The sequence below is a fragment of the Phoca vitulina genome, unplaced genomic scaffold (genome assembly GCF_004348235.1).
Source record: "Phoca vitulina isolate PV1807 unplaced genomic scaffold, GSC_HSeal_1.0 scaffold21, whole genome shotgun sequence".
NCBI lineage: Eukaryota > Metazoa > Chordata > Mammalia > Carnivora > Phocidae > Phoca > Phoca vitulina.
The window spans coordinates 18,628,638-18,916,995 of NW_022589724.1; the positions used below are offsets into that span (position 1 = coordinate 18,628,638).

At 43.0% G+C, this 288,358-nt stretch overlaps 1 protein-coding gene across 1 annotated transcript; it reads right to left on the reverse strand.

Annotated features, from left to right (window-relative positions):
- Window positions 1–37,034: 37,034 nt before the first annotated feature.
- Window positions 37,035–209,331, reverse strand: BRINP1 (BMP/retinoic acid inducible neural specific 1). Its single transcript, XM_032418496.1, has 8 exons — window positions 208,887–209,331; window positions 161,638–161,905; window positions 103,810–104,000; window positions 96,048–96,217; window positions 93,115–93,220; window positions 69,254–69,490; window positions 64,742–64,964; window positions 37,035–41,721 (listed from the first exon to the last, which is right to left on the reverse strand). Exons 2-8 carry the CDS (start codon window positions 161,853–161,855, stop codon window positions 40,581–40,583), a joined length of 2,286 nt encoding a protein of 761 aa, XP_032274387.1. The 5' UTR covers window positions 161,856–161,905; window positions 208,887–209,331; the 3' UTR covers window positions 37,035–40,580.
- Window positions 209,332–288,358: the final 79,027 nt, after the last annotated feature.

The window sequence follows — 288,358 nt, forward strand, 5'->3', positions numbered from 1 at the left end:
AGGGATTAGTCTAGTGTTTTCAGGTGTGTTTTACCTTGAATGTTAAAAACTTTCATAATTGATGGAGCAGTTGCCTACAGGTCTCCATTTGGGGTCTCGTCACTATTTCTATCCTTTCCTTGAGGATTGTATTTTATCCCAAGGCTTGAAAGATCACTAAAGACTCCCAAATGTACTTAGTCACAAATTCTTTCTAGTTTGAGACTCATCTATTAAACTCAGAAAATAAATTTGAATATCTAGTAGATATTTCAAATGTAACACCTCTAAAATAAAAATCTTTATTTTTTTCCTCCTCAAAGCCCTGTCATCCCCTAATCAATTAATGGGGCCAACATTCACCTAAGCTGGCTCAGCTTAGAAATCTTTACTCTTACTCTCTGGTGCCATCTAACTGCTCCCCAAAATATTCTATACTCTAATGAAACAATGCAGATCAAGGCACCATACATCTATGGCTATTAAAAACTATTAGGTAAGAAGTTAATAGGGGAACTTCATAGAGAATGAGTCAGAAAAATGGCACCCTAATGCACTGATCAATCTTAACATCACTAAAGAGTGACCACTAGACCATGTGTCCCCTGGGATGTAACAGGAATTCCCAGTCACCATCTATGCACCTGAGTGTAATCAATTCTCTAGATATAGCTTTCAGATCTTAGGAAATACAAGGGATAGAGGAACATGTATGATGATACCACAAATATACAATCAGACAACTACAGAATATGGGAAGGTCTATGTGACAAAAACCCTAGTTTTAAAAAAAAAAATAAAAATAATGTTAATTTTTTATAAGAGATGGAAGAGTTTCCTTTTATAAGTAATTTAAAAGGAGTCAAAACCAATCTGTACTACAAAAGATAGAGTGGTGGTTGCTTTCAGGGAATACTGACTAGAAAGGGTCATGCAGTTCAAAATTACCTGGTTCATAATCTGTGAGGTTCTTATATGGCTATGCAAAATTTATTGAACTGTATGCTTCAGATTTATGTAAATTATACCTCAAACAAAAACTTTAATTTATATAAAGAGGGAGAGAAGACTATTACAGATTAAAGTAGACTTAAGAGACATGTCAGTCTAGTTCAATGTGCAAATCTTGTTTGGATTCTGATTTGGGGAAAAAAACTTGTAAAGCACATTTTTTGATACAATGGGGGCATATTGAACACAGATTAGACATTATATAACATTAGGAACCTTGTAATTCTGTTATGTGTGCTAATAGTAATATAGTAACAAAAATAACAATGACGAGATAGACAAAGAAGAGGAAGAAATAGTCATGGTCTGTTAGAGATACCTACTGAATTAATTACTGGTAAACACGATAGGATGTGTGATATTTACCTCATAGGACTTTAGGGCAAGGGCCAAAAAAACTATATATAGTCCATAAGTTAAATCAACCTTCCACCTGTTTTTGTCAATAAAGTGTTAATAGAACTCACCCATTCCCGTTCATTTCCATATTGTCTAGGGATGCTTTGGCATCACAATAGCAGAATTGTATAATTGTAATAGTAATTTCTGTCTTCAAGACTGAAGATATTAACTATCTGGCCTTTATGGAAAGTTTACCAACCCCTGCAGTGAGGACTGAGTGACAGAAGAAAAAAAAAGAAAAGAGGAAGGAAGGAAGGAAGGAAGGAAAGAAGGAAGGAAAGAAGGAAGGAAGGAAATGAAGACTCAGGGAAGGAAGAAGAGAAGAAAGAGTACAGGAGGAAAAAGGAAAGAGAGAACCATAGAATGTTGATAAACTGGGTAATGACACACACAAATTTATTTTTCTAGTCTCTCTACTTTTATAAATATTTGAAGAATTCTATAATATTTTTTTATGTATCTTAAATGTAGCCGTGTTTTACCGTAATGCAAACATCACCATCACCTGGAATACTTCAATGGCTTCTAACCATACTTCCAGCATCCTCGCTTGTCCTCCTACCCTCTTCTCACTATACTTAAGCCAAGTGATCCCTTTAAAATGTAAATTGAATCATGTCACTGTGTATTAAAATCTCCAGTGGAAACCCTAAAATTCTTTGAAAAAATTCCACACTTTAGTCTACAACATGACAGTAAGTGAACTGGCATCCCCCAAGCTCATGGACTTCATTTTCTAACACTCTCTGCAACAGCCTCTTCTTACTCTTCATGGTCAACTCCAAACATATCCCCAAATCAGGACCCATTAACGTGCTATTTTACCAGGAAACACTCTTATCTGCCTCTTTGATTTCTTCTATCATTACAGATCTCACCGGAGAAGTCTTCTACCTTATTAAAAGAGCCATCTTCCCCAATTAATTTGTAATCTCTATTACCTTGCACTGTTTGATTTTCCTCAGAGCATTTACTTGTAGCCTTGTGGTCTTTTTTTTTTTTTTTTATCCACTAGAAAGTAAGACTACATGTAAATGGAAACTAACCTCTCTTATTCCTTACTTCATTTCAGTTGTTAGAACAGAAGCAGAGCAGAGGGAGTAAAGAAGGAAAAAAAGAAAGGAAGGAAGGAAGGAAAGAAGGAAGGAAGAGAAAGAAAGAAAGAAAAAAAAAGAAGAAAGAAAGAAAGAAAGAAAGAAAGAAAGAAAGAAAAAGAAAAGAAACTAGCATATTCAAAATAAGCATACAGAGCTATTCTAAAAGAATTCTAAAACATAAAGATCCATGTGAGGTCAAAGAAGCAGAATGCTGATAGTTATAAGAAGCTCTACAGAGCCCAAGTCCAAGAGGGATAGAAAAAATAGCAGTTCACCATGATTCAGCTCACCAGACTCTTATAGAACCCTTACTTGGTAAAAGGTGTGATATGATACTAGGAACTAGGTGTATAGAAATATGTAAGGCAAATTCCTTTATACTCAATGACAATAATGGTGAGGTTAATAATAGCTCATGTGCTAACCACTATTGATCATTTCCCATGTTCTGGGCCCTATTCTAAGGACTCCACATGCATTATCCCATCAGCATTTCTTTCTCACAACACTATAAGTTCTACTAGAATCTTCATTTTTAAAAAAAAGAACTTGAGATGCAAGGAAATAGTGATTCACCAAGAGCCAGTAGGCGAAATACTTGTAAACAGCAACCAATATAAAAGACAGTGTTAGTGAAGTATTTGCTAAATCCCTCTGTAGGATTGAAAGATTGGCATGATTTATCAGGACATGTCAGAGAAGGCCTCATGGATAAAGCAGCAGCATTTGGTCTGGGCCTGCTGGGATGAGAAAGGTATTGCTACCTGGAGACTAGAGTTTTGGGAAAGCCATCAGTTGAGTGCTTAACAGCTTGAGCTGTAGAATCTGATAGTGCTTAAGAGTTGGGATCCCATCCTGATACGTACCAGTTCTGTGACTCTATGATTAAGATCTCAGCCCTAATTTCCCCCCTGGGTTGTATGAGGAATTAAGTAAACTTTGCATTTGAAGCTCAGTACCTGGTACACAGTAATCACTGAAATTTTTTCAGCTGTCACTCCTTCCAATTTAGGAACAGTAAGTATAGGAAGCATATCACCAAAGAAATCTGGCATGATACAAGTCTGTGAAAAGTAATCTGGCATCAGTTTGCTGTAAGTAGTGAACGAGAGAAGCCTAGACTCTGTTTCAGACTCACATAAAGGGGGCTGAGTGCACAAGGGAGGAGATTCTGGGGAACTGTGGTTTTTGAGGTGAGCTCAACAGGGTATGTCAAGTGTTAGGTATTATTTTTTATCATTATTATTAAACACAGTTCATGACTAGATAAAACAAAACCTCATTAGGAGTCAAAAGCAGCCCCGTGAGACCTCTGTAGAAGCAGTGATGATATTTTTAGAAAGAGCAGACCCCAATTTATTTTTGGAAATATCACTCAAGCAACACTGGGGAGAATGGGTGAAGGGAGCTGAAACTTAAGTCAGGGGGTAATTCTGAAGGTTTTTGAAATCAGGCAAGCAGTGAGCCCCTGAACAAGGAGTTGCAGAAAATTCAAGAAGATGAGGGTGATTGGACAAGCACTGGATTCAAAAAGGAAAAAAAAAGTGATGGCAGAAGAAAAACTGAAAATCATAAAAATAAAATTCAGACATTGGTTTTAATAAAAATCAATTCTGAATTTCCAAAAGTTCTGAAATTACCCAAAACAACCCTTCGGGCAACTGGATTTACTCCAGAAGACCCACACATCATTCAGGGCCTAGAGTTGGTGACATTGGTGACAAGTCTGAGAATGTTAAGACCTCCTATCCCAGGGTACTGTTGGTGATTTTGCTGCAGTATATCTCATGTAGCTAAGAAGACAGAAAAATAGGCATTAAAATGTCAAAGTTGAGTATCAGAGACTGGCATTCAGGAAAGGTGAGTGGGGGTAACCAATTAAGACTTTCCTTCATAGTACATCATATTCTTTCACATCACAGCAGAAAACTCTGTCTTTGAAGCTTCATAAACCTCTGTCTTCCATGGAAGCGTTTACTGAAACAATTCTTCCCAAATAGACTGCATTGAGTACCATTGTACAAATGATTGTACACTGGGCAAGGTGGGTGATTTCAAGAACAAAGTCCAGGCCTTTTACTGACATGGCTTCTAGTCCTGCATTGCCCAATACAATAACCACTAGACACGTGGGGCTAAGGAGCACTTAAAATGTGACTAATCCAAATTGAGATGTGCTATAAATGTAAGAGACACTCCAGACTTCAAAGATGTCCAATGAAAAAAAATGTGAAATATCTTCTTAATATTTTTATCTATTACATATTGAAATAATAGTGTGTTGGATATATTGAGTTAAAATATATTGTTTAAATTAATTTATTCTTTTTCTTTTTTACTTTTCTAATGTGGCCACTTGAAAAAAAATTGCAGCTGGCTCTCATGTTGTGGCTCTAGATTTCTATTGGATGCTGCTGCTCTAGACTCTGGCCAACTGGACTTCTTGCTCCCCCTAGAATAACTGGCATATACAGGGGCGCCTGGGTGGCTCAGTCATTAAGCATCTGCCTTCAGCTCAGGTCATGATCCCAGGGTCCTGGGATCGAGCCCCACATGGGGCTCCCTGCTCAGCAGGAAGCCTGCTTCTCCCTCTCCCACTCCCCCAGCTTGTGTTCCCTCTCTCGCTGTGTCTCTCTCTGTCAAATAAATAAATAAAATCTTAAAAAAAAAAAAGAAATTTGGATATATAAAAGGGAGACACTTATCCCTTTGCTTCTGCATTTGTGATATTATAGCTACTAATGTAGACTGTCAACAGCTCTGGACAGAGGGGGAAAATAGATGGAAAAAAAAAAAAAGAGTTCCTAAGAATAGGGAAGGTTAGACTTGGAATAGAGGCCATGAAAGAGAAGTTAATAAAACATGTATCCATGTACAAGACAGCTGAGAGACAGAGACAGAGGAAGACAGAGGTTGAAAAATGCTGATTTGCTGTTCATGCTAGGGAATAGCACACAGTCCAATTGATCCGATTTTAGATGTATTACTCAAAGTAGGCTAATTCCTATAATGTACAATCTTCAACTTTCAATGGCTTGATGAAATAAAAGCTTAAAGTTAGGGGCGCCTGGGTGGCTCAGTCGTTAAGCGTCTGCCTTCGGCTCACGTCATAATCCCAGGGTCCTGGGATCGAGCCCCGCATCGGGCTCCCTGCTCCTCGGGAAGCCTGCTTCTCCCTCTCCCACTCCCCCTGCTTGTGTTCCCTCTCTCGCTGTGTCTCTCTCTGTCAAATGAATAGATAAAATCTTTAAAAAAAAAAAAAAGCTTAAAGTTATTTTTCCTGCACAGTATGATCCAATGTGGAGAGTCAGAAGTTGAGGGCCTGCTCTGCTTCATTCAAGGTCCTAGACTCCCTTAATTTTGTGTCTTCTCCCTCTGTTAGGTCATAGGAGAACTCTCCATCCAGCTAGTGCAAGAGGAATAAGAGACATTGGGAGGTTTATTAATGGGGCAGTTCCAGAAGTGTCGTATGTAACTTCCATTCACATCCTATTGAACCAAACTTAGTCATATGGCCACACCCAACTTTAAAAGAAGGGTAGGAAACACAGCCTAGATTTGGGTTAAAGAAGAGGAAATCAAATATGTTGGCGAACACTGGAGTCTCTCGCACAATGGAGCACATGTAGGTTAGGGCTTTCGATCATTTGTTCTTTGGTTCATTCCTTTAAGACAGGATTTCTCAACCCTGACACTCTTAGGCTGGACAATCCTTTGTTATTCAGGGTTATTCAGTGCCTTGGAGGATATTTCCCAGCATCCTGGCCTCTCTCTTTACATCACAGTAGCACTCCCTCCCACCCCAGTCATGTCAATAAAAAAAATCTTCAAATATTTCCATTTGTCCGGGGATAGTGGTGGAGGGGATTGCCCCTGGTTTGATGTCATATTCCTTTATTGAGTATTTTCTGAATTCCATGAAATATCTATTTGTTAGAGTGGTAGAATTATAGAATTCTTTATTTAATGACATCAGGAGTTTGTCCCCCCTGATCCTTTATACACAGCTGTCCCTCAAGCGTCACAGCAGGGAGAAACCAACTGTCAGCAACAGATCTCATCTCAATGTTCAGCCCATTCACTTGCCTGCACATATTTATCTCCACTTTCATCTCTCTGGTTCTCCTGTCTTGTATTCAATGATTTGCCTCTTGATTATCTTCTATTTTAAACCCCCTCAGTCATCTCATTCTGTAGTATTGAGTTCACCTTCCCATAAGACAATCGGTCTCCTCTTCTCTAAAGGAATAGGAATCACACAAGAACTAAAAGCATCATATCTCAAGGATGTAAAAAAAAAGGGGGGGGGGCACCTGGGTGGCTCAGTTGGTTAAGCGACTGCCTTCAGCTCAGGTCATGATCCTGGAGTCCCAGGATCAAGTCCTGCATCGTGCTCCCTGCTCAGCAGGGAGACTGCTTCTCCCTCTGACCCTCCCCTCTCTCATGTGCTCTCTCTCTGTCTCATTCTCTCTCAAATAAATAAATAAAATCTTTAAAAAAAAAATACTAATGTTGTAATTCCCACATCCTACTCCCTTGGCAGACATCACTAATCAACCTTGATACTCTTTCCTCCTGAGCCTGGAATCCACCTCAGGATCCAGGAGCACATGAAGCAGTCACTACTGATTGAATAGGGTTGTAACAAGAGATTACAATTATTTGGTCTCCGAGTTCTGGTCCAACGCCTTCATTTACAGAGAAAAGGAAACTGAGAACCAGATGATGAAACGGATTGCCCAGGCCGCACAGCATTTTGGCTTTCTGGACTCTTGTTTCTTCTCCTGCCCCTGTGGTGTGAATTAATGAAGTTTGTCCAAGTCCTGTGGAAGTGAAGCCTTGAAAAAGGGTTGCTAGAAGCAGGACTTAGAAGGGTGCTGGGGTGAACTTGAGCTTCACCAGATTCTCTTCCCTTTTTCTCCTAACCAGCTTCTCTTTCTCTTTTTCTGCTTTTTTGAACAACAAAGTATACTCTAGTATATTGAGCAGAGAGATTGGAGGGGTATAATTACCCCTGCCACGCTGGTTTTCAGGAGATCAAAGAAAAAAGAAGATTCTGAATGCCAACTAAATGCCTGAATTTAAAATTCAAGAAAAATAAGAAGCAGTCACACGAAAATAGGGTTAACTGCAGCAGAATTTGCTGAGGTGAATGTGGTAGGTATATTTGAATGAATGATAGGATTTGAGATTCAATGTTAGGCAGTCTTTTCAGAAAAAAAAATCATCAGAGTCTGGTGGGAAATCAGAGGCTGTTTATGCTTTATCATTTGTATACAATAAAATACATGGGGAAGAAAACTTGACCGTGGTTCATTTTCTCATCTGGGTTTTATTTCTCTGCTCTCAGCATTCCTGGCTAAGGCTCGTACCATCCATGTTTATGTGAAATGGGCCAGGGCTCTCATCTTGCCTTTCGATAATTATAGGTCTCCCCAGGAAAATGGCTTTACAGAGGAATTTTATACAGGTTTTAAAGATTTTATTATGAGGGACTCAGCCCTTCCACAATTATTAGTTTTAAAAGGTGCTTTGTAGGGGCGCCTGGGTGGCTCAGTCGTTAAGCGTCTGCCTTCGGTTCAGGTCATGATCCCAGCGTCCTGGGATCGAGCCCCACATCGGGCTCCCTGCTCCGCGGGAAGCCTGCTTCTCCTTCTCCCACTCCCCCTGCTTGTGTTCCCTCTCTCGCTGTGTCTCTCTCTGTCAAATAAATAAATAAAATCTTTTAAAAAAAAAAAAAAAAAAAAAAAAAGGTGCTTTGTAGTCACTGCTGGTAGAATAGCTATTGATCCCTTTACAATGGGAAGCCTGACCCTCTCATACCCACGTGGGTGCTGTACCTTGGTACCTTTTCAACTGATACACTAATGCGGTGAAGCAAAATGATCATTTTCCTGATTGGGAGGCCTCGTATCCCCACTAATGGTGACGGAATAAACTGGAGGCCTATGGGCAATAGTAACCACAAATTTCACTTTGGTTGTAACAGTTACATTGGAGGCTGTAATGAACTTCACACAGGTGCATGGAGTTTGCTCAAGAGGCAATTGCTAAACTTGTTAAACAGACAACCTTCTAAGTATCTGTTCATGCAGTCATCTCCTCTCCATCATCTCTGCCTTAGCCACCACCTCCTTCCGTTGGCACTACGGAGACAGCTTCCCAATGGGTATCTCTCCAGTGTGTTTGCTCCCCTGCCATAATTATTTAGCGCCAATCTCTCCCGTGCTACAGCAGTGAATCCAAACTGTACCGTATGTATGCCAAGCCCCTGGCAATCTGGTTCGTATGTGCTTTGTCTCTAAACTTGCTCCCACGTGAACCTCAGGAAGCAGCCTAACAAATTTATGAACATATCTCATTTGGCAGAATAAAACAATTTATGGCATGTATTTCAATGCAATTGTATAGTCCAAAAAAATGGCATGGAAGGTTTCGAGCCAGACAGATATGTATGAGTTTTAATGTTTTTTTGTTTCTTCACTTGGTGAATGGCCTTGAGAAAACCATTTAACTTATTGGAATCCTGTGTCCTAAAATGAGCATAATGAGGAGGAGAAATGGATGGAAGGGGCCAGACACAATAGCTGGTATATCATTGCTATGCCACAGAAAAAGGAACTTATATTTCCTGGAGACTACTGGAGCCCAGGCAAGGGTAGCGGTATGGGATGCCACAGGGCTGGAAGGGCATTGGCAGGAGGGTAGGCGCTTAGTCTGGAGGTGATGGAGATCACTGAAGAGTCTTGAACAGCAGAGCAACATGGTCAGAGACATGCTTAGACAGATAAATCTGAAAGAAAGGATAGGGGAGAGACCAGAGGAAAATTTGGAGCTCAGTTAGAGGCTCTTGTAATAATCCAGGTAAGAGTTAACAAGGGAACTGAGGTGCTTATAATGGAAATAAAAAGAAAAGTCCAAATGTGAGAAAGACTGCAGCTGCTCTTAGGGAATGAACATTTAGTCAATTATTACTATGTGGGGAACACTGTACTTTTTGTTAATTATTGCTGTGTTCTGGCTTGTAAACCCAATAATTATTTTGATGTTTAGACAAGAAAATTTGTCTCATCCAAAGCAAATTTTGTTAGCAAATAGGGTCAGGTGAATTTTCTATGGCCACACTACAGTAGATGTTGGAACCAAGATTAGAACGTAGATTGGTTAAAAAAAATAGAACTACCCTGCAATCCAGGAATTGCACTACTGAATATTTACCCAAGAAATACAAAAACACTAATTCAAGTGATACCTGCACTGTGATGTTTACTGCAGCATGATCTATGATAGCCAAACTATGGAAGCAGCCCAAGTATCCATTGGTACATAGATGGATAAAGAAGATGTGGTATATAATGGAATAATATTCAGCCATAAAAAGTAATGAAATCCCGGGGTGCCTGGGTGGCTCAGTTGGTTAAGTGTCTGCCTTCGGCTCAGGTCGTGATCCCAGGGTCCTGGGATCGAGCCCCACATCAGGCTCCCTGCTCAGTGGAGAGCCTGCTTCTCTCTTTCCCTCTGCTGCTCCCCCTGCTTGTGTGCTTGCTCTCTCTCTCTCTCTCTCTGTCAAATAAATTTTAAAAAATTTAAAAAAAAATAATGAAATCTTGCCATTTGCAATGACATGGATTTAGCTAGAGAGTATAATGGTGAGTGAAATAAGTTAGAGAAAGACAAATACCTTATGATTTCACTCCTATGTGGAATTTAAGAAACAAAACAAATGAACAAAGGAAAAGAAAGAGAGAGAAAGACAAACCAAGAAACAAACTCTTAAGTATAGAGAACAAAACTGATGGTTACCAGTGGGGAGGTGGTGGGAATGAGTGAAATAGGGGATGGGGATTAAAGAGTATATTTGTCATGATGAAAAAATAAAACAAAATAAAATGATAAAAAAAGAAGGAATGTAGGTTGGTCTGGATCCAAAGTTTATGTGCTTTCCACTCGTGTGTTCTACCACACTGCCTTCTGGAAAGGCATGTGCTAGAGTACTTTGCTTTGCTAGGAAAGGTGTGACAAGAGCACGAAGTTCGTGGAGGAATGTGGTAGGAGATGAAGCCATCCACACAGACAAGGATTAGATCCCACGAAGCCTAGTGTGCCATATGGTGTAGTCAGACCCTGTGGTAATGTGGAATGCTTAAGGAGTTTGTGAAGTTAAGAAACAGGAATGTGAGAACGAACCGAGGCAGGGGGAGATAGGTTGGGGATTGTTGCAAAAATTCAGGCAGGAAAATAGAGTAGCTTGAATGAAGGCAGGGCAGTGGGGATGGAAGTATACTTATTATAAAAGCAATATATTGTCAATGAGTAAAAACAAGCTTCTAAACAATATGAATCCCACTCTGTGTTCAGAAGATAAAGAGATAATATCTGTATCTTTATATGCGTCTCTCTCTCTCCCTCTGTGTGTATGTGTGTGTGTGTCTGTCTGTCTGTCTCTGTGATGTCTTCATAGATAATCCTGGAGTGAGAGGATGAGTGGCATTTTTTTTTCCTGCTTTTTTTGGTTATAGCTAATACATTTTAAGTAATTCCTGTATCAGGAGCTATGCTAAGAGCTTTATGACCATTTGCTTATTTAATAATTATAATGGTATCATGAGGTAGATATTAATATAACTATCATAATCACTATCATTATTCTTATTATCCTTATCTTACTGTGAAATCACATTTTATGGAAAGCAAGCAACTTGCCTAGAGCAACTATGCTCTGAATACATAGTTGAATGGATGAATGCAGATTGTATATATTTTAGTGGTAAGGGGAAAACCCCAACTCATGCCTGCATGCCTCCATGGATTAATCTTTTAACCACTATGTAATATTTTATAATTCATCTCAGTTTATTTGAGTCAAAATACAGCTTGAACAAAATAGGTTTAAACCACATGGGTCCACTTATTTGTGGATTTTTTAAAAATAAATACAGTACAGTACTGAAAATATATTTTTTCTTCCTTGAGATTTTCTTAATAACATTTTCTTTTCTCAAGCTTATTCTGTTGTAAGAATGCAGTATATAATACAGATAACATGAGTGTTAATTGACTGTTTATGTTATTGGTAAATCTTATGGTCAACCGTAGTCTATTAGTAAAGTTTTGAGGGAGTCAAAAGTTATATGTGGATTTTCTGTTGTGTGGGGCTTGGTGCCCTAACCCCCGCATTGTTCAGGAGTCAATTGTAAAATACATTGTACGTATTCGAAAACTGATTCACATAGGCTATAAAACATTTGTTACAAATAATATTGTTATCTAGCTCTCACTTGTTCACAGAAAAAAATGGCCATTTTGTCTCTTTTTAAACTTTTATTACAAAAGAAATTCATGCATATGGTACAAATTTAAATCATGTAAATAATAAAATAATGAAAAAGAGAGTCTCCCTGAAAAGTCAGCTTCACATTTACACCCCAAAGAACACTACTGTGGGCTGTTTGTATGTGTGTATGTGTGTAAGAATCTTTCCAGAAATGTTGAAAGCACAAGCAAGCATATATATCCGTATGTATCCATTATTTAATTCGTTAAAAACAGATGAGGTCATACTATATACTGTTTTGTACATTGAATTTGTTGTTTTTCTCTAAATGTGGATTAGAGATTCTTCTATAATTGCACATAAGAAAATTCTCAATCTTTTTGTAGACTCTCAAAAATGAAACAAAAAGCAGAAACAGACCCATAAATACAGAGAACAAACTGATGGTGGCCGGGGGGTTGGGGAGTGGGGAGATGGACAAAATGGGTAAAAGGGAATAGGAGATACAGGCTTCCACTTATGGAATGAATAAGTCATGGGGATAAAAGGTGCAATGTAGGGAATATCATCAATGGTATTGTAATAGCATTATATGGTGACAGATGGTAGCTACACTCATGGTGAGCATAGCATAACCTATAGATTTGTCCAATCACTATGCTATACATCTGAAATTAATGTAACATTGTGTATCAACTATACTTCAATAAAAAAAGAAAATCTCAGTCTTTCGAATGGTATCAAGAATTGCATGGGTGTACCTTAATTAATTCGATCGGTCTTTTATAGATATTCAAAACAATTCTTACATGTATCTGACCAATAGTATAGAGATTAAATTACTAGATAAAAGAATCTGTACGTATTTAATTTTAATTGAGGTGGACAAATTGACTGTATACATATATATTTCCATCAGCAATACATGAGAATGCCTGTTTCCCTTTATACTTGCTAACACTTTTTGATCTTTGGCAAAATGATAAATAAAAATGGTGTCTACTTATTATTTTAATTTGCTTTCCTTTAATAATGAGAAATTTTGGCAATCTTCTATACATGTTCACTGGCTATTTGTGTGTGTCTGTGCATGAATGAAATTTTCTATGAACTGCTTTTTTTATGCCTTTTCACTTTGGGCAATAGTTATTTTTTTTCAACAGTTCCTTAAATATTAAGGGAATTAGCTATTTTTCCTATGTTGCATATCAGATTCTCTTGTCCTGCCTTTTTATTTTGGTTATGATTCTAAATACTACACAGAGTATTTATGTATGTATAGTGAATAATCTAGGGATGCCTGGCTGTTTCACTCAGTAGAGCATGTGAATGTTGATCTCGGGGTTGCCAAGTTTGAGCCCCATGTTGGCTGTAGGGATTACTTAAAAATAAAATCTTTAAAAAAAAGTAGTCTATATTTTGGTAGTTTGTGGTTTTAGGTAAAATATGTTAAGACCTTCCCAACTCAAGACTTTTTTTTAATGGTATTTTTCTCTTTATGTTTGAGGTTTCCCACTCAACCTTAAATCTTTGTTCCATCTAGAATTTATTTTGGTGTGAAAAATAACAAGGGGATTTAGCTTTCACTTCTCTGCTGGCTCCAAATGGCTAGCCTCTTGTCCAAGAAAATCTATTCAGTAAACCATCTTTCCCTCACTTTTGAAACTCTATAATAATCCTCTTGATCAATGTACATTTGGTCCTATTTGGAGAATTTCTATTATGTTCCATTAATTTGTTAGTCTTTTCCTGCTACAGTAGAACATAGTTTTTACTACTATATCCTTGTAATGCATTTTAATATCTGGTGGTGCTAGGCCCCTCTCATGTCCTCTTGCTGTCCATAATGGGCCTCACAATTACCTCATGCTTATTTTCCAGATGGATTTTGGAGTTACATATTCAAGTTCTAAGGTGAAATATTAAAATATTTGTTGGGGTTGCCGTCAATATTTAGATTAATATAATTGATTTTTTAAACCATTTACACCTTCTTATCCAAGAATAAAGTATGCCTTTTTATGTACTATGGTCATCTTTTATGGTTATCAGTGGAGTTTTATAGTTTTGTTTTTTTTTTCATATATGCTTTGTACCTATCTTAAATTTATTTCTGGGAAATTAATCCTTATTACTTTTATAAATGAGGTATGTTCTTACATTAAATTTATATTAATACAATATATAAGTGTTATTGAAATTTTGTTAACAATTCTAACCAATTATCTTAGAAATTATCTTAACTTCTAATAATTTAAATCATTTCTCTGAATTTTTAATGATATAAAGTCATTTTATGTGTTGATAATAATTTTCTATATTTCCTTTTTTATGTATCTCATTTTCTTCTCTAAATGCAATGGCTGATACTTCCAGAACAATATTAAATAATAGTCAATGAGGTATGTTCCTTCCTTATTCTTCTATTATTTCAAAAAAAAATCAACCTTTTGTTTGACAAAGGGTTAAGGAAGTATCCATCTATTTCCTATTTTATTAAGCACCAAAAAAATCAGGTAGAGACGAATTTTATCACTTTTCTGTATTGGTGTTTATTGAGATAATCACATGCTGAGTCTTTTCCCCTTGATTTAATAAAATATTGAATAATATTGATTCATACTTATCTTGAATAGTTCTTTCCTTCCTAAGTGAAAAAAAAAAAATCTACTGGGTTATAATGTGTTAATGTGTTAATTCATGTGAAAGTGGACTCTATTTGCTAAGAATTTAAGGTTTTTAAATCAATATTCAGAGCTGGGATATGTCTACATTTCTCTATTTTGTCCTAATTACTTAGTTTGGGAATCAGTGTTGTCTTTTTCCAGCCACTCCCTGCTTGCTCAACATACACAAGCACTGTTTTTAAAGTAGATAGTTAATGGATGGTCTAATTTTTTCCCCAAACAACCACCTTTCATTTTTATTTATTAATTCTACTGTGTTTCTGTTTTCAAAATCATTAATTTTGATTTTTACTTATTAATTCCCACCTTTTGCCATCCTTTTATTTTTCATTTTCTAACATTTTAGTTGAATAATTAATTCATTTATCCTCATGCTTTTTAAATATGGTAATGTGTATACAGCTATGGCTTGTTCCCTGAGCGTAATTATAACTTTATGACGTAAGGCCCTATATATGCGCTTTCATTATTGCTATTTGCCAGATATTCAGCACTTTTAGCTGTGCTTTTCTCTTTGTTCTGGGGGTCATTCAAAGAAGAGGGTAGGATCGTGAGGATTTTGATTTTGTCCCTGTCCTTACAAACCCATTATGATTTTATTGTGATCAGAAAATGTGATCTATTTAAGCCATTTACACCTTCTTGTATAAGAAAAAGGGATGTCTAGGGGCACCTGGGTGGCTCAGTCGGTTAAGCATCGCACTCTTGGTTTCAGCTCAAGTCATGATCTCCTGAGTGGTGAGATGGAGCCCCAAGCAGGGCTTCAGGCTCAGCGGGAAGTCTGCTTGAAGATTCTCCCTCTCTGCCCCTCCCCCACCTCTAAAATAAGTAAATAAAATCTTAAAAAAAAAAAGAAATGTCTTTTTATTTAGTATACTCTTTTGTGGTTATGAGTAAAGTTTTACAGTTTTGTTTTTTCATATAAGCCTTGTACACATCTTGTTAAGTTTATTTCTAGGAAATTAATCTTCATTATTACTTTCATAATAGATATTTTCTTACATTAAATTTACATTAACAATATAATTACTTGTGTTACTGAATTTTACTAACACTTCTGACCAATTATCTTATAGATTATCTTACTTTTTATAATTTAAGTCATTTCTATGAGTTTTTAATGTTATAGTGATTTTTCTACCTTTGATCAATTATTGACATTTTAATAGCAAACAAATACAAGACTGAGATATGCAAATGTTCAATGGGCACTTGTAAAGAATGGTATAGAATTAATATACTATATCTCCTCTGGTATAGAATTAATAATATCTGCCTCGCTGGTTACTATATTTATCTCATCTCTTTTCTTCTACTTGAACTGTCTTTCTGAAGCTGAGAGTTCAGTTAAAAAGCCCTACCTATGTTGTTTTATGTAATTTTGACATTTTCTACATTTTTTTCTTAATATCGATGCTGTGATATTAGGAACATAAAAAGCCATGATTTTGAGATCCCCATTGTTGTGTCATTAGAAAACCCCCTTTCTTTTTCTTATTTAGTTCTTTTTCCCCCTGGTTTTAATTTTTTTTCTGCTTGCAACTTAATCCCTGGTACATTTTTGCTTGAATGGTAAGTCTTTATTGATACTGTAATCTTTCAAAGGTACTTGTTCTAACTACTTCGAACTCCATGTTGTTTTTATGAATCAATATTAAGGTCTTTTTGAATAATTTGTGGGTTTATCCCATTGTAATTAAATAATATGTGTGGGTTTTATTTCAGGTCTATCATTTTGTTAATTTCTTATTTTTGTGCCCATTAAATTTTCTATGTTTTGCTTTTGGATGTGTGCTTCTTTGATTCATTTTGTATTTCTCATTTCTGCTGAGAAGTTGGAAGATTCTTTGAAAAATTTTTTAAAAACACCTTATTTGGTTACATTTATAGTCAGTAATAATATGCCTAAATATGTTTTTCTCGATTTTAACAAGTATAAGTAATATTTTTAGAATCCACCCACCACAGTGAAAAATAAGAAAAATGAGCTCACACGTATGAACACACAGACACACACTTCTTTACACCTCCCATGTTTCTACTTCAATTTTTGTTAGTTTCATTTTCATATATATTTTCATGGTTTATAGCAGTTATATTTTGCACTGCAACCAAAATTCTCACAATTCTTTAAACTTAGTTCTACATTAAAATAAAGTTAGTGCATAAGAACTTTGCTTCCGTACTCCTCCTTTCTATGCATTTTATTTTGCTTCATTTATTGGTTGACTGGATTTTATGACCATGTCTTTTTTCAAGAAAGGCTCATGGGTGACATTTCCTCTGAATATTACCATGTATAAAAATGGCTTTCGGGTGTGTTTATGCTTGAACACCAATTTGGCATGGTATAATTCTTGGGTCACACTTCCCTTCCCTTGGACCAGAGTAGACATTGCTTGTACACATTGTTTGTACACATTTAATTTTTTTTAATTCACTGTCTGCTCGCACTGAATGTTGCCTAGACAGAAACAGAAGCCAGTGTGTTCCTCATTCCCTTCTCTGTAGGGGATCCTGTGTGTGTTCAAGTGCCTTCAGGAGTCATTCTTTGTCTTTGAAAATTAAGAACCGACATAGCTGTGTCTCATATTTGATATTATTTTGCTCGCCTGGCTTTGTTTGTTAATCAGCTTTCCCAAGACAAGTTGTACCCTTTCACTTTGTTCATGTAGGTGTTTCTTTAATTCAGTCTTTTTTCTGTCACATTATAAGAATATTGGTGTGTTTTTTGGTCTAATTTGTTCTCTTTTTCAGGAACATTAATCATCCATATGTTTGCTCTCTTCTAGAATATGTAGCTACATTTTTCTTTCTGATCATTTTTAGTCTTTATTCTTATTCATGTTATTTTATATTATTTTTCTAAACCTGTCTCCATAAGACTGTAACTCTTTCTCTTTCTTCTCTCTCTCTTTTTTTTTTTTACTTCTCATGATGATTTGATTTCTATAATGAAATTGTAACTATTTGTTTATTCTTTTCTAATTATTTGTTATAACCTCTTCCTTGGGGTCATTCCTCTCCTTAGTGATCAATGTCACTGTTCCTGCAAGAATAAGTCTCTTGTGTTTCCCTGGAATCCTTATATGATTATGGTTTTCTAGGTGATGATTTAGATCTGTTTATCTTTACGCAGCTAATTGTGCCATGCGAAAGATCACAGAGATGATCCAGCAGCAAACCTATGATTCGAAGAGGTATGCAGGAGGTGAATTCAGACAAGACCCCTGCAAAAGGCATGGTTGCAGTGCCTTAAGAATAGAGTCAGGGAGTAGTTTTCAACCAGCTGATCTTCCAGACTTCCAGTGCATGAAGATTTTCTATAGCATAACTCTGTGTAATTGCTCATTCAGTCACCTTGGGGAAAATCATCTCTTCCCTGACATCATCGCCTTACCAGTTACCTGCGACACCCCTGCCCAGAGCAAATAATGGGTGTTCCATGAGTATCTGCTGAACCACTGCTAGCTCTTCGCATTGTGACGCCAGAGTAGTCGAGGCTACGAAAGGATGCCTACCCACTACACACCTTTCAGAATAGCTGCTACAAAGAGCTGGCGATACCAAGTGCTTTGGTAAGAATATGCAGCAGCCAGAACTCCCTTTTGTTGCTGCTAAGAATGCCAATGGCAATAGCCTCTTTACAAGACAGTTTGGTTGTTTCTTACACACCAAATATAGTCTTACCATGCGATTGAACATTTGTGCACCTAGGTTTTTTCTCAACTGGTTTGAAAACACGTGTCCATATAAAACCTGCATGTGAATGTTTACAGCAGCTGTATTATAATCACCAAAAACATTTCAGATGTCCTTCAATAGGTGAATGCAACAATTCAACAGGTGAATGCATAAACAAGTTGTGGTATATCAATAAAATGGAGCATTTAAAAGAAATAAGCTATGTGGGGAGGTGGGTGGGAGGATGGGTGAAATAGGTGAGGGGGTGAAGAGTACACTTAATTATGATGAGCACTGACTCATGTGTAGAATTGTTGAATCACTGTATTGTATGCCTGAAATGAATAGAACACTATCTACTATACTGGAATTAATTTTTTTAAAAAAAGAAATAAGCTGTTAAACCATCAAAGACATAGATTACCCTTAAACACATACTGCTAAATGAAAAATCCAGTCTCAAAAGGCTACATACTGTATGATTTCAATTATATGCCACTCTGGAAAAGGCAAAACTAGAGTCAACAAAATATTAGTGGTTTCTAGTGGGAGAATGAAAGAGGAAGGGTTGAATAGGTAAAGCACAGAGGATTTTTAGAAGGGTGAGTCCATTCTGTATTATATTGTAATGGTGGATACATGACATTATGCATCAGTCATACCCATGGAACTTTATAGCACGAAGAGCAAACTGTAATAGATGCAAATTTTAAAAAATCATTAAGGAGGCTGGGGGATCCCAGGGAGGAATGTACACCGTGACAGGAGGATCTGACTATATTACAAATGTATGAAGCAGTCTCAGTGTAGGTGGTGGTGGGGAGGGAAATGCACACCTGAGTAACTTTGAAATGAATAGCCTGTAAGACAAAAGGCCAAGAAACTGCACATAAACGCTGTACTCTGGTTGATAAAGTTGGTTCCCATGGGTATATGGGCTAACGATTCTGATATTTCCATGCAGTAAGAACAGACTCTGGGCATACTGATGCACAGAGGCTCCATTTCAGCTCTGCTTCCAGAAAAGAAGCCACAATATTCTCAGACTTCATTTTCTCTCCCTGAGCATATAATAAGACTTGCAGTAGGCCGAAACCATGTTGCTCATTCTGGGCAGTAATAGGATGGGCTAAAGGGATACACGACATAGCCAGGACTGGCTCCGAAAATCTTCAGCCAGATCCTCCCTTTCTTCTTCTGCAGAGACCCCCAGAGGGCACACCTGTAGGATAGGGACATTACAGGAAGAAAGGAGCCTGGATTTTCAAGTTTCTACCTAGAGGGGAGCCTCCAAGAAGAACTACCCCATCCACATTGAAGTATCATATGAGAGATAAATAGAATTGTATTATGTTATGACACTGAAATTTGGGGATCATTACAGTTAGTGCAGCCTTCCTAATGGTTGTTCATCAAGGCAATATTCCATCAATATTAAAATATCTGAGCTCAAATTTTGGCTTCAGAAAGTTAGGGCAGGAGCAAGAGAAAAAATGACTGCCACCTGCCCCACTGGGACCTGGACTCAGATAGGACGACTTGTTTAAGATGGTACCTTTCCTTCCTGAAAGGCCTACTGAAGCCTCTATTAAATAAAAGCTCACTTGCACCATCTACACTGCATGCTTAGAGCAGGGAGGATCATGAGAGGAAGATGCTATTAATTAGAAATTATATGAATAAAAAGAAAAGATTCTGAGGTATTATAAAACATTTTTTCTCATTTATTCTCCTCCTCAGCTGTATATGTTGATCATTTTACAGAAAACTGAGGTTTATAGAGGTTAAGCACAAAGCTCAAGGTCATCCATTTAATTAGTAGCAGAAGCCGGGCTCAAAATTCAAAATGTCTAACCACTAATCCAATGTCTCTTCTGTACAATGCATTTTCTCTGATACTAAAAACATGTATCAGGGGCTTTGCGTTGTCTAGCTGAGTTTGAACATTACTTCTATCATGTATTATCTGGGGGAACCCGAGCAATTTTGGATATCCCTGAGCATCCGTCTGTGATTATTTGTAACAAAAAAAGTAAATTCTGCCTGGAAAATTATCTGGCGCAAATGAGATACTCAATATACTTGCAGTAACTGTACTGGTCGCCAGGAGCACTTGGTGGAATGCTACTGGAGGTAGTTAGTTCATGGTTTGTATAACATTGAGTAGTCCCCGCGGTCTACTGTGCACTGCGCTAAGGGCAAAAGGCAATCTTAGCCCGACCCCCAGGATCCTGTAAATCTACTTCAACCTATAAAAATTCTTTTGGAAACTTCCTTTATCTCTATCCCCACCCCCCGCCAAAGATACATGTTGGCAACCATCCCCCAAGCATGTGACCCACTGATATACATCTGAAGGGTCTCATGACTAAGGTTTTATTAGACAGTAATAAATGACCTTTTCCCAACAATAGCTAGTCCCCTCAAGGTCTTGGAAACCTCTCTTCCAAAATTCCTTAGAAACTTGTGCTACACCTAACCCCCTCCCAACTTGGAAGTATATAGTGGGCCACTCCTCATGACCCCAGTGCAGCTTCTCTGCCCATGGGTTCTGTCGCATGCTTTAATAACACCACCTTTTTGTACCGAAGATGTCTCAAGAATTCTTTCTTAGCCATCGGCTTTGAACCCTAACATCTTTCCTACGTCAGGCTCACTTCATATTCTAAACTGATTTCATGACCAAGTCACCTCCAACAAGGGTGACATGAAGATAAATTTTGGCCTTCACTTAAGCCACCTTCTCACTCTCCCTACCAAGTCTTTTTATTAAAAAATGCTGGATATGATTCAATTCTATCCCATATAAACTACTTGGGGGAAAAGATCTGTTAAATATTAGAAAATGTTGATTTACATTTTTTATGTTGATGATAAAAATCAGAGTTCATTACAGAAAATACTTATAAATATGAAGTTGAAAACAAAAATCACCTTTAATCCTACCAACCATAAATACGCTATTTCATTTTAAGATGCTTTCATTGTATTTTTAATGCATATGCACATATGTTTATGTGTAGGTACAATATGTCTGTAATATACTTGGCATTATGGAGGGGGGTGGATTTGGTGAATATTTTAGAAAGATATATAAGCCTTAAATTTACAGATTAACAAATTAAAGAAAAAGTTCACCAAATAAGAGGTTATTCTTTGAAGAACCAGTCTTTAGCTTTAATGAACAAACACAAAGGAAGTTGTTTATATGTTGATGGCCCTTCTGGAATGCCTTGGAAGTGTTTGGGAACACTGCCTTTTAAACAGGTGAGCCTTCTCCCCTGCAGTCTTATTTCCACTGTTAATTTATGTAGAAAATCTTTTTACTTCTAGATAACACAGAGTTATATTTTAGTCTGGCCTGAATTAGTGGAGTCTGAATTAATGAGATTTGCCTGCATTTAATTCAGCTTCTTTAAGCATGTGTTCCTCCTGGTAAAATCACCTCAGGATGCAAGAACAAAACGGTAACAATTAAAATATGCAACAGCGGAGCACCAGCTCTAAGCAGACCTTAAGAAATCAATGAGACACCATTAAGGCTTTAAATCTTGCCTCGTAACCGGGAGGTGAGTGGATTGTGTTTCAGCATGGATAAGCAATTCTAGGGCACGCCATAGAAAGTACCCCACAGGCTCTAGGTCTCTGGAGGTACAATTTGGGCTCTGTCAGCAAGAGCCTTGCAGCAAAAGATGCTAAGGCAGGCTGCAAGGCAGGCCTAGTGCAAATCTGAATGGCACTAGAATTTTGGATTGAGCACCAGGCCAGTGGTCAGTGGAACATCTGATCCAAAATATTGTTGGTGAGGGATCTAGATACTATGGACCATAGCCAAACCACAAATGATTGTTGGGAGTAGTTGGGGAGTGGAGCAAAAGGGGCAAACAAAGGCCAGAGAGAGGAAGAGGAGGTGATGAGAAGTCAGAAGAGAAGTGTTTTTGCAGTGCACATAAAAGGGGATTGACCCAGGAGATGGACCACTCCCTCATCTATGCCTTCGTTTATCCTGCAAATACTCCTGTCATTGTCCTCGAGATACATATTTGCACTATTTGTGAGCATGCTCCACTTCCTAAAACTGGGAATAAATCCTTTGAGGCAAAGACCTGGTTGTTGTCATATCCCCAGAAAATAGAGCAGCATCTAATACATACCTAATGCTTAACAGTTGTTCATTACATGAACAAATGGAGGAATGAAAGTGAGACACAGAACCCCTGTGTCTCAGAACCACTCTTTTAGTCCATAAAAGGAGGGAGAGATGAAATAGGCCTAAGGAGTGGAGACATAGCCAGGTCTGAATAACTGGCTGGATTCTGATATGATGTGAAGCAATTTGTGCACAAAGGTTTATGCTTCTCTTAAGTATCAGGGATAGGCTTTGGGAAACAGCCCTGGGTCTGAAGGGAGGGGAATTGTTTCCTTAAATAGGTGATGTTAATTAAGTTCAATGAAGGTTACTTAAGGCTTTTTGCATTTTAAATATCTGCAGTACCTTACACCATTGAGACCTTGAGAGTTGTAAATCAACAATAAAAAGCACGGTGTTTGCCTTGAACTCAATGTAGAATGACGCCTGGGGATGCGTCATGGCTCTGTGACCACTGGGAATTCTAGTCCTGAGAGTATCACTGACTTCTTGCAACATGCAAAAAACTTTCTCCTGGCTGATTCCAGGCAAAAGGACATCCATTTATTAGAAGCATATCCAGGCCACACTTCACCTCTTACTTACTCCCAACAGTTGTGTTTAGGAAGAGCAAATCACCTTTCTTCTCTGAAATCTGCCTACTTGGAAAGTAGTTCACTGGTTTTCTCCCCAACAGACCATACGTTTGGGATGGAAGCTTTATTTTCAAGGAGAGAAACCTCTGGTTTTCCAATGCTCTCTGCGTTTGGGTGGGGATATTTGTAATTTTGGGGTGTGGTATTAGGGAGTCAGCTGTGGTGCTTACCTGAATGTTTCCTTTATCCATGTGATGGTGATATTTAGATTTTTCACTGCTTAATCTCTCTGAATCTCTACTGGTTTAGAATGCCCGTGACATTGGGCCCCCTAAAACATTGTTAAGAAAGGCACTTGTCCTCTCATCATTCATGGAATGGATATGCCAATGCAAGTGCCCTCTGAACTGTGATAAGGAATAAAGAAGATGATGGGTGGAGAAGCGGATGGTTGTTTCAGGGGTGCCCAAGACCACTCTGAGGCTCCTTGACTCACTAGAAGAACTCATAGAACTTAGAAGTTGTTATACTCACTGTTATAGTTTATGATAGCTAAAGGACACTGATTAAAATCAGCAAAGGGCAAGTGTGAGAGGGTGAAGTCCAAGAGAAACCAAATGCAAGCTTCCAGTTGTCTGTTCCCTGTGGAGTTGCATGGATACCCTGAATTCTCTCAGCAAAGATGTGTGACAACACATGTGAATTGTTGCCACCCAGCAAAGCTCACCCAAGTTTGGTGTCCAAAGTTATTATTGCAGGTCAGTTATGTGGGCATGCAGTGTCTATGTGATTGGCCTCAGCTACTCTGACTTTACGTCCTTAGAGCAAAAAACAGACATTCCCTGTAAATTACATTTGTTAGCATGATCTGGTCAAATGGCTCAAGGCCCTAGGTATACATGAACACTCTTATCAGGTAGAATTCCAAAAGTTCAGAGCTCATCTCCTAGGAGTTGGCCAAGAGCCAGTCTTAAAGGCAGACCTAAGAATTTCTTAGAATGTGCATGGTTTGAACAACCCAGGTCTGCTAAGTCAATCCTTTCTTGCATAATGGTCAGTCACATAGTACTGTACTCAACTGTAAGGTTAGTTTTCTTAATATGATGGTGAAGTACCAATAAGAATAAGGCCTATATTTCACCTAGAAGACTGCTACACTAAAGAATACTGTGAAAGCGCTTTGACCAGGGAGGATCCACCATTTCCTTTTGAGGCATCAAGGCATTTAAATACAGTACAAAGCACATAGGAGGTGCTCAAGATCTGCTAGATGAAAGAAGAAATGAATGATTCTAATAATATGAGCATGGGTATTAGGCAGAGCTGATGTGAATCCTGCTCCTCCAAAGCCCTAAAGCTAAAGACATTTTCTGAGACTCAGTTTCTTCTGTAAAATGAGGATGACTATGCCCGTCCTTTTTTCAGTCTTTTGGAGAATTAGAAATATGAACCTTCAGCTTGGTGCCAGGCATACAAGTAATAAAATGGTCCTGCTTCATGAGGCACAGTCAGAAGTCAATCCATCCTAGGGAGGCCCATTGCTTACCCATGACTTTATCCCTCCTGTGCTGAACTGGCATTAAAACAAACCAGGGATCAAGTGAGATTTATTCCAAAGATGCAAAGATGATTCAGCACCCCCAAATCAGCCAATGTGATATACTACATTAACAGAATGAAGGATAAAAATAATATGATGATCTCAATAGATGCAGAAAAAACATTTAACAAAATTCAACATCCATTTATAATAAAAGCTCTCAACAAAGTAGGTATAGAGGAAACATATCTCAACATAATAAAGACCATATATGACAAGCCCATAGCTAACATCACACTCAATGATGGAAAGGTGAAAGCCTTTCCTCTAAGATCAGGAACAAGACAAGGATGCCCACTCTTACCGCTTTTATTTAACATAGTATTGGAAGTCATAGCCAGAGCAGTTAGGCAAGAAAAAGAAATAAAAGTCATCCAAATTGAAAAAGAAGTAGAACTATGACTATTTGCAAATAACACAATATTATATATAGAAAAACCACCAAATAACTGTTAGAATTAATAAACAAATTTATAAAGTTATAGGATACAAAATCAGTACACAAAAATCTGTTGTATTTCTATAGACTAACAATGAACTATCAGAAAGAGAAATGAAGAAAACAATTCCATTTACAATTGTATCAAAAATAATAAAATACCTAGGAATAAATTTAACCAAGGAGGTAAAAGACCTGTATATTGAAAACTATAATACATTAATGGAAGAAATTAAAGAAGACACAAATAAATGGAAAGATATTTTGTGCTCATGGATTAGAAGAACCAATATTGTTAAATTGTCCACACTATCCAGAGCAATCTACAAATTCAATGTCATCTCTATCAAAATTCCAATGGTATTTTCCAAAGAAATAGAACAAATAACCCTAAAATTTGTATGGAACCACAAAAACCCCTGAATAGCCAAAGCAGTCTTGAGAAAGAACAAAGCTGGAGGTATCACATTCTCTGATTTCAAACTATATTAGAAAGTTATAATAATTGAAATAGTATGATATTGGCATGAAAACAAACACATTGATCAATGGAACAGAATAGAACCCAGCAATAAACCCAGATTAATTTGGATTAATTTATAACAAAAGAGCCAAGAATATGCAATGGGGGAAGAACAGTCTCTTCAAAAATGGTGTTGTGAAAACTGGATAGCCACATGCAAAAGAATAAAACTCAACCACTACCTTATGCCATCCACAAAAATTAACTCAAAATGGATTAAAGACTTGTCAGACCTGAAATACCCCATAAAACTTCTAGAAGAAAACATAGGTGGTAAGCTCCTTGACATAGGTCTTGGCAAGAATTTTTTTAATGTGATACCAAAACCTAAAGCAACAAAAACAAAAATAAATAAGTGGGAATACATTATACTAAAATGCTTCCACACAGCAAAGGAAACGATTAACAAAAATGAAAAGACAACCTCCTAAATAAAATATTTGCAAATCATGTATCTGATAAATGGCTTATATTAAAAAAATATAAAGAACTCATACAACTCAACACCAAAAAGCAAATAATCTTATTACAAAATAGGCAGAAGATCTGAATAGTTATTTTTCCCAAGAAGACATACAGATGGCTATTGGGTACATGAAAAGGTGCTCAACATCACTTATCATCAGGGAAATGCAAATCAAAACCATGATGAGTTATCACCTCACACCTGTTAAAATGGCTAGTATCAAAAAGACAAGAAATAACAAATGATGGCAAGGATGTGGAAAAAGGAGACCCCTTGTACACTGGGAATATAAATTGGTTCAGCCACTATGGAAAAACAGGATTGAGGTTCCTCAAAAATTTAAAAATGGAACTATCATATGATTTATCAATTCCACTTCTGGAGTATTTATCTGAAGAAAAAACACTTACTCAAAAAGACATACGTACCCCATGCTCACTGCAGCATTATTCACAATAGCCAAGATATGCAAACAACCTAAGTGTCCATCTATGGATGAATGAATAAAGAAACTGTGATATATATATAGATACACACACACACACACACACACACACACACACACACACACAGGGATATTTTTCAGTCATAGAAAAGAGTGAAATCTTGCTATTTGTTACAGCATGGATGGACCTTAAGGGCATTATACTAAGTGAACTCAGGCAGACAGAGAAAGACATAATGTATAATCTCTCTAATATGTGGAATCTTAAACAAACACACACACAAACAAAAACAGGGGGAAAAAAAAGCAACTCAGCAACCAAAAACCAAACTCAGAGATACAGAAAATAGATTAGTGATTGCCAGAGGTAGGGAGTTAGGAATGGAAGAAATGGGTGAAGTTTTTTTTTTTTTATTGTTGTTGTTGTTGTTGTTGTTGTTGTTATCTTCTTAGTTTCAATAAACTGTTTAATTTTAAAAAGAAAAAAAAAGAAACAAGGAAAGGTTTAAATGAGGGTATCATCATGCCAGACCTTTGCTCTGTCAACCATGAGAAATGCACCGCAATTCAAGTATGAGCATCTTCTAATTCAGCAGGATTCCTGTGTTCTACACTCAGCATGTGTCCATTCACTTTGCTTCTTATCAGATGTCTGAAAAGTACACATCAAGGCTTCAAAAATATTTTTAATCAGCTTATTAGAGAGTTCCATGTACAATAAAGCCCTATATGGCAGCAAATCCTAGCTGCTGTGAAGGGTTCCTTAAAACATGACAGATTGAGGTCAGTGTCATTAACGAACATCCAGATTGATGTTGCCAGCTTGATGATCACAGAGGATGGCGAATTCCTTTCACAAGGGGACAGAGGGAAAGAGGATTTGTCATACTACATCATTCTGCTCATCCATTGGCATGGCCCAGGCAGAATTCTGAACCAGATGCTTCTGGAGAAAGAATGTTAAATATCTACATAGGCTTTGAGCAGAGCACTGGAATGGAAGTAGTTGTTTTCATTCTTTCCTTGTATGATGGGTGGAATGTATATGTGCCCCCTACCCTAATTCAAATCTCGAAACCCTGTATAACTCAATGTAGTGATGGTATTTAAAGGTGAGGCTTTTGAAAGGTAATTAGGTTTAGATGAGGTCATGAAGTGGAGCCCCCAAAATGGGATTAGTGTCCTTATAAAAATAGGAAGTGTCTAGAGTTCTCACTTTCCTCCACATGAAGACACAAGAAGCCATCTACAAACCAAGAAGGCTTTCACCAGGAACTGAATCACTGGCATCTTGATCTTGGACTTCTTGACCTCTAGAACTGTGAGAAATAAATGCTATTTAAGCCACAGATTTTAAGGTATTTTGTTTTAGAAGCCCAAACTGACTAAGACACCTTGTGTGTGAAATGACATATGGTCACTATGTGACCTTGGCTAGGTCCCTTTTACTGCTCAGGGCTTTTCTGCAGTTCTGAAATAAAGTAAATAGCACATGGGTAGTCCATCTTTTCATTCAACAAATGCTGAGCACACAAGTGGTACCATGAGCTGTGCTAGTACTACGGATGCAACAGAGATCAAGATAAAAATGCCCCTGAGGCTAATACTGTAACTTCATAGCTATTCTGCCTACTTACATATAAAGGATATTAGTTTATTCTATAAATTAACAGATGCTAGAAATGTTCTATTTCTTTCTTTTTAAATTATATGTTTCTGAGTTGTTACCATCCTCATTACCAGGATGACCATCACACTCATTAATGAACTTCCCTCCAATCCTCTTTTGAATCCTGCATTCATTCTGCACACTTATCATCCCAGGAAAATGAGGCAGAGATCTGGTCTCTGGTCTCTACTGACCACTACCTTGCAGCTATCATCTGGAGATGCCGTGGAGGACTTCTGCTTACTTCTTATCCAGAGGGTCATACTGAGGTCACTCAGAAGAACTCAGGGTCTTCACAAGGTGTCCTGGCTACTTCCCTCAAGGTCACACACTGTGTGTCCATTCTTCAAGGCATCTAGGCCGGCCATTGCATCAAAGATCCAGTTCCCCATGGGGAAGCAAGGTGCAGTCTCATCCCAGGAAATCCAAGCCACTGTAGCATCTTGTTCTATCTTCTCATTCTCTCCTACCTCCACAGTCACTGCAGTCTGATCCTTTGATGGACACTGTGTTTACTACAGACTAGGCAGCTTAAGCAACAGAAATTCTCACAGTTTTGGAGGTTAGAAGTCCTAGATCAAGGTGTTGGTGGATTTGGTTTCTTCTGAGGCCTCTTTCCTTGGTCAGCAGATGCCCAATTTCTTGCTTTGTCCTCAAAAGCTCTTTTCTCTGTGACCACACATCATTGATGTCATTTTGTGTGCCCAAATTTCTTCTTATAAAGACCCCAGTCAGACTGGATTAGGGCCCACCCTACAGCCTCATTTTAGCTTACTTCTTTAAAGGTTCTGTTTCCAAATGCAGTCACATTCTGAGGTACCAGGGGTTAGAATTTCAACATATGCATTTGGGGGGACACAATTCAGCATACATAACAGTCATTAGCATTATCAACTGCTGCACAAGATGCCATTCTTCTAGACTAAGGTGAGAATGGAACCCATGGAGTTGTGCAGTGCAGCCATTCTGCTAACCTCCCTGGATAGAGTCATTTGTAGGATGGCCTCTGAAACCAAAGAAGTTGCTGGCCTTTTGCAAAGATTGAGAAGAGCCCTTAAAGGACATATGCTGCCTCTTGTAGGCGGTATATGTGAATACACAAAAAGGATAGTCCTGGTGGGTGGTGAAGACTTGTTCATTTACTATGAGCCTGTATTCCAGAAAATAAGACACAGTTAATCTCTCAGAGGATATTCTGCTTCATTAATGATAATTAATAATAATAGCTAATATTTATCTTGTGTTTATTATGTACCTGGTGCTTTATATGTGTAATCTCCTTTAATCCTTCAATCTTAGGAAGTCATTGTAAGGATCAAAACCAGAAATGTAAGTAGATAATGTACTTTCAGAGGAATAGTGAAGAGGAATATTCATTTTCTTCCTAGTATGTGCAAGGTGCTATTCTAAGTTTTTTTCTCTCCATAGTCTCTTTCAATCTTCATAACAACCCCCATGAGGTGTGTGTGAATATCTTCACATAAGGATGATGAAACCATTGCTCAGAGAGATGAACTAACTTGCCGAAGATCACACAGCTAAGTCTTGATATAGGCCAGGTTTCACCTCAAGGGAAGGTGACTCCAGGGTTTGGGCCCTTAACCACTATTTTAAAGAGGCTAATGAGTTAGATGGATTTCTTGCTTCACCACTCAGATGAACAGAACTTGATATGAGACAACTTCTATGGAGTGGATCAGTTCCTGGGCAAGTAGTTGGTTGGTTCAGACACAGTTGCTGCAGGTTAATGGGGAGATGACCATTTAGTGGATTTTCCCTAGTATTGGCAGGGTGACAGAGAGGTAGTTCAATCAAACAGCACCAGGGGCAACCATAATGGTATATGGGGAGGGGCAGGAGGGGTAGGAGGGTGACTGAGAGTCCTAAAACAGGCAAAATCAGGAGAGGAGGTAAATGAGCTCAGGTTTAAGAGCAAGACTCCATACATTAGGGAAGGGATGGTGATACGGACAAAAAAAAAATTGCAAAATCACTTATCTTAAGAAAATTTGGCAGAAGACCATACCAGGAACTCCAGAGACTAGACTAGGGACCCAAGCACTGGGGTTGGAGCATAGAGTGGAATAGCAGAAGAGCTGACTGTAGGCTAGTACATTTGATCACCTGTTGCCATGCTTAACATTCTGTAAACAGTTGCCAGTTGCTCTTAGGATACAGTTTAGAATTCTCATATGAGTTGCAAGACTCTTCCTTATACAGCTACATAATATACTCCAGAATATATACTACAAATATACTACAGAATATACTCCTATATTCTGCTCCTACTCCTCCTCATCCCCATCCCCAATTCTCTTCTCTCTCTTTCTCTTCCCATCTTCTTCCCTCCCCCATCTTCTCTCCCTCTCCCCCTCCCCTTCCTCTCTCACATTGAACTGGACCATTGCATGAACTGTTACTCCATATGGAACAATTTTCCCTTCCTCTCTTTGTTGAACTCTGACTTATTTTTCACCACTCCTATTAAACATCACAGCTTCTGGTGCTTTTTGTGACCTTCCCCCTTCTCTGTCCATTTTAGGTTAGGGGTCCATGCTGTATGTTCCCACAGCATCTTATACTTGCCCTCCTTAACATGTGTCACACTTAAAAATTAAAGCCTATCTTCCGTTCTAACTGCCAAGCTTCAAAAAAATATCTGTTGAAGGAATGAATATAGAGTTGAACTCTAACACCTCCAATCTCTACCGAGTAAGGGCAATATTTTCTCCAGATCTTACTTTGAGATTGAATTTGTAGGTGGTAATCAAGAGGCTGCAGCTGCTGGGAGAGGTGGCCTACATGAGCTAGGAACTGGGCATGTCCTGCTGGCCTCAATTGCCACATCAACATTCAGTGAAGCCGACTCACCAAGTCCTTGGCTTGGCAAATCTTTCTGAGCACATCAAATTTCTGCACCATTTGAAAGAAAGAAAAGAAAATTCACTCTATATTTTTCCACTCATTTAAACTGAGTATTTTCCCCTATGCCTGCCTTCTGCTCAACCTAACCTCTCAGAAGACTCTGCTCCCAAGTGCTTTCGATTCGCAGGTGTCCCTTGTGCTGGAGGCGGGGTTTAAAGCGAAAGTTTGGTCCTGTTCGGGACTGCGGTGGCAGCCCTTAATGCACCAGCACAGAGCTCACTCTGCTCTTCCTGGGTGGGTTGCTAAGCAACATCCCTGCTTGCCTGGAAATGGGGTGAGGCTGTACCGGGCTTTGTCAGGGACAGCGCTGGGAACAGTCACTTGAGCTTCTTGTCTTCATTACTTCTCTTACCAGTTCAGTCCTCCATTCTCCTTTTCCCAGATTCTATTTTTATAATTTAAAAATGATATCTTCTCTGATTGCACCCTGCCCCTATTTCGGGTTTTAAATGCGTGTGTTTCTATTAGTTGCCTGTGAACTTTTGGAAGACAGGGATTCGCCTAAGTCCTCCACCCAATTCCTGTGCAGTAGACAATTCCAGAGGAGCCACATAAGCAGCAGGGGAAGCCAAAGGGCATCATGGGGCTTGAATTTCAAGCCCCAGTCTTGAGCCAGGCCTGGCCCAAAAGAATATCGAAAGTTAACTTTTACTGTTTCCTATGCACCAGGGAGTTCTGGGCAGGCCCTTATCTGCACTAACTCAGGTAAAAGGTAGAAATTGGGCAAAAGAAACATTCTCATGCAACCTAATGAAGTGGGACTTAGTGTTCTCCCCACGGGACAGATGAAGAAACTGAGGTACACAGAGGTTAGGTAACTTTCCAAGGTCACAGAGTTCGTAAAGGGAACCAAGAACTGAACCTCTTGTGGCCCTAAATCTCATGCTGCTAACCACTCCGTCTTACTGCGGCATTTTGGGCTAAATGAGTAATTTAGATACATTTTAAGTACCGGGACCTCATAGATGCTCAGTCAACCTTATGCACCTTCTTTTCCTTCTCTGTAAATGTGTGCCGAATCCTAGTCCCTAAGATCTAGCTGACCTTACAAGGTTAGAAGGTAAAATAGGCATTTATATTCCCCTTTTCCATAAACATTGCTTGAGAAAAGACTTGTGGAAGTGATTTTGTTTTTAAACATTTAGAACCCCTCATCCCAATATAGTTGAGAGTTTATTCATCCTGCCTTTCTGTCCATAAAGTCTTTGTGCCACAGTAAGAGAATTGATTTGCACGTTATGGCCGAGGATGACAATACTGGGCTGGGGAGATGCAAAGAGATTGAGCAACTAGTGTGACAGCAGGAAGCTGAACAAGCACAATGGGCCCTGCCCAGTTTCTAGAAGTCACCCTCGTCCTCCCGTTCCTCCTAGAGCTCCGCCCCAACTTTGTGAGTCTACAGTGGATGGGCCTGGGGTGGGGTTTCAGGAGCCTGGCATCAGCCTGGTTCCAGTTCCACCCAGTATGTTGAAAGGTGGGAAGTGGCCCAGCCAGAGATCGAAGGCTTTCTCTTCTTATGAGAGCCGTAGGGAACAGACTACGGTTTTCATCTCCTCCTCACCACCTGTTCACTTCAGGCCCTCAGCACTGTGCTTTCCCAGAGAAGAGCAAGGCGCAAGTCAAAGGTGCTTTGCTCAAAGAGGTGGTGGCTATACCTGAAGCCAGTAGGCATCTCCCAGGTGCTTGAGAAGGAGTAAGAAATGCATCTAGGCTCTGAGCCGGATCTTGCCCTTCTAGATAGAAGATCTGTCCTAGACAGCCCATTGCTCCTGGGTGCCCCCTGAAGCTCTGTGATTTCAGGAGTCAGTACATTTAACACTATCTGGTTACCCCTGCCTCTGACGGAGAAACTGAATAGCTCTGTATTAAAGACGTGGCACCAGGTATCTTTTAAGGTCTGGATTATTCTTATAGATAACTTTGACCATTAATTTGCACTTACAGGGCACACTGTGGCATAATTAGGAGGCCCATTTGCGGACACTGACGAATCATAATTCCATCACTAGCTGTGGGACCACCCACAAGTTATCTCATCTTCCAGAGACTCAGTTTCTTCGTGTGTAAACGGAAGTGAAAATTGGATCCACCTCATTGATTTGCCATGAAGTTAAGTGAGTGAGATAGCTTGCTTCAAATTCTTACTCTAGTGCTTGGCTGGTAAAATGAGCTCAATTGATTTTAGCCATTATGCAGATTATTAATTTGCATATCTATTTAAATTATATTTTTATTTATGTCACTTGTGTACCAAATAGATAGGCGTCCTCTATGCCAATCATTCTTGTAGGCTCTTTAAATGTACTTGATTCTCATAACGACCTTATTAGAAAGAACCTATTAAGAACCTCATTTTTACAGAAGAAACTGAAGCACAGAGAGGTTAAATATCTCAGTCAAGTCGCATAGGTAGTAAATGGCTGAGCTCTAATCACTGTCTCCCGCTCTGTGTTTTCTGGTCTCTGTTCTCAGCCACAGCACTCGCTGCCAGTTATGTTCTCCTGTCAGCAATAATGTTGAGTGTAATGGTTCATCACTAATCTGGGAATTTGGAAATTTGAGTTCTAATCCTGGTTCTGTAGGTGCCTAATAATTCAGGAAAACCCAGCTCCCAGGATTTAAGCTCAGCATCCTGTTGTACACCAACAAAAGATTAGGTGACATTATTATTAATCTATAATTATGTGTTATACAATTAACACCATATAATTAACAATCCCTTGACAGTGTTTATAATCATCCTCTAATTTATAAGACATTACAATTTCCTCACTTGCACAGGCCTGGGGCAAAGTCAAACCAATTGCTGGTCCCTGGTTAAGGCTTGTAGGGGTCACTCGACAGAGAATACAGCCATCCCAGGTGACATCAACAATGAAATTTATTCCTGCAGCTTGGGTGGCTGTCTTTTCTCCTATCATCAGCTCTTAAGCTTTCATTTAAATTTTTTATTGACGTCATTTTCTTCATGGGGTAAAGGGCTCCATTTAGAAGTTTTCTCGACACAGACCTTGATTGTGGAGAGGCTCCTTGTTCATTCTTAGGGAAATATTGGAAAAATTGGTGGAATCAATACAGTTTTGAGGATGCCTTCCAACCAAGGAAGTTCAAGAATGGAAGTTAGATACTTTTTTTTTTTAAAGATTTTATTTATTTATTTGACAGAGAGAGACACAGCAAGAGAGGGAACACAAGCAGGGGGAGTGGGAGAAGGAGAAGCGGGGCCCTTCCCGCCAAGCAGGGAGCCCGATGCGGGGCTCCATCCCAGGACCCTGGGATCATGACCTGAGCCAAAGGCAGATGCTTAACAACTGAGCCACCCAGGCACCCCTGGAGGTTAGATACTTAAAAGAGCAACTCAATTTTTGATTCGTGAAGCCATTTGTTTATTCCTAGTTATTTAATGGAGGGTTTTCTTTTTTTTCCTTTTGCTGATTTCACACTGTTATGGACTACATTTTTGTGTCCTCCCCCCCACCACCCCGAAAATTCCTCTGTGAAATTCTAACTTCCAAGGTAGGGGTATTAGGAGCTAGAGAGGTGCTTAGGTCATGTGAGTGAAGATCTCATAAATGAGATTATTGCCCCTATAAAAGAGACCCCAGAGACCCCTCTTGCCTCTTCTGCTATGTGAGAGCACAGTGGGGTGACAGCCTCTGTGAACCAGGAAACAGATTCTCACCAGACACCAAATCTGCCAGTGCCTTGATCTTGGACTTCCAGATCTGTGGGAAATCAGTGTCTGCTGTCTAAACCACCCAGCCTATGGTATTTTTATTACAGCAGACAGAATTGACTGAAACAAACATTCTCTCCTTCAGACTTCATGTACCCTTGTACTAGGTTCAGTGGACTAGACTCTCTATCCTCTGATGATGTCATACTTACCAAAGCATCCCTGCATATCCTTTAACCACAGTCATTACTTTCCAGCTTAGAGGTCTCTTTCTTTTAGTTAGTACTTATAGAGAATATATCTACTTAATACATTTGGGATTTAGTATATATTGGGTTTTATTAAAGTGACCATAACTGCCATTTTCCTCAAGATGTTTCTTTATGTTAAAAACTGCATTCCTTGGGGCACCTGGGTGGCTCAGTCGGTTAAGCGTCTGCCTTCGACTCAGGTCATGATCCCAGGGGCCTGGGATGGAGCCCCGCATCGGGCTCCCTGCTCAGCAGGAAGTCTGCTTCTCCGTATGCCCCTCCCCCTGCTCGTGTTTCCTCTCTCTCTCTCTCCAATAAATAAATAAATAAAATCTCAAGACAGAACAAAACTGCCTTCCAGGATGCTTGGATGGCTCAGTGGTTAAGCATATGCCTTTGGCTCAGGTTATGATCCAGGGTCCTGGGATCGAGTCCCGCCATCAGGCCCCTTACTCAAGGGGGAGCCTGCTTCTCCCTCTGCCTGCCGCTCCCCCTGCTTGGGTTCTCTCTCTCTCTCTCTGACAAATAAATAAAATAAAATAAAAAATCACAACTGCCTTCCTTGAGGGCAGGATTCTGCTGTATGAGCTACATTAACTTGATATGTGACCCTAGGCCAACATACACTTGCAATAGTGAAAAGGGAACTAAACTCATGCTAAGTGTTCCAAACTTGTAGAATCATTTTGGGTATGACTCCTCATCTCCGAAAGCTGAAGCTTAAATTTTCTAAAATAGAAAGTTTAGCCTAGATCCAAGGTACTTACTGAAGGTTTGCAGTCTTCCAGAATATCTAAGAAAGATCATCAAGGGATCTATGAAACATTATTCAAAAGTGTATTTGATGGTACTTTTTTATTGGGAAAGAGCTCAGAGCTTTCACATTTCTCAGATATCTGTTATCCCCCCCCCCCAATTAACTCTGTGACTTTTAAGGTGATTTCCTGCCCATTAATTCAAATCTATGCCATTCTATTCCCTCCATTCATCTTGATTTGTGAATCTGTTGAGAAGGAAGGAAGATTCTGAACTGAAGTAGACAGAAAATGTACCATATGCCTTGACTCAGAATGCTTACAATTAGATCTGATATTGAAAATCAGGGAGTGACCTTATTTGTAACTGCAGACCCTAATAATGATTTGGAGAGAGAAGGGGTATTGAGAAAGGAGAGTTCCTTTTAGGTTCTTAGGGTTGACAGGGCTGAAACCACTAACACTCAGTTTCCAGGAAGAGAGTGATCTGCACTCAACCTGAGCTCCTGTAACCATCCAAGGATTTGAGTTGATCCTCAATTTGAGTTGATCCCATATATAAGATGCTGGTGACTTAAGAAAAAATATATATTATAATGTAATATAATAGTATATTATAATATATATACTATGTATTATAGATATATATGTGTATATCTATCAAAAAAGAACATATGTGTGAGTTTGTATATCCTATTAGTTTAAATGTCATGGGGCTAATTCTTGATTCTTATCTTGGATAGAGATTGTTCTAGACAACCTTTCCTTTAGTGCAAATGGAGAGGGAACTGTAATCATGGTTATTGTTGGAAACTTGTAGAATAACTTTGGGTATAATTCCTCATCTCTAAAGGTTGAAATTTTACAGTTCTTTAATGATCCCTTTAACATTCAGAGTCTGTGGTTCTGTGTCCACTCTTGTCTCACTTTCTTTGCTAAACTGACCTTCTTCAACACTAATAATGTATTTTGCCTTAAAGTCTTTTTGACTGTTATTAACAGGGCTACATCAGCTTCTTTTTAGTTAATATTTGTCTAGCATATTTTTATCCTTTAATTTTAAAACCTTCTTTCCCTTTACTTTTTTTAACTTATAATGTGTAGTCTGACCACCTCTGTCTTTCTACTCACCAGTTTTATCCAATTACATTTATTGTGATTATCTGTATAGTAAGTTTTGTTATTATGTCTATGTGTCCAGGTATTTTAATGATTCTTTTTCTCCTTTTCTGCCTTCTTTTTAATTTAGTTTTTTTAATTTTAAGTTTTTAAAATTTGAACTTTATACCATCTGTATCTATTATTTTATGGGTTAATGACTCCATACCCTCTGACTCTATGATCCCTTCCCCGATCACTTATCAGCATGTAGTGGATCCATATTGTTCTCACTTTCTTTCCACAGAACAGAAACTAGGAGAAAATGTTTGTCATCGAGATAACTTTATCAGCAGAGGAAACCCAACAAGATACTTTTACATTTAAAATTATATTCTTGGATTTGAATAATCCCAAAGCCTCTTTTCTTTCATTGTGTCCATTTGTTTTACTTCCCAATCTTTCTTCCACTTTGTAACATGCAGTCTATTTGCAACTATGATTTTAATCATTGAAGGGAGCCTTGCTGTTAGAATGACCTCTTCTTGCCCTCCTCTTTGAAGGGGGCAGATATGCCAGGGTCCAGAATTTTCCAATGATTTTATATGATAGCTAATTAATGGCTTTCTGCAGTTTCCATGGCAATGCCACGCTTTGCTGCCAGGCCTTATCCAAATGGGCATTCTGTTCACTCTTTTGCCTTAGCATCAGCATATTAATCAGACACCATAGGTCCTTGGTTGCTGCATCAAATTGGTAAGACACTAATTGAATTAAAATCTCACTTGAAGGCTTCAGGCTTCTCTTCCTCCCAGCTGGAGAGGAACCTTGTTAGCTCAAAGGGCCAGACCCAAGCAGGAGACATTGGAAAATCCACAGAACTTTGTGTCCTTTTATATAGCAAAATATTTTTCTTTTGCCTTCGAATAAACATTTTGATGTCTGAATCTTTCTCTCTCCTTGAAAATTTCTCTATTTCCCTGACCTTTCCAATCATTGGACATTGCTGTATTCTCTTTGTAATATGAAGTGATGCAGTTAGTATTTTCAAGGTGAAGGGAAGAGGATTTTCCTGCACATACAACTGGTGAAGTCTGGGAAAGAACTCAGGTGGAAGGCCCTAACTGAATTGTGATAAGGATTAGGTAGCACAATGCCTCTGAAGATTGCCTGGCGATTGGTAAAATGTGAGCATAGAGGTTCATATAGCATGAGCCTTTGAAGTGCTTAGAAAAGGTAGAGATGAAAGGAAAAAGGAAGAGAGGCCACTGAGAGGTGGTTAGTCTTAAATTCATTTAGCAGGTCATGAAGATCATGGGTAATTATTTCAACTTCTCCTACAGAGTTAAAATCCTCACTGCCCTTGGTAGGCTTCCCATTTAAAGTCACAATTTTAAAGCTTTAACTGACCCTCAAATATACCACGCACATTTATACCTTTGCGGTTTTGCATTTTCTATTCCTTTGGCCCTTCTGCTTCTTGCTATTTGCCCAACTCTGATTCACTTCAACACTCAGAATAAACTGCCCATATAAAGCTTTGGCCAACCCCATTAACAGAGAAAATAACTTCTCCAGGGCTCCTCTCTGTGTGCCTGACCCCATGATAGCACTCATCATGGTGTACTATAATTATTGTTTATTTTTTCAATTTGGTTCATATGTCTGTATTTTCATTAATTTGTGAGTGGCACAAAAATATAGACCATGTCCTTACAAATTTTTGTTTCTCTGACATACCCCATTCATCTAATAGGCATTGAATAGATGTTTGATGATTTGCTGACCTTCTGCAAAATCTTGTGCTTGATGAATAGCTGCTATGTGATCTCTGGCATGAAAGGATTTCCAGTCTAAATGAACACTGAATCCTCAAAAGCTGAGGTCCAAAAAACTATGTTCATGTGAAATGCAAGTTAGTGTTAAAGTCCGTATCAGAATATATGCTAATTCATGCTAAAAATTGGAACATTAAAGTTGGAATTTACCACTACAGAAGAAAAAAAAAAAGACTTATTCTTCCACCTCACCCCCAACACATGCACACATCCATAAACACACACTAGGTAATTCTTTACTTCTCTACTTCTAAACTAGATTAGGGATGGTGTTCTCTTTGAGTCATATTATCACAGACTCTGGCGACTCCTGAGATAGGTCTTTGTATTGTATCCAGGATGGCATTAACTTGAGAGAGAAATGCACATTCCAGAACTGGGACCAGTAAGTGGAAGGTATGCAAAAGCTGGCCAAGGTATAGGAGAACTATCTAATAACCAGATCTGTTTTATAACACAAAATGGGATGAACATTATTGTTCCCTTTCAGCAAAAGAGGAATTCAAGGAACGTGGAAGCTAGAGCTAATTAGCTTCCTGTCGCTGGAACAGTCGAGCCGGTAAACAGTGGTGATCTCCCTAAGATGGTGAGAAGGAGATTTGCACTGGGCATAAGTTTAGACCAGAGGAATTCCATTTTCTCTTCTGACCCTGAAATTTGTAATCCTGTTTCTCTGACAGTACAGAAATGAAGATTTGGATGTTCAGAAACACCTCTAGCAAGTACCACCTCACCAAAAAGATAAACGTAGAGATCCTGAAGACTAAGAAGTGGTATCTGCCCAAGTCCTCTATAAGAGTGCTCTGAAATGAGTTTTCTTTCTTGAGTTTCTCCTTTCAATTTAACTACCAAGTCCCAAAACAAGGCCTCTCACCTTCATAGATGCCAAAGAAATGGCAGTGTTATAATTTTAGTGTGTGCGTGCATGTGTGTGCATGTGTGTGCATGTGTGTGTGTGTGTTCTGAGTTAATCAAAGGATCATTTTTTTCCCATACTTACTTGTGGAAGTCTGCCTGGCAGAGCAATGCAATGTTAGAACTTACCCCATTTTAGTTTATTGTGGTTAATGATTTTTATTTAAACAAAATTATAATATGCAAAGCAATTTTAGGAAATCTGAGACCATTTCTTTTTGGAGAAAGTAGGTGAAAGGGGTTTTCCAGTTAAAAGAGAAAAAGCTATCAAAACAACCTGAGACTGAAAAGTATTTCATCCCTTGGCAGTGTAGCTGGAGGAGAAACCACAAAATGGCCACTGGGACTTAGAAGAAGGAGCGCTGCCTCTTGGGTCAGAAGGCAGAGTTAAAATCCTTATTCAGGCAGTAACCATGTGTGGCCACGGGCATGCCATTTTCTCTCCATGCTTATTTCACAAACTAAATCAAGGAGTGTGACAGCTGATATCTGAGGGTCCTTATTGTTTTAACCCCCTGTGATGTATCTGTTTCTCCCCCGCAAGCCCCCCTACTGTCCAGCTTCAACTAGCTTCGGTTTATTCAGAACGGGTAAGATAGCACGGTAATCGCATCCCTGCCCCTGTGCAAGAATGAGTCAAAAGAACCACAAGGAATTAGGCATAAAGAGGGAAGAAATCATAACCCAAGAAATATCTTTATCTATGTCCATTTCCTCCCACAAGGAAAAATGGCAGTGTCAGTTGTACATTACATACATCTCTCTTTCTTTTTAGTGTTTAATCTTAGCACCTGCACAGCAGAGATCTTGGCAATTCATTGCATATGCTCTCCCCTTCTCCCCCCACAATACAGCACCTGAGGCCTAAGAAGCAACCCCTCCAAGCTCCTCCAAAGGCTGAGACCCTTCTTCATGACAGATTATAGAAATAACAAACATGCCCAACGGTTTTATACAGTTGCTAGAACGTTTTCGTTTCCAACGAATGAAGACTCTTCCTCCTTTTCTTTGAATATTAATTACATTTTACAAATTTGTGTTTTGTTTTGTTTTGTTTTGCTTTGCTTTGTTCTGTTATGTTTGTACAACAAAAGGGAAAGCCCGTGGCGAGGAGCCCCAGGTTAACAGAGTTTGGCTGTCATCTGGTCCGACTGTTTGAGGATCTCGGTGTTGTAGAGGTCCAAGGCGTGGTTCACTCGGATGATCTCGCTGTTGGTCAGCTTCAGGCGGTGCTTGAGCATACAGGAGAACAAGTCCAGCTGGGGCTTCCCCGGGGCCACAGGAGGGGCCAGGCGATTAATTCGGTCCCGAATATCCAACAAGAGGAGCATCACGGACGAAGAGGAGTAGAACTGGCCACCTTGTGCGTAGGACTGGTTGACCTGCTGCACGGCGCTGCGAAGGAGGTCGGCGTTGAACCGCAGGCTGTACCCAAACACCTGCACGTCCGAGATCTTGATGTAGAACTGCCTCTTGGAGGGGTCGGACAGGTCCACGGGGCCCTGGCCAGTCTCGTTCCGCAGTAGGGTAGGTAGCCGAGTCCGACTACGTAGGTAGATGTGGACCGTCTCGAAGAACGTTTTCCACCGATTGCCCAGCAAGAGAGTCCAGTTGTAGCACTGGCTGTTTTGGAGACGAATCTTCTCCCAACGCGGGTAGCCAAACTCCCCGAAGGGCATGTTCCAGCCCTCCGAGTGGCTCCCGCTGAAGGGGTTGACATAGACAAAGAACATGGGGTCCAGGCTGCTGTTGCGCATCTGGCAGATGCGCATGGACATGCCGATCACCATGTGGATGAAGTCCATGCGGTTCTTGTTGCTCTTGAGTGTGAGGGACATGCGCTTGCGCCACCGGGGATCGAAGAAGGTGTCGAGGCGGATCTCGTTGCTGATGAAGGTGGTGTGGACGTAGAGGCGCGAGTCCATCTTTTGCAACAGGTACTTGAGCTCCAGGTCCTGGAAGTCCAGGTCGGTCTCGAAGCTGATGAACTGCTCACTCCGCTCCGAGTCCACGTTCTGTGGTTCGCAGCGGCCTCGGTACAGCTTGTAGCCCTTGTTGCAGGAGCCGCAGAGCGAGATGTTGGCCAGGCTGCACATGGCGCAGCTGTTGTTCCCCCCTATGATGCAGGGGATGGGGCGCTGGCACAGCGTGGTGCTACCGTGGCACACGCAGCTCCTCTGGCTCTCCAGGAAGGTTCCCCAAAACCCGTTCTCATTGCAGTAGAGAAGCGACTGGACCCTTGCAAGCCACTGCTGAATTGTCCTGGGGAGAGAAGGAAAACGGACACTGTTAGCCACACGGGCTGGGCTGCTTGGGGCGACCCGACCCACCATGCCAAGTGCAGCTGCCCAGGGGCTGAAAGGACTGGGTAGGACAGCGCCAACAGTTAGGGCACCGAATAGAAGTGAAAAGAACTACACGTCGTTCCTTGTCATGCCACAGACCAGCTTTAGGACTCTGCATACCCTTCTAGCATTCAGTGCCCACGCCTGTAAAGGGAAGGGGTCGGAGTAAGTCCTCTGGGGTCCTTCCAGCTCCAGGATTCCATTATACAGTAGCCCCAAAGGAGTTTGATCCCAGGAAATTAGAGCGTCCAAACAAAACACCCCTGCCAGATTGCAGCAGACTTTGGAAATCAGCCACAGAGAAGAACTTAGGGGTTCATATGTTTAACCTGCATCATGTTTCAACCCTCTTCCCAGATTCCTCCCACGAGGTTATATAACCTCCGACAACTTTGAACAAAAACAAATGATAGTTTATATTACTCTAGAGATCACCTAGTGCTTCCATATTGAAGATCTTACATGATCTTCACATGTAAGAAAGATGTTATCGCCCCCATCTTCTCCCGAGCTCCACACTCTCAATTCAGTGGAACTTGCCTCACAACACGGACCCCTAGGTCCCCACCCCCCCCCAACACTTTTATAAACGCTACCCAAGCCTGCCCCCGTGGTTCCAGCCACCGAAACATTCCAATGAAGATAGATGCTAGATCAGATAAGAAGCAGCAGAAGAACAGGTAAAAATACAGAAGGCAGTCAGCTTAGTAGCCTCTCATCTTTCCTCGTTTCTGTGTGAGTCATCTCTTGGCCATCTTCCATGCTACGAAGAATCCCTCACATGCGTCTGGCACTTTTTACCCTGCCCGGGGCACATCTGCTCCCATTTTCTCACTGGAGCCTCACAACAACACCCCGAAAATAGCTTGGGACCTGAGGTCAGTCAGAGATTGCTTCAAGTCCTGGCTCCTCCAACCTAGGAGCTGAGGCAGCGCCCGGCATTTCTTTTCGTCCACCTTCCTAATTGTCACTACCACACAGGGCTGTGGTGAGGATTGCATGAATTTTTCTGTGAAGGCTTCTCCCCAGACCTGCTTGGTATTAAGGACTCGATGAAAGTTAGTTCTCATTGTTCCCGCAGAGGGACTCTCAGCTCCATTTTATGGACATGGCAAGAGAAGCTCAGAGGTGAGATGAAGCACTCAAAGCCATACAGTGGGTGAGTGGAGAAGTCTCCTGGCTCATCGCTGTTTTTTTTTTTTTTTTTTAAACCTATGTCAAGCAAGAGTCAAGAAAGGCTCTCTTAAGGCCACAACGTGTTGATGACGACAGTGATCGAGGCGATGGCAGTGGCTTATGATCCCCGTTTTAGGAACCTGGCAAGACAAGCCCTCTTGCATCGTACGGCCTGGGGCAGGAGGCCAGCAATCCCTCAACCGTACCCCTCGCACCCGCCGAGCCCAAGCGCCGCGAGGGGGGCAGGAGAGCCCGATCCTGAAGAGCAGGTGCACTGGCCCAAGCAGAACTGAGTTCAAAGCTCAGTCCTGTAACCGGGAACTAGTCACTTCACGTCTCTGAGCCTCAGTATCCGCATCTGAAATGAGCATGATAAAGCCCATCTTCGGCAGCAGGGGGGAGAGGACCACGTGAGATGATATATTTAAAGCATTTAGCACAGAGCCTGGAGTAGCTCAATTATTAAACAGGTAGTAACAATAAGCACTCTTATCCCAGAGACTAAGCTATTCCTTTGAAGGTATTGAGACACTCTCAAGGATGTCACTATCTCCCTGGAGTTCGAGGGAAACCATTTTGTTCTATGGGATATTTGAAAATGGACAGCATTGACATGGCTTCCCAGAATGCTCTGCTTTGAACAAGTGGCTTATCAGCTGAGAGAAAATGGAGGAATAATTAGCGTGCTCCTTGAAGCTGCTCTGCCTTTTAAATCCACGGAACCACCCACCTCTGGCAATGAAACCTCCCTCGCAACGCTCCCAACACGGTCAGGAGACACCTGCTCCCCCCATCAGTTTCCCCTCTGGGCTGGAAGGCCTGAGAGGGGGAGACCCGTCCTCCCCTGAGCGGCTTGCCCCCAGCACGGCTCTCTCTCTCTTTGCGGCATGAATGAATGCTTGCTGAATGAATGAACCACAAAATTAATATTTTCCTTGTATTTTTCATTAAAACAACAACAACAACAACAACAGCAACAAGCCCCGCCGTCTCTTCTCTCCCCTCCAGGCTGCAGTATTCGTTCTCGACACCGTCCACCCACACGGCTCCCGGCCTCCCCAGCCTCTCCTTCTCGAGCCCAATCCTATTACAGCCTGGAGAACAGAAGCAGGCCCAGCCTTCAGGAAACGGAGCTGGAATAATAATGAGCCCTGTGGCTCCCACCTCCCCAACCAGAACATTGACTGAATATTGGCTATGAGTCATCTGATATTTTTGTGAGCTGCAGGGGCCCGCCACACGTCTCTGATTGCACGGTTCCATCTGACGAGAGCGTCATTCCAAAATGCCTCTTTCAAATGGCCCACACTTGCCCCTGTCACTCCCTCTCCAAGTGACAGGACAGTACCCCATTTAGAGCTCCTCTGTTCCCATCTGCGAGGCATTCTATAACCCCGTCGAGCGCCCCCTTTCTCGTGTCTCATCATTGGGCCCCTTTGTCAGCACTGCAGCCCCCACTCCTTGAATCAATGCCTCATTGTGGCTGAGCCCTCAGAATCTTTGGTTGGGGGAAAGAAAAAGATGAAAGTCCCCGGTGATGCTGCCACAAGCAAAGGGGCTAGCGGCGAATTAGGATTCCAGCCCTGTCGAGCAGGAGGGATTGGGGACAGAGGCCCTCTGAGGCGCATCAGCGAGCTGGTGGCACCTGCATCTCCTGACCTCAGAATAATCATGAGGTTGTGGGCCGTATCAAAGAAGGCATTAATGATACAGCCAGAGGACTTAGAGCGAGGCCGCGTGCAGGGGGGAGGGGACAGGGGGTGCGAGGCCCGGGGCAGGAGGAAAGGGAACAAGGAGGAGGGAGGGGGAGCACGAGGAAGGGTGACAAGAGGAGAACCGGCCTCGGTGTTAGAGACCACAGGGGCGACCGCGGAGCCCGACCTAGATGGGCGGACGGGACAGCGACCTAGATGGGCGGACGGGGCAGCGACCTAGATGGGCGGACGGGACAGCGGCAGGAGCAGGTGACTGGAGAGGGAGAAGAGGAGGGAATGAAATCAGAGTGGGCAGCGCAGAAATGCAGCAGCTCAGCCAAGCCTTCATTTCTCCTAACTCACAGGCTCAGGGAACATGGACGCTCGATGGGCCACCCGAGGGCAATCCGGCCTCTGCTGAGAAGCAGGGACTGGGTGTCCGAGACGGGGAGCAATGTCACTAGTGGGAGCCCCTGTTCCCAAGCTCCGCGAACTGTCTCCTGCTTTTCAATACTTCCTTTTGTGGAGAAAAGCAACACCAGAAAAACAAGCTCATTCCAGTGTTTTTGTGGGTTTGTTCTTGACACAAGCAACTTCCAGTAATGAGGACTCTGCCTCGCCCAGACTGATGTCCTACACTTTCTCCATCTCCAGCTGGGGCTCTGGGTAGTGATCACGGATATTCGGAAACGTGGCAATGCTCCACCGTGCAAAGCACCAGGAACCGGCCAAGGGACTGGGCAGCTTACAACTCCGGAGCCCTCACTCTCTTGCAGGCCTTGTGCTGGAGGCCCTTGAGGAGCGAGATCCACGGAGTCGCTCCACGTTCCCGTTCTGCGCTCTCTAACCCCAGCGCCGCCACGCTTTGTGCTGCGAACCGTAATGTGAAATTACAACGATGCGGCAAGAAGAAGGACACAGGCCACGAGAAGAGAAGTAAACTGAAATCATGGAAAAATACTGAAAGTTGGAGTGTGTGAAGGGCCTATTATCACATTCCTCGCTTCCTCTGGACCTGCCAGGATCCCTCTCCTCCATTCACAGATAATTGGAGCTCACCGACAAGTGCTCGGGGAGAGGCTGGGGACCAAGGGTAGGAGGGACTGTGATCTATAAATACCATTTCCCAGGCTAGCTGGTGACAGCCTGCCTCAACCCTGGCAACAGAGGAGCGGCTTAATAGGCCGGCTCCAGAGGGGAGGGTCTCACAAAGGGCTGACACAGTCCCACTGCAAGGCAGTCAGTGTGAAGCAGTGAGGACCAAGTTTTAAAATGTTTTCCTCTGTCCCTGGGGATCCGGAGCCTCTTCCGTTTGCAGCCAAAGATGAACTCCAGTACATCTAAATCAGCCTCTTTCTGTTGGATGTGATTTCAATTCATTCTGACCGGGGGGTGGGGTGGGGGGGGGGGTGGACCACAGAAGCAGAAAACCTTCCTGAAGAAGACTGGGAAATGTTCAGCTCATCCCCCTCATGTTTAGACCTGAACATTGAGACTTTGGGGATTAGGTGAAGGATCAGTGTTTCCTGAGAGCTTTCTACATTGTGGCTGTTATCCTCCTATGCTCACATCAACCCCCTGAGATAGGACGCCTTTGTGATTTTCATTCTACTGAGAGGACACTGAAGGCCAGAGAGGGACTGTGATTTTCCCATGGTCACACAGCACGGATGTAGCAGATCAGAGCTCGGGATGTCTGGATCCAAACCCAGTGTTCCCTCCAGTCCCTGGTGTACTTTCCTTACCCTCTATAACCCAAGCTGGAGGAGAGGCTAGGCTCCGGGCCATGCTCCCCCGCAGGACTCTGTCTTTGCCTCAGCCAGGATTTTCTGGCGACCTGCCAGGTCTTCCAGTGACACAGCTGGAGTTGCTCGTCATTTGGAGGACAGAGACTCTGCCACCCAGGGCTTTCCACCAGAGCCTTCAAAGACACACACCTCCCTTTCAGAACCCACCCGGGTGGGGAGCCCAGGCTGGGATTCTTAATTCAAGCAAACTCCCCGCTGATTTTAATTGGAGGTTTTGCCTAAGACAGGAATGCAGTGCCGGGCCAGTGGCATTTTAGGGAAGATCACACAAATAGAGTGCCAAAGAGATCGGGGCGGGGGGGGGGGGAACAGATCTAGGCTAAAATAGAAAACTATAATCCATAACTCCCGTTTGCCTACCAGGAGTGTTATTTAAAAGGGGAGAGGAAATGAAAAGAAAATGAAATTGGAGCTCTGAATTATTCTTTTATTTATGCCCTGTGCTTCTTCCTTGGCATTTCTTTGACACTGTAATGGGTGTCTGAGTAATTCCATGATACTCCACAAAATGTACACTCTCTCTGTAGACCGTAGACTAGACTGAGAAGGCAAACAGTTGTTTCTAGGCTTCTGATGATGCACTGTTTTTTTGGTTGTGTTGTGCATGACTATGCATGTGTGCACGTGTGTGTGTGTGTTAAAGGCAAGGTGCTGATAAAAATGAATATATCAATGGTGTCAAACTGTTCGGGGCTCAACTGTAAGAAACCTTGGTTTATGGATGTGCTAATGTGAATTATACTGGCCATCAGACCTACTCTGTGTTCCTCATTTTCCCTGGATAAATATTTAGTTTTTAAGCATTCCCCTCGTTGAGTTTCTATCATTGCCTTAATAACCTGTTTTCCCTGCTTGTCTGGGTTCTTCACATGATGTCAGAGCCTCATGGAGTGAATGGCTCATAACCATAAGGAAGGAAAGACCAAAAGAAGAATTTTGTAGTCCCTTGCCAGGATGAAGATGCCTTCTAGTTTGGAATCATGGAAGAATAGGTCTGATTTGCAGAGGACAGAGGTAGAAGGTAGAAGGAGGAATGGGGAGAACAGCCACATAAAAATCCAATGAAGTCTTTAAAATCAGGTTGTCAGGAGCTTAATCGGGGAGGATCATGAGACAATTTTTGCAATTACACAGTTCTGTGTCTGGAAGGAGGTGACAGGTAACATCAGCTGCATATTCAAATTCAGCATCTTGCTTTGGGGCATGGGATGTGCTGGAGGCAAGTGAAGGAAGGACCTGGACAGGTAACATCAGCTGCATATTCAAATTCAGCATCTTGCTTTGGGGCATGGATGTGCTGGAGGCAAGTGAAGGAAGGACCTGGAAAGGTAACATCAGCTGCATATTCAAATTCAGCGTCTTGCTTTGGGGCATGGATATGCTGGAGGCAAGTGAAGGAAGGACCTAGAAGCCTGTTTGGGGCTGACAGAAAGACTGAAAGCACAGGGAGCTCCCAGGTGGAGGGCTGCAAGAGCGGTTTATTGTTCCTGGCAGTAGTCAGGCAGAAGAATGAGAGGCTAAGTCCCAAAGGCTAGAAAGTAAAAAGGGGCTAATCGGGTCTAATGGACTTAAGTCCAATCATGAAGTACCATACTGGTCATCTCCAGCTGGAGCCATCACAGGTGTGGGAGTCAGCTAGTTAAAGAAATCCTGGACCCCACTCTACTACTGTCTGCTGTTGTATAGTTGACCTTGCCATGTGACCTTGGATCAGTCACTTGACCTCTTCGATTCTCAGTTTCCTTATCCATCAAATGGGGAAGGTAACATCCACCACACGCTTTGTCTTCAGAACTAGAATCAGTAACACAAAGCTCCCAGGAAGTTTGCAATGCAAGACCGTTATGACTGACCCTTAACTGTTATTGTTACTGAGGGCAAAGAACAACTAACTGCATTTTATAAATGCTTCAGGTAAAAATATTCCTCTCAGTTACTAGAACAGCTCAGTTGATTATAGCTTAATACCCTCGTCTCTCTGGTTACTCACCCTCCACAGTCCTAATGAATGCTGTCACCGTGATGCTTGAAGAAAAGGCAAGACATGGGCTTTGGAGTCAGGCAAGATTGGGTACTGAATCATAGCTCCGCTACTCATTATTTAACCTTCGGCTAATTGCTTGTCCTTCCAAAGTTTCTGTTTTCTCAACTACAGAATGGAGTAATAATACGGCACTTTTGAGAATCAGGTAAGATATGTTTATAAAGCCTCTGACATTTGGTAGGTGCACACTGTGTCTCCTGAAAACAAACTATTGTGTTTCTCTGGCTCGCACAGAAAACGGTCCCTTTGAAATAAGTAATTATAGATTATAAATCCAGGGACAGAATTCAATAAATGTCACTGGGTCAGTTGAATACTGACATAAAAACAGCAACAAGAACAAAACCTCTTCTTGACACTTAATCTCTTATGTATCCCCAAATCATAAACAGATGAATTACAGATCTAAATGAGAAAAGTCAAATAATAACAAAACTACTAACATCAACCAGCTTCGTTAGGAGAAAACATACGGGGACATTATGATGATATTGGAGGAAACAGAGATTTTTTAAAACAGCTCATCATAAAGGAAAAAAATGATTAATAGGGATATATTAAGATAAAATATATCCATCAAAAGATACCAGTTGAAGAATAAAAAGACAACCCTTAGTTAGAGCGTATATTTGCAATACCTCTGGCCAATCAGAGACTATATTTATAATATATAAGTAACTCCTACACTGGTTGGATGCTGGGCTCATCGGGGGGCATCTTATGCCACTCTTTAAATCAGAGTAGATGCAATTATCACAATTTTTATTTTTCTTGACAATGTACTCATTAAACTATTTAATATATGTTATTTGTCCCAGAAAGAAAGAAAGAAAGAAAGAAAGAAGAAAGAAAGAAAGAAAGAAAGGAAGAAAGAAAGAAAGAAAGAAAGAAAAACAAACTACAAAGCAGTAAGAAGAAATCTGATACTCAAAAGGCAAAATAGGCAAACGATATGAACAGGCACTTCATAAAAGAGGATATTCAAAAGACCAATAAGTACATGAAACTCCACTTCATTAGTCCTCAGGACAATGCCAATTAAAACTCCAATGGGATACATACTTTGGCAGGATGGCTAAAAGAATAAAAAAATGCAAATCAAAAAAGATGGGGACCGCTAAGTATGAGCGAAAGGATGTGGAGCAAGGGAGACTCTCCCGTGTTACTGGCAGGAGAGAAAATTGGTTCAGCGAATTCGAAAAACTGAAAGTATCTACTCAAGTAGATATTCGGTATAAAAAGAAGCAAAACTGAGCTGCAGTGCGTGTAGCAGGCGGGGAGTGCCCAGAGTAGGACACAGGTGGGGCTCTGCAGTGCTCATAATGGGTGCTTTTTATTTTTTATCTGGGTGCTGCCGGTGACGTGTGTGAACTCATCTCGTGAAAATTCATCTAGCCATACACTTATGATATTTTCAACTTCCTACAGGTCTGTACTACTTTACTAAAGCATTGATTTAAAAAAACCGTCCTTTAAAACAACCAGAATTATACTATGATGGCAGTATCCCTTTGCATTTTTATGTCTCTTTTAAACTTTCTAAAACTCTTCTGTTTGGTGCTCTAATTTGATCTTCACAGCTCTTCCGTGCTGTGGGTGGCGTTGAGAGGGGGTCGTGCATCTCATTTTAATGAGAGAACAGCTCAGCTCAGGGAGTGGATGTGACTTGCTGCAGGTCACCAGTGAGTTGTCACATCGCTGGGATTCTAACTCGCCCATTGTGAGCTTGCCGGCCAACTCGGAGGGCGGACGTGGGGAGGTGAATTGGAAGTGGCTCTGAAGGGGGATAAGAAAGAGCCATCCACAGATACTGTAAGGACTTCGTTCTATTTCTGACTCAGTCCACTGAGCCTCTAGATTCTATTCCAAACAGGAAGCCACTTCTGAGCCCCAGGGAAGAAAAAAGAAGAAAGAAAAAGAAAAAAATCTAAACTAAAAACAACAGAAAGGGTCTGAAGATGCTTATTTTCTTGCCTTACGTCAGCTGAGTGAGTCAACTGCCCTACTTGCTACAAATGCAGAATGACAAACAGGGATGCGAGTGGAGATCCGCCTCGTAGTGTTGGTTAGAACGAACCCTGCCCATCACTCACGGCGAAACCCAGCTGGCGGCATGCATCTCCCGGCCCCTCACCCAGACCCTACACCCTTGGGTTGCCATGGGGTTCTGCCTCACAGACTGCCTTCTTTTTGCCCCCATAAATAGAAGAGAAATGCCAAAAACATTCTTAGTTCAAAGCTTCGTTGCCCCATGGTTGGGAGGGCACTTGCAGGCTTCTCTGACTGAGTCAGCTGTCCTGAGCCAGCCCAGGGTTATCCGTGGGCTTGTCCCTCTTCTGTAACAGGACAGTTTAATACACACTCAATATAGGTCTTTGTCACCAAATTGCTACCCTCCCCCCACAAACACATACATACATACACACACACACACACAAATGAATAGGTCAGGGACTATCAAAGTAGCAATTTACTCCAGGGAGAGCTGTCTGCGTTTAGAGTGACAGATTTTCAGAATCCCAGAGCTGAATGACGCTTAGACCAGACCGAGTCCATGGGAAACAGAGCCCAGACAGGTTATGTGCCTTGCTTCAAGTCACACAAGAAGTACCTAGACGCTCAGAGCCAGAATCGTCCCCCTGAGGAAGAACCTAATACACTGCAGAAAGGTACCATTATACCTGGCGTGAATATGCATGGGGGAAAAGGAAATATTCACACTTCTCAAGGATTACTGAACACTGGATCTGAATGGTTATTTATTCCTGGAGACAAAAATGTCAGTGTGGTCCACTAGTCAGAATAAGTGTTTATGGAGGTCAGGTAATCAATGGAGTTTTAGCTCGGTCTGTCTCACAGTAGGTCCAGGGGTTATTTCCTATAGTTATTTTCCTGATTCTAGAACACACACCCGGAATTATTCCATAACTGAAATACTCAGCAACTGGCAGAATCCTCTCCCTTTCCACTTCCAATATCCACACTACACATTGCCCAAATAATGAAATCATATTATGGAATATTCTCTCCCGTTTTTAACCAGCTTCCAAGAAAATAAAACAACAATAACAAAATATGCACCTTGGCTGAAACATGTAGCAAGGGGTCAGAACCTTAAGATAAATACACTAAACAATCTTGATTGACAAAGGTTCCAAAGGGCAATTTTGTATTACAAAATGTTTCTTCACAAGGTCTCTGAAGAGTGCCCCTCTCCTTTCTACTAAAATGTATTACACTGCAAAAAAATAAATAAATAAATAAACAAAACCCACTATGTATGCCAGGTGGCTCACAGATCCTCTCAGAGACAGATCTATATTCCTTTCCCTTGAAACCTGGGCAGATTCTACCACTTTTTTGACCAATCCAAGAAGGCAAAAGCAATTCACCCAGTTTATAGACTCTGATCTCAAGAGACTTGCAGCTTCTACCTCCTGTTCTTGGAAAACTCCCTCTTGGAGCTGAGACCACTTACAAGCAATCTGACCACCCCACTGCCGTGATCACATGGAGAAACCCTGGGAAGGGAGAGGTACGCAGCCGAATCCAGCCTCTGGCCATCTCTTCCAAGGCACCAGACATGTGAGTGAAGCTTTCTTGGAACCTCCAGCCCAGCCCAGCTGCCAGCTGAATACCAGTGAGTGACTTCAAGTCAACTCCATGTGAACAGAATTGCTCAGCCAGTTCGGGCGCAAGTTGCTGACCTGTAGATCATGAGCATAATATGCTGGTTGGTGCTTTAAGCCTCTAAGTTTGGGTAGACTTATTATATAGGCAATAGATATTCAAATTACTCTATACCATGAGCCCCAAAGAGAACTGAGGCTATCTCTTCCCCATTCCCTTATTACCAGCCTATGTTACAGTACTAGGCAGCTTTCTAAATACGTCCCCTCGTTCCCCGAGATTCCAGGCAATTATCCTCAGGACCTGTGAAAATAATAGGATATCTCTCCCATGATTGTGTTCTGTTATTGGGCACAGTTGACCTAAAAAAGAGGTAGGTTATCTAGGTGTGCCTCATCTAACCAGGCGTGCCCCTTTACAAGCAGAAAGCTTTCTGTGGCTGTTAGCAGAACGAGAGCTCTGAGATCTGAAGCATAAGAAGGATCAGGGGCACCTTCGTTCCTTTGAAGATGGGGGAGTCCACATGCAGGGAGCTAAGAGTAAACCCTGACCAACAACCAGCAAGGAAATGGTGACCTCAGTCCTCCAACCACAATGAAGTGCATTCTGCCCACAACCTGAATGAGCTGGGAAGTGGGTTCTGCCCCAGAACCTCCCCATCTTTATTTCTGCCTGTGAGGTATGGGCAAGAGATTCAGCTATACCACACCCAGACTCCTGACCCAAGGAAACTAACTGTGACATAATAAACATGTGTCACTTTAAGCCTCCAAATTTGTGGTACTTTTTTACAAAGCAATATCAAACTAATAGAGGCTTCTCTGGCCAACACACTTCTCCACTTGGTTTCATTTTACTCTCTAATAAAATGACAGGAAGAAATCGGCTGATCGTTTAGATTCCCTGATGACGATGACATTTTATGATGGCATAATTTTAGGTCATTTACCTTCCTGAGCCTCAGATTCCTAGGGTAAAGCACCCCTGGTCTTGTCTATCAGTCCACCACTATCAGTCCACCCTTCACATAGTTCCCAGCACCTAGTCGGCGCTCACTAAATATTTGTTGAATGAAGGAATGAATGGATGAATAAAGGAAGATTCGGTACAAAGATTAATGTAAATATTCTTTGCCAAGAACAAAGAACTGTGCCAAAGATGGCAACAGAAGGAGTATTATTGCAGGACATTTGGCCAGTCATGACTTTATGTGAGCCTTAGTTTTCTTACCTGTAAATGGAGAGACTAATCCTTGCTGTTAGCTCCCAGACAGGTTATTATGTATAAGGCTCAAATCAAATCATTGACAGGAAAGCCCTCTGCAAAGTAAAATAACCTGTACATAAGGTATTTGTCTTCGTTTACTTTGAAAGGTTAGGAATGTCCCTAAGCCTAATGGGGTAAATTTATTCTCTAATTATACCAGAAACTGAGTACCTTCCTGCTATTACTTTGGCTTCTTCTGGCTAGCAGTCACGCCGCCTCTCAGCGGGAGCGGTGCCTACTGGGATGCAAAGCCATTAGCATCTGCTTCAGCAGGTGTCAGGAACTCAAGTCAAAGAAGACAAGCTGAAGGATGAGGATCTGTTGACAGGAGGGATACCTGTGGTACCACACCAAATAATCTGGGTCACTGCCTCTTAATCTGGTGTAAAGCACTTTTTCTAAGGCTATGTACTGAGGGATGCAATCTCTTGAAAAACTTTGAGAAGAAAGAGTTCTATGGCCAAATAAGTTTGAGAAACTATATGCCTATGACCCCATCTCTATTTAGGGTTTTTTTTTTTTAATTCAACATTTTCTAAACTTTTTCAATCAAAGACATCACTTCATTCCCCCCCCACACACACACACATACACACACACATCACAATATCCTATAGGATTCACTTAGGGGAATTCATTTTTGCTTAGTTTCTACTAGTGAGGGGACGATGTATTTACGGCAGTGAGGGGAATATTCTAAGCCAAGGTTAGTGCAGTCCCCAGACCAGCAACATCAGTGTCATCTGGGACCTAGGAACCATCCCAGACCTGTTGAATCAGAAATCCTGAGGGGGGGGGGGGCAGCAATCTATTTTTCAAAAAACCCTCTAGGTGATCAGGATGCCCACTCGAGCTTGAGAGCCACTGCTGTGATCCACAGATCAGTGGTAAAGCTCATGTCAACACAGGGAAGAAATAGTGAATCCTTTTACACCTGGGAGAGAAAGTCCATTGATTCTCTAGCTCATATTTCAAATGGCTAGCAGAGAACATTTACTAAACCAGAGCATTCCTTCTAATTTTTTTCTCTCCCAATAGCTACTCATCAGCTAAATGATAATATACAAATTCCATAGTTAGTATTCAATTCCTCCATAGTTTCATCTCAACATACGGGTCTAATCTTAATAACAACTAAGACAAATATACTAAGAGTTAATGTTAATTGACCACCTAGATATGCTAAGAACACTGCATATATATCTTAGGTAATCTTTACAATAACTTGGTGGGGAACGTTCTATTATTATCCTCATTTTACAGATGATGGCACTTAGGACCAGAAGACACTGAGCACACAGCTCACCCCCAGGATTTAACACCAGACTATCTGGTTCCAAAGCCCGTGCACTCATGTTCTTTTTCTACACTCTCTGTTTTCTGATTTCCCTCTCTGGATGAAATTAATCTTACAGTCAATTCTTGATATGTTGTTTTCTGGAATAGAAAACCATTCTCTCCACCCCAACTGCAAAGCATCATCATCCTGCAACTTCCATCTCAAAAGCTCCCTCAGTAAGCACTGTATCATTGTGGGCTGGGCAACTTTATCTGTCACTGGGAGCTGGGGGGAGACATTGGTCACTGCCCTCATGCAATCTGTGGTCAAGACAGGGATGGCTGGGATGAAACACACGATTGCAAATGGGCCAAGTGTTGGAAAAAACGGCCACACAGGATGTAGTAAAGACATCCCATAGGACATTGCAAACTGGTCCAGTGTGTCTGGGCAATCATCCCTAAGAAATGGGGGCTTGATCTGAAAGTTAAAGGATGAATAGATTAATCCAGCCAAAGAGGCGAGGGGATTCTCCAGTCTTCCCCAATAGGGACGTATTTCTCTCCCTTCTTACCTCTACTGCTACACAAATTGTTTTTACAATGGGAACCATCATAGAATCTACTTCATAGGCTTGTTGTAAGGATGCAATGAGTAAATAAACGTAAGGTGCTTAAAACCGTGCCTGGTATATATGTTAACTATTATTATCATTATTTTTTTTTCTTACTGTATGACCTTGAGCAAGTTGTTCCACTAACAGTGGCAAGTTAGTAGGAGTAAGAGCTTCTGTCTCAGGACAAACTGTGTAATTGACCTCCACGCGAGTGACTCGCCACACAGCTGAATAAATAAATGTGCGATGCTCACTGAATACCCACGACCGGTTGGTTATGCGCAGACAAAGCCCACATGCCTCTGTTCCCTCCAAGTAACAAGCACGCCTGTTCTCACATCTGCTTATGCCAGTTGTATTTGCCATGATTCGATCATGGAAGTCGAAGTCAAATAAATCAATTAAATATGAGCTGTCTTTTTCTGTGGAAACTAATTTGAATTCTATGAACAAATTCTAGAAAGACATTTGCTGGGGGAAAAAAATGTCATCGATTGAAATAAAGGAGAAGTACCTGAAAATGATTAGGAGGGGACATGAAAATCTACAAATGTTTAGATTGTTTCCTAAGAGTCTTTAAACTGTTGCTCCACTTTGAATAAACAGAAGTTGGAAATGTTATACAATGACGGGTGTGGTTTATGCAAGAAAGCCAGTAAAATGTCAAACAGAATATACCAGCACCCTCAAAAAAGATTCTGGCCCTACTTCAAAAGGGTTGGCCAAGGAATATTCATGTATATATTTTAAGTAAAAATAAAACGTGTTTTAGATATGTGCGGCATGTATATACATTTTAGGATTCCCTATTTTTAACTTTTGCAATTAACTGACAAATTTTTGGTCTCTAATTTTGTCTGATAAGGAGCCACGGGCTTTGACATCTTACTATATGCTAAAAGTGGCATACATGTTCTTTTATTGATTTTCTAACGTTAGGTATTATTTTTCTCTCTACCATACCAATTAGAAAAATGAAGCTCAGATACCTTAATACCGTGCCAGGTTTACATTGTTAGTAAATGTACCTTCTTCTTGGCCTATCAGACTCCAGATTGTGAAGTCTTAGGTATCTTAAATTACATTGCCTCACTTCTGTATTGTTACATGTGGCTGGGCTCGTGCTTTGTCTCCTCCAGCGGAAACATCCATTTCTTGGAGGCAGAAACAGTGTCCTCATCAAATATCTAGGGTTGACTACCCCTGTGCTCCTGATTACATTAATACTGTATCCGCACATTTCCTTATAAGTTACGAAGAGTTTTCACATATATCCTATAAATTGACTGGGACGGCAGCTCTACGGGGTAGCTATTCTTATTATCCTGAGCGTACAGATGAGGAAACAGAGGGCTCAGGGAGGTTTAGAGATTTGTGGAGGTCACACATGTAATAAGTAGCAGAGCAGAGACTGTCTAATAAACTGAACCTGACTTCAATAAAATATAAGAAGTCCTATCCCTCTGCCTCACTGCAGGAGTCTATGGAGATTAAATCCCGAGGCGAGTTAAGTAAAGGGTTCAGAGAAGAATCAAAACCAATGCGGAAACGGAGGGTCATCATAATAGGGCTAACGATTATCTTGGTAGCCAGAATCTTTCCATAGACACCGATTAAACACCCTGTGGAGCAGGAAATATGTTAAAAGCTGACGTGGGTTCAGAAGCTATGGCCCCAGGGTTGGAGGGACGCCCCCAAGAGATTTTCATCTCAACAATGCACAATCATATTGTGCTTGGGGAAGGCCCGGACTGGACTGCTGGGTCAAGGCCACGTGAACATGAGAAGTAAAAATAAACCAAAGACCAAGAGTCATCGGAAAATGCCAATAATTCTATTGCCCGCCCTCAAGTTAAAGTGCCATGGATCTGCTTTGCCTTGTAATACTCTAACCTCTACAAAAATCAGGTGACAGCATGCAGCAAAGAAATACCAAATCACAGTGACATTAAGTACCTACTCAGCGCTAGGGATTTTTCTTCATCTCATTGAATTTCATAGACTCTGGGACGTGCCTATTTTTGTCCCCCTTTTGTTCTTTGTTTCTTTTTTCTCTTTTTCTTCGATAAGGTACATTTCACAAAGTCACATAGGTAGCAAGAGATACTTTCAGGATTTGGATCCAGGTCAGCTGAAGACAATCTCCATCTGCAGTTTCCATCTGACCATACTGCTTGGACTGTCACAGTCTGAGGGCCTCGGTTTTAATCCTGGTGTATTCACGAATTCCCTGAGTGACCTTAGACAAGTCATTTCACCCCCTCTGGCCTCATTTTCTTCACTTATGAATGAGGAAGACAATCTAACCACACACAGTATATGTGGAAAAAATCCTTAAATTATTTATATGGCAATGGGACACAATTGTAAAATATTATGTTGCCATGCTTTGGGGACCCCATTCCAAGTAGAAAATAATTTATTTGTCCCTTCAGTGAACAATGTTTTTTGAATAGCTACTGTGTGCCGATTCCCATGCTAGGAGATTAGGGTGTTAAAGTGGTCAAGAATGTGGTTACAGACACTTGCCTGGAGCTGTTGGTCTCATAAGACAGATAGGCATTAATAAATAGATAAGCAAAGGTGTTATAGTTAACTGAAGTTTGGGGCTTCATTTGGGAAGTCAGGATGTTAGGAAAGCATATCAAATAGGCCCCGACACCCTTTCAATGCAAGGAACACAGCCTTCGGAGCTGAGATCTGAAAGACATGCAGAAGCTACTGCAGTGGAGGAAAAGGAGAGAACATTCCAGAAAGAGGGAAGAACCTGTGTGAAGCCCTGCGGAGTGGGAGGAAGCATGCGCATTTAGTGAAATGAAAGATTAGCGGGGTTGCATCCGTGACAGCCAAGAAGAGGCATGCAACAGAGAGGGAGGAGGTACGCAGGGGCCAGATTGTGGCAGACCTCTAGGTCAGTTTAAGATTTTGCTCTTCCTCCTAAGAGCAGTGATTAATTACCAAAGCCTTTAAGCAGGGATGCAGCAAGACTGAATTTGCTTCTTAAGCAATAATTCTGACCGTCTCGTGGAACATAGATTGGAAAGGGGGTACAATAGATTCTGGGAGACACGGTTTAAAGGCCATTATAGGGGCGCCTGGGTGGCTCAGTTGGCTAAGCGGCTGCCTTCAGCTCAGGTCATGATCCCAGGGTCCTGGGATCGAGCCCCGCATCAGGCTCCCTGCTCAGTGGGGGAGCCTATTTCTCCCTCTCCCTCTGCTGCTCCCCCTGCTTGTGCTTTCTCTCGCTCTCTCTCCTGCCCTCTGTCAAATAAATAAAATCTTTTTTTAAAAGGCCATTGTAATTTGGGGCAAAAGATCTTAGTTTGAGCTACAGGCTACTCATTAAAACTGACTAAGATTTAATTACTGATCTTATATCAATATTTTGGAGTTGAACTGTGATTCTCTCAGTCTCTCCAAGTGATATTTCTCCTACAGTTGGGCAAGACCTCAAGGTAAAGGAGTCCAGTTGTTTTCAAATTGTTTAAGGAAAAAAGATCCCCTTATTTTCCCAAGTGAGTTCGAATTCAGACTTCCCATAAAGAAAATGGACATGGGGCGCCTGGGTGGCTCAGTCGTTAAGCGTCTGCCTTCGGCTCAGGTCATGATCCCAGGGTCCTGGGATGGAGCCCCGTATCGGGCTCCCTGCTCGGTGGGAAGCCTGCTTCTCCCTCTCCCACTCCCCCTGCTTGTGTTCCCTCTCTCGCTGTGTCTCTCTCTCTGTCAAATAAGTAAATAAAATCTTAAAAAAAAAAGAGAGAAAATGGATATAAAGAGCTGCTCTGGTGAAAGGTGAGGTGTCATCGCTCACTGCTCAGCCTGCACCTGCCCCCACAAGGCACACGTTTTGCACCCCGTGTCCTCTGGGGCACCTGCTACAGACCCACTATGGATTTAATGTGGCCCATGCAAGCCCATACAGGGCAGAGCCGCGACCTGAACTCAGGCCCTCTGGTTCAAAGCTGTGTCCTTTTCAAAAGCACACCCTGCCACTAAATAATGATGTTTTGAGGACAAATGCCCTGTTGCTTGTTTCTTTAAGTGCCTTCCAGGGTCTGGTGTTGGGCTGGGAGGCCAGGTGGTCAGTCAACGTTTATGGAATTGCACGGAAGCCTGCTGCTTTATGCTCGCCCTTCTCCCTTCTTCCCTCCTTTCCTTCCTACCTTCCTCTTTTTTTTTTTCCTTTCTCCCTCCCTCTCTCCATCCCTCTGTCCTCCTTCCCTTCTTTGCAAGGAGAGTGGAGTGATTTCCATCACCAAGCGGTTCGTAGTCTAGGCAGGGGATCTGAACGCCCTGGGCCATCATCCTCGGCAACAGGTAGGAGAGCCTAGAGGTTACAGGAAAGGACTGCCAGGGTTTGAATCCTGCCTCTTACCTGCGGTGTGATTTCCAGCAAGTCAGTTAACATCTCTGTGCCTTAACTTCCTGGATACTCATAAAATGGGACGATTTGCTGCTGCCTGATAAGGTCATCTGCCTGGGCTCCAGAGTTGATGATTCAGGGTTCCACGGCTGGGGCCATTTCCTAAATCTCAGCACACTACATTCCAGCCTATAAAATTCTAATCCCAATCCATCACCACCCCGATGACCTTAATGAGCTAACCCTGCCTTTGGTATCATCATACACTCAAACCACGGTGTCTCTGCGTCTGCATACTGCTCAGAGCCTCCACCAGCCCTTGACCAGCAAGCCCACCGATGAGAGAGCAAGACAGTTCCAATACTGCCACTTACCTGCCCTGTGACCTTGGGCCAGTTAATTACATCTCTGCCTCATCAGTTCCCTCATCTATAAGGCAATCAACTTTGTAGAGATAGTATATATATATATATATATATATATATATATATATATATATATATATAATAAAATATGTCATCATTACCAACACTTAGACTTGTTGAGTATTACCATGGGCTAACTAACTTACATGCAAAATATCAGTGCCTGGTAAAAATAACAATAAGGAAAATAGCTGACATATATTGTGTGTTTTCCATGTGGCAGACACCGTTCTAAGCATTTTATGTGGGTTAAAGCATCTAATCTTCAAAACAGCCTTAAGAAGTTGGCGCTATTATTAGCCCCATTTTACATATGAGAAAACTGAGGCTCAAAGCCGGTGCTAACTTCCCCAGGGTTACAGGATAAGCTGCTGACCAACCTGGGCTTTGAACCCAGGCAGTCTGACTCTAGAATCTCTATACTTAGCCAGCTTTCCTGCTTGTTATAATAGCTGCTCAGTAAGAGGCTGTTATCGTTTTATAATTAGTCTTATTTGCCCTACATATAAGATGGTCACCTCTAAGCTCTACTTATACTCATTTTATCTCCAAAAAAGATTTCCTCTGTCCCCAAAGACCCACAGCCCCCAATATTCACTCCCTTGAATCCGGGCTGGACTTTGGCCCACAGAATATGGCGGAATGGACTCTGTCTGACATCCAGAGCTAAGACAGAAGAAGTCGAACAGCTTCCTTTTGGTCTGAATATGCTGTCGCACTGCCAGAAGCCTGGACCACATGGACAGGGCACGTGTAGGCAGTCTGCCCGGCAGCCTCCACTGAGCTCCCAGCCGAGAGCCAGCAGTTTGCCAGCCGTGGGCATGAGGTCCAGTCCAGTCAAGCCCTCAAAGGAGCTCGGCCCCGGCCGACTTGAGAGACCCCCGGCTGTGCCCGTCAACCTACAGAATCATGACAGTTGATAAGAAAGTGTTGTTTTGAGCCACTAAGTCTTGGGGTGAGTTTGTTGGTGGCACTGCATAACCAGAATGTGCCCCTTTTGCCTTCCAGCCCCGTGTTAAGGTTCCAGGATGCCTTAAAACTAAGCCCCGATTACCTAGACTTGACTGACCACTTAATTTTATAGGTAAACACCTCTTTGAAGTAACAATAAAATAATTAATATTTATTGGCCTTGGGTATATTATTAAACTCTCTGTGCCTCAATTCCTTTACCTGTAAAATAGAAAGAGTAAGATAGTGAAAGTACCTAGTTCCTAAGGTTGCAGTGAGGCGGAAATGAGCTAATTCATCTAAGGTGCTTAGAACAGTGCCTGGCCTTTAGAATACATATATAAAGTGATAGCACCCTCTTTCTCTCTGCCCCCCCCCAACCCCTCTCTTAATGGAGCCAGACATTTTATAGGTTTCTTAAAATTTTTCAATCCTCGTCCTCATACTTAACCCGAAGGCAAAGGTTATTAACCCATGTCGCCGGGGAGGTGCAGGGACTAACAGAGAGCCTCGTGGCTGGTGAACGATGGAGCCAGGACGTGGACCCAGTCCGTGTGTGGTTAAAGCCCCATGCTCTTTCCCTGTCCCACCCCTGCCTCGACAACACCACCCCTCCGCGACGCATGTAAAAATCCCTCTGACCCATGGGAGCGATGGCATCTGCTTGGTGGACTCCTCTCCCCTGGAGCCCGGCTCACAGACAAATTACAGCAGAGCGATGGCCTCATTTGCAAATTCCAGCTCGCTCAGCCCCGGTGGCCCAAGGCCCCCTGTGTTAGCACCTTTGTGTGACACCAGTCCGTGGCGGGGAGGTGCGCTGCCTGCCGGTGTGAGAAGCACTCATTAAAGGCTCCGATTCGGATGTCAGGAAGCAGCTCACAACCAGCAAGGAGGTTCAGCTCTCCTGGGAAGGCTTCAGAGGAATCCACGCGGAGCCGAGTTTCTGCGCCCGGCACCCCCCAGTACCCAGCATTCAATGCTTGTTAAATGAACATAATTGACTGACTTGCCAAGGTGGAATTCTGGACACCCTCCCCAGGTGAGCAGAGGAGGGATGCTGTGATTAGGGCAAGTTTTCTCATCTCAGGAGGAGAGAAGGCAACACTGTGAGTTCTTCGTTTGAAGGTGCAGCAGGACATTTCTAGCCTGACAGCTTGCACGGGAAGAGCTGTGGACATCTGCACTCAGAATAGGGAGGTGATCTGCTGAAGGTCTCACAGCTTGCTAATGGGAAGGCAGGATCTCAATCTAGCCCCCTGATTCTGTCTGGGGTTCTTCCCATTCCTCTGAGGAGAGAAACGGACTTTGAAGAGGTAATTAAGTTAAAATTAGGTCATTGAGGTGAGCCTCAACCCAACAGGACTGGTGTCCTTATAAGAAGAAGAGACTGGGACACCGAGAAGCACAGAGGGAAAGCCATGTGAGGACACAGGGAGGAGGCGGCCATGTATAACCAAAGAGAGAGGATTGAGAAGAAATCAACTCTGCTGACACATCAATCTCAGACTTCCAGCCTCCAGAACTATGAGAAAATAAATTTCTGGTGTCTAAACCACTCAGTCTGTGGTACTTTGCTATGGCGGCCCCGCCAAGCTAATTTTATATATATATATATATATATATATATATATATGGAGCTGTTCGTGATTGCTAACAGAACCCCTCCTCTGAAAGACATCCTTCACAGCACTGTTTACTGTGCTCATTTCTGAACCCCCCACTGTGCCTGAGGCAGGTCACATGACAGAAGCCTAGATGGAATCTCCTTTAGGCACTCGCTCATGGTGGCGGTTTGGGCACGGGCTGCAGATGACAAGGAAGCCATTTTGTGACTGGACCCCTTTCCTAGTTCCTGCTCTTGGGGCACTGCAACAAGTGAGCAACGGGCAGAGCAAATCCTATTTGGTTCATAAACTAGGTGCGAAGCAATGGGTTCAGAGTTGGAAGGAATGGGAAAAACAGAGATGAGCACAGACAAGTGTATAAGGAGGAGATTTCATAGTGAAGAAATAGGGAAGACGGGCAGGGGCTTTAAAGTAATGTAGATGGATTTAAAATAAGGAGCTTTCTGGATTGGTTGGTGCAATCAAGAAAGACTTCATGGAGGAGGCAACATTTGATCAGAGTCTGAAAAAATAAGAGGAAGACGAGTGGGTGCACGGAGGTGGTTGGAATGAGGGAGATGTTTAGGAGAGTGTAGTGGTCTTTAATCTTTGAGTACCTGTGGAGCTGGATGATGAAGAACACAGTATTTAGAATCATAGAGCCAGGGGAGCTTGTCTCTTCCTCTTATGGCAGGGCTTCCAAACCTCAGCACCGTTGACTTTTTGGAGAAGGGTAATTCTTTTGTGTGGGGACTGCCCTGTGCAGTAGCACGCCCACACCATTATGATACTCAGAAGTGTCTTCAGACATTTCTAACTGTTCTCTGGGGACAGAATCATCTCCAGCTGAGACCTGCTGATGTACACTGTAGTTCTGTACCAATTACTTGACCTCTCTGTGCTTGTTCTTTGATCTGCACAATGGGCGTAACAATCATATATATAAAAACACGTGGCTGACAGTGAACTTGTTAAGGAAATGTGACTTAGCCTTACTCTTCTATTTATTTTTTTAAAAGATTTATTTATTTGAGAGAGAGAGAAAGAGAGCAAGCACGGGAAGGGGCAGAGGGAGAGACTCCTGCGGAGGGCAGAGCCCAACCCAGGGCTTGATCTCAGGAGCCAGGAGATCAGGACCTGAGCTGAAACCAAGAGACAGACGCTTAACCTACTGAGCCACCCGGGCGCCCCTTAGCCTTACTCTTTTATGGAGTGGATCTCTTTTCTCTGAATAAAGCTGATCCCCTAACCCCCACATGTGGAATGAATAAAGACAGCACTGCGCTGGTTGAAGCTGGGTGCGCAGCCCCCAAGCTGCCTTCTGCTGGCTAGTGACCCCTTTGTGGGCCTGCTAGAGGAAACACCCAGAGGCAGCTCATACATGCCCTGGGAGAGTGGAGTCCGAAAGGCCTGGATTTGAATCCCGGCTCCTTCCTGACGGGTTCCAGAGAGAGTAAATAAACCCGGAAGACCAGGGAGCTTTGGTCTTGCAGCCCAGAGGGAGGCAGGTGAGGCATCCAGGCGTTTAAGGAGGCTCTCACTCTCAGGTGAGAACCTTGCACTCCCAGGACCCAACCACGGAGGGCCTCCTTAAATTGTTCATGGTCTGTGCCTTGTTTGTTCTATTGACTCCAGGCCCCGATCAAAGGCCCTCCATTCCTAGCTGACTGATGAGTTAACCCGGTGTCTTCACCATGGAAGATGGGGATGCTAAAATCTGCCTTGTCGAGTAATTTTAAAATTAAATAGATAATACATTGTAAGCAACGAGAAGAATGTCACATGGCAGTCAGGGCTAAGGTTGGTTCCCTTCCACAGTCTGATGGATCAGACAGAACGCAGAGGCCGGGAGTTCAGGGCATATTCAGGAAACAGCGAGAAATCCAAGGATAGCCAGTACAGTAGCAGAGAAGCCAGAGACGATCCAGAAAACGGTCGGTCTGGACCACACAGGGCCCAGCGGGCCACCGGCAAGTGCACCCTCCGCCGGGCATCCCCCGGGGCATCCCCCGGGGCAATGAGAGGACGAAGCTAGCACTGGGACTGAGCCTGCAGAGGCGGCAGGTGGGGGCCGCACTTACCTCTCCCGGGGCAGCTGATGGTTGGGATTGTGGCGGCAGCGGACGCTGAGACCGAAGAGCTTGCGGGCCGTGCGCTGGATCTTCTGCCTCTGGGCCTCGGTGGTGCTCTGCAGGAGTTTGTAACGGTTCTGCAGGTCCCAGTCGTTGCCCCAGTGCTGATGGATGCTCCCGATGGTCAGGAAGTGGTTGCTGGGGAGACGCTTCATAAAGGATTTAAACTCATCTAGCAAGAGACAAAGGCCAAGGGAGAAGGGCTGAGCGTGGGGCAGCCCCCATCTGAGGTTGCCTCTCATGCTCAGCCCCACCTACCAACACAGCGGGTTTGCAAATAAAACTTCCTCCTTTGAGGCCCACGAACACTGCTGCTCCAGTCCACTCTGCTCTGACCACTCCACTTTCAGGGAGGGTCCTTTTCCTTTGCTCTCACGGGAGTGAATCTGCAGCCTGCATCCTCACAGAAAACAGGGCTTCCCAAACTCCGGTCATCTGAATGCCAGCTTGATAATGATAGTCACATCTCATTTGTACTTCTTTTTACTTAATATTTTCTTTGAATCAATTAAACCACTTTTTTTTTTTTTATCCAATTCTGCATTAGGAAACCTCCATCACATGCTTTCAATAGAATGGGAGCTATAAAAATAAAGCTGGACTAATTGTACATAATAAAAAAATAAAATAAAATAAAGTTAAAAAAATAAAGCTGGAAACACAAATACGATGAAAACCGTATTAACAGATCCTGGACCGATACCGTTGCCAGCTAAATGCTCAAGGCCCTGCGCCTGCTCTCATTGAGACATACAGGAAGGTCGTGAGTGATAGACAGGTGCTAAAAGTGTATTAGCACCAACTGGTGTCATCTGCAGGGTTGAGGGAGAACTGAGATGGGTCAAGCTCCCCACTGTGTGATCCAGTCATGCTGGAGGTTGTCAGTGTACCCTTTCATGTCACATCCCATTTTGGGGACACCCCAGCTGAAGAGATGGGGGCAAATCCTGGGTCTCTGGGGGGAAGTTTTCTGCCTCAGTGTGTGGTTCTGTGTTTCAGAGTTTCAGTATTTGCTAAAACTTGACACGGCCTTAGAGGTTCTCTAGGCCAGCTTTCTGGTTCTGCATAGAGGGAAACTGAGGCCCAGAGTGGGGAGATGATTTTATGAAGGTAGAACAGCCTGCAAGTGACAAGAGGCAGGATGCAAATCAGAGCCATTGTTTTTTTTTAATATAATATTCACCCCTGCCCCATCCCCACCCCCCACTATTGGGAAAAGAATTAAGAAGTTGATCATATTGCAGGGGAAAAAAAGCTAAATGCTTAGGGATATATATATATATATATTTATACATATATGTATATATATAAAATATGTATATTTATATTTATATATACATATATGTATTTGCAACTTAGTACTTTCACTTCGTGTTATAAAACCTACAAGGAAATTTCAGGTCCATTAGGCGTTCATTTATTTTTAAAAATGCCTACATAGCTTTCAACAAGCACCATCCTCAGTCTGAAACACCTAACCCATATAAGTGATTTTACAGCAAACCTATGAGGTGGGTACTTTTAGTGCCTCCTTTTATAGAAACTAGGACACAGAGAAGTCAGTTGACTTCCCAAGGTCACACAGCCAGTAAATGGTAGAATTAGAACTCTAGCCAGGCTCTGAATCTTATGCTCTTACTCAGCATTATACGCTTACTCTCAACACATAAGGAGAACCAGTATATTGGGAGAAACATAAATAAATAAAAGGTGCTGAAAACAGGACTCTCGGACTCCCACGAAAGTTCCGGCACGTCATTATTGACAGTAGGACATGCAGGAGACCGAACCGCATCTCGGCCCCTGAGCAGCTGTAGGACCATCATGCTTTCAATACCTCAGTTTCCCCATCTGTCAAACAGCTATCCTGGCACCCCATGCAAATCTTGAGAGAGTGACATTGGACTGCCTCTGCCGAAATAGTTCTCGACGAACAGAAAGTGTTCAGGGGATGCATGGCGACGTAGGATTGGAAGGGTATCGGACAACTGTGCTGACTGATTTATTTGGGGAGCTGGCTGGAGGCAGGGGGCTGGCCCTAATGACTCTATGCTCTTTGGCTGCCCACCCCTGCCCCCATGGAAGAAATGCCACCCTCCTGCGGAAGGCTCTGTTGACCTCGAAGGACAGAACAGTCGTTTCAATGAACCTGAATCTGGGTCAGATAGGGATGTATAATTTAAAAGTTAAAATGATTTAATTTTCTTGATTAGAAGTAGAACGGTTCCCTCCCAATAAGGGAGGTGTAGACAGACCCCCATTTGGGTGTATAAACTAGGCTGGTTCTATTTGACCACCAGTGCTCCGACCATGAAGGAATCATTGGCTCTTCCCTTTTGGCTGGTCATTAATCCCCCCAAAGTCCCTGGTTGGCTGGGGCATTTAGGCCATTGCCTGAAATGAAAAGGAGGAAAACACACACGCACAAGCCACCTATACAAGTGGAGATGGGTGGATTTGTCTTAATGGGTAAAACCATTCCAAATGGATAAGTACAGGATATCTGGAGCGAGTGTGTGCTATCATGGGGAGAAAGTGTGCCATGGAAATCGTTTCTGCAGCCTCTCAGCTGTGTCTCCTGACCTACTCACTGAAAGTGGCTTCTCTTCCTTGGGAATAGGATTAGATGCTAAGGATCCTTACTGCTTGTGCACACAGCCGATGTTCCCCTCTGCTTTTTAGCAATCAGTGGAATCTCTCTGCAAAAGCATTTTATCAAATGCTTCTCTTGTTTGAGGCCAAATAATGGTCATAACACATTTCCATCATGAGCCTCTCTTCTCTGAATCCCTGGGATTTTAAATGGACTGATGGGTGCAGGTTCATAGGGCGGTCCCAGCTCCATGCGAGCTGCAGGAGAGCGGAATCGCTCGTGCATTGCGGGCTCCACAAGCTGGCTGGGGGCTCAGAGTTCATGGAAACCAGTGGTTTTCCCACACAGCTCAGTACAGCTCAGCTTTCACCTGGGGTGCACAGCGGCTCCAAGGTATGATTTTGTTCGATCAAAGGCTTTCTCGGCTAAAAATTTAAATAAATTCAAATATGAAAACCACAAACATGTCCTCTCATTTATCAGATGAGGGAACTGAGGCCCAGGGGGTAAAGAAGAATTAAAGTTACAGAAGCTGCTACAGGCACTGGATTTGGAATCAGGGATTCCATTACCGACCTTGTCATTTGCTAACGATGTGACCCTGGGGAAGACACTGGGTCTCGGCACCCTCCGTCCTCTGGGATGCAGGAACATCACTACTCGCTGTAATGCAGTTGTTGTGATAAATTTAAGGAATATTAAGTTGTTTTTTTTAAAAAAAAAAACAGTAATGCTCTCTGCATATATCCATTGATTTAGCAGATATCTGAGCTGGTATTAAATGCCAAGTATTTACTTGGCATGTCTTCTTGGAAGTCTCAAGGCTTCCCAAGGTGTTCATGTCCAACGCTGAGCACAGTCTTTTTTTCTGAACCTCCCAAGGTGTCCTAGCTCAGTGAATGGTACCAGCGTTCATCAAACTCTCTAACAAACATACCTAAAAAAAGCTCTTGAATCTCAACACCCATCTCTTCGTTTAGCCAATGTAACATCAAGCCTAACTATCTTGGCATCTCTGCATGTTCCCCATTTTCCCCACCTATACGATCGTGTTAACAATGTCACTGTCCTCTCCCCTAGGCACCTTAGGATGGCCTCCCACTGGCTGACATACACTCCCCCATTGATTTCTGCATCTCAGATGCTCTTCCTCAGCTCGCCTCTCCTGACCTGCCCGACCCGCCTGGCCACATTCAACCTCCCCCTCCACACACTTGATTAAAATGTCCTAATTATCTGCATGGTCATATGATTCATGTCTGACTTTCACACTCACTAGAAGCTCCACGGAGGCAGAGCTCCAACTTTGCCCCTCATCCACTTTATGGCCCTGGGAGACTGAATTTCTTCTCCTGAAATTCATGACCACGAATTTTCTTAACCACGAAAAGCAGGAAATAGCTAAGTACCTGAAAAGTCGCTTGAGCTTTGACAAGCTGTGAATTCTTTGGATATCTATGTCTGTAAGGATATCTATCTATATGTACATGTATTAAAATCTACACATATGTACGTATTTATTTAGACACACACACACACACAGAGACTTAGGAATCAACACAGATACTTTTGACTCTCCCATTCTCCAAAGGCTTCTCTGTGTTATGTAGCATTACTCTCTCTCTGTCTTCCGGGTACCCTAGAGACAATACATCTTAGGACCACAAACTCGATTATGTGATCCACGGCTCCATTCGATGGAGACGGACTGAGTACCTCCTCCATGAGGGACAGGGCTCTGGTCCCTCCCCAGTGAAAGAGTTGGGGTCACTGACTATTTCCTCATAGTGGGTCCTAATTCCAGTTAGACAGTTTCCTTTCCTTGACTTGGCTCAGGGCCACTGATGCAGTACGACTAGGTTCTCTACCTGAATTCTCCAGGTCCTTATAAGCTTCGGCCCAAGACTTGGCCATGTTGGCCAGCGTGTACTCCATGATCTGGATGTCGGTGATGGGGCAGTTGCATTGTGGGAACTCCTCCGCGCACCGGCATCTACACTGGCTGTTCTGACACACATACTCCCCCTCACCATTGCACATGATGTAGCTCAAGGCCGACTGGACAAACTTCTCTTGCAGATACTGAGGGAAGATGATCTGAAGACCTGTTTGAGAATAGCAAGAAAGGGAAAAAAAGAAAGGTTAAAGAAGGTGTTTCATTAGCAGTTTTGAAAGGTGATGCGTAGGAATCCGAAGCCGCTAGCTTTCTCCCTGTGTACTGTAACCAAAATATTTCTGGGTCTGCCTGGATCCAGACAGGGCCCCCTCGGCGAGACCTCCAGCTGCAATGCTCCTACTTAGACTTCTCCAAGTCATGACCTTGGCCACCCCTGAAGGGCATACTTTATTCCGTAGCATTGGGACTGAGGCCAGAGCCCGATCTGGCCTACACCTTTTCCATTTGGGGACAAAATCCTTATTGAAAGCACACGATTATTGTTTATTTTTTTTTTTTGTTATTTCCTTCATTTCTTTTGTGTTCCTTTCTTCAAATATTTATGAACTCTATTTAGGAAGCACAGGTCCTGAGCTAGGCACTAGGTCTACAGAGAGAAAAAAAAAGACATGATCTTTGCCCTTGGGGAATTTACAGTATAATCAGCAGGGATAGGCACGGGCACACATCACCATAACTTTATAGACCTGCAGCAGAGAAGGCCATATGAGGCGACAGGATGGCAGAAGGCTGCAAATAACAGTGCTTGGAGAGCAGGGAAGCCTTTTAGGGGAGACGGCATTTGGGCTGGTTGAAAGGTAAATAAGAGATCCTCATGCAAAAAGAAGAACAGGAAGCACATTCTAAAGAGAAGAATAGCAAGAAGAAAGATGTGTATGTCTGGGAGTTGCTGGTGAATGAAATGAATTTGCGTGCGTGGGGGTGCACTGCTCTAACGGGAACAGGTGCCAAAGGGCACATTTATCATATGCTAAGGAATTTGGACTTCATCCTATGGATAATGGGGACACTTTGGTAAATTTCAAGGATAAGAGTAATATAAAGACAGTGGTATAATTTAATAAGACCAGTGCATCATAAAAATAATATCAGTACAGGATGACATCAGAGAGAATTATTATTTTTTCTTCTTTGCTCTACACACAAAGAGGCCAAGGCTCATGGAGGGGAAGCGACAAGCCCAAGGATACAGGACGAACACTCCAGACCACACCTCATAATCTTTTCTCTATTCTTGCCTAATCAAAGTCTTAATCCTGACAGCCGAGGATGGAGAAGGATTTCTCTGGGCACGTGCACTACTCACATACCCCTGAGATGTGACCATAACGGACTATGGCCTAGGGTGTCCAACTAGAAGGACAACTCTGGGCTAAATTAATTCACGAAAGCACTTTCACCTAAAACATTTCTCTCTACCTCATCTGGGGCTGCTGACAGTTTTAGCCACCAATGCGTATGCGGGTAAATGTTTAAAGACCCACTGTGTGAGAAATAACTGTGTTCTCTGGATTACATTTTTTTCTCGTTCATGCTTCAGGGACACGCCCTCATCCTACTCATCAGGGGTTTGCTGAATAAGCTCGGCTTTTCTCTCCTTCTAATTCACAGTTGTGTTTCTACATTTTGTCCCCCTCTCTCACTTTCAAGTTATTTAAAAAAAATAAGTGCCATCATTTCATCCTGTCTTCATCTGGCAGCTGAAAAAGACTGTATTCAGAAGGGCACTGTGGGAAAGAAGATGGTGCCTCCAGCCCGACTTACAGCAGGGACCCAGGAGGTAGTTAAAAGCTGGGCATTGCTGGTCAGGCCCCTCTCCTTACTCCCTACACATCTCGGGCAAGTCCCTCAAACTGTCTAAGGCTCTACTTCTTCTTTTGTAAAATGGAGATGCTTTGAGTACTTACATCAGAAGGTTGTTGAGAGGGCTAAGTGAAGGAATCCCTGAAAATTGTCCAGAACAGTTCCTGCCACATGGCAAGCAAACAGTAAATGTTACCCATTCCTATTTTTCAAGAAAAGATTTATTTATTTATTTGAGAGAGAAAAAGAGAGCAGGGGGAGGGAGAGAGAGAATCCTCAAGCAGAATCTCTGCTCAGCGCAAAGCCCAATGCAGGGCTCGATCCCACAACCTTGAGATCATGACCTGAGCTGAGATCAAGAGTCAGACGCTTAACCGACTGAGCACCCAGGTGCCCCAATTCATTCCTATTTTTGATGATGATGATGATGATGATGATGATGATGAAATCACTCCTGGGACTGACGTTTTTTAACGTGTCAACAGGACCTTCAGGATAAGTGAACAATAGCTGTGGGTATTTAATCAGAAGAAGAAAATAGCAGGCAGTCTTGAGCTATTTGCAGAGACTTCATAAGACATAGAGTTTAGAATTCTGTGCCTGTTGAAGTGGCATGGTGGTGGGGAGTACGCGATTCAGGAAGGCGGATCTGCATTAGTCCACATGTTCTAAAGGACAGAAGGAGCTGTAGGGCTTGGGCGCTGCGGGCTGCCAGACTGGGGGTCAGCTCCGCACCAGGGGGCAAGGGGTCCGCAAGAAGTGACGGCTGGGGAGGGCTCACCGGACGAGAGGGTGATGACACAGACACCAAAAGATGGGGCCAAACACATCAAGCAGTAGAGTCCCTTGTCAGCTAAGTCTCCAATTCTTTCAGACTATGCATTATTGAGTCATTTTATCTGTATCACGGTTTTTGCTTCCAAAGCAAAATTTATTTTTAGCTGATCCCAATCCCCTATAGGCATCTGAGTCTATGGATTGGGGTTAAGTTTCTGTTGGAACTCTATAGACTATACTCTCAGTCCTATTTTTCTAGCTTGCTCATCATTTTCTTTCTCCCTTTTGTAGGGGATAAAATATTCTATTCTTGGTCCCAGCCCAAAAGGAATTTGGGGAGAGCATTTTTAGAAAATTGCGTCAAATCATTTCTCCGTTTGGCAAGGATACAAAAGGCAGTATTACCTACCCCATTTAATGCCAACTGAACACAGATGAAGTTTGGGGTTGGGGGGTTTCTGGGAGCAGCTGAAACACAAAACTGATTGCTCTTTAAAAATGGAAACTCAGATCATGCCGAGCTGTCTCTGAGGCAGAATCTCCTGGGCAATTTTGAAAGAGAATAATGAAGACGTAGCAATTAAAAAGCACTTTTCTGCAAAATGTCATTACTGTTTAAAGTTACATAACCATTTCGACAGCAGCGGAGGTTCACGGAGCAGTCACCGCCGGAACTGTGTCCTGATGACCTGTGTCCAACAAAGGGGCCCATTGCTGACCTCCAAATTGGCGCCTGAGTCCTGCCGGCTTCAATGGGAGTCATAAATAACTTGGAGGGCAATTTGGCCTGTGGAGCCACTGTTTGAAAGATATACAGCTGCCGGTTGGGGTGGAATATTCTGGCCCCACAGTTCCCAAAGACACACAGAGTGTGGGGGGTAGAGGAGGGAGAGAGAGAGAGAGATGGGCCACCATTATTGCTGAGCATATAAATTTTGCCTCAAAAGACCCAGGAAGGCAATAGCTGAGAGTTTCACTTGAACACCAAGTCACTCGTGCTGAACATATGGGATATCTCCCCCTAATCTCATTATACTTAAAAAAAAAAAAAAAAAATCTTGTTATACTTTAAATTGGAATGTTTCACTGTTCTGCGAAGTGAGTGGGCAATGTAGATGTGGGAACATCCACGTCATCTTCGTTCTCTTCTCCTGATTTTTGCCTGACTTTGTCCCTTAGTCTTCCTCCCACCTCACCTTCAACACAGACACCTCACAATCTTTTTTTGTATTTTACATATAGTCTTTGTGTGAGGAGGAATGATTTCTCCTCTCTGTCACACGGGAGGATATCTCTATCCCCTTGCTTCCTCACTCCTTCTTCTTAATATTCTATTTTTTTTTTTTTTGAAACACACCAGGCATCCTGCCCTTCTCCGTTCCCTCCCTTGCGCGGGTCTTGTTCTCCCCACGGTCTCTGCACGTGTCCCTCCCTGTGCCAAGAATCTTCTCTCCCCAGATCTCGGCATGGCTCCCTTGTCTTGCAATCCAGACCTTCCCAGATCCCCCAAATTAAAATGCTTCTTTTATTTTCATCATACGATTAGTTACTGACAGAAGCGATCTTATTAATTTGTTTTCATATTTTTTTTTCACCTCCCCCATTAGAGAGTGGGCTTCAGGGGGACAGGGGCCTTATCTGTTCCCCTCAGACCCTCCCTCAGAGTATAAACTGAGGCCAAGCCCAGCAGAGGCTCCAGACACTCATTTGTTGGATTTTCATTCAACAGCTATTCTCTTTTTCACCCTGACTGGAAAAAAAGAAAAGAAAAAAAAAGTTGCCCCTAAACGCTTTGAGGATGTTGGAATTGGCCCAGAGCTGGCCTGAAGCCCCACACCCAAAGTAACAGACTCAGGCGTCAAATCCAGGAATTGTGACTGCGTTTCGGAACACTTGAAGGCCCTTCCGGCTCTGAGGCAGGAAAGAGCGGGACCTGAGACAGACTCCCGCCTCAGTGTCCCCGTGGTGGCTCTGGCGCAGAGCGGTCCCTGCCGATGTCTTAGCCTCTCTGAAATCCAGGCTACTTGCCTGTGAAGTTCAAGTCCCGGGACCGCTGCGAGGAATACATCAGCGGGAAAAGCATAAACAGCACTCAGCAAGAACCTGGCTGCTATGGGCGGATGTTTGTGTCCCCCGAATGCCTATGTTGAGGTGCCGGTATTAGGAGGTGGGGCCTTGGCAGGCGATTAGGTTCACATCAGGTCACAAAGGTGGGCCTCCACGATAGGATTAATGGACATAGAAGAAGGATAAGAGACGGGAAAGGTCTCTTTCTCTCCCTCTCGCTCCATGGACACCCACGAAGGAAAGGCCATGTGCGCACACAGTGAGAACCCAGCTGTCCACAAGCCAGGAGCGTGCCTTTCCCAGACAATGAATTTGCCAGCATCGTGATCTACAGACTTCCAGCCTCCCGAACTGTAGAAATGAAGTCTCTCGTTTAAACCACGCAGTCTACGGTATTTGTGATAGCAGCCCAAGCAGACAAAGACAAGAGCGTAAGTAAGTGATCAGTAAATTCTAGGCACCCCCGTGTATGCCACATCAGAACAGAATCCATTCCCTGGACCGAACTTGAGTCTTTCCTGGAAACATCCTCCCGAGTGGCCCCACTTGAGCCGGTAGGAAACCTGCCCAGAGTGCCCTGTCTCTTAATAGCATTCTAGGAATTATTATAGGTCTCTATTATTTATCATTCTACTGGTTCTACTTCAGGGAATCTTCCTCCTTCTCTTTTATCTTTCCTTTTCTTCTCTCCTTTTCGGTCCTTCCGTGTGCTGGGCACCGAGCCATGGACACCGGGGTGAATAAGGCGGGCACTCCCTGCCCTCGCGGACCTCAGGGCATAGGGAAGGAGGCGTGTAAACTGCTGCTTGGATGCAGGGAAACCAGTGATCTACCAGAAGCACGAGGTCACTCAGCGAACGCAGAGAAAGAACACCTAACCCACACTGGAGTAGGGGCAGTCACAGATGCTCTCCTGGAGAAAGTGGCATTTGGGCTGAGACCTAATGGAGTCACAGGAATTAGGGGATGAGAGGTCGGCAGGAAGAGCAGTTTAGAAAGTGGGAACAGCATGGGCCAAGGACTCAGGCAATAGAACTCCCTCCAGCTAAGGACCAACTTTACCATCACCTTCCTTTCTGATTAAGGTTCACCCTTTCTTGTTTGTATGTTTGCTCCCAGGTTCCCTAGAGAAGAGATGGTGCCTTAGAGAAGATGAAGACCCTGAAGGGAAGAATGACAGAGGGCAGAGATCTGCCAGCTCATTGGAAGAACAGCATTGCTTACAGCAACAGAGGTCAAGGATCCTTGTCTGCTACAGACAAAGAGTATAGATGGGATTCAGAAAAAGAAGTGAGGGCTCACTGCATTGTTGAATTTCAACCACTGGGCAGCTCTAGGGTAACAGAAGAACTTTCAGGGGATCCCTACATTGAATTCCTTGATACCTTTAAGGACACAGTATTGCTGCCCAAAGCAGGTACCTGGTCCAAGCGACTGTGCCCAGTGAGCTGGGGAGACGGGGGGGACCCGATCAACCAAGCTGAAGGTGCCTCTAAAACTCGGGGGGTACAGTCCAACCTTCATCTCTGACCCTGATCCTGCTCTTTTGCTGTGAGGAACTCTTAGCCTCTTTCTCTTCTTTCAACAAGTAGTGCATGGGGGTTTGTTGGAGAAGATGCTTCCACCTTTTAAGGACACAGAGGGGCTACTTGGAGATTCAAAACTAAAGCATAAAATCCAAGTACAAGGGACAAAGGTCTGCATTGATGATTAAAACATAAAAAGCAGTTTTATGTCTGGAACATAGTAGGTGTTTAATAAATATATTTTAAATATTGAATAGGGGTGCCTGGGTGGCTCAGTTGGTTAAGCGTCTGACTCTTGGTTTCGGCTCAGGTCGTGATCTCAGGGCTGTGGGATCGAGCCCAGCATCGGGCTCTGCACTCAGTGGGGAGTCTGTTTCTCTCCTTCTCTCTCCCTCTACCTGTCTACCCTGCTTGCCCTGTCTCTCTAAAATAAATAAATAAAATCTTAAAAAAAATAAATATTGAGGGGTGCCTCGGTGGCTCAGCCGGTTAAGCATCTGCCTTCAGCTCAGGTCATGGTCCCAGGGTCCTGGGATCGAGCCCCACATTGGGCTCCCTGCTCTGTGGAGAGTCTGCTTCTCCCCCTCTCTCTTCCTCTGCCCCGGCCCCTCCCCAACTCATGCTCTCTCTTTCTTTCTCTCAGATGAATAAATAAAATCTTTAAAAATAAATAAATATTGAATCAGCCAGTGACATATTACGAAGATGAAAGGAAATAAACCTGAAGATAATAATTATGGAAGACTTCGTGATGTGTGTGGGATGTGGGTAGATCCTGAAACACGAGCATGGTTTTTAGTAGATAATGAAGAGGAGCCACGGTGTTCCCTGCAGAGGGCACACCTTGAGCAAAAATAGGTCAGTGTCTGAATACCCTGGATCAATCAAAGTCTTGTTCAAGGCAAGAACCATATATCTTTCTGTTTTGTTTGTTTGTTTTTTGGATGAACTTTGTTTTATTTTATTCTATATCACAATTACCTAAAATAGTAGTAGTTTTGATGGATGTCCTTTTTTCTGACCTATTTCCTTGCCTACTAAATGCACAATTTCTTTTAGTGCTAAGAGAAAGAGGGGAATATACAGATTCTATTTTGGTTGAGTAGAAATATTGTTCTATCCTGTTCTTGCATCAGAATGTGGCCCCCTGCAGATACCTCTGAGCCCCATAGGAGTCCCAGCTGTTGCCTTGTACCTGCTAAGTTCTGCTTGTCAAATTCTGTCCATTTCTGAAAAGCACGAGGTGGGGAGAACAACAAGGCCTAAACCCTTTGCAGAAAGTCAGCCTGATCCCCTTCCTTGTGAAAGCCCAGGGATCTCAGACTGGCAGATAAAGGACTTTATGGCTCCAACACCCATTCTGAACTCCAAAGTAATGAAGGCATGCAGGTCAATTACCCATCTGTTTGTGTTTCTATTGCTGTGAATTACAGTATCCATCGCTGACAGCTCATTGGAGTGGAATGAAAATAAGACGATAATTCACCGGGTGAAACCGTGCAGAAAGGGCGAAAAGGCTATGATCTCATTCAGAAGTTCAGCCCTGTCTCCGTGATGGGTCATTTGCACTTGGTGGGTGGGGGGAAATGAAGAAAGGCAGCTACCTGGGGGGAAAGTGGGTGGGTTCTGGCGCCCCCTTCTGGATAGAGTAACCTTTTGTGTTCCCAAGGATCCTCCTCTATTCTGTGGGATCTCAAGGAATAGACTTAGAACCCTTAGATGAAAGATTCAAGTAAATGAAATTCAGCACAACAAAACGAAAACCTCTTTAATATCAGGAGTTTTGAGGGATGAAACAGGTTGCCTTCGTAGGTAGAACACTGCTCATCACTGGACGTGTACAAGCAGAATTTAAAGAACCCAAGGCCCACATGGCATGAGGTTATCATTAACTTTTATTCGATCCCCATCCCGGCAGTGTCCTCCCTTCGAAAAAATTATACACCGCACCCCCCCGCCTCTGCACTCACATGGGTTAACACGACACGTTTTGGCCAATGAAATGTTTGCACAAGTAACGGGTACAACTTCCAAAACAGCTAGAAGAACCGACACAACCTTGGTTTTCTTTGCGTCTACTCTGTGCGGCTGTTCATTCACTGGTTAAGCAAAGATGGATTCGGCATCATCGGCGATGCGCCAGGTAATCTTCCAGACCCTGGAGGAAGGGCAAGGAACTAGAAGCAAAATCCTTGCTCTCATGAAACTTTCCGCTTAGTGCAGGAGATGGACAATGAGGGGGCTACATAAACAGAGGAGGATTTATGCTGACAAAAGGATTGGGGGCAGGGAGACTTCTGCATGACAATTTTAACTTTCTTTTTCTTTCTTTTTTTTTTTTTAAGATTTTATTTATTTGTCAGAGAACGAGAGAGCACAAGCAGGGGGAGCCACAGAGGCAGAGGGAGAAGCAGGCTCCCTGCTGAGCAAGGAGTCCGGTGTGGGACTCGATCCCAAGACCCTGGGACCATGACCTGAGCTGAAGGCTGATGCTTAAGCGACTGAGCCACCCAGGCGCCCCCTGTTAAACTTTCAAAGAGAGAATATGGTCTAAACTCTGAAATCACCAAGGATATGAAGGCCAACATACTTTTTAAATTCAATTCCATAAAATTTCAACGTGAAGATACCCTCACAGAGGATATTAAGAAGAAGAGGTTGATTCAATTTAATTATAAGCTTCTTCACACAAGTCATGATAAAAACCAACCCTGATTATCTATAAAACTCTGTGCTACCCGATCCCTCGATCAGCTGATGTCTGCAAATTCTTCTCTATTTCCCTTTCCTTGCTACACTCTGCCACACCCCCACACCCCGCCACTGCCCCGCACACGTAGAAAGTTCTCTCCTGCTCAGATTGTGCCTCTAGCTCTTATTAACTGCAGGACGTTGGGAAGCTAACATCAAGAGGCTTAACGTCTCTGCTTCTGTTTCCTCATTAAAGCTTCCATGGTAGGGTCCATGTAAAAATCAAATAAACCATTTTGTATCTTGACTCTGGTGGTATCTTCTGGCTGGAAATTTCTAATTCACAGAACTCTTCACCTCAAAAGGGTGAACTTTTCTGTATGTAAATGGTACCTCCATGAACTGGAAAACAAAATTAGATAACACACGGAAATCTCTTAGTTTAGGACAGTTGTTGGACTAATGTCACTTCTTGTCCTCACCCTGTCTTCTATTGCTTTCCCTGGGGGCCTTTGGCAATCTCAGGCATCTCCTCCATTGGTAACTAAAAACACCTTGCACACAGCTCAGATTCTAACAGAAGGCCTATCACACCACATTACGTGTGTTTATGTTCACGTTCCTCCTGGTCTGCGATCTCCTTGAATGCCAGAGGCAGTGCCTCGTTCATGTTCCATTTCCCTGTCAGCCAGCACATTAGTGGGTTCCCAGGAAATATGCTTGAATGAAGGCGAATTGAGACAGAACGTGTTTCAGAGAGGACTGTGGTTCTCTGCCCTATGGCTCGCACGCCCCACCTCTCTACAGCCGTCCTTCCTGAGTAGGACCTGTATCATCTTTCCCAACATTGTAGCTTAAAATCTAAAGCTATTTCAACTTTGACTCAGGACTGGAAGGAACAAGGGCTCAGAAGCATTTGAGAAAAAAAAAAAAAAAGGGCAACACAGAGCCAAAAAACATCCTAGGAGAACAATGATGCTAAATGTCCTGACTACTAATTTTAGCACATATTCTGTTCAGGATCCACTGCTACACATTATGACTCTTAAGAACTGTAACTGTTCCTTATATTTCTTTGCATTCTTTGCAAGATATCAAGCACAGTGCTAGATCATAGTGGGTGTGCAAAAATAAAGGTGCTCAATCCAGCAACTGTTAGTAAAGTCTGTTTTCACTCACCAGTTTATTGGAACAGGTGCTGAACTTAATGCTAGAGATACAGAAACTAAGACAGTTTTCTGATCTCAAGGAGCTCCAGTTGGGAACAAGACACATAAATATAAAATTACAGTAAGATGCACAAATAAATATACACAAGTTTCAGTAGAAGGAAAAAAGAACCCTCTACTTTTATAAGAGTAAAGGAGTCTGGAAAAGTTATTTTGGACAGGGTTGAACCCAAATGGTATGAATAGTCCAGCATTTGCCAAGTTGTATGCTACAGAGCCATAGATCTGCAAATGTAACCAAAACCAAAAACATTCAGGAAACTCTGTATTTAATCTACCTCTTGAGACTCATAATACACATTAGCACAGTTAAGGCACTGAGAAGTCCTGCAGTAAATAGTGTGGTTTATGCTGTTTAATCCGATGTTTCAGTATTATTGAGCTTTTGTTAAGTTACTGCGTGGTAACAACCTCAAAATTACAGTGGCTTACAACCACAAAGGTTTATTTCTTGCTCGTGTTTTATGTTGGCTGGGCTTTGGCTCTATTCCAGATGTCTTCTTCATTTTCTTTCTTCCAAATTTTTATTTAAGTTCTAGTTAGTTAACTTACAGTGTAGTATTGGCTTCAAGAGTAGAATTTAGTGATTCAGCTCTTACATACAACACCCAGTGCTCATCACACTAAGTGTCCTCCTTGGGGCGCATGGGTGGCTCAGTCGGTAAGTGTCTGCCTTTGGCTCAGGTCATGATCCCGGGGTCCTGGGATCGAGCCCCGCATCAGGCTCCCTGCTCTGCGGGAAGCCTGCTTCTCCCTCACCCACTCCCCCTGCTTGTGTTCCCTGTCTCCCTGTGTCTCTCTCTGTCAAATAAATAAATAAAATCTTAAAAAAAAATAAGTGCCCTCCTTAGTGCTCATCACTCATTTAGCCTACGCCCCCACCTCCTTCCAACAACCCAGTTTGTTCTTTATAGTTAAGAGTCTCTTATGGTTTGTTTCCTTCTCTCTCCTTTCTTTTTCCCCTTCCCACACATTCATCTGTTTTGTTTCCTAAATTCCACATATGAGTGAAATCATATATTTGTCTTTCTCTAACTCACTTAGCACTATACTTTCTAGCTCCATCCATGTCGTTGCAAATAGCAAGATTTCATTCCTTTTGACGGCTGAGTAATATTCCATTATATATATATACATACATACCACATCTTTCTTTCTTTCTTTCTTTCTTTCTTTCTTTCTTTCTTTCTTTCTTTGACAGAGGGGAGAGAGACAGCGAGAGAGGGAACACAAGCAGGGGGAGTGGGAGAGGGAGAAGCAGGCTTCCCACCGAGCAGGGAGCCTGATGCGGGGCTCAATCCCAGGATCCTGGGATCATGACCTGAGCCGAAGGCAGCCGCTTAACGACTGAGCCACCCAGGCGCCCCACATACCACATCTTCTTTATCCATTCATCAGTCAATGGACACTTGGGCTCTTTCCATAGTATGGCTATTGTTAATAATGCTGCTATAAACATTGGGCTACATGTGCCCCTTCAAATCAGTATTTTTGTATCCTTTGGGTAAATACCTACTAGTACAATTACTGGGTCATGGAGTAGCTCTAGTTTTAATTTTCTGAGGAACCTCCATACTGTTTTCCAGAGCAGCTGCACCAGCTTGCATTCCCACCAACAGCGTAAGAAAGTTCCCCTTCCTCCGCATCCTCACCAATATGTTTTTTCCTGTGTTGCTCATTTTAGCCATTCTGACTGGTGTGGGGTGGTATCTCATCATGATTTTGAGTTGTATTTCCTCTAGACTCGAAGGAGCAGCTTTGCTGAGGTGTATGCCATTATCATACAGAAGGAAAAGAGCAAAAGCCATGCCAGACAATGTCTCCTCAAGTGTCTGCTAAGATGGAGCATGGGATATGTTCTTCTACATTCTATTGGAAAAACAAACCAAGTGGCCAAGTCCAGTGCCAACTAGCTGGGAGGTATACATCTCCCACAGGGAGCACTGGTGGTCACATGGCAGTGCATTGTTATATATAATCCTCTTAGGGGAGAGAACAATGGAGTCATGCAATCTACCATAAGATAAACTTATTTTTGCACCAAACTTTTTTTTTTTAATTCAATTACTATATGATCCAACAATTCCATTCTTAAGGTATATAGCCAAAAGAATTGAAGGCAGGTATTCAAACAAAAACTTGTACATAAATGTTCATAGCAGCACTATTCATGAGAGTCAAAAAGTAGAGACAATCTACATGTCCATCAACCCATGAATAGACAAACAAAATGTGGTATATCTATGCAATCAAATATTAACTCAGCCATAAAAGAACAAAGTACTGATACATGCTACAGTATGGATGAACCTCGAAAGCATTTTGCTAAATAAAAGGAAGCCAGGCACCAAAAAAACCACATATTGTGTTATTCTATTTATATAAAATATCCAGAAAAGGCAAATCCACAGAGACAGAAAGCAGACTAGTTGCCTGCGGCTGGAAGGAAGGGGCAGAAGGTGAAGAATGACTGCTTCATGGATACAGAATTTGTATCTGAGATGGTGAGAAAGTTCTGGAACTAGAGAGTAGTGTCCGTTGCACAATATTGTGAGTCTACTTCATGTCCCTTAATGAACTGTGCATTTTAAAATGGTTATGATGTTGACCTTTATGTAATACATATTTACCCCAATAAAAAACTGAGATTCCAAATAAATTGATTTGACAGTTCAAATTACTTTAAATCAGTACATATTTATTGAACACCTATTATGAGCTAAACACTGAACTAAAGAGAAGTGAATAATGAACGCATTAAAAAGGGTGTGGTTTCTACTCTCAGGGATGTTAATTACAAGTTAGTAGTGGTATGTCTGATTGTGCACATTAAGACAAGGTAGGCTGTATCTGGGAAACAGTAATCGACGATAAAGGCACATGGAAAGTGCTGTGTTTGCAGTGCCAAAAGAGAGCTTAATTCTGACCAAGATGCATTGTGACAAAAAAATAAGGATTGATTTAATAAGCTTAAAAAATAAGCAGGTATCTTATCGACATGGAATCAATGCATTAATTTTCAAGGGTGGCTTATTTAGGTTTGGGGCATCCTGATGCCTGATTTCTGCCCCACCGATGAGACCAACAAGAAATCGAATGGGACATGGCTGTTAAAGTAGACCAAATCACCACACTGACTATTTATCAGTCAGGATTTCCCTGCTGTGTACTCAGCCACAGGTCTATTTGAAAGGTATAGACCCACATGCTAAGAGATAAGTCCTCATATCACTTCTCTCAATACCAGCTTCGATCCCATCAGAATTTCCACCTCTTCCTGTACAAGTGTGAGTCTTTAGTTTACTGAATGATTCCAGATGTCCCCGGGTCAGAGGTAGCCTTGGTATATATATTGCAAGGCCTTAGTCATCTCTGCTCCAGGGGTATTTGATCCTTCCTGGTTCTGGGTCTTTTTGAGAGCATGAGAATAGCTATAGAAATGGCATACCAACAAACTATACAAGTTAGCAAGTAATTTGAGGAAAATCATAGACTTTCCAAAGTGAAGAGCAGAACCTTATAAGCACATAGGGCTATGGATCTATTTGCTCTATTAGAAATCATGATTCTGATTTATATGTTTCAGGTTGAGAAACAATATGGTTTAAGAGCACTGACATTGAGTGGATCTGGGTTCAAATCCCTGTTCTGCCACCTACAAGATGGTTACTTAACTTCTGTGAGCCTCAATTTTCAAATCTGGAAAATGGGCCTTCGTTGAAGTTTACAGGAGATATTGATATAAAGAAATGAGCTCTTCCCCTGGCACATGAGAATTATGCAGTGCATCGTAAGTGTAATGATTATTTTATATCAGACCTATTGGCTTTTAGGTCAGGTGCTTTCTACATGTTTTCCAATTAAATGTAGAGCAATGGCCCTGTGGCAGGGGGGTTTTTATTCCTGTTTTGCCTATCAGAAGACCTAGAGAAGCTCAGGGAATTAACAAGTCCAAGGTCTCATCACTCCAAGTCTGCCTTCCGGATCCTCCCTATTCTATTTGTGTTCTGATTGAGTCTTTAATTGGTATCTTCAATCCACTTCTTAAGAGGAACTCCGGTTCTCCCCACAAGGCTGAGAACAGAGTGCTTATTGGCGCCTAAAGGAAAACCAATATTTGGATGCAGCCAACTGGGTAGAAGTCGGAAGCCCCCTCAGTCATAAAGACACTGCTCTTTAATTCAGCAGGCCGTACATACAGAGCCACGGGAAGGCAGAAACACCGATTCCCAGCAGTGCCTCCCGGGCCCCGCTAATCAGACAAGAAGGGCCCTAATCACAAGCCACCGCCTGTCCCTGGGCTGATTCTGCTGAGGACTCACCCCAAAGCTGGGGACTGGGGCGGGCACTGGCAACAATCCCTCAGCGTTCCACCCTGGGGTCCCAAGGCCACATGGAGTGATGGGGGGGGCGGTGTAGTACAGAGGGGGCTTTACGAAAAAGAGACCTAATTATGTCCTGCCCCCTCGTCCTCTACTATTGCAGTTGGGCAGGGACTTATTCCCATTCTCCCCACATCTAGAAATGTGTTGTGCTGCCTCAGAGCTCCCTAGAGAGGTAAAGAAGCCTTGGAGCCCAGGCGACAAGGAATCAAAAGCCAGGGGAACCTTGGGAAAGTGATTTTACCTCTCCAAGTCTCGATTTCTCCATCTGTATAATGGGGAGCATGATCCCTACCTCACAGTTGATGGGAGGGCTGAATTGGCTAATGGGTATAAGCACAATGCCTGAGAGGGAATAGCAGCTCAAAACAATGTTAAACATTTCTACACCCTGTTCCTCTGTTTCTACTACTTGTTGTGGGATGAGTTTGAAAATAATCCTCTTCACTCCATTAATGATGCCCAGCTACTGAGGAAAGGGATGGTGGACTGTGCTTGTCTTCCTCAGCCTCCTCCTCCCGCTCACCCTGTGCTCCTTCCTTTACTCTCTTCTGCTCTTCCTCCTCCTCTCTCAAGTCCCTTCCCCTCTTCCTCTCCCACTCCTCCATCCTCTCCTCTGCCCTCCTCCTTCTTTCTCTCCCTTCTTTCCTCTAAGTCGCCCTCCTTCTATGGCTACTTGAGCACCAATCATAAGAAAACACTGAACTGAGCAAATACATATGGAGTTCCTACATCCATGGCACTGTTGAATAGAACAAAAAGCAAAGTTGGCAAGGCAAAAAAATCCCTTTTCTAAAGAAGCCTATCTAATCTAGTAGAAGAGATAAAAACCCAAGCCCAGATGAATATGTTGTAAGGTGAATAAAAACAAATAAATCATGCCATAGAAGAGGTCTTAAAAGAGGCTTTTCAAAGGAGGTGGCGTTTGGAAGATCAAGGGACATAACTCTTGCCTTAAAGATGTAATATCCGATGCGGTAGAAAAGGCGCATGCGCTTTTGAAGAATGCTGTCTATGCACATGAAAAGATGCCTATAATGAAATGTAAGAAATTCTATAGGCCTGGAGTAAAGATATGAGTGTGTGTTGGATGGTGGAATATGACAAAGACAAGAAGACAGGCAAGAGTTTGAATATGTTGCCTGAGTGCACAGTGATAGGAGCTAGAGCCTAGTCTGAAAGGAGCTGAGGTTTCAAGCTGACACACAGGAAAAGAGAACAAAGAAGAAGGTAGGGGAAGAGGGGGGGAGGAGAAAATGATCTGAAACCAACAAGTGAAATGCACCATTTGATTATCAGGGTATGAGGAGAAGACTCTCAAAGCACAACAGTCTCATCTGGAAGAGCAGAGACTAGATGATGCCTGGTTATATCATTCCTTCATCCCATAGCCCTCACTGCCTACCCTCCCATCTTCTAAAGATCTTTGCCTCCCTCCTGTCCATTTTTCTCTTTTGGAAACTGAGACGAGGCTAGTGTTCTCACTCCTGTTTCATTAAGAAAAACATCACATGCCAGTGAATCTAAGGTACCGTTCATTGTAAACATATCACTGGTTTATGGACATTGAGAAAAATCAATGCCTGTCAATACCCTGCCAATTAAACCATGACACACCATCAGTTATAGGAAACATTCCAATTTCAGAGAGATTAAAGTCTGAAAAAATCATGCAACTGATATCTACGAAAAGTAATCGGAAATAAAGTACGTGAAAATGCCCCTGAACATCACATCTGTGATGCACCCAAATACTCTCCTTTTCCTCTCTTTCCTGTGGATGAGCCGCCAGACACTCTTTTCTAAGGCAAATAATCCCAGCCATACACAAGACCCTACTCATTCTTGCCTGTTCAACTATGACCCTAAAAGAATCCCTCTTGCTCAGAGAATCAATGTTTCCCTCTCTGAAGAATAATTCCCATCAGCATATAGAAGTTTTGTGGCTTCTTTGTTAAAAAAGAAAAGCTCATGGACTCGCCATCGCCTTCTGCCACTGTGACATTTGTTGGATTTCCTCTGTAGCGTCTCTACATCTCCTTCACTTCCTCTCTTCCCATTCTCTACTGAACTCATTCTCCTCAGGCTTTCACTACCATAATTCCATTGAAAGATCCCTGTCAAGTTCACTAACGACCTCCGTGCTGCTTAATCCACGACTCAGTTGTCAGTCCCCATCTTAACCATCCCATCCACAGCATCTGACACAGTTGACCACAGTCCCCTGGTTGAGGAACACTCTTTACTCGGCTTCCAGGATAGCATAGTCTCATCACTCCCTTTCCGCCTTCCTGGCCACTTCTTAGCTTCCTTTTCTTGTTCCTCATTATCATCCCATTATCCCAACCCTTCAATATGAAATTCCCCATGGCTCAGTAACTGAATTCCCTCTTTTTGTTTTTATCTCCCCTCTTCTCCAAAGTCATCTTACCCAATCTCACATCCTTGAATATCATCTCTATACTAATTTATATTTCTAGTTCTCCCCCCAATCCCGACTTTCCAAGTGCCCACTCAGCATCTGCATTTGTATCTCTAATAGACTTCTCAAACTTGGTTCACCCAACTCCTCATGTCTTATCAAAGGTGATCTCTCCCACAGTCTTCACCGTATCAGTAGAGTGATTCCATCACTGCAGTTGCTCAGGCCAAACTTTGGGATCATCCTTTGCTTCTCTCTTTTTCTCGCAAGGCTTCCTCAGTCCACTACCAAATAATGTCAGCACTACTTAAAAATGTACCCACAGTGCAATCACTTCTCAAAACCTGCATCACCGCTATCGTGGTCCCTGCCACCATTTTTGTCTCACCTTGGTAAACACAATAGCCCCCAAACTGGGCTCCTTTCTTGTGTTCTTGCCCTCTCTACAGTCTTTTCCACACAGCAGTCATAGTGATTCATTTAAAATGTAAGTCAGGTCAGGCTACTCCACTGCCTGAATTTGTAATGGCTTCTCATTTCATCCAGAGTCAAGTCTAAAGTCTTTTTCCATGGTCTACAAATTTCTACATGACCTGTTCCTTCACCATCTCTTTGATTGTAAAGAAAATATATTTCTTTGTTTACTTGTTTATCATCTGCTCCCCTAACACCCACACACTAAATATAAACTCCCAAATGACAGAGACTTAGCTTATTCACGGCTATATATCCAGCTCTTAAAACAATATCTGACATGTAGTTGATATTCAATAAATATTGCTAAATGAATGAATGTATGAATGAATAAATTTATGGATCATCCTAGATTTCAGCAAAATATTCTCTCTGCATCCCTTTCCACATCAGTGAGCTACTAAGGCACAGCTCTGCTCTCCATATACCTCACCAGATGGATACTAGATTAAATTACATGACAATGTCGGCAAAACACTCAATGGGCTTCTTGGAGAGAGAAGGATCAAAATAAGAAGTTATCATTATGCCATTAGCATTATTATTACCAGTTTGGCTGTTGCTGTTTGGACTACTAATAGCCTGTGATCACTTCTACAATCCTGTCGTTCTCTTTCTAGTGTCCTCCAATCCTCTTCTTTTCTTTTTCCTCTTTCCTTCTACCTTTGCCCTGTTTCGCGAACAGCTGAGGAAACGCCACAAGGTGAATGCCATTGGAGTGCCATTCACATCATCCTCGACCCCCCAAAATAAACCTCTGCAGAATCTCCCCTCCCAGCCTCCTTCAGCGGAATTAGCAGAGGACAGAGGAAGACAGAACACTAGCATTTTGAGAAGGAAGAGCTCTGAAGGCAAACTGTCAGGTTAAATGTCAAGCTCAATCACTTACCGAGTGACCTCTCTCACCCATGTCCTCACCTACAAAGTAGGGGTGTTTATTTACGCCTTCCCTGTAGGAATGGTGTGGGGCTTAAAAATGTAACAAATGTAATTCTATGATGCAATTCAATGTAAGTTAAGGTAAATAAAAACCAACAAATAAATATGAATATAATACAAATAAATTCACACAGTCCCCGGCACATAAGGAAACACTGGATAAATATTAGCTATTATTATTCCCGACTCCTCTGCCCTCAGTCCATGCAGCTGTCTTCTAGCTGGGCTGGACCACCTCCTGCTCTTTTATGTCTCTGCCTTATTCATGTCTTCTCTTTGCAGAGGATGTCAAGATGGAGCACATTATTAAATAAATGTTTAATAGATGCATATTCTATGCACAGAAATGTATACATATAAATCATGTGTGTACAGCACTACGAATTTTCACAAAGTAAACACACCGTGTGCTGCCATCCAGATCAAGAAGCAGAACATTATAAATACCTCCAGAAATCTCTCCCGTCTCCTGTTACTCCCTTATTCTTCCTCCCCAATGGTTAATGCCCTCTGAGCTTCTAAAACAATGCATTTGTTTTTACTGTTTTGACCTGTATAGAAATGGAATTATCACAGCATGGACGGTTTTCTGTCCAGTTTCTCTGACTCAATGTCATGTTCATTAGATACTTCCATGTTGTTGCAGAGAAGTTTATTTTCTCCCATTTCTGTGTTGTAGCCTATCATATGAATCCATTTTCTTCTTGATAGGCAACTGGGGGCTCTTTCCATTGGGAGGCTATTTTGAATAAAGCTGCTATGAACATTCACCTCTTTTGGTGAACATAGGTCCCATTTCTGTTGGGCACATTCCCAAGAATTGTAATTTCTGGGTCACAGGACAAGGACATATTGAGGTTTTAGTAGATACTGCCAAAAGAGTTTTCCAGTGTTTGTACTAATGTATTCTCCCACAAGCAATGCATGTAAGTTTCCACTGTTCCACACCATCACTCCTTGATATTGTCAAGTGTTTTTCTTTTGAACCATACTGATGGCTGGGTTAGAATACTGAATTGTGGCTTTAATTTACATTTTCTGAGGGCTAGAAAAGCTCATCACCTTTTCAAATGTTTATCTGCCATTTTAATAGTCTTGTTTGTGAAATGCCTGTTCATGTCTTTTACCCATTTTCTTGTCTTACTGGATTGTCCGCCTCTTTCTTGTTGGTTTTAGGAGTTATTTATATATTGTGCATAAGGTTCTTTGTCAGATACACATAACACAAATATTTCCTTCTACTCTGAAGCTTATATTTTCATTCTATGAATAGCAGTGTCTGATGAACAGAAATTCTTAATTTTAATGTGGTTCAATGTATCAATCCTTTTCTTTATACTTACTGCTTCTTGTACCCTATTGAGTAAATATCAGCCAATCCAAAAGTCATGAGATAGTCTTCTGTCTTATATTTAAGAAGCTTTTGTTTTGTTTTACCTTCCACCAAGACAATATTATTCTTCCTCAGATATTTTTTTTTCTATGACTCCTCTACCTAACCAGTCTGAGTGAATTATTCCCTTTCCTAAATCTCCATAATGGTATGCATTATTTTTATTATCTCTATTATATTATATATTACCTTGAATCTTATGTATTTCTCTGCCCTTCTTCTCTATCTCATCCCCATACTCCATTCACCAGATTATCCAGATTCTTCCCGGTCTTCTCACTAAATTCTGGTCATGATGCCTGCTAAGTAACTCTAAAACTGGTCTATTTCTCTCAACCCCTGTGCTACCTTCATGGTCTGAATCTGTGACATCTCATCTCAAGTGCTGCAATAGCCCCTCACTGGTCACCCACCACCAATCTACCCCCGTCTAAGTAATTGACCACATGACAGCCAGAGTGATCTTCCAAAAATATCAACAACCCTTTCACGGTGCCCATTACCTTCAAATTAGTGTTCAAGTCATTAATGTGATGCAGAGGCCTTCCAGGATCTGAAGGATTGTTTGGCTTTTCCCACCATTGGTGTCTCTGCTTTAACCTCTTGAGACATTTTCATTTCCTCCTGTGCTCCTTTACAAAGACCTTGTCTGCCTCCATATCCACACCCCTGTCTCCTCTTCATCCTCCAGTTCTCATCCTATGTATCTTCTCTGATTCCCTAGTAGGTTAAGTCTCCATACTGTCTGGTAACAGGAAGCCCCAGAATTTTCCTCCACTACAATTCCTTATGCCTATTATTGTTTGTTTAAGCCCATCTTCTCTGACAGAATGTATACTTCCTTGGGACACAAACTGTGTCTGTCTTGTTCACCACCATATCTTATGCTTAGTTCAATGACAACATGGGTTCTTAAAAAATATGTCTATCTATATAGATATATAGATATGTCTGTAGATATCTATATATACATATATACTTGCTGAATTAAGTTGAACTGATTGTTACTTATATTCTCAGGGATTAGCATTGGATTCGGCACATAGTCAAGCTCTATAAAGGTTTGGTGATTCACTGTCTTTATAAAACCCTAGAAGCAGTAATGAAAAGGACTTTAAGACCACCTACTTCAACTACCCAACCCAATAGAATGATGATTAAATAATATCTATAACAGGGGCGCCTGGATGGCTCACTTGGTTAAGCGTCTGCCTTCGGCTCAGGTCATGATCCCAGGGTCCTGGGATCGAGCCCCACATCAGGCTCCCTGCTCGCCAAGGAGCCTGTTTCTCCCTCTGCCTGCCAATCCCCCTGCTTGCGTGCTCTCTCTCTCTGACAAATAAATAAATAAAATCTTTTAAAAAAATCTCTACAACATTTCTACCAGATGCCATTTACTTATAACTCTCTGAAACCAGAGAGTCACTACACACTTCAGCAGGCCATTGCAGGTTTGGGCATGAATGTGCACTGGAAGATCTATTTTATACTGAGTTTAAACTGAGATCTATCTCATCCCAGTTAAAAACTGGGATCCTTGTCATTTCCTGCAAGCAGATCAGGTTTGGCTCATTTTATCCACATTAATGAATTTGACTATCTTTTCTGCAAAACAGCCCTTGAGGTATCTGCAGACAAATCCTATTGCCCCAAGTCAACCGTCTTGAACTATTCATCATAAGACAGCCTTCTTCAGGTGCACTGTAGTTTCTTAGTCCCCCTCTTGAATTGGGATGCCCAGACTTGGACCCAATTCTCCAGGTGTGCTCTAACCAATCTAGAATAGGACAAGGATGTCACCCCTTTTTGGTGGACAACATACTTCTAATAATGTAATCAATGGCGGACCTGGGTTTTGGAGGACTGAGGCTTCTACTGTAATTGCTTATTGAGAAAGGAATTCCAAAATAAGATGTGGAAGTGAATATTTAGAATGAAAAAAGTTGGGGACACAGAAGGTGGGGGAGCCCTGGACCTTAAGCTTCATTAGTTTCATGGTAAATCAGCCTCTAAACATCCCTAAGATCTTAATAACTTCCTGGTAACATCTTGTTAATCCCTTCTAAATTTACTCCAATTATAATTCACAGGTCTCTCCACTGCCAACATGCACAGCAGGGTTATCAAGTGCAGGCTGGAGCCAAGCTTCCCGGCCTCAAATACTGCTCTCACTTCACAAGGTCGCCGCACATAGCATAGGAACTGAGAAGTTGAAAATCCTGGCACACTCAAGGCAGATCGGTCTTTCTTATCTACTTTCTTGTCAGGTTATTACCAAACCCACCGTCTACTCTTCTCTCCACTAAAGTGGACAGGGTTAGTCTTCGCGTGTTTGAGGTTTTTGTTGTGTTTTGTCTTCTTTGAACACTAAGCCACTTTCTTGGCCTGAATTTCCTGGAGGGATTTTTGTTCAGTGCTCCCAAGTGACACTACCAAGCCCTCCCTGTGCCATTTTCCAACCATCTTCTATAACAGGAGTATGAATCAAAGGGTTGCCAAGGAACCGGAATATAAAAGTCATATTAGGTTCTGCTTAGCTCCACCTGCCAATCTCAACTCCACTTTCCTCCCACTGACATTCAGAATCACCTTTATCAGATACCTTTCTAGAAGGTCACATTTTTAGTCTGCTCTAAGTTAAAGCATGCCATTTTTTTTTCCTAACTATAAAGTTAATACATGATCATTGTAGAAAAGTTAGAAAAAGAACTGGAAGCCTAAAATAAATCATCTGCAACCTCACCATCCAGAGGTAACCTCTTTTAACATCTCGGCATCTTTCCTTGAAATATTATTTCCCTTATCCTTTCACATTGTTAAGATCATGCCATACGTTCGGTCAGAAACTACCCATATTTATTTATTTATTTATTTATTTTTAAAGATTTTACTTATTTATTTGACAGAGAGAAACACAGCGAGAGAGGGAACACAAGCAGGGGGAGTGGGGGAGGGAGAAGCAGGCTTCCCGCGGAGCAGGGAGCCCAATGCGGGGTTCGATCCGAAGACCCTGGGACCATGACCTGAGCCGAAAGCAGACACTTAACGACTGAGCCACCCAGGCGCCCCAGAAACTACCCATTTTTAAATGAACACCAGATCAAATCGCTTTCATATATTCTTGGAAATTCTTACACATAACATTTTCGCACCTGATGTTGTATGGATGCTACGTAATTTGTGCAGTCCCCTCATGTGGAAAATTCAGATCTTTACATTTTTTTTTGCTATTATAAACTATGCTTTTTAAAACAGCACTATCTGTATGCAAAGCCTTGTGTGTTTTCTCCTGTAATCTCCTCACTTCTTGATGATGAATTAATAAGGGTAAAATTACTATTTCAAAGAGTGTATTTTCCTTCAGGTCATGAGTATATATGAAGCGCCTAACAGGGACCTGACGTAAAAAAAGACATTAAACAAATATACATGTTTATATATATCAACAAAGTAACCCCAGGATTGTTGCATTCTGGCTAGCAGTGACTGAGTATCTGTCTCTCTACACCCAGGCAGCACTGAGGGTTCCCATTCATAAACTCTGCTAAAAGCACACACACACAGACACAAACACATATGTATGTGTCCATAAATATATTAAGGACCACAGATGATTACCGAATAAGGAGAAGGAAGGTTACACAAAACTAACAATGCTGTGAACTGTCCTATAGCTCTTATAATTCAAATAACATCTGCCAAAATACATTGAAAATCAAACACAATGATATAGGAAATTCTGACGGTACGATATGAAACTTTAATATATATTAGGTCTGGAGCATCTATAAATAACACTGTTTAGACATTTTCATCAAAATAATCGGACAGAGCTCACATTTTCATACTTTATATCTGAAAACATTAATAACCATGAATTTAACGCCCTGTATATGTTAAAAGTTTAAAAAGGCATCGTATCCTGTCTTCATTTCCATATTCCTAGTTTTGATCGGTTTCTCTGTCTTTCATCTTCTTCTCCATTCTCCCTCCACATCATGCCTCCTCTAAACCCTGAGTCTCTCCTCCCCCTCCACCCTCTGGTCTCAAATTTCCAGGGCCATCCTACCTTGAAGATGCAGTTTGCTCTCCGTGCTTTGCAGAAGGACGGAACTCACAGAGTCCAGATTGTCATAGCTGTTACAGCCCAGAGGCCCGGTGCGTGTCTCTGTGACCTGGAGTGGACATGGAGGGTGACAGGTGTGAGACAGCTGCCCTTGTTAGAGACTTGTGAGACAGGGCCCTGCAGAGTCAGCCCTCGGCAGAGTAGAGCCGGCAGAGAAAGTGTCCTGGCCTGGCCTGAGTCAATGGCACCTTGCCTGTGCCCAGGCCACATGTGGGCTATCACCAAATGGACGTCGCGGTAGCAGGGCAATCAAGTTCACAGACTGGAGACATTCCCTGGCCCTCACTTCACAAGGTCACTCTAAGTATGATATGAATTAACGAGTTGAAGCACTACAGCATATTTCAAAAGCACGCCCTTCACAATCAGGAGAACCCGCGTTAAATACTAACGGGGCCATGAATTTGCTGGGTGACCTAAGAAAGTCACTCAACTTCTCTAAGCTTCTGTGACCCGAGGCTAGTAAATCCTTTCCAGGAAAGTTGGGCGACGAGACATGATGGGCAGAAGTGCCTGACATGTGGCTTATGTCCAAACACGGGTACCGTATTACCCCAAATCTCAGAATCGGTCACGAGTACGTACGCATTATTAGGCAAGAACAATAACATTATCCCCATTTTCTAAAAGACGTTTCATAACCTTGAAGTAGGCATGGTTTAGGATAAAAAGAGGTTTCTCATCCCTTTCGCCTTGACTTCCCATGACTTAACACAATCGTTTACCGGGTAGTTTTGAGGTTTGCATCCAACGATAAAGACACAGCATCGGTGGTTTTGTGACCTGTAAGACGTTATCCAAATGCCAGTTGTGCCTTCCTCCAGCTGGGAAACCTTGTGTCAGTAACTTTCCCTCTCTCAGCCTCAACATCCCCTCTACAAAATCCTCTTACCCACCTCAATAGGTAAAGAGATCCTATTTGGGGAGTGGTTAGCACTTTGGGAACAGTATATAAATGGAGGATTAGTAGGTTTTGGTTTTTAAGCAATTTATTCTTTTTTGGTACACAATCCTAACATAGTTGTTATTGAACGAGACTCAAAACTACCAATCCATTTTGCTAAGGAGATCCTGGGAAAGAAAGCTACGGGCAGAACTTCCTCACCTGGGGTCAGCTGCTGATATTAAACACAACTGGCAGTGAGACAATTCTGGCCAGCTGGGTCTTGAGGTAGGGTCAAGAAACGGCAAGAAAAATCCAAGTCCCAGACCGAGTGGGGAAGACAGTGGTGGTCAAAGAATGGCTTCTTGAATTTCTCTGAGAAATTCCTTGTAAGGAGGCAGGCTGCACTTCCAGGATGCACAAAAGAAGATTATCTTCTGACAGAGCTTCAATATCTCAATTCCACATCCCATCCAGGGGCGGGAGAGAACCATTTGGTGATAATGAAAACCAGGCCTTTGCTTCACTCAGACTCTGATGGCTTCATAAAGGTCTGTCTCTCTGTGCCGGGTTCACTAACAACATAATCCCCCCCCACAACAGAGGCGATTCTTCTTGGATAAGCTGGCTCTTTGTTTGTCGATCTGATTTATTTCTCTCTTTCCTACCTCCCTCCTCAGTAACTCACTCCCACATTTTTTCTCTTCCCTTGGTCAATTTCTAACTCATCTGCCCCTGTCTCCCTCAGTCCTTCCCCCCTCCCCCCATCCCCGGCCCCACACACACTTTTTCCCTAGAGATATTTTTGAAAGTCTTAGTATAAGGGTAGGTCTGTACTTAATTCAGAAGAAATTAGATCGAAGAATTGAGGAGTAGAATGCAGGTATAATCGGGTTTCAGAAAATGTGAGATGCAAAATATCTGCACTGAAACCGTGAGAAAAACTAATCCTTTATATCAAAAATTCCTCCCTCGTTCTCTTTAGAAAGGTAATCCCTGAATTTATTGCACTTAAAATAGAACCTTTTTTTTTTTTTAAGTGTCTGTGCTCCGAGGCACTGAATTACAAGTCTAGAGCTGCTCTATTCAATGTGGCTATTTAAATGAAAATTAATTAAGATGGAATAAACTTAGAAACTTAGGTCCTCGGTAGCCACATTTCAAGTGCTCCATAAGCCCATGTGACTAATGGCTACTGCCTTGGCCACAGATACAGGGCACCCTCCACCATCTGGGAAGGGTATTATATTGGATAGTGTTGGTGCTGAGGGGTATGGGTCAGCACATGACTGCCCTTTTTTGTAAATAAAACTTTTATTGGCACACAGTCATGCCCACTTGTTTGCATATTGTCCGTGGCTGATTTTTGTGGTACAACTGTAGAGTTGCGCTGTGGCAACCTTGACCATATGACCTGCAAAGCCTGAAATTTTTATTATCTGGCCTTTACAGAAGTAGCTGACCCCTGGTCCAGCGAGTAGAATTCTAGTCCCTGTTAGGGTACTCCAGCTGTCTAACCCTGAACAAAAAAGTCTTTAGCTCTTGGACCTCAGTTTTCCCATCTGTAAAATGGGGGGCGGTGAATAATGGGATGGAAAACACAAGTGTTTAACAAATTACTGATCTGGGCATCAGCAAACTGCCTCTTGCCAGCTCTAGGTCCTTGTAAAAATCATTTACCCGCTGTAGCCTCAGGGTTTTTTTGACCTAGAAAGGGAACCTAAAAATCAATGAGAAGATTGTTGATAATTACACCATGACCGTAGCCAGGGCTGCCCCAGCAAATCAGTACATGTGGTCACCCTAATGGCAGTGCTCATGATCTTATAGGGCCTTTGACCACATCAGTCAGAGTGGCTGGCAGGGGGTACTGTTAGTGTTAGCTTCATGGGTATGAAGCCAGGACTGCATCTGCCCATCGGCCATCAGAATACCGGACACGTGCAGTATTGTTGTCTTCAGAATCATCCACCCAATCCGCCCTCAAGCCTACCTTGATTGCTCCAGTTGATATCTGGATCTCATGGAGCCTCCTCATGGTGCCATCACGGTCGACAAAGTAGGATGACGCAAGTTGGTGCAGAGCTTCAACACTTTGAGTGGCATTCCCTGACTTCCTGTCGAGGCGACTTTTGTCCATGTACATGGTCAAGGCCTCCTCCCCTGCATGGAAAAGGAAAGAAGTTCAGGGAGCCTATCGAGCTTTGGGGTGGGAGGAAAGGCTCCAGAGCCTGACTGCTGACAATAGCCTTGACCTTCCCACTACTTTTGCCCAAATTCCCTTCTGCCTCTGAAAATCAAGAGCATGGTGAAAGAGAAATAGTCCAGAAGTGGCTGTAAGCACCAAGCTCTAGGAGGACAAGGATCATGGGAAGACTCTCAGTTGTCAAGTCCAACCTCTACCAGTCCACCATATAGTTCTCACCAGCATCCTCTCCTTGAGGCTCAGTCTCTCCTTCTGTAAAATGATGGATTTGTCCTAGACACTCCTTTCCTCCTCCTGTTGTCTCCGCCTCATCCAGTTTCCCCCCCCCACCCCCGTTTCCTATTCCCTCCTTCCTTCCTCTTTCCCTTTCTCTCCTTCTCCTGCTGTTGCCCTGTCCTAGACAGACAGATGAATGGACAGATGAATGGATGGATGGCTAAAGAGGCAGATAGATATGAGAGAGAGAGAGAGAGAGAGAGAGATGAGACATTCTTTAAAGACAGATACGGATAGACAGGGAAAACTGGGTGACTAAAAAAGGGAAAAAACTAAATTGTGGGATGAGAGAAGTCAGACACCACATGACCAGTGCCCTATCCCTTGCCCAAAGCCCAGTGCCTGGCATATAGTAGATAGTAAATACTTAATACATCAATGTTTTTTAGTTCAATCAATAAATATTCTCATTACCTACATGAGCCAGGCACTGTGGTTCTGTGAGCACAATGCACAGACAGGAAGCTGCGTCTGGGGGTGGGGAGGGAAGGTGGCAAGAAAGTCAGGTATAGGGAGGGAGATTAGAGAGGAAGAAGGAGAGTGTGGCGTGGAGAAAAAGAGAGCGAGAGGTGAATGCACAGACTCACATATTTTATTCCATTAAGTTTTCTTTCATAACAGGTACATAGATTACTAACAGTACTAACTTCTGGTCCCTTTCATTTGGGATAACAAGATGTTTCATCAGAACTTCAGAAAGGGAAGTCCCGAAATGCCTACTAAACAGATGTGATCATCACACGTCATCTGGTTTCACCTTCTATTAACTGTGAACTTGGGGATGTTTCTTAACCTCTCTGTTCTTCAGTCTATTCGTTAACAAAATTAGGGGAAGAATGGCACCTACTCCATAGAGTGATTCAGAAGAATAAATTAATGAATACTTGTCAAGTCCCTATAGCGGGGTCTGGTTAGCTGTCATCATCAAACTCATTTCGAGTCGTAGTAAAAAGCAGTCTCTGGAGCAGGACTGCCTGGTCTGCACCAGCTGTATGAAGAGTCACTCACCCTCCCCACGCTTCCATTTCTCCAGGTGCAAAACTGGGGGCAGGGCTGTCCTGGGATTACATTAGCCAACTGCAGAAAGTACCTGAACCCCGCCTGCCACATACATGGGAGTGTTAATGACCATTACTTGACTACTGTAAAGTATCAGTTGTATGAGATTTATCCTTCTGTCTACTCAACCCAAGAAAATAGGATAGTCAGAAAACAACGTTGTCAATACCATCTGAGGACAAAAATCTGATCCCTAAGATCACCAAAATGTCTTTAGAATACTAATTGCTTTTCAAGTTGAAGAGAAAAAAAAAACCAATTTGCTTTCGGGAGGATAGTGATTATCCTAGGCAGGGCGCACAGCCCTGACCCACAGACTAATTCCTGTGCCTCAGATCCCTCCATGACTGCTTCTAGAACTCAGTTCCATTGCTGTTCAGTTTAACACATGCAACCTCCAGTCTGTCTGTTCACTGCCATGTCCCTCCATTTGTTCCAGCCAAACCATTCTTTCCATCTCCATGATTTATTCTTGCTGATTTTCCTCCCCTGGACAATCTTCAAACGCTTCTCTCTGCTTAGAATGCCATTCTGGGAGCGCCGGGGTGGCTCAGTTGGTTAAGCGTCTGCCTTCGGCTCAAGTCATGATCCCAGAGTCCTGGGATAGAGCCCCGCATAGGGCTCCCTGCTCAGCGGGGAGTCTGCTTCTCCCTCTCCCTCTGCCTGCTACTCTGCCTACTTGTGCTCGCTATCTCTCTGTCAAATAAATAAAATCTTTAAAAAAAAAAAAAAAGAATGCCATTCTGTTCCTCTCCTATCTGACCGCTGAATTCCTATCCAGCTTTTGTCACTTTCTCTTACCCTTCCTCCTCTGTCCTTGACCTGGCATACTCCTATACGCTCCTCAGAACCCAGTGAGCCATCATCTTTCTGGCAAGCTTGCCCAACCGTACCCTCACCCCGAGAGAGATGTAATCACCTTCCCCCTATGACTCTCTACCTTGTCCATTCAATTTAGCTCAGCATGCATGTGTTGAGGAGTTTGGCGGGCACTGGGGTGACAAATGGATAACACACTGTCCCTGTTTTAGAGTCACTGAGTGACTACAAGTATGCTGTCCAAGATGAGAGCCACCCGTCAAGTGTGGCTCTCGGGCACTTGAAATGTGGCTAGCCTAAATGGAGATGCACTGTAATAAAATACTTCAATAAAAGTTTATCCTGTTGATTACACATGGAAAAGCTAATGTTTGGAATATATTATGTTAAATAAAATGTATTGTTAACACTGATTCTCCCCTTTTTCTTTTTACTTTTAAAGACGTGGTTGTGAGAAAAATCTAAAACGGCATATGCGGCTCACACTTACATTTCTAGTGGACAATGCTGGCGCAGGGAGACAGAGATGCGAGGGGAGCACTTCCGTATACTAGACGGATAGCAAAGGGAGAAGGATACAGAGAGTGGAACATAGCCCAGAAAGAAGGGTGCCTGCATCCCTGCTAGGAAGGTGGACTACAAGACGCTGATGCTCTGGTCGCTCCAGCTGCATACCCCGTCACCCTCTCCAGGTATGCTCCGTCCTGCACAAGTGTGCCCTATTTTCTCACGGGGGGGACTCTTATTTTCTTTCTTTCTTTTTCCCCTTCCTGACTAACTTCTACTCTTCAGATGTCACCTAAGACAACACCTCCTCTGGGAAGCCTTCCCAGAATCCACCACTCATTACTTAAACTAGATCAAGAGCTCTAACCACGTGCTCCCTGTCTCTTTCATTTCTCCAATGCATCACTTCCCACATTTCCTGGTGACTGCTTGCTTGGCTCCCTCGCTAGAGGAGAATCGCTGTGAGGGCAGGGAGGAGGTAAGAGGCCTCCCTCATTCCACTGTCATGTGCTTTGCAAATGATCCAAGTATTTGTGGATGAATGAATATATATGGAAGTCAACCGAATCTACAATGTTGATTGAGTGACACATCTGCTTCAAGCACTAGACTGAAATCTCCCCATGAGAAGATTCATCATCATCAAAATTAACTTTTGGGTCCCACATGCCTAGATACGAGTTCAGAGTAAGACACTCATGTTTGCACTTTCCCATGAAGTCTCACTGGTAATGCAGGAGGACATGATCTTCCGTCCTTCAGAGTCCACAGTGACCTGAATAGATTTGGCTTAGAAAGGACTCCATGTACAATTAGACAAGGAATTCCAGGAGGGTGGGTGATGGCCTGGTGGAGCAAGGACTCTATGGATTTTGTACTGTTCCCAGCGCTTCACCTAGATCAGAAGAAGAAGAGATGTTCAGTTATTGTGGGATGGATGAATGGATGGATGGATGGATGGATGGATGGATGGGTGGATGGATGAATGAATGGCTAGCGGAGGGGTAAATGATTTGATATGTGAATATGTTAGAAGTTAGAGCCAGGAGGCAGAGGAAACAAATATTCCAAGTGTCAGCGCAAGCTCTCCATGGGGCCTGCGGAAGAGAAGGTGGAAGAGGCACAGCTCCCTTCGGACTGAAAACTGGCAGAAGCAAGCCTTAGATCAAGAGGGGTTAATGGGCTTCTTGCTGCATTATTAAGACTTAATTTCTTGTTTATTAAGAGAATGTTCTGTTGGGGCGCCTGGGTGGCTCAGTTGGTTGAGCGACTGCCTTCGGCTCAGGTCATGATCCTGGAGTCCCGGGATCAAGTCCCACATCAGGCTCCCTGCTCAGCGGGGGGTCTGCTTCTCCCTCTGACCCTCTTCCCTCTCATGTGCTCTCTCTCAATATCTCTCTCAAATAAATAAATAAAATCTTTAAAAAAAAAAAAGAGAATGTTCTGTTTAGAGTTGCTTTCCCATTTGGGATTCTGCAAATTGCCTCTTCACCCCACATAGGCCTTTCCTCCATCTCTCTGTCCTCCAAGGGATTCGCATCTCTCTCTGCACCACTTCTTTCAGAGGGGAACAAAGTGGGACTCAGACACATAGGGGATGGGGATGATGCGGCAGTAGATCATTGGACCTTGTGAGTGTAGAGGGGATACTGCTCCTGGGTAAGGGAGGGGGAGGTCTGGATTTGGGGTCCCCTGGGGCATCCCTCCCCCCTCCCTTCTGAGTTCCTGTGACTTTATTCTCAGCCTTTCTCTTAGCCCAGGGGAGCTTTCCCAAAATGCAGGGTGGGGAATAATGAATATACACAAAAACGTACACACAAGCACAAAAACATAAGCCCTTGTGCATAAACAGACATTCACGTAATTTACACGCATTCACATACATGTGCAACCTCACACGTGCATCCTATCTATACGCAGGAGTCCCACGTGTATGCACGAGTGTGCTGCAGATGTATGTATGTCTGCATCCAGATTAACTCACATCTGGGTCTGGGGATGCGTCTGCGCACATCTGTCTGCAGAGGTAGGCATGCAGTCCCATGCATGCCAACTTAATCATACGTATCACACAGATACCCAGGCTCCGGGGTGTTTCCTTCGGAGGGATGGAGGGAAACTGCTATCCCCATATTCCCGTGTGTCATTCTAGACCCCCAGTTCTCCCCCTTACCACCTCCCATGAGAAACGTCATTCATATCAAGTCCATTACGAGTTCAATCAATTTCACCAAAAACTTGAGGAGCCCATGGAGTGGAAATGTGTCGGCCCTCCTGCGAGCTACACTTCTTCTTTCTCACTGCCTTTCCTTCCTCTTCTCTCTCCCTCAGGAGCCAAATACATGCATTAACTTGTCCTCCATGTGACAGTTTAGGATCATCTTTTGTTGTTTGAGCCTGACCTTAGGAACTCACCTGACACCTTGAACAGCTTATCAGAGCATTTCTTCCAAATGAACATGGTGTTCTTTGTAGGAGAAATTACAGAGAATAACATGTTCTGCACCTCCTTGTATTTAGGCAGGAAAACGGGTATCCAGGTGGGAAAGTGAATTTCTCAATGTCTCCTATTCACCTAGTGAGTGGTAGCAATGGGCTCGAATCCCAAATCCTCAAGCTCCTCAGCCCCACGAAATTACAATAATTATAGTAAGAATAATGAAACACCACCAACGCGAGCGACAATCAGTTTGGTGCCCAACACTGTGCTCAGCACATTTAATGCCACATTTTATTTAATTGTCATAATATGCACTTCTATATATACAAGAGGAAACCAAGATCCTAACTGGCGTGGACCAGGAGATAGGACTGGAACTAAGGCAGGTGAACTCCAGAGCCTGCCCTTCCATTCACTGCAACTGACCCCATCCATCCCCTCCCCTTGCACGAGGAGGCTCTCAAGAAACATTTTCCATGAATGAGTGAAATCATGATGGAAGAAGGACCCCATGTAGGGTCTGTCTGGCACATTGGTGTTCAGTGAACAGTAAATCTCTTCCCCTTCCTGCTCCCTACTCCTCCACCTTGAGGACTGAGGGAACATTTAGGGCCTGCTGTCCAACACTGGAACTCAATCCAAAGCTCTGCATATTTTAAAATGTTGTGCTGTAAAAACAGAAGAGGAACAAGGCTCTGTGAATAATTCACCACTTTGCCTTGGAGAAATTAAAAATATATTTCACAGCCAAAGAAAGAGCTTTGTCATTTGGGATTTCCAGGGACTCGGATAGAATGCAGCTTCTAATTGAAGAACGGAATTGGTCGCAATATATTTTTCTTTCTTTTTTTTTTTTATTCAAGTGAAATGGGAGGTGGAGAAGTTCAAAGAAAAAGGGGTACAGGTGAATGAAACGCTCAACGTGGAAATGATTTCGTCTTCACTTTATAACAGAATAGAATGTGTACTGCATGGTTTAACATTCAAAGTCCTACTTAACTTAATATTTGACTAGCAACAGGTGACAAATACACAATGGTTGGTCGATTTTGGAGTGGTTGGGGCGGGGGGAGTGAATGAATTGGTTAAAGAAATACTGATGTTGAGTCAAAAAAAAAAAAAATGCAGGCTTTGTGGACAGAAAACCCGAAGTTAAAAACTTTGGGTAAACTCTGTATTGTTTTCTTTTGTTTTTCGTTTAAAAAATAGAACTAAAAACAGAAACAAGAGAAACCCTTAGCTTTGTCACTCGCTAGCCATACCTCTAGCTAGACAGTGGAGATAATTGGACTTAACTTGCAGATTTTAAGGACCTACCGGCAAAGGGCGAGGCTTACTGAGGGCAAATAATATACCAGCTTTTCTTATTGGGAGGATGGATGAATTTGCCCAACCAGCTTCTCCCTCGACACCCCCCACATCGTCAAATTCCTAATCTGGGCTTCCTCAAAGTGCATACTGTGTTCTCAGCCTCGAAAGCACGGCCACCTTCCGGGTCCCTCGCCGACTCCTGCCGAGCTAAAGAGCTGCTTCACCCATGCTGCCTCCGGCTCATGGGGCTCACCCCTCCTCTCAAGGAGAGGATCGAACGTGATAATCATACCTCTGTCCACCTGCCCTGCCTCCATCAAGACACCAGTCTTGTTTAATCGGCAAGGGCCAAATCTAATGCAACCTAGCAGCTCTTTGAGCGGGAGACACGGGGCTCCACCACCAAAGAGGCTGTCTCAGAATTTAGTGGCCCTGGTCATTGTGACAGAAAACTGATGTCCGAGGGAATGTAGCTCGTAATGTAAAACGATGCATGTATGCAAGAACCAGAAGCATCAAAATATGCTAGTTTCTACCATATCCCCCCTTTTTAAAAAATTTATATCCTCCCTTTTATCCTCTCCTCCTCTTCTTACTCCCTTAAAGATGGGTTGGACTTGATGGGGAGGGATGGGTAAGGCTAAGCAGGGTGCAGCAGTTAGTCAGCTTTCCTATTAACCTACTCCAAGCCCATATAAGATACAAATAATACCCTCCTTGTAAAATGATAACCTCAAGTTATCAGTCCCTCCAGCAGACTTAAATAAACAAAGGCAATTCTCGAAACAGCATCTGAAGCTTAATTATTTCCCCAGATTAGACCGCATTCCAAAGGAACTAATACAATAATCAGATTAAGAATCCCTGACGAACTGAGCTAATTCCAAGGTGAGGCCACAAAAGTTGTACTTCCGAAAAAGTTAGTAAACTCAAGGTAGAGGGTCTCAGAGGAGGGCATCAAGTGCTCTACGGTGACCAGAGCCACCAAGACAATTTGGCTCATCTGTGACAGATGCTTCTGAGTGACATATAGGGGAAGAGAAGTTAGTCTGGCTTTGATCCTAGGATACCCCGCCCTCCCCTCCAACCCAGGCCTAAAGTCATGACAAGGCTCTGGCCCAGCGGCTGCCGACCTACCTCCCAAGGTGGCAGAGATGAGGAGGTGGGTGCCGTACTTTTTGATGATGGTATCGATGAACTGCTGAGTGGTGGGTCTCCTGCCAAGCAGGCGGATGCTCCTTTGAAACTCCGGCATGAGGGGCACTGGATGGCGGACCAGGTCTCTCCTCTCGATGGCTGTGTTCCTCACCTTCCAACGGGCAAACTCCCTGGGTGAGAGAGAGGAGCAAGATGCCTCGATTTACCACTTCTACCCCCAAGGCAGAGTCCACCCAACCATCCCATTCAGGCATCGCTCCTTAAGGTGAGAAAGCGACAACTATTATTTTTAGTATTTGTCAAGTGATCTAGAGCCCTTAATTCTCTTCAAGCACACATATTTACTGAGCACTGTTCTCATCACCGGGATACTGTGGTGAGCCAGACAGACACAGTCATGTTCTCATGTTGCTTACAGAGCATCAAGATACAAAAGTCATTGTTGCCTAGTTGCTTACCCATCTCTCCCACCAGACTGTGAATGACACCCCAGAGACAGGATCTTCTCTGGTACATGGTTCCTGTTACATGGCAGGACTCCTAAGAATGCCACCTGGACGAATAAACAAATGAGTGGATGGATGGAAGGAAAGAAGGGAGGGAGAGAGGGAGCAGAGGAAGGCTATTCACAGCAGGGAAGACCTAAAGCACAAAGCAAGTTGAGACCTAAGGCGCAAAGCAGGTTGAGACCTAGAGCAAGCTCTAGGACAATTCGAAAATCAAATAATTAGCCCAGAGCTTGTTTGATTCACAATTTTAACATGTACTCAGTGAGCATTTACCATTTGGAAAAAATAAAGCTATGTCGTGAAGACCATGTGGGAGAATTTCCTTTCTTCACTAACGATGGAAGGGATCAAGACTGAAGACCTTCAACCCGGGAGTCCAGCTCGGGATCTCACTCTGCCTCTTGCAAACTATGCGGGGCCATCCTGGGCAAAGCTTGTCACTTCTCCGGACTTACATCTCCTTATCTATGAAATCCAATTAATATTATCTCCTTCTTATTGCTGGTGCACAGATTACATGAAACATCGGGTGTGAGTACACCTTTGGAAACTGCCAGGTACTAATCCAATGTGAAAGAGAGTTTTATAACTTTATATCCTCACAAATTCCCAGATAAGAAAATCATTAAAAGTTCATGGGCAATGAGCAAGGAGCATGTAAACTGAATACAAGTAGAAATTCGAAGGGCCTTGGTTCAGGCTGCTTTTGCTTTATGACCTCTGTTCCTACCAAAGATGAAGCTCCTTCTGGAACAACCAGCTCTCCAGTCTGCCTGAATTACAAGCCCCAAGGCCCTTGAGAAAAACAGCCTAGCCAAGAGGACGGGAAGGTCAGCCTAGATAAATGATAGGAACCAGAGTTTAATGAAAAGGTCTCCCTCTCCTGCCACAAGATGGGAGAGGCGAATTAAGCGGGGGGCACGGAGCAAGGAGAAGCAGAACAGGGGGGGAATCACCCCAGAATATGCCCCTGTAATTCAGCGGTGGAGTCTGACCCCCGATGCAGAGGAACGTGGGTCTGAAAAAATGCTTTCAAATTGGAATACATTTCCAAGACTCAGAGCTTATGGAATCTTTGTTCGTAATTCTTAACACCATTGAAATTCTAAATAAAGTCAGCTCAGTACGTTGCACATCATCGGTATTAAGTTAATCAGCTGCACTCAAGGAACCCTTGCACGCAGCACCCAGGAAGTGCAAACTCTGAGGTCTACGGGAAGGGGGTGGACACTTCCCAGGCCCACGTCCTGAAGAAGCTCACAGTCCCGCAGGAAAGACAAGACGTTTCCAGTCTGTTGTCAATCCAGGACTAGAGGACACAGAAGAGCTTAGACTTCTCAAGGCTCCAGGGGAAGCTTCAGAGGAGAGGTCATAGCTGAACTATAGTTCTGAAGTCCACGTGGGCTTTAAATAGATATGTGGTGGAGAACAGCTCTCCCCATGGAAGAAAGGGCAGGAGCAGAGTGGATGGGGGATGGACCATGAGATCCAGGAAGAGCTGAACAGGAAGGGAGGGAAAGGACAAGAGGGAGCAAGTGGGACAGGGGGAGGGGACTTGCGAGCCAGCAGAAGCTTGTGACGTGACTCCCATGACCCTCACGCCCCGGTGTTCACACCCCTGTGTAACCAGTCCCCTCTGCTTAAGTGTGGGCAGGAAGGGACCCAGTGACTTGCTTCTAATGGATGGAATGGGGAAGCGATGGAATGATCCTTCCAGGATTCATTTACAAAAGATTTCGACTTCCGTTTTGCCTGCCCTGTGTGTGTGTGTCTCTCTCAATCTCTCTCTCACTCGCTCTGGCTCTCCCTCTGCCATGGTGTGAGATGCTCTATGGAGAGATCCACATGGCCAGGAACCGAGGGAAGCCTCCGGCCAGCAGCTTCCAAGGAACTGGGACTCAGAAGGCCCTGAGTCCTAACAGTTACTGCATGGGTGAGCTGGGAGGCAGACCCTTTCCAGCTGAGCCTTGAACCCAATAACCACAGCCCAGAGATGGAGAGAGCCAGGGCGCCCAGCGAAGCCACACCCAGGTGCCCAGTCCACAGAAACTGTGAGCTAATAGATGTTGTTATATTAAGCCACCAAGTTATGGGGGTAATTTGCTACTCAGCAAGAGATGACCAATAAAAGACAATGAGGATCATCAGATATTTCTGAGGAAAAGAGTCTTTCCTCCTCAGTTTATCCCTGAAACTTATAAAATTACATATAAATGTAATTATGAAATTATGTATGTGCATAGAAAATACTCATACTTCAATGTAACAGACACATATATATAATCACTTTGATTTATAACTTATGACCTTGGATTACTAATTTTTTTTCATGTGACTACGACAACTACATTCCTCAAAACCAATGTGCATTTTCACAGAGAGGTTAAGTAATGTGTCAAAAGTCACACAGCTAGATAGTGGTAGAGCTGGGAGGAGAAAACTGGTATGCTGATTCTTATTTCAGTCTTTTAATATAGATACTGAGACGTAAAATGTAAAAGCCATAGAATCTGGTAATGCCACCCCCACGATCAAATTACAAGCCCAAGACTCAATTCTTTCCCCCCCCCCTTCCTCTCTCTTTATTCCCACAGCCTCTACAGTCTTCCTGATGCCCACCAGCTACCCAGCCAGGGCCTGCCATTGGGTTTCTTCCTTGAAGACATTAGGCAGCTGATGCTGAGTCCCCACCTCCTTCCTCACAGTATGGGCACAAGGCCTAAGTGGGGAGATGCACTGACCTGCTAAGCACACAGCCGGGGACTTGGGAAGAGCTCAGTAGCTCTCTCTGTGTGTGTGTATGTGTGATTAGGAAGCACTGACTCAGTGCCAAATACCTGTTGTTTAACACCACAGGGCTCCCGATCCTAAGGAAGTCTTCGATCTTCGCGGCCAAAAGTGCATGTTTAGGAAAGCTATGAAAACATGCTGTGCTATTTGCAATGGTCATTTTAGTCAAAGAAAGAGTCCCTGCCCCAATCTGTAAGAGGGGCAGGGGTGGGAGTGGGGGTGGCAAAGAATTTACCAGTTCCATCTTGATGGGAAGATAGGATTTGGCCAAAGAGAGGGAGAGGGTGTTTCGGGAAGGACGAACTCCTTGTGCACAAATGGAGGATAAGGCAGTTGGAGAAAGAAGGGTGTGTGTGCGCATGTGCGTGAGGGATGTAAATGAAAAGAGGTAAAGACAGAGAGGTTGTCAATGACCCCATGATGAAGGGCCTTGTGTGCCTAACCATGCTACTCGATTTCAGTCTCTAAACTCTGTTCTGAGTGGCCAACAATCCAGACTAAAAATGTGCAAAGAATGGATTTATGTAACTTTGTGGCCATCGTAGGGATGCTGGAGCAAAGACAGTACGAGTTACAGGATTCTAAAATGTTATATTGTCTCCCAAAGTCCCCTAAGTGAAAGGGCTTCCCAGCATGTAGACCTATTCAGAAGGAGATTTAAACAACACTGAAGCTGAAACTGGAGTTGACTTCTGTTTTCAAAATTTGGGCACCTACTGTTTTTCCAGATCTGAGGATATAGCAGCAAACAAATTAGCCGCTATCAGTGAGCTTAAACTCCGGTGAGAGCACACTGATCATAAAGAGCCAAATCGGTAACAAGCCGGGTGGTGGGCGGGGTGGGGGGGGGAGTGCTGTGAAGACAAATAAAACGGAGGAAGGCAGTCGGGATGCCCAGGGGTAGGGTGAGGTTGCAGTTATAGAGACAGCCTTCTTGACATGATGACATGAAAGGAGAGACCTGAAGAAAATGAGGAAGAGGACACGGGGCCACCGGTGGAAGGGTATCCAAGAAGAAGGAAGAGCAGGTGCAAAGGTCCAGAGGTAGGACTGTTTGCCAGGTTTGGGGAGCAGCAAGGAGGCAGTCCTAGATGAGCAGATAAGTAGAGGAGAGGAGATAAAAGGAAGGGTGGGAAGAAAAAAAATAACATTAAAATGTAGGATGGAGTGGGCATAGATCTAGAAAGGCTATGTTGGATTTGGTAAAGATGTCCTATTTTTAAATTCCAAGTAATGTATACAGTCAAAAGGTTTTCAGCAATGACACAATCTATGTGCTAAAAGAGGATCTAGAGAGTCTGTCACAGCTACTCAACTGTGTCCTTGCAGTATGAGCAGCCGTAGACAATACATAAACATGGGAGTATAGCTGCATTCCAATAAAACTTTATTTATAAAAGCAGGTGGTGGGCCAGATTTGGCCCCCAGGGAATATGGCGCCTATTCTGAAAGCATCACTATGACTCCTTTGGTAGAAGTCATCAAATCCAACCCACTCAATTCATGGATGGGAAAACTAAATTTCAGAGACATTAAGTTATTTGCCCAAGATCACAGAGCAAATGACTTGCAGGGCTGAAATTAGAGCCCAGGACTTGTGACTCCAAGTGCAGTGCCCTTTCCACTGCAATAAGCCACCTTAAAAAGAGAGAGAGAAAGAGAGAAAAGAAAGTGAGAAAGCCTTGCTTGTCATGTTGTCTAACTGCTCTGCTGGCCCAGGAACAATTTCACGTAAGTTCTCAGTGAATTGAGCACAACATAAAATACATCTTTCCTTCTGAGCCCACAGAGCAAGCAAATTCCCCTTGGAGGAGAAGGCAGAACTCACAATGGCACAGGATCCGTGGAATACGCTTATGCCCAATTAAGCATCTCAGCAGGGCAGGCAAACCAATTAGACTGAGATTAAAAAAGGACCCTGGATGGAAGGCATGGGGTTGCTGCAGCAAGGCCCATCCCCCTGGGGGAGCGGGAGGTGGAGGGGCGGGTGACAGCGCGGGCAGGGATGGATGAAGACCGCGGCCAGCACTGTAGATTTGAGACGAGGCTGGAGAGAAAACTATAAGGTGAAGGCTCTCTTATCAGAGCAGAGCGTTGCCTTTCTGGGACTCCTCCCTCATCCTGCCCTCTATACACACACACACACACACACACACACACACTCGGATGCACACACTGAGGACAAAAGGCTGTGGAGCAGGCAGGAGACCCTGCCCTGTGCCCTTGGGAAGGTGTTTAGTCTCCTGGGAAATAAGCTGATTGTATTAGATGATCTTCAGCCCTGCGTCTCTCAGCCTGGGCGCTGGAGGTGGAAACCCCGAATTAAAACCTAACTCTGCCACCAATTAGCTGTGAAATTGTGAACGAGTTTGCTTACTCTATAAAGCGTAGATGTCATCCCGGGGAAGCACATCTCCCATAGAGGGGTCGGTTCAGGATTGTCTTAAGAGCATTTAGAAGGAGCCCTCCATAAACTGTAAAAGTTATTGTCCATATTGTCACTGCTGTTCTGGTTTTGGGAGATGCTCCAGTGGGAAGCTGGGTGACAGTGGGTGGACGGTGGGGTGGGTGAGGGGAGGAAACAATCATGCTCTTTTTAAAGTTACCGGTAGGGAGAACTTCTGGGATAATCGAGATGTGATCCTCGTGAATCTGTTAGAAGCAGTGCGTCTGAATTTAAGAAAGGGACCAGCAGTTTATAAGCTGCTGCAAGGCAAGCAATTTCCTTACACCAGAGATAAAGACTAAAACCAGGCCACCTCGCCCCACTGTGCTGAGAGGTCAATGAAACCGTGATCAGAAAACTCTTTGTCAATCGCAACAGGGTGTGGACTGTTGTAAGCTGCTGTTGGTGTTTTTCTATTATTATTACTTGCAGAGAGCCACTCATAATGATGTCTCAACTGCATAAAATTTTCCTTTTCATTTCCCCCTCTATAAAATGGGATCACAATTTTCAGTTCTCGGGGTTGTGAGGAGAGCACCATCTATGATTACGTGTGAGTCTCCTCCAACGTCTTCTAGATAATCGAAGCTACTGAGGACCTCTGAAGAAGTGAAGGGTTCTTTATAGAATATTTTTTGAAGCTTTTGTTTTTTGTTTTTGTTTTTAAGCAGACTCCATGCCCAGCTTGAACTCACGACCCTGAGATCAAGACCTGAGCTGAGATCAAGAGTTGGACGCTTGACAGACTGCGCTACCCAGGTGCCCCTTGTTTTTTTGTTTGGTTTGTTTTGTTTTTTTTACTTGAATCTGATTTCATAGCAGAAATGGAGGAGGTTGTTTTCAAAAACATATACCATATAGACTTCAAAATACAGAAAAAAATGGAAAAACAAAGGGAAGACAATATTTTATTTGGAAGTTTGGGTTAAAATTCGTACACAGACTTAACTCTATAATGTCCTGAACACTTCACAGAGGTGGACTGCAAATGTCCCTGAGCTTCCCTGCAGCCAAAGGAAAAAGGGAATCACAGCCCAAAGAGCCAGAGAGTCAAGAAGATAACAGAGCAGTTGTTCAGAGCTGTGAAAGAAACACACATTTCCCAGAGGCTACAATAAGACACAAACATCTCCCAGGGTTTCTCATAAAGAGATGGATGTAGTCGATGCTGACTGGTGATACACCAACGCTTGATTGGCTCCAGGTAGCCGAGTGCATTTGCCGGAAACATCATTTGGTAAAGCAATTCCATGAGAGTCAAGCATGTTACAGTCTAAATATGTGGCTCTCTAGTGTTCTGACTTAATCCAGGGTTACATTTTAGAATATTCTACAGACACTGTACCCCTGATAAATGTTTGTGGATAGCATAACTGATTAGGGTGTTTATCCCTGGGTGGCTAATCCTATTGGTTGTATTAACTCATCATTTGGAAGTCGAATAAAAACAAGCCTCTGAGTGTCTGGGTGGTGGGGGGTGGAGGGATCTGGGACCACCGTTAGCAGTAAATTGTCCCCAGAGATGAGCAAGGTGAACTGCAGCGGAGGAGGGTGAGGAGAAGTCACTGAACCAGAGAGCGAGCGAGCACGAGCGCATTTCTCTTGCCTGCTCTTCCCACCCAGTCTCCCCCCGCGGGCTCCCCAGCCACCTCCCCAGCCACCTTGATCTCAAATTAGAAAACAAGGATGTTTTATCACACACCCTGCTTGGAGCCACCTCAGGGAAAGGTGAAACCAAGGGCAGATGTGAAATGGAAATGATGCCTCTTAACAACTAGGGTGTTGGGGACAAATCCCCCATTGTCTCCCTGTCCCAGAACGGAAGCGAGGGGGCAGCTGAGGAATCAGGGCATCAAGTGGATCTCCGGGGCAATTCGGCGCCAGAGGGGTGAGGAGAGGAAAAGCAGGATAAAAGTCGCTGAAAACATGATTGCGAACAGGTTCATTTTAATTACAAGACACTGACTTAACAGTGGAGGATAAAATAATCCTCGCTTACGATGTGTATATAAGCCTTTTTGCTTTCCAAATGTGTTCACCTAAGTAATGGCATTTTTATTTTCATACCAACTCAGTAGCAGTTCTGAAGGCTCTTCTGGGAATAAATTTCAGAGAAACCAGGAGAAGCATCTTGGAATGGGGCTCCAGGCTTCTCATGGAGGAGAAACTTGAGAAGAATAGAAACAAAACGGGCACATCAGAATGGTCCCAGTTTTATTTAAATGGACCATTCCCTAAAAAGCAAGTGGGGTTCTTCGTGGAGCCCTGTTACTGAGGGCGGGGCTGCGGTGGGGGTTACGGGCATCCACGGTAGGTGAAAGCAGCTTAAATGCACTTGCTTTATGTCCTCCAAGTGACTCATCTATTTCCTGAGATGCCCTCGATCACCTGAGCCATCTCTTTGCCAAAACATCAGAATGGAACAGCTTTGGGAGCATCAACCAAGGATATTCCTGTCATTTCCCAAATGAAGCAACTAAAGGACAAGAGAAAAAGGACCTGCCCAAAGCCACACACCATTGGTGGCAGGAGGGACTCGAATCTGGGTCTCTGATCTCAGATTCAGCGTCTTCTGTCCTGATCCACTGCCCCGGCCCATCACCTCCATTGTGTGGGGTCTATAGGACACTAGGTCCTTTACAAAGCTCTGTCATCATGCACATTATCCTTCCAACAACCTGGAAGAGGGGGAGAATTGCCATCACCATCAGGAGTGGGGAAAACTAAGGCCCAGGCTGGTGGGCAGAGCAAACCCGTGCCAGAGCTGGGACAGAAACTCCAATGGCATGATTCTCGGCCAGTGGGAGCAGGTTCCTCTCTGCTTCTTCCTGCTTTCCCCTCCTCTGCCCCCTCAGGCATCACCACACCAGTGGAGGACAGGTGCACACACTCCCAAGCCACCTTGCAGATGCTCTGCAGGAGAACGTGATCTCAGGGGAAAGCCAACAGCTCATTTCATGGAGCACCAACAAAAGGGCCACAGAACAGGTCCGTTCTGAAGATGTGATGGCATTTGGAGCAAGCACAGACTTCAGGGTCAGAAAGCCCCGGCTCTGAATGAGCATGAAGCCATTCATCAGCTGAGCGAGTCTTTGCAAATTCCTCAGCCTCTCTGAGCTTCTATTGGTGCAAGAGGAATTCTAGTACTTACCTTGCAGGGTTGCTGGAAGGATTAAGCATAATGAACGCAATTAATCTGACAGTAGTAGCTACTCAATAAGTGTTAGCTATTTATCCTTTGGCGAGGCATTCTAAAAGGGGAGTTTGTCGCATAACACATAACTTTTAATGGATATTTTAAATGATCTTAATATGCTCATGGGCTCCAGGGATTATGCAAACTGCATATAAATAAAATATTTAAAATTCTGTTTACTCAATTTGTCTCTCTGCTTATTTCCAAAGCATCTATTGTGAAAGCATGACTCATAACTAAATATAGATTAATAAAAGTTTGGAGCAGCAATTATTCTCCAATTATCATAAATCCCATTAAACATTGCAATTATATGAATTTTCTCTTTCAGTCCACAAAATTTGGGAGCTCCAAGGGACCACGGAGAACGTCTTCGTATATGGCCTTCAATCTTTAGATGGCAACCTGGAGAGTCTGAGAGGGGAGATAATTTTCCAGGGACACACACTGTCAGTGGCAGAACTGGGTTTTCAAATCCAGGTCTCGCACAGCCAGACCTCTGCTCACTGCCTTCTGCCGTGGTGCATATTTTTAGGAGAAGAAAAATGAACAACTTCCCCAGCGAGTAATACTGCATTTAATTGCCAATTGCCCCCTTGTTAAAATATTTTGGTATTAGTGAGCATGATGCCATCTCAAAGCCTTCTCCAAACCCACATTCCCAGTGAGGTCCTTCTTTTGTTTCCCTATATAGAAAAAGGTTCCCTGTCCTTATTTTAAACTAGTTAAGAAAGATCTTTTTCTTCAACTCATTCAACACACATTCACTGAGTTTCTGGTTCTATATCAAGAACTGGGGATCTGGGACACCTGGGTGGGTGTCTGCCTTTAGCTTGGGTCATGGTCCCAGGGTCCTGGGATCAAGCCCCGAGTTGAGTAGGGCTCCCTGCTCAGCAGGAGCCTGCTTCTCCCTCCCCTCTGCTTGCTGCTCCCTCTGCTTGTGTTCTCTCTCTCAATCTCTGTCAAATGAATGGATAAAATCTTAAGAAAAAAAAAAAAAGAAAAAGAATTGGGGATCTAAAACCTTCCCTGATTCAACTTAGATGTACCAAAGTCCTCAAAAAAGATTTAACTCAGAGGTCAGTAAACTGTGACCCACAGACCAAATCTGTCACACCGCCTGTTTTGTAAATAAAATTTTATTGGGACACAGTGATGTTCATTTGTTTGTGAATTGTCTGTGGCTGTTTTCAGACAATGTGACAGAGTTTAGCAGCTTCAACAGAGACCACAGGGCCCACAAAGTCTAAAATATTTACTATTTACTGTCTGGCCTTTACAGAAAAAGTTTGCGGACCCTGATTTAACCCATTGACTTGGCCAGTCAAATAACGTATTTTTAAGGAAATAATCAAGGAGGCCAGATCAAAGATTTATAGACTGAGCTACTCCAACAGATAGATCAGTAAATTCTGTGTGTGTATATGTGTGTGTGTGTGTATGTGTGTGTGTTTGAAAAGATTCCCTTACCCTAAAACTATTTTTAAACTCCTGGGCCAAAGCAAACTAGAAAACAAGGATGTTTTATCACACACTCTGCTTGGAGCACCTTTAAACCTAGACAACAAAGTCATTATTTAAATACAAATTAGATGGAACTGATTTAAAAAAAAAAATGCCCAGATCACACCTGAGTTAAGAAAATAAACATGTTTCAAGTGGAATTTATGATTTGATGATCAAATAAGGTAATTGACTTGATAGATGCAATGATGAAAAAAAAAACAACCCACACCATCTGGGAAGGTCTAAGGCATTCCCAGAGGTACCTGATTGCCCAAGCACCACAAGAAGAAGGCAGACCCGACCACTTTTCCTAGTTGTTGGAACCCGATGAGTTGTAATGCCATGAAAACCTGGCTCTGAGGGCTCTAATTTACAGACGAGGGAGAGCTGACAGCACGATAAAGCCCCACTTGATAGAGCGAGCTCTCTCTGACTGATAGAACTAATCAGAATAGAACAGGTCGCCCCGAGAATTAAGGAGGCTCCTGTCTGTAGCCATCAAAGCAGAATTTGAATAACTGATTGACAGAGATGCTTATAGGAGGGATTCAAAACCTACAAGGTGGCTGAAAAGTGTTGTTGCTGTATTTCCCGGACTAGGCGACCCGAGGAGTTTCAAGAAGAGAAGAATGCGTTTGCAAGCTTAGGAACTGTCTTCTGGATGCCCAGCTGAACTAGAAATGGTTCAGTCTGGAGCCAGTAATGTTGTAACCACCGACAGGTATGTTAGTCTCACATAAGCACCGGGATGATAGGTGATAGATCCGGAAGACATTACCTACTTAGTTGTTTTTGTTTTTGGTTTAGCTCTGAGTTAGTTGGATGATACTTCAAAACACACTGAGGGGTGCCAAACCCCTGGTCTCTCTCACAGCTACCCCTACACTCTAAATTTTAATTCTACTCTTTCCTCTAAAGCACATAAAAAATAGTTCTTCTTCATGAAATGATACTTCGGTTCTTTTTTGGTGTCCCCACAAGCAACTAACAAATGTTATTTTTCCCGGGGATAAAGGCATTTCAATGGCCACCTCCTCTGAAAGCATAGCGACCATTCTTCTGCAAGCTCACTTGGTACTTTCCAGAAGAGCCTCACCCCCCTTCTTGTATGCAGATGCTTATCCACCTACATCGATAGACTCAGCCATGAGTAATATCTATTTTCCAATACTGGACATGCTTGATTCTTCAGATGCATATGCTTAAGCATAAATAATATTGGCCACCTCATATGAGCCGGGTGCTTTGCATTAATACTCACACCATCTGGGAGGTAGTTATGACCATCCCCATTTCACAGATAAAGAACAGCAGGTTCAAAAACCTCAATCTGGGTTTAACATTATGTGCACACCAGATTTGATTTACACTTTTCAACTCAAGATTCTGTCTAGCAAGCTAACTACCCACTGTGAACCTCAAGTCTGTGAATTTATATAAACTGTTCTTAAACCACCTTGCATTTCTTACCTCCCTCCTGCATTTTCAGCAAGGTGCTGCCAATATTTTGGCTTCCTTCAAGGCTGACAGTGGGTCTGGAGGAACAGGCACGGGGTTTCGAGCAAAGGCATCGTAACTCTACTCTCTACCACAATAAGTGGGATCAGCATAGACAGTAATGAATTCTTTTTGGATTTCACTTTCCTTATCTGTAAAATGGACAGCTGGACTGGGTTTGTGGCCGCCCAATTTTCGTTTAGACGTGAAATGTTTGCTTCGTTAATTCATTCTTTCAAATAAGTTTTTGCCGCTTAGCTCGTTTGGGAACATCTACCAGGATTCAGTCCCTATTTTAGGTGCTGCGGCTACAGAAGTGAACAATACAGACCAAGAACTTGCATTTTTCTGGAGAAAACACAGATGACAATATTCCAATAAATCTCTTGCCCAATAGGTAAGTTATATGTAAGTAGAACTTCTCTGGGGATGAGATGGTTGCAGAACCCTGTCTCTCCCCTCACCATCCTACCCTTCAGGCTAGGGAGCCCAATTTGAAAGCTCTCAGACTCAGATGCTATTGGTGCTTTGTGAAGTGAGGTCCACAGGCCACCTGCATCATAATTTGGTGGGAATCCATGTTAAGATCCAGAAACAAGGGGCACCTAGGTGGCTCAGTTGGTTAAGCATCTGACTCTTGGTTTCGGCTCAGGGTCCTGAGATCCAGCCCCAGGTCGGGCTCCACACTCTTCGGGGAGTCTGCTTGAGATTTTTTCCCTTTCCCTCTCTCTCCCCCTCTGCTCCTCTCCCCACTCGCGTGTGCTCTCTCTCTCTCTCAAATAAATAAATAAAATCTTTAAAAAAATACAGAAACAGGAGCTCACTTAAACTTAGCAAATCAGAGTCTCTGCCTTTGCCTTTTTAACAAACCCCCGGGGGACACTTCTAGAGTAAAATGGAGAACCCCAGGACTGAAGAGACCTCTGAGGTGTCCTCTACCTTGGACTGCTTTCTCTTCCATTCCCTTCTAGCAAACTGTTTTTCAACGTACCAGAAGGTGACTTCTAGAGGAAACTTTCTCTGACTGCCCTAGCCTGCTCCGGCCTCCCAGACCAGGGAACACAGTGAACACAGATGTACTTGTGTGATGGTTTCACTGTCATCCCCTCCACTAGAGAGTAACCTCCATGGGGCAGAGACTGTCAGTTCTAGGACATTCCTGGAACTTATAAAGTGCCCAATAAATAATTCTTACATAAATCAAAGTGGTATGAATGAGTTGATGAATGGCTCTCTCCTTTCCAGCACTGAGAAGCTCATGTTTTTAGGCACCCCCCCACGATCAGACCATTCCGCTGCCAAAACTCCCCCCACCCCACCCCCGGAGGCTGGCAAGTTACCTTAGGACTCTTTTTCCAAATTGTCCAAGTCTTAGTGACTTCCTGTTTCTATTTATTACTGCACCCCGTCCCAGGCGTAAGCAGAGGTGACAATGAAAGCCTCAGAAGGGGAGAATTTTGGAATTAATCCTTAACACCCTTGTGCTTTCATGTTTCCATTGTCCAATCAGGAGCACAATTAATAAGTGCAGAGAAAGAACTCTTGAGATGAAATAAAACAAGATTCTTAGCCAAGACACAGGAAGGTGTAAATGCCACCCACCTGGTTCTCCCGCCTCTGCAATTCTTCCACATATCATAGCCAGAATCACCTTCTAGAACAGTGGGTTTGGCTCATGCCACCTCCTCTGCTTTGTTGGGAAGCCGTCAATGAGTCCCCACTGCCTACCAAATACATAGGAAACATTCTGGATTCCTACTCAAGATGCCTCATGACCAGAGTTAAACTTCAGATGCCCGGCTCCTTTCTCTGCCACTCTGTCCTTACTCCAGTCAAATGTAAGTGCTTGGTGGTCCCATTCATAATTATTATCACGCACCTTCCCCTCTCCCTTACATTTTTATGAACATTCAGAGACTAATCACTACCTGAAGTGTAGCCCAGACCTCTTAATTCTGAGTAGAATGCCTTTCACGGCCTGTCCTACCTCCTTATTTTTGCCAGCTTCTTCTTGACTCCTAATCTCCCCCCCAACCCCTGCGAGTACACAGGTTTCTTCTTCTTCTTTTTTTTTTTTTAGGTTTATTCTTTACGAAGCTCAATCAAATATACAAACCCACTCTGACCTCCAGGCATTCTTACTCATCAATAGCACTTTGCCCTTCTCCAATCAAAACAAAATTGCCTGTTTACTTCTTTCTGTCTCTGTTACATGATTCATTCTGCATGAGAATGGCGGTGGGGGGGTGGGTTGTGGAGAGAAAGGATGCCTGTTCAGTGTACTCTTAGCACCTAGCTCCAGGCCTGGTATGTAGTAGGTTCTGAAATTTTTGAGACGAGAATGACCGTGTCTCTCTCATCACAATCAGTTGACTCCAAGACTTCCCGTCTATTCATTCCTTCCACCAATATTGTTTTAAAACACCTACTATGTTCAAGGCAGGCTTCTAAATGCAGGACACAGCAGTGAAAGGACAGACAAAGTGTTGCTCTTGTCAAGCCCCCATTCTCGTAGGAGAACCAGTCAGTAAACAAACTGACATTTATGCCATGAAATGCCAGATAGTGGTGAGTCTCAAGGAAAAATAAAACAAGGTAAGGGGACGGAAGGTGACAGGGGTAGAGAGGGCATATTTTTATATGCGGGCGGTGGAAGCTTTTGTAATGAAGCGAAACCTAGAGACCTAGGGAAGGTAAAGGAGGCTGAGACCTGTCCCAGGCAAAGGGGAAAGCAAATGCCCAAAGCTGTGAGAACTGAGAGTATTTGAAAAAGTGACAGAAAAACAGTGTGGAGAGGGACCGCAGGGAGAGAGGTAGCAGGGGCCACATGACAGAGGTCATGGTGGGCCGTCGTGGGACTTAGGATTTCGTATTAAGTGCAATGAAAAGCCACCAGAGGGATCCAAGAAGCGAGACAGAATAGGAGTCAGGTTTCAGAAAGATCGGTCTGCTGCTTTGTGAAGAAGAGCGGAAGGTGGGGCGTGACACGGGTGGAGGCTGAGATGCCACTACGTGGCCACAGCAGGTGTCCAGATGAGTGCTCACGGTGGCCTGGAGGAGGCGGTACTGGTCAGGTGGGCAAGAAAGCAGAGATGCACGTTGTCAGTGAAATCCATAGCCATCTGTGGGTGGAGGGTGTGAAAGGAAGATGAGAATCCTGGATGCTTCTGGCTTGGGGTACAAATAAGTGGGTCAGATGAAAATGGGACTATTGGTGGAGGAACACCTTTGAAAGGAGAAACCAAGAATTCAGACTTTGATATGACACATTAAAGAAGGCGATGAAATAGCTGGGTATAGACGTCCGGAGCCCAGGGGAGGGGTCTGGGCTGGGGATATAAAAGCGAATCATCAGGACAGATTCTGTAAAGCCACTAGAGAAAAGAAGAACAGAAGAAATCCTCGAAACGTGGGGATGGATACAGAAAGGCCCAAGGACTGAGACCCCAGAAAAGAGAAGGATCCAGCAAAGGCACTGAGAAGGTGAGCCAAGTGAACAAAGAGTGTGAACAAAGAAAGTGTTTTAATTGACGCAAAATCAAAATTCCCTACCAGAGCTTCTGTGAACTGACTGCTTACCTGTCTACCCTTCTTCTCCCATTGACCGCACCCCACGCAGTGTCCTTGATCTGTCCTCCCACAGGCCGGGATGCCTTGGCCTTTCATGCCTTTGTGGCCTGCAGGGGGCGCCCTTCCCTCGTATCGCTGCTGTGAGGCCCCCTCATCTTCTGAAGCTCAGGCACCAATCTCTGGCCACCAAACTAAACTAGCCCCCATCCCATTACCCGATTTTCATTTACTTATGGCAATCGGGACACCGTCTGCAAGTATCTCATCTATTTGTTTGCACTTGATTATCTTTCTCCCCATAGTACTCTCCGGGCCTCAGCCCATTTCCCCACCACCACATAAACTCCAGAACAAGGACACCATTGTACTCATTGGATGGCTCCCTGCAGGAGCCTATGACCTGTGCCCACAAATATTCGTTGAAGACATCAAAGAATTCACCTGTCCAAATCCCATCCATCAAGACCAAAAGAAAATCCTATTTCATCTATGGAGACTTCCCTAACGCCTCCATCTTAAAGCAAAATAGGAGAGTCACTAAAATTTAGGAGAAAGAGGACAGGCCTGGAAATCAAGTCAGAATAGGATTCAAGTCCTGACTCTGCTTCTAATCAGCCATGTGGCTTTGCACCAGTCAGGTAACATCTCTGGGCCTGTTTCCTACACAATAAAGGTCCCTCCTCCATGAGTTGCCTTTTAGAGAAAATGTATGCAAAGGGCTGGCCACAAAGACCTGCCCATAAGGGCTTTTATCTTATCATCACTATCCTTCCCTCCTCTGCATTCCCCAAGCACGCACCTGCACCTGAGGGGCCATGAGTGACTCTGGATGACAATTTCTTCTACAGGTGGGCTTTGTCCCCATCAGACACTGTGAAATCATCAATATCGGCTCAACACTGGATGTAGTGACTTGCAATTTCTAGATTCCTTGTAAACACTCCTGGGATGATTCACCCTCCCCTTCCTCGAGGGCACGAAACATTTTTAGCCTGAGTGTCTTCCACTTCATTTCTACTGGTGTCTTACCACCTCCGGTGCTTGCACTGGGATTGTGGGAGTTTACTCATGCCATTCCCTGCTGGCCACTCTTACTTTGTGATTTCTATTCTTTTTTTTCCTTCCCCTTTTCCTCCCTCCTCCTTTTAAACTAACATTTATTCAGTGCCTTCCAGTTTGCAAAGCACATTTGAAATACTTGAGTTTAATCTTCAAAGCTGCCCTATGTGTAGAGAAGTTTTATTTACTCCATTTTTTAAATGTAGAAATAAAGCTCCATGGGTGAAACGACTTGTATGAGGCCACAGAGCCAACAAGAGCCAGGCCAGAGGAACCAGGAGACTCCAGGTACACGTGAACTTGAACTCTGCTCTCTCCACTTTGTCACAGCATTCCTCCATGCATGCATTCATTCAATGTGTCATTAATTCATTCATGCATACATGCAGCAAATATTTAGTAAGCAACAGACACTAGTCTAAGCATCTGAGATATATCTGTGCACGAATCATCCATAGATCCTTTCTTCCCTTACGAAACTTCTTTTCTAGCAGGAGACCTTAAAAAAAATGTTTTAAGCAAGGAAAATAGGAAGTGATAAATACCATGGAAACAAAGAAAGGTGGGGCAGGGGAAGGGGGAATGGAGTGCTGGCAGAAGGGGGAGCAATCTCAAATAGGACAATCAACGTAGGTGTCACTGAGAAAAGACCAGAAGCAGATGGAGAGCGAGCTCTTGTCTGTCGCCACCAGGCAGAAGAGCTTTCCAAGCAGAGGGGACACTGGGAGAGCTGGTGACAACAGAGCAGTGAGGGAGAAGCAGTAGTAGGAGGTAATGTCAGACAGAAAACAGGGTTCTGACCACATAAGACCTTCTTGACCACGGGGATGACATTGGTTTTCATTATGAAATGAATGGGAGCTATTGCAGGGCCCTGGGCTCCACAAGTGACATGAACTAACTTCGGTTTTACAAAGCTCACCCCATGCTGAAAATAGAAGTCGAACAGTAGAAGCAGCAGGACTATGCAGGAAGCTTCTGCATAATCCAGGAGAGAGAGGAGGGAGTAACAGGAGAGGAGAGAAGACAGGGTCCGATTCAGGATTTGTGTTTTCAAAGTAGCCAAAGTAGGATTTCCTAGTGGATTAGATGAGGGGTAAGAGAGAACAAGGGGAATCAAGAAGACCAAGGGTTTTGGCTTGAGCAATTGGAAATGTAGATCTTGCATTAACTGAGATGGGGAGGGATGTGGCTGGTGACTGGGAGGGGCGGTCAGAAGTACAGGTCTGAACAGGATATATGGACATGTTTACCCGACATCCCTGGGAGATGTCCAGTGTGCAGGTGGATATACAAATCTGGATTTGGGGAGAGAGATCTGGGAGGGAAATATTACTGATACCCTTCTACTCACTTTCTTTTTTTAAGATTTATTTGAGAGAGAGATATAGAGAGCAGGTGCGCAAGTGCACTCTGGTGTGAGCGAAGAGGGGGTGCAGAGGGAGAGGGAGAGAGAGAATCTTAAGCAGACTCCCCACCCAGCTTGGAGCCTGTCACAGGGCTCTCACGACCCTGAGATCATGACCTGAACTGAAACCAAGAGATGGACACTCAACTGATTGAGCCACCCAGGCGCCCATCTACTCACTTTCAAAAGTGATCTGAGTGAAGAGTTATTCAACCAACCAATATATGTCTATTCCCTAAGAACTGAGCCAGAAACTGGTGTTGATATGGCTGGGAGAAATGGACAAGGCGCCTGCCCTGCAAGATTTACAGTCTATCAGGAAGACAGAGTAAGCATAAGAAACAAATTATTATAATAAACTACATTACAGTACGATAAGGTCTTTGGTGGGGGAAGTACAGTGGGTAATGGGATTTACATAGCTTTGGCATCTGACCTGATCTAAGGGTTTTCCTGAAGGCTTCCTGGAGGAAGTGAGATGTAAACGGATACCTGAAGGAATATTTAGCCACAGCACAGGAGGAAGAGGAGTATTTCAGGAAGAGGGAGTAGCCCAAAGGTGAGAGAGAACATGATGTATCTGAGGGAATAAGAAAAGTTTAGAGGCAATCAGGTAGGTGTAGGGTGGAGGACTGGGTGGTACAAGATGATTCTCGAAAGATGGGCACTAGGCAGATCACAAAGGCAGTTGAAAACGTGTGTTTCGGTTTCACCTTGGGGATAATGAAGAGGCAATGAAAGTCACGAACAGGAGAATCACATGATATAATCAATTTAGAGAAAGCTTTCTCTGGCTGCAGATTCCCCAGCAAAGAGATGCTAGCAAAAGGATTTTGTTTGTCCCAGTTGGTGGCACCAAGTCTCCTAAAGCTACGGAAGACTCCATTTACAGGGAGAGAGAGAGGAAACAGATGTAGCAGAACATTAATGATTTTCAAATCTAGGTAAGGAATACATCGTTGTTGATTTTCCTTTTCTTTCATTTTTAAAACTTTTCTAATTTTTTTACTTTAAAAAAATGCTTCAAAAATATTTTTTTTCCAAAATAAAAAGTTGGGGGGGAGTTATTTTTAAAAGATAATTATATATACTGCACTTTCAAGTGACATCTTGTTGAGGCGGCTGATCTGGGACATCCATGTTGAAAAGAGCGTGTGAATGACCCGTGCTGAATTCATGAGAGTGGATAGAACCATCACCCCCCCGAGGGTGGTGGAGGATGCCTCAGGACACCACTGCAAGTCCCAACAGGCCAGCTCCAAGAAGAAGGAAAGCCAGCCACTTAGGCATCACGTGGGTCGTGGAACAGCCCCAAGGGGACACAGGCTCTGTGGGTGTTGAACTTACTTCCAGGCATTTTTTTCCCACACCAGTTCCTGCTCTGGCAACAAACGTGAAGGACCATCTTCCCTAGTGGCCAAGCTGGCCCCAGGGGTCACATCACAGAAGCAGACCCTTCTCCACCCACATGTTCTGCTCCCTCTCCTCATTCAATAACTCAGGGTGGTCTGTACTGATAGTAAAAATAGAAGTGATTTGAGCTAAATCTTGTTGTGTAGTTCCTCTGTCCTTAAAGGTAGCGTTAGGTCAGAGAACGTAGGCCAGGGAGGAAAGCGCGAGCTGGAATCATACCAGCAGCAGGGCCTTCGGGGCCTGAGCCGGATCCTAGCAACTGTCAGCACCCACTGCCTGCTGGGTAGAAATTGAACAGTCAGACCCTCCAGAAATTTATAATCTACGTTAAGGGCATACAAAACTTAGAAAACCCTGGAAAACAGAATGAATCCAAGATCCCATGTCTGGCTCTATCATCCAAGCGTGCTGTCAACGTGGGCATGCTGTTTCGCCTCTCTGGGACCCAGTTTCCCCATCTATAAAATCAAAGGTTTGAATAATATGTCCCTGTCACTCCATGACAGCATTCTTTGTCAACACATACTAGGATTCTGTGAAACAGGTAGAGAGCATATGACTATGAACCTGGGTGATTCTTAATCTGAATGCAAAATGAGGCCATAGAAACTCAGATGGCAAATGGAAGGGCGGGATTTTGCTGGTTTGGGGGGATGGTGAGGATTTGAGTGAGCAAATCAGGGGGATAAAGCGATTCCAGGAGTGGGGAGCCTTGTAAGCAAGGCATGGAGGCTGGACTGAAAACCATGGAGGGAGGGAAGGGATGGGGTAAAAAGGCATGCAGGATTGGCGTAAGTCCAGTTCATCGTGCAAGGCCCTCGAGGAGCTACTTCCTCCAGGAACATGTTCGGATCTCCGATATCCGTGCTGCGTCTCCAACCTGAATCCGTTTTTATGACGATCTCCTTAGTACTCATAACTAGATACTAATTATTGACCACCTAACCATGTGCTTTAAATATTATCTCATTCAACTGTTCTGGCCAAACGGCCAAGATGAAGATGCAAAAATATCAGGCTCCTAGAGGTTATGTTACTTGTCTAAGGTCACCCAGCAGGGTCGAATCTCTTTGCAACTCTTTCAGACTATCTGTCCACTGCTTACGTTCCTAGTGGATGAAGAGCTTCCCAAGGACAGTCACCTCCACCTCCGTACTCTCAGGGCCTGACATAGAGTGGAAACTGACTATTAAAATGCAAACTCAAATGGGTTAATAATGGACACCTAGGCCTATAGCAGATCGGAGCAGGAGGCTAGAAGTGGGGAGTGAATGCGACCAGCAACCTTATCCTCCTAAGTCTATCTCATTCTGCTTATCCTGAGTCATTTCCCAGATTGCCCAGCCAAGGAAACCTCTGCCCTCCCCGCTCCTTGCATCCGCCATCTGTGTTCTCTAAGAGGCAGGTGTTTCCCAGCTCAGGGAGATAGAGAGCCCATCGCAGGGAATGAGGGCAGAGGGAGAAGCCAGCTTTCCTCTTCTGACCTTTAGTGACCCAGCCCTGGAAAGCAGGGCACTGGGATGTGAGGGCCCAGGAGGGAGAAGCAAACTCTAGGAGGAAAAACAAAATGAGGAGCAAACAGAATTAAGTGGTTCCACCACAGTGACTAAGAGATGGATTTGGTAGAGATGACAGAGAACTTTTGTGAGCCCGTGGATAGAGCTGGGTGGGTCTGGATGCGTTTCACTGGATTGCACCTTGGCTGGTCCTAATCTGGGAGACACCACGTGCAGAGCTGAAGGAGCCCGCATTCTTTTCCTGGGCAACCCTGACAAAGTCCCACCAGTGTGTCCTTCTCTGTGGAACGGGAGGGGTGGTCCCAACCCTGACTACCTCCCAGGTCAGCCCCAGGGCCCAAATGAGGAAATGGGCAGCACAGAACCTACCGCATCCCCATTCTATGAGCTAGGAAACTGGGGCTCAGAGAGGTATGTGATCTTGTCAGAATTATCAGGCATCAAGAGGTGGCCCCAAGTCACAGAGAATAAATTTGGCAATTACTTTGGAAGATCTTCTAAATTACATATGCACACACACACATGCACACTACACATATATGTGTGTGTGTATATATACTGTACATGGTGATAAACATGTGTATACATGTAAATATAAAATATATATTAAGTAGCATACATATATACAAACATATGTAGCATATATAAACACAAACATATACTGTACTAAGTTACATAATTACACTATTTACTGTTTATGACAACCCCTGGGTTAAATCCTATCTCCATTTATATACAAGAGAATGGAGGCTGAGACAGGAAAGTGACTTGCCCAAGGTCACTCATCAGTAAAACCAGAGCTGGGATTTGAACTCAGATCTGTCTGACTCCAGACCATGAACTATTTCAGTACTCGATCTCTGATAACAGATGGTTGGAGTTCATAACACATAGCTGAAAAGAAAATTCTTTTTCTCTTTTAATAAATATTTTGGGCTTATAAAAGTCCAACTTCAAATGAACAGGACCCCTTCCAACCAGCAAGGAAGCTCTGCAGTTTGTTTGCACCAAGGCATCTCTCTGGCCCTTGCTACTCTGTCCCTCCTTGGGTTGTATGTATAGTCCTGACTCCCACCAGACTGTGAGCTGGCACCTGGAGGGTTCAAACCTCATTCCATTTCTCTCTGTCCCTGTTCATCATAGTGCGCCAAACACAGTAGTTGCTTGTCAATCATGTGCTAAGCCCAGCAGGACCATGTAGGCACTCTATTCTGATGAATTTAAATGAGTCTAAGGTGCTAAGAAGTGAGGGGGGGTGAGTTTCATGCACAGTCTTAATATGATGGACCCTCCGAGACTAATCCTGAAATGGACACGGTGTTGGGTGGGTCCAATGCAGCATGCTGGGTGCCTGGGACCAGGCCACCCCACACCATGAGGTCTTCTACATCTTCACGAGGACCAAGTCCCCAGTCACACCTGCTGTGCTATTTCCCTAGCGCTGGCTGGAGCCATCAATCCTAACACAAGAGTCATGGGTCTCTGGGCACCTCTTATTGATGGAGCACTCTCTACCAGATGGGGACAGAGAGTTCACGGACTTCCGCCCCCCACTTCCTCCCTCCTCCAGTGTCTGTTTCCTTTCATGGTTTCTTTATGTTTGTCTCCTTCACTTCCTTATAGGTTATCTTGTCTTCCTCACTGACTATTCCTTTCCTTCTCTTTCATGCTTTCCCCTCATGGCAGCCAGACAAAACACCCTTACTGGAGGACTCATTTTCCTGAAATATCTAGAACAGTGATCTTAATTGAGTACTCTCCTAAACACATCCCAAAACAAGGTCCATAAGTTTCCATCATAATATTTTCCTAATGACAGTTCATTTATGTTTAATTAGCCAAGCAATACGTGAATGCAGTTTCTTTGTTTTAAAAAAGTTTTAATTATAGATAATCGCCATTATCATGCTAAAAGCTTCATGATTTTTCTTTTTACATTTACGCGTGTATAAATATACTCTTAAAAAATACATCGCTTTGTGTGGGCGCATGTGTGTGTGTTTAATACATGTGGGGAACACTGCTATGTGGAATGTTCTGTAACTTGCTTTTTTGTCCCAACAGAACCCCCTATAGAATTCTTTACATCAACGAAACTGTTGTGCTTTATTCTTTTTAATTACAGAGTGTTCTACACTATCAATAAACCACAATGCATTTACGCATTCACCTCCTGGTGGCTATCTAGGTCAATTCAATATTTTCAACATTCTTTTACAATCATCTGGCAACAAACACCCTGGGCCATACCCCCCAGTCCACAGGTGCATGTTTTCTCTATGAAGGATACTAAAAGAGGGCATTGCTGAATCAGAGGATATGCCCATTTTAAACGATATAGACATGCCCCATTGCTCTCCAAACATACATTTCCCCCTTCTTGATTTCCTTTACGATTATCTGGATGCACCACAGTTGGTTTATCCATTCACCTACTGGAGGACATACCATTGTTTCCTGTCTTTATTTTTTTTTTCTTCTCATATCCTTTCCTCCTTTGCTCCTTCTCCCAGTACAGTGACTTCTGCAAAGGACTAGGTTCAATGACACCTCCATCGAGGAAGCAGAAAATGCAGTTCTGGGCACCGGTCGGCAGAAGTCAGCTCTTACTGGCGCGTGAGAGCTGATTGCGTGGCTGCCTTCCTCCCTTCATGTCTAGTGACATCAAGTCAGTAGCCTGATGGTGGGAATATTTCCACCATGGAAATCAGCAAATATGAATAATCAGAGAGCACTGTAGGGGGAGGGGCGTATGCACTGTTAAGGGCCGTTTAACCCTGGGAACAGTGGTTAAATATATATATCAGCAGGCCCCGGGATTCCAAGAACAGAGCCTACCATGACAGAACCAGAGAGAAAGCCCACAGCCATTTAAAAGGTCCTAACTGAGTGGTACAGATTAATGCAGGTCAACGATGAGTGTCTGATGCTTAGAATTAGGTGCCTTGCATCTTGAGCTAGGACAAAAAGACTATCACTTTTCAGAAATAGAGGAAGGAAAAAAAAAAAAAAGAAAGAAAGAAATAGAGGAAGGTTCCAGAAATGTACGCACACCAGGAATCTCTCAAGGCAGTAAAGATAGCATCTATGATAAAGGTCTTGGAGATCATTGTGAGGACCGCCCACCCCACCTCCCACTCCTCACGTATCTCCCAGTTCCCTGTTTGACATATTTGAAAAGGAGGTCACCAACCCCAGCTTAAAGAACTTTAAGGGTGGTTGTCAGGGGCTAGCTGTGGGGGAAATGGGAAAATGTTGGCCAAAGGGCCTAAAGTTTCACTTACTCAGGATGAGTAACTTCTGTAGACCTAATGTACAGCCCGGTGACTCTAGTTACCAACGAGGGGTTGTATACTTGAAATTTGCTAAAAGAGTAAATATCAATTGTTCTCCCCCCCAAAAAATGATAATTATATGAGCTGATAGATATGTGGATTAGCTTGATTGTGCAATCATTTCCTAATGTATATGTATATCAAAACATCATGTTGTATACTTCACATATATACAATTTTTAGTTCTTAATTTTATCTCAGTAAAGGGAGGGGGGGAAGAACTTTCCAGCAGCTAGCAACTCACAATCTCCTTGGGACTGATGCTCATCTGTAATGAGTGAAGCTACATCCCTGTGTCTTTTGCCCACCGTTCCTCACCCCAGTGCTTGCGGCCAGTGGCCAGATCTTGTTCTTTGCTCCTCTCCTTCTCCGGGAACTTCTTCTGGATCTACAATTCCGGGTTGGTACTGGATGCCACCTCATGCCCCTTGCAGGACTCCTGACTCCCCTCAGTCCCCACTCTGGTCCTCCACGGACCGCCCTCCACCTCCCTGCATCCCTCCCAAAGCCCCAGGGCACGGAGGGCGACTGTCTGTTTTAGAGCCTAATCTTCCTGAGCAGTGAACCATTCCCCACACGGTTAGAGGCAGCCCTGCCTCCCTGACTGATTGTTTGCTGATTTTGTTTGGCATTTTTTTTTTCCCCTGGCCTCATAGAGAGCTTATTAGAAAACCATTTTCACATTCCATAGATTATATTAGAGACTCTGCTCCAATGGGGAGCTTCAAAGGAAGGGATGGATAAGGCACTCCTGAAGAGCTAAGGGAGACCCCGTATGAAATGAATAAGACAAATTCATTTACTTCCCATCTTTTTTTTTTTTTGGTTTTAATTTAAAGCACTTTTCTGTCAATTGACTTTTTTATTCTCCCAATAACTCCACTAAGGATTCCCATTTTATTGATGAGAACACTGAGAGATACACTGATTTACTAGGGCTCAGAGCAAATCAACAACAGAGCCAAGCCTACAACACTCATCTCCCTAAGTACTCTCTGTGTTCTTTGCCCAGAAGAGAAACAAAGCAAAACAAACAGAGGTAGTTGGGAGAAGATTCAGTCCGGATTTGTGAAAAGCCTGACTCATTTAATAGTTGGAAACAAACAGACATATCTAGTGCATATAGTAATGGAAACATGTGTCCCCATTTAAAGTCTTTGGTTGGGGGATGCTAGGTTGGCTCAGTTGGTTAAGCGTCTGCCTTTGGCTCAAGTCATGATCCCAGGGTCCTGGGATTGAGTCCTGCATTGGGCTCCTTGACCAGCGGAGAGCCTGCTTCTCCCTCTCCCACTCCCCTTGCTTGTATTCCCTCTCTCGCTGTGTCTCTCTCTGTCAAATAAATAAATAAAATCTTTAAAAAAAAATTAAAAATATAAAGTCTTTGGTTGGCAAATTCCCATTCCTTTGCAACTGAGCTCAGCTATATGATTAACCATGAGACTTCTGCCCTGGCCCCTGGCTGAGGGAGGGGCCCCCCTGAGAGGCTGTCAGCATGCTCTGTCCATGCATCTACCATGTCCCTGACCCACTGCACCGTCAGTCTCCCTTACCAGACTTGAACTCCTAGAGACAAGGGACCACGTCTTATTCACCAGTGTCCTCAGCATCTAAAATAGCAGCCAGCAAGCAAAATGTGCTCCGTATATGTAGCAAATGGAAGAGTGGGACACTCTTCCCAGGTAGCTGATGTCTCATTCACATCAATTGTGTAGAAAAAGCTGGAAACAAGTGTTGGTCATTGAAAGCTTGTGCTAATGAACTGGTGAGAATAAGTTATAAGAAACCTATCAGTTCCATATGCAAGCCAAAGACGTGTGCAAAAAATGCTTAAAATGTTTGCCTGAAATGTTGTCAAGAGCACCTTGGAAACTGTTTACATCAGTTTATTATTTAGCAATTTTCCTTTTGAGATGAGAGTAAAGGAAAGCTTACTACCTGCCCAAATCAGCACAAATCCTGAATTAGTGGGGTCAAAATTAATGAGGCTTATAAGAGTGTTCATATGCTTTGCCCTAATCATCCTCCTCCTGGGAATCCATCCTAAGGAAATAATTCAGAAGAAGAAAAATGCTATGTGCACAAAGAGGATCATAACAGCCTCGGTTATAATTTTGAAAAGATGGCAATAACATAAAATGTCCAACATAAGGAAAATGGTAGATGATCTCGGGAGAGACTTTTTGGGACCCTGGCAAGTGTATGGAAAATTAATATTAGAGCTATGGATGTATGGTGACAAAGAAGAAGAGAAAGGATGCCATAGCTTTAGGTAGTGAAAGCATGAGTAAAATGTCTAGTCATTTTAATGCTGTTGAGTTAAGCCTGATTGGGATTTCATAGTCATTACTTAGTGGGCCTAACTGAGACAGGAATCTCACACCTCAATGCAATGTATAGTCATTTTCCTCTCGTTCATCCTTTATTTCACTCATGAGCATCTACTATGTATAAGGCACTCCACACACAAAGAAAAACAACACCTTTCCTGTCCTTAAGGGCAAGCTGGTGCCAAGAACCGGCCCCAACTAAGAGTGGCACAAAGCAATATCCAATAACTGCTCCAACAATTGAGCAAGTGAGATTCACCTGATCCTGCAAGAGCAGGAGTGTGTGAAAGGAGACCTCCAGAAGAGGAAGCATGCAGCCAGGCCTCAAAGGCTGCCTAGGATTTAAGCAAATGGAGGACACCCGTGAGTAAAGCCACACAATGTGTCTAGGCCATAAGGACATACTCAGAGTCCCCAGCACGCAGGGACCGGAAAGGAAGGTGATGGACACAACCATGGTTTGGGGATGGACGGTGGAGGGACCTCAGGGGCCAGGCTGAGGAGCCCAGCCAGCATGGCTCTGCACCGGTTCCAAGAGTGTAGAAACGAGACAGGCTACGGATAGGTCAGGAATTACGTACAGTTCTCATTGCTCACTGCCTTTCATGCCGGCCTGGAAGAGATACTTCTCCTCATATGGGATATTTTATTCTGTTTTTAAGAGCTCTTCATTTGTCATCTGGGACAGAAAGTTGGAGCTGGTTGCAATCTGCAATCAATCAGCCTGCCTTTGCGGAAGATCTACCAGGAACTAGTGTTCTTCCTCTGTGGGTCTTTTAGCGTCGATGCAACCATTCAAAAATCACTTACACAGTGTGTATGAGGAGAAAGGGAGGGAAGGAAGCAGGAAAGAAGGGACAGAGAGACAGAGTGAGTGCGTTCGCGAGAGAGCAAGAGAGCAGAATAGAGAGATTAAGGCAGGATAGAATTATCTACGGGCAAGTGGGGATAAATCAGAATTTGCCAGGGAATATGAACCAGAAGGGAGTAGTTCTGTTTTGAAAAATACTGAAAATCTACTCGTTCATTATATATCTCTGTCCTTTTATTTCTTTTACTGATGTTTATGTAAATCTAGGATCTACACCTGTAGACACAAACTTTTTTTTTTTTAATAACAAAATCAGGTCATGTGTGTATGTGCAACTTTATTTTTCACTTGACTATATATCATGGTTTTTTTTTGTGAGATCAGTAGACAGAGATTGTCTCCATTCTTTTCAGTGGTTTTGCAGTATTATAAGGATGTACCATAATTTATTCGAACAACCCTTATGGCTAGATATTCAGGCTGTTTCCACTTTTAAGTCTTTTTTGGCCAGTCGGAAAAAGGCTATACTAAATATCATTGTTAAGTGCACCTTTGTACACATTGTGAATGCTTCCTAACCGTGAAGTGACAGAGTCCTAGGGTATCTTGGATTTTCAAAACTATAGATTTATGCTTCCATCAGTTAAGATCTGACAATGTTGCCTTATCCACATCCTCTAAGGGTTGGAACAGTTTTGACAGGGCCTTTTGCCACCCTGTCTCCCCCACCCCCAGGCCGTCCATCCCTTGCCTGAGAATGACTCTGAGTAGAAGAGTTGCCACCGCTGAGGGCGGAGCTAAACTTGAGAATGGTGTTGAGGTGGAACCATGTGACAGGAGGGCCGAGGGGGGAAGGAGCCAAGACACTTGGGTCCGACCCTGGCCATGTCATTGCACAGTGCTGAGTTCCTGGCCATGTCTCTTCTCCAAAACCCCACAATTCAAGCATGAGGCTTTCTAGACCCTGGTTTCCTACCTGGGAGTCTAGGCAGTTGGACTTGGTGACTGGGGGTCTCTTTTGGCTCAGACATCCAGTGATTCCAGGAAAAAGGAATGGAGGAGAGGGAGAAGAGAGGGAGGGAAGGAAGAATATAAAGGAGCAACGGGGAGGAAAAAGAAAAATTGCGGAACAAAAAAGACAGGTACCAGAGAGAGGAAGCAATGAAGAGTAAGGCCATCTCCGCTCTCGGGGACAGAAAAGCCTTAAACAGTTGCACTATGCATCAATACCAGGAGCTACAGCCTTTAGAAGGCAGAAAAAGGGTTTTTGAAGGGGGAGCGAGGAACACAACTGTTGTTCTTTTCTTTTCAAACCCCCAAGTTTAATTTTGTCCCGAGATAACATTTTTTCTGGTCGAGTGAAACCGAGGGAAGAGTAATGGCTGGGGACAGGGGAGAGAAAGGTGATAGATCACCTCTCACAAATGCGTGTTTCCGTGCGTACCACAGACACAAAAGCTCTCCGCCCCCAAGAGCAGGGCGGGCCCTCTTCTCTTCGATGTTGTATTCATCACAACTGAGCAAGTCACCATCCTCACTGACCGCCGCTTCTTGGATTCCTCTGAACCCTTCCGCAGAACAGAAATTGGTGCTGGGCTCTGACCCACGATGCAGAGCCACGAAGACGTCTCTAGAGCGAGGCCTGGACTAGCTGGCCAGAGTTTGAGGCCTCTATCTGTGCCTTGCTGGTCTTGTCACTGTCCCTGACCCCTTTTTCCCTCTCCGGGTCTCCTCTGATGGCTAAAATGAATGGGGTGGAAACAAAATAGTGGTCATTAAAGTCCTTGGATGGACCGGCAGCTGCAGCGACATCAGTACCACCAGGAACTTGATAGAAATGCACTAAGCTCTGGCCCGGCCCTGGCCCGGCTGCCACCAGCTCTGTGAGTGGGGCCCGTTCAGCAATCCTCCTGGTGATTATAATGTGTGCCAAAGTTCCAGGATCACTGAACCAAAAGATCTCAAAAGGACTTGCTACTTTCATGGGACACAAGCTGAGCCCTAAAAATAAAAAAAAAAGGGGGGGGGTGGAGGCAAAATGAAACAACCCTTTCCCAGGCTCAGATCTGCAGGCCCAGGGATGCATGGACACCTGTGCTCTCGTACCTCCTGCTTCCTCCTTGGCCTGTTCCTAACCACCCTGCTGCTTAAATTGTAGGCTTTGGACCAGCAGCAACTGTGTCACCTGGGAGGAGGTAGAAATCCAGACTCCCAGGTCCCACTCGGGACCTGCTGAATCCAAATCTGCATTTTTCATAAGATGCCAAGCTGGTGGGAACGCACAGGAATGAGGGAGAGGCCTGCCACCAAATCTCTTCCCTCCCCTTTCTTGCTGCTTCTTCTCGCTCATTTTGTACCACTCTTCTTTTACTTTTCGTTTTACCCTTGGAAATGCCGGGGCTTACTAGAGGCCCGGCTCAGACCTAGGCTGACCCTCAGGTTTAACAAATTCACTCTACCCAGTGACTTGAATATCAGTTCCCAGTTCAGAGCCCAGAGCCGGGGACGCTGTACTTTTCTCTTTGCCCTGTGGGAGGCAGTGTGGCCCAGGCAAGAGCCCTGTACTCGGTCCTCCTCAGACCAGAGTTCCAGACCCAGCTCCGCCCCATCTCTCTGTCTGACAGAAACATTGAACCTCCGGAGGAGCCTCATTTCTAAAATGGAGGCAGGCAGGCAGACCTTTTCCTTGGGTTGGCTGTGAGAATCAAGTGAGAGCATGGAAATGAATGTAAAAGACCCGATTCAGTGGGAGGAATTACAGTGCCTGTGACTAGAACAACTCGTCCCCTTGCCCCTTCCTCAGGCCTTTTCCAGGAGCAGATCTCAAACAAGGAGGCTTGCCCCTTCACCACATGCTGCTGAAAACGGGCACCAATTTCCACATCCCCGGCGTTTTCATTAGGAAAGCAAATACTGGATTGCTCCACTCCCTCCTTCTTGATAAAAGTGTTTATCGCCCTGTAAATTCCAACATATCAGTAGCTGGTTACAGAGAGAAAAGGTCGCCGCCAAAAAAGACGTGTCATTCCACTGGAAATTTGGGTTTAATATGTACAAGGGAGCCCGCACATGGAAATCTCTTTGGAAATGATAAAGTCCTATAATGAAAAATACCACTACAATAAGGGGGCTCATTTCAGCAGATAAATATTTAATATAGATCAGCCAAGATTAATTGCCTACTGAAACGTGCCCGTCCTCTGGCTGGTGAGGAAAAAGAGCATCTTTACGTTAATTTATGACAGAGTTTTTGAAACAAGCAAAGCTTAGCTTGTCCCGGGTTCATTTTGCCTGCCATTGAGAAATGCATCACAGGGCTCCCAAGGCTTTCTGCTCCACTCCGGGCTCCTGCTGCAGGGGACTGGCCACTGCTTCGCATACTAATTAAGTTCTTGCAGGCATGGCAAAAAAAAAAGTTCTAGAGAATCACGGAAATCAAGACATGGAACAAACCAGTGGGAAAGACCACCTTGGTTCTTGTGGGCCTGGAGCAGAATGCAGCTGCACATTCATGATAGAGCAGGGATGACAGTGGGTCTCAAGGCAACAAGGAAAGAGCATGTGTCAGGCCCTGAGGAGTCCAACTCTGAGCACTTCTCTTATTCTGACCTTCACCAGGGGAAAAATAAAGAAGAATGTCCCGTTTTATAGAGGGGGGAGCACTGAAGCTCAGAGCAGTGAACTGATTTACCCAAGGTCCTCACAGCTAGTAAGTGTTAGAGGCACCATTTAAATTTAGCTATTTCTGACTCCTGAGGCATCCTCCTAAAGCTTAATCTAATTACTGATATGATTGCCAAAGTTTTGCACTTAGGGATTAATACCACTGAGGGAACTTCAAGTTCAGAACTCTTGGCCCCAAGGCTTTTTATGCCTCCCATTCTTTCTTTTATTTTTTCTATTTATCCATTCCCTCTCTCTCTTTCTCTCTCCCTGTCTTTTCCTAATCCCCTGACCATCTATCAGGTTTTCTTGTGTCCCCAGTGGATTTCTGGTGCCTCAGTAGTAAGATCTAGTATCATTCAGGAAGAAACACACTTCACCAGAGGCCTCAGCAGGGACCTCCTCCTGATTTTCAGTTGTGGTACGCTGCTAACTCATTCTTTTTTTAGAATAACTGGGATCTGGCTTGTACTAAGAAGAAGAACCAAATTGGTTCAAACAGAACCATAAACCAAAAAGCTGAACAACCTGGAAACAGAGTAATAACTATTATCCTTCAATTAGCTACACCTTCAAACATCACAGCTGCCATCCAGAAGACATGAACAGACATTTCTCCAAAGAAGACATGCAGATGGCCAACAGACACATGAGATGCTCAACATGACACGTCATCAGGGAAATGCAAATCAAAACTACAATGAGATACCCCTTCACACCTGTCAGAATGGCTAGTATCAAAAAAGACAAGAAACAACAAGTGTTGGTGAGGATGTGGAGAAAAAGGAGTCCTCTTTCACTATTGGTGGAAATGCAAACTGGTGCAGCCACTGTGGAGAACAGTGGGGATGTTCCTCAAAAAATTAAAAATAAAATTACCATATGATCCAGTAATTCCAGTACTGGATATTTACCCAAAGAATATAAAAACACTAATTGGAAAAGATACATGCACCCCTATGTTTAATACAGCATTATTTACAATAGTCAAAATATGGAAGCAGCCCAAGTGTCCATCCATCCATGAATGAATAAAGAAGACGTGGGGTATAGGAATATTACTCAGCCAAAAAAAAAAAAAAAAAAAAGAATGAAATCTTGCTATTTGCAGCAACATGGATGGAACCAGAGGGTATAATGTTAAGTGAGATAAGTCAGTCAGAGAAAGACAAATACTATATGATTTCACTCATATGTAGAATTTAAGAAACAAAACAAATGAACAAAGAAAAGAGAGATGAAAAACCAGACTCTTAATAGTAGAGAACAGAGGGGAGGTGAGTGGGGGGATGGGTGACATAGGTGAAGGGGATGAAGAGGACACTTATCATCATGAGCACTGAGTAATGTATGGAAATGTAGAATCACTATATTGTACATCTGAAACTAATACAATACTGTATGTGATTGCCAACATCACAATCACCAGCAACTTTTCCCACCATAAATCATGTACCCTCTGCACAGCTGAGTGCATCAAGAATGTCATTACCATCATCATGTTTAGCAAAGAGTAACAAATTTAATGCATGCCTACTATGCACTGGAAATACGAAGAACGAAGGGTACAGCCTTTGCATATATGACATTTTGACGTGGCTGGGTAGACAAGATAACTGACAACCCAAGATTCTGATTTTAAATGCCAAAAGAATGCTGTTTGGTATTTTGAATGATCAGAGACAGACCTGTAAGAGACCACACAGTAGAGAACCAGGGGAATTCAAGGGGCAGGGAGTTCTAGCCTTGGTCTGCCATTAGTGCATGCATAATTGTGATGTCATCTAACCACTCCCAACTCAGTTTACTCCGGAGAAAAAGGGAAGGAAGTGCTAAATAGACTTTAAACCCTTTTCCTCAAAATTCTTTGAACACTTGACTCACACTAACATGTGGTTGGCTGCATTTTTTTTCCCACAAAATAGCCAAATAGTCTGGTTGATTTCATCTTGAGGAAATCAAAGGTAAAGAGAAATTTGAGATAGGAGGGAAAAAAACCCACCTTGCGGATCTCAATTGGTTTCTCTCTCCTCTCTAGGGATCCACTCTTGGATTATTCCAAATGCTCAGTTTACAGGTATGGAGCACTTTAGTTTTAAATAATTCACATGGTGCTTTAAGTTCTCCCTTTTGAGAGTGCTCCATCATAAGAGAGACTTGGTTGCAAGGAACAGTTCTTGAATAACATCCTTAATATATCATTACAAGATGAAATTTCCTCATTACCCCTCCTCAGAGACGGTTCACATTTTTTACTTTTGTTTCATATACTCTTCAGGGAGTCGACACCTCTAGATCGGAATCTTAGCTCTCCTCATCATTGTCTGTGTTACCTGGGACAAGCTCATTAACTTCTCTGAACCACAAACACCTCATCAGTAGAAATGGTGCAGTCACATCTCTGTGGTGGAGTAGTTATGATAATTCGACTGGTGACATATTATCAGATCAAAGAACTGGACATAAAATAAGGCAACATCAATGACCTACAGAATCCAAAGCTCAAAGGCCATCAGGGCCATGGAAGTAATGCTCAAGTATGCATGCACTTACTACACGGTCTCAGTGGTAGAGTCTGAAGGGAATAGCCCGGACACAGTGCCATCCCATGGCTGATCTGCACAAATGATGGCAAAGGTTTACCAGACTTATCAATTTTTCAAGAACAAACAGATATCTAAGTTTTTCTCTGAAATCTTCCTCTAAATCCTCCTTTTTTTTTTTTTTTTTTAAATCAGAGGCCCATGATTCCTTTTAAAAACTCACTATGGGCCAAGCAAAAACATGTTTTGTCTTTGGGCCAAGCTTTACACATTGCATTGCAGGAACCAGAACAGATGGGTGGGTGGTTGTTAAATGTCTGGTCTATTTGCATGCAAGGACTTCTTCCCACTATCCTTCTTTCTTCTCACCTCACCTGAAGAGATTCATGTAAGGAGGACAAATAGCTTCAACCTCCTGGGAGTTTTCTGTAAATAATTCACTGTGAATGATGTCGTTGGTGCGTGACTCTTAGAGGCCAAATATAAGTGGCAACGATTAACATTCAGTACTTTTTTTTGCTTTTTTGTTGTTGTTGTAGGTAACTTTCCCATACCTCAGACATAAATTGGTGCCCAGATGCATGCACGCTATAACGGGAAATGCTTTGGAGAAAGAATGAATGACTGGTACGTGAGCCTTGACCGCATCAACCCATAGGTTCCTTGTGATGGGAAGGCATGGAAAAGAGTAGCAGAAACACAATGCAGAGTACAACCTGTTTTTTTAGCACTCATTTAATTAAGAAACAACCAATGAGTGCCTACCATGTGTTCTGTATCAGAGGTCAAACAAAAGCTGGGAATAGTAGGCTTTGGGGGAGAACGGGGGTAAATCTTAAACAGGATCCCACCGTTTGTCGGTGTTATCTTCTCAGTAACGGGTTGGAAAAGGCTTCTTGCTCAACTGCACAGCCTTAGGATACAACGCAGTGCCTGGCACATAGTAGGTGCTCAATAAAAATATTTCAGTCAAGGGCGCCTGGGTGGCTCAGTTGGTTAAGCGACTGCCTTTGGCACAGGTCATGATCCTGGAGTCCCGGGATCAAGTCCCGCATCGGGCTCCCTGCTCGGCGGGGAGTCTGCTTCTCCCTCTGACCCTCCCCCTGCTCGTGCTCTCTCTCTCTATCTCATTCTCTTTCTCAAATAAATAAATAAAAAATCTTAAAAAAAAAAAATTTCAGTCAAATGGGAAAAGGTGAATGCACCAAGAAGGAGGTATCATTTAACCCAATTTTTGGAATCTGAATACAGAGAGGAAGGAGAGAGAGCAAAAGAACAGGATGAGAAAAGGCACAAAGGCAGGGCCGTGTGAATGAAGGTCAAGGAATGGTAAGCAACTGGGTGTATCCTTGCCTTTGTAAAGAAACAGAATAGTAAGGAAATAACTGGAAAGATGAAACTATTTATATCTATAAGTCCTGGAAGGCTTTGAAGATGACAGAGAAGAGGGAAAGTATAATCTGACCTTTATTTTACGAAGTCAGTGAAGTCTGGCTGTTCTGTGCAAGGGGGGCATCTAATTATTGACTAATGCGATTATGGTACTGAGAGAAGCTGATGGCGTGTATTAGGGTTAGGGAATGGAAATGAGAGGGTAGAAAGGAGAAAGTAGAAACTAGTGTTTGATGACCCATTTGATATGTGGAAAGTGAGAAGAGAATAGCGCCTCTATTAATCTGGCTGAGAATCCTCCTTAAGCACCTAAAGTCATACAGAGCCCCGACCACCACAGATAATGTCTGAAGAGCACCACGTGTCCCAAGAGTTCCTCATTCTAAGTTCTCATTAGCTCAGAAACCTAGAAGAACCCATGTACTGGCCAATAACCCATTGACATAAGACAGAAGACTAGTGTTTTCTATCCCTGACTAACCTCAAGGCTTCTTAACAATCCTTTCATCTTAAATCCCCTGAAATTTGATAATTTCTCACAAACCATTACAATCACCTAGTACAAGTCATTACTATCTCTTGCCTGGGGCATTCTGATAGCCCCTTTATTGGTCTGAGCTTTATAGTCTAGTTTCCCCTACTGGTTGATTCACCCACAGTAATCCCTTAACAAGTAAATCAGCAACTCACGTAAGGCATCAGAAGGAAATTGTCAAGCAAAACCTCCTACAGATAACGATTATAACCAGATAAATCTAAAAAAATAACAATAACAGCAACTACTTAAAGATAATGGGAAAACACCCAGAAGCAGACAGAAGCCATAGGAGAATTTATTCTTGAAAAACTACCACTGGAAAAGGCAAGAATGGCAAGTCTCCGGCATCCCGGCCTGAGGCACTCCCCAGCCCCAGGGCAATAAACAGTGGTGGAAATCTGCAACCTCACAGGCCCAGAGCAGTGGACAGCAGAGGTCAGGAACAGAAGAGCAGAAGGAAATTACAAGGGGGAGTCTTGCAGCCAGAGAACTGCAAAAGGAGTGAAAACCGAAATCTGAGTTAAAAACTGCCCCAACAGGATGCTGATGGCTAAGGTACACAAGTGTAGGAGAGACCCCAGGGGATCCAGTGAAAGAGGAGGCAGAGAACAGAAAGGAATGTACCCATTAGTTATAGAAAGGCAGAGGGAAAGATCTCTGTTTGCTGCTTTTATGAAAAACTGAGCAGATAGGGATGCCTGGGTGGCTCAGTTGGTTAAGCGTCTGCCTTCAGCTCAGGTCATGATCTCAGGGTCCTGGGATCAAGTCCTGCATTGGACTCCTTGCTCCTTGGCAGGGAGCCTGCTTCTTCCTCTGCCTGCCTCCCTCTCGTTCTCTTGCGTGCTCTCTCTCTCTCTGACAAATAAATAAAATCTTTAAAAAATAAATAAATAATAAATAAATAAAAATTGAGCGTATATCCTAAATGTGCACTTCAGGTGGTGAAAGGTGAATCATGGGCTTGAAGTTTCAGAAGACAACTGGAAATTGTTCAAAAGAGCAGCTGAAAATCGAAGGGGTAGCAGGAATCCTTAGAAACAAGAAAACCAGAGACAGAAAGAGAGATTTTCTAAATTGAAGTATAATCTCTCCCCAGATGTTTGGCTGACCGCAAAATCCAAAACTGGGGAGGCACAGTGAAGACCTGCAGAGGACCAAGTTGAAAAAGTAGCAACTGGAAGTCATGAAAACAAAGCAGGAATATCAGTACCTGCATCCTATAGCTGAGATAAAATTTTATGGCAAGAAGTCCAGGCAAGTTAACTGCATACTATAACAACAACAACAATAGCAAATATTCAGAAAAAATACAACATAATCCAAAGATACTAAGTCATGGTATTTATGATGTTTGGTTTTCAACCAAAACTAACTGTATTTGCATAGAAAAGAGAAAATATAGCTCATAAAAAGGGGGGGGAGGGCAGATAATAGAAACTAACTCCAAATAAACCCTGATGTTGGATTTACCAAAGACTTCAAAGCAGCTATTATAAATATGTTAAAATATAACAAAATATATACATTTAAAAGATGAAAAGAAATAAGGAAAAAATAAACAGGCAAACACAACAGATAAGTGGAAACTATACATTAAAAATGGGAAATTCTAAAGATGAAAAGCATAACAATTGACATTTTAAAGTTCCTAACATAGACTCAACAGCATAACTGAAATGACAGGGAAAAAAACCCAGTAAATTTGAAGGTAGATCATAAGAAATTATACAACCAAATGAACAAAGAGAAAAAAGATTGAAGAGAATGAACTGCACCTCAGAGACAACAAGTAGTCAAAGACATGGTAATCAGTCCCAAAAGGAGAGAAGAGAGAGACTAGGGAAGAAAAATATCTAAAAAAATAATAGCTAAAAATTCCCCAAATTTGGTTAAAAGCATTAATTTACACAAGGCAGATAAAGCTCAAACAAGATAAAAACAAAGGCATCAACAATAACAAAAAACCCTACACTTAGTGAAAGAATGAATGCTTTCTTTCCTAAATCAGTAACAAGGCAAGGATTTACACTTGCAACACTTCTATTCAACATTTTACCAGAGGTTCTTGCCAGTGAAGTCAGGCAAGAGAAAGAAAAGGCTTACAGACTGGAAAGGAAGATGTGAAACTCTTCACAGATAGTGTGATCGTGTATGTAGAAAATCCTAAGGAGTCTACCAGAAACTCTCAAAAGTCACTGGTGAAGATAGCAAGGTAGGAGGATACAATATATAAAATTCAATTATATTGCTATATACTAGCAATGAAAATATTTAAAAATAAAATAAAAATTAGAATTTTATTTACCACTCAAAATTATGAATACTTATGATGTGCGAAACAAAGGCAAAAGGAAAGGTAGATAAAATTAAATGTACTTATAACCTGCAACCCATTGAGAAATACTTGAGACAGGCAAAGTCTAACATCCCTGCAGGAAACTCCCAACTGTCTTAGTGTTAATGCTCTGCTAGAGGGAAAAACAACCTTAGCTTGACAATAGCCAGGCCTCCAGTATCCTGAGGATCTTCTTTAACACATGAAAGTCCTTTTAAAAACCTTCCTTTTTCCTTACTTTACCCAACTCCCCAGTATATAATCAGCCATTCCTCACAAGCCCAGGGCCTCAGGTCTTTCTGCCCATGGGTCCTGACCGTCCCTGTGCTTTATAATAAAGTCACCTTTTTACACCAAAGACATCTCAAGAATTCTTTCTTGGCCATCGGCTCCGGACCCCAACAACACATTCCAAACACTACATAACTTATAAAGTATGTTACAACATTTACACAGTGGTAACCACAAACTATTACTGAGTACAATCAAATATCTAAATAAATAGAAGCAAGGGCACCTGGGTGGCTCAGTTGGTTAAGCGACTGCCTTCAGTTCAGGTCATGATCCTGGAGTCCTGGGATCGAGTCCCGCAGGGATGGAGTCCCGCACAGGGTGCCCTGCTCAGCGGGAAGCCCTCAGCAGGAAGCCCTGCTTCTCCCTCTGACCCTCCCCCCTCCCATGCTCTCTCTGTCTCATTCTTTCTCTCTCAAATAAATAAATAAAATCTTTTTAAAAATAAATAAATAAATAAATAGAAGCAATAAGCCATGTCCATGGATCAGAAGACTTGATGTTGATAAGATGTCAGTTCTCTCCAAACTTATATACAGAATCCCAATCAGATTTCTAACCAGTATCAAGAGAGTGTAGTAATGGTGTAAGGAATATAACACAGTGTTCACGCGTAAGTAGTCGCTTGATATTCAAGAAAATATCAATGCAATTTAACGGGAAAAGGAGTGTCTTTTCAACAAATAGAATTGGAAAAAATGGATATTCACATTGAGAAAACAAAATAAACATCGACCCTTCTTTGACACTATACACAAAATTTAACTTGAAATGAATCATCCCAGGTACCACAGGTCCACATGTAACTATGCCAGAGGCAGTTCTTAGATATATGACCAAAAGGGGTGGGGGCAGCATTGCCCTGGCTCATCCTTCTGTTTTCATTCAGCTAATTGCAACCTCTTGCAATTCACATGTGCATGATCAAGTGGGAATTGTGAATTCCTTATTTGGTTTTAACTAAGCCAACCCTCCTAAAATGGACAAACAGCTTTGAGAGTTTCTTGCAAAGAAACTACCAGTTGAAGCAAAGACCAATAATATAAGCAAAAAAAAAAAAAGCAGAGTTAGTATTTCCCCTTTCCCTGGGTTAAGCACTGCAGAAGTCACAGTACAAAGTAAAAAGTCATGACAAAACAGTCATATCTATCAATTGATTTAAAATAACCCCAAAGACTTTTGACATAATAAGAGTTTATATCCACAATTGCTAATAAATACATGGTAAGCAATGAACTAAAATAATGTTTTAAAAATCTTTAACTTTTTATCTATTCCTTCATATCTTTTAAAATGTCTATGTCTATGCTTGTATAATAATAAACATTAAATATTAGTATATATAATATGTCAATGACTATGGTGGTATGACTTTTTTTAAATAAGGAACATAATCATTAGCGACCAATGACTTAGGAAATAAGATAGGAAAGAGGAAGTTGGAATAGGGAAAAGTACATGAATCGGAAGACATATACAGGAGAGAAAATGGTGATGGACTGGATATGTGAGCAGCAAATCAAGGAGAGTGAAGACACAAATTCTGCAGTCCAGAATCCTAGCCCCTTCACCTATTAACTGTGTAATCTTGGGCAAGCTACTTACTTTGTTCATTTACAATATGGTGCAACAGTTAAAGGCTGGTGGAAAGATAAAACAATATAACCCATGTACTGTGGTTAACATAGAGTCTGAAACATGGTAAACGTTCAAATATTAGCAATTACTATAAAATTATTATTGTTATTATTACTACCTCTTATTGGGTAAGGAAGAGGAATTATTTGAACTTATTGTCCAACCTTCTGGCTTGGACCTTTGACTGATGATGCTGCCCTTATTTGAGACAGAGAACACAGGAAGAGAAGTAGATTGGAAGAGAAGGGGTAATAGAGGATTCTGAGATTTCATGAAAAAGTCCAGGGGAAATATCCAGTTGGTGGTTGGCTCAAAGGATTGTGGAGTTTGGAGGAGAGATGGAAGTTTGGGAGTTGCTGGAATGTAAGTGATAAGGGAAGACACAGGAGTGAGTGTGATTACCCAGGGAGGACAGAAGGAAGAGCACCATTCAACTGATAATCTGGCAGAGGAGAGGCCCATAGAGAAGACTTAGATAAAACATCAGAAACACAGAAGGAGTGTCCCCTAAACTGGTCATCAGACACTCAGAGCCTCCTCATAGAACAGACTCCTTAGAAGAATTAGAAAAGGGTGCTCTCTCCAATCAGATAAATGACAGAAGAGTATCCCTTGTAAGCATGATTATGCAACCTTGGGTGTCAAGGGTATCCAAGGTCACTAAAGCCAATCTCCCACCTGTGCTTACATTCTTCTTTGGTCAGACTATGCTAATTAGAAGCACTTGGGTAAGAAGAGAGTGACTGCTCCTCCCATCTTCTAGCAACTGACCATTAAAAACTTCTCACCTGGAAAACTGTTTTCTAGTAAACCCCTACCAGTTCACTCTCTGGAACTAGCCCACGAAGAACTCTCTGATCCCCAGTGCAGGCTCTGTATATGTAAGTTCACAAGCTTCCTGCTTTTAAGAGCTATTGGTCCAGTGGCAGGGGCTACCTTCTTTGGTTCTCTCAGACAGACAGGCTTCCAAGTTACTACTGAAAATCCAGCACCCACTGACAAGTGCATCAGGATGTTGAGAAATCTGCAGATGTCTTTCACCTGGCCTTGTCTCCCAGAAGTAAGTGGGTGGAACTCAGCAACAGAATAAGATCCAAAAAAAGGAAGAGAATTATACAGTAGACTGAAATAGAACGGCATAATACATACAGCTATGCATCTTCTCTCTACCATCCTCCATCCACAGGAGGCAGAAGGATCTCTGCCCTTAGGTGTGGTGAATTGGTTGTTTTTAATGACACCACATCGATCTGCTAATTTTAAGAAAACAGTCTTGGAAGAAATACTTTGTTCCCAGAATCTGGGGATGACACTTGACGAGAGTTAATTTTCTCAGAACTTTGAAAGGCCAAGGGACCCATGGAACCATACCATGTAAGAACTGCGTATGTCTCACTGCTCCTTCTTTCAAATACCACCTCTGGAATCCTTCTGCAGGCACAAGGTAAAGTACTGCATGTTTGCAAAGCTCTTCCATTCTCTCTTAAAAAGTATTGCAATCAGCGTGAAGGATGCACCTAAACTGAGTACCAGAGAAAAGAAGGGTCTCATCAAACAAAAAGGCAACTGTGGGCCAGTTACAATGAGCACTGAAAGACGAGTCAGAAGGCTTGGATATAAGTCAATGTTCCACCACTTAGCAGACTGATCACACTGCCCAGATATTTAGCTGCCCAAAGCTTTGGCTACCTCATCTTCAAAATGGGATGGTGTTACCTACCTCATATGGGAAAGTGTCTTGTGAACTTTAAAAGCATTACCTATAGAAGGTATATTTGAACAGGAAGAAGCAGCGCAGGAAGAAAAGTGCAAAGAGGAAAGGAATAAGGAGGAGGAGAAATGAGAATCGTGGAGGATTAGAAAGGAAAGTTTCCCAGGTCACAAGATGATTCAGCATCGAGGATGGCACAGGATACAAGCTCCTTGGTTCCCAGGGCTGCTTTCCCTTCACCCCTCCCCACCCCAGCACTCTGCAGAGCCAGTGGTTACAAGCACAGAGTCTGGAACCAGACTGCCTGGGTTAGAATCAGTTACATAACCTCCCAACAGTGTAACCTTGGGCAAAATACTTCTGTGAGCCTCTATTTCCTCATCTGTACAATGGGGTTAAAGGTAGGAGCTGTCCCATGGGATTGTTATGGCTTAATAAGGCTAGGAGGCTATGTAGATATTAATATATTCAGTATCCCATCAAACTAGTTTATTAGTTCCACTCTGTGTGGGCTTTTATTTTTCAGTGTTGTTCTTGGCTCTGGAATGAATTCCAACTGGATTCTGTTAGGGGATTCCCCCGTTACCCTATTCATTTCAGCTCAACTTGCAACATCAAGGGTAAGGACGTTCTGCTGCCAGAAGGTTCTCCCTTTGGAAGCCCCACCGCTTCTTAATGATGATGATGATGATGATGATGATGATGATGTAAACGCAGGCTGAGCTGAAGCTGTTACAGAGTGAGGACTCTGTGTCTATAGTAAGTGCAAGACGATCTACATTTCCCTTCTGCTGACAAGCATCCCAGGCCTGGGTGCCCTGGTGCCTTTTCGTAAATCAAAAGAATATTGAACTCATTATGTTCAAGCACAAGTTATCCTTCATCGGTCAATTTGTCTGGGTCAACCGTTCTCGAATATTTATTCTGGACATCTAAAAGATAGGACATCCAACGGTCCGTCTCCAATATTACAGCTGCCGTTCATTTTGTTATCCTAAGATGATATTCCGAAACCAGGCCATTCAAATGCAATTATTAGGTACCAATGCAGTATCTTCCATCAGAGCAGTGGAAGGAATCCAAAGTCAGTCCCCGGGTGCCAGTAAACAGGAACAATAGGACCCATCTCTATATGAAGGTGCCAGGTTTACCAAGCACATTTACTTGCACTTTCTCTTTTGAGCATCACACTCTACAGCTCTGTGGGAGACGTAAAGATTTTAAGTTCCTCTTTAAGGAGAAGAGAATTGGGGCTCAGAGAAGATAGATCATTATTCAAAGATCTAATGGAGAAAGAAAAAAGCCTCGAATGCAAATCTTCTGTTGCAGATTGAATTATCTACCCCATCCTCTGCCTTCCTTTCTTCCTTGTTGTGTTCAATAACGGAACTTTAAGCTGTTCTCTCCTCTACCATGAACACAGCAACACCTGATTTTCACACTGTCTTCATCCCAATTTCTCCCTTCATTCCGTGTGACTAGCAGCCAATACCCTCTGCCTCTAGGCCCCTTGACCTACTCCATCCCTATGATCTCCACCCTCTCCCTCCTCCAGCCCCTCTTTCCTAGTTACTCCTAGAATGTGTCATTTCCCAAAGCCCCTCTAACTCTGACATATCATGTGAAAATATTCCAGTCTTGGACTCATCCATCACAACACCTACTCTCTACCTCTTCAAGACCTCCAGGCCCATGAGGATCTCATTTCCCTTTATCCAAGATCTACTGTCTTCACTTCTTTCTGGATCAACTTAGATCCAATGATCCATCCCTACGTTTACTTTTGGCCACTACTCTTAACTCCTTTACCCAATTGTTCTTCCATCTTGTCCCCTTGGCAAACCCCTACCCTGTTTGAACCTACATCCACCATCTTTGCTCTTACCTCGAATGTTCAGTTCTTTTGGAGAACAACAGCCCAGGTGCCCAGACTACAGTCATTATCAATTGAGGGTTAGCAACGTTATCAGAGCCCTCGGGGCTTCCTGGTGATCCTTTTGTATTTCCTTAATCAGATCCTTCTACCATTCTGCAGACTAACGATTTCAGAACACTACAAACTCTTTTTGGCACTCCGCAAGGCCTCGGTGCTCAGAGATTGGTTTCACATCCTACTTCACAAAGAGAACAGAGGCCATCGGAAGTCCTTTCAAATCCTGAGTGAAATCAATAGATTTGCACCTACACCCCCTCTTTCCTTTCTTTCTTCCTATTTAAGCTGAAAGCTGCCCCTCCTTTTACCTCCATCTATGCTTTACCTCCCTCCCTGCCTCTTCGGGAATTGCTCTATCACAAATAACCTCACTCAGACCCTCAGCCCCAGCCTCTCCCTTTCTTAATGGTCTCCTCCCTTAGAAGCCAAAGAACAACAACAAAACCTCTTCCCTTTATCTCACATCTCTGCTCCATTTCTTGTTATGCTTCTTTAAAAAAAAAAAGTCTACTTCCTTGCTTCTCACTTACTTCTCAGCCCACTGCAATCTGGCTCCTGTCCCCAACATTACATTTAAACATCTCTTGCCAAGGTCAAGATTTTAAACACAAAAGGCTATTTTCAGTTCTTACTTTATATTCTCCATCAGAACCCATGGCCCCTGATTACCCACACCTTCCTCCTTAAAACATTCATTTATTTGAACTTCCATGGTACCAGACGTCCCTGGCTTTCCTCCTGTACCACGGGCCAGTCCTCAGCTTCTCAATGCTTTTCTCTGCGCATGCTAAACAAGCTCCCCTGAGTGAACACATCCCTAAGGGCCATCTACAGTGACTATCGGTAACCTGATGGCTCTGAATACCATTTTTTTTTTTTATCCAAGGGGCAGAACCATCTATACAACTGCTTACCAAGTCTCTATTTGGATGTTACAGCTAGTTTAAATTTAACATTTGCAGAGCTGACTCATCACGTTCAATCATACACAACCCCGAAGTGTCCTTGCCTTGCAGGGCTGCCTATCTTGATGAAAAGCACCACCGCCCACACAACTGGCCAAGTCAAAAATGTGCCCCTTTTCTTCCTATTTAAGCTAGATCCAGTGACTCAGCACTTAAGGTATGATCTTGCCACGTCCCTTGCTTCTTGAGTCTTCCCTGCTTTTCAGCCTTCAAATTCCAATACTGAGTCTTCCATCTCCTTAAAGTACCTCAATGTATAATTTCATTTATATTACATTCTTGAAATGATGAAATCATAGAGACAGGAAACAAAGTGGTGGCTGCCAGAAGTTAGGGATGGCAGGGGAGAGGAGAAAGGCATGATGATTAAGGGGCAGCACAAGACATCTTTGTGATGATGGAACTGCTCTGTGTCTTGATGGTAGTTGTAGTTACAGGAATCCACACGTGCGATAAAATGACTCAGAGTGGTACACATGCATTGTTCCAATATCAAGCTCTAGGGTTTGATATTATGTCATAGTTATATGAAATGTAACCATTTGGGGAAAACTGGGTGAAAGGTACATGAGACCTCTCTGTACTATCTTTGCAACTTCTTGACTATTTCAAAATAAAAATTAAAAAATACATGGATCTCAAATCCTCATTGATGCTACTTTAGTCCAAGACACACTCCTTTCTTACCTGGGGCACTGCCATAGGCTTCTATTTCCCTGCCATCTGTTTTGCACCCTCTCTCAACTTTTCTCCGTCCATCCATTCTCTCCATTTTAGCAGGAATCACCTTTCCTTCTTTTTTTTTTTTTTTAATATTTTATTTATTTGAGAGAGAGTGCGCACGCACACAACGGGGGGGAGGGGCAGAGGGAGAAGGAGAAGCTGACTTCCCACTGAGCAGGGAGCTGGACATGGGGCTTGATCCCAGGACCCTGGGATCATGACCTGAGCTGAAGGCAGATGCTTAAGCAACTGAGCCACCCAGGCACCACGCATGAGGTGTTTTTAAATATAGAATAAAGGAGTCACCTTTCTAAGATGACAACGTGACATGCTCTGCATCTGAGCAAAATCCTCTAAAGAGCTCCGCATTGTCCTTAGGACCTGGTTCCTAACTTGTGTGCTGGATGCTACAGAGGACCACGGCAAACTCACAGGGACACGGGGATATTATAAATGTTCAAGGGAAATGAGAGATACTTGACATTTATTGGGCATCACAAAAACCACTAACCTGAAGTGGTTTACAGTTTGAACATTAAAACACATCCATTCCTTTCATATGGCATACCTTCGTTAAGGTGGGTTTTTGGTAGAACTACAAAGTATTGCAGAAAAATGAATGAGGAATAGGAAATGAGGGTGACAGTATCCAACAGCAAAGTTTAAGAAGCAGACACTGTGATTATTTCACAGCTGATTATTGTGAATATTTAAAATCAAAATATTGCTTTTTCTTTAGGTTTGCATGCATCATTTTTCAAATGGCCACTAAACTTCGGGGGACATAAATATTTCATTAAGCTGTTCAGACCTAACTCCTCAATAAACAGAATTAGGATTTCCCTGGCCTCCAGGAACCATAACAAAATCACTGAGAGCATTTTGAAATGAGAAAGTGTGGAAGGCACCAACTTAGGATAAATAAAGTGCAAAGTCTTTTCTAGAACATACATCGAGCTCCATTATCCAACCCCCGACTCACTTCCCTGGCCTGCATGCGAACATTTTCTCTGCCTGTCATTCACAGTAAATTACTGCAGACCCCAGAACAAGTCTGTCTCTTTCTGGACATGACCTCAAAACACACACACACACACACACACACACACACGCACACACACGCACATACACACACAACTCTACTTTCCTATACCTAATTCCTACTGTCCAGATCTCAACTTAAAAAAAAGAAAGAAAAAATCCTCTTCTTGAAATCCTTATTTATACTAGCACTCCATGTTAATCGTCTTCCCCTGCACTCCTCCTAGGAGGGAGCAATTTGACTCCATACCCTCCATCTCTGGCCAGCTACTTACAGTGCTCCTAAAGGCACAGAAGAATATTGCTTTGTTGGTATCAGAGGCTCATGCAGTTCCTGCACAAGGTAGAGACTTATATATGTCGACTTCATGCACGGGTGAGCAATTCCTTCCCAAATCAGACAATCCCGAACCATTTAGCCGTGCCAGAGACTTCCAGATCCTTTGTATCCAGTTCCTTCTTTCTCACACAAACCACACCCTCCATAAATAGGATCTACACCCGGATGTCATGCTAGAGTCACAAAGAGGATGTCCCGAGTGCTCAGGGAGGGCAGCTGCACCTTGCTACTGTTCTCTGAACCACACGCCTACAGTTTGAAAAACAGGAGAGTTACTCCCACCACACAAACAGACCCCATTCTGAAACGCTGCTGATGGCTGGAAGGTGCTTGGGTGAAAAGCCATGCCTGGGGGGATGAACGTCCCCTGAGCATTACACATCAAAGACAACCTGGCGGGCACCGTGCAGCGGGAACTGGAAGATGAGATGTTGCAGACAGCTCCCATCACCTGGGCTGATTAATAAATTAGACGCTTGCAAATCATGGGACGCGTACCGTTTACACGAATCCATGCATGCTGACGGCTTAAGGCTACCTTGCCAGTATGTAGGCCTCTGGATTCCTGCTATATGTGCCCCAGGGCATCAGAAATCTTTCTGTTCCTTTTTATCTTCCTCTAAACAAGTGACCTGTTAGTCAAAGAATGGAACCAATGCTACCACCCTAGGACACCTAACCTACAAGCACCCAGATCGAGTTCGCCTCTTGTTGTTGGAGGTCCCTGCCGCTGAATTTCCAGGGAAAATGTTTAACTACCAGTCTTCAAGCACTTGCTCTGTGCTAACTATGATCATATGTTATCTTCTTAAATCTTTGCAACAATTACGGGATGTATTCCCATTTCACAGATGGAGAAGTTGAGGTCAAAAAGTTTAAGTAACAGACCCAGGACCTCACGGTCCAGGATTCAAACCAAGATCTGCCTGAGTCTCAAGACTTGCTGCCTATTGCTCAGGGATAGCGACTGGTTTAGCTTCACAGAAGCTTAGATACTGACTTGGGGCTGGAAGTTTCCATGGAGGTTTGCAGAGGTTTGCAGAGACAAGCCAGGTACAGATAAAGGGTGGGGTGCAAAGCCTTCCTCCAAGCCAGTCTGGGAATCCACCGCTAATGAGACTCAGTAATTCTTATGCCCCAGGAGGAAGGCCTTGCGAGATAAAGAAATTGCCTGGAGGCAGAAGCCTGGGTATTCTGGTTCCTTTCATAAGGGATACAAAGGTATCCAGCAGCTGCCGAATTGTACATTAAAAAAAAAAAAAAAACGCACCGTGCCACAGGGTGCCAAGAATGGAATTGGGGCAGGTAGGCCTGGATGCAGCCCAGGAAGGGAGCTGCCTGACGGGTAGGTCCGGAGCAGCTCTGTCGGTGGCATGGAGTCGTACTTGGGAGTTAATGAACTCCATCTTTATTGCCTCTGTCTTGGCTTCAGCGCTCCCTTCCTCTCCCTTGAATTACTGCCACCGCTTCTGAACCCTTCCCTCCTACTCCTTTCCACGCATTCTGCCCGCTGCTGCCAGAGCGATATTTCTAAATGCATTATCAGCCCATGTCAGTCTCCCGCTTCAAACCCTTCAGCATTTTCCTGTTGCCCAAATCAGGAAAGGCACAGGTTCTAACATGCTTAACCGGAGCCCATGGCAAACTCTGAGAAGCAAACAGCACAGCTGTCCCCTGTGCCCCAAATGACCACGATACGGACCCAAAGTCAGTGTATTTCAGACAGGAAGGCCCACTCCATTGGCGGAGGCTGAAATCACTTTAGTTGGTAGGGAGCCACATTTTAAAAAATAAATGAACCAGGGGCACCTGGGTGGCTCAGTCGGTTGGGCACCTGCCTTCGGCTCAGGTCATGATCCCAGGGTCCTGGGATGGAGCCCCACACCAGGCTCCCTGCTCGGCGGGGAGTCTGCTTCTCCCTCAGCCTCTGCCTCTGCCCCTCCTCCCCGCTCCCCCCCGCCCCCGACGTCCCCTGCTTGTGTGCTCTCGATCTCTCAGTCTCTCTAATAAATAAATAAATGAATCTTTAAAAAAAATAATAAATGAATCAGAAAGGAATAGACAGTACTAGAATGGAATAGAAAATATCAAAATACATCACACGTATAAGGTTAAGTATTTTTTTACGAATTTTCATTTCGATCGTGTATCTGTATCTCTTTCTATAGGTTTAATAAGTATCAATGTAAAAATAAATTTAAGCGTGAGTTAGGGTTAAGAAATGTAAAGACAAAAGAAGGAAAAAACATTGCTCTAAATAAGGGTCCAGTAACACTCTGACAATGCGCTAGAGTTTGAGTTTGGTTGAAACCAATTTGCCATTCCAAATTTCTTTCATTGTTGCCTCCGAGTTGCTATCCAGCCTTCTGTTATACATCCCTGCTACTCAAAACACACACACACACACACACACACACACACACACACACACACACCTATAGATCTGAGGTTCCTCCCACCTCTTGTTTTCGCAGGCACTACTCTGTCCGCCTGGGCTACTTTTCTCCCGGCTGTCTTCTCACAAATTCCTACTCCTCCCTGAAGACTGAGTTCAATACCCTTTCCTCTAGGATGCCTTCTTAGACTTGTCTTTTCCTCCCATCCTTCCCCCTTCACAATCCTAATGCTAGGGCAAGTTCCCCTCCCCCTCCACAAACAGAGCCCCAAGGGCAGGGTTGAGCCAGGGAACTCAGCACAGGTACTGTGCTTTATTTGTCTTTGGTCAGTTTACCCCAAGATATCATGGATTCCTTGAGGGGGAGGATTAAGGGTTCCTCTTCCAATCCCCAAGGGAATGGTGCCGGGCCAGTTGGTAGGAGTCTGGAGATCGGTAAACATTTTTCAAATGAATGAGTAAGCTACAGGTGCTCCAGATCATGGATCCAGTCCCTGTGTCTTCTTTGGCCAAGGTTTGGAGCGTGGACTCTGAAGCTGCAAGGGCTTGTCTCTCTTCTACAAATTTCCCCAGTCCCAACAGGGGATTTGTGTCAGTCACTCCACCTGAGGGAGGTGTGCAAGCCTGTCCATTTTCAGACCCTGCTCCCGACTCAAGCTGGACAACGGCTCAGCCACGATTGAAGAAAACTAAGGTTTGCAGCTCACGAAGTCAGTTCAGTAACGGCATGGGAGCAAAGAGGTAAAGCACAGCAAAGGTACCAATTTGGTAGCAATAAAGCTATCGTTCTTGGAAGGGGAAGATCAATTTTAAATAATCAACACAAAGCATCTCTGAATTGACACCAAGTGGCCCGGGAGATGTTTGCAGTATATCCTTCCCTATCCCTCTCTATTCAGGGAGAACTTGAGCAGAAATTTGGATTAAATGAGGGATAAGGTAGGGGGAGGGCACAGGGTATTGGTTCTCACCAGTGACGCCAGCCTCTAAGTGGCTGAAATTGACAACTATAAACCTGAGACATTGTCCCGTTCTCATCTTCTTTCATGCCTACTGGGCATGCTCTAAAAGGGATAAAAAGTTATCTGTTAACCCACTGGGTCCAGACTGGTTGTTAAGGACTCAAGCCGTGTATAGCCGAACCTAGCAATGGTGCCTAAACATCTCACTTCCTAGGGAATTCTGTAGTCAGAGGAGAAACCCACCAGATCTCCCAGATCTCCTGAAGGAACGGAGATTGTTTTTTCTGGAGAGGAGAACTGATTTCCCTTAAATACTGCCTTTCTGCAGCAGGAAGCACAAACTGATTCACCTTCCTAAATGCATTAACTTCTACTCTGGTCTGAGGCCATGTCTTAAAACATACAAAATCCCTTCCCCTTTGGCCCCACAGCCAGACTGGGAACCTGACCATGACACTGATGCCTATATTGTAACCATTCCAATTCAGACGCGTGAAGACCAAAAGCTAAGACTATTTATTCTGATATCCTTCTCACTGCCCCTTTTCCTTTTTTTTTTTTCCAAAAATACTCGCTCTGGAGCAGAATTTCTCAACCTCCACACTACTGACATTGTGTGTCAGATGATGCTTTGCTGCCAAAGGCTGGCTGTACATTGCAGGCCATTTAGCAGTGTCCCTGATCCCTGGCCTCGCTCCATTAAACGCCGGTAGCAGCCCCCTCCACAACCAAATGTGACAACCCAAATCCCCCCGGACATTTCTGAATGTCCCTTTAGAGAGCAAAATCACCCCTGATTGGCAATCATTGCCCCAGGCCAGTGGTTCTCCCATCCGAACTAGACCAATGAAATCAAAATATCAGAAGAAGGACCCAGGCACTGGTATTGTTTAAAAGCTTTGCAGGTAACTCTACAGTGCACCGCTTCTTTGCAATGTGGAATCAAGGTCTTAGCTCACTCCTCGACCGTGGCTCCGGCCTCTGTTGAGCTCCCTATCCCTATACAACAGGCGGGAATGCCAAATTCAGGAATAAGAAATAGTAGCTCAGAAATTTAGGAAATGCAAAGGGAAAGAGAGAAGAAAAAAATAAAGAGAAGGCTACTACCTTTGACGGGAAAACTGAGGCTGCTGATTCCTTCCCCCTCAATCGTAAGCCGGGATAGGGCAGACTTAGACTAAAGTGTTCAAAGGGAAAGCTGGATGCGTAGGGGGGCTTCCTCGGCCAAGTGCCAGCTTCCAAGCTCAAGAGGTGTCCCTTTAAGAGTGCTTTGACCCAGGCTGGTGTCCAAAGGAGAGACACTCAAAGCCAGGTAGAGCCAGCAATCCTTACACCTGCTCTCCAGAATTCCAATACTTCTGAGAATAAGAGGTTGTGTGGTCAAAGAGATTTGGTCAAATATTGTTAATGTGTATTTTTTATATATATATATATATATATATATATGCATATAAAATTTGGGAGGCAATGGTTAATTAAACACACAGGCTCTGGAATCCCCTTGCCTATGCCATATCCCACTTTCCCAGAAACTAGCTCTCCTTCCTTGGACAAGTTCTATACAGAGAAAATAATAAAACCTACTGGACAAGATGATGGGAAGGATCAATCAGTTGGAATAATGTATACACAGTGTGTTCATGCTGGACACTTGGTAAGTTTTCAATGTTAGCAATTCACTTATCATCATTGTTACTGTTTACTTGACTATGGGATCTTTTTTTGTTGCTGTTCCAGACAACACCTTTTAACATTGCATTGAACTAGAGTTCTGTGTAATCTACTTGAAGAAACGCCGATTTAGATTGAATTTTCCTACACTAATAGAAATATAACCCTTGTGCTATGTGATATTAAGATTCTATCTGGAATCTGGAGGCTGGTGGTGTCAAGTTCAACCACAAGCATCCTGAGAGGTGCAGTGGTGGACTTCTCCCTTACTGCCACCTGTCTGTAAGCTCCTTGAAGGCAGTCCAGGCTACCTTGTACTTTACTGGTTCCCCAGGGCACAGCATCTGGCATACCTAGGTACCCAACAGATACTCTCGAATGATTTCTGGATAAGGACCGCATCTCATTCACCTCGGGGAGACCAACCCCCCCTCCCCACCGCCACATTCATTCAGCCAAGTAGCTTTACCACAAAACCTACTGTGGATATTTTTGTGAAATACATCAGGGAACCATTAGAATATCAGATTAGAAGTGAGAGTCATGCAAGTCTGAAATAAATGTGCAAGACAGTTAGGCAATCAGACTTGGTTTCCCAAGATTTGATTTACACTCAACTTTCACGTACTTATTTAGGGCTCAGAGGAAGGCACACCAGGAGCCACAAACCACTTGCTCAGCAACCTGCAGGGAAAACCACTCAATATGAAACCACCTCTCATGGAACTGCTACATTTTGCAATTACTGATGAGCTCAAAGTCAGGAAAAAATAAACAGGAAATAAAACATAAAAAGGCAGGAAACAACTTTGGACCAAACTGACTTTTTTTTTTTTTAGTAGCAACTATGAAGAGACCAAAATGACTTCTAAATTATCTCGAGAACAAAAGAAATAATTTCTAGTAATGCCATCAGCCATCTGAGATGAAAGGGTAAATTTGGATTTATACAGGTCCTGCAAAATTCCAAGCTCTAAATGTTTGATAGCAATGTTACTTCGCACCACAAGCACACAAGGCATTTCACTGGAGCTCCAGTTTGCAAATAAGAAACCTGAGCCTCAGAGAGATTGTAATTTGCCCAGGGGCAGAGGGAGTTTCTCTGTACTTGATGATAAACCAGGTAACTAAAAACTAGAGAGAATCATGACAGCATAAGGTAAGAGCTCCCGTTGTGGGGTCTCAGAGACCCGCTTCTGGTTCCCAGCCGAGACACTTCTCGTGACGATGGACACGTCTTGTGACGTGGACAATTTGCTTAGCCTCTTGGCGCCTACGTTTTCTTATTCATAATATGGGCAATAAGAGCATTTCCCTCCCAGAATGACTGTATTTAATGACTAATGTATGTATGGGCTTAGCAGAAAGTGAAAATCAATGATTTTATTCGAATGATGATTTAGAACCTTAATGAAAAAAAATTTGCTGATAGAACATTTAAACTGTACAAAGCATTCTCACATGAACTTTACCTCATTTGACCTGGTAGGTAGGACAGACAGACATCATTATCCCTACAGAGGAGCAAATTGAGGACCTGAGCACTTCCTTATCCACTCCTCTCCATGGAATGATAACTGTGTGCTTACTGATTCTTGTTTTGCTTCTACCCTCCACCCTCAACTCTGAGTTTGGTGGAGGACAGGGTGGACCCTACTGGTTGTACATGTGTGTTTGTGTGTGTGTGTGTGTGTGTGTGTGTGTGTGCGTGCGCATGTGCTCTTCATTGTTTTCTTTTGGTCATATCTGTATGACCGAACCATGGCACAGCTCACGGCATATGACAGGTGCTAAATTCTATGAGTGAATGATCCATAGAATGCATTGGCCGAGGATGAGAAAGCCAGAAACTGGCTCCAAAATAAACAAAGCCTGAGTCTCCAGACCCCCAAGTCCAGTCCTCTCCACTACCCCAGGCAATACCTTCTGAGGACAGTATTTCATGGAATCATGGAATTTCAGAAAAGGCGAGGACCTTGAAGATCACCTTGGCTAACACTCTCATTTTACAGACGACGAAACAGAGGCTCCCAAATTCCATTATCTGGGCCAAAAGCATGCACGAAGGAGGCAGAAGAGGTGGGCCAGCGCCCAGGTTCCCTGACTCCGAGATCAACGATGCTGGCAGGTGCACGCAGAAAATCCCCCAGGCTCCATGCATCAGCTCAGACTTAGGCAGGAGAGAGTGTGTGCCTCGTGCACCTAAACCACTGCTTGTACACATCTTATTGCTTGGCTTGTGAAGCAACACAAGAAAAGGCTTCTGCTGGGATTTTACGGGAAAAACTCCCCTTCTTGCCATTGGCACCGACTCCTGTCCCGAGTCTATGAGCTGAAACCAGCCTCTGTGTGCATGTGCATGAGGAAAGAAATGGCCTTAACCCACTTAAGTGAGGAGAGGAGACCTCCCCTCAGATTTTTTCTGAAGCTCCTAGATCAGCCTGGGGCCCAGCATGAGGGCAGGGTGGGGGGAACTTGGCCAAAGCTGGAGGGCTAGGGCACCTCCATAAGGCTGGCTGTCTAGCACAAGCCAGTGTGGCACGTTCCTGGAGAAAAGCCTTGCTGTCATGATGCAAATGTCGAGTGTTTAATGTGCTAGGTCTACATGAGCACACGGGAAGACACACTGGAAATCACCAGGAGACATGCTTTCATGCTTCAACAAAGCAGCATGCGGTGAGGACAAAGTCACTTGACAACCGCCCTCAGGAGCATGTCCTAGTGGCTTTGGCTCTGGTCTGAACCTGGCCTGGAGAGGCACACGTGTCTCTGGATACTTATCTGCATGTGTGTCCAGGTGCTGATCAGGATAGGAACCCCACCTGATCTTTGCACGTAGTAGGTTCCAAATCAATGTTGATGGTATTAATGATCTCCCAGTTATATCTACCCTGCACTTTTTTCTTTGTAGCACTTATTGTGTGTGTATGTGTGTGTGTATGTGTGTGTGTGTGTGTGTTTAATTAATGTCAGTCTTTCCTAGGAGAGCAGGGACCATGTTTGTTTTACTCATCATTGTATCATCTGCCCCAAACACGGTGCTGGGCCTCTAGCTGGTGCTTCATAATTATTGGAGGATTAAATAAAGGAAGGAAGGAATAACTAGATGACCAGGGGGCCTGACTTCTGGGTCAAACTCCAGCATTTAATTAACCACGTGACCTTGGTTAAATCTTATACTTAATTTTAGAACTAGAAAGCATCCTAGAAATCAGCCTGTTGGATGATGGCACACTTTGCTTTAGCAGTGGGACCTAAAGGCAAGCATATGGAACATCAGAACACGAAAGCAGAAGAGTGAGACTTTCGATTGTACTGTATAAGTGCTGTGTAAGGCTGGGGGGATCCTGCCTGGTCACCCTCCCACACACAGAAGCTTGCCTGTCTTCCCACACTACAGTGGCTTTTATGACTTCTTTCATCGATCCTCAAGATTTCAAAGAGCATAGATTGAAAACCACTGATGTATATCAAGGCTACCATTTGATGGGTGAGGAGGGTGGGATCCAGGAGAGGAGGGAGTTCGCCTAATGTCACAAGACCGGTGCCCAGAAGGCTGGAGTTAGTATCCAGATGTCCTGACCCCCAAGCTCATTAACAACCTTTCCTTTCTTAGCTCTCTCTAAAACCAACCCCAAATGTTTACAAAGTGGTTGTGAGGAAAAATGTCTGCAAGAGCCCTTCCAGAGCTCGGGAACACTCTATGTGTAGACACCACGCTGGGGGAGCCTGATGGCACAGCATCTGGAAGGAGGGCTGTGGGGTCAGGCGGGTCCATGCTTGGACCCCAGCTCCATTCTTTACCACATGGATGAGCTGGGGCCAGGCACTCAGCCTCGCCAAGCCCTGGTTTTCCGATCTGTAAAATGCCAAGGCACTGCTCACCTCACAGAGGTTGTTGTGAGGAGTCAAAGACATCCTTTCATGGCCCATCATTAAGTGCTCACTGTTGAGCTACTGTAGTTCTACTCAGAGTATCCATGTGAGTCTAGGGGTATTTCAACAGTCATCACTAGCAGGTGTTAATCATCCACCATGCACGATAGCTCCCTTCTAAAACCCAAGCACAGCCATCATGTTAGAGCATTACTACTCATCTTCAAGCCCACGTATCCCCCGGGTCTAGCACAGGGACAGGCTTACGGCAGTTGCTAACAAACATTTGTGAATAATGAATGGATGCCATTAGTTCTATCATATTCATCGGTGTGGTTATGGATTTATAGTCAGATATTGTTTCCAGTCCAGGATCCATCATTTTTCGGCTGCATGACTTTATTCAAGTCAGTCATCTTCTGATCTTTAAAAAGGAAATGTGAACCCCAGTCATCCAACTTTAAGGCATCCTCAGGAGGCCCACATGGAAGCGAAAGCCAACATGTCAAACCAAGATGCTATCGTTGTCTGACAAAACGCAAACAGGGTAAGATACCTGGATCTCTACCACTTGTTCTGTTCCCTTAAATCCTCTGGCTCAGCTTGCATCTTTCCCGGTACCTGAGACTTCAGATACCAGTGTGTTCTGTCGAGTCATCAGGGAGTGCCCACATTTCGTTTACGCGTGTTCACAAAGAGCAGTGGCTATATTACGCCAGAAATTATGCCAAGGATCCAAATTAATAACGATAACGATAGTTATTATCGTTCTTAGGTGATTTAGGAATAGTTCTCCCAAGGACTGGTCTTCTGAATCAATAAATATATTTTAAAGATTTTATTTATTTATTTATTTGACACAGAGAGAGAAAGCACAAGTAGGCAGAGAGGCAGGCAGAGGGAGAGGGAGAAGCAGACCCCCCACTGAGCAGGGAGCCCGACGTGGGGCTCGATCCCAGGACCCTGGGATCATGACCTGAGCCGAAGGCAGCTGCTTAACTGACTGAGCCACCCAGGCGCCCCAATAAATAAATTTTAAAATTCTGAAATTCTCTTTTGGAAGAAAGACTCCTTATTTTTCACCCCTGCTCTCCTTCCCCCTTTCCTGCACACCCCATATCCATGCTCCCTTGTGTTCCAGCTTTCTATCATGCCCAGAGGACCTTCCCTCAGTAACTCTGATCACTCAGCACCCTTCAAGGCTCATCTGTGAACTCTTTCATAGATGGAAACTTGCAAAGCCTCAGCCACTATTCAAAGTAGGATTAGAATATTCAGCATAAAGTCACATCCCCAGTCTACGATGCCAATAAATGTGCAAAGGAGACATGCCCATTGTCATAACAAATACACAGAAGTCTTACGACCTAAATGCTTGCTTTTCCAGATGCAGGTCGGGGTCCTTTCCTCCACCATGCTTCCTGGTTTTCCCATTCTAACTAGCAGAAGGGTTAAGGGTATGCTCCTTCTTCCTTGACCTTAAGACAAAGACTACACCTCTAGAGAATTTCTTGCATTCCCCAATTCATTTAAGTCCACAACTTTTATTGTGTGCTTCTGATACACGGAGGAACAAAAATCACTTGAGGGATCCAAGAATGAATTGCATATAAGTCCTGCCCTCAACGGGTTTCTAATTGGGTGAGAAAGAAACGCAAAGAAGCACTCTAACTTCAGATGGTTTAAAACTAAAGAGATGTAAGTGTAGAGAGCTGTGAGATATCAAAGAGAGGGTGAAAGAGCTCAATGGGGAGAATCTAAGATGGTTTCAAAGAGGAAACAATTTTGGGCTAAGTCCTTTTTGGGTGAGTGGCATTCCAACAGGTCAAGAACCAAATCAGGAAAGGTTGTTCATTGAGTGTCCCTACTTGTTTCCAGATGTGTGAATATTTTTGGGTAGGATGTTGATATGTTAATAGCACTTGCCAACAACACTACCTATATCTGATGCAGTTGATTGAAAATTCTGTGACTGTGGATGCAGATAAAACAGGGTATGAACCCGAGGCCTATCATGTACTGCCTGTGGAACTTCAGGCAAATCGTTTGACCTAGCTGAGGATCAGTGACTTCGTGCGTAAAATGGAGAGAAGAGATAGACTCTGCCTCCGATGACTATGACAAAGGCTTAAATGAGACAGTGCCAAGTCGTAAGCACCATCCATGCCTGGCACACAGTCAGGATGCAGTAAATGTTAGCTATTCGCTCTTGTCCTTGTCCTTGTTCATCTCTTGTGCAAAGTACAAAAACAAGGTGAAACAACGAATAACAGCCCGCTGAAGGCTCATGATCCCTCTGCCCCGATGTTCCTCCATACTAAGAGGCCCATACCCACACCTGACCCCAAAGAGCCCTCTATGAATGAAAGGCACGGAAGGTGAGGACAAGCTCAACCCAGGTCTTACCTGTATATTTTATATCTGGTTGTAAATCCTTGACGGTGTCTTTCCACAAAGGATAGGTAGCTCCTGGAGTGGTGGAAAGGCCCCCTGTCTGAAATAAGCCAATCAAATTCCTTGGAGACATGTTGGTCTGTCCCAGCTGGTTCCTGGTGGGAGGGCTGCACTGAGATACGGCCCCATACAAACAGGAAGTAGAGGAGCTCAACAAACCTCCAGTTCATGCTTTTCTGCCGGCCTTTTTCCTCTCATTCTTGCTCCATTCTGTGGAGTCCTGAGGAGAAAGAAAAAAAAAGAGACAGAGAGAAAGAAAGGACGAGAAAGAGAGGGAGACAGGAAAGAGAGAAAAAATAAATAAATAAAATAAAAGGAAGAGAAAGACACAGAAAAAAATGCCGTTAGCATATCTTCATAATATTACATCAGTCAAGTGTGTTAAGATTTACGAAAACTAGGGGGCGCCTGGGTGGCTCAGTCGTTAAGCATCTGCCTTCCGCTCAGGTCATGATCCCAGAGTCCTGGGATCGAGTCCCACATCGGGCTCCCTGCTCAGTGGGAAGCCTGCTTCTCCCTCTCCCACTCCCCCTGCTTGTGTTCCTGCTCTCGCTGTCTCTGTCTCTGTCAAATAAATAAATAAAATCTTTAAAAAAAAAAAAAGATTTATGAAAACCAGGATCGTCTCTGGTGAAGAGCATGGCCTCTCCAGAGATCTGGGCTCACGTTCCTGCTTTGCCCATCACGTGTTGCATGAGCATGGACCAATGCTTAGCCTCATAGGGATGCAGCCTCCTCATGTGCACAGCAGACGATGGACTTCGATGCCTCTATCTTGGCACTTGTCACATCATACATGTTTCAGGCAAATGTGTTTGAAGAATGAATGAAATGAATGGAGGCAGATCCTGAGTCCCATACGACCAGTGAGGGATGTGGAGACAGGTGCACATGCGACCAGAGAATTCACTGTTGAAGATTCCGAGCCTCAAGGTTTCCTGGTGTTCAGAAGGGAAACTAAAGGCCGAGGGATCAGGTGGGGTCTTGCTCACCTCTTCTTTTGTGCGGGGTTCGTAGCATAGCACCCTGGTGCCGTGTTGGAGAAATATGTAAGACTAAGGGAGAGCTGCGGTGGAGGCTTTTGTGGGGAGGAGAGAAGAGAGACCATGGGACATGCTTAGCCTCTGGACACTTACAAGTTTGTATTCTCTCTTTTTTTTTTTTTAAGATTTTATTTATTTGACAGAGAGAGACACAGCGAGAGAGGGAACACAAGCAGCGGGAGAGGGAGCGGGAGAAGCAGGCTTCCCGCAGAGCAGGGAGCCCGATGCAGGGCTCGATCCCAGGACCCTGGGATCATGACCTGAGCCAAAGGCAGACACTTAACAACTAAGCCACCCAGGCACCCCTCTTCATTTTCTACTTATTAGCTTATCGAATTCCTTATGCCCCCGACTGTGCTTATTCTAGAAGAGCTTATCTTTTTTTTTTTTTTAAGATTTTATTTATTAATTTGACAGAGAGAGACACAGCGAGAGAGGGAACACAGCAAGGGGAGTGGGAGAGGGAGAAGCAGGCTTCCCACTGAGCAGGGAGCCCAATGCGGGGCTTGATCCCAGAACCCTGGGATCATGACCCGAGCCGAAGGCAGACACTTAACGACTGAGCCACCCAGGCGCCCCTCTAGAAGAGCTTATCTTACTCAACATTGAAAGGCAGCTTTGAATCCAGATTCCATGAATTATAAACGGTATCATTTCAGGCAAGTCACTGAACATCCCCATGTCTCCCTTCCCCCGTCCATAAAACGTGGTGAGCGTTAGCACCTCGTGTGAGAATGGACTGACATAATTTATGTAAAATGTCCCACCCAGTGCTTGCCATTTATTAAGTGCTCAATAAATGGCATCAATGATGATGAGGCTAATGACAATGATGAATGATGGCACTGATCCTGTCCACTTAGTTCCTGCTCGGAGTGTCTCTGCGCACAGTCTCCACCACCCTGACCAAGTCCTATTTATTTTCTTTTCTTTTTTTTTTTTTTTTAAAGATTTCATTTATTTATTTGACAGAGAGATAGACAGAAGAGCACAAGCAGAGGGAGAGGGAGAAGCAGGCTCTGCACTGAGCAGGGAGCCCGATGCGGGACTTGATCCCAGGACCCTGAGATCATGACCTGAGCCGAAGGCAGACGCTTAACCATCTGAGCCACCCAGGCGCCCCAAGTCCTATTTATTTTCAGTAGCCAGCTGAGCTCTGGCCCTCAAAAGTCATTTCCTGTTTCTATTTCTCTCAATAAGTGTTAGTTGGGGGCGTCGGGGTGGCTCAGCCGGTTAAGCAACTGCCTTGGGCTCAGGTCGTGATCCCAGGGTCCTGGGTTCAAGCCCTGTGTAAGGCTCTCTGCTCAGTGGGGAGTCTGCTTCTCCCCCTCCCCCGAACCCCCCCCCAATAAATAAATAAAATCTTTTTAAAAAAGTGTTAGTTGTTCCTTTCTCACAGCTCTGGTTGTTCATTCTGTGCTACTGTATGTTAGTCCTTAGTATCTTTTCTTATACTTGTTTCTGGGTCTGCTTTCCTCTTTGGCTTCAACCGGCCAGAGCCTCTGAAAGCAGCCTCTACACATGGCTAGCTGTGTGACTCAGGACAATAGTGTCCTCTCTCCAGATCTCAGAGTTTTAGGTCTACCGTTTAAAAACGGCGAGGACACATTTTGTCAAGTGTAAAACCACACATAAACATGAAGATACGGGACACCTTAGTTGTCTACTCTCCCAGCTAAAAATGGGAAGAAAGCAAAGCTAAGAAAGAGAAAAAACCGAAAAGACAGAGATGTGAATTTCCTCCCCAACGGGCTCTTTCCCTCTGTTGTCTGATTGCACCATTTTATTATGGGGAGCTGCAGAGATCTGCTTGGCACGGCAAGCCCCAGCTGTCAGGGGCAAAGGCCAGAGGCGCGGGAGCCGAGGAGTAGGCTGGCGGAAGCGGTGGCCTGAAGTTTTCTTCAGAGCCTAAAACAAAGCCGTCCGTGTCGAGTGCAGAACTATAGCAGCTGCAGCTGCCGACCTTCTGCCGGAGCCCACCTGAGTGGCAAGCAGGGGGTGGAGGGGATTGTTCAGAGATCCTGGTGGGGGGCTACAACACACCGACAGCGCAGCGTGCCGCCCATTCTGCCTTCTCCGCGGCTTCGGCTGTGAGTGGGTGCGGGGTGGGAGCGCAGGAGAGAGTGTTTGGCTGAGAGGCCGTTTGCAAGCAAACAGGATGCAGAGCACCGCAGCTTGCAAACGGGGAATGAGCCTATCCGTGGAACAGCCAACGCGTGCGCGCACGTGTTTGTGTGTTTGTGTAAGACGGTGAGCTCTCAGCGCACAGTCCTAGAATTAGCCAACATTTGAACCATCTAATCCACTGTTTCCCAAGGGGCAGCCACGTTGCCCCCCCAAGGGACATCTTTGAGTGTCATGATGGAAGGGGTGCTGCTGGCTTCTGGTGGGTAGCGGTCTGGGATGCTGCTCAACATCCTGCAATGCCCAGGACGGCCCCACCACAAAGGACCCTAGACCCAAATGTCAATCGTGCGAAGGTTAAACCCTGGCTAACGCAACTCTTTCGTCAAGATCATGACTGGGCCAGGCGCCTGTCTTCTAGCTCCTGGCCGTCATTCTGTCTCGGCAGGGCAGCGGGGGCAGCGGGGGCAGCGGGTCCATGTGCCTGCATTTGAGCCTTCTCTGTCGCTGGGGCTTGTGAGACAATCTACATTCCAGCAAGTGGGGATGAGTGCTTCGTGGAAGAAGTCTGAACATATCTCTGTTGATTTAGCAAATCACGGTAATGCAGAGAACAAAAACGAAATTGAAAATGAAAAGGAAAATTGCTAAAGGTGCATTTTAATAGACATGGATATTTTGCAGGGCCAGAAGAAGGACTGGGATGCATGTTACCGAAATGTCCTATCATGAAGACGCTGGGACTCCCATTCTGTAAACAGGCCCATAATAGCACCAACTGTATTGGAGACTCAGGATGATAGAAGGGACCCATGACTGATATGTATTGAGCATCTACTGTGTGTTCGGGGCTAAACAAAAGTCTGTTCTCTTGGTAGTAGCCAAAGCATCCAGTACAGACTAGATGTTAATAATGGTTTCTTCACGAGGTACGGACAGCTACCCATTTAAGAGATGAGCACTTTGGGGCTTGGACACACTGAGCGACTTTCCTAAGCTCATAACTCCTGAGTGTTAGATTCAAGATTCTAACTCATGTCTATCCTTTTATAAAGTCTGTATAGTTTCCACTACATTCCCCAGCCTCACCCCACACCCACTGCAATTAGGTCCCGCCCTCCAGAGAGTCAATATATGGTGGGAGGGTCACACCCATGCAAGAGGAATTCTGATATGAAATATGCTGTCGTGAAAACAACAGCAACAAAAGACAAACGTCCAGTCAAGGAATAAAGGCCACAGGTTTTGTTTTCAACAAAGAGACCTGGAAGGATCCTATAGAATAGGTGGTATTTGAGCAGGCCCTTAAATAGCATGGGAGGTTTTATTTGTATTTCATTCCAAATCTCAAGTCCAAATGGAGACGTGCTGTAAGTATAAACTACCCACTCCCTGGATTTCGAGACTCAGCAGGAATAAAAAAAGGTAAAATATCTCACTAATATTTATATCAGTTACATGTTGAAATATTACTGTTTTGGCTGTAGTAGGGTAAATTCGATGTATTATGAGAATTTCTTTCACCTGTTTCTTTTTAATTGTTTGTGGCTGCTAAAACTTTATTTTTTTTAAAGATTTTATTTATTTATTTGACAGAAAGAGAGCAGGAGAGGACAGGCAGGGGGAGGGGCAGAGGGAGAGGGAGAAGCAGACTCTCCACTGAGCAGGGAGCCCAATGCGGGACTCGATCCCAGGACCCATGGGATCATGACCTGAGCCCAAGGCAGACGCTTAGCTGACTGAGCCACCCGGGCACCCCACGCTAAAACTTTAAAATTGCACACATGGACGGTATTGTCCTTTGATTAGACAGTGCGGAGCTAGAATGAGCCTTTTCTGCTTTATGACACTGCCCTGGAAGGTCACTCGTCGATCCCCACATTTTTATCAACATTGGGAGAATCCAATTCACTCTCCCCTACAACTGTTTGGTTGAGCCACTGTGCACTTGCCTCCTCTGCCAAAATCAATAAACAAATAGACAATAAATACATTATAAATGAAAACTCCCATGCTCAAGGGCAACAGCTCCCAACCCTCTAAGCTAGAGACAGCCCTGGACATCTACTACCATGCATTTGAGGACTGCTGGTTTTCCAATATTCATAAAGGGAACTTCCAGCCACTGGGGTTTAGAGCCGATGAAAGAGAGGCTGGTTCTATTCCAAGCACTGCCCTTGACCTCCTGTGACCTTGAGTGAGTCACAGGCTTGCCGCTGCTAGGTGCCCTGGTGGACAGGGAGCTGCTGATGGGGGCTGTGGCCTGGAGAGCACGTGGGCCCTTGGCTGAACTGTGCTATATATAAGCCTGCAGTGTTATTAAGGGAATCAGGTTCATCCCACACAGAGCACACACTCTAACCATTGCCATTGTATTATTTACATCTGAGGAGTACATGCAAGACAAAGAGACAGAGAAGGGTCTTCCAGCAGCAGGGTCACTAAGCTCTTCCCCTGGAGCCCTCTGCTTGGATTGCTGGGCCATTGCCCACATCCTGGGCCAGAGGGTGGAAGGAAGCACCCCCTCGATCCCCCATCCTTGAGGGCCCTGAGGCTGACTGCATTATCTGGGGTCACCCATGGTGTCTGCCTCTTAAGCCTGGGGCAACCTGATAGGCTCATCCAGGATTCAACTTCTACGCCTGGATCTCTGGAATACACTTCTCACCAGATAGCCATCTACAAAGCTGGATGACCATAAGTACACAAGAAGTCCCCCCAGTGCCTCAGTTTCCCCATCTGTAAAATGTGGGCAATATCAGAAGGATCAGTATCTCTTAGGGATCAGATAAGGATTAAATGGAATTTTATTTTTTATTTTTATTTTTTAAAGACTTTATTTTTTTATTTGAGAGAGAGTGAGCAAGAGAGAGAGAGAGAGAGAGAGAGGTAGAGGGAGAGGGAGAAGCAGACTCCCCGCTGAGCAGGGAGCCTGACACGGGGCTCAATCCCAGGACTCTGAGATCATGACCTGAGCCGAAGGCAGACCCTTAACCAACTGAGCCACCCAGGCACCCTAAATGGGATTTTAAATGCAACTATTTTGATCTCAGTTTCAGTTGAAGCCCAAATTAATAGATACCATATTCTAGAGAGAGGTATATGCCCACTCTACAGAACTTAAAAAAAGATAGCCAAAATACACCTTTTAGATTCTTAACCCACATGATGGCATAAAGAGTTGGATGCTGGGATCAGGAGTGGAGGCTGAGTGAGAAGTGGCTTCGTGCTGTGAATGCTTCCGCCCACCCCCAAACAGGGGGAGAGTCAGGGGGTTAGCCTTGCACCTCAGGCTTCAACAAGATCACTCAAAGAACACGATCAATGTTCCCAGGAGCTTTGAGGGGGCGGGGTATGGCTGCTCGATGTCTAACTTAGACCAGAGAAATCTGAAAAAAGAATTCTAAAGAGGAAACCCTAAAGAGGGATAGGCTAAAACCTGGTGGCAGAGTAGAGGCCGCAATTTGAGAAGTGACCACTTAGCTCATTCCTAAAAGGAATGTGTTTCCCATGGATCTGAGGTGAGAGGCATGCAAAAGAAAGCCAGGAGAGGTTGCCCTAGATCCCACCCGGAGGGAAAGGGGATCCTGGCGAAAGGAAACTAGAATCACACTGCCATTTACCAAGGGTCCCCTACTGGTCGGTAAGTAGCTGAAAAGAGATGCATTTTCCTTCATCAAAGGAATCACAAGTAAAGGATCCCAGAGAAGAAGGGAAGCTTCAGATATTCCTCAAAATGTTACATGTGAAAAACATTAGCCCTAAACCTGCTAAGCCCTGGGAACACTGATGCTAAGTCTTCCAAAAAGTACTAGTCGAGGAAGACGTGCTCTCTCCTTGTCTGTCCATTCTTGACCAAACCCTGCATCCTGATGAAGACATGAACAAGGTTAGCAAGATGGAGGAGATAGAGCAAAATCATAAGCCACAGAAAGACAGGAGAGCCTGGGGGAAGAGTGATGTCTCCACCTTAAATAAAATTTAATTTATTTGTTGTAATATACTGACCTAGACACATCAAATACTGAACCAAAACTGTATATGAGGGAAAGAGGTGAACATAGCTTGAAAAAATCATGGACTTGCCTTGACTTTCATCCAAATGTCAGGAAAGACCTGATTAGAGAGTTAAGTTTAAACAGTGGAAGGCAACAATCAAACTTTGTCTGTTCCTTTTTCTGATTTTACTCTATGAATCCTGTTTGATCAAAGTAAAGATTTCATGCATCAAAACATTTCCCTCAGTGCCCAGCTCCATGTAAAAGTCCAATGAAGTCCAATTAGAATTTCCTAATCAGGGCATACGAAGCTAGAAAGAATCCTAGAACTTCTGGTGTACATGTTTATTACCTATTTTCAATACTCAGACCAAATAGGAGACCATCACAAGTCACCAAGTGTACTGAAGTGAAGAGCAGGAGCCTGACAGCATGGAGAAGCTGGGTTTCATCTTTCCTTCACTTTCAATGCATTGTGATGCCTTGGTGTTTATCTTTGCCTCGTGATAGGGAGTTTAAAATTACATGATCATATTTAACTAAACCAGCTCTCACAAAATGGTCACGTGGCTTAAAAGGAAATGATGGATTTACCATAATCATAATTTAAGCCAATGGAAACAAGAAAATGGTGGAAGACCAGCCACATTACATTGCCAAAGCAAAACACTGAGGATCTAATCAGATTTGTCTGGAATTGGCCAAAATAATTCAAGATGATCAAGAAGACTAGTGACACTATGGATTTATATTTACTATTATTAATGCTGACCCTTGCTCTCAGTGGACATCATGCAGCAGGGAATTGTGATATTAACCAACAAAGATAACATGCGTTAAGTAATTTATATACATACGTTCATAGGGAAGCGTTTAGTCAACAATTTTAACTGGTAAGTGTGTGATTATAAAAAAGATCTGGGAACCACTGGAAAAAGTGTTCATTATAATCTGTGTATTTTATATTATTATTTTCAACCACATAATCACCATCTCTAGGAGATCCTGTAGGCTTCTCAAACTCAAAGTATCCCAGACTAAAGCCATCCCCTTCTCCTGGTATTCTCCATTCGGTGAACCACACAATCTCCCACATCATTCCTGTGAGAGGTCTGAGACTGTTCCAGAAGTCTGCTTCCACTCCATTCAACCGCATCCACCACCAGCACCACCACCTCCACAGCCTGCTTATTGCTTTTCATATCCAGCCATTTCTTTTTGACAACTCTGTCCTTCTCCGGTCTTCTCTGTGAACCTCACTGTGATCCTGCACATCTTCCTCTTCTCTCTCTCCCCTTTGTACACTTTACCTGAGAAACATCTATTTTTGAAGCCCATTTTCTCTTGTTATCTATCATTCAAAACATGGCTCTCTCTCACTTGGACTATGACAATCATCTTCCTACTGGTCTTCCTGCTTCATGTATCTCTGCCACCTCCAACCTAAGCACCACTGTGGTTGCCGGATGCATTTTTCCAAATACAGATATGACCATGACACTCCTCCCCTCATTAAACAACTCAGTAGTTCCCTATGGATCGCCTTACCTCTTAGTCTTGCATTTAGCAATGTTTATGAACTGGATCTTGTATACACTCGGTTTCCTACTTCTACTTTTTCACATCCCACCCTCAATTTATCCAGTTTTTCTAGATTCTCTCCCCAGTGCACTGATGGAACACACTATAAACTTTGATGCCACATGCTGCTCATGCTGCTCCCTCTTCTTGTGCTGTCCAGCCCCATTTCCCAATTTTGCAATAGGCTTTTCATGTTTCACATTATATTTTAAGTGAATCAGTAAGGTGGGTGAAAGACCACTGTGCACCTATGCTATGCTAGATACCATGCCAGACTCTTTCTCTTGCCCCATGACATTCCACCCATTGAACGATCCTACGAAATAGATAGCATTAGTAGATCATCTGTTTTGTAGATAAAACTGAGACTCTTTAAAAAAAAAAAAAAACTGGTTATTTTTCCAATGTCACATTATTTTAAAGTGACAGAATTAAACTTCAAACCAAGCTAATTCTAAGTTCTATGACTCAGTGCTTGAACACACCAAAGAAACTACATCATCTTCAAGTTGTGGTTTCCTTGTTTTGACAATCATGAACAACCACAAATTAACTGTGAAGATGTTAATGAAGAGAATGGCTGATAAGTTAAATGGAGGTGTGAAACTTCTAGAAATGGTGAATCTAGGGAAGGCCATGGCAATCTGAAAGAAAACTGAAATACGTGGACTAATTATTTGTGTGATTTTTGAAAGGATCCAGAAGACTCTTTTTTTTTGTTTGTAATTAACAATATAAGTATGTATAGTATCCTTCCTCCATAAGTATTTCATTCGGAGCCACATTTAAGAATATGATCTAAATTCAGGAAAACTGCCTTTTAAGTGTTCCCTCAAAATTATCAGCAGTCTCTACGGGAGATCTTTCAAAAAGGAAAGTGAAATGAACATTTTTAGAATGTCCTTTTCCAGGCCAGTTTGGTAAAATTCAATAAATATTTGTTGAGTGTCCCTACTATTTTAACTAGCTCTCATAGTCCAGAGTAGGAGATGGACAACGAAACATGTATTGCATATAATGTAACGGGGCAATGATGAGGTATACCCAGTGTTCTGTGGAGCATGGAGCCCCCAGTGAGGGTGTCCAAGAAATGCTCCTTGGAGATGACATCTAAGCAAGGCCTTAGGCGCTAAAGAGGCATCTGTGAGGTGACAAATACGGGCTCGATATTTCAGGCCAGGAGAGAAATATGTGAAAGGAATGAAGGAGTGTGGTGTGAATATAAGATCTAAGACATTTCAAAGCCACTGCCGTGGGAATTTTGAAGAAGGGAGTGGCAAGAAATGAAGCAAGGAGCTAAATGGGGTCACATGCTTTATAGTCATAGCTTTACACATGACTGGTAGCTTCTTAAAGACGTAGATTCTTCCCCCTCTCCCCGGTGTATACCCAGGATCTGGATCCAATCATAGGGTAGGCACTAAATCAGCATTTATTCAATGAATGAATCAACAAATCAAGATGTGGGATTAGACCTCTGGGACCACAGGGAACCACTGAAAGCTTTTAAACAGAGGGGTTCTATGTTAGAGTTTCATTTTAGATGGATTACTCCAAATGTAGGGGCAGTGAATGGATTTAAGAAGGGACACGAATAAAATTGAGAAGGTCATCGGTGTAGTCTAGGCTAGACAGGGTCTGAAAAAGATATCTCATATTTGACAGACAGAAAGTTTAAATGAATTGAAGGACAAAATTAGCAAGCTTTGGCGACTGTTTGGTTGGGTGGGGTGGGGAAAGAAAGATGTCTGTGATGACTCCTAAGTCTGATTTAATGATCAGACTGATGACGATGTCATGGGTGATAATAAACAACAATGAAAAAAGAATGTCCTTTCATGGGACAAGTTCCCTCTTGAACCTGTTGAGTTTGAGGTGTCTGTTGAACATTCAAGTCAGAACTGGACTCTGGAATCCTCGAGTCCAAATCAACAGAGAGGCCAGGGCTAGGAGTAGACATTTGTAAATCGGTGTGAACTGGTAGTGGTTAGAGCTCTGGAAATGGATGAGAACCCTTGTGTGAGACTCCTGTATGAGTGGTGGGAAACACGCACAGAGATATGCTCATATTTAGGCAGGGTGAGGAAGAAAAGAACCCCATGAAGTAGAATAAGAAGGGATTGTAAGAGGAGGATGAGAACAAGAATCATGAGAATATTGTCAACAAAGCCAAAGGAGCAGAAATATTTAAGAGAAGGGTCCAACAGGATAAGGACTCAAAATGCCTTCTGGAATTAAGAATACAGAGGTGGTGACAGTTTTCAATGCTTTGATGGGAACTGAGTATTCACTGAAAGAGATTAAGGTGTGAATGGGACATGAATACACAGAGGCAGAGAGTGTAGAGCACCTGGCAAAGAAAGGAAGATCAAAAAATCATTAGCCAAGTCTCCTTTTCTCTCCGCCAGAGAAGGAAGTGAACAGTCAGTGGAGGATTTTGTTTTTTCTTTATAGGATGAGGATATTTATAAACGCTGAGGACAGATGCAGAATTAAAGAAAAAAAGAAAAATACGAGAGAGAAAAGAAATTAGTACTGATTGAAAGAACAGCATGGGGTTCTGGCATAGAATGGGATAGAATGCCAGCCTCTGTACCCGCCACTGGGGAATCAAAGAAAAATAAGAAAGTGTCCACGGCTTTAGGGAGCCATAAAGTGGTAAGGGAGAGAAATCTGTGTACTCCAAATTGCAAAACAATGGATTGAGTTTTATCAGAGACCTGAAGAAAGTGTTGTTGGAACAAGTAAAAAGTAACTCACACAGAGCCTGTTCAAGAAGACTTCTCAGGGACGCTGAGATTTTACTAAGGCTCTAATGATTCAAGTAGTGATAGTTCAGCAGAAGGGGGGGAAGGGACTGAAGAGAAGGCATTTCAGATGGTAGGACCAGTGTGAGCAAAAGGCACGGAATCACGCAAACCCACCTACTGTGTGCAAATCACTAAACCAGATGCTGCCTGGGAAGCAGAGATGAGTAAGAAAAGGTTGCTGGCCCTACAGAAGCATATGGAAGATTCTGGGGTTAGGAAGGAATGCCAAAGATGGGGGCTGGCACAACGCAGACGCTCAAAATATAATTGTTCAATAAATAAACAGTGTTCTGCTGAGTTAATGGCTCTGAATTCTTCCCTGTGGCTCATCTATTCTTAATATTCAGTGGAGCCAATAAATAAAACACTTAAGTCTCCTTCGGAACCTAAATTTCAACATTTACTCATCAAAAGCTCTGACCCTTGGCTTGATGTGTCCATCAGGTCACTAATGAAAACAGCTGAAAGGTTCCTGGTGGATCCATTTGGATAGAAGCTCCTTGGGCTCGGCTAGTTCTCGTGCAATGGCTTCATTCCTTCTCACCGGGCTTTGTAAACGATGAACCCAAAGAACTGTTACAGTTACAACTTCTGCTTGCCCAGGACAGTCATGGAACCCAAGGAGGAAGTCAGGGACACACATCTCAGTGTTTAAGTAGGTGCTGGGTGATCAATCAGATTTTTAAAAATGTGGTCAGTTTGGAGACTGTACACATCCTCTCTCACTTCTCTCTCTTAAGGCTCTTCTCATTCCATCCCTGCAGGCCAGCATGATTCGTGCTGCAAAGGGATTGGGCTCTCACTTGATCTCAGAGCTACCTTAATATATAGAGGGCAGAGATTTATACCTCTCCTTCCAGAGATGAGAAAAGTTAACGTTCAGCAAGGTAACACCCGTAAATTTGTTTAACAAGGCACAAGATTCACTGAGTCCTCAAAACATTCCCATGTAATGGGAGAGAAAACAGAGGCCAGAAAGGTTCGATAATTTCTCCATGGTCTCACAGCCAGTGGGTTATTTTGTTTTGCTTCTTTCTGTTTTTTTGTTTTTGTTTTTGACCTTAATCCAGAATAAGTTTGGTTTCCTATTGCTGGCTACCCACAAGGCCCTACCAGAGAACAGCAATTTCTCAACACACATATGCATTTTTAATAAATGTTCCAGGTCAATACCACACATACACTAAAGTGTAAGATCCACTGTCCTGGCATAAGAGGCAAATGGGCAGGGTCATTTGAGGCCATTGCTTAATTCCAGGAAATGCCTTACTGATGTTGACAAGTCAAGTAGCACTGAGCGATAACCAGGGTTCCTCCCGCTGTCCTTCAAATTTCCAACAAAAATCATCGTGCTGTCTGAATCTGCAGGGCTCATCTAGCCCCAGCTGTGTGGTTTCAAGAAAGCTTCCCCACCTCTCTGAGCATGGCTTCCCATCTACGTTGCTCGATTTGGGAACTCTGGATTTAATCATTCTCGCCACCATTTTTGAGTCCTGACTCTACTAATGATTGTGATGAAAATAATTTATGAACATTTAGTGAATGAGAGGAGCTGTGTCAGGAACTTTCCAAACATTATTTCAGTGGATGGCTGGCCCCAAATCATCACCCCTCTTTAGGACCAGGCACTTTCTCGTGTAGCTTTCCAGCTGTTCTACTGAAGAGGTGGAATCTGTTCCCCATTCCTTGAATCTGGGCTCGTCCTCGGAACCCCCTTCGGTCACTAGCAGGAGACAGAAGTGATGACGCATCAGTCCTGAGCCTGTTCCTCCAGAGACCACGTGGATTTCCGTTTAACGTCTTGTGCTTCTGCGATCATCACAAGAAGGATGTGACTGTGCTTCAGAAAAATGACGAAGGGTGTGTGGAACAGACAGGCCAGCTAGCATGCCTCAGCCACGTCGAGCTGAGAGTGGAGCCCCCGATGAACTGCAGGAGCAAGGACAGCTCAGTCTAGATGAGTGTGATGGGCTTACATCAGCTGGCCCACAGAAGAAGGGGCTCTAATTATAAGTACCAGTTGCTGAAAGCCACTGGATTGGTGGGCTGTGTGTTGGGGGATTGGTAAACTAACAGACACACTAGGTAACAGTACCATTCCCATTTTGTAGATAAGGATCCTGAGGGTCAGGGAAACTGAGTCACGTGTTCAAAGTCACACCGTGGATAGTAAGAGTCACACCTGATTATTTGATTCTGGGCATGTCTAGGTTCTTCACCGCCACCCTGCACTGTCAGCCCCTGGGCTGGGGACATGGCCCCCATGCCACGTGCCTTTAAGCTAGTGGGGGGACTTTTGAGTCCTGAGCGCTCTCTGCTTTTAAAACGCACCTTCCCCTCCGGACTTCATCAGAAATTCTGAAAGTGAAATCCCAGAATCTGTGGTCTTAAAAGACTCCTAGATGACTTTACTGCATTTATATGGATGATCCGCCCAGGTGGGGAGTAGGAGGGGAGCTCTAGTCCTGAAAGAGGGGGGCAGGAAGTACTCACTGAGGTTCTCTCCTTCTCATTGGCTGGGGATGTGCAGTGTAACCTAATCCATCTACGCATAAGAAAGGAGGCTCGCAGGTTTTAAGCCCGAAAGGAACAAGGTGTTTCAAGGGGAGCTTGAGGAAAGAAGAAAAAAAATTGCATCTTTTGGATGAAAGGACCCTTAATCTTCAAAACACAAACCATTTTTCCATACCAAAGCTCCTTCAAACCTAGGAAGTCCGCTGAGGCTTCAAGTCAGGCAAACAGCTTGTGTTTTGCAGATTAAGGAGCCTTTGACCCAAAAGATCCATTTCTGTGAAACTGTAAAGGAAGGGCCTGGTCTATTTCTAGCTGCTGCACCCCGGGACAGAGGCCGCTTTAAATGCAGACAGAGAAGGTGGCTGCTTCCCTGCTGGGACTGGGGCCCAACGCAATGGAGGCAGGAGATGAATGGGAGAGTTCCTAAAGGAGGTCTTTTGCCCCAAAATATCATACCCGCTTCCTTGCCAGGATGCCCCAAATATTCACTATAGAATAAACACAACTTTGAAATACTGAGAGTTCCCTTTTGAGAGAGAGGGCTAATAATACCAAGCGGCAGGAATGGGCATCTATCTCACACTCTAGAACTGAGGGGCCACATGACTTCATCTGATCCCCACAACAACCCTGCGTCGTCTGCAGGATGGGGAAACTGAGTCCTCACTTCACAGGCAAGGAAATGGACTCCCAGAGGGTTGAAGTAGTGAGTTTAGGATTATCCAAACATAGTCTCCTGCTCTTTCCTAGATCTGACCCCAGCCCCAGGGCAATCAGCAAAGATAAGCCCCAAGCAAGTTTATTTATGTGATGTGGGAAACAAAGGCAAAAGAGAAAACTTAGATTTCCTTGCTGCTTATTGCCCATTGACAAGTCCTTGAAAAGGGCAGTGACCTTCCTCTGGGAGCTCAGCTGCCTCCATGTTAATACCCTGCTAAGGGCAAAAGGCAATCTTCCCTTAACAGTATCCCAACCCCCCAGGATCCTGAGTCTACTTTAACATATAAAAATTCCTTTGGAAACTTCCTTTATCTCTACCCGCCCCCCCTACCCCAAGATATATGTTAGCAATCATCCTCCAAGCATATGGCCCACTGATGTACATCTGAAGGGTCTCACAACTAAGGTTTTATTAGACAGTAATAAATGACCTTTGCCTAATAATAGCTAGCCCCCTCAAGGTCCTGGAAACCTTGCTTCCATAATTCCTTAGAGACTTAGGCTATCCCTAACCCCCTCCCAACTTGAAAGTATACAATGGGCCACTCCTCATGACCCCAGGGTAGCTCTTTCTGCCCATGGGTCCTGTCCCCGTGCTTTAATAACACCACCTTTTTGCACCGAAGAAGCTCAAGAATTCTTCATTGGCTGTCGGCTCCAAAACCCCAACAATTTCCTACATCATATGTAAGATAAATTAGAGGATGCCATGAGGTTTAATGGACACTGGACTAGGCTAAGTCAGGATGCCTAAATTCTCGCCCCATTCCTGATACCATTGCATAGGCAAAACAAGGTAACTGATATCCCAGGTCTCTGGAACTTGGTCTCTTCACCTATGGAGTCAGGAAGTTTGGCTTACACGTTTTCCTAGATTTCTTTCAAATTCAATATTGTCTTGGGCTATGATTCTATCCTGGTTGAATAAAGAACAAACAGAGAGAGAGAAAGGAAGGAGGGGGAGAAGGAGGAAGAGGAGGAGAAGAAGAAGAAGACAAAGAAGAAGTGACAAGCAGAAGACTAAGAATGAAGGAAGGAGGGGAAAAGAGAGGGAGAAGGGGGGGGAAGGAAGAGAGGGAAGGAGGGAGGGAGAGAAAGACAGAAAATACACCAAGCTCAATTTTGGCTTGCCTTAGATGAGGGGAAATTATGCCAGGCAAGAGGGATTGAGTCTAAGGAAGTGAATGAATTTGATTTGTCTAAGCCTTAGGAAAGCAAATATTACCGAAATGTTGGCTGACTGCTACTGACTTCCAAACAGAAAATGGCTTCCAGATATACTGTGGGTACTCAGCAGGGTCTGTTAGAGTGAGTGATGAGGTGGCCATGCACTGCTGGAGAGAAGGGAGAAAATTATAATGTTCTCCTGATGGAGACCAACAGAAAGAGCCAGCCCAAGAGGAAAAGAGAAGGCCCCAGCTGGGCCTCCCTTAAAAGGTTCAGATAATTTACACCAAACCCAGAAGGGCCTCTGGAAATGGTTACCCTAAGACTGAGCCAAGTCACAATGTTGAATGTGATGGGAGTTGGTCAGCGCACAAAGCACTGGTTTGGGAGTCAGGAGACCCAGGCTCGAGGCCCAGCTCAGGCTCTAATTCACTGTGTGATCTGGCTTAAGCCTCATCCTCTCCATGGGCCTCAGTCTGTCCATGTAGAAAATAGCTGGAGGTTTTAAATGATCTCTAGGGCCCTTCTGATTCAGCCATTCTATGATACACTGTGATCAAATATCCGTGACTTTCACTCATTCAACAGGTACTTATGGGACACCTGGTACCATAGGGCAGGAGGTAGCTGACATCTATAAACCTGCAGATGGCTTTGTGTGAGGTTACCAACACTCTCCTAAGGTGGGGAGTGACCCAAAGGTGCCATCCGCTCTAGCCTTCTAGCTCCAAGAAGTACAGAATCTTAAAACCTGCACGGTGTGCGGGTCATCTTATACTTGATGACCTACAGGGAAGGGAAAAGGCATTCCTTAAGCACCATAAGATTTCAGGCAGTCAGGAAGTTCTGCTGGGTCTCACCTGAGCAAAGCCAGCCCTCCTGGGGGGTAGTTCTTATTAAGGTGAAACACGTGGGTAAAAGTCCTCTGATTTACATATCAATATGTCTTACTGGCATCAGGAATCTTGTGTAAATCGAAAAGAAAGCCCATCACAAATGTCCTGCTCATACTCTGAATCATTTTAGGTTGAATAAGCCTTAAAGAGACTCAAGTGCAGGGCTTCATTTCGTGAAACAGGATACCAAGGCTTGCCCAAGGTCCCACAGCTAGTTAATGGCAGAAACCAAGAGCGAAGACCCCCTCTTCACACTGCCTCCTGCCTCCTATTTTTACAACTCTGGAGCATCCTCTCCTGCTCCTTGAAGCATTGATTTTGGGGGTAAGGTTTTGTTCTGTTTCGTTTTAGCATAAGGACCATTTCCAGTGAAGTCAGTTCCCAAATTCTACTCCTCATTACTGTGAGAGCAATCATGCTGTCATGTGTGTGAGGGATGGAGAGACAGCTGGGCCTTGGGGGGACACACTGGAGGTGATGGAGAGGGTGGGCGCTAGTGCAGGGGCTCCGCATGCAGGGGAGCCCGGGGAGCCCAGGGAGCCGGAATGCCGCAGTCAAATGCAGGGGTGGAAACAAAGCAGTGGTATTGATTTGAAAAGGCAGCTCACTGAGCTTGCCGCTGCCAGCCTGGCTCTTCTAGGCCCGCTCTCCTCTCGGCCACCCTCAGAGGTTCAGAACCATCTACTCTGTATGCAGGGGGTGCATCGCAGAGACTCGGGACCAGAGGGGATGTGTTCACCTGACAAGATGAGAGAGAAGAGAGAAAGGGAGGGAAGAGAGAGTATGAGAATAGAAGAGGATGTATCCTTCTTCGCAGATGAATACAATAAAATGAACCAGGGGAAAGGGTCTAAAGGGACAGGGGGCTGATTCTATGGCAATGGGATGGGGCAGCTTTTTTTTTTTTTTTAAGATTTTATTTATTTATTTTACAGAGAGAGAGAGAGAGAAAGAGTACGGGGAGCAGCAGAGGGAGAGGGAGAAGCAGGCTCCCTGCTGAGCAGGAAACCCAATGCGGGGCTCGATCCCAGGACCCTGGGATCATGACCTGAGCCGAAGGTAGATGCTTAACACACTGAGCCACCCAGGCGCCCCTGGGGCAGCTTTTTCTTTAAAAAGGACTGTGCGGATCGAGAGAGAAGGGTCTGACCTCTTCACCATCACGATGGCTCTGTTTCTAAGCCAATTTTCATCCTCTCGTCTCAACCACTGGACCAGCCTCCTAATTCCTTCCCTTCCAAAGCCTTGCAGGAAATAGATGCCAATAAATGTTTGATGAGCAAATAAACAGCCTCTAACACACAGTAAGGTGTCAACCGTGACGAATTTGTGTGAATCCCTGCTTCTTCAGGGGAAGTAAATCCAAAGGTCCAGGCCATAAATACGAGGGAATGAAGCGGCCAGGCACAGAGTTCATGAAGGGATTATGACGACGAATCGTAGGCACGTGATCCAGTCTAGGACAGTGGACTGCTTCCCCCTAGGAATGCTATCTCCAGGCTGCCAGGTCACCTGACCTCTCAGGAAAAGCCACAAGAAAACCCAGATTTTTATATGAAATCTCTTCATTTCCAAGCGTTGACAAAGGATCTCTCCCTCCACTCCCTAACCTGTGAAGGTCAAATACAACTCGTGCATGTGCCAACAGGTGCATCTGTTCGTGACCCTGGACTTACAGGATCAAGTCCAAATATCTTAATTAAACACCCAAGCCTCTCCCTTAACTAGTAGGTTCCCTAACCTTGCTTTTGCTTTCTATACAACAGCACAGATCCTGTAACTAGAGCAAGTCCAATTTCCTAACACTTTGGGAAATATACTTCTGTCTTTACAGGGGCAGAATATTTTCTGTTTTTTTCCCCACCTCAGCCATGTCTTCTCCAGGACCCGTTCCTGACTGCATCAGCCCCTTCTCAAGTCCTGTAGCTTGGAGGGGATATAATTGTTCTATGTCCTTTAAAACATAGGCCATCATTCCATAGTTACTTAATAGAATCCCACAGTGGAAAGTGTTTGAATGGGAACCTAAGATACCTGGGTTCTAAGCCTGCCCATCCCCCCCACCTTACTGTGTGGCCTTAGGCAAGGTGACTCTTCTTTCGGAGGCTCAATTTCCACCACTTTTGAAATAAGGATAGGTGGCCTTCATATAGAGAAGGGTATTGGGGTGCAGGCAGGGCCCTCCAGGCCAATTCTTCCCCTGCCTTGAAAAAACACCAACCTGTAAGGTTCTGATCAGTTTCTGGCATGCAGATTGTGGGTATATGTGTTTGCCTCTGCAATGAAGCTTGCTGTTTTGGAACTCAGCTAAGCTTCCCTGGTCACTTATTACGTGCCAGGCACGGTGCTAAATGCGTTTTCTGTATTTTTTATACCTCGTCTCTTCTTAGCTCCTAGCCATGATCTGGGAGAATAAGACCAACTGGGAGTGATTGCCCCTTCGTGGCCACTCTCAGGCCATGACTCTCTTATCTTGGAGTCACTTCCAGTGTCTGGAGTTCAGTGTCCTCTTCACAAATGGGAAAGACTGGACTAGAAGGAATCTTTCAGCTCAAAATAGAGGGAGAGGGAGGGAAGGAGAGAGGAAAAGAGGAAGAAAGGAAGGGGGAAGGGGAGTGAGGGAAGAAAGAAAAGGGAAAGGAAGGAAGGAAGAAGAAATTAGGGTGGGAAGAAAAAAAATGAGGCACTAAATGAAGGGGGGTGGGGCATAAAGAAAACTTAAGTTTCTCTTTCTACCTGGACAGCAGATCCTCCTAATCTTGTTTTCCTCTAGATCAGGAATAGAAAACTTTTCTTTAAAAGGCCAGGTAGTAAATATTTTAGGTTTTATGGGCCATACTGTCCATGTTTCAAATACTCAACTCTGCCGTCGTAGCATGAAAGCAATCACATGAGCGTGGCTGTGTTCCAATAAAACTTTACTGGCAAAACAGGTAGGGGGCCAGATTTGGCCCCTCCTCAAATGTCCTTGTGCTTCAGAATGGAGTCACTTCCCCACATCACCCTCTCAGGTACAATTTCAACTCTTCTACCCAGAAGAAGCCCCATGAGCTGTTCTCCCTCTCCAGAAACGACACTAAAGGGATTTCATTTATTTATTTAAAATTCATACCCCACTTGCCCCCAGACACAGCTAAAGTGATATTACAAAGTTAAATAAGATATAAATCAGGACAATTAAAAATAAAAATGGAACAAAGAATAGTTAAAACCCAGTGAAGGAAGAGATGCTACCAGGCACCTGGGAAGAGCTAATTGATCTGGATTTAGTTCCGAGGTTCCCGGCAGCTGAAGTAAAGTGAAGTTAATTGGCCCCCAAGGGGCTCAAATCCCTGAGTAGGGTCTCATTAGCATCAACCATCTACCAGGGAACAAAGGAAGGCTGAGCTGAGAGGTGTGACAGTGTACCCTGCCCCCAGGGTGCAGGGACAGCCAGGAACTGCCCCCAATCCAAGAACCCCTTTCCCCCCAAGCCAGGCTGATCTTGAGCACATCACAGCTGATCTTCAGCACATCACTACGACAGAAAGGGAGCACAGGATTTGTGGCAGTCAGACTCATCCAGACCTTGAGAGACTTGATTGAGTTATCAAGACTCTCTGGATGGCATTTTCTGACTCCTCCAAGGAAACACTAGCCCTTGCTTACTTCACCAAGCTGTTGGGGGAAGTGAACTTATATATGCCAAACGCCCGATCAGGCTGGGGACAGAGGAAACTCATATGACTGTTGTTAATTCCTCCTACAGAATTGTTAAAAGGCAAATCCTCAGTAGACATAACTTCTCCATTGAAATTTGAAATCGGCCCTTTCCTTTCTGTTCTCCCAAACAAGAGAGAGATAAGTAGGTGAGAATCACGGGGCCAGAGAGGAGGAAGCCAATAGGCATCAGGGTGAAACGATAAAAGGTCTGAATGGGAGGATGTATGTGGCTGAGAAACAGACTTCCAGGACTGGGTGTTTTATAGGCTCCAATCCCTGCCTCCCTCCCCCCCCCTTTTTTTTTAAGATTTTATTTATTTGAGAGAGAGAGAGAGCGAGCGAGAGAGAGAGCACAAGCAGGGGAGAGGGAGAAGCAGACTCCCCACGGAGCAGGGAGCCCTTCACAGGGCTCGATCCCAGGACTCTGGGATCATGACCTGAGCTGACGCTTAATGGACTGAGCCACCCAGGTGCCCCTCCCTGCCTCCCTCCTAAATGTTTCAAGGTAGAGATAGCAGAGCAACTCCTCCCTTTCTGCTTCCTTCTTATATACCTCAGCCCCTGGGTGCCTACCCTCCGTGCCATCATCTAATCAAGCCTGCTTCTCTCAAGCCGACTCTCTAAGTATGTGAGGATCCCCTAAAAGATTCTTAGAATTAGATGTAAGAGCTGGGAAGATGCTACAGACCCTGGGGTCAAGCATTTCAAGAAACCAGGGCTGTGGACACTGGCCGGAAGAGACATGGCTTTAAGTGGGGACCTGGTTTTCCATAAAGTCACTTTAATTCATATAGTGAAAAAAGGAGTTCCCTTTTCAACTCTCTCCCGATCCTGATTAAGTTAAGGCGAAAAACTCGTTTTGGTTTTACTTTGTTTCATCTTCTCTCTAACATTTCACCATATTCCTTTTGACACAAAGTGGGCAGCCCTGAAGATTGGAGACTTGTGCTGGAGAGAATATAGCTAGAATATATAAGCCAGACCATAAACTAGAATATCATTACACCGTTTTTGTTTTCATTGTATGATTCATACGGCTAGCCATCTATTTAGTGCAAATAAGGCTTTTTGAAAAGGAATTTTGTGGTAGTGCTATGAGATTTCCTTTATAAACATACACATTTCTGTAAGAAGTCGATTCATTTAAGGAACCCCATAAAGTGGCGCAGATGGAAGGAAAGGAGAACAAAACTTGTGAAGAGGGCACCTGAAAGACTGACATCTCAAAACCATTGATCTAAGCCAATTCCTTTGTTTTAGGGACAAAGAAACACAGACAAAGCAAAGGAAAATGGCAGGCACGACGTCTCCTGTAAGAACTAGGACTCTGGGGCCAGATCAGTCTCACTTTGAACCCCAGATCTGCTGACTCCCACACTTACCTGGGGAATATTACCTCCCTTGCCTAAATCTCCATCTCTGTGTCCACAAAAAGGGAGCCTTACTGACATCTGCATCCTGGCCTGCAGCTGGACCCAGAGTTAATATGTTCAGCCCCCAAGAGACGTCTAGACGTGAGACCAATAAGACATCCCCCTATGACACATGACACTCGTGATTTGTGAGCCAAATTAACTCAACGGTACTGCGATGGCCCGATATTGCCTTCATTCCTATTCCTAAGACGTAGCTATTACTATACTACTGCCCCAAACTGCCCTTAGGCTCGTGCTGGAAAAAGTCTACGCACAGCATCACGCAAGCCGCATCCTGGAAGGATTTAAACCCAAGGTTCTGGAACGGAGACTTCCTCAGTTCAAATCCTAGGTTTTCCATGAACTATGTGACCGTGGCAAGTTGTTTGATTTCTCTTGGCCTCTTATATATCTATAAAAGAAAGATTCATAGACTACCTCAGACTGTTGCCTGGATCAAAGCAATTAATGCACATCAAGCAGCCAGCAGGGTGTCTGGAACATAGAAAGCGTGCACTAAACGCTCCCTAGTATTATTAGGGCCCGGTGTCAAGCCGAGCTTCCCCCAGGTCATTCGGCACTTCCCCCAGGTCATTCAACGTCCCATTTGGCTTCTGTGCTGTGTCCAAGATGTGATCCACCAGGGGTGGCGGGAGAAGGCCCCACCGCTGTATAAATTGCAGATGCAAACAGATTGCTCCACACTGGCCCTGGGGAATGAGATATGGAGTCAGTGAAGGGTGAACTGTAGAAGAACATCCGATTCAAAACACATCAGGAAGAGAAAGCTGGCTATCTGGGTCACGTTCTTCAAGCCGTAAACCCTGAACTTCACAACAGCTCTGTCCCCCGCGCCGGGCACCAGGCAGCATTTCTCTCTGCTCACGTTTACCACACTGGCTGCATTTACATTGCACTCTATGGATCTGGCTTTTTCAAAACGTTTCCCCTCCTTGCACGGCACCCTGTATGAAAGCCACCCCTGCCCCTTACACCTGGAAGCCCATCTTGCTGCATCTAATACAGGCTTCCCGGTTGTTCTTTCCCTCCATCTCTGCAGGGGGCTTCCTAATCGGGTCAGTGGATCCTCGCTCTTTTACTCAGTCCCCGAGAAGTAAGTGATCCTGGCAGTGATCCTACTGCAATTTGAGATGCTGTTACCCACCCAAGGCTATGTTGTGCAGAGGGACTGGAATATCCCTATCATGCACCTGGAACCCCTGGCTGCCCTCGGCCCATCTTCTCGGAGCTTGTGATTCGTCCTCAACAGTCTGTGGTGGCTCAGACCTCCATGTGTTTGTACACTCTGTTCCCACAGCTAGAAATGCTCTTCCTGGAGGTGGCCCCCTGAGGAACTCTTACTAGACCCACAGGACCCAGCTGAAACCGTCCTGCCTCCACCTCATGACACATTCCAGCAACAGCGGTGGTTCTTTCCTTCGGAGCCCCCGTAGCTTGTGGGGAAGATGGGACAGATGCAGAGAAGTCAACAGGGAGGGTGCTGACATGAGGAGACCTCGGTTTGCTTCCCACTCACTTCCTGCTGGTCTTTTGTTTCCTTGCACAACTTACGAAACATCCCTGAATCTGTTTTCTTATGGGTAAAATGTGGATAATAAGCGTATTCTCGAATTCAGAAGGTGGCAGGGAGAATTATTTGAGATAGTACATATAAATTTAACTGTGCCTTGCACAGAATAAATGCTCAATAAATATACATTATTATTATTATTATTACTTGGTATACACACACACACACATATATTTTAGCACTCTCACATTATACTCTATTTGCTTAATATTAATCTTTATCCTGAATAAAAAGTAAAGACCATACTGTCTGTTCACTTTTAAATCACCAGCACTTAGCACACAGTAGGTGCTTAAAATGTTTATCCACTGACTAAACTCCTCCAGAGCCCAGACATACCCACTTTATCACTTTACCCACAGCCTCTAACACAAAGAAGTGCCTTCCCACGCGTGCTCATTGAGTGAACAAAGGAACGCATGGGTGGATGGGTGGATTTCCTTCCAAATGATCTAGTTAAAAACCTGGTACCCAGTGCTGAGTTTCTGAACCTACCTTCCCCTCCCAATTTCTGGCACTCAACCCCAAATGCCACAGCCACCATCCAATTGTGCAAACACCTTTGTTTTGCTAAGAGGGGCACTCAATCAGCTTATCCATTCAGCATCCTCTGCTCACACCTGATTTTTCTTAACTCACCTCTGCTGTGGTTTATGGAGCTCCCCCAAACACAAGAAACAGAGCCTCAGATTTTTCTCTCCACCCCGCCTGACCAGCCTGTTTCCATTACCTTAACTTCCCAGCATTTATTTCTTCTCTGCACGAAAATAAACCAAAAGGCATTGTTGACAAACTTCTGAAAATCAGCAAGAATCCATGCAACATTCTGGATGCAGGTATTATCCAGATGGCAACCTAGTCTCTGGCAACAAGCAAAACCCAGAGAGCCGAAAGCACCCACAACCTCTGTCTCACTGAATATGCTCACAACACGTGCATGCGCACACACATCCACCTGATTCAGCTCATTTCATGCAGAAACCCTTTCTAGATTGAGCCCATGCTACATATACTTAAATAACAATTCCAGACCCTGAACAACATAATTCTAACTTGAGTTCCCTTAATACCATCTTCACGACTTCAGCTTTATCTTTTCATCAACTCCCTTATGATAAGGAGCTTCATGGCAGTGAATTTCTGGGGAGAATGGATATTCTCTTTCTGGGTGTCTCTATAGGAAAAACAATGTCCCAACAGTTGCAACAGTTTCAATACCTCCCACCCTAAAAGAAAATAATCATCTTACTCATGATTCAAAGAACTTTCCAGAATGAGGAAACTAGGTGGCTCCAAATCTTTTCCATAGGCTACTTCACCTTTTCAGCCACCCACCTCACTGCCTTCTTCATGGCAACACCCGACTCAGCCTCAAGGAGGCTTTTTCAACTTCCGCATCTTAGGATCATTAGTTTCTCTAAAGTCTTAGGGACTGTTACTCAGTTCTGAACTTGGTTTCATAGAATGAGGTTAAGTGATTCTTTTAAGTTTACTTTACTAATAAGTGGTGGACCAGGAACTTGAACCTTGGTCTTCTGACCCAAGTCCACCTGGGCTCCCTACTCCCTCATTTCCGCTCTGTAAGCCTTAATGATGACACTTAATATCCACTGGCCCCTTTCCTTGTATCAGGATGTATCAGGCACTGCTCTAAAAATTTTACCTCGATAAACTCCTGTAATCAATACGACTCTATGAGGCTAATATTACACCCGCTTCACAGATAGGGAGATAGGAAAAACATTGTTAAGTAAACTGCCTGAGGTTACATAGCTTGTTAGTGCAGAAGCCTGGCTTCACACCCCGGGGGTCCGGTTCCCAGCTTCAGCCCTTAACCACTAAGCTTCCTCAACTCTGAAGGCTGGATTGTAAGCTTTGCTATCGAGTGCAATTTATTTATACTCTTGTGCCTACTTCACTACATCGAGCAGCCCTGAACACAGAAAAGGTACTCAGTTCATTTTTTATTACCTGGAGATTCACTTCCTCGTTATACATTTAATGATGACCTATTATGGGCAAGACATTACCCAGGTCCTACAGGAGATGAAGAAACACACAAAGACACGATCACTGTTTTTTGAAGTCAAACGTGGAATGAGAAATAGACTTATTCTGTGTGGGTTACAAGGTCAACAGCCTTTCAGACGCCATGGCCAAATCAAATTTTTAAAACGAACTTCTCTGACCCACATGAAGTGTTCTTGTTCTAGGAAAGGGCATTTCACAATACAGAGACGGCAATTACCATTGCCAGCATTTTGTAAGAGAAAGTACATTTTAACCAGAAACATAAAATAGAGAGGACATAATCTTAAAATAAAAGATTGCCCTTCACAATTAGACATCAAATTTTCAACCAGCATTTAAGAGTCATCAATTTACAAGACTTGGGCCAAGGAGCATAGCATAGAAAGGCACATATATGAAAGAAAAGCCAACGTGCAGGGACTACCACAACAGAATGAGGTGGAATGGAGGTGTGTGGGCATTGGCGTTCACAATTTGAGAAAGAGGCTAAACATCCCAGATACATTTTAGACCACAAAGCTCTTGATTCTACGGCTCTTGCTTCAAGGATTTTTTTTAAAATGCTATACAAAATGAAATTACAGAAGCACAAAAAATAAAGTTTATGTGATTTCTTATGGCTCTTTCACTTTGGGGTTCTATCTCTGGTGGATTGCCAAAGAAGGCAGCCTCCATGATGTTACCCAGAAAAGTTAGGTATCTCCTAAGAACCCGCGAGAGTCCACATGAAGGATGTTAAGTAACAGAGGCCAGAGGGGGGCCCAATTTCCTCTCAAATTCCCATCTTCTCCCTTTGGGGCACCAGGAAGTTGCCCACATAGACTCTCTTCCTTGGCCCAAACGTCTCCCTGAAAAGGCTAAATAATATCCCTAGCATTTCATCACCAGTGACCTCTTTTTTAGAGTTCTAAGAAATTTTCTTGCTCTCAGGAGTAACCATAATTTGTTACTTGCTCAGCCTCTCTCTCTTTCCCAGCTCCTTCCCAGAGCTAACCAGATATTCCTAAAATGCCATTGGGTCTTTAGGTTTTCTGGGACAAATTTCAATGTGGAGGGTCGAGGTGGGGGTTCCCACACCAACAACAGACAATTCTCCGGATACTAGCTGGGTGTCCTATAATTCAACTCAATTCTCAATTCTTTTTTTTTTTTTTTTAAGATGGGGAAGGAGGAGAAGGAGAGAGAGACAATCTTAAGCGGGCTCCACAGCCAGCACGGAGCCTGACACGGGACTTGATCTCACAACCCTGAGATCATGACCAGAGCCGAAATCAGACATCTCATGCTTAACCGACTGAGCCACCCAGGTGCCCCAATTCAACTCAGTTCTGACGCTATCTACCGACAGGTTTAGGGTTGAGTCCTTTAAGACTGTCCCCCGTCCATTTCACTTCAGATGCCAGTCTCAAGGCCAAGCTACAGACTGGACATTCCAACAACCTGCTCCAATGCAGGATGCCAATCCCAAACTCAGGTTGCTATCTGTACCTCTAATCGACTAGATATAGATCAGACATCCCCCCGGCCCCTTCTTGGATTCAATTGAATTAGCTTAGAATGGTTTCCAGAACTCAGGAAACCCATTTACTCACTAGATCATGGGTTTATTATAAAAAGATACAACTCTGAATCAGCCAGATGGAAGAGAGGCACAGGCAGGCATGGAGGAAGGGCAGGGAGCTTCCAGACCCCCATCCTCCCTCAGGGTACACGACTCTCCCAGCACCTCCACATGCTCACTGTCCCAGAAGCTCTCCTGACCCTCTCCCTTTGGGTTTTTATGGAGACTTCAGTACACAGGCATGACTGATTATATCATGAGCCACTGGTGACCGACTCAAGTTCCAGCCCCTCTCCCCTCCCTGGGGGTTGAGGGGTTGGGTTGAAAGTTCCAGCCTCCAATCACATGGTTGGGTCCCCTGGCAACCAGCCCCCATCCTTAGGTGTCATCCAAAAGCCACCTCATTGACATAACAAAAGACACTTTCATTGCTTCTTATGGCTTAGGAAATTCCAAGGATGAAGACCAAAAATATATTTCTTATTATACATCACAACATTACATTAGACTACTGCATCCTCGATTACATCTATCAGTTGCCCCCTCCCACCTCCACATGTCAACTATTAGCTATTGTCACTTTACCCCATTGTCCGCCATGTCTCACTCCCTGCCTCTCTTACCAGCATCTCTGCCTTTGCTTTCTAGATTTTCTGCAGACATTTCCAGCATGCCCCCGTGCGTTTTACCCATGTTACTTTCTCCCAAGCCAATCCCTCTACCAAGAATACTCTCTCTACCCTATTCCCACTTCAACCCTTATAAACCTCCTATTCCTTAACGTTCAGTTCAAGGTCATCCCCTCTTTGAAGAATCCCCTGATCCCCTCAGGAAGAGGAAACCATAGCCTGTTCATGACCTTATGGCAACACTTATGCCACCACGTGTGTGGGCTTTTGAAGGTTACGTACGGACTTGGCCTTATTCGTGTTAGTATCACCCACACCAAAGCGTAGCCTTCATCCAGCAGACGTCCCATAAATAAATAAATGAAAGAATGAACAAACAAAATGAAATAACAAATGGAAAGCATGAGTGAATATGCATAGCATGAGTGCAGCATTTCACAATTTCAGAGCGTGTGGGCTTTCATGAAACCATTTGAACCTGGGACTTGCCCAGCAAATCCAGGCTCAGAGAGTTGGAGTGACTTGCCAGGTTAAAACATGACAAAGTAAGGACTTGAACTCAGGTCTACCAATGCCAAGTCCAATGCCCCTTCCACGCCAAATGTTGTCATTATTAAGAATTAGTGATTTAAGGGGCGCCTGGGTGGCTCAGTCGTTAAGCGTCTGCCTTCGGCTCAGGTCATGATTCCAGGTCCTGGGATCGAGCCCCGCATCGGGCTCCCTGCTCCGCGGGAAGCCTGCTTCTCCCTCTCCCACTCCCCCTGCTTGTGTTCCCTCTCTCGCTGTCTCTCTGTCAAATAAATAAATAAAATCTTTAAAAAAAAAAAAAGAATTAGTGATTTAAAAAAAGAACTAATGATAGTTTATCAGAAAAAAAACCCATGTAGGATCTAGCTTGGAATAGGGCACAGTCAAAAAGAACAGAATCGATGGCTCCACTGTAAAAGAGAGTGGTAAAACCTAAATGTGGGGGGTCCAGCACACTCCTAAGTGCAGTCAGGGGAACCCAGAGGTGCTGGCCGGGCACTTGAGAGAATCTTCACTTTGGGAAAATGATAATCAGAAAGATCCTAGAAACAGATTTTGCCAATTTCCTGATTTCACCGATGGCCAACCCCATTTCCTGCACTGCATTCCTTGCTACAACTGAAGTTTCAGCCCTTGGAGAGAAGCCAAGAGATTTCTGCAACTGTTATATCTTCAACAGATGGAGCAGAAACCGAGAAGCATTACAAGGAAGATGGATCGGTGCGTCACATTTGCAACAATAAAAATACAGCAACGGTTAAAAGCAGTCGCAGTTAAACAGAAGTGGAAACCCAGGGTTAGCCTAAATCTTTTTTTAATTAAAAGTGAAGGAGAATTTCGAAGTTCTATTTCAGCCCGTCAGAGCATCAATGCAGTGAATCCGGAATGTTTATGTGGCTTGGCTGGGTGTCGGACGGCTTGAGATTTATGGGGGTTCGGGTCGCAGCCTGAAGGAAAACCCTCAGAGTAGGAAACTGTGAGGACAGGCGTGGGGGAGGGAAATCACACACGCAGGAAAACCTGGGTTCAAATCTCGGCTCTGTTCCTGTGTGAAGTAGCCCCGAGTGTCAATGTTGTCATCTGCAAAACAGGAAAACAGGGCCTGCGTCTGAGACTTCTTGCAGGCTCCAGGTGAAATAATGGGAATGGAACACGGGAGAAATTATCTGCAGATTTTTACTCTCCCTGCACTTGCCAAAGCGACCACAAAGGAGCTTCCTGTTACCTTAAGTTTCCGTATCACAAACATCCCTAGCATTCGCCTCTTTTTGCTCCTTCCTCTTTTAAAGCCCGCTTCAATATCTAGATGAGCATTTTACAAACTCTGGTCTCAGGACACCCGACATGGACACATCTGGATGCTTTTCAAAGGATTTTGAGAAAAATGCCCTCAGGGGTTAATCATTTGTGGTGAAGGATCCCTGCAAAGCACATAGCCATGTCAGCACTGTGGATAAATTTATACTGAGCTGTCCATCCTCTGCCTCTTGGATGCTCTTCCCCCACAGCTCACACCATCCACACTCCCCTCGCCCCCAATACCAGCTACTCAGATGTACTTTGCTGGATGATTAGAGCTTTAGCTGGTGCATACATTTAGCTACATATATATTCATCTCTTTACACATCCATGCATTTTAAGAAATGCATATGAGGAAGAAGAAGGCATGCATCCCCACACGTCCATGAGCATATGGGTGTGTGTGTGTGTTCACACACACACACACACACACACACACACCTGTACTCACTCACACACCAGTACACTCAGACCAAAAACACATAAACAGCGTCTTTAATATAAAGACTCCATTTCAAATGCCAGCCCTGATCATTTCAATTCTAAGAGCCTTAGTCGACACATCTTCAAAACTGAAACTGTAATATCTACAATAACTACTTCATAGTTGTAAAATCAAATATATTGCCATCCATGAAAACACTTATTCCATTGTCAGAAGCGTTATAGATGCTCAATAAATGTATGTCAAGAGCCACAGAATCATTTACATATCTTAACCGGTTCAAAACACATTCATTTCCACACAAGTTTATCCCCATATGAAGGCACGTAGGACCCCAGGAGTACATTCAAATGCAATCACACGCTCATGTGAAGAAGGTCCAGACTCACATTTTAGGGAAGCAGCACTTGCACTCCTGCACGTGTGCGTACACATACACACGTACACACACACACACAAATGTACACGCACACACACACACGCATACAAAACCTCCATGGCATAAAGCAAAAACCTCTACACACTCTACACTTCTTTAAGCCAGGTTCTTCCTGCACCTGTCAAAATATACGGCTGGATCCGAGGTCCTGTGAGAGAATGTGGAGAGAACAATTACTACATACAAAATGGATGCCAGGTTTTAAACAAAAAAAGTCTTGGCAGTAGAAGCCAATACTTCAGAGAAAACACAAGCAAGGACACGGATCACCAATAGTTCACCATGTGTATACAAGGGGAAGCTCCGAGAGAGAAGACAGTAAGACTGGATGCCTGAGAAGCCTCACATGCAAAAGACTTTTCTAGAAAGTTCGTAGATGTCATATAGAATCCCCTATCACTCCTACCCTCCTGAAGTTTACAATCCAAAACAAGAGGGCCAATATTTAGGGGACTATTTTCTAAAATGACACCATGGCTACGTTTGGCCCACATGAATAACTATAGCAGGGAGGGTCAGTGAGCAAAGACATGAATTCCTATTTTGCTTTGAGCTTCCTATTTGATAAGTGTTCGTTTTAGGTGTCAGTCAAGTCAACCATCACCCCACTAAAACCTTTTATGTTCAGAAACTCCATCTGTGTCCACCATCAGTGTCCCTTGGACGATATATTCACCCTCAGCATTATTAAGCTTTAGATTTCCTTTAGGGCCACCTTTTCCCTATACAAAGATTCCTATGAATGTTTGTATTTTTAATGCTATATTAGTATTTTCCATGAATTGGGAAGGAGGGTGGACCAGATAACCATAAAATGCCATTCTCTTCTAGAAGACTCTAATTTCATGATTCTATGATTTTTAAGATGTGGTGGCACTAAGAGTTGATTTTTATATTCCATAAATATTACATTCTATGAGTCTATGAGATTTTGACACTAGTTTTTATTATTCTAAGATTATTATTCTGAGGTTCTCTGATTCCAAGGTTTGATAGATCCTAAAATTCTACAACTAGGATTCTAAGATGCCAATATTATAAGCATCTGACACTTTGAGTTTACAATTCCAAGCCCCTATTACCTACAAATGTGATTAGCAGACTTGCCCACGAGACAGGCAGAACCTAAGCCAGAGTCAAAGCACCTGTACTTGAATGGGGAAAGCGGAGTGGTTGTGAACAGAGAGAAAAATGTCCATTTAAGACAAAAGCTCCTAAGACACATCTCAAGGCTTTCTAAATACCACCCTTAGCTCAGTCTCTCTTCCTGACTCCATCCTATGGCCTACCTAGAGATGAAAATATTTACTGCTAGAATACAGGTGCTGTAGAGGCAAGGCTCAGCTGTTTTTCGCCATCTTACCCCCAGCATCTAGCACAAGGCCTGAACACAGAGGCTCTCAATAAATATCATGCGCTATTGGAGTCACTCTAATACCCTTCCTCTTCCTTCTTGTCTGGATCCTCCTGCAAACCTTCCTCTACCTCTCCTCCTCTTCCTCTCCCTTCCTCCTACTTGTCTTTCTCCATCACCTCTTACCAGTATGTTAGAACTTCCAGGTACATGAATCACACAATCCTCACAGGAATCCAGTGATGGATGGATTATTATCCCCCTCTACAGATGATGAGCCTAAAGCCAAGAACAACTTACCAAAGGCCATACGATTAAAGTGAAAGAGACAGGATCAAACCTAAATTATCTGGCTCCACGTTCTGCGCTCCTTCCTTTATTCCAAGCTTGCCTTATAAATGAATGTTCTTAGCAATAATTTAAAAATAACCACCTCACAAGACCTCCAGAAAACCGCTACCTGGACCGAAAGCCTCTACTTCCCATTACTGACTTTCACTCTGAATTCATTTTCTCGATCCATGCCAGTTCTCATTTCAGCATTTCCAATAATTGAGGGCCTACCACACCCAACTGTTCATTTCGTTTTTAAGCCTTTTTTCCCTCCTCTTGAGAGTGCTGTTCAGGGCATGTGTTTATTTTTCAATTAAAGCAAATTAAACTTAATTTTGTTTTGAGACTTTTTTTATTATTTTTTTTCAGAATTTCACAGCCCACGGTGAGATAATTGAAACCCCGCTGTTTCTGGAAGCGCTATTTAGAGAGCAGGACTAGATCTGGCACAACCTTGGAGGAAGCCATCCTTAACCCCTCCCTCCCCTTTGTCACATGCCACAGTATTTCTGCAATCTGTCTACGTCCTTGCCACTGTCCTACCCTAGAAGGTCATCCATGTGTCAACTGAACCATAACCTGCCAAAGGGCCACCGAACCCCTCTCCCCTCCTCTCGCCCTCCTTCTTGTCTTAATCCCAGATCTGGTCATGTCAATCCTTTTCTTAAGAGCTATTGATAATTTTCTAAACACATATTACTTAATATGAGTTCCAAGGCTTTATATGTTCCAGCCCTAGGTTATTTCTCCAGCTTCACTCTGAACATGTTCTCCAGTCACACTGAACTACTTCCTCTCCCACTGTCCCCTTGGAATGCCCTCTCTCCATTTACCCAACTGGCTATGCAACCTCTGTGGCTCACGCAGACAGACCTCCATTTCCTAACACGCTGCCTATGTTCTAATTTCAGCAGCAGCTACTCTGTATTATCTCAGTTTGCACATCTGTTTCCTCATCAAACTGGCAAGAGCTTTAGATCAGGAAAATGTCCTATTCATCACAGATGGTCCAGAATCTGGAACATAGTAACTCCTCAAAAAGAAATGTGTTTTTGGGGAAAAAAGAACGGGAAGAAAGCAAGAATAAACTAAAAGAGAGATAAAGGGGGAGAAAAGGAGGGAGAGAAAAATAAAGCAAGAAAGTAAGATGATAAAGGCAGAAGGAAGGAAGAAAGGGAAAGAGAGGGAGGGATGGAGGGAGGGATGGAGGAAGAGACAGAAGGAAGGAGTGAGGGAGGAAGGTGAAATAGGAAACTACCCTTCTTATTGTTCTTTATAATAATTTTTTTAATATGATCATCCCTGAAATAATATAGACCATCAGAATTGCTTATAAAACATTTTTCCATATGCATAATACTCTGATTTTTCAATGGAAGATATATTTGTCTAGAGTAGAGTCTCCTAAAGTAAGCTATAAAGAATTATTAATAAGAGTTAAGTGAAAAATATAGAAAGTTGAAATGTTGTAGTCAAATAACTTTGAGAAAGCTTGAATTAGCTTGAAAATCTCCCTCTCTCAAAGAACTTTGTAGAAACTTGAATTTGTTTATATATAATCCGATTTCCAAGAACAAGGTAGATCACGAAGCATTTCCCAAATGTATTTGACCACACTACAAGCTTTCCTTGGAGTTTCTGAAGAACTAGTGCACCATGGGGTAGGACATGAAAATGTTCTGCTAATGGAATGATTACTGTCTGGGAGTCAGGAATCTGGGGTTCTAGATTAGCATCCCTACTAATAAAGATTGTGGCCTTTGCCATGACAGTCCCCCTGTCAGAGTCTTAGCTTCTCTGAAAAAGGTAGGTTGAACACAGTGGATCCTAAGGTCTCTTCTGGTTCAGTTCTAACATTCTATGGTTCTGTGATGAAAAAGAGACATAAGCTTGGTGTCATGTCTTCGTGCCTACCATTTGCTCTACCTGGAATGTCCCCTTTTCTGCTTTCACAAGTACAGATCCCTATCTCCCGTGACACCCCCTATCCCAAGCCTTTCCTGGGCAATGTGAATTAGCACGCTTTCACTCCTAAGGTTTCCTATGGAAATATTTCTATAAGAGGCTGCCTTGAATATAGCTCATACTTTCTTTAATTCATTTAATCTGTTGATGGCAATTATATAGGTCATACATTGTGATTACAAAGGTGGCTCAGGGAGAGTCTTACATATGCCTTCAGTTCCTTCTAAGCCCTTGGGGATGTGTCACAGTCATATACGGTCTCCTGAAGAGCTTCGTACAATGACTCAATCTAAGACAAAATCTGTCACTTTTAAGTCCACTTTAGAGTCCATTTAACGTTTCAGCCAATAACGTCAGGTCATTTTTTAGAGCCTTGGAACTCCTCATTCAACTCTTAACATTCAACTCTTATTCAACAAAAAAAGTAATAAAGCAGAGCAGAGAAAGTGGCTACTCTGGTATAGACGGCGAGGTGACAAGTCTTGTCTGCTCAACGCCTCCTACCCCCGCGGTGGCCCTCCTTACCCAAAATTAAAAATGAAGATAGAGTCAGAAGGAAAGTTTTCTGATTCCAAGGTGGTCCGCCACTGAATCCATGCTTTCCAAATCGTGGCGCCCAAGGTACAACCAGCATGTGAAATGCTTCTAGGTGCTACAAAGGTGATGCAGCTTTTTTTTTAAGGGTCCGAAAGCTACCGTAACGTGTATTAGAAAGGAGAAATCACTTACCCAATTTTTGGTTTTTATGAGTAGCACTGCTCAGGCCAAGGCCAAGTAAAAGAAGGAAAAAAACCAAAAACGAGTCCATTTAAATGTGATTTGGGACAAGTGACTTGGAAGTTTAGCAAACTCTGCATTAAAGCTTGTGCCTCTGTTGCTCGTCCCTCCAAGAACTGCTCACTGATCCCCCACATCCTACTCCTTAAAATGTTCATTACCTACGAAATGCACATTCATTAAAGAAATATTAGGCAATACAGGTAAAATATAAAAGCCTGAAATTCACTCATAATCTCTCACCCAAAGATAACCACTCAAATATCAGGGTGCATCTTATAAAAGAGCATGCTATACATATCTTACCTTATATATATTTTAACTTAATGGCTCACCCAAGATATGCCCACGTCGATAAATATCACCCTGAGTGCCATATATTGAGCCCTTGGGGCTGTCGCTAAGTACTTTACACACAGGGATGCTCTACTCGCAGAGCAAAGCTAGCAAGGCGGTATTGTTGGTAGCCCCAGTTTACAGATCACGGTCCTGGTCTTCGTTCCACCTTCTAAGTGAAAACTGGGCTCCTCTACCACATCCTTAGTGACTGTAGAGATCCCATTACACACTTTGTTCTCTTGTTTCTTTTTTTTTTTCTTTTATCCTAAACACTCAATAAAGTTCCTTCTTCACATACCTGTGCACATATAGTTAATTTACTTCTCAGCATGGGGAATTTCTTAAAAATGGAAGGATTTGCCCCTTTTTTTAAAAAGAGGGACAGAGCTAGAGATGACGGTAGCAATAGGGATAGAAATCGAGATTTTCCCCCTGCTCCCTCTTTGGGGCATCTCCTCCTCCCCCCGGCCCCACCCCTTGATCACCTCAGCGCAGCTGACCTCCTTACCGTTCTTCCAGCTCACCAGACAAGTCCCACCTCAGCAACTGTCTTCTTCTGCTCTATTCTTGCTAGAATGTTCTTCCCCCAGATGTCCACCTGGCTGTCCCCCTCCCTTCCTACAGATCTCTGCTCAATGTCAACATCTCAGGCTTCCCTGGCTCACTATACAAAACAGTACACCCTCTCCCTCCGAGCGACCCATCTCCTTCTGACACACTGTATGTTCACTTGTTTACCTATTTATAAACTTCTCCCTCAAGAGAACGTGAGCTCCAAGAAGTCAGGGGCAAGTCAGCTGTGTTCACTGCTATATAACTAGCCCCTAGAACAGTGTTTGGCACAGAATAAGTGCTCAGTGAATGATGTTTGTTTGTTGAAATGAAAGAATGAAAGCCACATTTCAGAAAGGATATATCCCTATAGATTTCCACCAAGGCCACAGGACAGTGTCTTGTTCCCTGCCTCTTGCCAAGACAGGAGGATGCCATCAGAGAAAAAAAAAAAAAAAAGCCATTTTGATGATGCTATATGGTATCACATTGCTATTTTCATTCTTTGAATATTAGAGAACCTGAATATTTTAGCTTTTTTAATAGGTTTGTTGGCCATGGGTGTTTCCCATTCCATTTTTAGCTGGAAGTTCTACCCCCAGATCACATTCTGATAGTAGATGATCTTATGACCGTATCTGGGCTCATGTTCATTAACAAGGAAGGAAAACTCTCACCTTGGACATATCCCTCTGTATGTGTTGTTTTCCTCCTTAATACTAATATTCCTTTCTTTATATATGTGTGCCTGTGCCTGTGTGTATGTGGAGAGAGAGAGATCAGATATATACATCATTTCTCTTGCAGCATCTGGCTGTAACAATTCAAGACACCCCCATCCTGCCATTTCCTGAGATGCTTTTTTAAAAGCGCTAGTTTCCAGAGGTGGCTTTAGCGATTCTATTCCCAAGAAAAGTAACATCTTGGTTCTTGGCTCTGGCCCAGAGCTAGAAAGTAGCTTTTCTATGACGACTGGTCCTGGTCTGAGCAGCATTTGAACTTCCACAACTTAAGGGTACAAATAAACACACTCAGCTAAGGTTTCCTGCTGAGGCATTGTGAAGTTAAATTACTATTTTAAGAGGCTATGAAGTTGGCAGCCAGAAAGCCCTGGAAGGGTAGAAGATATTCACGATGCTGACAGATAAAGAAGGAGAGAAAGCAAAATGCAGGTTATTAAGGAGATTTAAGAAGCCTTCCTCCAGTGGCACCATTTATAACATCTCCTGGAACATGCAAGATAGATGCCTCTCTCATTTAGGAGCCTACAAGACCAGGATTGAGGGCAGGGCCTGCGTGACAGAACGGTTGAAGATTTGCAACAATGGACCCGGCCTAAGACAATGGAGATAAAGCAGCGATAATCAACCTTGATTTTGGGAGGCCACCAAGCCGCCAAGGGCCGGACCAAGCCGCCAAGGGCCGGACCAAGCCGCCAAGGGCCAGACCACGCCTTAGGTGGGCAGATGGAGGGAGGGCAGTTCAATGAAAGGATGTTAACGCTCAGTGTCTGCTGATACAGGTTTGAGACCCAATGCTATCATTTATTACATATCTTGGGGCAAATCCTTTCACCTCGGAGCCCCAAGGTCCTCATCTGGAAAATGGGGAGAATAGTTACACTGTTAGAGTGAGACTGTGGAGGTTCAATGAGGTAAAACATGTTAAGACATGCAAGCACTTAGTAAAATAAATGATGCAGATGAGGAAGAGGGGAACCAAGAGGAGGAAGATGATGAACATGGTTCACACAAGAGCATGAAGCAGGCTGTCAGTCATGTTCTCCCATATGTACCTGCGGAACCCCCAGTCTCACAGCTTAGAAAACCAAACCCAGAGGTGCAAGGATATGGGCTGCAGTGGAGAGGGTACTAGAACCAACTCAGATACAGTTTGATGTTGAAGAGGAAAAAATTTATAGGTAACAAAGTGAGAGAAAATTGATCTGGACTATATTGAAGTTGATTTTCAGCTCTGATGGCTGATGATCCTATATCTACAACTGGTTTCTGACCCATAATAAGATAGAGAATAAAAAAATCTGCCTCAGTCATTTTGATTTTATATCCTTCCACACCTTTTCCTATGCTCTCAATCTCTCCCCTAACTGCTGGTCTCACATTGCCACTTTGGGCGGGGGGGTGGGGGGGTGGTAAAAATGATTGAGCAACCTCATTTGCAAGGTAGTGCCTTGAACCTGGTGATAATCTCTCCTCCAGAGCACTTCCAGTCCGAGAACACACCTACCGGCATGAGCAACGTTTAATCTAATGGGACAGGGTACGGTAAAAACAACAAGTAATAATAGTTAACGTTTACGAAACGTTGATGGTCCGCCAGCCATTGTTCAAAGCACTTACCATATCAACTCATTAAAACCCACAACATCTCTATGAGGAGTCAGTACGGTCCTCTTCACTTTGTAGATGAGGAAACTGGCGCAGGAACATTAGGTAGTCTGGCCAAGGTCACAGAGCTAGAAGGGGGGCAGAGCTGCGGCATTCGCACTCCAGCATTAAAGCTTTCAACCACTACACTTTCAAGTCGGACCGAAATAGTCCAAATCCTCCACGCATCACTGCCTCGGTGGGTGGCCTGGGACAAGTGACATCACTGTGCTGTGTGTGCCCCGGTTTCTTCAACTCTAGAACAAAGGTGATGCCGCCCATGCGTGAGCTCGTTCAGAATATTCAACAAGATATCTATAACAAGTCCCCGTTATAGCACAGAGGATATAGGACGACCTCAGCACGTACACTTTCCCACTCCAAGAATGGCTTTGTCACTGTGACATTTCAGCCGTCTCTAAATATTGTGGGTGAAGATCTTTCCAGAATCCCCTCAAATCCCATCCTGTGTTCTGCCTAAATGCATAATCCCCACCATCAGGAGGAAAAGGAGAGCTCAGGTAAAGCTGAGGCTGATCTAGTAATATTTTCAGGAATCGTTTGTCAGGCTTCACTGGACTTTGAATGATGCTGTCCTGTTGATGAGCATTTAGAATAAAATTCTTTATGACCCCGCTCAGCCCTCCTTTGCCTTGGCCATCTCCGGTAATGGCATTTGAGGAGGACCACTTCGGCTCCGACAGTCTTGCCTCCAAAATTTGTCTCAGCAGAAAAACCATATTACCACTCCTTGCCAGGTAATTGATTTTTCGAGCTTTCCCCTCCATTCCTAAACATACCAAAGCGCTAATTTTCTTTTTTTAATGGCCCTTCTGCTTTGTGCATATGTTTTTATAGCACCAGCCAAGACTCTTGTAGGTCTTCCCCCTATCATGTGCCTATAAACTCAGAGCCCATCAAATTCCATGAGAAATGTAGCTTCTCCACTACCACGCAGACTGAAACGTACTTACTTAAGGCAGATATCCCTGTCACAGTTCTCAGAATGCTCTTCCAGGTTAATCTTGGGGCTTCTGGAGTCTCTAGAAATTCCACAGCCCCCCAGAACTTCATCTACTTTTGTGGGTTGCTAATTCTTAGAATGCAGACATGTGAGCTGACCACTTGGAAGCAATCGTATGTCCTAGATGTCTGCCCTTCCTCCATCTGAATCAGCTAGGAATCTGTAAACTCGGCCGTTCCACGTTACCCCCAGGATCCATTATTTCTCACTGAGGTTCCCACTGGCTCATTTGCAGGACCTTTGAAAGGCTGGATGAATTATATCTCAGAAACCCCTCCGGGCCAGTATTGGGTTAACCCTTACAAAGGGTTCTAGCTGTTCAGATGGGTCATTTATCTGGACCCCCGCTGTTCCAACCTTTGCAATTTACACAAAAACGATTGCATCTCGCTTTTGTTAATTGCCTTATGAATCTACCTCCTCACCCGGGGGGCGGGGGGGAGATACAGTCTCTTAGCTTCTCCTAAAGCGGCCCCGACATCGTTGTACACGGCTCCACACCCTGTGAGAAAATCTCCGCACACTGGGAACAGGATTTGTTCCAAATGATCTATGTGGTGTCCGCACCAGGTTGCTATTCCCATATGTGGCCTCCACTGGGTAGCAGACAGGCCCAGTAATTCACCCCTCCGAACTTTCTCACACCCAGTCTTGTCCAATCTATTCTCCTTAAGGCCACCTGCAATCTCCAAAACACAGTTCTTCTGAGATACAAAGGTTCCCCCTCACCCTCATATGAAAAAAAGAAATTAATTTCACTTTTCCTCAGCCTCATTATCTTCTTAATTGCCTTCTTGGCCCCCTCAGTAGCAGGGACTGTCTATGGATTTCTAGGCAGCCTTTTTAGGCTACTGCGTTCCAGGAGGACAGTGGGTTTCATGCTACCACTTAATCGCTCTGATGTGAAGAGTTACAATAGTGGCACATCTCTCCTACTCAGTCCCTGTGTCTGGAGTCACAGTCTGTGCCCTGAGGTGTGACTTCTGTTCGATTTGCTCATTTTTGAGAAGATATCTAAACATTATGATGAAGCATGACCATCATGTGCTGTCTCTCCATGCCCTTGCAAGAACTTTGTCATGCAATATTTCATTGAGCTGGGGCAAATCCCTTCAGTGAGGCAGGCCACTATCTCAATTTGCAGAAGCCAAGCCCAGAGAGGGGCAGATAGGTTCTTAAGGTGGTCCAGAAATACAGGGATAGGAGCCGGGACTAGAATCGGGTGCCCTGAGCCCCTGTGCTCTTACTACGTGACATTTAAAATGAATGGAGACAGAAAATGAAAAGATATGTTCTCTGATCTCCAGACCTTATAGTCACCGCCATCTTCCTCCTCCTCACCCCCATCACCCCCCGTGTCTTCCTCTCATCTTTACCTTCCCCAAACTCTCGTAGACTTCTGAAATGGCAGTTGTCCATCTACCATGAATGATCATTATGGATTTGCAGACCTCCTCTGTTAGATTGCCAGCATCTGGCAGGATTCATCACGGTCTCCACCAAGCCCTTTTGTTCAAGGCCTTTCCCAGACAAGATACCCAATAAATATCTGCTGATCCAAAACGATGCCAGCTTTTGTTTTACCAGACTTCATTTCAACTACCTTCTCTCCAAGTATTCATTCTCTTTCTCCTTTTCTATCCATTTCCCCCTCTCCAGTTCTTCCCCTCCCTTTAGAGCTGCGTGCGTCCAGAGTGTGCAGCACTCAGAGCAGGACTAGAAATTAAGATGAAACGAATGCACTGAAATGACGGATTAAAAATGGACAAGATGAGAGGCGCGTGGGTGGCTCAGAAGGTTAAGCGTCTGACTCCTGGTTTCGGCTCAGGTCAGGATCTCAGGGTCCTGAGATAGAGCCCGGATCAGGCTCTGTGCTTATCGGGGAGTCTGCTTGAGATTCTCTCTCTCCCTCTGCCCCCGCCCCCCAAGCCCCCTCATGCACGCATGCACTCTCTCTCCCTCTCAAATAAATAAATCTTTTTTAAAAAATGGACACGATGGAAACCTGTCAAGGGCACTTGATGCTGAGCTCCTGTCTCTTCTCAGCTCTCCACACTCTTCTCAGCTCAGTCCTCAGGCTCTCCACTCCCCAAGCAGGGACATTTGTGGGGGGGAGGGTGGATGGCTGTGGAATTCTAGACTTTTTATTCCTGCATCTTTTACAAGGCCTTTTGATCTGGCCCCACCTACCTTTCTTATTTCCATCTCACGACATTCTCTTTCTCATTTGAGAGCTCCAGCCACAGGATCACTCGGCTCTCCTAAGCTTGCACATGTTTAGTGACTTCATCTTTATTGTCTGCCACACGGCTGGCTTCTCCTCACCTAAACAGCTCCAGTGCCACGCCCTCAGAGAAGTCTCTCCTGGCTACCCTATCTAAAGTTACATCGTCCACATTCCTAATTATTTGCATGGCATTTACTATGACATGAAGTTATTTTGCTTATCTATTTGTTTACCCATTTATACCTATCTCTCCCCATGAGACTCTGAGCTCCACGAAAAGAGGACCATGTTCATACCACATCTCTGATGTCCAGATCTGCGCTACTCAATATGGTAGCCACTCATCACAGATAGCTACTGAAATTGAAATTAAAATTAAAATTGGATTCAATTAAAAACTCAGTTCATGGGGCGCCTGGCTGGCTCAGTCGTTAAACGTCTGCCTTCGGCTCAGGTCGTGATCCGGGGGTCCTGGGATGGAGCCCCTTGTCAAGCTCCCTGCTCAGCGGGGAGTCTGCTTCTCCCTCTCCCTCTGTTCCTCCCCCTGCTCATGCTCTCTCTCTCTCTCTTTCTCTCTAAATAAATAAATAAAATCTTAAAAAACAATAAAAACAAACTCAGTTCATCAGTAACACTAGCCACATTTCAAGTGCTCAGAGTCACATGTGTTTAGTGGCTACCATATTGCACAGCACAGAGAACATATCCATTACCACAGAAAGTTCTACTTGATAGCTCTGGTCTAGAGCAATGCTTGAAAAATAGTTGTCACTTAATAAATATTTGTTGAATAAATGGATGAATCAGTGCTCCTTTCAATCCTTACTCAACTATAGGTCACCCTCGCCCTTTTGTGGCTTCTAAACTCTCTAAGTGTGACTAACTAAAGAATGCCAAGAGAACAAGATCCAGCTTGTCAAGGGACCCTAAACGAATGTTACAGGACACAGAGCTGTGGCAATAGGGCCTCCCGAAGTAGAGTATTTGTGATCATATGATTATGTTTCCACAATATGGGAAGAACTGATAATTAGAAGAGAATTATATTTGTGTTGTATGATTTCAGAGACTTACGGACATAAGGCAGATTTCGGGTCACAGTGAGAAAACATTCCAACAAAGCTCTCCCTATACAGCATAGGCTAGTTTGTGTGATAATGATTTCACCGTTGATAAAAGTACTAAAAATGAGATTGAGTGGATATGCGTTATGGGTATCACCAAAAATTCTTGAATCCTTGAATAAGGAGAAAGGTCTAGTTAATGAGAAACCTTAAAACACTGAGATTCTTTGATCAAATGGCTCCATGACTCCTTCATAACATCGATTTCAAAGAGTTAATATGGTGCCCCAAGCTATACTAAAATCCACTGAACAACCCAATCCCGTTGGCCATCCACAATGGTTACCATTAACACAGTGGTCCACCAGAAAGAGCAGAGATGTTGAAGCAAGGGGGATCTAGGTTCTAATTCTAGCTGTGCTGGTCACGTGACCTTGGGCAAGGGCCCTAGCCAGCATGAGTTTCACTTTCTTCTTCTACGAAAGGACTGTATCTGCCTCACTGGGTGGAAAGGAAGATTAAATGAGAAGAGAACTAAAGACCCTGGAACATAGTAGGGCAAAGGTCACTTCCAAGTAGGACCTAATTTCACCTGTCTGTATCATCATTAACATTCCTATATTGATGGTATAGGCGGCATGATTCTGAAGCCATGATTGTATTGCTTTGCATGAACATGAAACAATTATCGGAAGGAAAAAGAGTAAGAGAGAGAGAAAGATGCAGCTATTATTGAGACTGGACTCAAGGTGTAACAGCAAACATTCCCAGAGCAACTACTAGGTGTCAGTCCTTGGGGATAAAAAAATGCTCTTACCAAGACCATACTGAAGAAGGCAAACTAGACATATTTCCACGGGGCTATAAAATAGGGGAAATAGAGACACAAGCTAAAATAGTGTCTCAGACAAAATTATATGAGAGAACAGGGGAGAAAGAGATTTATTCCAAAATAAGATTTTGGGAAGACTTTTTGGAAGGGTCATTTGAGCTGGATGTTAAAAGGCCAGTAAGTTTTTTAAAAGTAGAGGCTGAAGCTGAGAGACAGAGGAAGGAGAAAGGTACTCCTTGCAGAAAGGGTTAGAATAGAAAACAACAAGGGGGATTATTTGGAGAATGACATTTGAAAATTTGTCCTCTTCACGTGACCCCCATTTTGTCTTTAATATGATTACCAGAAGTTCAGTGGCCAATTCATTATCTTTGAATTTTAGCAAAGGGAACAAGGGGAGAGAAGGGCAGGTTACGTTTAACCTTAGAGGCCTGTTCAGGTGATAGTACTGGTGATTCATCTAAGGAATTGGGAGGGAACAAGCTAGAAGATGTCAATCAGAAAATGTCTCCTCACACAACCGAAGGCCCTTTGGGCAAAGACCTTCCAGAGAAACGGAAGACATTGTAGTCAATAGCATAAACTCTTGCAAGCACTAAGACATTTTATTTGAACTGGTCAGGGGAGAGGGTTTTTTAAAGTCCCCACCTGTACCATTTCAAATATATTCATTGCAGCTTGAGCTGGGCCATGGAAACTCAACGGGGGCCCAACAGCTGATTTGGAATCTCAGAGCTGGTTCTCCTTGGTTGAAATGGAGTCACAGCTCCCCCTTCTGGGAGCTAAAGCGCCATCCAGCCTCGGAAAAGCCTGCGTGGAAGGCTCTATCGCAGATGGGCCTGAAACCCCCATGTTTTTTTCTCAGTGCTCGCCGGCACCCCAAACATCGAGGAGTCTGGGAACACTTTTACGATGGGCTTGGTTCTGACTTCTCAAGAACCTGTCCCTCACAGAGCTTTCTATCTCCCCTTCCCTGGGATGATGAGTCCCGGTCTTCGTGTGGGTGATGCCTTTTACATAGGAGAGCACAATTTGGTGCGGAGGTTGAAATTCCCTTTTGGGGAATATGGCAAGCAGGGAACGTTTCTAAATCCGTGTGTGCACATGTGTGTGAGTGCATGTACACATGTGTGCTTGCGCAAGTTCCGGTGACTGCAGTATGTATCACTGTATAGGGCAAGAGTCTCATGAATACGAAGAAATTAATTTGCCTGAAGTATTTGCATCGGTAAATGGGTGTACACTTGGCTCTCTGGAAGGCAAAGTATTCCTTAATAAAGAACTCAGGTATAGTCCAGATGCTCTGCTGGACTCCGTCTCCCGGTCATAATCAGTACTGGGTCCTTGCCTGTGTGTAATTCTCTGTGTGTGTCTGTGTGTGTGTGTGAGTGTATCTGTCTGTCTGTCTAGTGGGGACAGTGATTAAAGCATTGGACCCTTTCTCTCCGGGGTCATGTTTCCAGATGGAGCAGCTCTGAAATGAGAAGTCTGCTGAGGGATGACAGTGATTGTTTTAGGTGGGAGCAAAGTGGCCGGATGAGAATAGGGAGCAACACACAGTCCCTGGGCAGTGTGGTGCAGTAGAAAGGACATTGATCCAGGTGTCAGGCAGCTAGCCTGGGCAGACCATGAACTTGCTAGAGAATGTTACGGAATTCTCCTCCCCTCTCTGGGCCACAGAGTCCTGCCTGTCTGTTCTTCAGTATTCCTCCAGCTTCAATTGTCTACGAATTGGAAAAGAGATAAAACGAGAGCAGTTCCGAACACAGGGTCTCCTCCTCTGATTTCACACCCCCCCCAAAAAATGAACCAGGGAGCCCTGCTCTGACATGAGTTTCTCGAAGCAGATTCCTTGTGGCCCTGTGAAGGCTGCAGCCTGAGGTATCAGCCTCTGGCTGGAGACTCGTGTGTCTGCGAGTGTCTGCAGGTAGCATCGTCACCCACCCGCCAGGGCAGGTCCTTGCAAACATGTTTGCTTTTATCTCTCCCCAGAAGACACACACACATATGCACACCCACACTCACGCGCGCGCGCACACACACACACACACACACACACACATAATTTTAAAAACACAATTATATTTCTACTTTTCTTTTCCCCAAAAGGTCTTTTCAGTGGCTCCTTGCCGGCCAGGTTGGACGAGAGGCTGTCCCGGCATCTCAGCCCTTGTCCCCCACCAGCCTCCGTGCCTGACGGCAGAAGGGCTGCCTCTTTTTACCTTGGGAAAGTAACAGCTGCCGAGTCTGGAAGCCATGCTAACAGCAGTAAAACTCAGCATTTTTTGCTGAGTAGGGCAAGCCTTGAAGAGGCAGCCGGGAATCAAATCGATGGTTGGCCCCAGAGTCCAAGCCCAGCAGGACCTAGCCAGGGTAGCACAGGGACTTACCAAGAGAGCCTCCTAGGAGGTGGAGGAAAGAGGAAAAGAGGGATTTGACCCACAGTCTTCCTTACTGCCATTCTCCACACAGCCCCCGTGCCCTTGGCAGTATTTTGGAGCCAAGCAAGGGATGTGAGGTGCAAATCGACAGCAGTTTAAGTCAATTACCGCCACATTCTGCCATGAATTCCCCACCCACAACCCTTCCCAAATTGTAGATCTCCCTCAGTACTGAAACACACACACACACACACACACACACACACACACACACACACTCTGCTCTCCCATTTTCCTCCTAACTCCAATGGAGCCATGAGGAGGCACAGTTTAGGAAAAGATTCTCTTGGGGCTTCCCAAGCCTCTCTGAAATAGGGTAGGGAAGGAGGAATCTCTTAGGAAGTGCCCCATTCATCTCCTTCCATATTACCCAGAGCTGCCCCCAGATGAAATTTTCTCTATTATCTGTGTAACTATCATGGATGAGCAGGTCCCTGACGACTCTTCTCCTTTCCCTTTAGGGGGATCCATGCAAACTTGCCCAGATCCTCCCCAAAAGCACCAGTAGCTGGAGGTGCTGTTATGCTCTTATGATGACAAACGGAGAGGTAGGGTAGACTCTATCCCAGACTCGCCAACCCCCACACAAGGAACCCACCGCTGACTTCTCCCTTTCTCTTTCACCCACTACCCAGTGACTCCAAATTCCCATCAGAATCCTGGAGCCTGCCCAGTGTGGAATTTAAAGTGACAGCATGTCATTGCCTCAGGGTTTGGCCATTTCTCTTTCATATTAAACGGTGAGTCCAAGTATACCAGGTCTCCATGGTTTGGATGAATTTTCCTTCATGGGTACCAGTATTGGGCTAAATAAGGTGCCATCCTTATCCCCAGAATGCTCCCCAAACCCCAAGCCCAGAGCACCAAGAGGAAGTCCACAGCGGGTTTCCCGATGGCTACGTGATCCTATAGTAAGGATCCCATTCCATGTAAGCTGGAGAGACCTAATTAAAAAGACACACAAGCGCACACATACAAACACATACGTACAAACATGCACACACACATCGCGCCTTAAGTAGGTTATAGGACCTCTTTACCCCCTCCCCTACACACACACGAACACACACACACACACAGCACAAACACACGCATCAAACGCAAACGACGCTGCACACGCAAATACACACTAGCACCACATCAAGTTCCCACCATGGTACACACGTCGGGAGCGCGCGGGGAGCACACACGCCACTTACTAAAACCCGCATTTAACCCTTGGCGCCCCAGAATACACAGCCCTCCCCCTCCCGGGAACCTGCGAGGACTTGGAGGCGGCGGGGCGGCCGACGGAAGAGCCGAAGGGTGCCGGGAGGGGGAGGGGCGGGGCGCGCGGGGGCGCCCCGAATGCGGTCCGGGGCCGTCTCCAAGGGCAGCGGGGCTGCCGGGCGCTGTGCCCGGCGCCGCCTTACCTGGAGTCAATGTCCGTCTTTGGCGGAGAGCTGCGGAAGGGCGCTTTTTATTCGGCTCGGTGGGAACTTGGGAGAGCCCGGCGTCCAGCTCGCATACCGGGAACGGCGCGGGGACTGCAGGCGTGGGGGTACCTGGCTCCTAGCAGCCTGGCTCATACTCAGCCGTAAAGTCCCCTTCGCTGGTCCCGAGGACAGGCATGAATCTCGGCTCCGGAAGGCGGTCACTACTCCCTCAGCCTCCCGGCTCTCTCGCTCTCGCTTTGCTCTCTGGCTCGCTCGCTCTCTCCCTCTCTCGCTCGCTCGCCTGCGCTTTCCTCCTCCCCCCCGCGCCAGATCAGTTCGCAGCCGTGGGGACCCGGAGCGAGGCGGCCAGCGAATGGAGAGGGAAGTCCAAGTGCGCGGCGGTCTCCGGGCGGGGAGCAGCGGAGGCCGGGCTACGCTGGGGGAGGGACTTACCCGGCGACGGGCGAAAATGAATGGGGGAACGGCTGCCGGGGGCGGGGAAGGAGGAGCCAAGAGCCGGGGTTTATTCTGAGGAGTGTTTTGTACATCTTTAGGCGGAGGAGGAGAAGGGAGAGGAGGAGAGAAGAAGGCCTTCTCCGAGGGAGGGGCAGCCTGGGTGGGCTGAGGCTGAGCCACTGGGGAGCCTCGTGGGTCTGGGGATAGGGTGGCGTGTCTCCGTGTATGAGCACCCAAAGGGACTGTGTGTGCGGTGTGTGTGCGCAAACCCCGCATCGTGGTGTTTTTAAGCGTGTCTGTAGCTGTGTGCGTTGCGAGTATCTGAGTACTGCTGGGTATGAGGGTGCTAGTGTGTCTGTGTGTATCTAGCTAGTGTGGTTTTGTCTGGGGAGGTGCCTGTCTGGGTCCATTTGTATCCGTGTGCCTCTCTAAGAGTATTTAAGACTGTTTGTTTCTCTGTATGTGTAGGCATGAGCCCACGTAACCTCCCGGAATTAAGCAAGTGCTTCTCTACGTGGGCAGGATGTAGGAGCGAGAAGCTGATGGGACGCAAAGTTCTCTCTATACCACCAGAGGCAGAGAAGGGGTGAGGGTGTGGGGGCTAAGGGATTAATACGGAGAACCAAAGACTCCAAATTTAGCCTGAGGTGCAGGCTCCAGTTGCTGACACGGGGCCTCTCCCTGAAGCAGCAAAGAAGGCCAGTACACGATCTAAATTCTCACGCAGTGCATATTCTGTATGTTTGCTTACTTTGCTGCCCCTTCTTCTTCCTCCTCCTCCTCTTCTTCTTCTTCTTCTTTAAATAAAAAAAAAAAAAAAAAATCAGCAATGAAGATTGCTAGTCCCTGGAAGCTTAGGCAAGGATAGGTAACATCAGCGAAGCTACCAGATGGAGGGGCACGGAGCAGTAAGGAAAAGGTGATGAGAAATTTAAAGGAACCCGGATTTAGTAAAAGTGTCAGCTCTAGATGGGTTAAAATCCTGTCCGTGATCTTGGCCAAATTACTTCCCTCTTAAACCTCAATTTCCCATCTGTGTAATAGAAAATATAACTACCTATATAACATGGTTGGCGTGAGATTTAAATGAGTTAATATATGGGAAAACAGTTAGAATACTCCCTGACACCTAGTGAATGCCCAAACCATGTTATCTGTAATTCTTATTTTCTTGTTATTAATGTTAGGATTATTCAAGGGGTGATAGGAAACAGACATGATAACTAGGGGGACCTAGAAGGGTCTAGGGGCTCATGAATTAATTAAAAGAAGAGAAGTCTTGAAACAAAATGGAAAAGAAATTCTTGAGTGAAGAATTGAGAACTTCAGGGGAAAAAATTAATTGACAAGGAGGGAAGGAAAAGACAGGAGGATGAGAAAGAGTGTGCTAATCATCATGAGCCTGGGTCTCAGCACTGCAGGACTGAAAATGGAGGGCAGAGAAGAGGGGAGCCGTAGCCTGTCCAAATCTCTACGAGTCTCCTCCACTTTAATCCTAAGGACATGCAGTCAGCACCACGGACAGCTCTCCAGCCACTGACCAAGGGAGAGCTTTCTGTCTGTCTCCTGGATACTTCTCCATTTCTGATTGGGCAATTTTTTCCTTCCCTAGGCTTCTGGCCCAGGTCAAATACTGGGCAGTGGTTCCCGAGACTGTTCTGTGTTTGATTCGAACCACAAAGAAAAACATTCATAGCACACACTGCATTTCCCATCCATTTCAGTATTAATCTTCAGGTTGCTGTCTTCTGTCCCTTCCTCCTTTTTTCATTCTCTCCTGCTGCTTCTTCTCTCTCTCTCCCCTATCCTTTCTTTTATTCTTTCCTCCCTTTCTCTGTGTTCCTCCATCATTCTTCAGCTCAGATATGCCTCCTTGAGTGAGAGTAAGCAACAGCAGCCCTGCTGGGAATGCAGTTCTGAAATCAGTCTGAAACAACCTCGTTAGGCAGCTTCAGAGGACGACCAAAGTATGGACTGATTCCTCGTGGATCTTCTCTCTTAATCAATCTCCCAAAATGGGTTGTGGTCCTGATGCCTTAGAAAGAGGGGACGTAACACTCTGGAACATTTTTCTATCTTTCTTTCCTCCACTCCATGTAGTCAGTATTTCCCTCAGAAAGTATAGAACCTCCTATCCCCACCCCAGTTCCAACTACTATTAGACGAGAGAAAGAGAAGAATTTTTGACTTTTCCCATGCACCAGGCATTTCATTTGGGTTTTCCATAAATTATCTCATAATTCTTAAAATGCTGTGACATATGAGCTAGGTAATATGACCCCATTTTTACATCACAGGAAATTAGAGCTTGGAAAATGTAAGCAGCATGTCAAGGTACCGCTGGCTGGTAGGTGATGGAGTCAGGAATTCCACACCCAAATCTAAGTCCAAACTCTTTAGTTTGTCCTCTGCAAGTAATGGGGGAAATCTTGGGGTGATTGGAAGAGCTTAGAATTTAATGGGGTCACCACACTTAAGCCTAAATATCAATTTAAGTGGCTGAGACCATTGTATCCTCTCTACCAATGGGGGTATTTATCAATTCTTGTCCCTGGAGGAAGAGGCAAAGGCTTTGCATGGGCAGATCTAAAACTCACCCGAGCCTTATGATTTCTGAGTTTTGAATAAAACTTCAACCTTTCCAGGTCTTAGTTCATTTGCATTTGGCTATGTTTAGCTTCCCTGTTTCTATGAAGAAAGGCTAAGAGAGCCATTTTAAAAAGTCTCCAAAGACTCCCTGGTCATCAGAAAAGTTCTCAGTGCAAAGCATTCTTAATGACTTATGGAGAAAGCAATCGGAACCATATGGATAACATTTCTACAGAAATACACACGGGTGGGAAAAGGTTTAGAGGCCAAAAATATATTTCTTTTTTTTCTTCTTTGCCAAAGAAAGAACATTTAAGGCAGCTTGAGATATGTGAGAAATGTCTTGTTCTTTCTTTGGGGTGGGTGTTGGTGAGCAGCTGTTTGCTATTTCCACTAAATTTACCAAGGGCTTGCATGGGGAAGAGGTGCCAAAGGATTAAGGTAGACTTAAGAAAGAACTTCCCGACTGTAGATCTTGGGTGATACTAGAATGGAACCTTTTCCCAAGGACATGTAATGTGACAGTGTGAGGGTTCCTTTTTAGTCTTTCCAGCATGATGATTTGGTAAACATTGGATCATATTTTTAGAGTTGCAGACCCTTGTTAGAACCTCACAATTGCTATAGACCCTCTCTCTTATGAAAAGTATACTTACAAAAATGCCCACAAAATTTTGCATTGAATTTCACAGAATCCCTTCTTGCCAATCTCTTTCATAAATGTCTACACCTGGACCCCAGCTTTAGAACCTCTGAAGTAGGTAACTTTTCTGGTTTCCAGCCTGACCTTAGATTTTATAGGTTGCTTCATTTAGGTTTGAGCCTAAGAATTTGGAATAGAGAAACCAATAAGTAGGTAAACAGCCTTTTTTCTAGAAATAGACAAGAAATATAGATAAATGTTCAGTGATGAAATGGGGATTCCACCTCCCCCTCCTTAAATAAAGATAAGATTTAAACCTATTTGTGCAGGACTCTGAGCCACCTGCCGCTGCCTCAAAAGCTTAAGTTTACTACTTCTGTCAAATCTCAAAGGAGTTAAAATCCCTTAATCTGGGGTGCTTTGGGTTCAGAACCAACTGAACACCTGCAGAAAGAAGCCCACATTTGTTAAGCGCCAACTGAAGGTGAGGTTGTGTAAAAGATTCAGAAATAAATATATTTTCTGGTCTCTGTTTTCTAGGAGCCTGAAGTCCATTGCCAAGCCATACTTGTCCCTAAATAATCGCAATGCACCATGGAATGTAGCTGGTGTATGCAGGGTCTATAGGAAATGCTGCAAGAGCTAAGAGGAGAGAAAGTTTGCCTCTGTATGAGGTATAATATTTTGCACCTGTCGAGAGCTATTTTTATTTTGTTTTAGAAGCAGTTGCATTAATAAGAACTAATATTTATTGAATGATTACTATGTATGAGCAACATTTAAGCCTTCCACGTCTCTCATCTAGGTTTTTATGAGCATCTCCTAATTGAATAAAAATGCCATATGTCATTTAGTATTCTCTCTCTCTCTTTCTCTCTCTCTCTCCCTCTCCAGCAACCCTTCACTTCTGCATGACTGAGTCTGACCCATTCTTAAATATTTAGTTTACATGTCATATCCTCTACCAATTTAATTAGGATAAAACAAACTTTATCAAGAACTATACAAGGATGTGCATGATCTTGCTCCCTAATATTATGTCTCCCCCTTCACTCCAACCACACTGACCCCTTTCCACTTACTAGAGTTTATAGTGGTTTTTGTTTGTTTGTTTGTTTGTTTGTTTAATGCCCCTAGGACTTTGTGCTAGCTGTTCCCTCTGTCAGAAGCCACTTTCCTTTACTATCCAAGCTCTGCTTGCTCTGGAAGAATCAGGGTAAATGTCACTTCCCTGACCCTAGACCAAGGCAGGTCCCCTGCTACCAGCTTTATCACAACTCTGAATGTGTCCTTCATAACATATATCATCATTGTGATTAAAGTTATTGGTGATATTTTTTTCAATATATGTTTCCTGAGCTAGAACTAAAAATTATGGGCACAAAAGATATCTTCATGATGAGATCTTGGTACATAAAAATTTAGTGAACATGTATTAGCCATACCCAATGTCCCAGGGGCCACTCTGTGTGCTCCACAAACATTATTTCTTTTCATCCTTCAAGCAGTTCTTGATATCAGTACTATCATTGTGATTGTTATTCCCATTTTCAGATGAGGACAACTGAGAAGGTTAAACAAATTGCCGGTTATCACATACCGGAGCCAGGATTCTCACTCAAGCCACCCTGCTACAGACTGCAAGCCCATAGTCCCTGGGCTACCTAACCCTTTACAGTGGAGGAGACCACCCTATATGTTTATTGAGTAAATGGGATTTCAGGAGTTCTTCACAAGCCTTTCAATCTTTAACTCTATTGATACTCTATACTTTCTGCCTTTGATGCTTATTTGCATATGTGAACCTTGATCTTAGTGTCCCCAGCTATTGACTGTGTTCTTCTGGCAAACACACCGATACTCTGGAGCTTTGCCATTACCTACTAATACCTTGACCAGGAGTCGTTCCCTTCCTGTTCTCCCAGAAGGCTCCCCCAGCCATTAGAATGCATACTTCTGGACATGAGCACATGCATACTGGTTTTGCTAGACATCTCTGTCTCTCTCTCTCTCTCCGCCCCCATCCTCTCTCTCCCTCTCATATTGCCAAAGTTCCAGCTTCTTTAGGCCTTAGCTTGCCTAGGCCATTACCCTGGTGGCATATGATTTCTAAAAAGGATTTTAGAAAAGGTGTCCAGAAAAATACTATTCTATTGGCTTAGGCTCAAGGAATATCCCTATTGCAAATTTCAATCTTCTACTTGAATTAATAATTCAGCATATGTAAGCCTTTTTGAAATCTCATATGGTTTCTCCATTGTTTTACTTTGTTTTTAGGAGCCTTATATTTTTGCAATGACTGAAAGATGAGGTAGGCAAGGCAGGTAACCCCACTTTATAGAAGACAATGGGCTCAAGGACTGAGTATGACTTGCAGAAAGCTAACACTTTGCAAACATGGACCCACGACTTTAACCCAGGTATTCAAACTCATAAAGGCTGGTTACCAGTTCTCTTTATTTCTCTTTAAACATGCTTTTGGTGGGTTCATGATCAATCTATTCCACTCTATTCTCTCTTGGCTCCTCCCTCTTTCCAATAGACTTGCCCTACCCCCGCTCTCACTCTCTGCCACATTCCACTAGGGGGAGCCCTACATAGGCTATTGGTAGCTTTTGCCAGCCTCACATCCATATTCCTCTTCTGCTAACAGCACGTTTATTTTTCTTTGGGAAACCAGCCTTATAAGTTTCTCAGTTCATTTGATTCAAGAGGAGCTGATTCTACCCCCTAGCTCTAGGGCATGTGATCAAAGCTGGGTGTTCTATCCCAAGGGTCACTGTGATCAGTTTAGAGATGGGTATTGACACAGATTGGTACAATGAGTCAGTCCCAGAACACTTACTAGAATCGTGATTAAAAAGTACTCCTAAAAGCAAAATAATAATAATGCGCATACTTACCTGGTAGAATTCAAGCCTGGAGTTCTGGAAGTTACCTTTGTCATCACAATGAGGAGAACCAACTGGGAAGAAGGCAACAAGAAGGAACACCTAACTACGAAATAGATCCAGAGATGCCTGAACTTATAGACAGATGGTTGACCCTATGAGCCAATAACGTTCCTTGCCATTTAAGCCAGTCTGATTAGGGTTTTTGTCACTTGCCACCAAATGTATCCTGACTAATATAGCATTATAAATCAAGATGATTGAGTTTCAAATGCAGAACTTTGAAATATTTTATTTACAGAGACCAAAGTAGAGAGATGAACTTGGAACTAGATGAATAGCCACTAATCCAATTCTGTCTCTAGTAAGCGCTGTGCCCCAGACAAACTAAGTTTATTTGTCCTTTGGAGTCATGTGTTCTCAATGTATGTGCTAGGCAGAATTCTAGGTTGATCCCCAGTGACCCTTGTCTTTGTATAATCCCCTCTCTTTTCAGTGTGGGTAGAACCTGTGAATATGATGAGCTATCCCTTTTGTAATTATGTAATATTATATAGTAGAGAACAATGAATGTTCTCTAGGAGATATAAGTAATCCCCACCTGACAGCTAGCAAGAAAACAGGAACCTCAGTCCTACAACTACAAGGAAATGGATTCTGTCTACAACTGGTGAGCTTAGAAGAGGACACCAAGCCCTAGGTAACAATCACAGCCCTAACTGACTCCTTGATTGCAATCCATGAGACCCTGAGTGAAGAATCCAGTTACTCCATGCCTGGACTTCTGACCTACAGAAACTGTGAAACAATAAATATATGTTTTTTAAGCCACTAAATTTGTGGGAATTTGTTGCACAGCAATAGAAAAATAACATAATTTATAAGGTAGGTACTTAGATCAAATCATCTCTATAGATTTCCCTTTCGGCTCTGATGTTGCTTGATCAGACAGCAATAGCTTGTGGTGCTAAACATCTGGGGATTCCTACACTACATCTCAATCCCTGATAGCCTACCTCATGTCCATTCATAAATACCTCCCAGCCTAGAGAATGAGAAATCCTTCACACTCAGCTTACAAAGCTATTCCACTGAGTGACTTTTATATAAAGCCTTGCCCTGTTGATATATAATTTCAAAGTTAATTCCATCTGGATAACTATGATTACTGGGGTTGGAATATGTGAAAATGAGTTCACATTGACCCCACAGCTTGCTCTCAGTAAGATGGTCTTCTGATCTGGTGACATAATTTTTTCTGAGGTGTGAATAGACATTAATCTTTTTCATGTCAATGAGCATAGTGGATATGAGAAATAAACTTTGGAGTCAAACAGACTTTGAGCCAAAACTGGCATCACCACGTCTGGGCAAGATACATAGTAAGCCTCACTAAGAAACTTACACACATATAAGATTAACCCTTACAAGCCTCAGTGTCCTCATTTGGCAAATGAAAATCCAATAACTTATTCAGAACTTTTATTATTGAGTACCTTCTCTGAACCAGACATCCAGTCTATAGCAGTGAATAGACCATTCCCCTTGGGAACACAGAGTCTCATTAGGAAGTAACATGTATCCCAATAGGGTTGTTGTAATGATTAAATGAGATAAGCATTTATCATGAAGATTGACATGCTGTAAGCCTCAATCAATGGGTGCCATGCTTAGAAGTGTTATGCCTCCGAACAGGAATTATATAATTGTTCATAATAGCATTTATTGAGTGCTTACTTTGGGCCAGGCGTCTCTCTAACTGCTTTCCATGTAATAACCCATATAATCTTCACAAAAATCCAAACAGGTAGATGCCATGATTATCATCCTCAATGAGAAAAGAACTAGTAAGTCTCAAACTAATATTTGAATTCATATAGTTGAGCTCACGGTTCAATGTACTTAATCATGATTTCCCACTACCTCTATGTAGATGCCTTCCAGAGAAAAGGGATAATACAAGGTATATTTGTTTTTTTAAATGGTGAAACCTTCCCCAGACCCCAATCACATATGCTTCCTCCACACCACGAGAATCCCATATGTAACACATTCTGACCAAGTTACTTCATTGATTGGGTTAGACAAAATGATACCAGTTGTGCTGTCATTTCTCTGTTATTTTTACTTGCCCCTTGTTTTATACTTACACTGCACCAGGAAGTTTGCTAAGCACTTCACCAATATTGTTAAATTTAATAAATTAAGGAAATTAAAATAAACTTCACAAAAAGCTGTGAGTCAGGTTATCTATGGCAACAGAATCCTGGCTGATAGGTTGCTCTGATCTTTTCTAGATGAAGAAGAAACCCAGGATCTGTGAGGTAGAATGATTTGCTTACATTTAAATACACTGTAGCAAGAACTGAAGTTTGGCTTGGAACCCAAGCTGGTAAGTCTGCATTCTTAATTGCTGTGCTCAGTCATGCTGGGTTACACTTTTGCAAAACTGTAACACAGAGACTGGATCCCTGGATCCTCATCTCCTTGAGTCCAAAGCGATATCAAATTGTTATGAAATACATCCCCCCCCCCCCCCCCAGTTTCAGGGTCACTGTTTTTGAGAATGTATGTTTGGTTATTTTATGACATAAATGTATCTTTTTGTTACCATTTATAATTGCTTTCTATTGCAATTAGTTTGAAGTTGGTGGATTAATCTGTATTTTGTTTCAAACCACCAGATATTCTTAGATTGTCAATATCTCTTGGTGTCTCCTCCTTGTTACCTCTTGTTCATCTCTTGCCTGGAGCAGCCATTGCTAATTGATCATGAAGCCCTCTCCCACAATACCCCAAAACACTTTTTGGTACAGCCCTCTAGGCAACAACTACCAATCAGTTAGATTTGCCACGGGAGATGAAACCTACGTGTCAGCTCTGCATGTTCCCTTCCTGAGACAGGTGAAGGTCCTCTATAGATGTTAGAGATAAACGCATGCCTGTCTGATGGCAAGATCAAATAGAAAGAATTATCTAAATTATGAATTGAGGATACCTTTACCTTTCTACCCTGAAGGTCAAGCACTGCTCAACTTTTATCATTCTTTGTGTTTTATTACGGATGTCAGCACAGAAAATTGTTTACAGAGCCTGGGTCCCTGCTGCTTCTTCTGAGAAATACAATATTTATGGAATCTGGAAATTCATAGATATCAAACCCTCTTTCCTTGATATGTGGGCACTGAAGGCTTTACCAGGGACAGGTATCCCAAGAAACAAATTAATGTCTGTTTGATTAAATAATGAAAGGGTAAACAAAGACACGGTTAATGAATTTAGTCATTGTTTTTCTCTGCTAGGACATTTGCCTGTGTTAGATCTTGCTGATAATAACACTGTTAAGTAATCCGACCATGATACAACCAAGCTATATACTTTTCCATGCTAATCATCTCGCAGGATTGCTACCCACTCCAGGGGGCTACAACAACTTCAGATGGGCTTTGAATGGGAGTAGTTAATCAAACTCGCTGTATCAATTAGCACTCTCTTGCTTATAAATGACAAGAAACTCATATGAAACTGGCTGAAGCAAAGAAAGAAATTTGTTGGTTCATGGAACTGAAAATAAAACAGACATAGAACTTGCTTTGGATTTCGTTCCATGTCATCAGGACTCATCCTGCTTCTCTCAGTTCTTTCTCCCTCTGGGTTGGCTAAATGCTCAGGTAGACTTTCTCTACTAACTGCTAACTGCTCCCCAAAAGTCCCCAACAAAGTTCTAAGATTGTGTCCACCTGGCTGGGATAGGGTTGTGCTCCATCATGGTCCTCTGATGCTCCAAATCCAGGAAATGACCCATATTATCTCAACCAGATGGATTAAGGGAGAAAAGGTGGCTCTTCCAAAGAAAATTGAGGTGCTATTATTGGAAATATGGAGAAGACAATAAATGTCCACACAGCCAGCCCAATTGACCCTAGTCACATCTGGGCATTAACCTTTCTTAGGAAAACACACAGATGCATAATTTTAAATTTTCAATAATTTTTTAAACTTTCGCCTGGAAAGCACTGGGCACACTCAGGATGTTCACCTTCACTATTGGTGTCTTACCCCAGCAACTTCTTAGAACCTGTATTTTCACTTTAAACATGGAGATAATATTTTCCTTACATTTTTCTCAGGGTTGTTTGAGAATCCTAGAATACTTTATCAGAGAGATTGTTCAATACTGCTGAACCTTACACATTTTACAATTCAATGATCACAGTTAATTTTGAAATATTTTAATGTTATTAAACATCACCAAAGATAGTAAAAATTGATTTTTTTTAACTTTACATGCCCAAACTCACAAGCATCACAAAGAATAGGAGAAAGTGCATGTGGTTAGGAAGTGGACACCAGAATTTTTTTTTTTTTTGTCTTTTTCCCTGTCTCCAGCAGACTACAGAGCATAGTTTGAGAATTTATGTATTGAAAATATCAATGAAACAGTTGATAATAACTTGCATGTCATTATCCCATGCTTTGATCAGTATCAGTTTCTTTGACAGATTGATTTCTTCGAAGTACATGGATGGCCATGTCTAATCAATACATTGAAAGATCTATGAAATTAGCATGTAAAAAGAAAGAACCCAAGAATTAAGTCCAAAGGCTTAAGTTCTCCTTGTGGCTTTTCTACTCATTCAGTGGTCTGACCCAATGATGGTTAATTTTATGTCATCTTGACTGAGCCACAGGGTCCCAGCTATTTGGTCAAATATTATTCTGGGTATTCCTGTGAGGGTGTTTTTGGATGAGATTAACATTTAAATTAGTGCACTGGGTAAAGCAGATTGCCCTCTTTAATATGGGTGGACCTTATCTAATCAGTTGAAGAACTGAATAGAGCAAAACGGTTGATTCAACCCCCTCAATAAGAGACCATTTTTCCTGCCTAACTGCCTCCCAACTGAGACACAGCTTATTTCCTGTCTTCAGACTCAAAGTGAAGCATGAACTCTCCCGGTTCTCAGCTTTCAGACTTGGACTTCAGCACTATCAGGTCTCCTGGGTTTCTGGCATGCCAACTCGCTCTGCAGAATTTTGGGACTGGTCAGCCTCCATTATCACATGAGCCAATTCATTTGTTTTTTTTTTTTTTAAATAAATTTTTTATTGTTATGTTAATCCCCATACATTACATCATTAGTTTTAGATATAGTGTTCCATGATTCATTGTTTGTGCATAACACCCAGTGCTCCATGCAGAACGTGCCCTCCTCAATACCCATCACCAGGCTAACCCATCCTCCCAACCCCCTCCCCTCTAGAACCCTCAGTTTGTTTTTCAGAGTCCATCGTCTCTCATGGTTCTTCTCCCCCTCCGATTTCCCCCCCTTCATTCTTCCCCTCCTGCTACATTCTTCTTCTTCTTTTTTTCTTTCTTAACATATATTGCATTATTTGTTTCAGAGGTACAGATCTGAGATTCAACAGTCTTGCACAATTCACAGCGCTTACCAGAACACATACCCTCCCCAGTGTCCATCACCCAGTCACCCCATCCCTCCCACCCCACCCCCCACTCCAGCAACCCTCAGTTTGTTTCCTGAGATTAAGAATTCCTCATATCAGTGAGGTCATATGATACATGTCTTTCTCTGTTTGACTTATTTCGCTCAGCATAATACCCTCCAGTTCCATCCACGTCGTTGCAAATGGCAAGATCTTATTCCTTTTGATGGCTGCATAATATTCCATTGTATATATATACCACATCTTCTTTATCCATTCATCTGTTGATGGACATCTTGTGAGCCAATTCATTTGTATAATAAATTCTGTTACTCTGGAGAATTTTGACTCCCACAGGTCCTAAGGACATTATTGAACCTCTGTGGGCTTCACTTTGGAGAAGATTGAACAAAAATACCTCAAAGTACCTTTCATATCTGCTAGGGAGTGACTCCACAAGCTCCGGTACCCATTTGGGACATGCACCTGCAATGTGGCAGCCTGCCGCGTCACGGCCAGGAGCTCCAGACCCAGAGCCAGGGGCGGCACTAGCTCTGATGCCCAGGTCTCAGCTCCACGGCAGCCGCGGATACATTTTTCCAATGACCTGGGTGCAAGGATGATAATGATCCACTTTCTAGCCTACAGATCATCTGCAACCTTCTAAAAGCTGGTTTTGGTAAAAGAAGTCACAAAGTTTCTGAGATCCCATAGAGATATTTAGGGCTGGCGTATGAAATCAGCTATATCATAAAACACTACAGGAGAATAGTTCTGTGTGGTTATAAAGAATTTCACGGGGTGCCTGGGTGGCTCAGTTGGTTAAGTGTCTGCCTTCAGCTCAGGTCATGATCTCAGGGTCCTGGGATTGAGCCCCGCATCCAGCTCCTTGCTCAGCAAGGAGTTTGCTTCTCCCTTTCCCTCTACCCCTCCCCACCGTTTGTGTGCTCTCTCTGTCTCTCTCTCTCTGTCTCAAATAAGTAAATAAAATCTTAAAAATAAAAAATTTCGCATTATGATAAAGAATATAATAGAATCGTTGGAGCCAAACCAACCTGGGCTCAAATCCCACCTTTGCCGTTAGTTCAGCTGGGCCAAATTGCTTTGCCTCTCTGAGTCTCACTTTCCTGATATGTGTAATTGGCCCAATAATATTTAGTTTAGGGAACTGAGTGAAGATTAAAACTATTTCCTCTTGGTACCATGCTTGACATCCTTAATTCTCAATCTAGCATATGATGAAATCAGATTGTGTGTTATCTCATTGTCAAGGGAGTTAAGGTTCAGAAAGTAACCTAGACCTCATGGTTTTTAAATGGTAGATTGAGGATTAAAACCCAGAATCTAGGGTATCATCCGGCACAAAGCATGCATTTAGTAAGTGTCTGTTGAGGGAATAAATGAAGAAAATCAACACACCTAGGTTCATCAACACCTAATCCAGTCTTCTTTTTCCTCTTTTTTTCAGGATACAAAAATTAGGCGATCTAACACATAATGAGGAACCATAACATGTTTTCTGCTTGGTACATTCATGTGGGTTATGAACTAGTTGAACAGTGGAAAATATGCCCCCAGTAGGTAAAATTTTACCATTTTTTGCCATATACAGTGAGGACGGTAAAGCAAATGAGTGAGAGGAGAAACGTTTGTTTATTTGTTTTACAGTTCACTCTGTTAAAAAAATTACCTGTAAACTGAAATGAACCTGGGTGCTAGAAAAAGGCCCAATAAGTGCTCCAGCACCCTGGGATCGAGTCCCGCATCAGGCTCCCTGCTCATCAGGGAGTCTGTTTCTCCCTCACTCTCTGTCCCTCCCCCCTGCTCATGTGTGCTCTCTCTCTCTCTCTCAAATAAATAAATAAGATATTAAAAAAAAAAAAAAAGTGCTCCAGCAATGACTATTCCCCAAATCCCTGACAGGCCACCAAGGGTGGGCCAAGATATGTCCTACCTGCTTTGCAGATTTTCTTTGAAGGCAGCCAAGGGGTTCCCTGAACAAGGGACCCTTCATTTCCCATTGACATTTTATAGACAAGACTAGCTGCAAGGTCCCTTGATCACTGAGCCAGAATCAGACTCGGTTCCTTGTTCCTCTTGCTGTTTTCACAAATGTAGCTTGGAAGCTTGGAAGAGACAGGGAGGTGTTTTTCCAACCCATTTTTAGGGCTTGCAGCATGCATTATTTTCAAGTTGGAATAGTTATGCCTGTTCTTCGCAAGCTCAAACTGGGTTGCACGTGCTCCTGGAGAGCTATGTTGATATTCCACTGCTCTCCGAGTATCTAGTGGAATTCGAGCCACATTTCTCCTCTGTAAACAAACACCCCTCTAAGTTGTGATCCTATTTGACTGTGCCCAGAATTCATTGTTCAAGCATCTGTCTCCTGGGAAATTGCCATCTACCTTAGATAAGACCAGTGGGCCTCGACTGTCTACTGAATTATCATCAGTCTGGACCTCACCCACAGGCCTCTGCAGAAACATAGGGGAATCCAGACCCCTCTCAGGGTGTCTGTGCTTTTGCAAATCCACAAACACCTTTCCCACACATTACTAGCTTTGAAATGTCAGGATTCACAGATTCAGTGGAGACTGTCAGGTTCTAGATCTTTGGCCTAATCTGGAGACTTGAGATAACATGTTATTTCATTGGCGAGTGGGGGAGTCCCTGTTTTATTTTTGGTTTTGAGTTTTGTTGCTGTCAATGATATTCCTTAACAACCATCACCCTCTCATCCAATTTAAACTGCATAATCCTCCATGCCTTAGTGAGCCTGCAGATTTAGGACACGGTAGACTGAGCAAGGGTCTTATACACTTGGGCACATCTGCATTCATGATGCACAAACAGAATCCCTTGGAATCCAGCAGCATTCCAGCCCTTGAACTTCATTGCATCGAAAAAGAAGGGCAATGGAGTTCCACACTGGTCTGACTCCCTGTCTTCCCAGCTTTATTTATCTGAGGGACCGAGGATGCCTCTAAAAACATCCATGGAGCATTGAATCAGGGCTACAATAACCTTTAAAGGTCAAGTCCTGCACTCTGTTCCCTCCCATTTTCAAATTGATGTTTGAACCCCAGCTATTGGGAAACATAGTTACAATGATTAAAATTCCAAAACTGAGCTGGTAATTACAGAGTATTTTCCAGGCCGCTGAATGGTGGTTGCCACTCACAATAACTGTTAGGAAGGCTTCCAGGCCACAGAGATGAGGAAAGTTGTCTTCTCTTGGACTAGTTCTTGGAAGTAGCACCAGCTGGCCACGTGTGCGGTTGAGAAATGGAGATCTAGAAATACGGCTAGTATGAAATGATATGTGCTCTCGGTGTAACATACACACCGTATGTTGAAGATAGAGTATGGAAAAGCAATGCAAAATGTCCATAATAATGTTTATATTAGTTACATGTTGAAATGATGTATTTTCAACAGAGTTTAATAAAATGTTATCATAATTAATTTCATTTATTTTATTTTACTCTTTCTAATGTGACTACTAGCTGTTCTAAAGGATTTTGGAAGAGGGGATGGTCACTGTAGATGAAGGTAACACAATGATCAGATCCTGAGAAGAGCGACTTAGCCCTGACCCTGGAGAATGAGTAGAGAGTAAATGGCAAGTGTTAAAACCAAACATGCTCATGTTAATTCTCACATTATATCCAGAACAACTCTACGGTGGCATCACTCAGGTGCATTCCCATTCAGAATGTCAAGGAACTGGGGCCAGTAAAGCTGAGGTGATATGCTAAAAATCTAGCCACAGGAAATGGTACAACCGAGAACATCAACTCAAGTCTTTCCACCATAGAAATCCAGTTCTTTCTCCTACCTCTAAATGCGCCCTCCCAAAATGTATTTACTTTACTCTAGCCAGCGGGCTGAAGATTTTCAGTCCCGATTCTTCGTCTTCTCTTCTTATCTCCTTCTACCCATCACTCACAGGACTGCGAACAGGATTTAATATTGTTATTTTATTTACTACAACCATTTCTGGCCCCTGCACTCTGCTTGATGCTGTACAAAAATAGTTTGCCCTTTGGGAAGAGAGTGCTGGGTCTGTGCACCTCCATGCCTGTATCTGTTTATGAACCAGGCAGGGTACAGGGAGATAGCAAGTTGGCTTAAGTATGGCTCCAGGGGGAGTGGATTTCTGGCTGAGTTGATAATGGAAAATGGAGAATTTCATCTCCAGGTCAGTGACTGAATCTGGTCCAGTCTTTCACTGTCTGCTCTGTATGATTACTTGGTGCATAGAAGCTGGGATTTGGGACTTCCCCCAAAGATTCTTCTATTCTCCAAATGCTCCCCCTCCCTCCTCCTAGCCCATTTCCATATGCCATTTTTCTTAGGCCTACTTTCCCCCCTAAACCTCTCCTCATTAATTGGGAATGCAAAGTTAATTCCCACTGACTTCACTTCCTCTCATACCTGAAATTTAAAGAGAGAATTAAGAGCAAGTGGTATAGAAACACAGGATTAAGTGCCATCTCTGTATATTCTGATATGGTTATAATTATCATCATTAAGTAGCATTCATTTAATAAAATATTTTATGTGATTTGTTTTGGTAACTAAGGCTTTAATCATATTATGGAGGATTTTTGAGGTAACGGTAGTTATTAGGCTACTTGATAATGTCGTCCATATGTATCTGGCAGGAAGTATCATTTCTGAAGGATGGGACACAGTGGTACAAAGGAAAGTTAATTACAATCAGAATGATTAGACTTGCATTTATATTGGACTTTTCTATTTACCTTATCCTTGATCCTACCTATCTAAACTTCAGTTTCCTTATGTACAAAATGTGAACAATAGCTTTGTGCCTTTTTGAATTGTCATATGCCAACTCAGTAAGTAGGTTACCTTGTCTGCCCATGCGATATTTTATAGTATTCTATATTTGAGCATAGTGATCTCTATTGTGGGTAAATACATAGCTTACAGATGCAAAGATAATTCATTTTGAGTTTTTGGAAGAAAATATTAGAATTGTATTTCTATTTTTCTCATCTTTCAGAGTTTCTTTTCTTATGTATGTAGGTGATGACAAATATACTGTATACATGTAACAATGTGAATAAATACATATATAGGAATTTATATTTATGATATTTTAACTGTACTATCACGACCACTGCTTTAAAAGGGCCCTTCGTTGGGACACCTTGGTGGCTCTGTCAGTAGAGCATCTGACTCTTGATTTGGGCTCAGGTCATGATCGCAGGGTCCTTGGATTGGGCTCATGGGCCTCCCTGCTCAGTGGGAAGTCTGCCTGAGATTTCTCCCCCTCTCCCTGTGTCTCTGCTCCCCCCCAAAATAAATAAAATAAAATAAAAAATTTAAAATAAAAGGGTCCTTCAAAATTTTTCTAAGTCATGGAAGTTGAAGATGAAGATGGTGAAGGTAACTGAGTTATATTAATTATAATGCAAGGTCATGCCTTAGAAGATAAATATTAAAATTAATAAGTCATATAGTTTTCGTGTATCTCCCTCTTTTCCTTATAATTTTAAATAATGTTAAAGGACAATTGTCTAGTTAAAACAAAACATGTTAGCAGTGTTTTGTGGAGTTCAGAACTTATATAGGAGGAAAAATGTATAAAGGTAATAGCATGAAAGCCAGGATGATAGAAATGGAAGTATGTTTTTGCAAGGTTTTTATATAATATGTGATTTGATGTAATATCCCCTGAAGATAGATTGTAATAGGTTAAAAATGAATAGCCCTAGAACTACAATGAAGAAAAAGAAGATTAACAAATAGTAAACAAATAGTAGAGCTGAAACAGAATCATAGAAAATGCTCAGTTAATGAAAAAAAAAGTTAGGAAAGTAAACCAAAAAGGTGAACAAAGAACAGCTGGTTTATATAGAAAGCAATAGCATAATGGTATCTATAATCCATCTACATCAGTAATTAAATATAAAGAATCAAACTCCAAATAAAAGGCATAATGGTCAGACTGTATAAAAAATAGCAGGATTTAACTGTATGATGCCTACAACTACTTAAATATAAAGCCAAAGATAAGGTAAAAGAATGGAAAAGAAGTATACCACACTAACACTGAACAAACGAAATCTGGGATATCTATATTAATAACCAAATGAAGTTAATTGAAGAAAAGGTATATTAGCACAGGGCAAAAGCAGAATTTGTATTCTTTCAAGTAAAAATGTAGTTTTACATAACATTCGAGGCACCCCCAAAATTTAAATAAACTTAAAATGATAAAATACAGAGTACATTCTCTGACCAAAACGAAATTAAATTAGACATGAGAAAACAGCAATGTTTTGGAAAAATAATTCTCAAATATTTGAAATTAGAAAACACACATCTGAATAATCCATGAGTCCAAGAAGAAATCACAAGAGTTTAGAAACCATTCTGAATATGGTAAAGATGAAAAACAAAACAGGACAAAATTGTGGGATGCAGGTAAACTGGTACTTAGATAGAAATTTATAGCATTACATATTTATTTTAGGAAAGAATAAAGGTCTCAAGTGAATGATCTGACTTCTACATAAAAACAAGGAAAAGAAGAACACATGAAATCTAATGAAAATAGAAAGAAAGAAGAAACAGTCATGGTAGGAAGGGAGAGCAAAGAAATAGAAAGCAAACAAATAATTCAGAAAATCAATAAACAAAAATCTGATTTTTGAAAAAGATCAAAATTTGCCATAGTTCTAGCCAGATTTAATAGGGATAGAAGACACAAAGGACCAATATCAAGAATACAAGGGGGGACATCATTGTAGACCCTATAGACATTATTCATTATTAAAATGAATAATAAGAGAATATCACATAACAAACAACTTTGTGACAAAAATTTTAACAGCTAAGATGAAATGTATTAAGTACTTGAAAGTCACGTCAAGGCTCTCTTGAAGAAGAAAGAGATAACTGGAGCACTGTATCTATTAAAGTTATTAAATTCATACTTGGAAACCTTCCCGCAAAGAAAATTTTAGGCCCAGGTGACTTCAGCCAAATATTTAAGGAAGAAGTAATATCAATTCTACAAACACTTCAGATAAATATAAAAAGAAATAACACTTCCCAATATGTTTAATAAATACAGCATTACCTTGATATCAAAACCATTAAAAGATATTAAAGGAAAAGAAAAATATAGAACAATATCTCTCATAAATATAGATGAAAAAAATCTCTAATAAAATATTTAAAAAATGGTATCAGTGATATTTTCAAAGGATAAATTTTATGAGGTGGATTTTTTTTTTCAGGGATACAAAGTTTATTTAACATTTGCAATACTGCAGTGCAATTTGACACTAATTACCCTGAGTTAGCACAGAATTCACAAGTTAAGGGCACAGTCCCCAACAAGCCTGCCATGATTTCCTACACTTGCCACAAATTTCAGGGTTCCCAGGTACCCCATACTTCTGACCAATTGGCTGCAAAATCAGGGGTTTTCACTATCCTCTTGGGTTCAGTGATTCACTAGAATGACTCCAGAACTCAGGAAAGTGTTATTCTTATAATTACACTTTTATTATAAAAGATACAAATCAGGACCAACTGAAAGAAGAGACCCATAAGATGAGGTCTGGAAGGGTGCTGAACATGGAGATTCCCTGTCCTCTCTCTGCTGAATCAGGGCATGTCACTCTCCTGGCATATCAATGTGTTAATTAACCAAGAATCTCAACTGTACTTTGGTGTCCACAATTTTTATTTGGGTTTCATTATGTAGTCCTGATTGATCAAATCATTACAAATGTGACTGAACTCAATTTCCAATCCCTGTCCCCTCCCCTAAAGTCAGCTGATATCATCTGGCTCAAAACCCCAAGCCTCTAATTACATGATTGGTTGTTCCTGCAAGACCAACCCCCATCTTAAACTATTCAAAGACTCCTTATGAATCAATTCATTAGCAAAAACTCGGGTATGTTCCTAGGGACCCATCATGAATAATAAGACACTCTTTTTTTTTTTTATTTTTAAAGATTTTATTTATTTATTTGAGAGAGAGAGAGAGCACAAGAGGGCGGAGCAGGAGAGGGAGAAGCAGACTCCCTGCTGAGCAGGGAGCCCGATGCGGGACTCGATCCCGGGACTCCAGGATCATGACCTGAGCCGAAGGCAGTCGCTTAACCAACTGAGCCACCCAGGCGCCCATAATAAGACACTCTTAACAACTAGGAAATTACAAAGGTTTAGAAGCTCCATCCCAGGAACCAGGGACAAAGATCCAATAACTTATTACAGAACAACATTCAAAAATCTATCAATGTTATTATCTACCATATTAATAGACTAACAGGAAAGTCCATACAATTATCTCAATCAATGCAGAATAAGCATTTGAAAAAATTAAATATCATTAGTGAAACAAAAACTTGCAGCAAACTAAGAAAATTTTTTTTCTCAATCTGATAAAGAGCATTTGCAAAAATCCTATGACTATCAGCTTATTTAATGGTAAAAGACTGAATATGTTCCCCATAAAGCCAAGCATAAGCCTAGAATGTTTATTCATATTACTTCTAACTATTATTGTACTGGAGGTCTTAGAGTGTGCAATAAGACAAGACAAAAAAAGTAGATATACAGATTAGAATATAGTAAGTAAAGTTTTATTTATTTGCAGATAACATGATGATGGATGTACAAAATCCCCCAAATCTATTACAAAGCTACTAGAACTTATAAGTGAGTTCAGTAAGATTGCATGGATACCAATAAATGAACAAAACAATAGTTTTCTGTTTACCAGCAATGAACAATTAGAAAGTGAAATTTTAAAAATATATCATTTATAATGACATCAAAAAGCATGAGCACTTAGAGATAAATGTAAGAAGACACAGTAATATCTATACATTGAATATTAGAAAATATTGCCAAAGGAAATTTTTTAAAAGATGTGAGTAAATGGAGATGTGTATCATGTTCATGAATGAGAAGACAGTATTTTTAAGTTGTCAGTTCTCCCCATTATAATCTCAATCAATATCCCAATAAGCACTTTTTTGTAAAAATCAATTAAGTTGACTATAAAATGTATAGAAAAATGCAAACAACCTAGAATAACCAAAACAATTTTGAAAAAAGAATAAAGTTGGAAGATTTGAACTACCTAATTGGAAGACATTATAAAGCTAGAGAATTAAGACGGGGTTGTTCTGGCATAAAGATAACATAAATCAATGGAACAGGACGGAACATCATAAATGGATTCAAACACAAATGGTTAATTGATTTTTGACGAAGGAGCCAAGATTATTCAAGGTATTATCCTTTTGAACAAATGGTGCTGGCACAATTGGATATGCACATATTTAAAAAATGAACCTCAATGCTTACCTCATACCAGTCACGAAAATTAACCCAAAATGGATTATAAAATTAAATGTAAGAGCTAAAAAATAATTCTAAAAGATAATATAGGAGGAAATCCTTGTGACCTTGGGGTAAGGAAAGATTTCATCCACAGAATATCTAAAGGAGAAACCATACAGAATTTTCAAGTAGGGCTTCATCAAAATTAAAGTTTTTGTTTTTGTTTTTGTTTTCTCCTCAAAAGACACTGTAGTGAAAATGAGAAGGCAAATTACACACTGGGAGAAAATATGTGATAAGTACATATCTGATAAAGGACTTGTAATCAACATATATAAATAACCCATTCAACTCCATAACAAAAAGATAAGCAACTAGACTTTAAGAAAAGAATCTGAACAGACACTTCACCAAAAAATAATATACAGATGGCAAAATAAGCACAGGAAAAAGTCCTCAACATCATCAGTCATTAGGTAAACACAAATTAAAACCACAATGAGATAGTTCTACACACCCATTTGGAATGACTAAAATTAAGAATGACAACAGCACGTTTTGCTCTCACACGTTGCTGCTGGGAATGCAAAATGATACAATCGCTTTGGAGAACAGTCAGCAATTTCTTATAAAGTTAAAACTTAACTCTGCCTTTTCATTCTTAGATATTTACCCAACAGAAAGGAAAACATATGTCCACACAAAAACCTGTATACAGGGATGCTAAAAGCTTCATTAACAATTGTCAAAACTGGAAAGCTAAATATCCATCAACTGGTGAATGGGTAAACAAATTGTTGTAGAACCATAAAAAAGACTCCGGAACAAACTAACGATACACAACAACATGGATGAATCTCAAAAGCTTTTTGCTTTGTGAAAGAAGCCAGACAACAAGACTACATACAGATTCCAGAGCAGTTTGAAATCCGATCGGTGGTTGTGAGGGGCCCCGGATTTATTGGGGGTGAAGAAAATGTTCTAATCTCGATTGTGGTACTTGATCTTGATTGCATGACTGTATACATTTGTCAGAACTTGTTGACTGCATACTTAAAATTGATGACTATTATTGTATGTAAATTATACCTCAATTGAGCTGATTTTTAAAAATGAATATGTATATGTTTTGTTTGTGTAAAGCCTGGGTGGCAGCACACTTCGTGTTAACAGTGATTATCTCTGTGGTTCAGAATTAGGTGTGCTTTTTTCTTCTTCTTCTTCTTGCTGGCATTCATTGACTTATTCATATATTCAGAATCTATTTATTAATTAGTCCCAGACATTCTACAAATCATCGGAGATACAATGGCTGGCAAGATAGACACAGTTTCTGTGATCAGGGACTACACACGCAAGCCAACTGTCTCTTCTCTGCGTTCCCTAATCCTTCTAGGATGAACATGTTTTATTTTTGTCCTAGCAAGGAGAAAAATTCCTCGTGACTTCAGGAATTATGTTGTCTTTGGATCCTCTTTTCCTGTAAGTTTGCTTCTCTGGTTCTCTACTTCGCTACTATCGTGATCATCAGCATATGTTCAGTGCACAGAATGTATGGTGTATGTCAACTGCTGTCACCATGAATAATAAGAAGAAAAGAGAATCTAACTGCTTCCCAACATGTGTTAGAGAGAAACACGTGACATACTTCAAATTTTACATGAAATGAGTCAATATCGGTATTTTAAATAGCTACATTGTTTCTATAAGTAAATGCCCTATGTAGGTAATCTATAGGATTACAAAGAGGGGGAAAATGCACTAGTATATTAGGATGGAATGCGCCATTATTCTATAAGAGTGTGCATGCTCTACTAATACAGTCATTATAAACTTCCTGTAAAATCACAGACCGTTTCAGCTGGATGAAACCTTATCAATCATCTACTAGAATATTCAGATTTTACAGACTCATAATGACCTTGGAGAAGGAAATGACCTTTTGAAGACCACACTGTTCATTATGGAGGGTGTCAGAAATAGAATCCAGGTGTCTTGATGACTTGAAATCTGGATTATGCAGATGGCTAGTGCTTTGGAACTTGGAACTTGCAAAGGTTTTAAATTATATGGCATGTGTTCTACCTTCTTACCACTCACACTAACATTACCCTGATAGACATTATTAATCAATCACCACACTTTCTGGCTAAATTCTGACAAAGGCTTAGAATTCTCCCTACCAGTTTTCTCCATAGTCACTACCAATAAATCAGAGTAAATATTTGAGTTGAACTCCTGTGAGATACACACACACACACACACACACACTTTTTTTCTTTTTCTTTTCTTTTCTTTTTTTTTTTTAAGTAAGCTCCACACGTTGTAGTCCAATGCGGGGCTTAAACTCATGACCCAGAGATCAAGGCCTGAGCTGAGATCAAGAGTCAGACACTTAACCAACTGAGCCACCCGGTTGTGCCTCCCCCCGCCCCCCACACATCATTTATGGTACACATAGCAGCATATCAGGTTTTGCAAACAAGTCTTTATGTTCCTGTCTGTGTCCCACAGTCTTCATTTGGAAAATGCAGATGATAACCTCTAGTCTATTGATTTGAAGATTAGGTGAGATAATATATGTGGAAGGACTTTTGGAAGTTCTGCCATTAAACAATCGTAAATTTTCTCTCCATTTTCTGACTCCCCCCATCTCCTCTTTTTCCTGAAGTGTATGTGGCTATGGTGTCCTACCAGCTTGTTTCCTCTGCTGAAATCAGTCTGTATCTTGATTTAAGAATAAGGTACAGTGGAGGGGATTTATGTTGATTCATTCTTATTTTAGCTTTCCCTTTCCATTATATACAGTGAAAAGAAATTAATTATAAAAACGGGAGCTGAATAAGGAGTTCCCAGGGAGAATGGCAATGAAAAAAATGGTGCATATTTGGAGGTAGAAGGCCGTGATTCGGAATCCTCCTGCCCTAGTCACTTAGCCATCTGACCAGCTGAGCAATGATTTTCTCCCGCCATGACTGGAGGAGACATGCATATAGTTACTCTCTTTAAAGTACTTCCCAGCATGGATGATAGATTTAAAAATTACGTTTGGACCCTAACCACTAACATTGGCAGTAAGTAAAGTTCGTCGTGACTGACCCCAAACCCTCTCTTTTGCAGGGGTGATGCATCTGAGGAGAACAGCCTTGTGAGGCTTCCACTACACATGCAATTTTATGGCTACAATTGCATGGGGACGATTAAACACTAATCAAACAAGCAATAATGAAAAGTAATGCAGAGAAGCATTGTAAGAGAAATAATAATACAAGAAAACATGATAAAAATTGGCAAATGGACAGAGCAGGCCCATTTGGGAAGATGCTATTTGAGCCTGGACCTGAGAAATTTGAAGGGGCCAGCGGAAGTGCAGACAGAAGAACATGACAAGCAGAGGGGGCCTTACAAGGAGGCAGGAAGGAGCTGGGCCCAGACAAAAATGTCGGCATGGCGGAGGGTAGAGCACAGGCAGCTTGAGGGGTAGGTTGAACGGTGTGAGTGAAAGAGGTCCATAGTCTGGGATAAGGCAGGCTCTTCTTCACATGGGACTTCACACAAGATGGTAGGCGTTTGGGTTGTGTTCTTCTAAATTGTCAAAGGCAGCCTTTGCACGGTTTGTAAAAGGAATGTGGACTCCTCAGCCCTGTAGAGAAGGAACAGGAGAAGAGAGCTTTAAGAATGCAAACACTTGGTTTGTCTGCAAAACTGCAGTGAGAGTACAAGCTTCTCTTCCAACATTGCTGGTTTGAACCCAACAGATCCGCGTGGGCTTTTGATAATCACATGGAAATGTAGGCACATAAATAAACATCATTCCCTTTCTCTTAACAAGGTCTGTGCTACCTTTAGCAGAAGGCTTGGCTTAGCGTAGAGACGATTAATTGTAGCTGCTCGGAGGACGGGGCATGTTGTGAGTGAATTAATGTGCTTCAAGGACCCTGTGTGTCTGACTTTTCATGTTGTCTAAATTTGTAACCTGTAAGACTGCATTTCCATAAGTTTTGAAATGCAATGTGTTCTGTGGCGCTCAGAACTCGATCAGGATGAAAAGAGCTTTAGAAAGTAAGATGTTATTATTGTATTTGCCTTCACAAGAGAAAATAGTCAAAGGAAGACAAACAGAGGAGAAAAAAAAAGATCCTATATAGATTAGCACTCCCACACACCCTCCAACCTGGGGAAAAAAGAAAAGAGAAAGAAAACCAGGAAACCCAGTGTAAGAATAAACCTTATCAAAGACTGAACACTACAATCAGGCTTCTGTGTGGGGAAAGTTCTACCTTTTTAAACTCCAGAGAAGAACATTACACTCACTAGAGGAAGAAAAAAGAGTTATTAACAAATCAGTTATCTGATGTTTAAATAATGCACCTGCTAAAGATGAGCCTTCTAAGTAAACATACAGTGGAGCTAATTAGTTCAGCATTTTGGCAATAACTTCATCTCCCTTCCCTTTAGCTTAAAAAAAATGGGTGGGCTCAAACCATTAACATGTAACACCAACTATGTGATAAAACAGGTATTTCAAGGGAATTAACATGGTGGGCTGGTCTTTAAACCTGACTGCTCTTTAAATAGTACCTGAGTAGTAGGTGGAATTTTCATTAGAGAGTCTGAGCAGAGCCCTGTTCTGAAAATTGGCAACCCTGAGTTCGAGACCTGGCTCTCCCATTTACTACTTGTATGGCGCTAGACTGGCCATTTAACCCCTTTGAGCACTAGTTCTTTGCAATGGGAATATTATTACCTATCTGGCTTGTCTTCACAGTGGTTGCGATAAGCAAATAAACCATTCCAGGGGCCAGTATTTTGAAGATGTTTAAGTCTCTCTCTCACACACACACACACACACACACACACATGCGTGTGTGTGCGTGCACGCATACATTCTATCTTCCAAAGAAATGAATATAAAAACAAGGTAAAGTGCCATCTTGCCATCGACTATGGTAGCCACATGTGGTTAATGAAAGCTTGAACTATGGCCAGTGTGATGAGAACCAGATTTTTAAAATTGTATTCAATTTTGTATAATTTAAACTTAAAAGCTGATGTTAATACAACAATGTTAAGTACGTTTGAAAAGCTCAGGTATATGAATCTCCTTTTTTTTAATTGTGTCAATTTTTTGAAATCATAATTCAGGTCAAGTTTTGTGATGAAAATTTAGAGTTTGTACTGAGATATGCTTTAAGTATAAAAAAAACACTGGATTTTCAAAATTTAATATAATAAAAATAAACTATCCCACTAGTAATTTCATATTGATTACATGTTGAAATGAGAATATTTTGAATATAATGAGTTGAATAAAATATATCCCTGTTTCTTTTTACTCCTTTTTAGTGTGGCAACTATGAAACTTAAAAGGACTTACATGGCTTGCTTTTATTTCTATTAGATAGTCCACACTAGCGTGGGAAGCGGGATCTTTAGTGAGCAGGGTCCAACTGCAAAGGTTCCACAACCCCAGATGTACATCATCTCGATTTCTTGAAAGGAAATAGGCTGGAGAAGATTAAGCACTTGGCATAAACTCACGCAGCCACAAAAGTGCAGCTGGGATTTGAACCTATGACTTGGAAGCCTGGTTTTCTTATATCATCAGACTGAGGCCAAGCCCACTGCTGGTTGCTCCAGCTGAAGGATACGCTGATAGAATTGTGGTGTTAGAACCACGGAGTCTGAATGCCAAGTCAGCTTTGCCACCAAATTTCTTTAAGATCTGCCAGGGGACAGAGCCTGCTTCTCCCCGAGACGCAGTTTTCTCTCTGTCTATAATGAAGGTGATGCCTTAGAAAAAAAGTGTTTTAAAGGGGACACGTGAGTCACTGGTAGAGGTATAGTTGGTTTTAGGAGATGCATACAGATTATATACCTGCATATAAATATTAAATATATTTCGATTAGAGTAAAATAGCTATCGATTTTTTGTATGCAGAATGTATGTACTATCCATATCATGCTCGTGTTTTCAAAGACATCATTTTCTTTCCAAGATAAATTTATTTTACTCTAGAAAGAGATTCAAAAAGAAAATGAATCACTGAGTGCAGATGAGAGCCTCAACAAAGATCCCGAGGTGATATGCAAATACCAAATTTGGGAAACTGCTTTTGAAGACATGCAAGGTCCCTTTGAACTCAGAGATTTTTATAGTTATGAGTTACTTGATTCTGAGAGACAACTTCTGCCTTGGCATGTGGACTCGCTGTGAGACACAGTGGAAATCAGCGAGTTGGAGAAATGGGAGCTTTGCCCTGTCTCAACAGAGGAAGCAGGGGGGTGCTCCTGCCTGCACAGGGCAGAGCTGGGAAGGGGTCATAGGTGTTACCTAGGGCTGGACCCTCCCTGAAGGATGGAGAGAATTGAGATATAAAATGACAAAGGGCAGGGAATTTCAGAGGTATGTGCTCCAGAGCCCTGACACCCTGTTGCTCAAGAGAGAATGTTTTGAGGGGCGCCTGGGTGGCTCAGTCAGTTAAGCATCTGTCTTTGGCTCAGGTCATGATCTCGGGGTCCTGGGATTGAGCCCTGTGTCGGGGCTCCCTGTTCGGCGGGGAGTCTGCTTCTCCCTCTCCCTCATCTCCCTCCACCCTTTGCTCATGTTCTCTCTCTCTCTCAAATAAATAAATAAATAAAAAAAAAAATAAAAAAAATACTTACCCAAAAAAAAAAAAGGAGAGACTGATGTCCCATGAGCCCCAGGCACATCCCAAACCACATGTTTGTTTAAAAGGATCCAGGGTAGCAGGCTCCTGTCTTCTCCTATGTAAATGGTATCCAGCATCCCTACTGCAGGCGAATTCAGATCCCAACACAATGAGTTCCAACTGTGCTCGCCGGACACCTACTCACAAAGAAATTTAAACAGTAATCAGTGCTTCAGCATCCACACCCCACCGGCCTGTCCTTGACACGAATGTTCCGCACTCTTCCAGGCCCTGAACGTAAATCAATTTGCATGACAGCAGGGTATAGTGAAAAGAGCCCCAGGCAGGAGGCTGGAGCCTCAGATTCTGGATTCTGCGCTCTTACCAATTAGTGAGGTGACCTTTCCCTCAACACACATTTCCTAGACACGTGTCAGGGGTCGTGCTGAACACTGGCGCAACCGTCGTCGAGGGTGGGCTGGGCCTGGTCCCTGGCTGGGCGCTGGACTTACCTTCTCGTCCTGGAGGAAGTGAATTACTCCAGAGTAAGTCACTGCCATTCTCTGGTCTTGTTTCCCCTTCTTTGATACGAGTAGGCTGCATTAGGGGATCTGGGAGGTGGGCCCTTCCAGTCCATTCATTCAGTCATAAATACATTTTTGAGTTCCTGCTATGTGCCCAACACTTTTCTAAGCCCTAGAGCTGAACTGTCCAATATGGTAGCCACTAGCCACATGTGGCTTCAGTGCGCTGAAATAGATCGGAACTGAACTGTGCTGTTAAGTATAAAATTCACACTGGATTTCAAAAACTTCATATGAAAAAAATGAATCATGGAACACTACATCAAAAACTAATGCTATACTATATTGTGACTAATGTTAACGCAATAAAAAAATGTGATGTAAAATATGTCCTTAATACTATTTTCTACTGATTACATTTTGAAATGATAACATTTGGATATATTTGTTCAAGTTAAATATGTTATTAAAATAATATTCGCCTTTTTTTTTTTTACTTTTTAAATGTGGCTATTAGAAAATTTTCAACTACAAATGCGGCTCGCGTTATCTTTCTAGTGGACAGAAGTGCTACAGAGATATAGCGGTAAATGAAAAAGTCAAAAGTCCTTCAGTGATGAAAGCCCATATAAACGTTTGAAAAGAACATAAGCACTGGGAATCACAGCCCCGATTGTGCTTACAGATGCACACCAAATTTAAGCTTGTTGAGGGCAAGAGGAGGGCTTTGCTCATTTTGGTTTCTCTGAGGTCATCCTTGGTTGGACCATATATCAACACCATTTCCTCTGGGGGTCATGAAGACACCTGGGAGTCTATACATGGGGTTCTCTTTCCTACTATGCCACCAACTCCCTTTGTAGTTTTGACTAAGTCACCCACCCCCCGGGCCAGTGTCCCCCCATACGTACAATAAGAGGAATAACCACAATGACTTCTAAAGCCCTTCCCAGGTTTGAACTTCTATGAAACTAGCATGAGGAAGGCGAGGCGCAAATTGTCGCACCAAATGTTAACCATCACCGCCTTCTGATTTGTTAGGAGTTATTAGGCAACATTTCTACAAACCCCTTCTCCCGCCCAGAAGTTTAGGGAAAATGAGAATTAATGAAGAATCTTCTAAGTATAGTGTGTCAAACTTTAAAATATGAACCCACAGAGAAGGGGGAAGGGTAGGTCCTTCAAGTGAAGGCATGAGTTGCCAGGCTACCACCAAAGCTGCCTAGACATCTCCTGAAATTCCTTAGGAGATTATGATTAGGATAATCCCTCAGGGACCACAGAAGGAAGCAGAGGGGATTTCTGGCTCAGTCTACAAGAGACCAGCTGCAGGTGTGCACTGTAACCAAACTGGGTTTTGGCAAACCAGGTGGCAGCCTGCAAGGTGTGGTGGTGTGGGTGGTGTGGTGTCTCAGGCGGGGCCTCTCCCTGGGGCTGGATGGGCCATTCAACCGACAGCTTCCTGTTCTTGAAGGCCCCGGGCTTTTGACATAATCAACAAATGAAGTTATGCATAAAGTCATCTGTGTGTGTGTGTGTAAAGCTTTAATGTTGCCAGGGTTTACATGTACTAAAATAGGCCACCATTTTGTTTTAACATTGGGCATGTATTCACTTGGTACATAGCTCAGCCCCTCACTAGTTCTTAGAGGTGGTGGTCCTAGGAGGTCTTTTTCCATTTCTCCGTGCCTCCCACACAATGGAATTTCCTTCCGGGAGCCATAAAGAGATTCAAATGTAAATACCACTGAAGGAGGGACACAGTGATGCGCCAATGTGAATGATACTCACAATAGACTACAAAGGAGAGGCTGACCAGTGATGAGGATCAAGAACCTTGGGCTGCTGTGTGACCTTAACTAAATATCTATCTCTGAGCCTTGGTTTAGTCACTTGCAAAATAAGCATTGGATTGAGTCTAAATTTCCTTTTAGTCTTAATATTCTCGGGGTATTCAACCTTGAATACACATTAGAATCAGCTCAAATGAAGTATTTAAGTCAGAACCAATTAAGGTTAGGTCATCAGTTCCTCTGGTGATTCCAATATTAGGAATTTCTAGAATTGAAACAACACTTTCTGATGAACCAGTAGGCTAATATTAATACCTAGGAGGTCCTTCTGAGAAGGGAGAACTGTGGACATAGTTCTCTCAGTAAGAAGGTGCCCCACATATTAAAGGAACAAGTAAATTAACTGTGGCAGAAGGACATTCCAGGCAGTGCAGTCCAATAGAAAGAGGATGTAAACCATATATATAATTAAAATTTCTTAACACCCACATTTAGAAAAGTAAAAAAAAAAACAAAACAAAAAAAAAACAACAAAACCAGATAGAAGTCATTTTAATGATCATTTTATTTAAACCAATATATCCAGAATAAGCAAGCTTGTAATCAATATATTTAATTTAAATTTTTTTGTAGGCACATTTGGAAAGCAAAAATGAATGAACTTTATCTTAATGTCATATTTTATTTAACCCAACATATCAAAAATATTATCCTTTCAACATGCAAACAATAAAAATTTACTAAAAAGTCATTTTTACAATCGTGGTCACATGTGGCTGGGGCCACCAAAGTCAGATGATGTAGGTCTAGGCCTTCTTTCTTACTCAGGTGTGGTCTGTGGACCAGCACCTTGCACATCACCTGAGAACATGTTAGGAGGGCAGCGGATGAAATGCATTCCAGACCTACTGAATCAGAATCTGCATTCCTCAGGTGATTCATTTGCACATGAAGGCTTGAGAAAACCTCTCCTTTCCCATAGCCACCACGCATTCCCACCCTATTAACCGTCCTTCAACCCCTGGAGACCCAGCCATTGCTCAGACCTCCCCTTCGTTACCTAACTTAACACCAGTTTTCCTCCCAGCTGCAATGAACTGCTCTCAGTGACACATGTCAACATGACCTCTTACACCTCTGAGTATTCCCACATGTCTTCTTCTAGGAAACTCTCAACCACACCCCCCCCCCCCGGGGGCCCCTTTCTCATAGCTGATTCCCAGTTGGATTTCAGCTTTGATGCCATTTTCTTAGGAATTCACTCATAACCCACATCCCCTGAATTCTTCTAGCTCCTTGTATTTCTCAGTTCCTCCATCTTCTGTTATGATTTAGGAATGCCATTCTGTCCTTTCTCCTAGATGGGAAGCTTCATGATGATATGGATGGCATTGGTCTTAAAACTCCATCCCAAGGATTTTGCATGGGATTGGCACATAGTACACAGTAGAGGTTCAATAAACTTTAGTTGGGAGGGAGGAAGAGAAGAAGGAAGACAGGATGGCAAGAAGGGAGGAAGGACAGTAAGTTCCCCCTAGTGTGAAACTGAAATCACATTTTCTATTTAGACAATTCTCAATATAACACCAAAAATCTGGTGCAGAAAAGAGAACAGACATGGATTCCAGACCACTGTGGTTTTATAGACCACGGGCAGCTGCAGTCGGGCTATGTAGGGTCTGGACAAGCCACTTCACCTCACCAAGCCTCAGTTCCCTCACTATGAAGTAGGGATGACAATGTCTGCATTGGGTGTGAAAATTCAGTGAAAAGATGCATTTGTAAGGCTTCATAAACTATACAGTGCTTGGAACAAGAAGGCATTGCGGTTTGGTTCTCCGACATTGCTACCCTTTACCTGCTCCTCTCCAGGCACTGAGTTTCATTTTCCACTTGAGTTTGGAAGTCAAATATTTAGCTGTGCTAATGGGGTATTGGATCTTTTTATTATGGCCCCACTACTCAGTGTGTGCAGCTTTCCCGAGATAATAAAAGATGTTAGACTTGGTCTTGCAACTGCTTAATGCAGAAATGCTATGGGAACACACCTGGGGTGCAGCTTCCAATGGAATCAATGGTGAAGTCAGCCATGTCCCCAGCAGAGATAAAAGCATTAATATCCTATTTCACCTCAGCCCACACGGGCATGACGTTGATTAAAATTATTTTCTGCTGTTTGACTCCTTTTTTTTTTTAAGGAAATTTGTAAAGGGGTCTGTGTGTGTGAGAGAGAGAGAGAGAGAGAGAGATAAAGAGAGGTTTTAATGGCAGTTGGATATGATAACGCTGCTTGAAGTCTGGTTTCAGATCTAGTTTTAATGGCACACATTTCACAGTCCCATGGCTTGGATGGGGCCACAGGGAGGTTTTGTTAAGTGCACTGGGCCTCCCTCACTCCCCCACTTTCCAGCCCCGTCTTCTGGTCTTTTGTCCTAATGCGTGTATTCATCTGTGTGTCTGTGCAGGTCCGTTGGTTTAAGCCTATTTTATATGATTTAAAAGAGAAAGCCCCTCTTGCAGAGTTGACAGGTCTCATGAGAAAAGGTGCAAGTGAGGGCAAACACATCAGGGCTCTGTGCTGGTGCATGTGCACAGGCATGCACGTGTGGGTATGGGTGTTGGATCAGTGCGTGTCCAGGTCGAAGCTGCTAAGAGGGCTTATTTGGTAAGGAAGAGCTGAATAACCATCAAATTTTTTCAAAGAAATGAAACAAATAATCCTAAAATTTGTATGGATCCAGAGAAGACCCCAAATAGCCAGAGGAAAGTTGAAAAAGAAAAACAAAGCTGGTGGCATCATAATTCCGGACTTCAAGCTCTATTACAAAGCTGTCATCATCAAGACAGTATGGTACTGGCACAAAAACAGACACATGGAACAGAATAGAGAGCCCAGAAATAGACCCTCAACTCTATGGTCAACTAATCTTCGACAAAGCAGGAAAGAATGTCCAATGGAAGAAAGACAGTCTCTTCAACAAATGGTGTTGGGAAAATTGGAAAGCCACATGCAGAAGAATGAAACTGGACCACTTCCTTAGCCCACACACAAAAATAGACTCAAAATGGTTGAAAGACCTAAATGTGAGACAGGAATCCATCAAAATCCTTGAGGAGAACACAGGCAGCAACCTCTTCGACCTCAGCTGCAGCAACTTCTTCCTAGAAACATCGCCAAAGGCAAGGGAAGCAAGGGCAAAAATGAACTATTGGGACTTCATCAAGATAAAAAGCTTTAGCACAGAAAAGGAAACAGTCAACAAAACCAAAAGACAACTGACAGAATGGGAGAATATATTTGCAAATGACGTATCAGATAAAGGGCTAGTATCCAAAATCCATAAAGAACTTCTCAAACTCAACACCCAAAGAACAAATAATCCAATCAAGAAATGGGCAGAAGACATGAACAGACATTTCTGCAAAGAAGACATCCAAATGGCCAACAGACACATGAAAAAGTGCTCATCATCACTCAGCATCAGGGAAATACAAATTAAAACCTCAATGAGATACCACCTCACACCAGTCAGAATGGCTAAAATTAACAAGTCAGGAAACGACATGTTGGCGAGGATGCAGAGAAAGGGGAACCCTCTTACACTGTTGGTGGGAATGCAAGCTGGTGCAGCCACTCTGGAAAACAGTATGGAGGTTCCTCAAAAAGTTGGAAATAGAGCTACCCTACGACCCAGCAATTGCACTACTGGGTATTTACCCCAAAGATACAAATGTAGTGATCCAAAGGGGTACATGCACCCCAATGTTTATAGCAGCAATGTCCACAATAGCCAAACTATGGAAAGAGCCAAGATGTTCATCAACAGATGAATGGATAAAGAAGATGTGGTAAATATATATAATGGAATATTACGCAGCCATCAGAAAATGAAATCTCGCCGTTTGCAATGACGTGGATGGAACTAGAGGGTATTATGCTGAGTGAAATAAGTCAATCAGAGAAAGACAAGTATCATATGATCTCACCGATATGAGGATTTTGAGAACAAGACAGAGGATCATAAGGGAAGGGAGGGAAAAATGAAACAAGATGAAACCAGAGAGGGAGACAAACCATAAGAGACTCTTAATCTCAGGAAACAAACTGAGGCTTGCTGGAGTGGAGGGGGGTGGGAGGATGGGGTGGCTGGGCGATGGACACTGGGGAGGGTATGTGCTATGGTGAGGGCTGTGAATTGTGTAAGACCAATGAATCACAGACCTGTACCCCTGAAACAAATAATACATTATATGTTAATAAAAAAATTTTTTAAAAATCACATCTCCAAAAAAAAAAAAAAAAAAGAAGAGCTAAATAATACATTAGGTGGAAGGAGGTGTGTACATATGCAGTGTATCTTTACATCTGAACCACAGCGGAAGGGTGTGGAATACTGTATATGGAAGAATAGGATTGGCCATTGGGAAGGAGCTGCCTCCTATGAGCATGGGTTTGTCCATAAGATTCATCCAAGGATGTGTGTGTGTGTGTGTGTGTCAGTCCATGGATATTTTCGAACATCAATTATAAATCAATCAATGTGCTTGTGGCCCAATGTAGGATATAAAGCTATGAATATGACAGCCAAGATCTCTACCCACATCAAGCCCACAGTCTATGATGGGAGTTTCTCAACCATGACACTTTTGACATTTGGGCCCAGATCATTCTTTTTTGGGAGGGCGGCTGTCCTGCATGCTGTAGAGCATGTAACAGTACTTCTGATGTCTACCTAGGCATAGCACCTACTAATTGTGACAACTCCATGATGTCTCCAGATGTTGCCAAATGTCCCTTGGGAGCAAAATCATCATATGTTGACAGCCATTGGTCTATGGGGAAAGATAGATTCTAAACCAAAAAAATAAGTGTATTGATTATATGAGCAACTACGTGTTGTTAGAGAGAAGGGTAGGGGGCTGTGAGATCTTACAACCGTCAAGGTGGTGCATTAGAAAAGGCCTCTGGGAGGATGGGGTCGATAAGTAGGGTAGGAAAGACGGGTCTGGCTCTGCTGGGTGATGTGAACAAATGTTCCAGAGAGGGGATAGTAAGTGGAGAAAGGTCCTGATAGAAGAAGTAAGGAGAACATCTTTCAAAACAAAACCAAACAAAAAACCTAGGAGAGAGCCCTGTGGGTGCAGACAGAGTAGGACAGATGGTGTGAGACAGGAGGCCAGCTCTTGGACTGGGACACAAGCCCCTGTCCCCAGAATATGCAGTACAAAGTGGGTCAGAAGATGTGGGCATCAGACAGCAACACCCGAAGCTCATTTCCAAGAGGAGGGGTTCTGTGCCTCTGAAAGAATCTTGTGACTATAGGGATGCAAGTGTGGAGAAGACCTGTGTACCCTGTTCACGCCAGAGCTTTCTGCTTAATGAAGAGAACAGCATGGAGTCAGCCATGCTTGTCTATGAGATGTTCTCGTGAGAGCAGGTGGTTTCAGCTTCATGGGAACTGAGAATCCAGCTTTTCAGTAATGTTTCCACTTCCCTTCGAGGTACACCGAGGGTCGCAGTTATTCCTCAGACTCATGCACAAAAAGGACAGAAGACCTGCTCCATGTACACACACACACACACACACAGTTTCATTCTTCTGCATGTGGCTTTCCAATTTTCCCAACACCATTTGTTGAACAGACTGTTGGGGCAGAGGACGGAGAATGAGGTGTGTGTGTGCGTGCACACGTGTGTGTAAGGGAAGGTGTTCATCAAGTGCTCCACAGAGGCTTCTCAGGGTGGGGCTCATTAACATTTGTCTCCTTTGATTTGGCCCCACCCACTAGATCAGGTCCACCAATCCTGGGTTCCAGGGAGAGCGAACCACCTGAGCAAATTCAAATCTGAGACCTTTCTTCAGGGACCCAGGATGGGAAGTCCAGGACTGTTGGCTATCCCACCTTCAACACGGCAGAAAATGTGGTAATGCGGCCAACTCATGGTTCTGAAGTCTTACTCGCGTGCTCCGCTACTAACCCAATTAGTCTGTTTCTCTGTCTGTTTCCAACTAACAAATTCTTTCTGTCCTTCCAGTGTGAATTCTCAGGGAAGAAGTCTGATGAATTCAGCTCACCCTCCCAAGATAAGCTATTTCATGCTCCACTACCAGCCAACAAATTAACACTTCTTATGTCGGGTAACTACACCTGGTCCAATTAGTGTCTACCCCAAAACAGCAGGGGTTTTGTCCAGAAGGGGAGGTTGGGCATTGCAGGCACCGTAACTCCACACGTTCCCCAGAAGCCTGGGTAACCACACCAGGAGAAGGCAGGTTTGGTGGGTTGAAGCCGGGAACAGTCCCAGCCACTAGAGCAGGAAAGACCCTCCCTGAAGACCAAACTCAGATTTGGAAGGGCATTTCTTTTTCTTTCTTTCTTTTTATTTTTTTAAGATTTTATTTATTATTTGACAGGGAGATAGAGAGAGAGCACAAGTAGGCAGAACGGCAGGCAGAGGGAGCGGGAGAAGCAGGCTCTCTGCCAAGAAGGGAGCCCAACATGGGGCTGGATCCCATGACCCTGGGATCATGACCTGAGCCGAAGGCAGCCGCTCAACATACTGAGCCACCCAGGCGCCCCCTTCCTTTTTTTTTTTTTTAATAATAACCTCTATATGTTTGTAGCATTTTACACATTGCAAGACACTATTAGCGGACATGGGACTGACTCAGGATCTCACCACATCTCGTGCCATTAAATCTGGTGTCCTCACTCTCAGCCTCCTTGAGTTTCTTAGCACTTCTACAAAGATTCGGATTCACAGATGTTGACCTCAAAGAGGAAGGACAGTCCTTTTGAAGAATAAAACAAAGTTGCCAGTGGCCGGGGTAACATACAATGGGCTCAATACAGTGGGCTTTGGGTTTATATTTCGAGGAAGTCAGAGTTGAATGAGCATGTGACATTTGGCACATTTATTGTGAAACTTACAGTGATCTAATGCTCTCTCAGCATCTTGAAAGCCTGGATGGTGTCTTACCACTGACCTCCCAGGGCCAGGCATAGTTTCTCACCCAGAACCAATGGTAAAAGGAGTTTATTAAATTGAACTGAGTGCCTTAACATCTGTTTAGGTCTGCCAGGCCTCTTACCAGCTTGTAAGTTCCTTGAAAGCAGGCCTGTGTCATCCTATTCATCTATTAGCCTGGCACCAGGCCTGACAAAGAGTAAACGTTCAATAAACATCTGTTGAATGTGTTTTTAAAAATCACACCATGTGCACATGCTTCTTAGTTTTTCCTAATATGCCCAGATGCTTTCTATAGACTCTAAGAGTAGCAGCTCTGGAGTGAGGACCAAATCCAGGCTCACCACTTACTAGATGTTTGACCTTGAGCAAGTTACTCACTGTACCTGAGTCTCCTTTCTAAATGGGAATAATAACACCCACCTTATGTGGTGGTGGTGATTGTTGTTGTTTTAAGAGCGAGAGTGCACGGGCCAGGTGGAGAGACAGAGGGAGAGAGAGAATCTTAAGTAGGCTCCATGCCCAATCCGGAGCCTGACACTGGGCTCAGTCTCACGACCTTAAGATCATGACCCTGAGATCATGACCTGAGCTGAAATTAAGAGATGCTTAACCAACTGAGCCACCCGGGATCCCCGGTTGTTGTGTGTTTTAAATGAGCTAATACATGTGAAGTGTTCAAAACGGTGCCTGACATGTATTGCACACTAAGTGATACGATTTTCCCTCACCTGCAAACATACTCCATGAATAGTTCTGAATACATGGGCACTAATCCAATAATTATTTGTACTTCCTGCTTTCTTTATCTGAAATAGTTTCAAAACTTTTCTTTGTTCAAAAAAATCTCAATCAATTGATAGTTTCCTAAACAGAACCAAAATGGCCTATCATGTTGTTCTCACAAGCTGCCAGAGACTTTCTTGCTTATAAGTATCCATCTAGGCAAAAGGACCTTTGGGTTTTTAAAAATTTTTTCACAGCTTCTCCTGGGTATTGATTTTCTGTGTCTGCTATGGACCGTCTTCCAGAGGCTTCTGCTCCAGTCTGCATTCATGTGTGTGGTTTGGATGCTAAACCCAGCCCCATGGCTGCCCCTGCATCTGGCATGCCCTTCACCCATTCTGATCCTGATGAAACCCTGAATGTTGGCTGCCCCAGAAATAGTGAAAATGAAGAAGAGGAATACAATGCTGATGGAGAAGAAGAAGAACATATCCTGAGTTCTTCACATGTCCCAGGTCCTGTGCTAATGGCTGCAGAGGGATGAATAAGACAGGGAGCCTCCTGTGTTGGGCTCACAACATGATTGTGGCATGATGCGGGTTTTGGCGAAAAGATATGTCCCAGAAGGGGACCTTTCATTCTCCTGACAGGGTCAGAGAATATGTCTCAGGAGATCTGGCACTTGATCCAGGCCTTGGAGGGTGATCCATGCCTGTGATCATTCATTCATTTCTGTCATCCATTACTCGGCCAACATGTTTAAGTGTTTACTTTGTGTTGGGCACTTAGCTAAGCACTGAGCGTTTAGAGATGGCAAACTGATCCATGCACCCACACACAGAGTGTACTGGGTGGGGCAGGGGCAGGGAATGCAGTGACGATTAAGTACAATATTCAATACAGTGGTTGCAGTAACTGATGCATATTGAAGGTACAATTGGATCATTCATGGAGCGATGGAAACAGCACCTACATCGGCATGTGAGAATCAAAGAAGATTTCATAGAGGAAGTAGGACTTGAGCTAAATGAGTAATGAAAATAAGCCACTTACCAAGTATTGTCCATGTGCCAGGCATTGTGCTCCATACTTTACATATGTTAAGCAACTGAATCCCAATTACAGTCACAAAACATAGGGAGCATTCTCTCTTTCAGCCTGGGCAGGTAACCGGAAACTGACGGAGAAGGTGAGTAACTTGGCAAGGTCGTGCAGGTAGGATGTGGTGGAAGCCAGTATTCAGTGTATCAGGTAGCTCGGGTTAGATCTTGGCTCTCAGCTGTTCCCTGTAAGCCTGAACATCCCTGAAACGTAGGAAAGGTCCAAAGTAGAGGGAACTGTAGGGACAAGGAGCTTGTACCTGTAAAGGCCGGGAGACAGCAGATGTGCGAACCCATCAGTCAGTGTTGCTGGTGAAGTGGGCATCGGGGAAGCTGGGAAGGACGTGATGCAGAAGGTACGACCCTGAGGGCCTTTTGCGCTCCAATTAGAAGTTTGTATTTTATGCTGGAGTCTTTAAGGAGGCAAAACAGATTTTTAAAATAGATTTATTTATTTATTTGAGAGAGGGGGGCAGGGGAGGAGCACAGGGAGAGGGAGAGAGGGAATCCCAAGCAGACTCCCTGCCAATTGGTGGAGCCTGACTCGGGGCTCGATCTCACGACCCTGAGACCGTGACCTGAGCAGAAATCAAGTGTCGGCTGTTCAACCGACTGAGCCACCCAGGCGTCCCAGAGGCAAAAAAAAGATTCTGAGCAGGAGTGAAATCAGACCTGATCTGCCCATGGAAAGATGGATTAGGGTGGAGGCTAGGGGCTTCAAACGCCAAGCTCTGGAGTGTTTGCTGGTATGTGGATATGTGCTGGCAAGAGTTAAACCCTCTTTTGCTTTCCTGTCTCTGCCTGTCAATCTAACCCATTGAGATTGAAGGCTGTAAGTTTATTTGATTTTGGAAAATGATATATTCTTTATGTTTTTTTTTCCTCTCTCACTATCTTCATTTTCCCCCTGGACTGAGTATCCGTTGCATGCAGTGGCCTGCAGGTTCTCAGTTTTTGCCGAGAAATGTACTTGTGGGGTTGTTGGGCCTGTAAAACATGAAATTAACCAGTGTCATATCTTTCACGCCCTCCTCCCTGCTCACCCAGGAGCCCAAATTAAATTTCACACCGAACAATCCGAGCAGCTGACACGTTCCGCAGACACCCGGCACATGGCTTTGATGGCCACCAGGTGGACATCTCTGTCACCAGTTCCATATCAACTCCGCCACCTCCGTCTGGATGGCAAAATTGGGCTGATTTTGGACTCAGTCTCAAGCTGCTGCAAATTCCCCCAGGACCAACAAGCTCTGTCCCTGAGCATATGAATGTTGGTGCAGCAGAGGTTTACAGCTTACAAAAGCAGCGTCCGTGTAAGCCTGCGGGGCAGGGAATATTCTACACATCTCGCAGGTTGGGAAGCCAAGGCACTGAGAGGTAACCACACAATGAACTCAGCACACTCTCCCCCAGGACAGGGGGGCTTTGGGCCACACCCCAACTCCCTATGATATCTTCAGATGAGAGGCTTTTATGGGTAGCAAGGAAACACCTAAAAAAGGCAGTCTTCTGTTAATTTCTTGAAAGTAGAAACTGTCACTTTTTTTCCTCTTTCAAACTCCCCCTTTGTTCAAGACCCCATCCCCTCTTCCATTTCTACAAGAACTGCTACACTGTTATTCTCACCGCCCATGCAGTATCTTTCTTTCTCTCACTGTCTCCAGATCCAGCGCGGCATGTTCTTACCCTCACTCTGCCTACCTGAACCCTCCCTCCATAGTGCTTTTCCTAGAACACGGATCTGTCCAAATCGTCTCCATCTTCACCCTCAGCTAAAATTCCCCATCCACAAAAATGTTCCTGTTCATCATCATAATTGATTTGTCCCCACGTCACAGTTCTCATGCTATATCTGTTAGAAGCTGCTCTGTATTTCACTCAAACCGTGCTGCGTGAGGCCAGGGGTCACGCCTAGTTCACTTCGGATCTTCATGCCAAGCAGTGTTTTACATACGGCCATCGTCAATGCATGCCTTACAAATCCAGTTTCATCCACCAGATCAAAAAGCGTTGCTGCGCTCCGTCTTCCAGTGCCTTGCTGGGTGAGAGTATCTAAATTAGTTTAAGAGACTACCCTTGTGATAGGCAGCAGTTAATCTTATGAATAAACCTAGAGCATGCATCTGAGGGGTGCTTGTGAGTAATATTTCCTCCAGTATCTGCTTACATTTTACGTTGCTTAGCACAGTCCGTTGACAGACAGGGAGCTGGGGAGGATTCAGGGGAGAAAAGGAGAGAAGGCAAGCCTTACGAGCAGCAAAGAAGAATCACACAAGTGCCTCGTGAAAGGCATTTTTGAGTATATCCAGCCCAAATTTGATGCCTTCTACCTTGTTCTCCCCAAAACAGATGCTCCTTCAGTTGTCCTTTGAACTCCTCCTGGAGCAGGGACGTCATTATCTTATAAGGCAGCCTCTCTCATGATGAAATCTCATTGTGAGGGGAACTCCTTTATCATGCTTAAATTTGCACTTCTCCTTCCATGCAGTGGCCTGGCCCTGCCCTCTGGAACGCCATAGAACGAACCCAGGTGTTCCTTCCATGACTCACACCCCCACACAGCTAGAGACATCTCCTCTCATGCCTTCCTCATTTTTCACTTTCTTTGCTCCAACTATTCTGCAGAAGTTGACACTGAGTTTCAGAGAGAATAAAGGACTTCCCAAGATAATAGCAAGTTAGAGCTGTAGCCACTCTACGGGTATTTTCCCCATTGCACCATGAGCATCGCAATGATTGGTTTCATGTGCCAACTTGGCTAGACTAAGTTAAGCACAAAACTGGGTGCTAAGCTAGTACTCAGTTATGCACTTAAACACGAGTGGAGGTGTTTCTGGGAAGGTATATAATAATTTTATAATCGGTCCACTTCAAGGGAGATTATCTTCCATCATGGGGATGCACGTCATCCAATCAGTTGAAAAGCTTTAAGAGCAGGACTAAGGTTTTCCTGAGGAAGAAGAAATCCCACCAATGGATGGTAGCTCCTGCCCTACAATATCCAGCTTTCTGGCCTGCTCTACACTCGTGTGTGTGTGTGTGCGTGTGTGTGTTCATTGGCTCTGCATCTCATATGCTTCTGCTTTTACTTCTTTCTTTGAGTCCCGATTAATACAAGGAGTTTTACCCTAAGACTTGATCATATGGGGGAGCACTTCAGACCCCAAGGCAAGACTGACAGTGGAGGCATTTGTAAAGGGAGCTTCTGAACTCCTCTCGCCGGCCTGGAAGTTGAGGGCTGGCCATGGCCACATGGCTGGGCTGATGGCCTCCCTAGATCGCGATAGAGCCCCATGCATTCGTGAAGGTGTGTGGGCAGGGGCGGCCTAGCCTTTCCTGGGCCCTTGGAAGAGAAGAGCTGACTCTGGCTTCTTCAGAAGCAGGCCTTTGGGTCTTGCTGCTATTCACCGGGCTGCATCTGGGAGAAGGAGCAGACCCGGCTGCGTGTTTCCCTGAGGCTAAGCAGATATATCAGATGCAGGTGACGCTTGGGTTAGGCAGGCAGCTGCTCTTCTGAGGCCCCAGGCTTTCTACGAACCTGAGAAGGAATTTGCTGCAGCAGCGTACTCTGGAAAGGTTAGCTGAGAATTCTTTGCAGTGGTTAAGACCTGGAATGCTTTTAAACTGCTCCAGGACACCACGGAGTGCAAAATTAACTGGGGGTGGGGGTAGAGAAAGGTGGCTTCGGCTCTGGAATCAGCTTCCTTATGGCTGAGAGACAGTTGAGTGGAATGAGAAGAACGGGCCTTGGGATCGGGCTGCCTAACACCGAATTTCGGATTTCTCACTAATCTGTGACTTCTCTGAGACTCCGTTTCCTCGTTTGTAAAACAGGGACAAAAACCGCCCTTCCTCATAGGGTTTCTGTAAGGGTTAATTAGCCCATGTGACATGTAGAACATGCACAGATTCCCTGGCACAGAAACGCTCAGTAAATGTCTTCTCTTCTCATTGTTGTGCTTCCTTTTCTTAAAACATCATTTGTTCTCAGCCATGATTGGAAACTATTTCCCTTAGCAGACCGGATCGTGATGAAGGGCACCAGCCTTATCACTGTGCAGACCAGCAACGCTCCCTCTTTTTCTCGGGGACTTTAAGCAAGCGATCTGACTGCTGTCTCAGTTAGCTTCTGTGAAATTGGGCATAATAATACCCAGGACAGTGACATAATATAATGGATATCAGAATGGGCGCTACAGTCAGGCTGCGGAGTATGAATCCCGGCTCTGTCACTTGATAGCAGTGTGGCCTTAGACGAGTTCCTTCCTCTCTCTCTTTGCTGCAGTTTCTTCATTTATAAACTGGAGACAACAATAGTACCTATCTCCCAGGGCTCTTATGGGGATTAAATGCATTAATATGTATAAAAGGCTTGGCACAGTGCCTAGCACTTAATAAGAACCTGAGAAATGGCAACAATTCTGGTTGTGTTATGAGTCAGGATTAAATGAGATGATGCTTTGCAAATATCTGGTACCTAGCAGGTGCACACTAAAATAATAGTGATTGCAATAGTTGGTATTGCTTTTGGTATTAATAATACTAACATCAAGAGGGGCGCCTGGGTGGTTCAGTTGGTTAAGCATCTGCCTTCAGCTCAGGTCATGATCTCAGGGTCCTGGGATCGAGCCCCGAGTTGGGCTCTCTGCTCAGCGGGGAGCCTGCTTCTCCCCTTTCCCTCTGCCCCTCCTCCCTGCTTGTGCTCTCTCTCACTCTCAAATAAATAAATAAAATCTTTAAAAAATAATACTAACATCAAGAATAACATCATCATATTATGACTTCTGGGGACCTAGTAATACACTTTTGATAAGGTAAGGTTTGTCTACAGGCCCTCTCCGTTTTAATCCCTTTTAATTTTCCAGAAGATTAAACTGGCTGAATCTCAGCTCCATGTGACTTTTCTGTGGAAATAATATCTTCAGTAACTTCCACTTGCGGAATAAAATCCAGCCTCTGGACTTCTTTAACCACCATGATCTCAACCTCAATGAGGTTTTGCCCCCTCAGCAACCAGTGAGTTAATGCTTCTTGGTGGACCGGAAACAACGATTAACAGTGGACCGCCCAGTCTGAAATGTATCAGCTTGGACAACGTAAGGACGTATAAACCATGGTAGCAACCAGACGTTGGATTCCTGCTGCGTACGGGGTACTGTGCTAAACACTTTACATGCGGTCTTCCCTCTCAATTTAATATTCACAGTGACCTTGTGAGGCAGGAATCATTAACCCCTTTCTTGAAATGAGCTATCTGAGGTAAAATGACTTTGCCAAAGTGCTACTGTTTGTTCCTGGCTGAGTCACTCCTGAGCTTCATCGTCTTACAGCCCTGGCTCCTTATTCAGTTAAAAGAACTTTTTGGGTGTGTAAGTATAACATGCACAGAAAAGTAGAAATATTATCAATGCATGGCTTGATGAGTTTTTATAAACTAAATTACATCCACGGACTAAACCCCAGAAAGAGAACATGAACAGCACCCCCAAAACCCCTCTGTTGCTCTCTCCAGGTCATTCCTTCCCTGAGGGTCACCACTATTGTGATTCAGTGTGTTCAATGACATATGAGTCATGTATTCAATGAAGGGGTTATTTTGCTATTTTTGTACTTCATAGAAATGGGATCATTTGTGCCTATATTCTTTAGCTCAAGATGTATGTGTGATTCATCCATCCTGTTGCCTACAGTTGTAGATCATTCATTTGGATGGCTGTAAGTATTTCATAACGAATTAGCTCAAAATTCATGTTGGATGGGCCTGGCCATGTGCAAAGCTCCAACAGAGGCAAGTCTGTGAATCTGAAGAAATAACACAGCACTTAACAATGTGAAAGATATGATAGGCGCTATGAATGTAAGCAGACTCTGCATGTGTTAGAAAAGAAAAGGGTGCGGGATAAGCTGACAGCCTTCAAGTTCAATACCTGATCATGTCTTATTTTAGAAACTGATTAGGAGCACACGAGTTTACGCACATAATTAAGAATTTGGAAATATTTCAGAGAATTTCTTTAGAAAGACAAGAACCCCAAGTAGAAAATAGAGGGAGTTGTTTCTGTCCAAGAGTCAAAAATCCCCAACCCTGTTCATTCGTCTTGTCTCACTGACTCTCTGACCTCCTTGCTCTGGAAACTGCCTGTTTTCCTCTATCTGAGCTGATGTCCCTGGACACGATACTGTGGCCTGCCTAAACTTGTAGATTCTGCCAGGTGCCTCCTGCTCAGCGACCCTACAGCTTATTTATTTCTTCAACTGTTTTGGGTATTAGTGTGATTTTCAGTTTTCCAGACAGTGCTGCCATGAACATCCTGGTACCCATGGATGCATTTCTGGACTTCCATGGTTCTGTATCTCTGTATTAAATAAGACTTGTGTGTTGGAGCTCTTAAGTGATCAAGCTGCATGAGCGTTTTCTTTCTAACAAGGAGAAGCATAGGTGTACACATTCTTGCAGATATTACTGTTTTATTATCTCTGACAAGGAGCTGTCTTGGAAGAGGTTGAATCTGGTGGCTGGTTACTGTCACAAGGCTCTCCTCAGTGTCAATTACACCAAGCAGAAAGAGCCCATTTTGGCAGGCATTCTCCATCTTAAAGAGAGTTATGAATTCTCCCCACTCAATAGGTTAATTTAGACAGCTATTTTGGGGACCTTTCACGGTCAACTCACTCAGCAGGCCTACCAGGATGTCGTCATATTCAATAATAATGGTGACACCTCACATGTACACAGCATTAGATAATTTAGGAAGTACTTTTTACATGTGTTTCTGAAGGTCATGTGCACACCTATGTATATTTTTATCAATACCCCCCTGCTGCATTTTATAGACAAGCGAGCAGGCTCAGAGGTAGAGCTGTTACCCAGGTTACACAGCTGAATCAGGCCTCACATGTGGCTCTATTGACTTTAAACGCCCTTTTAAAGACATCCTGACTTTTTTGTTTAAAACAAGATATTTATTTGGGTGCTTACAGAATCCTTTTGTAGATAAGGAGATTATATGGTGGTTTATACCTTAAAGAAAAAATATGGGGCTCAAGTAGTTTTTCTCATACTACACGGTAATATAGGTCGTCCATCAGCTACTCAATTAACTCTCAACAGCTATTTGTTTTTCTGTGTGTGTGTGTGTGCCATATATTTTATTTTTATTTTGTTTTGTTTATTTATTTATTTTTTTTGATGTAGAGATCCATGATTCATTGTTTTCGTATAACACCCAGTGCTCCATGCAGTACGTGCCCTCCTTAATACCCATCACCGGGCTAACCCTTACCCCCATCCCCCTCCCCTCTAGAACCTTTAGTTTCTTTCTCGGAGTCCATAGTCTCTCATGGTTCGTTTCCTTCTCCGATTTCCTCCCCTCCATTTTTCCCTTCCTTCTCCTAATGTCCTCCGTGCTATTCCTTATGTTCCACAAATAAGTGAAACCATATGATAATTGACTTTCTCTGCTTGACTTATTTCACTTAGCATAATCTCTTCCAGTCCCATCCATGTTGATGTAAAAGTTCAACAGCTGTTTGTATGACAGAATGGCCCTAGAAATCCCTTTCATAGCAAGTTAAAGGGCAACTCAAACCTACAAATTGAAGTCCATTGAGTTAGGCTGGACGGCCTGACCCTCTAGTTCTGATTCCCCAAACCTATTACTTCTGGTTTTTAGTTTTGAATCTCAGTAATTGATCCAGCTTCACCCGTGGTTATGTTCGTGTCTCCCATGGGCTTTGTCACCTCTCTGATATGCATCCGTGTTTGAGTCTTGCTATTCTCTACTCTTCTGCCCTTCCAAAGGCTGAAGATGATTTGGGGTTCTTTTATGTGGAGAAATATTAGTTCTGCTTACAGATACCCTTCGTGTCTATGAAGTGGGCTGTCCTTCTGTTTGGAGTTGAGCAGAACTTGGATGCTTAAAGTTTTACAATGGGATGACCCCTTTCCATCTGGTTCTGAAACACAAGATTTCCTCTTTAACCAACAACTGAATTATTTGTATGAGGAATCAGCAAACATTTTATATCAAGGGCCAGAGAGGGAATATTCCAGGCTTTTGGGCCTTTGGTGTCTGGCAACTACTCATCTCTGCCTTTGTGGCATAAAAGCAACCATATACAATGTGTTCACAAGTGAGTGTGGCTGTATTCCAATAACACTTAATTTACAAAAACAGGCAGTGGGCCTGATTTGATCTGTGGAGCATAGTTTGCTGACCCCTGATCTACAGGACCAGTTCTGGTTAGAAGATCCTACTACTAATTTACGGCAATCTAGAATCTGCCAAAGATTAGTTTTGACATCAGATATTTGACAGCAGAGTCGGATGGCCATGTTAATTTCTCTTCATCTAAGTCTCTCTTGGAATGAATAGCATGCTGGGTTGATAAAGACTTAAAATAATTTTTCTACAAAGATTCTGAAAGGGAGAAATGCAAAAGGTCAAGACTGTGTAAGGAGAAAGTTAAGATGTTTTAGGCCACAATAAAGGATCTAACAGTGACTTAACCATTGACTAACAAGGCTTAACCCAAAGGTTATATATATTATTCATATAGTTAGACCAGAGTCAGTTCCTCTCAGGATTGACTAAGTGGCTCTAAGCCTATCTTCAAAGATATAGACACTTTGCATTTTTCTATCCTACCACCCTCACCATGCTGACTGCTCCTTCTTGTGTTGGTTATCTTATAGCTGCAAGATATAGTCCCTTCAAATATCACATCCTCAAAGGTCTGTGTCCAAAGCAGAAAGGGAGGGGTGCCTGGGTGGCTCAGTCATTAAGCGTCTGCCTTCGGCTCAGGTCATGATCCCAGGGTCCTGGGATCGAGCCCCGCATCGGGCTCCCTGCTCCGCGGGAAGCCTGCTTCTCCCTCTCCCACTCCCCTTGCTTGTATTCCCTCTCTTGCTGTCTCCCTCTCTGTCAAATAAATAAAAATTAAAAAAAAAAAAAAAAGCAGAAAGGGAGGGGATTGAGCAAAGAACTTTCTCCTTATGTAGTTTTATTTTCTGAGAAATGGAAGTGCTTCCCAGGAGAGCCCCGCAAAGGCTTTGCCTCCCATTAGCCAGAATTAGATCACATTCTCATCCATAGTGAACCCCCAGCCAAGAAGAATGGAGATGGCCCAATGGCTTAGATAAATTAGGATTCATCCTCAAGGACTGGGTATATTTCCTTCAATAAGCTGAGTATTATGTGTAAGGAAGCAGGTGCTAGGGAGAGCGGGGGTTGTGGGGCTGGCTGATGGGTAGACAAGCAAGAGTTCAGATCACAAAGAATGTGAGAAAGATACTAAAACCCTATGAGATGATGATATGCAAGGCCTGTTGGGGTAACATCAGGGTGATGTATTATCTTGAATTCAAGCTCTGGCTGAACCACGGTTTTTGGTCATAGTGGTCCTCAAACATTAGTGCTCCCCAGAATCACCAAGGGCCGTTGTTAAAATGCAGTGTCCTGGGGCTCTGCCCTAGGAATTCTGATGAGATAGTGCCAGAAGGGGACCAGGAATATGTTTCTGAACAAGTGCCCCAGGAGATTTTGTTGCAGGTAGTCTGCTGCTCACGCCGTGAGAAACAATTGCTAAATGAGTTTGAAGCCTTGATGAGAGTGATCTACAAGGTGGAGACAACCGTCATTCTATACTTCTGCTTTGTCTTAAAAGCAAAGACGCAGATGTGTAAATACCGGGGGCATGGAGCTTTCTTTGTTCTGAGAAAGAAATGGAATTTGTGACTTTTTAATGACGTGATTACCAAGCTGAAGTGCCTGTATTAGACGTACCTCTTACTATGCATGTATAGGACTGCAAGGCTGGACATGAAATCAGGAGAATTGATGTGAACGTGGTTTGTAAGCTCCCCAGTATTTTATATAGACACTTTAGAATAAGGGCTCCGGGTCTGCAGAAACTTGGGTTTGATCCCTAATGCTATATATTTGGACAAGAGCCTAAGGTTTTTAGCTTCCGTGTCCACTTATATGAAATAGAAAAAAATATTTTCCCTACATTGTATGATAGGGTGATTTAAAGAAAATTATTAAGAAAAAAATTATCTGTATAAAGCATTGATTATGGAACTTAGCACCTCCAAATTCTCAATAGACATAGCATCCGTCACCATCTTTGTAGTAGTGGCAATGGTTTTATTTATATTTATGTATTTTTAAAGTTATTAAGGTTGTTTTACTAATTTTCTCATTTATAGATGTGAAATTGAGTCCCAGCTATGTGAAATAACTTGCCAAGTTTACCAAATTTGTTGGCTGAGTTGGGTCTTGAACTCAACTTGATTCTTCATTCTCTAATCAAATTCTCTAATAATCCACATCCTCATTCCACAATCAACAAATGTGACCCAATTTCCTGGCACAAGAAAGTACCCTACTCTGGGGAAAGTGGTTTCATTGCAGCCCCCCTTTCTCTATCCCCCTCTCCCTCTCTCTCACCAACCTGGCTAATACCCAGAAGGCCTACTGGAGTAATTAAAACAGGATAGTCAAGGGGCTCATTGGTGGGACCAGGACACAAGTCGATGTGCCTCAATCTGCTGGGAATTGACGGCAATCAATTTTTCTGGAGGCCCGTCCAAGGCTGCAGCTGTAAAACACTCAGTGCACTGATCAATGGTGGCCTTGAGTGCAGCAGAGGGAGAGCCAAAGTGGTGGTGGCAGCCGCGGGGCAGTCTGCAGCCAGCAGGCGAGCCCAAGTCCAAGGTCAGCCTCTGGATCCTTCCTCTTCTTCCCTCTCCGCACAGCTCCCTGGCAGAAGTGTCAAAACAAGATGGGGCAGCTGGAAACACACAAGAGACATTCCTGGAAGCTCTGTGGGGGGAAGAAAGAAAATTCATTTGCTTAAGATAATAAAAATAATAATAATCTCCAATTCGTCATCATAACCGTAATGACAGGGGTGGTAATAACGACAGGGCACCTGGTTTTAGCTTCTGCTCTCTGAACGTGAAAGTACATCTCAATACCCAAATGAAAGTCATTTAAGGGACGTTGTTTTGTAGCAAATGGAATTCATCACATTTCATAAAGTGTTAATTGATGTGAAGGAAGGAAGCCCAGTCTTTCTGGTTTTGTACATTTGTTTCTTCATTAAATAAGTAGCCAAGGGCTACAATGGTATAGCATGCCTTGCATCATGCACATAGCAGGGGCTAACTTCATTTTTTTTTTAATGTTCAAGGCACGGTGTTATATATTGGGAATAAAAACCTGATGAATAAAAATATGCCTCTTGCTTTCAAGGAATTCACATTCTAAAATAGCATGTAAACAGAGTGTCCATTTGGGCTGCTATAATGAAATGCCAGAGACTGGATGTCTTCTCAACAGCAGAAATGTATTTATTTCTCATAGTTCTGGAGGCTGGCATTCTGACATCAGGGGACCAAGAAGGCCGAGTGAGGGCTTCTTCCAGGTCACAGACTTTTCTCTTGTATCCTCACATGGTAGAAGGGCCGAGGGAGCCCTTTTCTACCATCACTAATCCACCTTAGGATCTATTTTATAAGAGATCTCTTTTATAAGAAGACTAATTCCATTCATGAAGTCTCCACCCTTACAACCTAATCACATCCCAAATGTCTCACCTCCTCACACAATCACAGTGTGTGTGAGGATTCCAGCAGGTGAATTTTGGGGGGACACACATATTCCACAGCCCAGGGGATGATAGCGATAAAGATATGAACCAAGTGGTTAAGGAGCCAGAGGAAGGATGAATTCGTTCTGGTAGAGTCAGGGAGTGAAAGGGATGGCAGTAATTTGAGCTCCAATTTGAAAATTAGTTTCTTTGGGAAGAGACAACCATTCAAGGCAGAGAGAAAAACACAGAGGTAAGAGAGGGTACAGCAAGTTTGGCAGACACAAGCAGTCCAGTGCTGTCTAGAATATCTAGAATATCAGGTGCTTGAACGAAGTGTTATGAAAAAGTATGGAAAGTATGGAAAAGTATGGGACTTGGAGAAGAAGGGTCCTCATTTCATGCAAAGGAATTCACACATTTTCTCTTTCCATCCCTTAGTCAATGGGAACCACAAAATATTCTTAACAAGAGAGCATTCAGTTCTCACCTGGAAAATGGATATTATGAATAGAAGAGAGGGCTCAGAAGTGAAAGAACAGAAAGACAGAGGCTCAAAGAGGGCAAGTCAATCACTCAGGTCAGCAAGCAATGGTTGATCTCACATCCAAGTGTTTTGACTCAAATTCTGGTATGTTGTTTAATACTTCATGCAGGTAAGGACACTAGATAAATGTGGTTGAAATCCTGGCTCTGATACTTTGGGGCTGAGTCGCCTGGAGCAGGCCAGTTAACCTTCCTGAGACTCAGTTTCTTCATCTACAGAATGGGGGCACAATTCCTCTCCTTTGGGGTCACAGTGAGAATTGAACATGATAAAATCTACAAGGGATTTCAGCAGAGTTCTTAGCATATTGTAAGATTTTGATAAATGTTAGATGTCATTATAATTAATATTAACTTCAAATACCCTCCCCATGTTTCCTTTCTGAACCTTTCCTCTACTTCTTTTGACATGTCTTTGAATACTTTAGTACCTTGGATTAATTTTAGGCATGATGATGGACTATCAGAAGAGCTATTTTGGTTTGGAGGGACTTTCCCTCACCTTTTTGAACACACCACCCAGCTGAATATCATATATCATATGAAGAATGGTTAAGGGAGATGAGAAAATCTGGAAGGGCATGCAAAACATCTTCATGTATTTCAAAAGCTGTCAGTTTTAAAACGGATAAGACTTATTCTTCTTTGACTTCAAAGGTAAAAGTTTGGCCAGTAAGGGGAACTAGCAGAGAAGTTGGTTTTATTCTGATAAGGAGAATTGTAATGGTTGGGGCTGTCTGCCAATCAAATATGGTAAATTGTATGGTAGCAAGTCCCCTGTCACTGAAAGGATGTGAGATTGATGGCTGCAAAAGATATGTTAACTGGAGACTGAGTTAAATGATCTTCAGAGCCCGTTTATTAAAACTATAAAGTCATCTGCTCAATGTAAATAAAGTAAGCCACTTACATATGTTTTGGAGTTTCTTAATAAGATATTTGATGTAATAGGGTATGCACACTAAAAGCCAGGAGCCAAGTCCATTCTGTTGATGTGTGTGTGTTTTCCAGGTCATTTTCTTTCTAGTTCACCATAGTCCAGACCAATCCCTACTGTACAACCCTAGTGAATTACACCCACTTACTTTACTTGACCTTGAGAGGAAAGAGTGCTGGACCCAGGAGACTCTGTTCTGCTCCTGGGTCTGCCAGTGATTTGCTCTGTCACTTTTGGTCAACAGTTGCTCTGGTCTCAGCCTCAGTGTCTTTCTTATCTGTAAAATAAAAGTGTTGGCCTCAATAGCTAAGGGCCTTTTGTGCACCAGCACTCAGATCTATCATCCTAAGCAGAAAAACTCACTCTAATGACCTTCTTCGGAAAAGCAATGTCTTTCTCTAAACTCCCCGGAGAGGGGTATTTGTGCATGCTGTGGTAAGGTGCACATTTTTCTAAGAAATGTAATTTATAATCATTAATAAAAACTGATGAATCTGCCATCAGTCTTCTTGGCTTTTCCTGGATCCTCAAGTTATTCTGAATAATTAAAATGAGATAAAAAATATTTGAATATTGGGGTGCCTGGGTGGCTCAGTTGGTTGAATATCTGGCTCTTAGTTTTGACTCAAGTCATGATCTCATGATCTCATGCATCGGGCTCCACACCCATCAGGGAATCTGCTGGAAAATTCTCTCCCTCTGCCCGCTCCCCACACATGTGCACTCTCCCTTCTCTTTCTCTAAAATAAATAAATCTTTGAAAAAACATAAAATATTTGAGGGGTACCTGGGTGGCTCAGTCAGTTAAGCGTCTGCCTTTGGCTCAGGTCATGTTCCCAGGGTCTTGGGATCGAGCCCCACATCGGGCTTCTTGTTCAGTGGGGAGTCTGCTTCTCCCTCTCCCACTCCCCCTGCTTGTGCTCTCTCACTCTATCTCTCTCTGTCAAATAAATAAATAAAATCTTAAAATAAAGAAAATATTTGAATATTGCCAATGTGTTCCCTGTTAAGATAAACAGTTAGTAGGCTTTGTACTGAAAATAGCTACCCCCACACATTTTTTAAATTAATTTTTTATTTTTTATTGTTACGCTAATCATCATACATTACATCATTAGTTTTTGAGGCTGTTCCATGATTCATTGTTTGTGCATAACACCCAGTGCTCCATGCAGAACGTGCCCTCTTTAATACCCATCACCAGGCTAACCCATCCCCCCACCCCCCTCCCCTCTAGAACCCTCAGTTTGTTTCTCAGAGTCCATAGTCCCTCATGGTTCATCTCCCCCTCCAATTTCCCCCCCTTCATTCTTCCCTTCCTGCTATCTTCTTCTTCTTCTTCTTTTTTTTTTAGCATATAATGTATTATTTGTTTCAGGGGTACAGGTCCGTGATTCACCAGTCTTACACAATTCACAGTGCTCACCATAGCACATACCCTCCCCAATGTCTATCATCCAGCCACCCCATCCCTCCCACCCCCCACCACTCCAGCAACCCTCAGTTTGTTTCCTGAGATTAAGAATTCCTCATATCAGTGAGGTCATATGATACATGTCTTTCTCTGATTGACTTATTTCACTCAGCATAATACCCTCCAGTTCCATCCACGTCGTTGCAAATGGCAAGATCTCGTTCCTTTTGATGGCTGCATAATATTCCATTGTATATATATACCACATCTTCTTTATCCATTCATCTGTCGATGGACATCTTGGCTCTTTCCACAGTTTGGCTATTGTGGACATTGCTGCTATAAACATCAGGGTGCACGTACCCCTTCGGATCCCTACGTTTGTATCTTTGGGGTAAATACCCAGCAGCCCCCACACATTTTTTAATGGAACTGGTTTGACTGGCCAAAGGTTGATTGGTTGGTTGTTGCTGCCGTTATTCGCCTTCAGACTGACAGTTAAAACAATGAGGGAAATGGCAAGAAAAGAGAAAAATCTCAAAGACTGACACAATGCAAAATAAGTAAATAATAAAATAAAAACGCAATCACTTCCTGGAAACATATAGAATGGTCATGCTGAAGTTTACATGTGAAGCTCTGTCACTCCAGAGAACAACTCAGCTGTGTGACTAGCGCCCATTTACTGATTGTCCGACATTGGGTGCTCCTCCTGCTCCAATTACAGAAAGTCCTTCTTATCTGTTGAGATCAGGATCTGTAATTGTAGGTTAATGGAAAATCAGTGGCAGCCGAAGTGTACTGGAGTATTAAAGAGCAGTTTTACCAGCTGGGAGGGTCTAACTTGCAGTGGGCATGAGTCGTATCTGCGAAGAAGATGGAAAGCATTGGTTAATCCAGAGAACTGATTAGTTCAGAAGTCCAAGGCTGATCATATTGAAACAGTGGGAATATACAGAAAAGCAAAAAGAAAGATAATTCCTTAAATCCACTCAGGGACAGTTAGCCTCTTGATATAAGTACTTTTAGAACTTTCTCCTCATGTATATTTTCAATATGTAATTTATATGTATATGTATGTAAATGTATTTTATAATATGTGTAAATAATATAAGATGTATGTAAACAGATCCTAGAACTCAATTGATTTATGACCCATATTTCACTTACTATGTCATAAGTATCCATTAATAGCAATAGATATAAATCCATATCCTAATTTTATTAGTAATTTTATTTTGCCATTTTAAACCCTCAGTTATCCCTAAATACCACCTATGACACACTTTTGTTTTTCAGGTTTTCTACAATGAGCATGCATTCATTATTTACTTAAAAGTGTGAAAAACAGTAAAACAAACCAAGAATGCAAATATGCTGCTTAAGAAGCAGCATAATTAGACGTTAACAGTGTGGATTTCGGAAATATACCTGGCTTTCAGATTTCAGATCTGTCCCTACAAACTGTGTGACTTTGGGCAACTTGTTTAACCTATATGAGCCTCAATTACCCCATCTAAAAATGGGGGAAATGAAACAGATCAGATTGAATTATTAACCAGGATTAAAGAAATCAATGTGTGTGCAGTGCCTTACATAGATTTGGCACACAATAAATAGCGGGCAAATGATAACTACCATCATCGTCATCATCATTAATGCTTTATCTGGTTTTGAAAAGGATTTATGCCAAAGGAAAAAAAAGAGGAAAAAAAGAAAAAGACAAAGAAAGTTCACTTTGTATTTGGAAGATCCTGATACCCAAGAATATTCCTTCGTTTTGGATTTCATATGTAGGGATGTCCCATTTCATTTAGAGAGTATTCTCCTTCCCAATTATAAATAGCTATGGCACTTTGACTCCAAAGTTGGTTAAGAACTATTTAGGATGATTTATAACAATAATGCAAATTTAAATAGCTGGTTACACAATTTTACTAATGGACCTATAGGGGAAATATCCTTGCCTTATACTTTATCTTATTTTTATTGCTGTCCCTATATTTTAACAACTTTATTGAAATATTATTCACATACTACACAGTTCACCCAATTTAAGTACAAAATCCAATGGTTTTTAGGATATTCATCAAGTTGTGCAATCATCATCACAATCAATTTTAGAACATTATCATTACCCCCCAAAGAAACCCCATATCCATTAGCAGTCACTCTCCATTCACCCCTGCCCCCAACCTTTTGAAGAACTGCCAGACTGTGTTCCCATGTGGTTGTACCAACAGTAGTGTGTGAGGATTCTAATAATCCACGTTCTTGTCAACATTTGTTTATTATCTGTCTTTTTTATTATAGTCATCCTAGGATGTGTGAAGAGGTATCTCGGTGTGGTTTTGGTATGCATTTATTTAAGGGCTAATGATGCTGAGCATCTTTTCTTATGCTTATTGGCCATTTGTAGATCTTTGGAGAAATGTCTGTTCAAATTCCTTACCCATTTTTAATTGGGTTGTCTTTTTAGTATTGAGTTCTAAGAGTTCTTTATATGTTGTGGATACAACTCTCTTAGCAAATATATTATTAGCAAACATTTTTCCCAATCTATGGGTTTCTTTTTTTTTTAATTTATAATTTAGAATATTTATTGTTTTCTTATGGGTTCCTTTTCACATTCTCCATGGTGTCCTTTGGAGCATGAAAGGGTTTGTTTGTGTATTTTTAATTTTGATGAAATTCAATGTATCTACTTGTTCTTTGGTCACTTCTGCTTTGGACGTCGTATCTAAGAAACCATTGCCTAACCCAAGGTCACAAAGATTTGCTCCTATATTTTCCTCCAAAAGTTCTATAGTTTTAGCTTACACATTTAGGTCCGTGATACACTTTGGATGAGTTCTATGTATGGTGTAAGGAAGGGCCCAACTTTATTCCTTTCAATGTGAATATTCAGTTGTCCCAGCACCATTTGTTGAAAAAAAAAAACCATTTTCCCCCAGTGAATGAATTAATTGTCTGGGCATCTTCGTTGAAAATCTATTGACCATAAATGTGAGGGTTCTGGGCTTTTTTTTTTTTTTAAGATTTATTTATTTATTTTAGAGATGTGAGGAGGACTAAAAGGAGAGAGAGTTTCTTAAGCAGACTCTGCACTGAGCATGGCGCCCAAAGCAGGGCTTGATGTGGGCTCGATCTCACGACCCTGAGATCATGACCCTGAAATCATGATGACCTAAGCTGAAACCAAGAGTTAGACGCTTAACCGACTGCAACATCCAGGTGCCCCGGTTCTGGACTTTCAATTCTATTCTATTTCTCTATATTTTTATCGTTCACCAGTGCCATACTATCCTGATTACTGTTTTTGTTTTGTTTTGTTTTGTTTTAAGTTTTGAAAACAGGAATTGTGAATTCTCCAGAATCCCATGCCCCCTTAAAAATTGTTCCAGCTATGCTGAGTCCCTTGCATTTTCATATGAATTTTAGGATCTGTTTGTCAATTTTGCAAAAATGTCAAATGGATTGCCTTAAATGCATAAATAAATCTTAGCAATATTAAGTTTTCTGATCCATGAATATGTCTTTTCATTTCTTTGTATTTTATTTAAATTTTGTTAAATTTATTCATGTTTTATTTTCAATGCTCTCATAAATGGCATTGTTTTCTTAATTTCATTTTCAGATTGTTCATTGCCAGTGTATAGAAATATAACTAATTTTTGCCTATTGATCTCATGTCCTGAAAACTTGGTGAAGTCCATTATTAGCTCTCATAGTTTTTGTGCATTCTTTAGGATTTTCTACATATGAAATCACGCCATCTGTGAACAGAGATATTTTCCTTTTTTTTCTCCAGTAAGAATGACTTTTATATTGTTTCCTTGTCTAAATGCCCCAGATAGAACTTTCAGTACAACACTGAAAAGAAATGCTGAGAACAGACATTTTTGTCTTGTTCCCCATCTTAGAGAGAAAGCTTTCAGTCTTTCAACATTAAGTGCGCTGTTAGTTGTGGGTTTTTTGTAGGTGTCCTTTATCAGAGTGATGAATAATTTCTAGTTTGTTGAGTGCTTTTATCATAAAAGAATGTTGAATTTTTGTCAGCTGCTTTTTCTGTGTCTATTAAAATTATCATGTGGTTTCTGTCCTTTATTCTATTAATATGATATATTACATTGGTTGATTTTCACATGTTGAATCAATCCTGCATTCCTGGGACAAATCGCACTTGGTCACGGTGCAAAATTATTTTTATATTTTGTTGGACTCAGTTTCCTAGTGATTTTTAAAGGATTTTTGTATCCATATTCATAAGAGATATTGTTGTTTAGTTTTTTTTCTTGTGATGTGTTTGTCTGATTTTGGTGTCATAATAATATTGGCCTTACAGAATGTGTTGGGAAGTATTTTCTTTCCTTATTTTTTTGGGGGGACGATTTTGTAGAGGATGATGTCAATTCTTCTGTACAATTCTGATAAAATTCAAGAGTGAATCAGGTCGTAGGCTTTTCTTGGTGGGATTTTAAAATTACTATTATTAATTGAACTCTTCACTTATTATTCAGATTTTCCATTTTTTTCTTGAGTCAGTTTTGGTAATTCATGTCTTTCTAAATGTTTGTTCATTTATTCTGGATTATCTAATCTGTGGCATACAGCTATCCACAATATTCTCTTATAATCTAGTTTATTTCTGTAAGGTCAGTAGTAATGTCCCTTCTTTCACTCCTGATTTTAGTAATTTGAATTTTCTCTCTTTTTTCTTGGCCTGTCTAACCAAAGATTTGTCAATTTTGTTGATCTTTTCAAAGAACAAAGTGTTGGTTTTGTTTGCTGTATTTTCTTTTTTTTTTTAATGTCATTTTTTTCCTTCTCTAATATTTATTATTTCCTTCCTTGTGCTTACATGGGGTTTAGTTTTTTCTTCTTTTTCCAGTGTCCTAAGGTGTAAAGTTATTTTTTGTCCCTACAGTTTGATGGAGTGGAGGCTCAGGGATAAAAAATAGTCATAAGAGAAATTGTTCCTATTTATTGGGAGTCTACTGGATTAGACATTTACATACATTATTGCTAGACTTCATAACAAATCTTCAAGTCAGGCGTCCTTATCGCCATTTTACAAAGAAGGAAACTGGGGTGCAGAGGAGCAAATTGAGTTACCCAAGACTACATAGCAGAGCCAGTAATTATATCCAGTTCTGTATGGCTCAAAATTGGTTCTCTCTCAGCCTCACACAGAGAAAGAACAAGGAAAGAGCATGAAATTGGGAGTCATTACACCCAAGTTCATTTACTCTAAATGCACCAACATGAATCCTGTCTGAAACTCAGTTTCCCTAATTCTTTGCAGAGTCAGGGCCTTGTCATCTTTGGGTTTTAGCTTCTGCATCACTTTTTCTGAGTTTCTCTGACCACTCTTCTTAAAAGAAGCTCATCTCATTGTCCTATGTCTCAGAATTCTGTTTGTTTCTTCTTTTCTCATTTAGTATATTTGTCAATTTATGTGTTTATGTATGAGTCTTGTTTTCCTATCTTGTTTTGTTCTTTTTTTTTCCATGAAAATGCAAGTTCCATGAGGTCATAAGATGTACCTGTCTTGTTTATAGTTTTTTTCAGCTTCCATTATAGATCCTGTTTCAGAAAACACGTTCAAAAATATTTGTTAATTGAATGAATTGATGACAGGAGAGGTACCTAAAGGCTATTCAGATACAAAGTTACAGAATTCTCTTGCAGTTGTTTTCCAGTAGTAAAAATTCATTCAAAGAAACTAAAAAAAAAGGGGGGGGCGGGGAGACCCTTTCATGGAACTCAGCTTCTGGGCCTCATAGGAACTAGAACATAATCAGGTATTTGTTCTCTCCTTCTCTCTCTCGCTCTCTCGCTCTCTCTCTCTCAGGGGCTACCTGGTCTTCTGTCTCTGCTTCTGTCTACCCCTGTGCTCTTCTACTCTCCTAAGGACCTGCTACTTCAGATTAACTATAGTCCATTATTGCTACTCCAAAATGGTGGTTTTGGCCCTGGAAATTGGCACTTAGAGCTTCAGTGCCCACAGTTAACAGAGTCCCTTTTTCAGCTAGTGATTTCAAATTCCAGAGAGAAGAAGTCTGATTGGCCTAGTGGGTCAGTGGTGCTTCTCTGGGCCAATTAGTTATGAGACCAACAAGTTTGGGATATACAGCACATAGGCAAACCTTTTCTCTGCTTTTGTGGTATAAATGGCTGGGCTTGAGATGATTGGCAGATCTATTACAAATTTTAAACTTTGTGTTTAAAATTTAAAATTTGCGTTTATATTTTCTATGTGAATACCAACTTCACTTGGATAGTAAGTGAGACTGAAAGCCAGGTCTTCTTGCTTCCAATATACATAGTTATTTTTCACAGAGATGGCATTCAGGATACCCCATCCTGGGTCCACAGAGTAGTATCCTTTTTGTAAAGTCCCTTTTGTTTCAAGGGCTGGGGATCTGGCTACCATCCATTTATGGGGTGTTCAACCTAAAGGAGGTCTCTTGCCTCCTGCTGCTGAGGAAATTGCAGTATTGGATTCTTAAATATACTATTGGCCAGAATATCTAAGAGCCTTTCTTGCAGACCTTGACAGGTTTATTTTTTTTAAATTAAAAATCCTGGCCTGGGGCAAAATGAAAATGTCTTCAGATTTGCAATCAGTGCTTGTGTTTCATATTTGAAATGCATGTTAGAAACTGGAGTTTGGTGTGACCTGATCTCGAGACTCTGTTCAGCGGATTGCTGACTTCTGTGAATTTAGGTGTTCTTGATGGAAACTGCCCTTGATCATTACAAGTGGCCAAGAAAGACGCCCAGTCACCCCAGTGTATGAAGGTTATTTCCCTTCTTCTTCTTTCCCATAGTGTGACAGCAAATAATCAGTCAAAATACCCTATGTGATTGGGAAAACAAATGGCACATGAAAGATCCATAACAGTGTAAGGCCTTCTTGTCACTAACTGATCTGAATCAGAAGAGATTATGAATGTGTACATATGCATACTCTTATCGATATGAGCAAGAGCACTAAGAAATGTCAACACCAAGGCAGCATCTTCAGAAAATGCATGAATTAGGGTCCAATTGATATTTTCAAATACAATAAATTATTAGAAAAAAGCTTCTAGTCCCATTAAAATAGCAGGCACATACAATGATGCCATGTTGGGATTTTTCACAAAAATGCTTGGATTTCATACAGATACCTCATAAGCTGTCGAGAAGGCAACGCTTCGGGGCTTGAACTAAAAATGATCTTTCACCATAAGAGGGTAAATAAAACCTAATTAACGTATTTACTTTGCTTACTTGTTTATTAATGCCCCTCTGGTTCGACAAGGATTAACACAGGATTCTAAACAGTATTATTTTTTTTTAATTTCACCGGTAGAAATTTGCTTTTTTTTTTTTTTTTACATCTAGGCTTAAGTCACAATGCTAAAGCAGGGTGGAGATCTTGGAGAACCCTGTCTGCACACACCCTCATCCCAAACTTCACTATAGTACACATTTGAGAAGTGAGACTCAGAGTAAAGCAACTGACCTGAATCCTCCCAATTAGTAAAAAACAGACTTAATGCATGAACTCTAGTCCTCCCACCCCATATCTGGTCCTCTTTTCATTATCTATGTTACTTCTGATTCGAATTCACCCCAAGTCAATACCAATCAAGGGTCTGCTCAGGGCCAGGCCCTGGGCTAGAACTGGGCTCAAACAGATAAATGAAACATGGCTCTTGCTGTCCAGGAGGTCATGGTCTAGTGAAGAAACAAACAGAGAAATACTCATGACCTACCTGGAGCTGTAGCTATGGGGGAGAAATTGAAAGAGTTATCAAAGAATTATTCCCCTGAAAGCTGCTGATCCCACAGTTTGTTTTTATGTGTGTATGTTTTTTTTTTTTTTTAACCCCCAGGTAATTTCTATCAAACTTTCAAGAAACAGATAATTCTCATACTTTATAAACTGCTCCAAGAGCAGAGAAGAAGTTGAACAGTGATTTCATTCATGGTCTGAAGCCAGCAAAACTTTCTATAACCCAGGATTCACAGTCCTGAGGAGAAGCAGACTCTGGAGTCCTGTTTCTACCATATAACCCAACCCCAGCCTAGGCAGTGCTGCATGAACCAGGTGTGGACCCCTAAACCAACACTGGCTCGCCTAAGGACTGGCCAGCAACCAGAGTCCCTTTCTTGAGCTGCTGGACCTAGAGTCAGGGAGAAGAGAGTGGGTTCGTGTTGGACGTTAGCACTGAGAAGACAGGTATACATTTAGCAGCATGTGTCAGCAGAGAAAGTTTTCTTTTTTTTAAATTTTTTATTGTTATGTTAATCCCCATACATTACATCATTAGTTTTAGATATAGTGTTCCATGATTCATTGTTTGTGCATAACACCCAGTGCTCCATGCAGAATGTGCCCTCCTCAATACCCATCACCAGGCTAACCCATCCTCCCACCCCCCTCTCCTCTAGAACCCTCAGTTTGTTTTTCAGAGTCCATCGTCACTCATGGTTCTTCTCCCCCTCCAATTTCCCCCCCTTCATTCTTCCCCTCCTGCTACATTCTTCTTCTTCTTTTTTTCTTTCTTAACATATATTGCATTATTTGTTTCAGAGGTACAGATCTGAGATTCAACAGTCTTGCACAATTCACAGCGCTTACCAGAGCACATACCCTCCCCAGTGTCCATCACCCAGTCACCCCATCCCTCCCACCCCACCCCCCACTCCAGCAACCCTCAGTTTGTTTCCTGAGATAAAGAATTCCTCATATCAGTGAGGTCATATGATACATGTCTTTCTCTGTTTGACTTATTTCGCTCAGCATAATACCCTCCAGTTCCATCCACATCGTTGCAAATGGCAAGATTTCATTCCTTTTGATGGCTGCATAATATTCCATTGTATATATATACCACATCTTCTTTATCCATTCATCTGTTGATGGGCATCTTGGCTCTTTCCACAGTTTGGCTATTGTGGACATTGCTGCTATAAACATCGGGGTGCACGTACCCTTTCGGGTCCCTACTTTTGTATCTTTGGGGTAAATACCCAGGAGTGCAATTGCTGGATCATATGGTAGCTCTATTTTCAACTTTTTGAGGAACCTCCATACTGTTTTCCAGAGTGGCTGCACCAGCTTGCATTCCCACCAACAGTGTAGGAGGGTTCCCCTTTCTCCGCATCCCCGCCAACATCTGTCATTTCCTGACTTGTTAATTTTAGCCATTCTGACTGGTGTGAGGTGGTATCTCATTGAGGTTTTGATTTGGATTTCCCTGATGCCGAGCGATATTGAACACTTTTTCATGTGTCTGTTGGCCGTTTGGATGTCTTCTTTGGAAAAATGTCTGTTCATGTCTTCTGCCCATTTCTTGATTGGATTCTTTGTTCTTTGGGTGTTGAGTTTGATGAGTTCTTTATAGATTTTGGATACTAGCCCTTTATCTGATATGTCATTTGCAAATATCTTCTCCCATTCTGTCGGTTGTCTTTTGATTTTGTTGACTGTTTCCTTTGCTTTGCAAAAGCTTTTTATCTTGATGAAGTCCCAATAGTTCATTTTTGCCCTTGCTTCCCTTGCCTTTGGCGATGTTTCTAGGAAAAAGTTGCTGCGGCTGAGGTCGAAGAGGTTGCTGCCTGTGTTCTCCTTTAGGATTTTGATGGACTCCTGTCTCACATTGAGGTCTTCCAACCATTTGGAGTCTATTTTTGTGTGTGGTGTAAGGAAATGGTCCAATTTCATTCTTCTGCATGTGGCTGTCCAATTTTCCCAACATCATTTGTTGAAGAGACTGCCTTTTTTCCATTGGACATTCTTTCCTGCTTTGTCAAAGATTAGTTGACCATATAGTTGAGGGTCCATGTCTGGGCTCTCTATTCTGTTCCATTGATCTATGCAGAGAAAGTTTTCTAAGAGAAGATAGACACCAGGAGAGATTCGAGGCTCAAGAAATGAAGAAGAAACAAACTATCGGATATCTCCTAAGGGACAGAGAGAGAGGTTTTGGTTGCTAGTAAGCTCCCTAGTTCCAGCTCCCATGAGACCAGGCTGTATCAGGCTCCAGTTTCCATGGCATCTGGTTGTGTCCTTTCCATACAGCTCCTTCACCAACCCCCACCAGACTCATTCTCCTTCTCCCTGTGCTACATCGCATGGGTTTCTATTCTCTGCAATAAAGATAGTTTGGCTAGAATAATAATGGCTTAAAATGAAGAGACAAAATTATCATTATTTGCAAAAGATGTGTTTTGATCCCTAGAACACTCCAGAGAATCGACTGAAAAACTATTAAAATTAATGAGAAATCTCAGCAAAGAGACTGGTTATAGGGTAAATACACTAAAATAATAGTTCTTCTTTACTGGCAATGACTAGCTGGGCAATAGGATTTTAGAATGTCATATTCACAGTGACCACAGAAAACATAAAATGCCTATGAATAGTTGTAACAAGAAATATGTAAGATGTGTATGAAGATAACCACAAAACTTTACAATGAGATGTAAAATATACTTGACTGAATAGGAAGATAAACAGCATTCTGGGGCAGAAGGTTCAGTAACGTAAACTGATCGGTTTTTTCCTAAGTTAACTTACAGATTGTATTTTCCAATCAAAATCTTGACAGCATTTTTGGAAACTTAACAAGATGATTCTAAAATTTTATCCACAATAATAATACATAAAAATAGCTCAGTCATTTTTGAAAAATAAGACTTATTAGAAATATTATCCAGCAAAAATCATAAAAACATTATGTTTCTGGTATAATAATAGACATGTTGATGAACAAAATAGGTATTGGAAATAAGCCAAATTTACACACACCACACACAGAAATGTAATAGATCATTAAAATGGAGTCACAAATTTGTGGGGAAAGTATTATTTTTAATACATAGTCATGATCCCCTTTTATAAGGGGTTAAAAGTCTTGGAGTCCAGGGAAGCATTCACCCACACTGTCTAATTCAATGAATTACAAATTTACAAAAGAATTAAATTAAATGCTTTTACATTTTTAAAAGCAAAATGTAAGTAATACTGGTAAATGATGAGATTGAGGAATGGGGAAAGAGGATACTTTAATTTAAAAAGGAAGAAAATTTACCTACAAAAAGAAAAATTAGATCTTACTGTATAAAAATATAAAATAATCTGTGCTTAAACAAAAAGACAAAATTGAAATACTAGGGGGGAACTGAAAAAAAGAAATTAAAAAAATGTAACAGGATAAGTATCGTCTTTAAGACACAAAAGAAATTGATACAAAACATTCAGATTCCAACTGATAACTGGCCATAAAATGTCATAAAGAGGCAATTCGTATAAGGGAGGATGAATATGATAAAAAAAAAACCTATGTTTTATGAAGGCAACCTCACTAGCAATTAAATAAATGCAAATTAAAACAATGAGCTCTTATCCTTACCTCTCAAATTAGCAAAACTGGGAAACAAAATTCTCCAAACAGGAACCTTTGAGATAAGCACTCTTCTCTGCGGCTGGGAATATAAATTTGTATATCTTTTGAGAAAGCAATTTAACTATTGTATCTAGAGCCAAATACATTCAAATTTTAAAAATCTGTATTCCCATTTATAAGATCCAAAGAAACTAATTTGCAAAGCAGACAAAAAATACACAAAGATATACACTGCAGAAATTTGTGTGTGCACATTTTAATAACAGCATAATTAGAAGCAAAAATAACCTCAAAAAGAAAAAAAATTATTAAAATTGTGGTACATCCATATAATGGAAATTGATGTCATTGTAAATGTGGTTTGGGAAGGATTTTTAATTTAAAACTGTCTTTATCAAGACCATATTTTCTAATAAGTTATGATCCCAACCAAGTTAACACGCACCAAAAACACTTTGAACGCTGAACCATCGTCAGTGATTTCATCTGGGAGACAGAATTATGAAGGATCTTCAAAATTCTAAAGCTCTTTTTCTGTATTTTAAAAAATATTTGCATAAAAAGAATATATATTGCTTTCGTAATCAGTAGCAGGAAATGAAGAGAAAAAACAGGAAAAAATCATCTCACTCTAATGAAATAAGTGCTTTGTTAAAGGTCATTGCTTTGAGAGCACAGGGTCTCTCTAAAGGAGTCAAGGAAGAAACATTTCAGTTGGAGCTTGCAGAAGCGGACACTGGGGGAAGAGTATGGAAGGGGCATTCTGGGCAGGGCCAACTCCACTAAGAGGAATACAGCTTTAGAGTGAGAGAGGCAAAGATAGAAATTATCCACTGATTGGGGAAGAAAAACATGAAAAAAATAAACAAACAAACCCTGGTACTTTATGCTAAAGGAGAAATGAGTACTTAAGCAGTAAACCGTGAGATCTGGAGATAGATTTTGGGTGTGGGAGAAACAGCAAAACAGAACTCAAAGAAAACAACACGGAGTCCTCTTCCGGCCTTCCAAGCCATTCATCCGTTTAACCCGATCGAGGTATTGATACTACATTCACCTTGTCTGACCCTTTCTTTCATTCTGCTGTATTTCTCGCTCTCCACCAGCCATTTCAAAATAGGGATAGAAAGAGAAGAATGGCCTACTCAACTCTGTAAACTCTAGGGCTGTTGTTTTTCTCAGCAGGACGTCCAATCAGTAAGATTAGGGTGATCTTCGAATGTTTGGCTCTTGCCTTTTCTGGAACCTTCACATCTGAGAAGGGAAGGTGATTCTACATGGAAGGTAACTGAGTACCTTGTCGGCCAAGTAGATGCTGGCTTAATTCACTAGCAGTCAGGTACCGAACCTCTTCCTTCTACAAGACATTGTACTAGATTGATGCGGAATATGGGAATGGATGGATACCAAAGAATCCACCTCATTAAATTTATAATCTAAACCACTGGGTCTTTTTTTTTTTTTTTTTTTAAAGATTTTATTTATTTGACAGAGAGAGACAAAGTGAGAGAGGGAACACAAGCAGGGGGAGTGGGAGAGGGAGAAGCAGGCTTTCTGCTGAGCAGGGAGCCTGATGCGGGGCTCGATCCCAGGACCCTGGGACCATGACCTGAGCTGAAGGCAGACGCTTAACGACTGAGCCACCCAGGCGCCCCATAAACCACTGGGTCTTACACTTGGCTGCCGTTGCAATCACCAGGGAAACTTAACAAATCCTGATGCTCCGATCACATCCCCAGAGATTCTGATTTAATTGGTCCGGGGTGCAGTCTGGGCATCAGGAATTTTAAAAGCTCCCTCGGTGATTCTAATGAGCAGCCATGTTTGGAGACTACCATTTAAAGGGAGCAGAAGACAAAATGCCTAACCATTTAACGGTCCTGATCACAGCACCTTCCTTGATCAAATCCTGACGGGCTTCTCTATTGCATGTGAAAATAAGCTTATACTTGGTTGGCATTCAAGGCCTTGTGCAATCTGGTATCTATTGAACCTTATTCTCCTGAAGCTCTCGCAAGAAAAGGTCTATTGCCTGAGCATCCCTTTAGTCTGCTGACTCTGCTCCAGAAACAGAAAATAGGCAGACCTCTGCCAAGTCTAACTGATCGTTGCTGGCTACCTGGAGAAGTGTGTTTAGAAAGATCCTGAGACCATTACAGCACTGAGCAGGAAAAGGTACCACGATCTACTAGTAATGTCTGCCATGGGCAGGGAATGGAAAAGGACAGTTCCAGCCCCAGACACTGGCCATGCTGACATTATTCCTTTGCTTCTCTTGTCTCTCTTGGTCTGCAATGTCCTCCAGACTACCCTTGAAAAGCACAACATAGGGGTCTCTCCTCTCAGAAGCTCTCCTGTCGTCCTCCACATTCTTCCTACTTTGCCTCTTGGAGTTTATCAAGCCTCATTCCGAATGCCTATTAGCACTCTGTTGTCACTTTAGTGTAGAAATCAATATCAGCTTTTGTGTACATGTCTCAAATACTATAAGGCTGTGATTTTCAAACTTAAACTTGCATTTGAATCACCTTGGGGTTTTGTTAAAACACATCCAGAATTTCTGATTCAGTAGGTCCCAGGTATGGCTCAAAATTTTGCATATCTAACAAGTTCCCAAGTGATGCTGCTGGCTACTGGCTTGAGGACCACCCATGAGAACTCACATGTTAATTACAGTATAATTTCCTGGGAGGCCTGTCTTAACTTGATCTTTGTCTGTGCATTCCTCTGAGCCATATCCTACACATAGTAGCTGCTTATTTTTCTTTGAATCAAACCACAGCAATCCAAGGCAGATGATAAGCGAGAAATGATTGGTGCAGACAAACACTGTAAGAAGTCGCACTCATTTGGAATGATAACAAAAATCTTAGATGACAGATTATGTTTCAGACAGGAGAGGAGAAGTAAGGATGATTCCTGTCTCAGCATCTGGAGCTGAGGTCATAGAGACAAGAAGCATTTTAGAAAGATGCCAGACGAGTAACCTAGAGACACATTTACTTATTGTCCCCATCAGTCTCCAGCAAGCAGGCCCCGAATGGACTGTGGTTTCACAAGGAGGAAGAGAGCCTGCGAGTGTGTTCAAGGGTGGAAGGAAACAGTAGTTAACCAAGGGAAGGAGAAGCAATGGCGGGAAGACTCCAGGAGAATTTCCATCTTGCATCTCTGGAAATATGCCTCCGTTGGCTTTATTGAAAAGCACCCCAAGGCTGGTGGGGGAGGTGGGGGAGCTGAGAGAAGATGAATGAGATGGCTCACTGGGAAAATTTCTCCAGCTCTCACAGGCTGGGTTTTAAAAGCCATTTCAGCAATTGTTCAGAGCTGTCAAATGTCTCTGTCAGATCAATAGGTTACTGTGGAATTTGTCCAGACTGTTGGCCAATCAAAATGTAAATTCCAGATAAATTTAATACATAAACAAACTTGTCTTCTTCAAGCCACTTTGAAAGTCATGAAAAGTAATTTTACTTTTCTTCATGACTGTCATATAGGAGACACATTTCTGCTGGTGTTAAGCATTTATTTGGCCTCAAAACTCATTGTGGGTCCAGCAGTGGCAAGAGAAGAGCAGGGCATATGTGCCTTTATGGTCTCGTCATCCATGTGCTTCAGAGGGTGCCGACAGATTTGCTTATCTTGGTGCCCTTCATGGGAAATGTGCAATTAATATGAATATGTGTGGTGTCTGTATGCACATGAGGGTATTAGACATGCTTGTGGAATGTGTGATTAAAAAGTCATGAACTCCCTATTTACATCTCTCGGGGCAATCTCATTTATTAGAACATGCAGTGTGTGTCTGGATACATGATTATGTCTATGCATGTTGCAACTTATCTTTTCCAACAAGAATCATAAATCTTTACATCGAAAGAAAAGATTTACAGTCAAGGCAGGATGGCTCCAGGCCCCATGGGGAGGTATGGTTTAGAGACATGCCCTAATTTTTCACATTGAAAAAAGTCATAATGGGAAAATCATGTAGGCAAAAGTTATAAAGCTTTAACCTCAGAAGTGTCTAAAGTGGAGATTTTGCATTGAATCATTCTTCCTGTGGTCCTTACACTGCAGATGCCTTGCTCCCATGTTGACATTAGTTTATAGAACACTTTGGCGTCCTTGATGCCATTGGACTCTTACTACCCATTGAAGTAGCAAGGATGGCTCTCATTTCACAGGTGAAGAAACTGAGGCCCAGGCAAGTGAACTGGCTTATCCAAAGCCATAAAGTAATGTAGAGCCAAGGCTTGAACCCAGGTGTGTGGAATATTCTCCATTGTGCCCTCAGATACTCTTTCTACCCTCCTCCACTGCACTTTTTTTAATGCAGTGCATTAGCTAAGCTTTTATATGAGTTTTCTACGGCTGCTGTAACAAATTGCCACCAACTTGGTAGCAAAGACAGCAAAAATGTATTCTCTTGTAGTTCTGCAGGTCAGATGGGTCTCACTAGGCTCAAATTGAGGTGTCAGCAGGGCATTGTTCTCTCTGAGGCTCTAGGGGACAATCCATTTCCTTGCGTCTTTCAGCTTCTAGAGGTCATCTGCATTTCTTGGCTCTCTTCAAAGCCTTAAAGTCAGGTGGAGTTCTTTTCTGGCTACCCACTCTCTAGTTTTCTTCTCCTGTTTCCTTCTTCCATTTTTTTTTATAACAGTATTTTTTTTTTTAAAGATTTTATTTATTTATCTGAGAGAGAAAGAAGAGAGAGAGAGCACATGAGCAGTGGGGAGGGGCAGAGGGAGAGGGAGAAGCAGAATCCTTGCTGAGCAGGGAGCCCGGCGCGGGGCTCGATCCCAGGACACTGGGATCATGACCTGAGATGGAGGCAGACGCTTAACGACTGAGCCACCCAGGCCCCCCTTCCTTCTTCCATTTTTATATACCCTTCTGATTACATTGGGTCTACCCAGATAATAAGAAATAATCTCTCATCTTAAGGTCAGCTGATTAGTAACCTTAATTCCATATAAAACCTTAAATCTCTTTTGCCACCTAGCCTGATTTATTCCCAGATCGGTGGGATCAGGGTGTAGATATCTTAGAAAAATGAGTATGTTGCCTACCACCGCATTCTTGCTCTGTAGTTTCTAAGGATTTAGCCAGTAGAGGACACTAGCTGGAGAGGAGAAAGGGAAGGGAGAGAGGCCTGGGTATTTATTTCCTCTATCTCTCCTTATTGGGCTGCATCTCTTCAGAGGCTACACCACTCTGTTAAAGCCCTGTAATGCGGCCATTTCTTATAGCTGAGACTTTATCTGGGTCCCACAGCCACTCCCTACCCTTGTTCCATCAGGCCTGGGGTGGCAACAGCTTCCCTTCATTGTTATTCCTACCTCATTTTACCACCAAGTGTGGTGGTACTCTTAACCCTTCCCATACCTTTGTTAATATTTTTTTCATTAAACCATCTCCAACCATTCCTTTAAGTGTGGCATCTGCTGCTTGCCAGGATCCTGGCTGATGGATGAAGGAAGTGTCTTCCAAGACCAGCAGTTTCCCCTACACCCAATGGGAGAGCAGCCATGGCTATGAAATAGTGAAAGGCCTGTTTTTTTTTTTTTTTAAAGATTTTATTTATTTATTTGACAGAAAGAATGAAATAGAGAGAGCATGAGGGGGGGAGGGTCAGAGGGAGAAGCAGACTCCCCGCTGAACAGGGAGCCTGATGCAGGACTCGATCCCAAGACTCCAGGATCATGACCTGAGCCGAAGGCAGTCGCTTAACCAACTGAGCCACCCAGGCGCCCGTGAAAGGCCTGGTTTTATTTCAACAATAATTTCTTTTCTTTTCTTCCCTGTCTAGGGTATAAAATCAAGAACACACAGACAGCACCGCTTACTGATATTCTCACTTTAATGCATGGAAAGGGCCCATTTTGGAAAGCAGAAGAGAGCATTCCTTATTGTTCAAAGTGGCCCAACAAATAATGCGGAAGTGTAGACCTCGTTCCTTAGGGCTACTGAATTTTAATATTCAAAAACCAGCCATGCCTTCTGCTCATTCTAGTCCCGTTTCTTATACAAGTGTAATTAACACTCAGTGTTATAGTTGCTCAGAGATGTTTAGGTCTTATAACTGTATAATCATCCGATTTAATAACAATAACTGTACTCCCACCAATAACAACCAGCAACTCGTGCTATTGAAATTCGGGTGAGAAAAATAATTGTTATTGTAAGCACGAGACAATCTAGTCCTAGGAAGAGGCTCTCCCCACCACTGGTAAATTAGTGTTTCTTTGGTAATGGGAGGGTTCTCAAGAGCCCAGTTGCCCTACTTTTGCAGATCAGGCCGAGGTTCTCATTCTGGATGGGTCAGCTTAAATCCTTCCTCCATCCACGCTGCTCCACCCTCCACTGCATTCCTGTCTCTCTAGCATCTTCGGCATTTTTAGCTCAGACATTTAAATTAATGGAGGAGCCATCTTTGGCTCAAACATCTAAATTAATATTTGGATTATTCTCTAAATATCTATCATGTGTTATTTCTCTCCTGCCAAGATGATGGACTCACAGAGAGGAAGAACTCCCGCATGTCTTTAGAGCCCGGTAAGGATAGGGATGGCCACAGACCTGACTTTCAGTGAATGTAGGTTGAGTTGAATTAGAATGAACTTTGCCAAAAGGCTTTGTGGGAAGTTGACAGATGTTGTGCAGGTGCGTGAGGCAGGAGGGAAGGAGCTAGCAGGTCTCTCTAGTCAAATCCATTTGGAAACACTGGACTAAACAAAGTTTAACAAGTTTCCTCCCTCCAGTGCTCCCCCAGCCTTTTGATATGCAAATGTTGTTATGAAGCCCTGAGAGGGGGCTTTCCTGTGCTATATTTGCAGACCTGGTTGGCCTTAGGAACATATAGTTCACAGAGAAACTTAGAAAATCAGTACTCCACTGAAGACACTTGGGAAGCATCTAACTTAATTAAATAAACTATAGATCAAAACAAACCCTTCAAGATGACTTTTTCTACTCCCCTTCAGCTTCCTCATATGAAAAATGGGGATAATAATGCCACCTACCTCCAAAGTTTGCCACCGAGAGTAAATAAATGAATATATTTCAAGCACTTAAAATATCCATAGATGTTAATTATTACAATTTGATAAGTGAAAAAGGAAGTTCCTACTGCATATGGCTGAAGGGTTCAGAGCCAAGGTTTTGGATTCAGACCAAGGTTAATCGAGTCAGGTGATACAACTTCTCTTATCCTCTACTTCCTCGTCTGTAAAATGGGCCTGATGATAGCCACCTTCAGGGAGCTGTTACGAGAAGTAGAAGGGACAATGTGAGTAGAGAGCTTAGTCCAGAAATTGGTACCCAGGGCGCGTCCAGTTGCTGGTAGCTCTTAGGGCATGACGTTCATGGAGAGTTTCCTAGATGGGAACGCTGTTCTAAAGGCTGAGATGTATTAACACAAGACCTTAATAAACTTAAGAGGTGGGTGCATTTCCAGCCCTATTTTACAGAAGGGAAATTGAAGATCAAAGAGGTAAAACACTTGCATGAGGTCACATGGCTAAAGAGCGAGAGGGTCAAGGGTCAGACCCCATCAGGCTGACCCCAGGGCGAGTTCTCTCAGTGGCTGGGCCAATTTGCCCCTCCGTTTCTTCCCAACTATGTCCCCATCCACAGTGAATGGCATTGGCTGAGGTGGGTTCTTGGCTCCTGGCTTACTACTGCTGGCGTGTGCAAGACAGGATGTATCTGCCCTAACTCTGCCTTAGACTCAGGGATCTCAGTCAAGGAGTCCTGCATGTCTGCGTGCGCAGCAAGGTCCTTGCCCCCGGGGCTGAGAAAGCTGTAGCCACACTTTGTGGTTTATAGAGGCCTTGTCTGCATCCCCGTGTCCAAGCCTACCCAGGCAGAGAGAATCGGAAGTCAGAAGAGACTAAGGGTGCTGTGAGGGTCAGAGGTCTGGGATACAGTGGCCCCCAGTCCCTGCCCAGAGAGGCCCAGGGACTTGGACACCTGCAGGGTCAGCCTAGCTTGGATACCCTCCTGAGAAAACCACATGAGGACGAGAACATCACACCTACCATCTCTTCCCAAGGAAGCTTTAAAAAAAAAAAAAATTAAAAAAAAAGATTTTATTTATTTATTTTTGTGGGGGGGCAAGAGGGGCGGCCACAGAGGAAGAAGCAGACTCCCCGCTGGGCAGGGAGCCCGATGCAGGACTCGATCCCAGGACCCTGGGATCATGACCTGAGCTGAAGGCAGATGCTTAACCGACTGAGCCACCCAGGTATTACCCGGGAAGCTTTGACCCACAACATAGGCAATCATTCTCCCTCTCCAAGCAAACTGAGGCCCAGAGAAAGAAAGCGGTTTGTCTTTGGTCACGGAGCCAGCAAGCTACAAAGTAGGGACTTGGACTTGAGTGTCTTCACTCCAAACCCTGCTCTATTTGTACTTCTCTGAACATGCCCAGCAAATGTAGAGGGGTCAGAAGGAAGGAACTGTGGGTGAACTTAGGGCAGATCAATCTACAGAGAGCTTTTATCTGCGGATGTGATGCAACGGGCCTTGGGCTTAACTAACACCAGCGAGTTCAGAGATGCCCAGGATAATAAGCTCTGCTTATGTCCAATTCTCTCTAGAGTTATAAGCTGAGACCAAGACATCCATCTTTCTTCCTTCCAAGGAGTCACCTGATGGGAACTGGGGTCATGTCAGCATTTCCAGGAGGCATATTTATGTAGTGCTTTTATCAAGCAAAGCCGTGACCATGATCCACAGCAGGGCTGGGTCAGGCAATTGAAGCATTACATCATCTCACTTGAGCTGTTTTGGAAAGACGAGCCAGAAGAAAAGGGGAAAGGGTCCAAGATGGTGGGGAGGGAGAAAGAAAACACAAAACCTCATAGGTCGAGCAGCTAAAGTATGCTAGATTTCCAATCAGGTGCTTCACAGACATTATCTGATTCAATCTTACCCGAGTCCCACAGAGTAGGCATGAGAAACCAGTTGCACAGATGAAGAAATTAATCAGGAGGATTAAGGATGTTCTGCAGTTTGGCATCTGTGATTTAGACCTAGATTTCTCTTGGATTCTGACACCTGTCCTATTTCCCCCATTTTTCTTGGCCTCTGCGTCTGATTCTCCCATTTAACTGACTTCACGTGAGTTCCTCCACCTTGCTGAGCCTCGGGTTTGTTGTCCAAAAACAACAATAGGTCCTCCCTCCTCTAAAGATCGGCGGGACACGAAGGTCACAGATTTGAAAACATTTTGATCACGTGGACAATATGTAGTATTTTTGTAACTAGAAACAAGGGCTTTAAAAAAAGGGAAAGTACTGAGTCTACATATTTGCCTCTTTTCCTCTCTCTCTCTCTATGTATGTGTGTGTATATATGTATATGAATATGTGCATATGCATACACATACACATATATAAACACACACTTATAGTGTGCATATATGTATATAATTAACTATATATACTGTATATAGTGGTACACACATTGCATATAATTAATTATATATAATTATCACATCTAATCCTTCCATAAAGTCTTTCATAAACTATTTGGCATTATGTGCTTCCTTTTCTATTTTTTTTTTAAAGATTTTATTTATTTATTTGACAGAGAGAGAGATAGCGATAGCAGGAACACAAGCAGGGGGAGTGGGAGAGGGAGAAGCAGGCTTCCCGCTGAACAGGGAGCCCGATGTGGGACTCGATCCCAGGACCCTGGGATCATGACCTGAGCCAAAGGCAGACGCTTAACAACTGAGCCACCCAGGCGCCCTGTGTGCTTCCTTTTCTGACATGTTGATCTTCTTGTGTTTTCCTTTTGGGGGATAACAATACCATTTTAAGTCATGGAATACCTTACCTTGAAAAGATTCATTTAGTATCCTTTTTAACATTCTAGTCTAATTGTGTCACTTAATGATTTATCTTCATGGTTTTGTGCAAAGTGTAGAGTGCTTTGTGAGTTCTTCCTTCCTAAATCAAAGCTAAGGTTGTCAAGGGTCTATTTCCATGGTGGTGGTGGTAGGAACATGGTCACTGGTGCTAGCTTGGGTTCAAATCCTGGCTCTGCCACTTACCTGCTATGTGAGCTGGGGTACATTGTGGTCTCTTCTAGATGTAAAATGGGAGAGGATTAGTGCTTGCCTCTTAGTGCATGTAAAATGCTCAGAACAGGGCTTGGAATGTAGTAAGTGTTCAATAAACATTACCATAATTATTCCATTCCAGCTCTAGGAACACAGAAGAATTGATAGAAAATTATCTCTGACCATTGTTTGTTTGAACTTGCTTTCAGGTATGACTAACAGGGTCAGTTTAGAAATGCGTTTGACCTGATAAATCATTGCTGAAGTGAGGGATTATACAAGTGGACACACAAATAAATGTGATTGCAAACTAGTACTTTGAGGGAATTAGTGCTTTGAGGGAAAATTAGCAAGGTACTCAGAGTAAAATAAGCATATTGTATATAGAAGTTTCAAGAAAGGCCTCCTTAAGGAAGAAACACTTCAGGGGAGGCTGGAGGATGATAGGAGAGGTTGGCCAGGCTAAGGGTGAGAGCAAGGGGCGGAGCCATAAAGGCCCTGAGCCATAAAAGAACCGGGGATCCTTGAGGAGGAACAGTATGGCTTTGGATTGTGATGAATAAGGGAGTGTGAAGGGAGAGATGAGGGGAGAGAGAAAGACAGGGAGAGATTCAGGCGGGGCTCTAAAGATCATGAAGAGCTCAGATTTTAGTTTGAGAAATGGAATGCTATGGGAGGGCTTCATGCAGACAAATCCTGTAACCACTTTAGCATTTGGTAGAAGCCCAGACTGGTGGCCAGGTATCAGGAGCAGATGTAAAAACCACTGGGAGGCTGTTGCTAGAAGCAGGCAAGAGGTGATGGTGGTTTAGCCTAGGGTGGTATTGAAAACAGAGACAAGCAGATGGTTTTGAGAGCCATGTTGGAGGTGGATGGCGTGAATATGGGGGTGCCTAGTGTCCCAGGAAACATGCTTTGAGATTTAATGTATTGAAGTAATTTGCAATAAGACAGGCATAGAATCAAATCATTGCATGGGCTTCACTGGAAGGCCCATCTAGATTAAACACTTAGTAAAGCCATCCCCAAGTGCAATAATCTAAGGAGGTAATAGGTTATTTGACTTTGGAAATGTTCAGAAAGTGTCCGGGTCCCCATCTGTAGGAGATTTTATGAAAATGGCTTGGGATTCCCCCATAAGGATGTATTTCAGTGTTTTGGGAAAGAATATGTGTTAGCATATTCATAGTTGACTTAGTTATCAGCATAGCCAACACTTAAGGGGTGCTCCTCATATGCCAGTTTTAAATGCCTACTGTGGATTCATTCATTTAACCCTCGCATCTGGTCTATGGGCTAACACTGATATTATCCTCATTTTACCAGCAAGGAGGCAGAGATACAGAAATATTAAGTGATTTCCCCTGGGTCACATTGTTGCCAAGTGGGTAGAAGCAGGATTCAAACACACACACTAAGTATCTCGGTGGTGGGAAGCAGTGCAGTGCCTTGTAATACAGCCATTCTGAAGAACAGCCTTAAGTCATTAAACACAGTGTCAGGAAAACTAGATAGTAAAAATGCAGAAGGGTTAAAAATCACTGGTGCATAGACCAGAATTCCCACTGTGTACAAAGCGCATACCAACACACAGAAAATGAAAAAAAAGGGGGGGGGGGCACCGGTAGGGTGAAGGGAACGTAGCTGACGTTTTTTTCCTGTTTCCTTTTCCAAATTTTCCCCAGCATGGTGATACTTCATTTATTTAGAAAATATAGCTGCAATTCAAACCAGATGATACCATGTGCCTGAAAAGAGCTGGAGGAGGTTGGACTTCTGAGAACTTTCCCAACGTGGAAATTCTACGATTCTGGGAGAGCAGGCTTTTTATGGGCCAACTGGGTATCTGGTACGGGTATCTGATGAAGACAAATCTGTCACAAATGAAATGCAAAATCTCAAGTGAAAACTTCTATTTTGATTTAACAGTCAATAATCCAAACTAAACACCAGTCGATTAAGACAAATACGTTTTTGAGGACTCACAGCTCTGTGTGATTAGTTACACATCCCTGACAAAGTTGCTATACTTTCATAAATATGTTTTTAATGATCAGATGATATTTATCTAATGCATGCTATCTCTCACATTAAGTTGAAATTAAAGGCACCGTTTACTGTGTCATACGCCTTCGTGGCTTCAACAATCCTCTCTTCCCTTGTCTTTTGAGCTCTGACGACAATTTGCAATGCAGCTGTGTAACATCTGGTAGCCAAGAAAATGCTCCTGGAGAGGTTTCCAATCTCAGAGTTTGATGGGTCCCGAAACATAACGCAAAGCCATTTCTCATCAACTTTTCCCGGATGACAAAGTGCATCTAAGGAAAGCATGTTTGGGAAATAGCCACGTGTCTGCCATCTTCCCCACCTCGGAGATGAGGAATATTCCACAACAAAGCAAGACAGCTCGCTGCAGGAAAAAAAAAAAAAAGAGAGAGAGAATACATCAAGGTGTCTCCTACTTTTTTTTTTCATTTATTAACAACTACCTGACCCCAGAATAGCTGATTCAGGGTGAAGCAGCACTGTTTCTGAGGAGGGTCTATTCAATTGTGGTGAGAGGGATAATAGTACTGCTTTCCCTCTTTTTGAAGACATTCTCTTTGACAACATTTCCAATTGTAAGACACACTACTGATTTATTACGAGCCCCTTGGGAAGAGGGGCGAATCACTACATTAATGTCTATGTCAATAGTAAGACATCCTAATTTCAGATATGCTTAAAATGTGGGGAAAAAAAGGATATATCTCAACATTTAGGAAATACGATATGTGATATATCTAAACTGGCAAAATGGGGTTGTGTTAATGTTTCCATTTTCCTTTGTTCTCCAAATGAGCCTGTGTGTTAGATCTTTTTATCTCTTTTTCACAAATGAGGAAACCGAGTGTCAGAGGTGAAGTGCGTTGATGGCAGAAGTGGGGTTCTTGGCCGCTCTTTGCAAAAATGTCTTCACACGACAGAGAAATGCTCCCTTCCTAGCACTAGAGCCTGTGGGAAATGGAAGGGCACCGAATTTGGAAGCACAACAGGCTGAGTCCCGTCCCAAGATCTGTCCCTTATCAGTGATAGTTTGTACTAGAGGTTGGCTTGCGTGCCTCTGAGGTTACCTACAGTGGCTGATATCTAAAGTTATTTCCAATTTAAAGTTCGTGAATTACTGATTTTAAAAAAATCCATTGGATTCATCTCAATGAATATTTGCCAGCCATTTCGTTCTTTGTCCTTGCTCCAGGAGAATCAGGCGGTAACCACCACCAAGCCTCTAATGGTCCCTACTTGTGATATTCTTCCCACTTCCTGTACGTAACAGCTTATATTTGTAGCAGGTCTGTGAGGTCAGTGAATTACAGATGGGGAAGTTGAGGCACCAAGAAAGAAAGTGACTTGCTCAAGATCTGGAATTCAAATCCAGATGTTTCTGATTCCAGAGCAGGATTTTAAGGGACTATGTTAGCCTACTTTCAGGACACAGGGGGAAAAAAAAATATGGGGGAAATGTTCTCTTCCCTTGAGGAGTCTGAAAACTCGTTAATGAGATAAGATTAAAACATCCCAGATAGCAAGAGGAAAATGTCACCCAGTGGATATTATTACCCCATTTTACAGATGAGTAAGTAGAGCCTAAAGCTGTAAAAAATCAGTGAGACAATTCTAACCCAGGGTTTTTAAGCCCTGTTCCCATTCTCTTTCTACTTCCACATTGCTTATGTCATCCCATTTCATTTTTGAGAGGGGAGGCAGGTCCCAATGATCTTCAATAACTGTCCCAATATGAAAGGTTTATCAAACTTTGATGATGTGGCTCCACCCAGTGATTTATGTCTGAAATTCCAGGGGTGGGCTGTGACAGCTGAAAGCTCCTCCGTCTTCTAGATCTTCATATTTCCTCCATCCCCATCACTTCCTGCCCAGCACTCACTCACCCCTGGTCATAAATATCGCCTGCCACTTTTATGATTATTGGTGGTTAGATATGATGAATTCTGATACTTGTCAACTGTGGAGGAGATATTAAATACATTAGCTAATTTTTCCTTAATGCCTCATCCAATATGAATCAATATTGGTTTAATAATTAACATGTTTAAACATTTTTATGTATATTTCATGATGAGACGATCTATGTTTATTTTATGAAGATGAAATATTTAGCTCCCTGCCACCGACAGCAAAGCCATTCCAACTTGGAGCTTTCTCTTTAGCCTGCTCTGGGGCCATCTTTTCATGTCCTGGGAGAGTTGGCTGGTTCTCACAGACTGTAACCCGGTAGAGGATGCTGACTTCATAATGAGAAATTCAAAGCAACTGGAAAGAGGGAAGGCTAACGCTGAAGAGGGAGTTCTGAGAGAAGCCTTACTGGAAGGATGG

Bases quoted from the DNA above. Each gene is read 5' to 3' on its own strand.
- BRINP1 (XM_032418496.1), bottom strand. From the start codon at position 161,855: ATGAACTGGAGGTTTGTTGAGCTCCTCTACTTCCTGTTTGTATGGGGC. The intron at 64,965-69,253 runs GTAGAGAACCTA...GTCTCTTGCTAG, and splicing joins TAAGGACCTGGAGAATTCAG to ATGAGTTTAAATCCTTTATG. The intron at 41,722-64,741 runs GTAAGTGCGGCC...TTCTCTCCCCAG, and splicing joins CATCAGCTGCCCCGGGAGAG to GACAATTCAGCAGTGGCTTG.